This window comes from Ricinus communis, chromosome 9, assembly GCF_019578655.1.
Source record: "Ricinus communis isolate WT05 ecotype wild-type chromosome 9, ASM1957865v1, whole genome shotgun sequence".
In the NCBI taxonomy this organism is placed as follows: domain Eukaryota; kingdom Viridiplantae; phylum Streptophyta; class Magnoliopsida; order Malpighiales; family Euphorbiaceae; genus Ricinus; species Ricinus communis.
The window spans coordinates 680,849-919,158 of NC_063264.1; the positions used below are offsets into that span (position 1 = coordinate 680,849).

At 34.4% G+C, this 238,310-nt stretch overlaps 34 protein-coding genes, 1 long non-coding RNA gene and 1 other non-coding gene across 71 annotated transcripts; 19 read left to right on the forward strand and 17 right to left on the reverse strand.

The window, feature by feature from the left end:
* Window positions 1–1,849: 1,849 nt before the first annotated feature.
* LOC8261323 lies at window positions 1,850–3,517 on the reverse strand. 2 transcript variants are annotated; one of them, XM_048378926.1, is made up of 3 exons: window positions 2,695–3,517; window positions 2,131–2,583; window positions 1,850–2,020 (listed from the first exon to the last, which is right to left on the reverse strand). In XM_048378926.1, exons 1-3 carry the CDS (start codon window positions 2,942–2,944, stop codon window positions 1,920–1,922), a joined length of 804 nt encoding a protein of 267 aa, XP_048234883.1. In that variant the 5' UTR covers window positions 2,945–3,517; the 3' UTR covers window positions 1,850–1,919. The 2 variants fall into 2 exon arrangements, with proteins under 2 accessions (XP_048234883.1, XP_002519298.2); XM_002519252.4 differs by having other exon boundaries at window positions 2,131–3,517.
* Window positions 3,518–3,655: 138 nt separating this feature from the next.
* LOC8262608 (1-Cys peroxiredoxin) lies at window positions 3,656–4,838 on the reverse strand. The gene is made up of 4 exons (XM_002519251.3): window positions 4,672–4,838; window positions 4,433–4,581; window positions 4,206–4,352; window positions 3,656–4,116 (listed from the first exon to the last, which is right to left on the reverse strand). The coding sequence occupies exons 1-4, from the start codon at window positions 4,784–4,786 to the stop codon at window positions 3,868–3,870; spliced, it is 660 nt and encodes a 219-aa protein (XP_002519297.1). The 5' UTR covers window positions 4,787–4,838; the 3' UTR covers window positions 3,656–3,867.
* Window positions 4,839–4,925: 87 nt separating this feature from the next.
* On the forward strand, window positions 4,926–13,377 carry LOC8261321. The gene is made up of 22 exons (XM_048378925.1): window positions 4,926–5,062; window positions 5,193–5,387; window positions 5,490–5,662; window positions 5,749–5,919; window positions 6,023–6,133; window positions 6,234–6,311; window positions 6,990–7,186; window positions 7,284–7,344; window positions 7,666–7,740; window positions 7,933–8,010; window positions 8,117–8,179; window positions 8,260–8,343; window positions 8,427–8,605; window positions 8,870–8,909; window positions 9,007–9,150; window positions 9,426–9,545; window positions 9,637–9,852; window positions 10,600–10,776; window positions 11,200–11,881; window positions 12,249–12,445; window positions 12,714–12,849; window positions 13,077–13,377. Exons 2-22 carry the CDS (start codon window positions 5,249–5,251, stop codon window positions 13,223–13,225), a joined length of 3,270 nt encoding a protein of 1,089 aa, XP_048234882.1. The 5' UTR covers window positions 4,926–5,062; window positions 5,193–5,248; the 3' UTR covers window positions 13,226–13,377.
* On the forward strand, window positions 4,989–5,061 carry TRNAA-UGC. The gene has a single exon. It is a non-coding gene; the product is annotated as a tRNA-Ala (tRNA).
* A 3,500-nt stretch (window positions 13,378–16,877) lies between the features above and the next one.
* Window positions 16,878–19,436, reverse strand: LOC8261320 (mitochondrial substrate carrier family protein E). Of its 2 annotated transcripts, XM_015719216.3 has the most exons (6): window positions 19,102–19,435; window positions 18,556–18,946; window positions 18,130–18,326; window positions 17,898–18,039; window positions 17,616–17,775; window positions 16,878–17,320 (listed from the first exon to the last, which is right to left on the reverse strand). In XM_015719216.3, the coding sequence occupies exons 1-6, from the start codon at window positions 19,170–19,172 to the stop codon at window positions 17,295–17,297; spliced, it is 987 nt and encodes a 328-aa protein (XP_015574702.1). In that variant the 5' UTR covers window positions 19,173–19,435; the 3' UTR covers window positions 16,878–17,294. The 2 variants fall into 2 exon arrangements, with proteins under 2 accessions (XP_015574702.1, XP_048235300.1); XM_048379343.1 differs by lacking the exon at window positions 16,878–17,320 and having other exon boundaries at window positions 17,633–17,794; window positions 19,102–19,436.
* A 67-nt stretch (window positions 19,437–19,503) lies between these two features.
* On the forward strand, window positions 19,504–25,566 carry LOC8261319 (probable inactive DNA (cytosine-5)-methyltransferase DRM3). Of its 4 annotated transcripts, none has more exons than XM_048379339.1 (10): window positions 19,504–19,726; window positions 19,950–20,069; window positions 20,262–20,358; window positions 20,625–20,671; window positions 21,090–21,197; window positions 21,720–21,816; window positions 22,534–22,646; window positions 22,977–23,079; window positions 23,463–23,542; window positions 23,908–25,566. In XM_048379339.1, the coding sequence occupies exons 1-10, from the start codon at window positions 19,658–19,660 to the stop codon at window positions 25,291–25,293; spliced, it is 2,220 nt and encodes a 739-aa protein (XP_048235296.1). In that variant the 5' UTR covers window positions 19,504–19,657; the 3' UTR covers window positions 25,294–25,566. The 4 variants fall into 4 exon arrangements, with proteins under 4 accessions (XP_048235296.1, XP_048235297.1, XP_048235299.1 ...); XM_048379340.1 differs by having other exon boundaries at window positions 19,660–19,797; XM_048379342.1 differs by lacking the exon at window positions 19,504–19,726 and adding an exon at window positions 20,453–20,498 and having other exon boundaries at window positions 20,028–20,069.
* Window positions 25,567–27,205: 1,639 nt separating this feature from the next.
* On the forward strand, window positions 27,206–32,699 carry LOC8261318 (probable boron transporter 2). 4 transcript variants are annotated; one of them, XM_002519247.4, is made up of 14 exons: window positions 27,206–27,508; window positions 27,693–27,828; window positions 28,090–28,341; window positions 28,475–28,557; window positions 28,684–28,876; window positions 29,042–29,180; window positions 29,405–29,570; window positions 29,683–29,849; window positions 29,961–30,134; window positions 30,223–30,318; window positions 30,759–30,896; window positions 31,231–31,550; window positions 31,662–31,929; window positions 32,098–32,699. In XM_002519247.4, exons 3-14 carry the CDS (start codon window positions 28,238–28,240, stop codon window positions 32,377–32,379), a joined length of 2,130 nt encoding a protein of 709 aa, XP_002519293.1. In that variant the 5' UTR covers window positions 27,206–27,508; window positions 27,693–27,828; window positions 28,090–28,237; the 3' UTR covers window positions 32,380–32,699. The 4 variants fall into 4 exon arrangements, with proteins under 4 accessions (XP_002519293.1, XP_015574752.1, XP_015574753.1 ...); XM_015719266.3 differs by having other exon boundaries at window positions 27,211–27,508; window positions 32,095–32,699; XM_015719267.3 differs by lacking the exon at window positions 27,693–27,828 and having other exon boundaries at window positions 27,211–27,508; window positions 32,095–32,699.
* A 559-nt stretch (window positions 32,700–33,258) lies between these two features.
* Window positions 33,259–38,460, forward strand: LOC8261317 (YTH domain-containing protein ECT4). 6 transcript variants are annotated; one of them, XR_007217317.1, is made up of 9 exons: window positions 34,120–34,183; window positions 34,332–34,473; window positions 34,554–34,627; window positions 34,757–35,236; window positions 35,508–36,026; window positions 36,162–36,374; window positions 36,703–37,282; window positions 37,704–37,858; window positions 38,219–38,460. XR_007217317.1 is itself a non-coding variant. In XM_015719264.3 (8 exons), exons 2-8 carry the CDS (start codon window positions 34,136–34,138, stop codon window positions 37,309–37,311), a joined length of 2,085 nt encoding a protein of 694 aa, XP_015574750.1. In that variant the 5' UTR covers window positions 33,259–33,539; window positions 34,120–34,135; the 3' UTR covers window positions 37,312–37,651. The 6 variants fall into 6 exon arrangements, 4 of the variants coding, with proteins under 4 accessions (XP_015574750.1, XP_048235094.1, XP_015574751.1 ...); XR_007217318.1 differs by having other exon boundaries at window positions 37,778–37,858; XM_015719264.3 differs by lacking the exons at window positions 37,704–37,858; window positions 38,219–38,460 and adding an exon at window positions 33,259–33,539 and having other exon boundaries at window positions 36,703–37,651.
* Window positions 38,461–38,994: 534 nt separating this feature from the next.
* Window positions 38,995–41,394, reverse strand: LOC8261316. The gene is made up of 5 exons (XM_002519245.4): window positions 41,252–41,394; window positions 41,072–41,154; window positions 40,947–40,991; window positions 39,659–39,756; window positions 38,995–39,471 (listed from the first exon to the last, which is right to left on the reverse strand). Exons 2-5 carry the CDS (start codon window positions 41,123–41,125, stop codon window positions 39,393–39,395), a joined length of 276 nt encoding a protein of 91 aa, XP_002519291.1. The 5' UTR covers window positions 41,126–41,154; window positions 41,252–41,394; the 3' UTR covers window positions 38,995–39,392.
* Window positions 41,395–42,050: 656 nt separating this feature from the next.
* On the reverse strand, window positions 42,051–46,943 carry LOC8261315 (polygalacturonase At1g48100). 2 transcript variants are annotated; one of them, XM_025157356.2, is made up of 7 exons: window positions 46,765–46,943; window positions 44,055–44,548; window positions 43,783–43,950; window positions 43,623–43,667; window positions 43,310–43,517; window positions 43,133–43,214; window positions 42,051–42,869 (listed from the first exon to the last, which is right to left on the reverse strand). In XM_025157356.2, exons 2-7 carry the CDS (start codon window positions 44,490–44,492, stop codon window positions 42,371–42,373), a joined length of 1,440 nt encoding a protein of 479 aa, XP_025013124.1. In that variant the 5' UTR covers window positions 44,493–44,548; window positions 46,765–46,943; the 3' UTR covers window positions 42,051–42,370. The 2 variants fall into 2 exon arrangements, with proteins under 2 accessions (XP_025013124.1, XP_002519290.1); XM_002519244.4 differs by lacking the exon at window positions 46,765–46,943 and having other exon boundaries at window positions 44,055–44,777.
* Window positions 46,944–48,886: 1,943 nt separating this feature from the next.
* Window positions 48,887–53,561, reverse strand: LOC112534847 (zinc finger BED domain-containing protein RICESLEEPER 3-like). Of its 6 annotated transcripts, none has more exons than XM_048379144.1 (3): window positions 53,340–53,561; window positions 50,569–53,134; window positions 48,887–50,403 (listed from the first exon to the last, which is right to left on the reverse strand). In XM_048379144.1, the coding sequence occupies exon 3, from the start codon at window positions 49,829–49,831 to the stop codon at window positions 49,070–49,072; it is 762 nt and encodes a 253-aa protein (XP_048235101.1). In that variant the 5' UTR covers window positions 49,832–50,403; window positions 50,569–53,134; window positions 53,340–53,561; the 3' UTR covers window positions 48,887–49,069. The 6 variants fall into 6 exon arrangements, with proteins under 6 accessions (XP_048235101.1, XP_025013125.2, XP_048235099.1 ...); XM_025157357.2 differs by having other exon boundaries at window positions 48,887–50,225; window positions 50,316–53,134; XM_048379142.1 differs by having other exon boundaries at window positions 48,887–50,391; window positions 53,340–53,560.
* A 523-nt stretch (window positions 53,562–54,084) lies between these two features.
* LOC8261314 lies at window positions 54,085–96,323 on the reverse strand. 6 transcript variants are annotated; one of them, XM_048379114.1, is made up of 64 exons: window positions 96,064–96,321; window positions 95,382–95,463; window positions 95,068–95,171; window positions 94,450–94,545; window positions 94,279–94,326; window positions 93,637–93,687; window positions 93,251–93,354; window positions 92,936–93,053; window positions 91,969–92,070; window positions 91,624–91,824; window positions 91,177–91,334; window positions 90,710–90,868; window positions 90,008–90,100; window positions 89,520–89,871; window positions 89,092–89,205; window positions 87,799–87,894; window positions 87,648–87,715; window positions 86,959–87,079; window positions 86,652–86,873; window positions 86,031–86,258; window positions 85,826–85,935; window positions 85,492–85,588; window positions 79,619–79,717; window positions 79,387–79,527; window positions 79,135–79,203; window positions 77,342–77,809; window positions 76,928–77,248; window positions 76,581–76,712; window positions 76,381–76,494; window positions 75,142–75,326; window positions 74,545–74,653; window positions 74,317–74,460; window positions 73,326–73,598; window positions 72,511–73,185; window positions 71,605–71,817; window positions 70,593–70,696; window positions 69,853–70,148; window positions 69,621–69,705; window positions 67,845–68,549; window positions 67,425–67,743; window positions 67,043–67,201; window positions 66,786–66,949; window positions 66,501–66,681; window positions 66,137–66,406; window positions 65,830–66,036; window positions 65,046–65,100; window positions 64,032–64,162; window positions 63,312–63,815; window positions 62,406–63,191; window positions 62,224–62,300; window positions 61,214–61,625; window positions 61,055–61,138; window positions 60,176–60,325; window positions 59,917–60,101; window positions 59,105–59,644; window positions 58,507–58,684; window positions 58,274–58,416; window positions 58,052–58,178; window positions 57,400–57,621; window positions 56,203–56,559; window positions 55,589–55,747; window positions 55,220–55,507; window positions 54,630–54,868; window positions 54,085–54,491 (listed from the first exon to the last, which is right to left on the reverse strand). In XM_048379114.1, exons 1-63 carry the CDS (start codon window positions 96,076–96,078, stop codon window positions 54,722–54,724), a joined length of 12,717 nt encoding a protein of 4,238 aa, XP_048235071.1. In that variant the 5' UTR covers window positions 96,079–96,321; the 3' UTR covers window positions 54,085–54,491; window positions 54,630–54,721. The 6 variants fall into 6 exon arrangements, with proteins under 6 accessions (XP_048235071.1, XP_048235070.1, XP_048235069.1 ...); XM_048379113.1 differs by having other exon boundaries at window positions 62,406–63,227; window positions 63,312–63,809; window positions 96,064–96,320; XM_048379112.1 differs by having other exon boundaries at window positions 62,406–63,227; window positions 96,064–96,320.
* Window positions 96,324–97,691: 1,368 nt separating this feature from the next.
* Window positions 97,692–102,290, forward strand: LOC8261313 (hydroxyproline O-galactosyltransferase GALT3). The gene is made up of 8 exons (XM_002519242.4): window positions 97,692–97,973; window positions 98,547–99,485; window positions 100,085–100,320; window positions 100,424–100,702; window positions 101,194–101,322; window positions 101,417–101,593; window positions 101,687–101,794; window positions 101,907–102,290. Exons 2-8 carry the CDS (start codon window positions 98,636–98,638, stop codon window positions 102,111–102,113), a joined length of 1,986 nt encoding a protein of 661 aa, XP_002519288.1. The 5' UTR covers window positions 97,692–97,973; window positions 98,547–98,635; the 3' UTR covers window positions 102,114–102,290.
* A 2,264-nt stretch (window positions 102,291–104,554) lies between these two features.
* LOC8261312 (probable protein phosphatase 2C 13) lies at window positions 104,555–107,051 on the forward strand. The gene is made up of 2 exons (XM_002519241.4): window positions 104,555–105,037; window positions 105,852–107,051. Exons 1-2 carry the CDS (start codon window positions 104,879–104,881, stop codon window positions 106,839–106,841), a joined length of 1,149 nt encoding a protein of 382 aa, XP_002519287.2. The 5' UTR covers window positions 104,555–104,878; the 3' UTR covers window positions 106,842–107,051.
* Window positions 107,052–107,901: 850 nt separating this feature from the next.
* Window positions 107,902–110,546, forward strand: LOC8261311 (dihydrolipoyl dehydrogenase 1, mitochondrial). Its single transcript, XM_002519240.4, has 2 exons — window positions 107,902–108,291; window positions 109,013–110,546. Exons 1-2 carry the CDS (start codon window positions 108,010–108,012, stop codon window positions 110,261–110,263), a joined length of 1,533 nt encoding a protein of 510 aa, XP_002519286.1. The 5' UTR covers window positions 107,902–108,009; the 3' UTR covers window positions 110,264–110,546.
* A 221-nt stretch (window positions 110,547–110,767) lies between these two features.
* On the reverse strand, window positions 110,768–113,160 carry LOC8261310 (craniofacial development protein 1). Of its 3 annotated transcripts, XM_015719226.3 has the most exons (6): window positions 113,013–113,160; window positions 112,608–112,653; window positions 112,367–112,494; window positions 112,091–112,273; window positions 111,821–112,000; window positions 110,768–111,418 (listed from the first exon to the last, which is right to left on the reverse strand). In XM_015719226.3, exons 2-6 carry the CDS (start codon window positions 112,636–112,638, stop codon window positions 111,062–111,064), a joined length of 879 nt encoding a protein of 292 aa, XP_015574712.2. In that variant the 5' UTR covers window positions 112,639–112,653; window positions 113,013–113,160; the 3' UTR covers window positions 110,768–111,061. The 3 variants fall into 3 exon arrangements, with proteins under 3 accessions (XP_015574712.2, XP_015574713.2, XP_015574711.2); XM_015719227.3 differs by lacking the exon at window positions 112,608–112,653; XM_015719225.3 differs by lacking the exon at window positions 113,013–113,160 and having other exon boundaries at window positions 112,608–112,975.
* Window positions 113,161–114,012: 852 nt separating this feature from the next.
* On the reverse strand, window positions 114,013–114,764 carry LOC8261309 (stress-response A/B barrel domain-containing protein HS1). Its single transcript, XM_002519238.3, has 2 exons — window positions 114,534–114,764; window positions 114,013–114,357 (listed from the first exon to the last, which is right to left on the reverse strand). Exons 1-2 carry the CDS (start codon window positions 114,671–114,673, stop codon window positions 114,159–114,161), a joined length of 339 nt encoding a protein of 112 aa, XP_002519284.1. The 5' UTR covers window positions 114,674–114,764; the 3' UTR covers window positions 114,013–114,158.
* Window positions 114,765–116,016: 1,252 nt separating this feature from the next.
* Window positions 116,017–118,002, reverse strand: LOC8261308 (galactinol synthase 2). Its single transcript, XM_002519237.4, has 4 exons — window positions 117,518–118,002; window positions 116,904–117,224; window positions 116,570–116,704; window positions 116,017–116,465 (listed from the first exon to the last, which is right to left on the reverse strand). Exons 1-4 carry the CDS (start codon window positions 117,821–117,823, stop codon window positions 116,253–116,255), a joined length of 975 nt encoding a protein of 324 aa, XP_002519283.2. The 5' UTR covers window positions 117,824–118,002; the 3' UTR covers window positions 116,017–116,252.
* A 3,551-nt stretch (window positions 118,003–121,553) lies between these two features.
* LOC8261307 (30S ribosomal protein S1, chloroplastic) lies at window positions 121,554–124,976 on the forward strand. Its single transcript, XM_002519236.4, has 7 exons — window positions 121,554–121,921; window positions 122,553–122,828; window positions 123,149–123,232; window positions 123,620–123,901; window positions 123,990–124,100; window positions 124,309–124,395; window positions 124,670–124,976. Exons 1-7 carry the CDS (start codon window positions 121,625–121,627, stop codon window positions 124,769–124,771), a joined length of 1,239 nt encoding a protein of 412 aa, XP_002519282.1. The 5' UTR covers window positions 121,554–121,624; the 3' UTR covers window positions 124,772–124,976.
* Window positions 124,977–125,128: 152 nt separating this feature from the next.
* LOC8261306 (ribosome quality control complex subunit NEMF) lies at window positions 125,129–131,969 on the reverse strand. The gene is made up of 14 exons (XM_002519235.4): window positions 131,583–131,969; window positions 131,373–131,485; window positions 131,175–131,271; window positions 130,749–130,873; window positions 130,095–130,623; window positions 129,602–129,787; window positions 129,140–129,433; window positions 128,589–128,741; window positions 128,042–128,196; window positions 127,830–127,935; window positions 126,878–127,741; window positions 126,418–126,514; window positions 125,684–126,046; window positions 125,129–125,483 (listed from the first exon to the last, which is right to left on the reverse strand). The coding sequence occupies exons 1-14, from the start codon at window positions 131,685–131,687 to the stop codon at window positions 125,290–125,292; spliced, it is 3,381 nt and encodes a 1,126-aa protein (XP_002519281.2). The 5' UTR covers window positions 131,688–131,969; the 3' UTR covers window positions 125,129–125,289.
* Window positions 131,970–132,550: 581 nt separating this feature from the next.
* Window positions 132,551–145,084, reverse strand: LOC8261305 (E3 ubiquitin-protein ligase UPL6). 2 transcript variants are annotated; one of them, XM_015719252.3, is made up of 26 exons: window positions 144,466–145,084; window positions 144,148–144,245; window positions 143,927–144,054; window positions 142,713–142,824; window positions 141,670–141,850; window positions 140,849–141,031; window positions 140,456–140,638; window positions 140,115–140,196; window positions 139,873–139,985; window positions 139,486–139,787; window positions 139,174–139,270; window positions 138,846–138,995; window positions 138,576–138,659; window positions 138,429–138,515; window positions 137,902–138,042; window positions 137,677–137,802; window positions 137,364–137,462; window positions 136,131–136,198; window positions 135,809–135,875; window positions 135,491–135,661; window positions 135,304–135,393; window positions 134,551–134,631; window positions 134,049–134,122; window positions 133,887–133,958; window positions 133,686–133,775; window positions 132,551–133,274 (listed from the first exon to the last, which is right to left on the reverse strand). In XM_015719252.3, exons 1-26 carry the CDS (start codon window positions 144,622–144,624, stop codon window positions 133,208–133,210), a joined length of 3,105 nt encoding a protein of 1,034 aa, XP_015574738.2. In that variant the 5' UTR covers window positions 144,625–145,084; the 3' UTR covers window positions 132,551–133,207. The 2 variants fall into 2 exon arrangements, with proteins under 2 accessions (XP_015574738.2, XP_015574737.2); XM_015719251.3 differs by having other exon boundaries at window positions 141,670–141,853.
* A 6,721-nt stretch (window positions 145,085–151,805) lies between these two features.
* On the forward strand, window positions 151,806–153,736 carry LOC125371102. The gene is made up of 2 exons (XM_048379244.1): window positions 151,806–153,055; window positions 153,266–153,736. The coding sequence occupies exons 1-2, from the start codon at window positions 152,828–152,830 to the stop codon at window positions 153,734–153,736; spliced, it is 699 nt and encodes a 232-aa protein (XP_048235201.1). The 5' UTR covers window positions 151,806–152,827.
* An 11,391-nt stretch (window positions 153,737–165,127) lies between these two features.
* Window positions 165,128–167,282, forward strand: LOC8261303 (transcription factor MYB108). The gene is made up of 3 exons (XM_025157332.2): window positions 165,128–165,444; window positions 166,057–166,186; window positions 166,283–167,282. The coding sequence occupies exons 1-3, from the start codon at window positions 165,249–165,251 to the stop codon at window positions 166,962–166,964; spliced, it is 1,008 nt and encodes a 335-aa protein (XP_025013100.2). The 5' UTR covers window positions 165,128–165,248; the 3' UTR covers window positions 166,965–167,282.
* A 10,300-nt stretch (window positions 167,283–177,582) lies between these two features.
* Window positions 177,583–181,130, forward strand: LOC8261302 (alkaline/neutral invertase A, mitochondrial). Of its 2 annotated transcripts, none has more exons than XR_007217298.1 (6): window positions 177,583–178,651; window positions 178,969–179,134; window positions 179,308–179,519; window positions 179,671–180,193; window positions 180,302–180,350; window positions 180,467–180,619. XR_007217298.1 is itself a non-coding variant. In XM_002519231.4 (6 exons), the coding sequence occupies exons 1-6, from the start codon at window positions 177,839–177,841 to the stop codon at window positions 180,791–180,793; spliced, it is 2,061 nt and encodes a 686-aa protein (XP_002519277.1). In that variant the 5' UTR covers window positions 177,586–177,838; the 3' UTR covers window positions 180,794–181,130. The 2 variants fall into 2 exon arrangements, 1 of the variants encoding a protein (XP_002519277.1); XM_002519231.4 differs by having other exon boundaries at window positions 177,586–178,651; window positions 179,671–180,164; window positions 180,467–181,130.
* Window positions 181,131–181,247: 117 nt separating this feature from the next.
* LOC8261301 (gibberellin 2-beta-dioxygenase 2) lies at window positions 181,248–185,057 on the reverse strand. Its single transcript, XM_002519230.4, has 3 exons — window positions 183,924–185,057; window positions 182,484–182,880; window positions 181,248–181,692 (listed from the first exon to the last, which is right to left on the reverse strand). The coding sequence occupies exons 1-3, from the start codon at window positions 184,307–184,309 to the stop codon at window positions 181,435–181,437; spliced, it is 1,041 nt and encodes a 346-aa protein (XP_002519276.1). The 5' UTR covers window positions 184,310–185,057; the 3' UTR covers window positions 181,248–181,434.
* An 8,194-nt stretch (window positions 185,058–193,251) lies between these two features.
* LOC107261248 lies at window positions 193,252–195,816 on the reverse strand. Its single transcript, XR_001535234.3, has 2 exons — window positions 194,485–195,816; window positions 193,252–194,127 (listed from the first exon to the last, which is right to left on the reverse strand). It is a non-coding gene; the product is annotated as an uncharacterized LOC107261248 (long non-coding RNA).
* Window positions 195,817–199,291: 3,475 nt separating this feature from the next.
* On the forward strand, window positions 199,292–204,077 carry LOC8261300 (beta-glucosidase-like SFR2, chloroplastic). Of its 4 annotated transcripts, none has more exons than XM_048379496.1 (11): window positions 199,293–199,502; window positions 200,331–200,667; window positions 200,755–200,893; window positions 201,077–201,243; window positions 201,525–201,746; window positions 202,105–202,273; window positions 202,346–202,579; window positions 202,677–202,826; window positions 202,910–203,039; window positions 203,383–203,664; window positions 203,781–204,077. In XM_048379496.1, the coding sequence occupies exons 1-10, from the start codon at window positions 199,310–199,312 to the stop codon at window positions 203,580–203,582; spliced, it is 1,941 nt and encodes a 646-aa protein (XP_048235453.1). In that variant the 5' UTR covers window positions 199,293–199,309; the 3' UTR covers window positions 203,583–203,664; window positions 203,781–204,077. The 4 variants fall into 4 exon arrangements, with proteins under 4 accessions (XP_048235451.1, XP_048235452.1, XP_048235453.1 ...); XM_048379497.1 differs by having other exon boundaries at window positions 200,334–200,667; XM_048379494.1 differs by having other exon boundaries at window positions 199,292–199,502; window positions 202,105–202,579.
* A 2,195-nt stretch (window positions 204,078–206,272) lies between these two features.
* Window positions 206,273–210,362, forward strand: LOC8261299 (protein AGENET DOMAIN (AGD)-CONTAINING P1). Of its 4 annotated transcripts, none has more exons than XR_007217202.1 (5): window positions 206,273–206,907; window positions 207,357–207,830; window positions 208,192–209,100; window positions 209,421–209,511; window positions 210,207–210,362. XR_007217202.1 is itself a non-coding variant. In XM_048378782.1 (4 exons), exons 1-4 carry the CDS (start codon window positions 206,458–206,460, stop codon window positions 209,439–209,441), a joined length of 1,854 nt encoding a protein of 617 aa, XP_048234739.1. In that variant the 5' UTR covers window positions 206,273–206,457; the 3' UTR covers window positions 209,442–210,190. The 4 variants fall into 4 exon arrangements, 1 of the variants encoding a protein (XP_048234739.1); XR_007217200.1 differs by lacking the exon at window positions 210,207–210,362 and adding an exon at window positions 209,670–210,190; XR_007217201.1 differs by lacking the exon at window positions 210,207–210,362 and adding an exon at window positions 209,914–210,188.
* On the reverse strand, window positions 210,356–211,266 carry LOC8261298. Its single transcript, XM_002519227.4, has one exon. The coding sequence runs from the start codon at window positions 211,090–211,092 to the stop codon at window positions 210,547–210,549; it is 546 nt and encodes a 181-aa protein (XP_002519273.1). The 5' UTR covers window positions 211,093–211,266; the 3' UTR covers window positions 210,356–210,546.
* A 414-nt stretch (window positions 211,267–211,680) lies between these two features.
* Window positions 211,681–213,336, forward strand: LOC8261297 (F-box protein At5g49610). Its single transcript, XM_015719203.3, has one exon. The coding sequence runs from the start codon at window positions 212,144–212,146 to the stop codon at window positions 213,218–213,220; it is 1,077 nt and encodes a 358-aa protein (XP_015574689.1). The 5' UTR covers window positions 211,681–212,143; the 3' UTR covers window positions 213,221–213,336.
* A 1,515-nt stretch (window positions 213,337–214,851) lies between these two features.
* Window positions 214,852–220,607, forward strand: LOC8261296 (dnaJ homolog subfamily C member 14). Its single transcript, XM_048378942.1, has 10 exons — window positions 214,852–215,289; window positions 215,854–216,789; window positions 217,100–217,229; window positions 217,332–217,780; window positions 218,092–218,172; window positions 218,260–218,358; window positions 218,956–219,114; window positions 219,299–219,385; window positions 219,553–219,624; window positions 219,946–220,607. The coding sequence occupies exons 2-10, from the start codon at window positions 215,962–215,964 to the stop codon at window positions 220,264–220,266; spliced, it is 2,226 nt and encodes a 741-aa protein (XP_048234899.1). The 5' UTR covers window positions 214,852–215,289; window positions 215,854–215,961; the 3' UTR covers window positions 220,267–220,607.
* A 994-nt stretch (window positions 220,608–221,601) lies between these two features.
* On the forward strand, window positions 221,602–224,455 carry LOC8261295 (chaperonin CPN60, mitochondrial). Its single transcript, XM_048378943.1, has 5 exons — window positions 221,602–222,000; window positions 222,325–222,379; window positions 222,490–222,546; window positions 222,904–222,981; window positions 223,791–224,455. Exons 1-5 carry the CDS (start codon window positions 221,719–221,721, stop codon window positions 224,276–224,278), a joined length of 960 nt encoding a protein of 319 aa, XP_048234900.1. The 5' UTR covers window positions 221,602–221,718; the 3' UTR covers window positions 224,279–224,455.
* A 728-nt stretch (window positions 224,456–225,183) lies between these two features.
* LOC8261294 (desiccation-related protein PCC13-62) lies at window positions 225,184–226,529 on the forward strand. The gene is made up of 3 exons (XM_002519223.4): window positions 225,184–225,567; window positions 225,657–225,882; window positions 226,072–226,529. The coding sequence occupies exons 1-3, from the start codon at window positions 225,239–225,241 to the stop codon at window positions 226,450–226,452; spliced, it is 936 nt and encodes a 311-aa protein (XP_002519269.1). The 5' UTR covers window positions 225,184–225,238; the 3' UTR covers window positions 226,453–226,529.
* Window positions 226,530–226,742: 213 nt separating this feature from the next.
* LOC8261292 (pentatricopeptide repeat-containing protein At3g48810) lies at window positions 226,743–229,521 on the reverse strand. The gene has a single exon (XM_002519221.4). The coding sequence runs from the start codon at window positions 229,418–229,420 to the stop codon at window positions 227,423–227,425; it is 1,998 nt and encodes a 665-aa protein (XP_002519267.1). The 5' UTR covers window positions 229,421–229,521; the 3' UTR covers window positions 226,743–227,422.
* Window positions 229,522–229,721: 200 nt separating this feature from the next.
* On the forward strand, window positions 229,722–232,237 carry LOC8261291 (ER membrane protein complex subunit 6). Its single transcript, XM_015719222.3, has 5 exons — window positions 229,722–229,878; window positions 229,990–230,124; window positions 230,618–230,813; window positions 231,426–231,445; window positions 231,909–232,237. Exons 2-5 carry the CDS (start codon window positions 230,009–230,011, stop codon window positions 231,937–231,939), a joined length of 363 nt encoding a protein of 120 aa, XP_015574708.1. The 5' UTR covers window positions 229,722–229,878; window positions 229,990–230,008; the 3' UTR covers window positions 231,940–232,237.
* Window positions 232,238–232,689: 452 nt separating this feature from the next.
* On the reverse strand, window positions 232,690–236,986 carry LOC8261290 (protein REDUCED WALL ACETYLATION 2). Of its 2 annotated transcripts, none has more exons than XM_048378929.1 (16): window positions 236,625–236,986; window positions 236,418–236,515; window positions 236,170–236,325; window positions 236,013–236,069; window positions 235,836–235,908; window positions 235,535–235,693; window positions 235,062–235,211; window positions 234,719–234,974; window positions 234,519–234,634; window positions 234,322–234,408; window positions 234,153–234,241; window positions 234,001–234,063; window positions 233,799–233,855; window positions 233,574–233,676; window positions 233,336–233,494; window positions 232,690–232,998 (listed from the first exon to the last, which is right to left on the reverse strand). In XM_048378929.1, exons 1-16 carry the CDS (start codon window positions 236,655–236,657, stop codon window positions 232,993–232,995), a joined length of 1,662 nt encoding a protein of 553 aa, XP_048234886.1. In that variant the 5' UTR covers window positions 236,658–236,986; the 3' UTR covers window positions 232,690–232,992. The 2 variants fall into 2 exon arrangements, with proteins under 2 accessions (XP_048234886.1, XP_048234885.1); XM_048378928.1 differs by having other exon boundaries at window positions 236,170–236,328.
* Window positions 236,987–238,310: the final 1,324 nt, after the last annotated feature.

A 238,310-nucleotide genomic window follows, 5' to 3' on the forward strand; every position in this document is an offset into this window, starting at 1 on the left:
ATTTGATATTTGGTAATTAATAATTTTATTAAGCATTCATTTTTAAAATTGACTTTATTTTACATTAAATATTAATTATATTATATTTAAAAAATTAAAGATTTAAGTAATAGTTTATGAATTTTAAGTTTTAACATTTGTTATAAAATACAATATTAAAAAATAAAAAATGCTTATATATCATATTTTTTCAAATAATTGTCATTATTAGCAATAAATCTACTTTTTTAAGTTAAATGTATTATATTATATGAATCTCAAATGTATGTTTAATGAAATTATAATTTGTTGGTGATGAACCTGTTATTATTTAACCTGTATTAATTTAATTTTTGCACATTACTTATAAAGTGTGTATTCATCTATTATTAGTGTTAGATTTATTAAACATAAACTTCAAGTTCATTACTTATAAAGTGTATATTCATTTGTTATTAGTTCAGGTTTATTAAATGTAAATTTCAAATTCATTATTTATAGAGTGTATAGTGTTAGATTTACTAAATATAACTTTTAAGTTCATTATCTAGAAAGTGTATATTCATCTATTATTAGTGTCATTTCATTACTTATAAAATGTATATTCATATGTTATTAGTTCAGGTTCATTACTTATAAAGTGTATATGCATCTATTATTAGTGTCGGATTTATTTAATATGACTTTTAGGTTCATTACCTGTAAAATGCATATTCATCTTTTACTAGTGTTAGGTTCGTTAAAGATAAACTGTATATTCATTAACATTTACTGATCAACCTATTTTAACATATGAATATATTTTTATTTAATTTATAAATTTATAGACTATGATCTATAAAACTCAAGTATATATATGATGAATCTATAATTTATAACATATTAGTCTACAAGTCATTTTATAAATTTAAATTGTAATGGCGATTGATGAAATTAAATTAAGAAAGGACAAAAATAATAAAAATAAAATTATTTATATATCTAGAAATATAAAATTACTTTTCTCTATATTTATTTCTAATTATGTTGATTAAAATTATTTTAACTTTAATATATAGCACATATTATTAATAAAATAAATGTATGTGAAAAGAACTATAAAATATAATAATAAAATTATTAGTAGTATTTAATATAAAATGAGAAATTAGAATGTAGTAAAAGAGTTATTTTAAAGTATAATAATTCACGTGTCTTGCAATGAATTTAAGTTTGTGGTGTTAGTCTGTTTATGTCCTTTAATTAATTAGACATTTAATCATAATATTATAAACTTAGTTTTACAATTACGAAAACGCTTAACTTAATTGACTATTAACACACATATGTGTTTGGTTCTGGGTACATGATGCATCGTATAACCGGGTCCAGAATATAACAATCCTTAAAATTGAAGCAAGGCAGCTGCAATTTTAGAGGCAAAGAAAGAAACAAAGAGGAGCTTCAGCAACAACTAGGGCTACGTAGCACCTTAATTAAGATTGAAAAAAAAAAAAAAAATCTCAAACACCACTTCTTTGATTAAATTAGAAGAGACTCTTACTATCTCATCTATGCGCCTTTAGATATTAACTAAAGTTTTTATTCTAAACAAAAATAATTAATTATAAAGTATATTAAATTCTTGTAATTTTATTTTATTTTTAACTACTTCCCTAAAACACTCATTGAAAAATATGATTTGTAAAAGGAAGAGTAATCCTCTTACTTCTCCTTCATGGCAAATTACTTGTAGCATTGTTTTTCAAAACCTTAAACTAGCCTTGTTGATCATGTTTGTTATAAGTTTTATTTTTCCCTCTTTGTTTGCTTCTTCTTCTGCTGCATTCTATATCTACATATTTAATGCATAACTACTGAACACTCTCGGTCAACAATGGAAAATAAACTAAAAAGGAAAAAAGCAGTCCCCTGAGCGAATAGTCCAGTGACAAATACAGTTACAAAATCACAATTACACCCAAAACCAATACAACTAGTACATGAAAAAGCCTCCATGGAGAATGGCTGCTTCCAACCCCAGCTGTAATACTTCCTGCAGCTGAAACAGAAAACAGACTATAAGAAGCAGCCATGAATTTAATTAATTAGCTCACATTATAAACTTAATTCTCAGAGAAGAGAAAAACAAATTGAAGTCACTACGCTTACCACATTCTCTAGTAGCATTAGTGGAAGAAGAGCAAAGACAGAGCATTCCTCCTGTCTCAGTGTCAAATCCACAGGTACCGCCAGACTGCGAGCACCGTTCGCATCCAGTATCCGGCATACTATACGACAATTTGATGCCATATACCCAATCTAAGGGACCAATACCCTTCAAATTATCAGTATTCACCACAGTAGTATAATGTGTGCAGTCCAAAATATTCATGCTCATGTACCTCACTGTATCATATCCAGTAAAACAGCACGGCGGAGAACTGTTGGTTAGCAAATGGAACACTCTGAATGCGTTGCACGAGCCATAAAGCTCATCACAAGAATGGCCAGAGAAGTTGAAACAGAGATTCTTGTAGTGGTTAAGAACTGGAGAGTCGATAGAGCAATTAAGGAGAGCAAAGACAGTGTCTGGAGTTGGTGGAATCATAGAAGATTGTATGTCTGACATGACAAAGTCATGGTGAGGCTGGAGAATAGAGCATGTAGACATTGCAGGATCATATACTTCGATTGTTTTCTTTTCATAGTCAATCTGTTGCACTTTGTAGCTACCTGAAGGTGTTATAAAGAACAAGTCATTGCTGCAGTTAAACATGCCGCGAAACTGGGGTGCCCCGCAGCCATCGTCCACGCCGAATGGGTAGCGTATGTCGACTCTGCCGCAAGAGGTTCTGCAAGAAGTGAGAGCAAGGGATGGTAGTGATTGAAGCGTTAAGGTTGTGAGTATGAGACTGAAGAATGTAAGTGGCGACAGCAACATTAAAGGATCCATTGTCTTTACTAATTGTATTTCAAAAACCATTCAATGCGTGAGAGTATGGTGAGAGAGCTAATGTGTTGAAAATTTTAGGACTAGAGAGAGAGGATTTGTGGTAGTGGAAGACAGAAAGATCAATCACTTTGGATCCATCGGTTCTAACAAAAGAAGGTTGGAGTTGATGCCTTCTCCGAGATTTACTCAAAAGGAAAATGACAACTTTTTGACTGTTGAGACAGTCCAGTACTGTGATCCAGAAGAAAAGTGGGCTAATTGGCTCTCATTTTTCAAACATAGTGGCCCCACGGCTGTAATGACCACTTACACGACTTCGGGCTCCATTTTTGCGCATTACGTACCTAGCCACTCATTCTTATGCATCACACCGTTTAATCCATATGATAATATAATATTGTTTAGTTAATATTGAACTTGAAGCTTGCAATTGTCAGTCCTGACTATGCCCCTAATTAATTGAGGGGAGCTCATCTCTGGAATTTGAAACAACTGATCAGGTACTAATGGCTACTGGAATGATCAAGATTCACACTAGGATAAGCTCATGTCTCGACTTTGAAACAAGTGATCAGCGGCTAACGGCCACTGCTCTTGACATTCTGGTCCAAGAATGATCAAGATTCACACTAGAATAAGGATTGTTGAATCCAGCTAAAAAGCGAGATGGTCATAAAAGCCATAGGCCAGAAGGGACGGTTGATCAAAAAGTCCTCTGATAACAGTTAAAGAAAAATACTATGAACAATCGACCAAAAGTTATTTTTACTGTTAATAGGTAACAGTAGCCGGATACAGGATTTTCACAGGGGAGAGTTACAATTTTGTTACTAGCAGAGACAGAAAGAACATACTTCTACAAGTATACATAGACGGACGATACAAACACCATGAGAAAGGTAATTATAAAAGCTAGGCCACCTGCGTTCTCCATTTAAGCAAAAGGAAATATTTTAGTCGACATTGGTGAAGCGCAAGTATCCCTTCTCCGAAGGGAGGTCAACAGTTTTGTAGCCCTGAGGAAACATCTTTTTGGCCTCATCAGTTGACACACTAGGAGATATGACCACCGGATCTCCTGGTTTCCAGTCGGCAGGGGTTGCAATCTTATGCTTTGCTGCCCTCTGCAAGGACTCCACGACCCTCATCACCTCATCCATGTTCCTGCCGGTACTTGCTGGATAAAGAAAGCTCAGCTTGATCTGTGTTGTGCAAGCAAAACATTTATGATTAACTGATTACTTTAATTTCCTTGAATTCATTATTCATATTAATTTACGAACCTATTTACCTTCTTGTCGGGACCTACAATATGCAGAGCTCGGGATGGAACATTTTTTCCTGAGTCGTCTTTCTCATCTGCATCTACCATGTTAAGTTGGTGAATGAGTTGACGGCTAGGATCCGCGATAATTGGATACGTCACTTTGCTTCCAGGCTGCAGATACATTTAGACAGGGCATAAGTGACAAGTATTCCATTAATTTCTGAAAACCCCAAAAATAAACAGAAGCTCACAGTGTATGCTTCAATATCCTTGATCCACTCAACATGAGAAAGAACATCATCGCAGGACAAACCCAATAACTTCACTCCTTTATTAGCAAACTCTTGAGCGTAAGCAGCCATCTTGCCAAGTTCAGTGGTACAAACTGGCGTGAAATCACCTGCATGCACGCAAAAGCTCTAGAATCAAGGCCATTGAAAAAGCAAATAATACATAAAACATATATAAGCAAAACATATATGACAATAACCCGGGTGTGAAAAAAGAATGGTCCAGGTATCTATGTAATCATGGAGCTTGATGATTCCATGAGTGGTTTCAACTTCAAGATTGGGGATAGTGTCCCCCAGGGTAAGGCCTGGCATTTTCAACTTTCAAAAACCTGGTGCATTGTGTCGTGATTTTCTAGCAGAAAGAGGATTAAAAACAAGGGAACGGTCTTTGCATGAAGAGAACGTGGCAGCTATCGTGGCTAAGGGTCCGAGCTGTTGCGTATCCATGTGATTGGTAATTCCTCCTAGTCTCCACGTGTCTCGATCATATTAACATTTGGACCATCTTCGGTTAGGGGATGTAGCTCAAACGGTAGAGCGCTCGCTTTGCATGCGAGAGGTACGGGGTTCGATACCCCGCATCTCCAGGTGAGACCTTTTTTGCACTCACCTTTTTTTTAATCGGTGTTAAGCTCCGTTAAGGACTGTTATTTTTTCCCGCGCAATAAGTTCTCACGCTTTTTCTTTTTCCCATTTTTCTTTCCAACAACCATATTAGGGTTCTCAGTATCCAATACCGGACTACCGGCAGAGTGACCACCCAAAAACAGCAAAATGGAGGTGTTTCAAATTGCTCAGTTGCTAAACAACACGCTTAATCCCGATGTCAACGTCGTTCGTACGGCTGCAGAATCTCTGGATCGCCTTTCTCTCCTCCCTCAGTTCCCCTACTCCCTCCTCTCTGTAGCCACTGGTAAAGAAAAGCTTTGCTCAATTCAACTCAAAGAACTATTCAATTTTTTAATCCACAGTTCAGTAATTCTTGCTTGATTGCACTTTATTTGAAATTAATTAGGAGGTGAAACTCAAGGTCAAAGAGTTGCTGCTGCTACATACCTTAAGAATTTCACTAGGAGAAACATCAATAATGATGGTCCGAATTCGAAAGTTAGTAAAGAGTTCAAGGATCACCTTTTGCAAACTTCACTTCAAGTGGAGTCTGCAGTTCTAAAAGTCTTAGTTGAAGTGGTAACACATAAATTATGAGTGTTTTCGTTTCTTAATCAAATGTCTCTTTTCTTTTGTTGCCGTTACTTATTATTATTGCTCGGCAGTTCCGAATCATTGTTGTTGCTGAGTTTGTTGAGAAGAATTGTTGGCCTGAACTTGTACCTGATCTGCGGTCTGCGATTTCTAATAGTAATCTTATTAACAATAATGCAAATTGTCAGTGGAATACTATTAATTCCCTCACACTTCTCCGAGCCCTTGTCAGACCTTTCCAGGTACTTCGTTTAGTATGTCATGATAATTAGTGGACATCAATGTGATGATTAAGATCAACTTCTTTTTGTTTGATGCTTAATATATGTTTATCATCTCTGGCAGTATTTTCTAAACCCTAAAGTTGCTAAGGAGCCGGTGCCACCGCAATTAGAGCTAATTACAAAAGAAATTCTTGTACCTATCTTAGCTGTTTTCCATCAGCTCATTGATAAGGTTCTGTTTTTTCCGTTCTTTCTTTGTGCTTATATGATGTCAATCCATAGTGACCCATTTTGCATTGGCTTCTGTAATGATTATGTGGTTCATGAAACAGGCATTATCCACCAACGGTAGGCCAGATCTGGAAGTGGAGAATTTCCTTCTCATTATATGCAAATCCATACATTTCACTGTAAGTCAATTTTATTGCTTAAGGAAATTAAATGGAGTTGAAAATCTGGGATTAATTATTTATTTTTATAGTCATTCATTTCTTTTTTAAATTAAAAGTTTTATTAGTATCAAACTAAAAAGAAATATAGGATTTAAGACCTTAGTTTTATACATGTAGCTCCAACAACTGATGTTTCATTCGGTAATTGAAGTTCCGAAAAGTTGCATGGTTTCTCAATTTCATGGTTTCTTAGGTAATATCCTGTTACTTTGTGCGTCCTTATGAAAGTGACAACCTGGAGTTCAGTGTACAGATACTATGTTTGGATTTATCTAGATTTCAAGCAAAAATGAAGTACATATCATGTTTTCAAATATATTCTATCGCTTGATGGGTGTCATGATTTTCGTTGTAGGCCTTCTGTGTTTGCACCATTCTAATTCCTCCCTAGATGGTTTCTATTATCTGTTTTTCTTAATGCATGCATAAAAAAATAATATATGGAGATCCCAATTGGGTGCGAGTCTGTCTGATGTGTGTGTTTGCTGCTAGGCTAATGGGTAGCAGCAGCTAAATATCCATAACATTCATTTTTTTCTAAGTGTTCTACTTTACAAAATAAACTCAAAATTGCATACTATGTTCTCTTGCATATTATTTCATGTCTACTTGCCCAATTTTGCACCTTGTTTATAGGTTAGGTCACATATGCCATCTGCACTAGTACCTTCTCTACCCTCATTGTGCCGGAATTTGACTGGACTTCTTGATTCCTTGAGCTTTGATCGCGGTGTTACTTCAGAAGATGGGCACCGGCTAAGACTAAAGACTGGAAAAAGGAGTTTGCTCATATTTTCTGCTCTAGTTACCCGACATCGCAAATATTCTGACAAGTAATCTAGAGTAGTACCTCTCTTTTTTTATCGTTTATTATTTTTTTAAAAGATCAGGCTTTAAGTATTATCCCTTCTTGACATTTCCCTTTTTTAGGTTAATGCCGGACATCCTTAACTGTGCTCTGAGGATTGCCAGAAACAGCACATATATCAGTGTAAATTTTTCTTTTAATTCGTAAGAGTTTGTTAACAATATTTGCTTGGTAGCTGGCATCCATTTATGATTCAAAACTTCATTTTGAAGCTTTTCAATATGAATACATGTATATATGCACACACACACATGCATGTCTACATGTGTTCTCTAAGATTACAATTTTTAATATGTTTCTTTTATTTTATTGTTCCATTGAATGTTGGTGGCTTGAATATTTTTTATAACCTTCAGCCTGGGTTTTAGTTTATTGCTTGTTTCCTGTCCCCATTACTGCTTTCTTGACCACATTAGAACTTGAAGCTATAATCTTCATGTGCAGAGGCTTGAATTCCTGTCAGAAAGAATTATCTCATTAGCTTTTGACGTAATTTCCCACATCCTGGAGACAGGCCCGGTAATTTAAACCATGCTCTTTTGATTTAATCTATATTGGAGTTATTCTTATTGCCTTAGTATTATTCAGAGTCTTTATTAATTATAAACTTAACTGATGAAAGTCAAGGGCTTTCTGTTTAGTATGTGGACCACTGGATGTTCCTCGTTTAAATACTAGTCTCTATCTAAGACTCAGTTTAACTGGGAACAGGGATGGAGATTGGTATCACCCTACTTTTCATCTTTGTTGGATTCTGCAATCTTCCCAGTGCTAGTGCTGAACGAGAAGGTGTAATTTCTGAAACGAAACCTCTTCTTGAAAAGTTCTTTCAAGGTAATTACAGATTAGTTGACCTATTCCTATTATCTTTCCTTATTGTGGTGTTCACAAGTAGGATATCTCAGAGTGGGAGGGAGATGCAGAAGAGTACATACGAAAGAATCTTCCATCAGAACTTGTATGGCAATTAATTATTATCTAAGTGGTACATTCACCATTTTTCTAGTTATTATATCATCACTATTTGTGCATATATAGGAAGAAATTTCCGGATGGAGGGAGGATCTGTTTACAGCTAGGAAAAGTGCAATAAATCTACTTGGTGTTATTTCAATGTCGAAAGTTTGTACTCCATATCCTTTTTACATTATCACTTGCAAATTTTTCAATGAATGATCGCTTAAATTGTCTTCTAATGTTTACAGGGACCTCCTACGGCAACCTCTCATAATGGTTCAGTCGCATCCTCTAAGCGTAAGAAGGGTGAAAAGAACAAGAGAGATAACCAGCGGTGTTCTATGGGGGACTTGTTGGTCCTTCCATATTTGTCTAAGTTTCCCGTTCCCTCTGATGCTGATGCATTGAAAGCAAGAATCATAAATGAGTAAGTTCACGACAATTTCTCCAAGAAGTATTTCCTACTGCAATATATAACATATGAAGTTCAATTAATGCAACAATGAAAAGAATGGAGAAAAGGTAAAATGTAACATTTGAAACCCACAACTTCTAGAAATAACTGTAATTGTCAACCTTGAAATGTCTGCCAATATTATTTTCTTCTTTTTGCTTAGACATTCTTAGTTTACTTTCTTTTCTTCAAACTCGTTAACTGTTCTCATTCTGTTTGTTGCATTATCAACAACAGTTATTTTGGGGTTCTAATGGCATATGGTGGCCTGCAAGATGTAAGGGAACATTATCCCATTTATTCAGTCATTAGTGAAACTGCTGTTTGATAAGAATCTACAATTAATGTTTTCTTCTTATGCCATTTGACTACAGTTTCTAAAAGAGCAAAAACCTGGATATGTAACTCTTTTGGTTTGCAATCGATTGCTACCATTGTATACAGTGTCCTTAACCTCACCATATCTGGTTGCTGCTGCAAATTGGGTTCTTGGGGAGCTAGCATCCTGTCTATCAGAAGTGAGGCAGTCTCTTTCTCATGTCATTCCTTCTGTTGATGCAAAATTATCTGAGCATTTGCTTGCTACCTCATTTTTGCTTATAATTTTGATGATACTGCAATATTCTTTTTTATCATTGAAATATTATTGATTCTTCAAGCGGGTGGAATAGTGGAAACAGTTTCATGCAGCTGATTAGAACTAGTTTGGGATTATTAAGACTTATCTAAGTTAAATATAAATGCTATCTAGTTTTTGGTTTTACTCTTTTAGAAACTTCTGCCTTGTTTTCAGGAGATGAAGGCAGATGTGTATTCCTCATTGCTGAAGGCACTTGCAATGCCGGATAATGAAGATACTTCTTGCTATCCTGTTCGGGTTTCTGCGGCTGGGGCAATAGTTGAGCTTCTTGAAGTAGGCGTCCAAATAAACTTTATGGTTGTGCAAGCCGCATTTACTTTGTGATTCTGGTTTCTTACCTCCTACTTATGTATGTTTTGTTCAGAATGAATATCTACCGCCTGAGTGGCTTCCTCTTCTTCAAGTTGTGATTAGTAGAATAGATATTGAAGAGGAGGAGACTTCAGTTTTGTTTCAGCTTCTGAGCACTGTGGTGGAAGCTGGTGATGAAAATATTGCAGATCATATTCCATACATAGTTTCATCATTAGTTGGAGTACTCTTGAAGTTTATGCATCCTGGTCTGGAGTCATGGCCTCAAGTAAGTATTAATTCCTGAGGCTAGTCTGTCAATAAATTTTTTATTATTTCAACTTCTACTTATCACAGTATAAAAGTAGCACTCATGGCATACCAAATTTTGGCTTATAATTTGATAGGCTTTGTCTGGATGGAGTAGAAATAAAGATCCAAAGAACAATTCTAGATAAGATACTGATTCCATAGCATTTCTTTCTATTATCATCTGCAGCACTACACAAAGACTGTTATCATTTGGCATTAAGCATGCTTGTGGTGATCATCATAGCCCTCATTTTCTATGAGGTAGCTGCCCTCAAGATTTACAGCAGGCCATTGCCTGACAGAGTTTGTTGGATTATGAGCAAAATCTTGTGATGGGTAAAATTTTGGAATACTGGATCTGTTAACCTCGCTAACTTTTTTCCTTCCATTTCACTTGCTTTGATTAACTGGCTTTGCTCAAGGATATAATTACATCCTGTGTGTCTACACATTAGTCATTTGCTGAAAAAGATTTGGGTTCCCGCTCATTAGGTGGTCAGTTGCTTCAAAGTATGTACATATTTGGATCAGTTGATAAATTGTGGGTTTACATTCCCAAAGCATGTGTACAATTGTATAAATGCACAGATATAGATACTTTGTTCAGTCCAACTGTGGAATTCAGGATCCTTGCAGGATTATGAAATTATGAAAGTGGTGCCTCAACTTATTTATTAATGTTTGAACTGGGGTTCTGTTTATGAACTGACTTTATGAGTTATAGGTGGTTGAAAGGGGCTTTGCAACATTAGCAGTAATGGCTCAGTCCTGGGAGAACTTCTTGCCTGAAGAGATTGAACAGATTGAATCAAGTGAAAAACTGGCATCTGGTCGAGCTGTCATTGGTAAAGCTTTGTCGGCTTTGTTGCAATGGACTTGGCTTGTGCCCTTGCATCCAGCGGTTAGTCCAACTTCTTTCCCTTGCACTAGGAAGGAACTCCACTGTATCTAGTAAACATGCATGCATGCATTAGACAGAGCACTGTTTGGTTTAATTTACTTGAGTTTTCTTTATCTAATATATTTTCGACAGATTATCAGAACAGGCCAGAATTATGTTCTTTGGGTGTCCTACCATACATTATGAATCAATCTTTGGTATAAATTTCATAAGATACTCCTTAGCTCACTTTAGTTATTTTTTTCCCGTTTTCTTTTTCTTTTTTCTGGAAAGTTTACCTCATTGGGTCCAATTTTGGAGTAAGTTTATAAATTTTAAAATTGTGAATATTTGCTCTTTCTATTCTGCCTTTGCTGTCTGACAGTGAAAACTTTGTGCAACAATTTGTTTCATAAAACTTACTCCTGCTTGGAATTTGATAAGGAGGATCGAGAAGGTCAGATTTCTCCAACTCCAACATGTATAGATGATTCATCAACCCTGCTGCATTCCATTATGCTTTCTGTTACCGGAAGTGATGTAATTCTACAACTTAAGCTATCTGAGTTATTGTTAGTTTGGGCTGATCTGATTGCTGACTGGCATGCCTGGGAAGAATCCGAAGATCTATCAATCTTTGACTGCATTAAGGAAGTTGTTAACCTAAACAGTAAGTATGGGCTGAAGAATTTCATCACTAGACAGATGCCTTCACCTCCTTCTCCGCCTGTGCCACCACAATCTATTATTGAAGGCATTGGTGCTTTTGTTAGCGAGGCCATTCTACAGTATCCATCTGCAACATGGAGGGCTTGCTCGTGTGTCCATATGCTACTACATGTCCCATGTTACCCAACTGAAACAGAAGTGAAGCAGTCACTAACAATTTCTTTTTGTCAAGCTGCATTTTCTCATTTCAAGGAAATTCAAAGCAAGCCTTGTTCGCTCTGGAAGCCTTTGCTGCTTGTTATATCATCATGCTATTTGAGTTGTCCTGATATTGTGGAGGGGATTTTGGAGAAAGATGTGAAGGGAGGCTTTGCAATTTGGGGATCTGCACTTGCATCTGTCTGCACTGGTTCTTCTGAACGTGGTCTGGTGGAAAAATCTGAGATAAAGTTGGCAGGTTGGTGATTGTTTCTTTGTTTCTTAAAACTAAGGAAGCTTTCTTACAATTCTAAACATGTAAATCTATATGGGTACTTTCTACCTTCCTGCTGTACTTGCTGTCTTATCTGTAAATTTGATTAAATGGCGGATTTGTCTGAGAATCAATATGAGCCAGAAGTTGCATGCTTATTGATTCAGATATTGTATCAATGTTGAGGCAAAATCCACATACCTATTGATAATGCTGCAGCTTGATACCAGTTCTTTACTTTTAGTTACAGAATAGTTTCAGTTTGGCCTCAGCTCAGAAGAGAAAAACTGCTATATTTATAAGCTGACATGAAATTACATACTGCTAAATATTTGTTTATTTTACTTCTCAGTCATGACACTAGCAAAGATAACTGAGCGGCTTTTAGGACAAGAGAATTCAGGTGGTTGTTCGTTAGGTGATTGCTTTAATTCATTGATGGAGGCATCAGTACGGGTGAAAGAAGTGCAAGAAGAAACGAAAGAGGAAGAAAGCAATGCAGAAGCTGAAGATGATGAAGAAGAAGATGAAGATGACTATGATGATGAGGTTTGATTTTCAGATTACCTTTTTCTTCTGCATATATTTTTTAAGGAATGCCATATGGTGTCTTCTCAGCACCACCATTCATTCCGTACACTGAAAGAAACACAGAGATCACTTTTTGCCCAAGCCAGGAGCATTAGTGATTTGCTTTGATGGTTAGAGCTAAATAGGACTTTTGTGGAGATCGGGCTGTGTCCATCAAGCGCATCATTTCATCAACTTTCTTGCTTTCATTATCTGGAAATCTAAACTTTTCTTTTTCTGTGATTAGGATTCTGAGGATGATGAACGTGAAGAAACTGAAGAAGAGTTTCTAGAAAGATATGCAAAAGCAGCAGTGGCCTTGGATAATGGAATAGATGTTGAAGAGGGGGATTTGGAAGATCAAGATCATGATATTGAATTGGGTAAGACTGTTTCTGTGTCGTTCTATTACTTGTGTTCAAAATGCAATAGTTAGGAATCAGCTAAGGTAATTCAACCATTTTAGGAATTAGCTAAACTCCATTACATTCTGACTCGGGCACTTAGTTTTGCTGCATCTAGTAGTCATGTGGTTGAATTAACAAATGTGTCTTTGCAATTCCTTTTCTGACTTTTTGGATCACTGGTTCTTCTCGTGGTGGGGTTGCAGGTATTTTGGAAGAAGTAGATGAGAAGAGAATTATATATTCATTGATAGAAAGATATCATTTTGTCATACGGGAGCAGGCATTGTCACCGCTGATCATCTCCAATTTCCTGCTTGCCTTTCCAGAGTGTAATCGTTTCTTCCAGAAATAGAGACATACATGATTTCTTTAAGGTCTATGCAAGAGAAAGAAGAATGCATGCAACTTTAGTTATTGTTTCAATTAACCTGACATTTAAGTGGTCTTGGTATGTCCATCATGAATTCTGGAAATGATATTTAGTTTTGATTTTTCTTTCTGCAATCATCAAAAGAGAAATTTTATTGCAACCAATAACAAATGCATAAACAATTTAAAAGAAATAAATAACTAAAGTATACAAAATGCATCTTCAGCAGCAGAGCATCTTTAAATTCATTCGGGGAATCACTTTGGCTGCCTGAAAATTTACCATTCCCAAGTACTACATGTTCCTTAACCATTGGAGAAGCGCCTTATTTGAATTTTTCCGAATGATATGTTTATAAGAAGATGCATGGATTTAATTTCTAAACAACTCAAATTATTTCCATTCTTTTTTTTTTTTATTCGAGCAAAAACCTAATAAGATACTCAAAAGACAAATTTTAGTGGTAAATTCTTGCAGTTTATTCTATAAAGACCACATTCGGGTGTTCTACCTTTATAATAACTGTAACCAATATGGAATGTTGGTCTACGATAAATTTCAGGTATATGTGCTCTTTCCTATGTTGTCAAGCTCATTACATAGGTTTAGATCTCTTTATCAAGTATCAGTATCAGTATCAGCATATACTCATAACATTCTCATTTGAAGATGAGAATGATGGATTATGACATACTTCCATTAGTAGTTATGGTGTTCACTCTCTTCAAAGACAACTTTTAATTCTATCACATGCCCTAAATGAACCTAAACCAGTTTTGATACTAAAATTGTTGGGAATCGAGTAACAAAGCAAAATAATTAGAATGTTATATTGCATCAAATAGTCATAGAACTCCATACACTTCCATGAATGAGAATGCTTATATATATATATATATATATATGAAATGTAAAAAAACACTCTATTAATAATAGATTTTCTTTACCCTAATCCACTAACTAATACACCAAAAATTTTAAGAAATGAGAACCTAAAAGTGACAGCGGTAAAAATGATCAAGTATTGCAACCTTGACCTTGCAAATTATTATTGTTATTCTCATTATTGTTGTTACTCTTATCTTTTTTCTTTTTCTTCTTATTAATTGCCGTTGTCGTCGTCGTTGTGTCTATATTTGACATCTACATAAACGGTTCTGACATATATGATTACGGTATTTTCAACCTAAAAAGTAGTGGCTCGGGTAATTTTGCTTATCACGCCAATGGTACTATTAGCATAATGACCCAATTTTATATCATATTGTAACATACTTAAAAGTGTAAAAGAGGGGACAACGGATAAATTTACTGAAAGAGCTTTATAATTAGTGTTGTTATCAATATGGTTTTTTACTAATTTAATATAAAACATAATAAATAATAGTAGTATAAGGATAAATTTTATGTAGAAATAGGATACTAAGATTAAAAAAAAAAAACTAGATTCTATCAAAAAAAGAAAGAAAAGACAATGAAAAATATTATATATCAAACTTAATATATAGAATATCAATTTTACTTAATTGTAAAAAGTAGACATGTATCTATATATGTGTGTCGAAAGGAAAGAAATGAAAAAAATAAAATAAAAATAATATGTCATGCATTAACTAATAGCATATAAAGAAAAATCTTATATTTTTGTTCTTAAAAGGAAAACAAAAATTATAAGCATTAAATTGTTAAATTATTTAAGGTTTATAGTATAATAGATATTAGACATGTTCAACTGGTCATCGGGTTTGATTTAAATTCTATCTTATAAGATTATATAAAATCTTTACATCTATTCCATCTAGATTTAATAATTATTTTATTATTTACAATGTGAAAATTAATAATTGTCTAAAAGACTAGCTACTTAAGTAAAATTAAATAATCAGTCTCAACTATGATTTAATTTATAAATATAAAATTTAATTATCGAGAACAATTGTAAATACCAATATAATATAATATTATTTTATAAAAAAATTATAATCAAGATAGAATCAGTAAAGTAATTATGTAATAAATCCACATATTCGTACAAACTATATATCACTAAAAATCAAACCATTGACATTTAATAAATGAATACTAATTTTTTTAAGAGAAATAAAATCAATACTAAATCTATCTTATAAAATACTAATAAATTTATATTTTGACTAACATCAAATGATTTTAAATTCTTTAAATTGAACAAATATGTGGATATTGACCAATTAAAAAAGTAATATGATCAATTCAAAGTTTGAGAAGATATTAAATAACGTTAATAATTTATATTAAATCTTATATTTTTTTGGGTCTAAAAGTAAAGAAATTGAGTCAATATTTTAGAATGTCAACCCAATTATAAATTTTATTTAAAAATAGATAAAATCACAAAAGTAATTTAGATTATATTGAATGTTAATAATGAATGATTCTTTAATTTCATTGATAGAAACTCTTACAATTTGTGCATTAGGAATTTGTATCAAGTGGACTATGTATATATATATCTAGCTATAAATGGAAACTCTTTCGATGTGTATTTTTTATTGTGACATAGCACCAAATGAATTATTTCTACTTACACATTGCAAAAAAGTGTGGTAGAATTATCTTACAGTACATATTATCGCATATAATATAGATAAATAAAAAATATACGATATATTTGTGAAATAAATATTAATTTAGGAGATCATGGCTATTTAAATTGAATGATTCAAATTTACCGAACAAACATATGATGAAATGTTTGGAGAAATAAAATTTTCATTTTGGTTGATAATGTATCAACTTATTAATGATAAATTATTAATGTTAGTATAAATTTAATCTGAATTATAAGACCATGAATTTTAATTATTTAATGAATTAAAAATTAACTCAACTAATGCAATATGGATATAAAATGAATGAATTAATTTTAAAAATAAAATCTAGATGAACCAATTATAATTTAAGGTTTATGCAATTTTCAAATTAATAGTATTTATTATTCTAAATTTAGTAACTATTTTATCTTTTATTGTAAATGAGTTCAATTACGTGCAGCACACGTGAGTAAAAAATTAATAATTTAAAAAGATAAATACTAGCAATATTCTCCCTTGAACACTCTTTTAGACAATTGTTTAATTATTTTAATCTAATAACTTGCTACTTATTTAACAAGTTAAACTAATTTTATATTATCTTTTTTAATAAATAAAAATGAAATAAATTTATTTACTGAGTAAGAGATAAGTCTCTTGGCATATATAATATTATATAACTTAATATTAATTACTTTGAGTTCTAGAGATATGTATTTTACTATTCTGAAACTGCTGCATTTTTTGCTTCTTGCTGCATTCTTTTTGAGAATAAAGGATATGTATTATTATTAAAAGAATTTGTGTTGATTAACCTATTTATGGATATTGTACCTAAAATCCCAAAGGTCATTCTTGCATTATTAAATAGCTAAAAAAAAGCCTTTTGAAATAAATAAAAAATATAATAGTAGAACTTAAAATAATTAAATTATATCATATTATATATGTAAAAAGATTTTATTTTTTAATTAATAACTAAATTATTTTAATTTTATTTATTAATAAATATAAAATCAACGTAATTTGTTAAATAGATAATAAATTATTAGATTAAAAAGTTAGAAAAAAATATTGTTAGCATCGCTAGCATTCCTTGTTTAAAAAATTCAGTATGTTCTAGCCGCTTACAGGGGCACATGACCAAAAAGGAATTCTCTCATATCTGATTATAGAATAACTCGTAGTTATGGTCAAACCAATTAACCCTCTGTTTTAGCCCTGCAGGATGCAGTATTGTACTGTGTAGAGTTTTCCAAGTTCTTTTGAGCTTGAGCTTTTTAAACCAATTAAACTTGACCTTGAAATTGTAGATAGATGGCCAACCAAAATCTATAGCTTGAACAAAGATGCATGAAGCTTGATCTGGCTTGTCAAGGTCAACCTCTTCTAAGAACTGCTAGGAAGGGTCTACTAATCAGCTACTCCAAACTTCTAGTCTTGCAATTCCCATTTGCACTTCATATGCCTCGGAGCTGTTATACTTGCTTCACTGATAATCTCTCTGACAGGTCAGGAAAAGAAAAATCAAGTCATTAGCAAAGTTTGCAAACAGAGGGGAATATGGGAAGTAGAGGAACACAAAGATACTTGTGGGAAACATTGAATATCCAGACCAATTAAATGGAACACATTTGAAATTGACATTTAGAACAAGACAAATGAAGCTATGTTTCAAAATCATGAACCAAGGAACATTTTGCAGCAGACAAACAGTGGCTTGCACGTCAAAGATATGATATGACATTTGTTCATTAGTTACTACATATTAGAGAAAATCAGTAGGGAATGAAACATACTTATGAGTTCGTAGGTAACAATCATTGTAGTTCCATAGAGTGACATGTTTAAGAACCGAGGACCAAACCCTCTGTAAAAGCCCCACCATCCATCTTCCTTGAGGAGTGTCTTTGTTGTCTTGAGTACTGAAGGCCTTCCAACACCATAGTTATCCATAACCTTCAGATATAACATCATCCTAATCAGAGGGACACCAAAAAAACAATTTACCTAATATTTCCATAGCAAAGCAATGAAATCAGGGAGAAAATAAAAAGATTGGTGTGGTAGATGCTATATGCCTGTAGTCGAGTCTTTACAGTATCCACAGGAGTAGTGATAATTGAAGAACAAGCACCAGCCATCATTCCTGCTGTAGCCTGAACTGTCACCATCTCCATATCAGAGGGTTTCTTCTCCTTATCCTCTCCATAGCCCAAGCTCCTAAAATTGAAAGAACAACGTAAAATCATTTGCTACTTCAATTCCAATGTATTGTTCAATGATAGATCATGGGCACAATTAGATATGTACCTCCAAATTATATGTTGTGCAGCACCATACACACCCCACCAAAGTGCAGATGCTGGTGACTGTATTACAGCTGTTAACCCAAAACCTCTATACAAGCCACGAAATCCTTCAGTCTTCATCACTTTACGCATGGCATCGAATGGCCCGTTACAGTATGTAGTCCTAGGAAGCCCTTGCACCATTATCCGATGGGAAATCTGAGAACACATAACATTTTGAGACCGTCAAAAGCACAATAGATACACACTTGGACTACCAACTCGTGTCAACGAAAAGCAAGCAATAAAGTCAGGATAAGCCTAGCTAGTTCATGAGCGTCTGCAAACATAATGTTATGCATAGAGCTGTACTTGTCTTTGAACTTTGAAGATAAATAAGCTCAAAGAAACCATATAAGAGTGAAAGTAAAGAACAAATGGTACATACCACATCCAAAGGAACAAAGTAGAAACAAGAAACTAGATTTGACAACATGCCTGCCACTCCATTAGCCATGCCAAGACGCGTGGCTTCAGGCATATCGATCTCTTGAGTGTATTTCAGCATCGTATCTTTAGACATTTCAAGTGATGTCAAAGTAAGCACTCTACCAGGCAATGATCCAATCGCAGAAGTTCCAAAACCTCTGTAAAGACCATGAATACCGTCATTCCTCAGTAAATGTCTGAATACAGATAGTCCACCTCCGCGAATGCGGGATAGTCCAGAATGTTCAGCTACTTGCATTCTTGTCTTCACTACATGAGTTGGATGTAGTAAAGCTTGCTGAGCAGTAAATAGTATAGCCCCAATCACATGAAACCTTGTCTTATCCAACCTAAAATAAGCTCAATAAAAAATACATAAGCATCAGTAATGGGAGATAGAGAGTGTGGTTAGAAAATCTGAAAATGCATGAAATTAATTCATCATTTATTTCAAAGAAGACTTTAAAAAAAAAAAAAAATTGAAATCAGAGAGTAGAAGATGGACCTGGCCCAATTAATGTCGGTATCGGCAAGAGCCATTCCTGGAGTAGCAGCAGCATCAGTTTCCACAGCCATTGATTTTTAATTAATTTGATTCTTGAACTGTTATTAGTAAATGGCTTATTAGCACTAGCAGGAGATCAGGATCAAAGAAATGCTTAGTAATTTAGAATGTCCAAAGACTTTTAAGAAGAAGAGTTGAGAAAGTTCCAGTAACTATGCCAACCGTTCTCCAGGTTAATGAAGAAAAGTAGTTTTTTTTCTATTAGTTGCGATGCGAACAGGAAAAACTACAGAAATAAAGAGTTTGAGTTGAGAGAATAATGGTGCGTTTGAAAAGCAAGCAATGCGTTCCCTCTCTTTTATAGGGCAACCGATGACCGACTGAGTAAGCGATTTGGCGGGGAAAACGCACTTCGCTTCATTAAGCCAGCCCAACTCTTGTTTTGGGTCTGATAAACAACAAAACTGGGCCGTGAGTTTAAGCCTACAGAAGAAGGCCTTTCACAACCCGACATGGTTGCGCCGGTGTACGGTCAAACTAGTTCACTCCGTTCCCGATGCAACTTATTTCATTCTCAAACTCCAACGCTGTCCTTTCTTGGCTGACTGCTGAAGCCTCCGGCCACGTAACCATCCCCTTTCTCGTCACTGATGTTCTACGTTTATTTATTTATTTATTTTTGACTGATGAACAGTGGTAATTACTTTGCAGCAGGGACTGAGAGACAGCTCAATTTTCATGTTTTTTTTTTTTTTTTGTTTTCAAATGGTCTGTACAATGTGATTACCATAAGTTTGCCTCAACCTTGTTCATATGATACTGAATTTCTATATTCTACATGGATACAGGACAAGATGAGAAAAGTCCACAATGGTGAGACTTCATCAAATCAAAAAACCACAGTGCCAAAGCCTGAGATGCTTGACTTCGATTTTCCCTCTGATTTCATCTACTCGAGCCAACTTGGGGTATGCATTCCTTTCTATGACCTATCAGAAATTTAGCTCGTGAATTTTAAATTTGCATTCATTCAAATCTTCTAGAGTTTTATCATGCAATTGCCATGTCAGCTAACTTTTTTACGGCTTCAAATTGATAACCTGGTGTTTAATGCATGTGCATTTCCTCATTCATATTCTTTTGTGCTGAACTAATTCCAGGAAACTGCCGCAAGTTCATCTGCAAGCGATGTGAGATCATTTTTAACTGGGATGGGATTCCTACCATCTCTTGTCGACAAAGTAATTCAAGAAAATGGTATGTAATGCATGGACATTCTTCTTCATTTTTATTTTCCAATCTTGTTTGAAGTAGGCACTGATGGATACAGCTGTGTACATATCGATTTAAGGAAACAAATCCATCATCATCGGAACCAATATTTGGCCTCTTTGGCGGTAATGATATAATCACATTCCAGGATAAATTCAATGATTATAACATGCTCCTTAAATAATTTTACAAAATAAGATTACTGTGTTTTCCTGCAATCCTGATTGGCGGCCATCTTCTTTTATATCTAGGTGAAGACAATGTTGACTTATTATTGGAGATTCTCATGGAATGTTCTGTAAGTAATGATTAATTTTTGTGCTATCATCTTGTTCTTTTTTTTCCTCTTTATTTATCCATTTATTTATTTTTCTGTTTTCCTCTTTTGAGAACAATAGTTTATGTACCACATTTGTATAGAGATGTGGGCTTGGTTCATAATGAGTATTTATGCGTTATTAAATTTTCCACAAATGTTAACAGCCATAGAGTAGCGAATCTTAATGTTAAAAGTTGTCTGTTAAGGGAGAAAAAGATAATCTTGTTAGTTATTTAAGCAAATCACAACATATGCTATTGTCGCAGCATGTACCAATCAAAGTTGGACTTTAATTTTCATGAAACTCATTAAAACAGAATGACAATTCAGTGGACTTCCTCATTGATGAACTTTTCGAAGGTTATAACTAATAGTTGACCTACTTTGAATGAAACAGGATCCTCAAAAATCGAATTCTCAGTCATCAGATTCTCTGGATACCTTATTCAATGACAAGGACGCGAGCAATCCTCCAGAATATTCCAAATTTGGTCAACCGAAAGAGGTAAAAAGCTGCGATCTATCATATTTATAGGTTACGTATCTTCTGCTCAGAATCTGTATGAATGCTTCCCTTGTGGAAATTGTTCTAATATAATTATTCATTACCCAAATGGTTCTGTCTGTACCTCCTCCATCCACTTCCTTTGCAGCTGCTTTTGACCTTAATGATCTTTCCAGGCAGTGCATCTCTAGATGTGAATTCTTTTTCCAATTGGTCATGGTGTTATGCATAGAATTTATGATAAGTGGATAAACTTTAGAGTGCCAGAAGTCGCATGGAGTGGATAACAGTTATCTTGGAAATCGTAATATGACCTTCATTACAGTCTCTCTCTTGTTAGATGCTGTGTTGCTTTGTTAACCAATATTTCACAGATTTACATGGTTTGGTGCTTCTTTGTTCACATGAAGTTTGATTTTCATTCTTGTTAACTCTATAACTATGGTGATTGCATATTATGGTTTAGGCTCTAGTAGGATGGTTGATACTACATTTGATTTGTTATATTTCAATCTCCTGTAGGAGCCAGATGTATTTGGATTTGATGATAGTAAAAGGGCATCATTACTGCATATGAATTTCTCTGCAGAGGAAGTTGATTTTGCAATGGAAAAGCTTGGTATGTAAAAGCATAAGAAATTTTAGTTGTGGAAAAAAATATTGTTTTAACATACTTCCGTACTCGGTGGACAGGTGTTCTTTATGAGAGAAGAACACTTTTTGGGTTTGCCATTTCACCTTATGGTCATTCCTCAAATATGCTTCCTAACAATAAGCAAGCATGTTGTCTAATTGGCTAGGAAATGGATGTATTTCACATATGCTTAAGTAAAAAATTGAGTGGGTTGGAAAGCACCCAAATATTAGCAAGCACTAATATGAAACTGGAGAGAAGAGATGCTCTGTGTTAGAGATATAAAACTATCTTGGATCCTCACTTAACAGCTTAAGCTTTTAGGTGGAATGGCTCTTTGATATGATATCTGAACTTGTATAATTAAAATTTTTTGAGTTCGATCATTGACCATGCTTTAAGCCAGATGGGCATTCGCGTGCAGGAGTGTGTTAGAGATATAAAACTACTCTTGGAAGCCTCAGCTAACAACTTCATCTTTTAGGGGGAATGTTTCTTTGATAGTCTTGAAACTGGCATAGATGTTTGGATATAATAAACAAGTCTTCTCGACTTAATTAGTTATCTTTATCTTGGAATCTTCCCGTCCTTTCCTGTGTCCTAAGTCCTTGGCATGTAAGGGTTTCCAGTAATCTTGTACTTAACAAATTAAAATTATTCTTAGTCTGGAATTTTTTAATGATCTCATGCTATTACATACAGGTACGGATGCTCCAGTTGATGAAATAGTAGACTTTATTACTGCTGCCCAAGTAGCTGCAAATTTTGATGAGGAAAGAGATGACGAGCTTGAGCATGATGTGGAACAAAATAAGGTCTGTATTGAATTTCAGTGATATTTTACTGTGTTAAGGGCATTAGTAACACATTTAATAATGATAAGACACCAACTGCTTCTGTGATGTTTGCTGCTAAAGTTGACAATTAGCTTATCTTTTTTTTTCTTTTGTGCTTCCTAAGCTTTCTACAATAATTTTGCAAGAAAACTAAGAGATGCAGAACTAGTTTCGAAGGCAACTTGTTAGTTGTCAAGTTTGGTGGTCAACTTCTATGGCATATGCAGCTATCTAATTTTTATGTTTTTTGTGTCTCTGTCATATATCATGCGTGCTTCATCTATGTTTTAATTAGCCTTTTATTTCCAGGATATTAGCAATGAAGCTTTGTTTGGGACTATGGAGAAAACCCTTAACTTGCTTGAAATGGGTTTCTCGGAGAATGAAATTTCATTAGCAATTGAGAGGTTCGGTGAGTATATAGTGTCATAACTTTGTTTAGCAATCAATGCTACTACCACTCACAAAGGCAAAATATACGAGATACCCCTGTGAAGTAATCTGCATCCTCTTTCTTTATCTTGTTCTGTTTGGGTAAGGAGAAGTAATGGATGTAACAATGCTATGATTATTCACTTCTTCTGTCTTGTCTAATTAGATACTGAAAGTCAGTCTTGCTCTGTCCTTGTTTCTCTCTCGTCTCCTCAAACTTTGTGGTTTATAAATGACTAATGTAGCTTTCATCCTTTAAAAGGGCGGTGGTAATTAGATATGTGATAAATGGCCTTTCTTACTAAGAATTCCTCTCAGTTGAGCTTGTTGCGAAGGATTGATCAGTCATTTTCTGTCTTTCAGGTTCAGAAGTTCCAGTTTTGGAGCTAGCTAACTCAATTTGTGCAGAACAAGTTGGTGAGAAGTACATTATAAAAGATAAGGAGCGTGCTTTCTTTAAATCTTTGTACTTATACACAATTACTACCAATTTTAATTTCTAATTGCTCCTCTTTTCAAACTTATGCTCAGCTTCAAAACATGCATTAATTTTATCATAAGCACATTGTTCTGGGCTTATATGTCTAAATAAAAAAATGCAAGTCAAAGGCACAGTTGCTGGCAATTTAATCTTTTTTCTTTCCTTGCACCCTGTAATAGTATAGCCGCATTCTTTTCTTGAATTTTTCATTTTCCTATGAGTTAAGATTGCATTTGTGTGTGTGTGCACCTATGTGTTCTGTTGTGTGCAAAACATGAAATGTCAGTCATTTTACTTGTATTGAAGCTTATTTTTGACCTCGTGCAGTATTGCTCAAGACATTCTAGAATGAATCCTTCACATGTTGCAAGAGGTGGTGAATCCTTTAACATGGAGATACGAGATGAGCAAAGACGTGACTCATATGGTCGTAAAAAACCAGAGAATCTTAGCCAAGAAGCTGTCTCTCGTTCAAGCAATCTAAACCTGGAGGAAATACATAGAGGAAAAAGGCCAAAACAAGAGTATACTGAAGGCTATTCTAATACTCAGGACGAGCATTTTGGCTTTGAGGAAAATTATGAAGAGGAAGGTCCAAAACCAGAGTATACTGCTGACTCGAGCTTCTCTTTTGAATCTGCATGGGTGGAAGAAAAAGTTGACACAGAAATCACTGGATTCAGAATTCCCAGAGAACCAAAGTTTAAATCATGCAAGAGTGTTGATCGCATGGTAGCCAAACCTCCTTATTTTCTCTATGGGAATGTTGCCACTGTATCTTTGGACACTTGGGGCAAAATATCTCAATTTTTATATGCTGTTGAGCCTGAGTTTGTAAATACTCAGTTCTTCTCTGCATTGAGTAGGAAAGAAGGCTACGTGCACAATCTCCCTACTGAAAATAGGTTTCATATCCTTCCAAAGCCTCCAATGTCCATATTAGATGCAATGCCACATATCAAGAAATGGTGGCCATCATGGGATACGAGGAAGCAGTTGAGTTTTATCAATTATGAAACTAATGGATTATCTCAGCTCTGTGATAGGCTTGGAAGGATGCTGACTGATTCTCGAGGTTTAATTTCCTCTCAGCAAAAGAGAGACATTCTCCATCACTGCCATAAATTAAACCTTGTATGGGTTGGTCTGCACAAAGTGCGCCCTATAGAGCCAGAACATTTGGAACTCATTCTAGGTTACCCATTGAATCACACTCAAACTACTGAGGGTAGTTTAACTGAAAGGCTACATGCTCTCAGATACAGCTTCCAGATAGACACTTTGGGGTATCATCTCTCTGTGTTAAAGTCCATGTTCCCTGAAGGAATAACAGTGCTGTCACTTTTTAGTGGAATTGGTGGGGCAGAAGTTGCTTTACACCGCCTTGGCATTCATATGAAAGGTGTCGTCTCTGTGGAAACTTCTGAAACAAAGCGAAAGATCCTGAGAATGTGGTGGCGCAACAGTGGACAAACTGGGGAATTGGAGCAGATTGAAGACATTCAGAAGCTGACAACTAAAAAAATTGATAGATTGATTGAGAGGTTTGGTGGGTTCGACTTCGTCATCTGTCAGAGCCCGTGTACTTGCGCTTCAGGAAATCCTAAAATGGAACAAAGGGCTGATGCACGGTCGGCTTTGGACTTCTCACTGTTTTGTGAGTTTGTTCGTGTTTTGCAGCGAGTAAGGACCCAAGTACAAAGAAAGAGGTAACCAAATAGTTAATAAATAAAAAAAATTCTTCCCTTGCGTGCTTGTTCTGGAGTAGTGCAGCTTATTCAGGGATTATGAAGGTGGTAGTTCTAGGTGGCCTAATTATCATTGATGCTTATACATTAATGGTTTTGTTGTATATATGTTATTAGGCTCATCTTTGTCGCCTATTCTGTAAAAGAATATAATATAATACTGTTGAAGTATTTTGTATCGAGTCTTTGGAAAAGAATGCCATAATGAAACCAAGAACAAGAACCAAGCTACTAGTCAGTTTGTCTTCTGTAAAGACGAGAGGTTATATATTGCTGCCAATTGGCATCGCTAAAGGCCACAAGTCGATGAAGGGCTCCGAAGGAAACCCACAAAATGGTGACCCTATCCATAGAGAAAGAAGGCAGGGCCTACCAAGTAAAACAACAGGGTTTTTTGTCGTTTGCCCTATAAAAAAACATTACGATTGAAAGACATGAGGAGCAGCAGCGAAACTTTAAGTTTGGTGGGTTTGGGGACGAAATCTTTAGGATTATGACCCTTTTATTTTTCTACTTTTGTTGATTTCCCAAACATTTGAAAGGTCCCTTAACTCTTGCTCGTCTCGTGAGCCTCCCTTTTCCATTTGCATCTCCTTCTATACTTGCTGCTCCTATTTTCTTCTTCACTCAATTACCAATTACAAGGTACTATGGTAAATAAAACTAGAAAGTTAACGGGTCAATTATTAATCTCTTAGTGGTATAATCATAATCATAAGATCCCCCAAAAAAAAAGAACATAAGCAAGATTCCTCATCATCACCTCTCTCTTTCCTACATAATGAAACATATCATACTTGGAAAGATACACCTAACGAATTTATTTCCTTCCATGGCAACAATAGGCTACTATGTTTAGAGGGCTCTCGAAAAAGGTCGATCAATCTCTTCTTGACTTGGCTCATTGGAATTGCTTTCTTATTACCTTCAATTTTGGCCATTTATGAGTCTTGTTCCATGCATATGGCCAACGATTGCTGCTACGTCGGAAAATCAATTTAAAAAATCCGTATAATTTTAAATCTGACTCTTCTCATGGCTTCTCCAGCAATATGAGAACGTGGTGCATTTCAATAGGAGGCTTCACTATGATCTCTGCACTACAAACTAAACACAACATTCACACCATTTTAGTCTAATAGAAAAGAATTCAGGCTGAGTTCTCAAACTTTAAATCTCTATTTCTTCTTCTCCCTAATTAAAAAAGAAAAAAGATTTTACTATTCAGAATTCTACCAACAATTACTTATAAATATACCAATTGATTTAACTCTTGTCAAGCCGCAAAGTAGCTTTATAGCTAATAGAGGCGTACGATAATTACTACTAAATTTTATATAAGAATTCAACTTATATCATATATAGTATTGCAATTGTCCCCCTGCAATTATTCATGTTTTTCAATAAAAAATATTTTATTATTTTTCTCCTTTTAATTTTGAGTTCTGACTTTCTTAAACCATAAATGCTGACCTCAGTCTTCACCACTTACTCTAATTCGAACCAAAAAAAGAAAAAAGTGGCCCGGCATCCAAAACATTATGGAGACTATGTCAGTGTTATTATTATTTTTAGAAATCAATGGTGACTTTTCAGTATATAATGTAATAGTCGACCTAAACTTACTATCCCGACATGAATAATATATTTTCTGAACAGGACATGCATGCACAGAGAATCAAATTCATATAAAGTTAATGAGTAGGGTTGTTTTCTATTTAAGACATCCCTTGAGAAGAACTACTGTAGTATATAATAATATGCAGCTTTAATGGTTGAGTAAATGCAACACCATAACCAGATTTGTTCTCCAATAATGATGCGGTATGCATACAAAGGGTATATTATTAAATTGCAGAGCACAAGGAACAATTTCCTTTGGAGAGAACTGTAGAGTAGAGTAGAGTAGAGTAGAGATTAGTGAAGTGAAGCTACTTGGTTGCTTCTTTCCAGGCCAGCTTGTCATTCACTGGCACTATCTCTCTCTCTCTCATTGATAAAAAGAAAAAAGAAAAAGAAAAAACTCTCTCACTCTAATACACGGACACGCACGCAGACAAGACACATGAATTGAGAAGTACCCTTTAATTCACCTCCCTTTTCTCTCTCTTCTTGAAAAGCTAGATAAAAGAACCGAAAAGATAATTGTTTTCTTTCGCATTTTCAGTTCTTGGAGTTGGGTAAATACTCTACACTGACTCCACTTTGAATCTCTTAAACTTTTTTACTTTTTCTGTATTTGTATACATTTCATCTCTATCTGGATTTGTTAGCTTTCTGGGATTCCTTTATTATAGGCTTTATAACTTTTGTTTTTCTTTTTACTGCTATGGACATTGACACTAATGTTCCTTTCGTTACTAGTTTGACCCACATTGGAATCGACTTCAAATCTACAGTGCCCTCTCTACTCTGTTCAGGCACTACAAATTTGGAGCTTTTCTTGAAACCCTTCTCTGTGCCCCCATTCACATTATTTGAAGATAAACAGGCTATACTAGTAAAATGCTTGTCCTCTTTGTAGCTTAATCATTAAATGCCTTTGTCCTTTTCAATTTAATTCAATTTCTCTGTATGCTTACGAGGGTAACGTTGAAGGATGTCTTGGGTCTGCTGTTTTTAGATTTTGGTTGGCGCTTTGATGGCACAAATTTGAACTATCTTGCATTATGATTCCTTTTTTTTTTTTTTTTATTGCTTTCCAATGCTCGAGTTGGTTTCGCACAATCCTATCTCTAATGCTTTATTTGTTTGTCTTTAGGTGCAGGTTATCTTTCCCTCTAATGGCAACCTTATTTGTCTCCTATACATAGCCATAAATGCCGTTTCTTTAGGGAACACTCTACATTTTGACCTCATAGTTGAAGCATACGAGAAGGCAATTTGTTGTCCTATTTGCACAAGGCATCATGGAAGAGAGTTTTGTACCATTTCGCGGAATCAAGAATGATCTTAAAGGGAGATTGATGTGTTACAAGCAAGATTGGACTGGTGGTTTAAGGGCAGGCTTCAGGTACATCTCGCGCTTGCCAGGACAGCATGGTTAAATTTGAAAGTTTAAGCTGTTTCAATTGTTAGTTTTACTATTTCTGCATCATGTCTTGAATAATGATGATAGCTCTGTTTCTTACTCCAATTATTCTTAGGATTTTGGCACCCACCACGTACATATTTTTTGCATCAGCAATTCCAGTTATTTCATTTGGAGAACAATTGGACAGAGAAACAGGTTATTTAGATATCTTACTTTGTTTAATTGGTTGCTTTTTTCTTTATTGAATGCCTCACAGCTTTCTTAAGTTTGCCAATGCTAGCAAATTGGTGTGAGTTCTTACATTCTGTCTTTCTTCAACAGATGGGGCTCTCACAGCAGTTCAAACATTGGCTTCCACTGCAGTATGTGGTATTATACACTCATTTATAGGAGGTCAGCCTTTGCTGATCCTTGGTGTTGCAGAACCAACTGTAATTATGTATACATTTATGTTCAACTTCGCCAAAAGTAGACCTGATTTGGGATCCAAGCTCTTCCTGGCATGGACTGGATGGTATCATCTTTAATTTGTTCTCCAAAATATATCACTTTGCAATTTCCGCTCTGAGGTTTTAGTATTGTGATGTTGACAGACTTATATTGGTTGTTAGCCTGAAGCTCTAATCTTTTTCAATACATGCATGTCTGGTGCCCTTAAATGTCTTGTTTGGATGAGCAGGGTATGTGTTTGGACAGCGCTCTTGTTGTTTCTACTGGCTATCTTAGGAGCTTGCTCGATCATCAATAGGTTTACTCGTGTTGCCGGCGAATTGTTTGGCCTTCTAATTGCCATGCTTTTCATGCAGGAAGCCATAAAAGTAAGAAAATGAACCTTGTTCCTTTCCTTTCACTCATATATTAAATTGGCTAATGAAAGGATTGTGCTAAAACTGTTCTCCTCAAATCAGTGACTGCGGATTTGCAAAGGGCCAAAGGCAACTAAGTAATACACCAAATATATTTTATGGCTTTAATTGTTGATTTTATATTTCTTTAATTTGTCTTTAGTTTCAAAATTTAATTTTTAAGTTGATTTTGCTAGGGACTTGTTAATGAATTTCGAATACCTGAAAGAGAAGATCCCAAGTCAATTCAGTTTAGATCCTCCTGGAGATTTGCCAATGGGATGTTTGCTCTAGTTCTTTCATTTGGCCTTCTGTTGACAGCATTAAGAAGCAGAAAAGCAAGATCCTGGCGATATGGCTCTGGTAAGTTTATTGAATCTTTGGTGAAATTCTTGCATTCAGACAACCATTTTACTTCTGCAGTAGTAAAAGATCGAGATCATTGCTTATAATATTTACCATTACCTTCTCACAGGGTCACTTCGAGGCTGCATAGCAGATTATGGTGTGCCATTGATGGTGCTGGTTTGGACGGCCCTATCTTATATTCCATCGGGAAGCGTTCCAGAAGGAATCCCAAGGCGCCTTTTCAGTCCAAATCCATGGTCAATGGGTGCCTATGAGAACTGGACTGTCATGAAGGCATGGCTATTGCATAGAAAAGCTATTTATTTTTCCATTCCATGTTTCTATTCTCCTCTGCCTCAGACTCAAATATCTTACTAACTGATTGTGCATAAAATTTTTTGACAGGATATGCTAAACGTGCCAGTTCTGTATATAATCGGAGCTTTCATCCCAGCAACCATGATTGCAGTCCTTTATTACTTCGATCACAGTGTAGCATCTCAGCTTGCTCAGCAGAAAGAATTTAACTTGAGAAAACCACCTTCTTTCCATTATGATTTACTTCTTCTAGGATTCATGGTACACCTCTCTTTTTGATATGGGATACTTATATGATTAAAAAATATGGTATTATTTAAATTTCTGAAATTGCACAATGGCGTGGCAGGTCATATTGTGTGGTCTCATTGGGATCCCTCCATCAAATGGTGTCATTCCACAATCTCCAATGCATACCAAGAGTTTGGCTACACTAAAGCACCTAGTATGTATACCAATTCCTGAGCATAGGCATTTTGTGTACTTAACAACTCCAATCAACTAATGTTTATCCAATGCTCACTTGACTTTGGGTAAGACTTGCCTACTATACACCTAAACAAATAGACTAGTGATGTGTAACTTGAGTGTTTGACACTGAATGTTGAATGGCTAACATGTCCTTCAATAATTTAAAACTAATGCGAGTCGCTTATTTATCAGCTTGGTCTAAAGGTGAGAATATACACCTAGTAGGTGAATTTTTCCTGATTTTCTTTGTGTTGTGGCTATGAGGGTTTTATGTTGACAAGCAATGAAGTTCCTCTTAATATCTTAAATGAACAAAGATTGAAAAGTAAATTGTACCAGGAATGCAGTCAAATATAGGAATATGTGCATTCCGCTTACCCAGTTGTTTCAAAACGATATTTACATGTTTTACAGTTACTTCGTAATCGACTTGTGGCAACAGCACGCAAATGTATGAGTAAGAATTCAAGCTTGGAACAAGTGTATGAAAGCATGCAAGAAGCCTATCAACAGATGCAGACTCCATTGATTTACCAGGAATCTTCTGCTCTGGTATATTGACTTCTAACTTATTTTTTAGTTAAGCCACATGTAAAATGGCTACTGTTGATGAGCAAATTGTGTCCACAACGATAAATATCATGGTTCTTAGACTTGACGGAACCAGTCATTTAGGAAAAAGGCCTATGGTCTATCTACAATGAAAAATTTCAATACTTTTTATATATTGGCTTATGTGTTTCTTAGATGACTGCATGTGGATATCATTTTCTTTTTTGTTTTTACAGCAGATTATTCAAGATACTATTTACTTTCCCTCTTAGTTTTATCACTTAATAGGCGGCCAATGTCTACCTAATTTTGTCTATACTTGTTATATGAGCAGGGATTAAACGAATTAAAAGAGTCAACAATTCAGATGGCCTCCAGCATGGAGGATGTTGACACCCCAGTTGATGAAACAGTATTTGATGTTGAGAAGGAGATTGATGATTTATTGCCTGTTGAGGTGAAAGAACAGCGGCTTAGTAACTTGCTCCAGTCTATAATGGTAGGAGGATGTGTTGCGGCCATGCCTTTCATAAAAAGGATCCCAACCTCAGTTCTGTGGGGCTATTTTGCTTTCATGGCCATTGAAAGCTTACCTGGTAACCAGTTCTGGGAGCGGATCTTGTTGCTTTTCACTGCTCCAAGCAGGAGATACAAGTAGCAAACTCACACCTCTTCTTGATTTTGATTTCAATTAACCTAGGTTTATAGCATTGTGCAAAAGCTGTGTAAAAATTCATTTCTTTTGCCTGCTCATACCCTTTTCAGAGTGCTGGAGAAATACCATGCCACCTTTGTGGAAACTGTGCCTTTCAAGACGATTGCAATATTTACGATTTTTCAGACAGCTTACTTGCTGGTTTGTTTTGGCATTACATGGATTCCAATTGCTGGGGTTCTATTCCCGTTAATGATCATGCTTTTGGTTCCTGTGAGACAATACATTTTGCCCAAGTTCTTCAAAGGAGCCCACCTTCAGGATCTGGATGCTGCAGAATATGAAGAAGCTCCAGCTAGATCATTCAATCTAGCGACTGTAAGTTTTCTTTAAGTTGTATCTTCCTTTGCAATTTTTCATATTCTTGATTAATCATTGAGATTTGAGGCCAGCATACTTGAGGTCATCTTTAGGAATCATAATATCCAAGGTCACTCAGTTGCTAATGGGGAGCTTATGTTTCTTGGTTATTTTGAAATATAGCAGGAGGCAGAGATGAGTAGATCAGCCTCATTTGCAGATGATGGAGAAATTTTAGAGGGAATGATCACACGAAGCAGAGGTGAGATAAAGAGCATCCGCAGCCCCAGAGTAATAAGCTGTAATTCAACACCATCAAATTCTTTCAAGAGCATTCAGAGCCCAAGGCTCTCAGATAACAAGGTGTACAGCCCCCGAGTGAGTGAACTGAGAGGGGAGCTAAGTCCTCGACAAGGTGGAAGAGGACCCTTTAGTCCAAGAACATCCAATTTAGGAAAAACTGGTTAGAAAATGCCATATTACTTGCCAAAAGATAAAAAGGATTGGTGGCTATTTGGGCACCATAAACCGCAAACACGTATTTACCAGAGTCGAGGATAGTAAGAATATTAAATGAAAAACATGCAACGAGAAAAGTCTGTTCTGGCAATTCACATTCCTTGTTTTGTTTATTTATTGTTCATCATCTGGCCTACCTATGTTTACTACTTCATAGAAAGAAATTTATAATCAGGTAAGTCTGAGAAAGAAATCAAATATCTACTAGTTGTTGATGTAAGCAGACAAATTCATCAATTGTTGATCTCCAAGTCTACTTATTCAGTCCACTTTTCTACTATTTTCCATGCAAACGTACGGGAGGTCCCTCTTTTGCTGTCGGCAGCAGTCTCCGCCAGGGGCGGCAAACCAAATGGCGGTTTTTGTCTTTGTTGCGGTCCTTCGTCATACAACTACTCTACTGGCTGCTGTGTGGTTGATACTATCTTATACTGTAACTTTTTGTACTATTGTTCCATGGATTGATCCAGCAATTTGCATACTCGTAAAGTTCTAATTTTTGACATTGATTTTAAGAAATTTGTAACCAATAAAAGAAAAAAAAAAATTATTCGAAAATTTGGCATCAAGAGGATGATGAACTCTGAGTCATCTGAGGTATGACTGGAGCGTTTTAGAGACAACCTATGTTCGAAAATCAAGACAAAGAAGGTCAAATCGACGTCGTTTAATATTCGTTGTCATTTCGACTTCCCCGCGAACCTTCCAACAGTCCCGATGTTTATTTAGTATATATCTTAAATTTAAAGAACAAAGGTCAATTTCGGTATTTTAATAAGTTTATTAAATCCACCACATCACATAAACAGAGCCAAAGAAAGACAAAAACAAAAAAGAACCGAAACGTTTCGTATTGGATGCGAAATCCTTCTTTGCACCAAAACCGCCTTTTTCTCATTCTCTCTCTAAAAATGGCTGGGGTTAACCTAGGGTTTCTTAGTCGTGTCTTAATTTGAAATTTCTAAATAAACAAATGTTGAAAAGGAAAATTTCTTATTCTCTTCATAAGTTTCTTATTATTATTTATTTGAAAGAAGTTTCTAGGTCAAGCATGGCTTGATTCAGCTTTTTTGTCTCTCTCTCTCTCTCTCTCTCCCTCTTTCTCTCTGGTAATTTTTTCCTCTTCTGCATATCCTTTGCGTGTTTGCTTTCTGTTGTTTTTGGATTAAAAGTAGCTTCTTTTATCTCTGCTATAGAGCTAAAAGCTTATATGTTGATTTTGCTATTTATTTCTAATAGTAATAGCTAGCTAATAATGGATACATGGCTTGAGAAGTAGGTTTTTCTTTTTTTTTTTTTTTTTTGGTTGTGGGGTTGACTTTATGATTTATCTATTACTGATTTCTTATTCTGCTGATTCTGCTGTTGTTATCGTGTGTAGACATTACTGTTTCTAGGGATTTTTGTATTTGCAAGAATTTCATGTTTTTTTTTTTGGTTGAGCTCATTTTAAGTTTAGTGAATTTAGACTAATGCAACTTATTAACTTCCAATCTTTTACCGGGTGTGATATTTTTTTCTTTTGCGGTCTAGTTAATCTTTATCATGAAATAAGAAATGATAGAATACCATATCTCTAGCTTCGATTTGTTGGCTTTGTTTCTATCCGTTATTGCATATGAATGAATGAATGAATGAATGAAGCCTTGCGTAGTCTGTGCTTAAGTTAGTGTTTACCTCTTTCTTCAGTGGTGGCAGTTCTGGAATGGACATGCATAATATTTCTGGACATGGAAACACAGACAACTTTTTGGTATTTGCAACTAACTATTTTACCTCCTTTCTATATCCTAGTTGAATCAAAATGTTGTTTGAATTCTTTCTTTGGTTGAGTTACTATATTTGTTGGATATGTTGATGTTACTTTCATAAATAATAGTTTCTTATGGTTTGGCTTTAAGATTCATGGTGCTGAGAATCCTCTTTTGACGAGTCCACTTCTTGAACAAGTTGAAGCTATGTATAACGAAGGAGCCCCTGAATTTTTTCTGGATCAGGGCTTGTATTACCCTACTGCCGCCAATTTTGGATACTACTGTACAGGTAATTTTCCACTTCTTTTTGTATTTGTTTAGTGTCTGTGGATTTTAACAGTTATTCATGTGCTGATTGGATGTGTTCAGGATTTGAATCACCCAGCGAATGGGAGGACCACCGTAGGATTTTTGGTGTAGATGGTCCTGATATCCAATATGCGGTGGGTGAATTCTCATTGTCTTCTTGTCTATTTTAGTTGTTCTTGTTATGTTTGTTCTTTGACTCATAATTTGCACTTATCAATATGCCTTTTTTTTTTTTTTGTTTAAATGTTTTGGTTTTTGCTCAGGGTGCACAAACTGAAAGTTTACCTTACGTATATTATACTCCTAGCTATGGATATGCAGAATCTCCTTATAACCCATATAACCCTTACATACCTGGTGCTATGGTAGGGATGGATGGTTCATATGTAGGAGCACAACAGTATTACCCCATCACCCCTTATCAGGACACTGTATCTTCACCTGGTTATTTCCCTGTTGTTGTTCAACCGGATTTCATCCCAAACAATTTGACAGAGCCATTGTTAGACACGGGTGTGGCTTTCACCAATAGACCCGATACAAGAGGTCTAAAGCATGGTCTTGGTTCATCTTCTGCGGCCTTTCCTAAGAGCCAAATAAAACCCACTTCAATTCAGACTAAATCTTTGTCCAAGATATCAGAAGGCCAAAGAGCTAATGTTGGAACTAGCAAACAATCTTTGACACATGGAAGTGTTTCTTCTGGCAGTTACCCAACTCCGGCTGCATCACGCTTGCTTCAGGTAACACTTTTGCTTGTTTAAGACTTTTCCACTTATATATATACATACGCATTTTCTATTATTAGCAATCATGGAGAAATTATGTAATTTGCGAATTACACTTTTGTCATTTTTGTGGTGCTGAGAATTGTGTGGGGATGTATAAATGGCATCCAAGCTACATATCTTGGATGGTTATCCATTTCCAGGTTTTGTTGTATGGACAACTCACTATTGGATATACTTTTCTGAGAATTGATGAAAGTTAAGCGAACTGTTCCACATTTTACAGGGTAGGGATGCTTCTGGTTCAAATCAACTGCTTCCTCATTCTAACCAATTAAAAGTTGCAGTCCCTGCCAATAATGGCTTTTCTGATTTTGGATCAAGTGCTCTTGGACAGACTACAGTAGATAAGCTGCGACCTAAGATTCATGTTAGCAGAACTCTTCATGATGCAAATGGAAGACCAGATGCTTTAGGTGAGCAGAATCGTGGACCTAGAACGAACAAATCGAAGAATCAACTGGCTGTTAAGGCTTTCACAAATAAAGTGGGAGATAGTAATGCACAAGGAAATATCATTATATATACTGATCAGTTTAACAAGGATGATTTCCCAGTTGACTATGTTGATGCAAAATTTTTTGTGATCAAGTCATATAGCGAGGACGATGTGCACAAGAGCATTAAATATAATGTTTGGTCATCTACTCCTCATGGAAATAAGAAGCTGCAGAGTGCCTATGAGGATGCACAAAAGATAGCTGCAGGAAAACTTCGAGCCTGCCCTATCTTTCTATTCTTTTCTGTGAGTTATATAACAGCCAATCTCTATTTTTGTAATTTTATTTTTAGATCTCCCTGTATCCCTTTGATTAGGATTCGCTCATGGCCAGACATTTTAGTTGCATCCTTCTTACTGTTGTTGTCCTTCTTTATACAGGTCAATGCTAGTGGTCAGTTCTGTGGTGTTGCGGAGATGATTGGCTCAGTTGATTTTCTTAACGACATGGATTTTTGGCAGCAAGATAAATGGAGTGGTAGCTTTCCTGTCAAGTGGCACATTATTAAAGATGTTTCAAATTCCAGCTTTAGACACATTATCTTAGAGAACAATGAGAATAAGCCCGTGACTAATAGCAGAGACACTCAAGAGGTATGTGCTATCCTAGTTTATTTGATAATAGCTTGACTTGTTTTTGCTTTGGCTTGTGTTGCCTGATCAACAAATAAAATATTTGATCCATTTGTTATTTTATGCAAAAGCTTTATGCAGTGACTTGTGGTTGGCTGCTAGATATTGTTTTCCTCATTTCTTGTTGATTAGTTGCCAGCTGGTACTTGCTAGTATATGAAATATGCGCTCCCCTGTTAAAAATGTTTTATTTTGGGTGTTGCTATCTACTTCTGCTCTTCAGAGTTATGAACTTGATCATTGATGCATAGTAATTATTCTGTTTCAACATTCTATCACTTTTCTGCAGATATTGTATAAGCAAGGTCTGGAGATGCTGAAAATATTCAAAAATCATGTATCTAAAACCTCATTACTTGATGACTTCATGTATTATGAGAATCGCCAGAGAATTATGCAGGAAGAAAAAGCTAGGTTTGCATTTAAAAGATTGGAAACTCCATTCTTAGTACCTGTATTAGATCCTGCTCACAAGCTGAATTCTGTTATTGAGCTTCCTCCAAGTAAAACTGAGAACACTATAGAGCAGAATGGTTCCAACAGCATGAAGAATACTGAGGCATCTGCAATTGAGCAGGGTTCTTCAAATTCTGATGTTTCCAATACAATTGTTGAGCGCGGAAATTCTGAGATAGTCAACGCAGGTGATGATATAGAATCTGGTTTGAAGATTGGCTTGCTCAGTATTAACCCGAAGCAGGCTGAACATAAACCTTCTTCTGCTACTAGTTCTGTTGCTACTGTTGACTCTGCTGATATTGTCACGGTAGGATCAGTGCCTATTCAAGTTAACGGATTTGCTGAATGTTCTGGGTTTCTAAGAGTTGGTAGTATCCCGCTAGATCCTAAGGCATTACAGCAGGAAAAAGGTGATCCTCTTTCTAAGAGTCGATCTTAAAATTATAGATATGGAAGGTTTATCATTAACAGGAATGTCATTGTGTTTGAGCATGTCCTACACTGTAGTTTTTGCATGTTTGTAAAGTCATGCTCAGTTTATAGGCTATAGGAGTTGGGAAATTTGAATGTTCACAAGTTATTTATATTTTTCCCGGCCACCCCTTGACAGCTTCACAAGATGCTATTATATTGATTTACTTTTACTGATGCCATGGATGTAATTTTTCTGGGGGGTGGGTTTTTTTTTTGCTCTTGCTGCAAAAAAGTGCGAATACAATGTAATTTCTTTTTCTCCTTTCGTCACATATATTCAACATAAAAGAGAAGTTTCTTTTTCATTTGTGATTTACATGTGCATGATGAGTGCATTTTTCTTTCTTTCTTCTTCAGTTTAAACTTGCCGTTTGCTGCATAATTTCTAGTACACCACGGCTTCTCAGATATCCAATTAGGGCGTATTGCAGGATAATTGCATTGACAGTGGAAATGTTCGGAACGAAATTTGGCTGGACCGTTGGGTATGCAGTCTTGATAGTTAAGCATGGGTACGCCAATCAATATAGTAAATTGCTCAGCTTTTGCATCGTTTGTTTGTATACATACGACTTTGTGCATGGTTAATCGTACGAGTGTCTTGATAAGTTATTTGGTCCCCCATTCTAGTTGATGGTTGGGTGGGATCAAAGGCTTCCCAGATGAACGACTACCGTTTTAACTCCAGTGAATATCGAACCTTGTACGTTCAACTATACGGTTGCACTGGTGCTTAGAAAACAAGAATACGATGCTCATCCTTCCAGTTGGGCAATCCGTATTATAGCATAAATAAATTCCAGTTGCCACTATCTACCCTGAATTGGTAACGCTGTAGGGGAGTTTTACAAAATGTCTTGGTTTTCATCCAGCTTGTCAAAGGAGACGAGAGCACATTCAAAGATGTTCAATGGTATATGGTCGGGCAGCAAAAGAAGAGTTGGTAGCTTGGAGGATGTCAGGAGGCAAAGGTACACTGTGAAATAGTTGTTTGAACAGAGAATGAAGTGAAAGGAGTGGCCATAATTCTATAGCGCTAGTCTTAATGACTTAAAGGTTAATATTGGGTCTAGTCAGCACTCAATAATCAATATAGGGAAGCGATCATGAAACAGATTCTTTATTTTATAGCAGTGAAAGATTGAAGTTGGTGAAAAGATGAAAACGAGAATCAGTAAAAGCTTCAAAAAGAAATGATAAGAACATGGCATCACTTTCCATTCAAATGAATGCACAAATTGACCTAAAACTTAGACATTAGAATCATACGCGCACACAAAAAAGAAGAAGGATTACAGGAGAAAAATGACCTGAACGTAATTAGCTACCTATATAGCATGCATGCTCAAATCAAAAGCATACTTTAGTTTGGACTATGGTTCAAGGTTGATAGATTTGGTTTAGTCCAGGCGGGAGATTATAGGCAATATCAGCACTTCTGCAAGCTGTGATCTTGCAGCCACTAAGTGTGTAGACGCTAGACCCCTCAAAACTAAGGAGGCATTAACAATAGCCACACATTTAATTAAATCCAGTTGTACTTTTCAAGAGTAAAATACAGCTAAGCTTTAAATGCTAACGTGGGGGATGACAACTACAGCTCAAAAATAGCGAATTGATGACATAATCTCTCTCATCGAACCATCCAGAAAAAAAGAAAAGGGGAAAAATGGTCCCTCTTTTGCATTAATATCAGTCCCTAGGTGAAAGAATTGCAATCATTTTCAGTGTTTCTCAATACAGACAGACAGTGAGTATGCATATATTTATTTTGCAATCGACTCTGCTCACCTCTTCACTCTGTTATTATGCAGCAGCATCAGTGTCATTACATGATATTGAAGAAAACAACATACAGAACTCAGCATTTGATTATCCCAAGATGATAATTCCATCTAGCATACGAAGCTTGAACATCACAAAGATGATAGTCACAAGGCAGATACTGATAACAATATTGAAGTCTCATTCTTTTTGACATAATGGCAGGCAAAACTTAATCTAATACAGCAGCTGCAATCTCAGATCAAAAGATTCTAACAAAAATCAACTGCCCTTGCTGAATTTACGGCCAGACAACTTCTCAGACTCATAAAGTATATGGTTTATGAGTCCTCTTGCAGCACTGCAACCAAAAGAACTTTTAAGTAAAAAACTTCACAACAGCAGTGTTGCTACCAAAGAAAATAAGAAACTGCAGTGCTTGTGTCCTTTTCTCCAGTTTGTGCACAATATATGCACAAGAATGAAGTAAACCTTTTGAAAATATGGACAAACACAATGGACACAAAAAAAATTGGAACGAAACTTACTCATCCTTCATCTTCTGAATTTTCTCAGGATCTTTCTCATGCATGTGCTTTCTAAATTGCTGTCTGACCATATCAACAAGCAGCGCCGTGTTATGTTGCTGCACAATAAACAAACAAAGGGAAACGTTTATATCCCGAATCTAGTTGGACATGCATTGATAAAATGGAGACAGAAGATTAAACAGAAACAAAGTAATAATCCTTGAAGCAAGGACCTACTTTTAACCAAGCAAAACAACATAAAAGGTATAAAGCATCATGTTGGCATTACAAGGTTATATCATAAATTTTCAATTTTTAAGGTGGAGAATACCATATACGTTAGGAATTTCTTTAATTTTTTTGTATAACCTGACTGATGATTTATCCTGTATCTTTTAAGTGCCATGTATTTTTGTCATGCTACTAAGTGCCGTACATTCAAATACTAAGAAATTAACCTTTGTTTTTTAATGTAATACTTATCATTCACAAATAGCCCTATCATCTAAAGTTTTAAATGAAAAGTATATGGTCAATAATATAGCACTATTGAAATGCTTGCAGATAAAAATTAAGTATACCAGGGACAAACATGTACAGATCCTCATTCTTATTCTCATTCCATCCAGTTCCTTTATATGTTATTATTCTGATAACTATCCTTTCTTTGGCACTTCTATAGAGAACATTGAGAAAAGTGGTTTGTACTGCTATACTTTTTGATAGAAACCAGTAAATGAAAAGTGCTACACTTTTGTTTCTTGAAGAATCAGCATGAATAACCAATGTGATTTCTCATTAGTTAAGATGGACGTAATGATGAATTTGTTGATGAGAACAGGTAAGCTGGTAACTATGGGCACTTAACAAAGTCATTGATTTGCTGGGGTCCCATCCTAATCCTCACTCGCCAACTAACTTCATTACCGAATTATCATTTTTTCCATCCATTCTCCTTAGCTATGAGCTGCGAAGATTCAAGCACTCAATTCCTAATCCAAGATATACACAATCACAAAAGCAGACAAAAGACCAGCAACATAGACAGTGAAATAAATTACTATATATATATATATATATATAAAACTTCTTTAAATAAAGAAAAGGATTGATATAATAACTTTTGCAAGGTCTTATAATCCCTAACTTTCACGTTGCAATCTTTATATCAGGTAGGCAAATTAGCCAAAGTGAATTTGATGCTATTTCAATTGAAACACAGCCAACATTAAGAGCATCAGCATTCAGTAGAAAAGCTAATTATTTGCATGAATTTATAATATAGAAAAAAAACGAGATTGTCTACCTGATGACCAATATATTTAGCTCTTCGAAGGCACTCACGGTAAAGCTGCACATAGAAAGCACGACCTTAACAAAGCTTAATCTTTTGGAATTTATCTAATGAAGTGAAAGGGAACGAGACTGCACCCTTATGGCGTTATTGGCAAGTTCAGGAGGCAACGCAGTTTGCAGAGACGGCATCGTGTTTGATAATTTCTTTAAAATCAAAGCTGAGAAATGCAGATACCGAAGCTTAATCAGCACCTTTTATGCAAAGACAACAAGAAATAGTAATAATTATAACAATAAGAAAGAAGAAGATCAAACCTTTGAGTCTGTTGTCAAAATCGGGAGCAAAAACGCGAGAGAGAAGAAGAGGTTGGCTCTCGAACTGGTTGCTAAAGCGAAGCAGTCAGGTGGATTCTCCTTTTAGAAAACGACACACGTTTCGTCGTCGTTATTGTTAATTTATTTATTTTCCCCATATCCTAAATACTATTGTTGTATTTTTTTTGTAATTCTTAATTAGCTTTTCAATCTCGTCCTTAATTCATTCATATTAATTTATAAGTAAATAATATTTGAGACTAATATCATAATACTAAATAATTAAATAAAAAGTTAAAATAAACATTAAGTATATTAAAAAAAATTAATTTTTTTTATTTTTTTTTCATTTTTTTATTTTAATTTTAGTTTTTCTTCATTCATGTTTTCTAATTATTTTTGGACATTTTGTACACTTTTTTTTCCACCTTGTAATTAATTAATGCAAAAGAGCTTTTCTTTTGTCCTTCATTCTTAAGAAATCAATATAAACTAATTTTATTTATTGAACTTGCTACTTAATATAAATGGATGTCCTTGTGAAATATAATTTAGTAAAAGATCTTGTTTTCATATTAATAATTCATAGTCGATAAATCTTATAGTAATTAAAGAGTTTAACTTTATGGATGAAGGGATTGTTCTAATTGGTAAAGACATAAAATAAAACTTTAATTGATTAAAAATTTAATTTTTTCTGAGAAGAATATAAAATTTTCATATTTTTAATTTTATGGTAAATATAAGGATGACAAGAAAGGGTGATATCCTTGGGTTGTGGGATAGATGCACATCCAAATGATGAAGAATAAAATAGAGAAACATTAGTAAGAATTTGTAATCATACATGTAAAAATCCAATTCTATCACAATCAAGGGTCCAAAAAAACAGACCAATGCTCTGCTACAATATGTCATCACACAATAAGGGGAGAAATACCCTAACAGGGATGGAGCCTAAACAATGATCAAGACCCATTACAGATAAATGGTTCTTGGGTTGGGCTCTATACAGTAATTAAGTATGCTATAGTAATAATCTCGAATTCTCAATCCCATAATCAAAGCTAGTACTAGTATTATAGTATAATATAGTATAGTATTAGTATGCTATCTCAATTAGCAACCATAAGAAACTTCTTGCACACTTTCAGGCTCCCCATCTCTCAGGCAATTTAGAGGAGGTATGGTCACTGTTTCTTCAGTCCCATATGCATTCCAACAGAATGGATCATCTACCAGTTCTCCTTCTTCAGGGAGAAGTTCAACTTCTGATAGGGTAATGTTGGTGCAAGGCACTGTGTCACTGCAGGCAAAGTGAATTGGTGGGGTTCTTACATCATATGTACCCTTAATATTCCTGTACGATACATCTGTCACATGGACAGCTGAGGTCTGGTTTAGACAAGCCTTTGACATGCAGTAGTACTGGTCTATGATCATGCAGTTCCTAACATTCTCCATTTGGATGTTCTGGAAAGATATTCCTGAAACGCAACCCGTGCCCCCTTGCCATGTCTTGATCCTCACTCCATTGTCTGAATCTCTTATAATGGCATTGCTCACTGTTATGTTTGAAACACATGCCTGCGAATTGTGTACTCCTAGACTTCCAATGCTGCAAAACAAAATACATACCAATTTTAAAACAAAAACCTGGTGTTTAAACTCATAGCCTCAGACCCCTGGCGACGATTGGAAATACTAAATTAATTACTCTTTTGAAAATACTACAAGATTCATCTCTAGCTAGCTTCTGCGATCATAATAAATGAAATTCAATAGTATTGGAAAAGGGTACCCAGAAAGCAGCTGATTGGTGGTAGTTAATAATACAGCCAAGATATAAATATCAGTTTTAGAAAAGAGAGAATATGGTACCTAATCCCGTGACTAGGCCCGCAGGTCACACCTTCTATATCAACATTTGAGCATCCAGTTCCAATTGATATGCAATCATCGCCTGTTTAAATAAAGTATATATGCATTATTAGAAAATGGCGCTACAGTGGATAACTGACAAATTGAGTATTAAAAAGGTGATGCTTTTTTCCCTACCATTGCTAATCATAGAGTTGTAAATCCCAACAGTTTTTGTATTTTCAATGTGGATCCCATCAGTGTTTGGGCTAAGTTTAGGAGAAGATATGGACAGCTTCTCTATTAAAACTCCTTCGCAGCCATCGAACTTCATGTGGAATTGAGGACTGTTTTGAATACTTAATCCACTCACTACTAAATTGGAGCTCATGAAGAACCGAATCATCTGAATTTGAAGAAGGGTAGAAAATAAAGAGCAACTGTTACTACAAGGAAAAAAGAAAAGAGTATGCAAATGATCGTCAACTTTTGCTGGATAACTTTCACTTACTGCAGGACTGTCGCATGGTTCTTTTGATGACTCTCCATTAGGACTCTGAAATCAAATTTTTGTAAGCATTTTATCAGTGAAATCCACAAAATATTAAAAAAGAATAAAACAAAAAAAGTTAATTCTGCAATTCTAGAACTAATATCAATGTGTCATTTACCCTGTGAGGTTTGCAGGGGAGATCCCACCACTTCTCTCCATTGCCTTCAATTGTTCCTTTGCCAGTGAGAGTCATATCAGTGAGTCTATAAAACACAAGCCATTGTTTCTTACTATCTTTCTCTGGCCAGGAATCAGGTCCATCTGGTGGCATTAGGCATCCATCCACCTTTTAACAGAAAAAAGTTACAACTTTCAGTGAGCTGTAATGACCGCCAACTATGTGCTAAAACAAACAGAACAAGATTGAAATTTTCTTCAAAGAATGTTCACCTGAAACACAAGTCCTGGCTGGCAGGGCCCTGAGAAAATAGTCGAAGTGATCATGAAAGAATAACCTGAAGGAGCCAAAATAACACCTGATTCGACTGCACAGGCTGCCTTCCAAGCTGCCACGAAGGCGGCAGTGTCATCAGTAGAACCATCTCCGACTGCCCCATAAGATGTCACATCGAAAATGCAGTCAGAAGTGGATTTACCCGGATCATTAGGATAAGGGTCTGAAGGGACTAGAGGAGAATTTGCAGGGGTTGAAGGAACTGAAGGTTCCGCAGGGGCATTATCAGGTGTTGGAGAAACAGGGGACCCTGTATGTTTAGAAGGTTTCCCTTTTGGCTTGTGATAATGGTATCTTCCTTCCACATTGCTTGAATTCTGAAGAAGAAAAATTACTGCAATCGATATGACTAGCAAACCGCGAATGAGCTCCATCAGAAGCAGCGGGCTGAACTGGAAGGATAGTAGTAGTGTAGGCGATCTCGAACGGTCTATAAACAAGAAGAAGGATGAAGAAAATGTTAATGTAGGAGTAGGAGCCACAAATAATTACTCTGAAGAATGACCACAAAAGAATATCAGCTTTATGTTGGTTTTGTTGCCAAATTAAATGGAGGAGAAGCAACAGAAGAGAGAGAAGAAAGAAATAATAATGTACTAAGCAAAGCAAGGAATAATGTACTAAAGGAAGAAAATCATCAGGTGCAAGAAGAAATGGTTAAGGACCATTATGAGGGCAAAGAAGGCTCTATTTTATACTTGAATAACAGTTGCTCAAAGAAACTGGTTTCATGCATAGAGTTGACACGTGTCATTTTTATATTGATTGAGACATCATTGTCTCCAAGGAGAAGAAGAGAAGAAGGGTTGAAGAGGTAGAATTGGGAAAAAAAGGTTAGCCGAGTGCTTTTGGTGTTTCTGTGGAAATACAAGTGTTGATCTACAGCCTTCAAATTTTATTATAATATTTTCACCTGCACTGGTTTCCTTTCTACGATATGTGGCCCATTTTCCTCTTACTATATATATATATATATATTTGTAATTCTTGGATTTTATGGTGTGGCTTTATTCGACTGCATAGCAAAGTTAAGTATTTTCACCTGCAAACAGTATCAGCTTGTGAATTGGTTTGAGGCCCTTATTTTCTAGAGTAGAGTGCCAGAACTTGATATAAATTTTCTTTTTTATTTGTATTCAAACTTAATGCATTCATGGAGCTTATACTAAATGATTATTATTTTTTCTTTCAAAAAAATAGCACATGTAATGCATATAAAAGATCTTATGAGGAGAATACAGAAAACCCTTCATTAGCAATTCTTGTAATAATGAGTGTGGCACCAAGGGGGCTAGGAGGGCAGGACCATTACATTCAAACTTGGACAAAATGCATATATTTGTGGACAAAAGAGAGGTGCCCATAATACATGTAGAGAAACTTGGCATCGATCCAGAATGTGCTCTTCCACTAGTTGCTGGTTGCTTGACCAAATAGTGTATGTTGTAAGAGAAGAGCATGCATGTTTATGAATCTTCTTTTAATGAATTAAGCTAGCTAGGTTAGCAGTAAACTCAACTGATGCAACTGTATATCAAGTATTATATTTAAGTAGAAATTCTTAATTTATGTCAGTTACTTGATTGTCTGCCTTGACCCTTTCAACTAATTGGACAATAAGTACATATTATAGGTAAAAAGGACACTTTCAAGCGGCTAAAAAGATTAGAATAAAGCTTGGAGTTAATTAAGAACAAAAACCTTTTGATTGAAGACAAAAATACCATCGATTAATCCCATGAAGAAAGCAAGAAATTAAGAAGAATACAGAAGCCACGTTTATATACATATGTAGGTACCTAATTCAACTTTATATATTCATATTCACATAATTAACTTGATAAAATAAAAGTATAAATTTGTCTAACCTATTTGTAACTAAACCAGATGATGCAATCTATATTGTTGTGATTCAAAACAAAAGCTAGTCCATATCAGTAGAAGGCACCATGTACGCATAAAAAAGAGACAACCATTAGCTAGAGAGGAAACCCATAAACAGCAGGCAGACAAATCAACCTTTCTCATGCATAGGCAAATCTTTATTCCATTTTGGTTTATGAAAATGAAAAAGGAAAAGAAAAGAAATTACTCATCGAGATTTTCCATCTTCTTTAATAAAAAAAAACACACTAATGGGTCGTCATTACATAAATTAAATTAATATGTTAGCTGCTGCATGCATGGTTGCATACATCATGATGCACATGAGGTGTTTGTTGTTTTATGAATTGATGAGTTAAAGAGAGAGAACAGCAGTTGGTGTTTGTGATAGACAAATAAATAACCCTAATAATAATAAAGAGAAGATGGGTGTTGGGGGGGTAATCTTGGTGATGTTAAAGTAGAGAGTCCCGTGACTCTTTATTGTATTTTAGCCAACTTTGTGACCATGAAAATAGAAGTAGGAAGCACTGCAGTAGGTCCTCCTCGACAATGGAATTAAACCATTCACGAGTTGTCTAAATCCTACGGTCCATTTTCTATCCAAAATTCTTAAAACCAAAACAAAAAAAAGAATACTCCTTCTGTAGGTAGCTAGAAACGCCAAGAACAACATATCCCAAACCACTTTCACATTTTCTCACGTGACACATTAAACCAACTTTAACAAGAAATGAGAGAATCGAAGAAAGAAACAGCTACCTGATGTTGGAAGATCGTAAATTTGAGCAGTACTCTATCTATAAAAAAAAGGGATGAAAAATGCAGAAGCAGCAGAACAAATCCAGCTTCTAATTATGCATGTATATATATATATAACAAATTCAACTACTGTAAGACATTTGAACTTGTATTTGCTTAGCAAAAATGCAAGTTAAACAGAAGGGCTTTTCTATAAGGGTTTTGCATTTGCTGACAGAAAGTGGCAAAGATTATATATATATTAATGGGTTCCATGCACTGATGGACGCAGGCTATTGTGTTTGTCTTAGTGCGTCACGTGTCTACTCTCACGGGTTGATTAAGCTGCTCAAAAGTATGGGTTTATACATTTTAAAAAAAGAAAGAAAAAAGGAATTATAATATGTGATACTGATTCCATATCAAAGAATGACAAATCAATTATGAGTCATGAAGAACTTTTTGTTTTCTTTTTCTTTGTTGTTAATGAATAAAGACTGTAAATTTATAATTGCTATTTCACCATACAGAATACTAGTTTTTCTGTATAATTCTTTTTTTTTTTCTTTAAATATTTATACGTGAGATATTATTATATTTTTTTTCATTTTTCGGACATAAAAATAAAAGATTAATTCTTGAATGTATTATTAGAGAAACAATTTGTTGAAATATAAAAGAGTCTGATTAGATATCAAAAGCCAACCAAAATCATAAAAAATAAAAAAATAAAATAAAAGTAAAGGTGATGAATTAGTTTGTGGTGTTTAGCTATGCCAGCTGGGATTGGAGTTAAACTGCACGCGCTACATTACTGGTTTGATTGGGGGATAGAGTGGGGCCATGTATCCCATATGATTGGCTATTAGGATGTGGGTCCTGTCCTGTGACATAGCGGATGATGCAAATCGAGTTCCAACCCTAATTCACATGCAGCCAGCCAGGCTGATTTTTTTGAAATTTTAGTGAAACTGAAATGTTAAGGAGGGAGACACGTATAATGCAAGAACTCACGGGTTGGCGTTAAATGGGTGTCACGGGCGATAGTTGGATCCATGAAGTAATGTAATATAATAGAATCAAGGGAATTAGATTCTTAATGCTTTTTTTTTTCTTTCTCTTATCTTAATAAAGTTTAATGTTTGTGTTTTGTAAGACAAACATATGCTTCTTGTGGTTGTGTCTTAAGCCCTCGTTTAAAATAATGAAATACAGAGAGTGAGAGCATTGGTTTGAGAAGGAACTGAAGGTGAAGAAGAGAAGGAAACACGAGGAAGAAGAGAGCAGGAAAAACTGGAACCAGTTGTAGCATATGTTCTTTTCTATTTGGGGGCATAAACAGCCATGCAATTGCAGATGCATGCATGGTCTTTTGTGTTTTTCTGCCACAAAAATATTATATATATATATACCACATGGAAAATTAATATGAGTTCATAGAGTTGAATTCTTGACCTCCAGTAGCCATACATAAGTTACTATACAACTCATCCTGAAATTTTCACTTAAAAAGAGGCAAAGAAAGCAAAGGATATCCTGAAAGCATACTTGAAAATAGATGCATGCTAATTAAGTTACTAACAAGTCTCGTGTTGATAACCAATCTTTTGAAACAGTTAATATACAATTGCCTCCAGCTCTGCTAGTTAATGTTCTTGCTTCTCATGTTCATTTTTTTCCTTTTCGAATCCAAGGATGAATGAAAGGAAGTGATAAAGAAATGAAAGTTGGCTGGATCAAACGTGTATATAATATAAACAACCTGTTGCATGTGACTAGAACTAATAACCCTTTGTCTCTTTGAATTTAAACAAAGATTCTCAGGTTGCCACAATAAATATGACTCCACTTGTACCTGACTGTACTTGTTCACAAATAAATGATTTTAAATGTAAAGAAGTTCAAGTAAATGCATTTACATCTATTCAACCAACTTTGGAATAATACTGCCTGATCTACTGCAAGATCAATAACACAGGCTCAGTTAACATTCTGAAAGGCATGTTCACAATATAGGTTTTGGAATGGGTTCACTTGCACAAGTGCAGAAAAACTCTTTCCACGTCCAAGGAAAAAATTAGTAGACAATGGCTTACAAAACCATCAAGCACTAAGCAAAATACCAACTGATTAAACAACTAAATATCCAATTAAGTAGAGACTTATATTCATTGCATCACTAGCACTACGCCTAAGCGACAGGAGAAAAAGACTACATGTATGAAACACCTTCTTGCAGCTAGAAGATAACTCAGTCCAACCATAAAGCATGATCACCCAAAAAGAACACGTTATTTCAGATCTAAAGCATAAACTTTAAACAAAATCAATATTGCAGCATAGAACAAACTAAACTAGCAAAAAGAAGAAGGTAAAACGCTTCAAATGAAGTAGCCTCAGAAATTGGAATGGCTAAGAAATCATGGGCCATCCTAGGCAGAGTATGACACTTAGCAGTAGCTGCTTTCCACCAACCCAATACCCTGAAGTCTTGCCTCCAGGATAAAACAGGTTCCTCCAAGTACCATTCCGGATCTGACTTCGGCAGCTGAGAAGAAGATTGGATGAATTGGTGATAGTCTTGCAAGACAATAAAGCTGTCAATTGAGTTCTGGCTTTTATTCATCTGAGAAAGAGACCATATTTTTTCCAAATCAGTAACATCTGAATCAGAGTCATCACTTTGAGGAAAAAGAGTTGCATAACTATCACAAAGGCTGTGAAAAGCTACCATGATAGATTCAATTTGCAAGTTGCCTTTACTGCCCTCAGATTTTGAACGAGCAAATTCTATGTATTTCATTTGGAACCGAGGATCCAGCATTATTGCAATTGCCAACACCAAGAACACATCCTTCCAGTATTGGTCAAACTTCTTTAGGATCTCCTCAGCCACATATCTAATGAAGTCATCTAAGCTAGAGGATGCTTGAATCAAAATTGCCATGAGCTCACAAAGATGATAAAGATAAATGTTTGCAGTTGAATGCTTTGCTTCAAAAAACACATTTGCTACATCATATATGCTTTCCAACAAGTTTACAAACAGTTTCAACCTTCTTCCATTGCTCAGCAGAAGGCACAGCATAATGGTCAGTTACATTTTTTGAAGAATATCTACCCATAAACCACAATTCTAAAGCCTGTTTTAGAGTGTGGCTAGTAAGGTGCCATAAGAGTAAGGATCTACCAAACGAGTACAGTTCACGAACCATGTCAATAATATCTTTATTCTCTTCAAATGCATCCCGAACCATTATACATGCCATTGAGTTGAAATGCCACCTTTTGCCAAACCTGGTTTTCCAGAGCCTCAACCAGTTCATCGTGGCAATCACTATTAATCATCGTAAGTGTAGCTACTTTGTCCTCAATGTTGAAGTCTCTTAGAGCATACGGAACACTTTCACCAGGAAAAAACATAATTTGGCTCCAAAACACGACACAGTTCTTCAATTTCCAAATTTTATCAGTAAAATGTGCTGTGAGGCACAAAAATTCGTGATAGTAATAAGTAATATGATGAGTAAATCTCTCATGCTTCAATATGTCTACTGATAGACTAATCTTACAGTCAAATTGTTTGAAGATCTCTTTGATTCTCACTTTCTCGTCCTTGTATACATCCAAGCACTCCCTTCCAATAGTCTGCAAATCAACCTGAAATTGTGGGTTAACCATAGACATGAAACGTTTGAAGGAATCACTTATAGCAAACTGTGGCGGTACATCTTCGAAGCAAATGAAATTGGAAGGAGCCATGGGCTTTTTATTTATTTATTTATTTATTATTTTTTTAATTTTTATAATCATATTCATGCTCACCAGCATTCTCATTGACATCACCCAGTGGCGAATTAGGATTTCCTTGCTCATGTGATGAAATAGAATTTCCTTGCTACAAATAGTAATATTAACCAGCTTGTTGTGAAGAATTTAATTTTGGAAAAACTCATATCTTACCTCCCTATAATGCAAAAGACGGTTCATGCCTTCCATTCAGAGTTGTACAGAATCCCTATGTTACTACCAGGTTGCTCGAGCATTTTCTAAGCTATAGGGCTAATGAAACTGTGATGCCTGAGTTTAGACTTGCATGAAGCTCTTGAAGATTGCAAAGTTAGATGTTTGCTGTATGTTGTTTTGCTTCAAAGACAGCATTTGCAGCGTTTTACAAGCTCTCTAAATGCTTACAAATAGTGTCAGGTCTTTTATTCCTGAATATATGAAAATCAACCATAATTTTTGCATTTTGCATTATATGTATACTTCAAATCATGTGGCCTGTAAACAATTAGCTGCTTTAATTTCAAGTCCTGCCAAGAAGCTCAACGAAAAGACCGAGAAAGAATATACGGACGCAGGGACCCAATTCATACATCCAGAACCCACTTTCCCAAGCTTCAAAAACTAAAAGACATGGAGTGATAACATAGCACCAAAAAGAAGCTGAAAAATGTCCATATCAAGAGCCTAATACTACACTCATGCCTACTGCTCCAACGGCACATGGAAGCCACATATAAAATGTTTCAGATTAAATCTTAAACTAAATTTCTTTGGTTCAGATGTGGAAAAGTATATCTTCAACAAATTCTGTCTCTACTAGAAAATCCATATCCCCCATCAGAGACCCTATCTTGAATTTTGTATCAGAAGGGCACCAGCTCCGAGAACACATCATGGCATTCATCACGTCCGATTGTAAGGAAGCCAAACGTCCACCAATTTCTCTCTCAACAGTGAAGTATGCAGCTATTGAAGTCACAACAGAAACAGGAATGGCCAGATAGTCGCACCCCATCCTTGCCAAAACAGGATACTTTGGGCTTTCAGCTTTCCACCAGTCCAGCATGTCGAAATCCTGGCTCCAAGGCAAGACACCGTCTACTAAATACAAATCCAGCTCTGACATTAGAGCCTATTATCAACTTCAACAAACTGCTTGTATTTTTGTAACCAATCAGAAGAACCTTCATCAGAAACTTGCCTGGAAGAATCCTCTCCTGAGTTAGAAGAAATCGAATTGGCCTTGTGCTTCCTGCTCCGAGGCAAATTAGTTGAGCAGTCATCATAAAGACTTGGAATGGTGGTTAAAACAGTCGTCAGATCAGAACTGCCATCACTTGCACCTTTCATTGAGAAAGATAACTCTAGATACTTCATCTTGCATCTAGGATCCATCACTGTAGCAATTGTCAAAACCAAGAACATATTCTTCAAATACTCCTCGAGCCTTTGAATAATTTTCTGGGCTACAAGGCTAACGAAACTGTCTGAATCAGTTGATGCCTGAGTTAGACTTGCATGAAGCTCTTGAAGATTAGGAAGATAGATGTTTGCAGTATGTTGTTTGCTTCAAAGACAGCATTTGCAGCATTATACAAGCTCTTTAAAAGCTTACAGATACTGTAGAATTATATTGCATCTTCTAGAAGCTTCTCTGATCAATTCTGTTACAACAGATTCTCTGCTCATTCCCTGCACATCATTCCTTGCCATTTCACTACCACATTCTGTTATTCTTTTCTGTCTCCTTCTGCTGCTGGTACAAATGAGCTGGCAGGATATTTTTCTCTTTCTTTCTTAGCTAGAGTAGCATACAAGTAATCGTTGTATATATATAGCCCCTGCTGTAAATCTTGTTAATATAACGAATATACAACCAAGGTACTTTTGACCTTGTTCTACCATTAAATTGTTCATGGTATCAGAGCACCAAGATTAGGTGCCTGTATAACCCTTTTTTTTTTTTTTTTTTTGCTATCATGGCTGATGGTGAAAATTCAACTAATAGAACCAGTAATGGAGATCCTTTTCTCCTTCAAGGTTCAGATCATCCTGGCATGGTTTTAGTAACAAAAAGCAATCATCATCAAGTGACCTACTAATAGGCCTAAAACAGATTACCCAATTTCTCAAACACCAGTCGACAGCAATCAAATGTGCAGTTAAACACAAATACTGACCAGCTGCTGGACATCTCAAGACATCAATTGAAAGGGTAATTTGGAATCCAAATGTTTCAATACCTTTTTAGCTCTTACTTTCTCATCATTATAAATATTTGAACACTCAGCTTGAAGAGCATCGACGCTTAATTTATTTATTCTCCGAGTAGGCTTACCGCCTATATGACTCGAATACCAAGACTATCCATAGATAAAATATCTTCAACACAAGTTAACATTGCGAGAGCGATATACGATTGTCTTTCTTCAAAATCAATGTGAGAATTGTTAACACTTCCAGTTTCAGAATCTTCTGAAGCAGATGTGAAATTATATCCATCATCATCACCACAGCTACAACAGTTTTGTTCATGAGTAGCATCACACTCAAAATTCACTTTGGTGTCATTATCCATTTCATTATCACTGTTTCCAGACATCTGACAAGCCAAAATTGGATCTATTAAATAAAGAATCTGAACCAGATAAAAAATAACAATAGAATAATTTTAATATAAAGAATAAAAAAAGAAAACATACAAATCATTATTTTTAATTTTGTTTTATTTAGTGACTTCAACATACAGAAAACAGGCAAAAAGGAGCAAATCAGGAAAGAAAATCTCATCATATAGAAAACGGAACCTGGAGCAGAGGAGCGATAGCTGAAAGGAGTTCTTTCCTTCTTTTTTCTTTTTCTTTAACGAGCAAAATTTAGATTAGAAGGAGAGCTTTTGACGACTTAAATAGAAAGAAAGGGTAAAACATTGGCGCCAAAAATAAAGAGTGTAGAGCATGGCTTGCTCGGGAAATGATCCTGGATGACAGATAAGAGCTGACGTGGCGTTAATCTAAATTAAAACTTTTCGAAGATAATTTCTTTTCACCGCAAGACTTAAATATTATTATGCGACAAGAATAAGCATGATAAGTCATAGAAGAGTATTTTTCTTTCAAAAAAATAAAAAGAATATTTTAATTAAATAATAAAAATCTCTTTTAAATTGCTCTTAAAATGTCAAAAGAATTTAAGTGCCATGTTAATTTATTAGATATTTATATTAAGAAATTTAATACAGTTTTGTAAGAAAGTATCACAGAGAAACTATTTATTTAAGAATTAAAAGGTAGTTTTATTATTTTTAAAATGAAACAGAGAGGATTTAGAAAAAAAATGGTGGTCTTTTAAAATAAAAGAATTCTTCTCTGGCACCTCCAACAGTTACAAAGGATTTCAGTTCATTCAATATTTACATAAGAGTCAAATGGTTTTCACCAAAAGATAACTTGAATTAAGTTAAAGAACTGAATGCACCGTCCGTCGACAATTGACAACTATTATCTGATTTTATTGAAAAGAACCAATATATGAATATTATAGTCATTTCAGTTGATTCTTTTGAAAAGTTGTATTTGATATGATGATAATGTTTGAGAAATACAATTTTATAACTTGCAGAAAGCATTCAATTTTGCTTTCTAGTTGCCTTAAAACCCACATGGGTGCCGGTTATTAGCCGCAAACCCAATAGGACTTGGGGAGATATTCTGCAAATGTTCGTATACAAAGAGCACAAATAAGCGTGCAAGAGATAAGAGGTGTCAAAAGCTGTACACTTCTAACTAATGCATGTAATGTAATGTAGCCAAGTATTTTCTATACAAGCTTTGGCCACCAATGATTGTGCTTCCTTCAAATCTCGCAAAAATCTACACTTGGCAGTAGGGTCCTTGTAGCATTCATTGAATGTCGAGCTTCTATACATCTTTTATGGATATCTTCATTGTAGTCTACACCTGCACAATCAATTTAACTCCAGCAGATGTTTAAATTTAGCTTCAACTTCACAGGAAGACTATCCCTTTAACTACACAATTTTCTGATGGTGATGTTATATACGAAATATAAGGAATCGCGTGAATCCAATGTCGTACCTTTTCAAATAGCTCTTGCATTTCTCAGCCGAACAGTAGCGTGATCCAACTTCGGTAGAAAGCCTTGAACCACAGTCACCCAGCTAACCACATCAACTGGATCTGCTACCAAAAGTTGAACTTAAAGGAACTGATGCAGGCACCTGTTCGGGAGATGATGCTTCCTTTGAAATCACTTCAATATTGGTCCTATCTGCACCAGGCATGTACGGCTTTGTCACTTTATATTTTGGCATTTCCTGAACAGCACGATCAAAAGTACTAATTACTATGCAAGAAAACCTCAAATGTTCAACGAGAACGTGTAGTCATATGCATAGCAATCTCTTATCAATAATATTCAAACTGCCCTCGTGTCACATTTTCTAATTGATAAAACCAGACTCATATCTATATACTGCAAGCACTATACCCTTCACTTAACAACATTGCAAACTTCCCACTTCTCAGAATTCATAGCTCTGTAAAATCCCATGCTCTCTGACATCAGTTTAAGCAGAGATTTTATGCAAGCCAAAAATGCGGTATTGTGTAAAGAATGAGAATTGCTCATACACAGAATAGCATTAGATATGATATCAGGAATTAACCTTTGATGGGCTTAGTCCATAAGTACTCATTGCTCGCTCAATTGAAGAGTAGACCTCACGAGCCTGATCAGTTTCACGGCTACATTTTACTACCCGAGCTTGTTCCTTTACCTCTGTTGCCTTACTCCTCAAGTATAGCAGCAGTCGTGAAGGAGGAGCTTTTGGGTGGTCCTTCTTTCCATGAATCAATTCCATTGTCATCAAGTCATCCCACAGCACATCCCACAGCACTGAGCATGGATCCCTTGCTGGGCTAAACTTCCTCTGAGCAATGATATTGGAGGGTTGCTAAAAATAACAAAAAAATTCTCAATCAAGTTATCTCATAGACTTCAATGCAGTAATTTGTTTCTCATAAAGGTAACTCACTTGCAATAACATCACTCTTCTATGTGTCACCACCACAACTTTTCCTTTAGGGAGCATAAAGTGATCTTCATAAGCATCGGATAAGGCAAACTTCCCCCGTACTTTAAAAAGATCAACCTGACTGAAAAATGAACCTGATTCCGCCAGCTGCAGTATAACCTTAATGATGACAAAAATTCAGAGTCAGAGTGACGGCTACATTAATGTAACACGAGGAAAATAACTCTAACTTGAACCATATGAAAATGCATGATACCATATGTCATGAATGTATAAAACTAAAATCCACAAGAATGTTGGCCAGTTGCACGCATGGTGCAGGAGAAATGTCACAAAGGTGCACTTATCCATATGCCAGAGGCAGCAGGAGTAAATTCATTGATTACAATTTAATGGTTATAAATTTTTTTTGGTTTTCTTGGTCAATCAGCAAGAAAACTATCTAATCGAATAAATCTACAATTCAAGGTGTTATCTTCCTATAACCCTTTCCATTAAAACTCATAACATTGAGGAAGCATAAAGAAACCCAGTTAGTAGACTTGCAGTATAAAGGATAAATAATAAATCAAACAACCGTTACATGTGAATTGCATATGCAAATGCAGAACTACCTGTCCTTGAGCTTTGTACTCATTGTAAGGTCGAAGCAAATTATCACCACTAATTACACGAGGCAATCTTCTACGGAGGAGTTGCTCCTCTGAAGTTATAGCAGATGCTATCTTCATTCTCATAGCATTGGCACCTTCAGTAGTTTTTGACAAAAGATCCAAAACCCCACTAACAGGTTGGGCAGCTGCACCTATTATTCCTTTTCCAACACCCTGAACAAAACCCTCAACACCAGATGTTTTTGCACCTTCAAGAGGCTTCGTTAAAATGCCTGTGACTCCTCGAAATAGACCCTTTGCCAGAGCCCCACCTCCCTCTCTGATAACATCACCAAGGTCCTCTATACCTTTAGTCTCCTGCTAGGAAAAAGCAAATTTAAATAACAAATCATTTCAGCAAATCGTAAAACATTGCAGAGTATCACAAAAGATGTAACCCAAAACAGTTAGAGAACAAGAATGAAAAGAATGACTGTATTAGAGAACCATTATGGCCTCTGACCCCAGTTGAAAAGTTGACTCCTATATCCACCTATTAACCCAGGTTAGCAGCTAAAAAAAATTCACATAACCTTCACATGTACCCCATTTAATGAAAAAGAATGAGGAACCACGGTGCAACATCCTTTCGAGCTTTAATGAGAGAGAATAACCACTTTGTAAATAAAGACCCTATGATGTCCCAGTATATGCCTTTGATAAGAAAGTAAATACCTAATAGGAACTGAAGGTAAAAGAAGAATCGGCAGCAATGCATGAATGATAACCAATATATACCACAATATGAAATATAGTAAAAGTTCAAAGCCAGTTAGCTACAAGAGCAGAAAAGACATTTCCCTTCCCCTTAGAAGCATAGATTTACTGTAAAACAATATAAATCTGTCCACTCATACCCTCATAATCATCAAACCTATAGTTTTAGAGGAAAATCAAAAGAATGAGAAAAACATGTCTGAGTAATAAACTCTTACTAGCATGAAACAATTAAAAAGAAATCTCCATTTTTTTATTTGAAACATTTCACCATTATTTTGGCGATTAAGGTGTCAAGTGGGGCATCAATCAGTTCCTCTAGCCTTCAACATAATGTGGCTTTAAACATTCAAAATATGGAGCTTCACTAAAGACAATATTTGCAGTTGATTTGACATGCAGCAATCAAGAGAAAATAGAGATCATAGTTTCATAATAGACCTGTCTTTGACGACCTTGGATGAACTTCTTGTCCATTGATAAGGCAGCTACACCTTTGCTCATATGTCCAAGTGCACTACTTGCATTACCCAATATATCTACACCAGATAGCAATTGAAGAGGTTGACCAAGAAGATCCTTTTTAATGTTTGAAACAGCAATGCTAATCATAGCACTCTGCCTCATGCAAATATTCTCATGAAATCTTTGGTTTATTCTCACCTGGTTAACACACAAACAAAATTCTTTTTAGAATCCATGAAAGGCACATCAACTATGGAATATCATATGATTCAAAAACATAGACAAGTCTCTGAAGTCACACAGTCACTTAATGGATCTCTGAATATGCTATACAGCAGAGGAATTCAATTGAGCTCCGCACCAGCGACAATTATTAGAGGAAAGAGTGGTAGCCCATACGCTCAGCACACAAACACAATAGCATGAACACCAATTTGAAGATAGCAACGAGTTTAAGAAGAGCTTCGAAGATATGTGGTATGTATTTCAGATAAGATTTAGAGAGATTCATTAAAAGAATTCTGCCAATTTCAGCATCCTCCTCTTGTTTCCAAGGAATCAAAAGGACAGACAAATTGGCTCCACCAGAGAATTTGAAGACAAAACATTGAGCTGTCCTAACACTTACCGGCATATTTTCAGTGTTGCCCAAGGCAGTCATCAAAGATGACCAGAAACCAAGAACTCCTCTTGGTCGTTGACCAGGTGACATACCCATTGACACTTTGAATCGAACTTCCGAAATGTTCAGAACACTGTAATTCCAACATGCTATTGGATAAGCTCTCAAGTAATGACAAAAGAGGGGTAGAAAAACCTTATCTTTTATGAAAAATAGGCCCCTACGTACCCAATTTGAATGATTGGATCAACAGAAACAGCAGTTGTTTGAATATCATAAAGCCTATTGAGATTGACCTGCTGGATCATATCATGAAGGCGCCAGATAATAGGCTCATGAATGTTTACTAGAAAAGCAGAACTGTCAGGTCCCTGATAAACACAAAAAGACCAACACAGTCAAATAAATGGAAACATATTAATAATTTTCAAGTAAAAGAATTCAAGGTGCTGAAAGCTCACGCTGAACCCAATATATGGATAAACACATAGATCTAATGAACCATTTGATTGCAGTGTCATGGAGAACTTCAAGATATAATTGTTTCCATCCCCAACTTTCTGAGGCCTGAAGAGAACTGGCATTGGAGTTAATGGCAACTGGTTATCCATTTGTATTCCATGCATTCTCAATTTGAACCTGTAATTAGAAATAGTGGAAATTGCTAATTTCAACAATTTTGAAACATCAGTTGCAACAAATAAAAATAGCAGATCTCCATTAATGGCAATCCAGCCAACCAATCTAGTCACAGATAACCACTGCATATTGCCGCTTCATGAATGGAGTTGGTCAAAGTGGCAGTACAAACTTTACAATTAACAATCGAAGTCCCTTTCAGTAGGAAAAAAATGATGAAAATAAAAAGAAGATATCTCTAGTAGATAAGTGCTTAAGAACCAAAGAAAGGAATATGCTTCAGAAATTAATCAAATCAATAATACAAGTCCCTTTCTGCTACCCACTTCCCCAGGATTTGATGGTTTTAATAGATGCGCAGGGGATTTTAGAACCAGACAGGTTCTGTTAAAGAATGAGAATTGATTTAAGAACTCTTACCTACTGATCCCAGATCCCAAGCCTGTAGAATATGATACAAGAAGATTTTGCACTGAAAAATATAAAATTTCTTCTGGCGTGTGGTCTATAATGGATATTCCAAGCTCAGCAAGCTCAAGAACAACATGAAATTCACAATCTGCACCGGATGAAAATTGCTGTTGTTGATAGTCATTTCCACCAGCATGTGACAACTCCAAGGGGACTCCTTTACTTATAATAGCAGTAGGTTCATTTTCTGGCAACCAATCACAGATCTTAACCACATTCATTCTGTCCTCCTTCACAATAGTAACACGTATAGCTCTAGCAGGTCCTCCACCCATATGGATGGGCAGATTATCAGAAATCTCATCAATATTGTATATCAGTGATTTTGATGAGTCAGTTCCATCCACAAAGAGTTCCAGAAGTTGTCGTCTACCAAGATCTTCCCACAAGAATGAAGCAGCTGTGCTTGGAAGGAGAAGCTTCCATGAATCGCTGAAACCATCCACTTGACGAAAGCGAATGGGTAAAAACATAGAACGATTCTCAATCCTGTTATAGGAAGTTAATCATCACAATGAAGTAGAAAAGACAATTGCAAGAACACGTATATAATTAAAAAAAAGGATAAAAGTACAAAATCAACAATATTCGATTAGGATCTTTATGGTATGAGAAATTCTTTACTTGGCTAAGCCTATTCCCTTAACATGAGAAACATTTGTTTTCCTGAATTGTAAAGAACAACCCAGTAAACAATTTTTCAGATTGATTGAGTTGGTAAGCATTTAGACAATAAATACTTTATGAGCATATATTGTAACCTGTAGGGACTGGATGAAGAGTTCGGACGGAAGATAACTTCATAGCGTGAATTCTTTGTGCCACTTCTTACTTGTACCCTCAACTGCATTTGATCCTCTCCAGTGTATTTCTTCAAAGAAATCCGCATCATGCCTTCACTGCAAACACTAAACGGTGTGCTCCAGTTGTATCCATCCATCCGCAACTGAAAGAAAAAACACCATAAGCTATACACACATCTAGTCCAAAACAATTTGTTTATTTATATTTTGTACACACCTTCAATAGCTCGACTTTAGACTGCCATCCAAATGATTTTGGAGGATCAGTTGGACGAATCCATTCCAACAACTGAGAATCACACTGCTGTAGACAGATACTGAAACCAACCCTATTGACAAACAAGGTGTGGGGCTGAAAATGAACAACCTGAGAATCATCCAAATGACAACTGTTACTCACAAAAAACATAATTTATTCAGGGAACACTAACTAATTGCTACAGCTCATAATGTAGTTTCCAGGCCTTAAACATAAGGCAATGATTATGAAAGTTTTCCCTGGGTCATTCATTGTTCAGCATGAGTCTAGGCTTCCAGTAATTAGTAGATAAAGATTCCAGACTGGTCAGTTCTTTGAATTTGGTGCTAGACTGTCTGCCAGCAGAAGATAGTTTTAACTTGTTTTCAGTACAACAATGATAAAAATGAGCCTAAGAATCTAATGCCATACCATCCTCATATACACTTTGGATTGATCAACACCATCATCAGTTGTTGGCCAAATGGAACCATGCAAACACAACAGAGAAGATGCAATAACAATGAAGATCATGCAGGCAAGTGATAAGAAATCCAGGTCTCTTGAACATTATTTTCTGAGCAGATCATCATTACTAATTAATATCATGTGATCATAAATCAGTCTTGACTGCAACTCAATCCTTAAAGAGTCGTCTACTTTATCTTAAAAGAAGAAAATACAATACCTACTCTCACTCAAAATTAATATAATCTGCTTAAAACAATAGATGTTCACAGTAATAATGAGGATGGCCTAAATTTACTTTCTGAAACACTAAAGCCAAGCTAATAAATAAGAAAAAAAAAATTGCTTCTTATGGTTGCTTCTATACATTGGCACACTAAAGAGAAAAACCTTTGTCCTCTCTGAGGTCTTGAGTAGCGCTGAAAGCTTGTGGTAGGATCCATCTGAGCTAAATGCCTTGATATCAACCCTTTCCTGAAAATGATTTAATCAGCATGGAGATAAATCTAAATAAGCTATGCAGGTGAGTTATCTTTCCATTTAAATCACCTTCTTTTCAAGCTCAAGAAGAGAAATCCCTGGACTGTAGACCTCACAATGACGAACAGCAACCGCAAGGCCCACTCGTGGCGACATATACGAGTCTTTCTGGGATTGAAACAATATAACCCCACCGCGACCAGCAGAGTCCTGTGGAGAAAGCATGCTAGGTAGTGGGCTAGTCTCCTCAATAAATTCAAGTACTTGAATATTTCGCTTTGCACCGAAATATTTCCTTTCCAGTGAGTTTGAAGGATTTTTCAAGGGTGTTTTCGCATTATCCAGCGGCTCAATTTCTACGATTCTATATGCCAATGGCAATGATGAATCATTTACTATCCAATATGGAACAAAAAACCTAATTGTTTTTGGCGCAGCAATTGTTCCTCCCATGTCTCGTTCTATACTAACACGCAGCCTCCTGCAAAACCAACTAAAATAGTGAATACCATAATCCAGGGCTGAGTCAAATATGGTTGTCATACAGTGCACCGAATTTGAAAACCAGCATCAGGTCCTAATGCTATCCCAATGAAGCTACTAGTCCCTGGTTGTCTTAAAAACTAACACAAAGAAATAGATTCCTAGGTTAGTTCAGAAGCCAAAACAGAAAGAGAACCTCAAAAGCTTCAGCTAATTTGTCAAATATCATTAAATATACTTTTTAACATGATGAAACAAATACAAAAGTAGTGTGATGCCAAATCTATTATCAGGTTATATATTCACTAAACTCTTCTCGCTGCAAAAGATTTCCAACAAAACAAAAAGGATGATTAATATAAAAAGAAATTGAAAAAAAAAAAAAAATTGAGTATCCGTTAGCCTAACATATTGGATTGGCTACATGCATCATTTTCCTCCAGCAATAGAAGTTACTGAGGGAGAAACTTAATAAGTATGTACTTGATATCATGAAAAACTTTAAGAATTGTGATTAGATCTTAAATTTCACAATGTATTTTTTATTTATATGAATAAATCAAATATAGAATAAAATAAAACAAAATGAAGCTAACCTTTTACTTTGCTGATTGACCATCCAGAACGATGAGACATGGTCACTGGAAAGAAGATCCAGAACAAGAATAGGGTCCTGCTAATAAAATTTATGTTTACTAAACGCAGCTATGGACATCCTACTTGATATAGAATTTCAGATGCCATGTGTGCATATGCATATTAAAAAAGAAATTATTACCTTTTCTAGAAGCCATCCACCCTGAACAATCAACGAGAGATAGACAGGTTTGTGGATATCTGCTGAGTATATATGCACACCCTCACGTGAAGAGATAATACCATGATGTCGTTCCACACAACCCTCATCATCTGCCTTTTCCCAAATCGTGAATTCAGCTGGGCAAGGAAGTTGGTTTTCCAACTTCAATGGAGAATTAATAGATATTCTCCAATCATAAATAGGAGCATTCAATTCAGTATTAAGAATCAATGCGTCAGCACCTATGCTAAGCCAAAATTGTTTACTTCCAGTGCCAGGAGAACAGCAAAAAAGAGCATCCTTCTTCTCAAGCTGGTTCAACTTAAAAGCATTAGGCACTTTACTTCCCTGCTTCATTGTATTCTGTCTGGCAAGCAACCCTTGATCAACAAGAGCCTGATCTTTTCCAAATGCATATCCAGATCCAAAAGTAACTGGCTGACCCCATGAATATGCAAGTTGACATTGATCAATGCAGGGGCGAACTTGTAAGCACTGGTCAGAATCCTTCAATGCACTTCTCCATGGTAAAACAGCAGATGAACCAGGATTTATGGAAATTAAATTAACATTCATGCTATTTAATCCTTGCCCAGATAGTTGTTGCCTCCTACGAATCCAGCGCCTACGTCGCACAGTGTCAAGAGCAGATTTTGTGCATGACTTTGGAGTTGGAGGCCAGTTTAGACTCTGAAAGTCAGGCCCATATATCCAACCATCATCATCAACGGGGAAAGATTTATCAATAATCCATGCAGCTGTCCACTGCCATCCAGAAGGGAGGGAAGGTTCAAAAAAGTCCTTCAAAATAAAATACGATTCTGGTTAAAAATACAGCTGTATTATATTATTAACATCGAATAAAAGAAGCAAGCACATACTAACATTTGATGAATATGAGAAGTCCCTGGTGCTCCATCGCCCTGGATCATTACTTATAAAGCCAGGCCACTTATGACCCCAACCAGATATAGGATTATAACATTGGTTTTCAAAGATCTCTTCTATCACAATGTTAATTTTGCTTCTCCCAGAAGAGGAAACCAAAGAAGCATCATATACAGAAATATCCAATTTAACATCTGAATCATTCACTACTGTTGTAAGACCCCTGAAAATTGCATGCTTCTTGCCATTTTTCATGACCACTTCCACGGCTATATAATCATTTTCTAATGTTTTGGGGACTACAGACAGTGGAAGCAATGAACGGATACCCTCCCATGAACCCCCAGGGTGAAGACGAACCCAGAAACCTATATCCCTTTGGTGAGAATACTCAGATTCTTTATCTCCATGGAAATTTGATACCACGTTCCTCTCAAAGTATGTAGTAGAAACTAACAGGCTGCCGCAATCATGCAACTCTTCAACATTGTCTTTCTGAACCTCCAAGAGAAAAAGGACAAGCAACAATTTATTTACTACCGGAAACATAATATATTTATATACATATGTGTGTATATATATATATATATATATATATATATATATATATATATATATATATATATATACGTATGTGTATATATTTTACATGAAATAATAGTCACTACAAGACATAAAAGCATACTACACGTGAGTTTTTTAATAGACAATGTTCACCTTTCTTCTTAAAGGATGTGACACAATATTCTGGGCACTATTGGGTTGATGTAACATCCTTGATGAGGTCACTTTCTTCAGCATGCCTGCACCATGTCCAACAGGCAATGAGAGTGCACCAACAACTTCACCTGTAACCAATTCCAACCACATAATGAGATTAGTTGTTTCTTACACAACTAAAGAATGTTTAAGAAAACTCCAAAATATTTTTATTTGTTTCAGTGAGGCAGTAAGTGAACAAAGAACTGGGGGAAAAACTCATGAAGAAGCTAATAACAACCATTTGCATTCAATGATGAAATTATTACGCATGTTTGAGTATAAATTTTCAGTTTAGGTGATAACCTTAAAGACATAAAAAACTTAACTCCATGTCCGTGAACAAGCTCGTTAGTTATTTGTTATTTACTCATTTACAGCTTACAAAAGTTCATTAAAAAGCTAATTATAGGCTTTCTATTTTGATAGAATTTAGATCAAGTATAACATCGAATACAAAAAAACGAAATTTCATTTTATGAATTAATTTGTTCTGAATGAATCCAGATAGTTGATCTCTTATGAGCGAGCCAGATTGATGTGCTCTGATTACATCTTTCATCTTCTTCTTCCATAATGATAATGACCGATTTCTTCTCGAACCCCGCGAGTCTATTTTTTTCCATGTGTCGATCATAAAGAGAGAGATAATCAATTTCTTGACTCTTGAGCGGCTGAGAATGTTATGTTAAAAGCCTATAATCAACTGCGGCCTTAGAGTGTCTTCCGAATCTCGATCTTTGTCAGGATCTGAAGCGGTGGAGTTCTCACCAAGAGTACACAGCTAAAGGTGCGGTGATGTGGCCTATTCTTAACAAAAGCCTTAGAAAGAGTCTCAAGAAGAAAATGTCGATGGTTTCATTTTTAAAGGTGTTGACTATTAAAGAAAGCATTTGAATTAACAACCTAAAAGAAGATGGTTAACAGCTTTTTGCGATTCTAATTCAGATGTTGGAGCACCAATAAACATACCCTTTCCAGCCTTGGCTGCAAGATTCGTTACCTCCACTTCTAACTTAGCCAGCCCCTGCCAAATTTGTTTTTAAAAGGTAACATCAGTCACATGAAAAATTTAAAACAAGGAAACAAAAATTTAGAAACACTAAGTACTTAAGAATATGCAAGTCAAAATGATGGTGGAAGTCAATGCAGGAGGTCAGGCACCCATTAAATAAAAATGATAATTAGGAAATAAAATGGTGGGCAAAATAGTGTAGGCAAATAATTAAGAGAAATTCTTAGAATGATATTTCAAACTACTATATGATCTCAAACAAGCCTCAGCTTGTACATTTATTTGGAATACCACTAAAAGTATCCGCCATACATCAAAGGTTTATTTACACTTTGTACAGGAAACCTAAAACCAAGGTCAGATTAACGAAACAACCAGAAATGTATAATCTAACTAAAAGAAGGGGAAATTCAATATTCCATTCTAGCATTTCGATACAGCTCTATTCCAGTAGCAAAAACATGTCATGACACTAGTTTACTTGTAAAAGATCAGCAGATCTCATAAAGAACACATGTTGATAGAAAGCAAGAATATAAATATGCAAATTAAACAGTCATATGTCAAATCATTGCTGCATGCTTTTTCTGCATTGTTGATAAGATTTGGGAGTAATTGTAACTCTTGAGTAAAGGTGAATCGCAGTTGATATTACAAGGGGAGGAGAAAAGGAATGGATTGCATCCAGTCTCCCAGAAAGAAAATCAATTAACAAGGATTTGCAGCCCCAAATATGAATACCTTACGAGGAATTTCAAAAATGAAAAGCTCATTCCATTTTGCAATTCCATTAATGAATTCTTTTGCTTTCAGAAGTACAGGGCTAGCGCATTTTGTCCTTGCACTCTGAGGAAATAGCTTTTGCTGATCTGTTCCCTGACTATCAACAACAAGGCGGAGAGCACAAAAGAAGTTATGGCTATTCCCATCATCAATAATGGGCAAACCCTGCAAAAGTTGAAGTTTCATCTTTACTTTCAGAAAAGGTACATAATATTTTCAATACATGATAAGCACGATGTGCTAATTAGACTTTAGCAGTCGCAACCTTAGCTTCAAGTATGTGGATAACAATGTAGCATCGTGGTTCCCTAGATTCATCTGCAACTTTCAATCTGTCAGAAAATCTTGGAGGTGGAATCCACACAGAAGCACATGCACCATGATGTAGTTTTTCAACTGCATCGGCATCACCCTCAACTCTTTTCAGATACATATCACACCCGAGTTCATTTTCTATTGTTACAGTCTGAAAATCATCTTCATCCAAAGCAGAATAAGTTGGATCCTCTTCATGCCTATGATGACTACCAGTTTCCTGCACTTATTAAAGCATCAAGAATGCACCATGTTGATAAATCAAATATGTACAGAAAAGATTTAAGATTGAAAAACCAAATAGATCATTTTACCTCATTTAGTCTTCTTGATTTTTGATCAAGTTCTAGCTGCTTTCTCCAAGAAAGAATGGTTCCTACAAAAGTTTCAAGGTTGGCAGCACTAAGATTTACATTTACGATACTGGTTGCAGCAACACGTACCCTCTTTGCAAGTCTTGATGGTGGATGCACATTGGTATCATTTGTTTCAAACCTTAAAAATGAGAAATCAGAGATTATTATGGATATGAGTCTGCTTGAATAGGTATAGCACATCCAAAAACAAGCATATCATAAACAGAATAACAACAAAATTACTTGAAAATTCCATCAAAAGGTTCCACAAGTGGCTCCCATGCTTCTAATTGTGCATTGAATGTTGATGCAGCAATAGAGGAAATAAGTACAGCATTCATTGCCTCTAGGCGACCATGTGTCGCAAGCTTGATATTGGATATTGTAGTATCAAACAGAGGTGTCATCTGGAATGGAGCTTGCTATAAGAATAAATATGAGAAACAAAAAAATATCTCTAGATCAAGGTCTACGATGATCTAGTCTCAGGGTCCACATACCATTCCGCATAAACTGTCTAAAACAGTTAGAGAGAAGCATCGTAGCTTCAGCTCCGCTGTTATGTTCTCCCGGGATTTTGGCTTCACAGAATCACCAATAGCAAATGCCAACCTGCTTGATGGCTTTTTAAGATCCGAACGAGCAAGAAAAGTGCAGGCCTACAGAAAGATGGGATAAAAATAAAGAATAGAAAAATCACTCCTCATGTTCAGATAAAGCTTGATGTGTTGAAAGCCATAAATTAGAAAAAATATGGATTTCCAGAACAAATAAACACTAGAATAAAGATAAATCTAGTAGAAACTTTCATAACATTTCCAATATACAGAAATTACACAAATGAGCAATAAATTTAGACAGAATTCTGTGAACTCTCTTAACCTGATTTTCAACTTTCCAAATGCTCCAACACTGAGATGTCTTGGAGCTTGGAGATCTTGAAATTGGCACCTCAATTATATTTGCTTGGTTAACAAGATCCATCCTTGGACAGCACATTGAAGCAATTCTAGGTGCTTCATCTATTCTGGTGACAACACATCCTACTGAAGCATAACCAGGAGGAGCAATTGGATACCAGAAAAAGACTTCATCGATGCCCTTCCCCATTATATGTGCAACTTTAGTAAATTGCACCGGCCTTGAGGAAATGTCAGGATTATCAGCCTTAAAAACTAAGCCCAAAGCAGGTGGTTCCAAGCTGCAAAGAAGGAAATAAATACCATGTGTTGATTAAAGAAACCTCACAAGAATATGAAGATAGAGGATTAAAATAATTAATGTCTAACAAGATTTACTAACCCTTCGATAATGCAATCTCCTAATATGGCATAACCGGGACGTGCAATAGGTCGCCATATTGAAACAGGTCGCCGTACATCACTACCCTTGTCCCACCATATCCTCTCAAAGTTTGGAGTTGATATATAACAGTTAGATGCTTTAGATATTGATCGAACAATGTCCCATCCAGATAAGTTTTCACTCTCAATGCCTGTTTGCTGACTTTTGTGGCCGTGGTTAACAGTCAAACCTGATGCAGTTTCTTTAGATGCAGAATGATGCCGAATAGAGTTCCAGAGAAGAAGATGACTCAGGTCGCAACTACTTATTCTGGGAGGATATTCAGTTGAAGGATGGGCATAAAATGATGCAATTACATTGTCCATGCGCCAAATACTAAACCCAGATGTAGACAAAGGATTTGGTGGCACATTAAATATGCATTCTGAATATGTTGTGGATGATACAAGGTCAGATCGCAAGCAATAAACAATATGGTTTGGTGGTGATTCTCTTCCTATATGTGCTACACAACCCAGAGCTGTGTATCCTTCTGGTGCAACAGGCATCCAAAGAGAACAATCAGTAACATAATCAGAATGGCTGTTGCATAAAAATCCTTGAATTCCAGAGAACGAGGCAATGAGATTGAATCCAACTGGCTTTCTCACACGTCCATATGTGTTACTTACTGCCATTACTGCCTGAGATGGAGGAATCGGCCTGACCCATTACAAATAATCAAAATTAAAACAAACAAATTTATCTGGAGAGAAGAAAACAGCTCAGATAGAAATTTAGTCCATTTTCAATTTATGGATTAAGAAATTTAGAGTTTCTTTCTAGAATACCCTTACTACAATTTTATTTTACTAGTGAGTCACACTTCATTATACACTTTATGATCAAATTTATGTCGATTAATGAACGAAAGTAGATCATATTTTGGGACGGAAAAAGGAAAAAGGATTATCAAAATAGGGCAGTGACAGTAGAAGAAGAAACATATATATTACATCAATGAGCAAACTCTGAGTAGCACAACTAGGGGAATGGAGAAAAATACAAACCCACTAGTACATGAAAGCAACATCAGCAAGCTACTTGCAACATATATAAAAATTCAATTTGAAAGATTTCTAAAGGATTTCAAACATATTTTGGGAGGGCATATCAAATCATAGAAACAGAAGGGACAGAAGGAAATAAACATTGAATCAGGCAAGTAATTAAAATAATCAATCAATTTCATCCAAAGTCCAAAAACTTTATATGGCTAACCTCCAAAATGGATGAATAAACAAAATACGAAAGCTTTGGTTTATTTCAAACATATATTATAATATCAAGATAAAAAAATTGGAACAGATGTAAAAGGCATTTTTAAACTCATAACAAAAGTAATACCCTATCACCTTGAAATCAACAACTAATCGCTCCTAATCTGTTAAAGAATCATTCCAATTATGACATAGATACTGCAAGATGTCCTCGTATGGCAAGAGTAGTCTATACTCTTGCATGTGCCAATATATCCTGGTGAAGTAATCAAGATTATTGACAGTTTCTTTAAATTAGATTTAACAACTACAACGTGAAATTAACACTGCATGATGCATGCACCTAACTACTATTCACTGTAAACTTTTAATGCAGCATTATCTTCTAATCAAATTTACTATAATGTTAATAACAAGCCATTGAATTAATGGCTGTTCAGCCACAAAAATTTCTCTTTTCTAATTTTTTTTTTTTAATGAAGAAAAGTTTCATAAATGTTGCGATAGAATTCACCTTGATGTGACACAATCTCCCAATATAACATAATTTGATGGAGCTTGAGGCCTCCAGAAGGTAAGGTTATTACGAGGCCCATTTTCTGCACAAATTAGCCAGATGATGGGAAGAGAGGACCAAAGAGTTAATAAAGTCTCATAGGCAAGTCCTAGAGCTCAAGGGCAAACAAAACTAAGATGCTAGTATAAAAATAAATCATCAATTTCCCCCACTTAAAATAGAAGACAACCTTTCGGGGAGACCCATATTCGGTCATAGTTGATACAAGGTGCCAAGGGAATAGCATTTCCAAATTGTAAAGCTGACGTTGCCTGATTCTGCAAGTTAAGTAAAAGAGAAATGGCACTCAAGGAAAGGTGGAAACATATATCTGTAGATATCAGAGAAATATTTGTTTTCTCCTTCAATGAAGTATAGCCCCCTGAGATGTCCACTGGATCGAGAATCATGAGTCCAGAACCAGCCTCAACTGTCAGATCCTTCAGCAGAGCTCGAATCCAGGTATCATTTTCTTTTGATGCATACCTGTAAGGTGAACAGCGAACAGCCTTAATTAAATCCAAGAAACATAAAACTAAAAAGTAAAATAGGAAAAGATCAATGTTCTTGAGCAGTAAATCCAAGAAATTCTAAAATTTATCCACATATCTGAGAATAAAATATTACAATTTTGTGAATGTGTTTTTAACAGTTGTTCCTTTCAAACTCAGAAACATACCATTACCTAATGTTTATCAAACTTTTATGGAATGTTCATATAACAAATAGGCATGATAATGGGCGAGAAACACCGATATTATACAATTTTTCCCTCAAAATTTCCAGAGGAATGTGAAATAATACCAGGGAATAAAACACATGGTCTCCCACATAAGGGTTTAATTAGCTTCTAAATATGGAAGCACCAAAAGGGATTGCAAGAAATACTAGCTCGTGAAAGAATGTGAAAGTAATAAACTGTTATCGTACATGAAACTCAAATCCATTTTTGCACGTAGAAGCTTTTCACTATATGAAGAATCATCCAGTGAAGATTTTGTACCATCATAGAAGGTAAACTCAGGAGAAACAACCTGAATACAGAAATAATAAATAAGATTCCAATCATAAAACATAAATTTCACAAATCAGATCCTAAAACCATTAACCAGCTACAACAACATTAATACAATAAACCCTATCTAATTTGTTCTCTTATATACAAAGGCACCAAAATCATTAATAAGAATCCCAGTTTCTAAAAGGAACAATAAAACTCGTGCAAGTACTGTTCAAACTTGCAAGGGGATGGCTATGAGCATCCCTGACCAAAGGTTCTTATGTCATCAGAAAGGGAGTACCAAGCATTTGCAATGAGAAATAAAAACTCGTAAGTAAAACTAACTAGCTTCCAGTCGTTATGTTTGCGTGCCAAAGGCCAATGCATCAGCCTCTGGAATTCAGTTCCAAAAAATGGATGCTGCCACCAGTACACCAAATGCTAGGACAAAAATACTCATCAACAGGAAAAATGCTATTGCAGTTATTTTTTTAATTAAATAACTTGATCTATATGAAGAGAAAGACAATATAACAGATCTTAATAAAAAAAAAAGAATCAGAAAGATCAAGAGAAAGCAAAGGATGAAACAAGTTCATCGATCAGCCTCTAATGTATAGAAATGGAGTTTAGCTGCATATTTGATTTAAGTTTAGCTGCAAATCTGGTTGATGTGTTACTGTTGTTAAAAGTTTTAATTTTTTGCTAGTTTAGTGTTACAATTCAATTAGTAGTGATCACTTGTTAGGATAACTTTTATGATGTTTAGTGAAATAATATGAGAAGGTATGACTTGCAAAAAAATTAAGGTTCTCTGTCAATGGCCCTCACAAAACAATTTCAATATTCTTCCTTCTCATTTTCTTCTTCTTATTCACTCTCTTCCTCTGCTGACTCTGATTTATACCCTGGAACTGAGTGGTGCTACAGACAGAAGTTTACCTGTGCTTCAAAAGTGAAACTCTGCATTCCGTTTGAATCATTTTCAGAGTCAGAAAAAAACAAAATGTCTGACGTCCTATGCATGTCCAGAATGTTTTTGTCACCGTCAGATGAAAATCTATCAACCAATGAAATGTCAACACCATCATCTACCGATATTGAGTAACTGCTGTCATTGCTCAAGTATGCATACTTCCTCAAAAGGGAACCATTCTGATGGAATGAAAAAAGTATCATTAGTTTAGCTATTGATTTTGTTATGATTGAAAATCAACACGAAATATCTTAAGCAGGAACCACAAAAGCCAACAACAAAAAGGAAATTAAAGAAAATTTACATAAAGAAGAAAGAGGTAACATGGCTTTTTCCTTTACAGCTTCAACAGAAGAAAAGTAACAGAATACATTCATAGGAACTACATTCTGAATATAACAGCCTACTAGTTGAGATTTAAACAAGTGTAGAGAATTCAGTATTTGAACTAGCATCCCACAGCATAAAGAAAATTGAACTATGCTCATTATTTGAAAGGCTCATACTTCACATTACATATACATTTCCCAGAAAGTAACCACCAAATAAAACAATTTAATGGAAACCAATTGGCCCATACTCCCACTGTTAACATCCTCACAAGTGTTCTAATTAGACCCTGAGTTGAAAAGCGCATTTGGTGTTTACATATTCTACAGAGACAAGCCTATATGTGATACTTCTGACTGATAAATTCTGAACAATAAGTTATGTAAGACATGTCAGCCAACTAAAAGTTACAATCATCCCTCCTTGTTAGACTTCCCCGTGAACATACTTATCGCCCCTTCATATGCTCAAAGTAAGAATAATGAAGAGATGTGAAACAACCATAACTCATAATGTACATAACAATTGGGAAGCATAAGTACCTCAATTTTCACATTAGCGAATCGCAGCCTCTTACCACGTCCAATTATAATGATTGGCCGAGATCTCACAGAATGAAATTCCTTCATATTGGTTTCCTCACTTAGACAGATGACCTTTCCACAACCGTCATACGTATATTCATCAACACCATTGGCATCTACTATTAACTGTCTACTTGGTGACAACTGCACCAAATCTTCACTCTGTTTGTAAACAGGTTCTGAGAGAACTATGCTATTGCATCTACAAATGGGATCCTTCTTAGGATCCATTGTTTCCTCCCTGCCAGTTATAGCCCCCAATGCTGGCACAAAGAACTCCCCCACAGCTAGAAGAAAATCTGGGACAACAAGGATACGGGGCTGCTGAATCCTGACAACACATGATTGTGAGGAAAGTCGCCATCTATAGTCCATCAAAAACATCGTTGAACATGGTAAATCCATGTCAAAGCCAGATTGAGAGTGTATCCTCCTAAAGCTGCCCCTATTCAGAGATTGTGGAAAATTCCCACTAGAAGCTTGTTTAGTAGCATCAGTAGATGATCCAAGCATCAAGCGCATTTCAGGTTTTGTATCAGGACGAATGTCCATGATAGAAAATTTGGGAATAGTGATGTAGAGATCTGTTTCAGACAATGAAGATGTGCGGTATGATACCCATAGACCTTCCAGCTGCAAGAGTACACAACCAAGAGGCACGAGAGCAAAACATTTAACATTCAACATGGAAAAAAAAAGCTAGACAAGGTAAATATGTGTGCATTAACTATTGATCTTGTGATGTTACATATATAGTGAAGGAAAAGACTCACAGCAAGATGGGCTAAAGGTGACTCATGAATGCCATTACACAGCTCCAGCAATGCATAATTGACATTGACTGCTACGATGTTAACAGTTTGTGAAAATAAGATCTGACTATTCATGTTGACCTTATCTACCAACAAACGCATTGTATCTTTTGAAGCAGCTTTGCTGCCACGGAAACTTGGAGGAAGTCTTGGCTCTTCATATAAATTCATGTAGGCACAGTCTAGAGTCACATTGTATTCTTTATCCGATATCACAGCATGGAGGAAATCCACCTGTTTATATTTACAATGAGATTACCACAAAAGTACCAAAACACTAACTTGAGCAAACCAAAAATGGATACACAAAAAAGAAGGGGAAAAAAGAAAAGCAACAATAGAAGGCATCAATTGTGGAATTTTGGTTTTCTCAATAATTCCACCAAACAGGATCCTAAGGGGAGGATATATAAAAAAAAACATCCTACTCTTCAACATTAATTTTATTAAGTAGCTGCCCAGAGAACTCGAAAGTGTAGCTGCGGCAGTCCAATATAAGAGATAGCATTAGGTAATTTTTCCACCTTCTTCCAATGGACTTAACTAACAACTTACTATATAAGAGCCAAACCACAGTTTTCAAATTAGGTGTGCACATTCTCTTTCCATCACCTGCCTATTCAATTTCAATAATATTGTGTTTGCAACGAAACATTCATAAGAACAACCAAATATACAATTATGATAGAACAAGTTAAATAATAGCCTACTGTAAATAAATAAAGAAGAAAATGGTGAAGGAAAGAAAAATAAAAACTTGCTGTTTTGACAACTCATAGCAAATGCATTACAATCTATGTGAAAGACTCGTACTGTTGATTTTATGAAAGCCACTATATCAACCACAGAGATTAAAAGACCCTATCAAAAGAAACTAAAATACACCAAGAACATAAGGCAGAAAAAAATAAGAGAATGATAATAGATTGTTGATAATTCAACAATAAATTACCTTTACTTCAAGAGAAAATGTTGGGACTTTCCTGAAAACATCTCGCAAACTGCGACGCACAGAAATATCTAGTCCCTTTCCTTCCTGAATCATAGGCTTGCCTAAACAACCATCAACTCCTACAGACATGTTGATTCCCAGAATCTGAAATTTTAAACAGCAAACAATATTTGAGAAACTAGAACTCTAGCTTCCTAAACAGCCAACCTAAACATGTAATGTACCTACCTTAGCATAAAGAACATCCATGTGGACAGCTGAAGGATCTTTTTCTGGGCAGCCATGCCAACTGAGTTCATTTGTCACCTCCAACTGGCCCAAATCGAGTTGAATGAAGCTGCAATTACGACCAACATATAAAGAAGTTATGGCATCCAACAGCTTAAGGAACTGCAATAATGATTAAAACTCCAAACTTTGGAATAAACGCAAGGACCTCTCATTAGGATACTGAATAAGCTGAAAGCATGTCAAAGAGAGGATAAAAGAGTGATAAATAATTTAAGCCAGGATTTATATTATTTTGTTGTCAAATAAATAAGACTGTAACAAAGATCTTTACTGGCAAACGAACTCAAAATCCTATATAAAATGAAACGAGAAAATATCCTTAAAGCAGAAAGCTTCAGCATGATATCCAACACTGTAGTCAAGTTCAGATCTAGAATACTATCAACTTAAGTTTATCAACTCACAAAACATTAATTATAAATACAGAGAATTTCCCAATGACTTAACTTTGCAAATATCTCAAGTTTTGTTATTTCGGCAAAGTCACACAAAGTGAACAACATACAAAATCAATTAAATTGGCAATCTACGTACTCTTTGCTCATGGAATTCCTGGGCACAATGATAATTGGAGTGTCGAGTGAGAGGTCCAGCTTTAATGCAGTGGCTCCATCAATCTCATATTTCTGAATTAACCACTCAAAACCTCCAACTTTATCCACCAATTTAATTGCTTCTTCAGTATGTGGGGTTGCAAGTTCCATAAAGTACGCAGTTATCTGCAGAAATATGTGATTCACAACATTCACAACACCATAAATTCCAAAAGTTCAACTTTCCTCAAAGAAAAAGGATGAAATAAGTCAATTTAGCTTTGCATTTTTCCTCAACTTTACAATCACTCTGGTCATGATTTTTCTATTCCTATAGTAGCTTTCACAGGCAGAGAAACAATTTCTGAGGAATTTCACTATTTAACGACATTCCAAACAAGAGAGATGGAAGATGTTGTTCAGCATAAAGAACCCAAAGCTTTTGTTTTGATACAGAATCATTAGAAGGGCTCAAATTTCACATTGTTCAGAATTTCTTTCATGTGAAGTATGTTGTTTGTCATCCAAGATCTAATTATTTGTGTGCCTAAACACATTCAATGGACAGAAGTAGATATTAATGAAATGCAGAAAATATAACAGTATTATATCCTACAGCATGTCTTAATTGTTGCCATAAGAGTGACAGACTACCATCTGTCCCCCACAATTTTCTCTCTCAAAGAGTTGAAATAGGCTTATGAACCTCTTTTCCTTACGGATTGGCTAACCCTAGCTTCTACTCTTAGTTGGCAGATTCTCCTTCTACTAAGAAAGAGGGCTACCCTTTACTTAACTTACTTAGCAGATGATATTTGGCTGTAAGATAATGAAACCTTACAAATATGCAGCCCTTGAAGTAGTGCAGTCTGAATATCAGTAGGCATAAACACTTTTCACGTGGTACGCATATATACCATTACTTGACAAATAAAATCTAGAAAGAAGGTTTATCGTACTAAATACAGCTGCATCAGTTTTTTTTTTTCTTTAATTCGGTCATGAGGATGTTTTGACCTCCTTTTTTCAGATTTGATTCTCTTTCAAAATTACAAAAATAAAGTAAAAACTTCTATTAAAAAAATAGGTACAACTCACATTTTCGAAATGCAGAAACAAATCTAAAACTGTTTAAGCACCAAACTTCCAGAATGATCAACCAAGATTTATTTGCATACAAAAGAAACAAAAACGATGTCACTTAACCCAGAAAATAGTTACTGGCTCTATTCCAACATACCTCTTGGACAAACCTATACAGGAAAATAATGCGTACAGCAGACAGTCGGCCACTCAAACTATAATCATATCCTTCATAATCATCATCATCAGCACTATAAGAACTAAATTTAAACTGAAAAAGAGAAAAAAATAAATTGGTATGGTTTTGCAATTAGAAGTTATACAATTAGCAGAGCCAACAAGAAGTCGAGTAACTACCTTAATCAGGGATTCTATCCCTGGATTGCGTATATCACAAAGCCAACTCCAACAGTGATCCTTTCCAAGTGACATATCACAGAGTCTGAAATTTCCTAATGTGCCTTCAACAGAAAGAGAACTTGGATGAACCTAGCATAAACAGTTAAATAAAGTCAAATAAAACAACAAAACCCAGTGGCACTAGTTAGATTTGACAATAAAAGTAAATAATTTGTAACAGTGTAGCATGAAATAAAAGCAAGATGGGCCATGTCCATGACAACCTCATAATTGTCTTACGAATTTCGTAGAAATGTTCAAAGAGTAAAGAAGAAGAAAAGTTTTTCATGACAACATGCACCTACCTTAAGATCCAAGAGGAAACTTTCTTGCACAAGCACAGCAAGCTGAGAGCCATCCTCTTTGTTAAGAGAGACAGTGACACTGTCAACATTCATGTTTAAAAAAAATACAACTCGATTTTTCCCATAGCCCAGCAACCCTTTAACACGACCACTGTCTTCATTCTTTTCTTTGTTTATCACAGATTTATCAGCTGAGATTACAGCCATGTCTGTGCTACTTTGAGCAGGATTCACATAACTTAGATCGAAGCCAAAACCAATTAAAGCAACAAGCGTAGGTCTGTTGCAAAAGAACTCTAGTTTGGACATGCGAATACTCATCTGAATAATTCAAATGTATACATCAGTTAGCAATACAAGTGCTGATAAGGAATTCAAGTTTATAACTGAAAAATCGTTGATAATCATGTTTACCTGCGTATCTATACCATCATAATCAGGTGAAGAGGAACTCCTTGTTGAAAAGGTAACAGATACAAAATCCAAACTATCACCACCCTGTGCCTCATAAAATACCTCATTAGAAATACTCTTCCCTTGTAACAGTTCCTGTTCATGAATTAAGGCTTCAGCACACTGAAATTCAGAAGAATCGCTCATAGACACCTCCATTCGTGGTGAATGAAAGCCAGTATCTGATATGGACAAAAAATCAGGCAAAGCATCCTTAAAAGTATCATCATCATCATGAGGCACTGCCAACATATCTCTCCCTTTGGGATCTGGAGGGCTAGGAAATGCAGGTGGCTTATCATTCTTCAGCACGGAGCAGGCTAAATACTGTGGACTTGTCAACAGACGACCTTGAAGTTCATCTTTAATTTTCAAAGAGTGCAACTTCATCTTGACTGTCAGATCACCTTCCGAACGAGTCAAATACACCTGCAGAACAATAAAATTAAAAAATGCAGTAGCAAAAGATACACATGGAAATGATATCTACTTGTAAGTAGTCAGGATATTAATAAAAGAGGGAAAGTCAAACAAACTGGCATGTCAACGAACCCAACGAAAAAATATTTGTTCTTAGACTCCACATGTAGACATTTAGCTAGGAACTTTCAAGATGGGCACACATATGCGCACATGTACGAAATAAGGATTAAATAAAAGCACAAAATCCTTTTTAAGCCTCCATAGGAGCCCATGGATATTCATGTCTCATGCATTCTATTTTTCCTTGTCGTTTGGTGATGGGATCCATATATGCTTTTGGGAAGATATTTGGAGTCTCTTACCATTTTCTTCGTCATCTCTAAAAGATTTTCTACTTTGTATAATGCTCCTACCACTCAGTATTTTTCTCATGGCAACAATACTGTCTCTTGTTATTTTCATTTCTATAGAAATTGTTAAAATGGAGAAATCACAAAATTGTCTTGATCACTAGTTTTATTCGATCTTGTTTAGTTGTTTCCCAATGCATATAGAAAGAATCTGTATTTGGACCCTTCCAGAATCTTCTTACAAGTCCAATGTCCATCTTATTTTCTTTTGAAGACCATTCTTAACCAACTAATCTTTCCATACTACAGAGTCTTTGAAAGGAGAGAAAAGCATTTGTTCCAAACTTAGAGTTTATCATGTAATCTTTAGTGAAAAAAATGGTTCTTTCAGCTCTATCCACTTGAGGCTTATGCATCTGAAGCTTTCAGGGGGTTTGTGTTGATAAGTTAGAATAACTAATTAGTTTTTGTTTGTTAGAGATATGGATAAACATTCTAAGGTTTAGGGATAAGATAAATTAGTTCCTATCTAAGTTCTTTTTCTATCCTTTACCTAGTATATATAAGTTGTGTTTCTCTTATGTTTGATATATAAAAAAAGTATAAGAGAACATTTCTCTTTTTTCCTTTCTCTATAAAATTCTACAGTTTGTTTGAGTCACTCAACACAATTGAGGACATTACACTTTTAGTTTGTTCTTCATGTTCTTTGTTTTTGTATGGTCAGTTTTATGGGATGATACTTTATCCTCCATATTGTACTCTCCTTTTCTCAATAAATTTATTACTTATCACCTAAAAAAGAAAAAGGACCTTGCAACTTGATATGTCTTACATTGATTTACAAATATTATTACTATGCTAGAATTCTGAGATAACACTAATAGTGCAGAGTTGGACATATATCAGCCAGTTAAATAGAATAGTATATTTACCAGGAAAAGAGCGACCAATAATAAAATCAAAACTGAAAAAACAGACCTTTCCCCCACCAGCAAGAACCTCAATAATTAGAGTCTCCTCAAGTGTCTCCTCAACTTCACCCCCAGCCTGCACAAGAGAATAAACAAACATTGAAGTATGACCGGTAACTGCAACAGTAAGCTAAACACCCAAAACAGTACCCCATTATAACTACTAGATCAACAGACACACTTCACACGTTCAAAGTAAAAGGAAAATGCACAATCATCAATGAAACATAAGCATTTAGGACAATGAATTACATCTAACCTTTCCATATATACATAACTTTGCCTCCACTAGTGCCCCATTAATGACAAGATCAGCTGTTTTCAATTGGGGAGTCTGAGGTTCACCAAACTCGGCAGCAACATTACTTGTCTCTCCAAGTACATCAATTGATGGAGGAACCTTCATGAAAATAAATCTAAATTTCAGAAATAAGCACCTAAATTACAAATGAATTTCCTAGAATAACAATGTAGAATCATATCAGCCATACAGAAGCTTGATAGGTAGACTGTATAAGTCCTTTGAACCATATGATCTTTTCCTCCTCATTGTGAAACTCTAGAATCCAGGTGCTGGAGGATTCCAATGCCTGGGGAAAGCAACGATATTATTAAAGAAAAGAAAAATCCCATAACAACAGAAGAGCATGATGCAATCAATTGCCGTACTTATTTTGCTTTTGGTAATTCAGAAAATTTCAATGAGCTTAGCCCCTATAAAGAAAATAGCATTTTACGACAAAAGTCAACTAAACTAATTAGTTACACTTCACAATTGATTTATTTTTATCACCAGAAACTATGCAAAACCTATAAAACACAAGCTACTTGTCCAGTTATAACGTTTTCATCACCAGCAACATTTATTATAGGTCCAAGGAACAAAAGCAAGAATGTCCTTTGAGAAAAAAAAAAAAAAAGAAAGGCTAACTTCTATGACAGTAGTGGAAGGATAAGTGATATTTACAAACATGTTTTGATCAGGTAATTACATGGTATACTATCGCCGTGTAGCCTATTGGGGTAGACATGGTTTAATCATCTTAAGTCTTAAGTGAACTGTTGATAAGTTAGAATAACTAATTAGTTTTTGTTTGTTAGAGATATGGATAAACATTCTAAGGTTTAGGGATAAGATAAATTAGTTCCTATCTAAGTTCTTTTTCTATCATTTAGCTAGTATATATAAGTTGTGTTTCTCCTATGTTTGATATATAGAAAAAGTATAAGAGAACATTTCTCTTTTTTCCTTTCTCTATAAAATTCTACATGGTATCAGAGCTTAGGGCTTGATCATGAATTTTAAGGCTGCCATGGTTGGCTCTAGTTCGTACCACTTGGGAAGCTAGCGGGCGTGACACCATCAAGGGAGTTTCGGCTACTTCCACTGTTCCTCCCCGAAAGTCTCTTCAAATCACCATTCATAAACTGAATGGCAAGAATTATCTTGAATGGTCTCAGTCCATGAGGTTGGTGATTGATGGAAAAGGGAAACTTGGATACTTGAATGGTGAGATAAAACCACCAACAACCGAAGATTCGAAATATAGGCAGTGGCGCTCAGAAAATTCAATGGTTACTACCGGTTGATTAACTCAATGGATCCGGTTATTGGAAAACCATTCATGTTTTGCAGACTGCTCGAGATGTTTGGGAAGCAGTTTGAGAAACCTATTCCGATTTGGACAACCATTCGCAGTTATTCGAATTAAACACCCATATGTGGAAAATGCAACAAGGTAATTGAGAGGTAACAGCTTACTATAATGATATGATGGCTGTTTGGCAGGAATTGGACATGTTTGAAGATGAACAATGGGAGAATCCTAATGACAGTGCTCGGTACAAAAAGAAAATTGAAAGAGGACGAGTATTTGTTTTCTTGGCTGGTTTAAACAAAGATCTTGATGAGGTTCGTGGACGTATATTAGGAAAAAATCCTTGACCAACTATTAGAGAAGTTTTTTCAGAAGTGCGTAGAGAAGAAGCACGACGAAAAGTGATGCTGAAAAATGATGAACCAAAAATAGATGCTGACAGATCTGCTCTTATAACTCAAGGTACAAACTTAGGGGGAAAGCAGAAACCCTGGTGTGATCATTGTCGAAAACCATGGCATACTCAAGATACTTGCTGGAAATTGCATGGAAAACCGAAGAAGAAAACAGGCAGCGATAACACCAAGTTAGGAGGAGATGTACGAGCTTTTCAAGCTAGCAATACTAATCCGGGGCAGCAGTCTTCTTTTGAATCTCTTCCTTTTACCAAGGAACAGATAGAGCACCTGTATAAAATGTTTAAGTCCCAAACTTTAGAAAAATCTGACTTGTCTTGTTCTTTTGCACAATCAGGTAATTCTTTCATTGCAGCCATAGCTTGTTCCAAATCCCATAGCACTTGGATATTAGATTCAGTGCTCACGATCACATGTCTGGCAATTCGCAAATTTTTTCCTCTTATATACCTTGTGCAGGAAATCAAAAGGTTAAAATTGCAGATGGTTCCTTAGCCACTGTTGCTGGGAAAGGAACAATTCCTATTTCCTCTTCTCTAGTTCTTAAGAATGTCTTGCATGTTCCACATTTGTCATATAATCTTTTGTCTGTCAGTAAGTTAACCTCTGATCATAATTGTCAAGTGATTTTTAAGTCTTCCTATTGTAAATTTCAGGATTTAACCTCGGGGAAGATGATTGGGGGTGCTAAATTGGATGGTGGACTCTACTTCTTCAATGATGAGTCAACCTTTGGAAGGCAAGACCTGCAAACTTGTTTCAATTCTATTTCTGTTTCAAGTGACACTAAGATTATGTTATGGCATTATCGGCTAGGACATCCAAATTTTCAATATTTAAAGTATTTGTTCCCAAAGTTATTCATGAATAAAAATCCTTTGTTTTTCCGATGTGAATTTTGTGAATTAGCTAAACATCACCGAACTGTTTACCAATCGCAACCTTATAAACAGTCCAAGCCGTTTACCATGATTCACATTGATGTTTAGGGTCCTTCTAGAGCGCCAACATTTTCTGGAAAACGCTGGTTTATCCTTTTTATTGATGATCATACTAGAGTTACTTGGGTCTTTCTTTTAAAAGTGAAATCTGATGTTGAAAGTGTGTTCAAAAATTTTTATAATATGGTTCAAACACAATTTCATACTCAAATTAAAATTTTTCAAAGTGATAATGGAAAGGAGTTCTTTAACAATGTGTTAGGACAATTTTTTACTGAAAAGGGATTATTCACCAAAGTTCTTTAGCAGTAACACGCCTCAAAGAAACGGGGTGGCCGAGAGAAAAAATAAACATATCCTAGAGGTTGTTAGAGCTCTTAGTTTTACAACTAAAATTCCAAAGTATCTTTGGGCAGAAGCAGTTTTAACAGCCATATATTTGATTAATAGAATACCTACAAGAATTTTGAATTTTAAAACACCAATTAAAGTTTTTAGTGAATGTTTTCCCATAACTCGGCTAACTAGCAACATTCCTTTAAAAAATTTTGGAAGTGTGGCTTTTGTCCATAATCATGATCCAAAACGTTCAAAACTTGATCCAAAAGCACATAAATGTATTTTTGTAGGCTATCCTGCAAATCAAAAAGGTTATAAATGTTTTGATCCAGTTTTGAAAAAAATGTTTATTTCTATGGATGTCACTTTTTTTGAAGGACAATCATACTTTGACAAATTTCATCTTCAGGGGGAGAACACTAGTGAAGATGTCTCAACTGATTCTAGTTATGATTTAAATTCTGATTTAACTTTTGAGTTTTTTTTCAAATAATGGTATTTCTTGGGAGTCTGATCATGTTTCAAAAGAAAATGGGTCGAAAAATAAAGAAAGTGTGGAAACAAATGATTTAAATATTGAAAATCGGCGACTTTTGATAAGGTCATCTCAAAATCAAAATATTGAAACAACTGATATCTATGCGGAAAAGTTTAAAGGTCTTGTATATTCAAAGGAACATCAAGCACAAAAAAGAGCCACCATCCCACAGCACCATCAAGAATCTAATCAGAGGTTGGATCATGAAATTTATGGTAAGTCTCCAAAACTTCCTACAAATAATCCATCTAGTCAACTTGGTCTTCCCATTGCTCTTAGGAAAGGTGTTAGGTCATGTACTAAACGTCCTTTGTCAAATTTTGTATCTTACAAAAATATTTCATCACCATATTGTGCTTTTATCTCACAGATGTCTAGTATGGTTATTCCAAATAATGTTCAGGAGGCTCTAAATGTTCCTGAGTGGAAAGAAGCTATTTTGGAGGAGATGAGAGCCTTGGAGAAGAATGCTACTTGGGAAGAAGTGGATCTGCCAGATGGGAAGACAGTTGTCGGATGTAAATGGGTGTTTACTGTAGCCAAAGTACAATTCAAATGGATCCTTGGAAAGATATAAAGCTCGTCTAGTAGCCAAAGGATTTACTCAAATATATGGAGTGGACTACTATGAAACTTTTTCTCCTGTGGCAAAACTCAATACTATTCGAGTGCTCTTGTCTGTTGCAGCTAATCTAGATTGGTCCTTGAATCATCTAGATGTGAAGAATGCCTTTTTGAATGGTGACTTAGAAGAGGAAGTATACATGGAACCTCCACCTGGTTTTGCTCAGAAATTTGGAACCAAGGTATGTAAGCTAAAGCGATCTTTATATGGCCTTAAACAATCTCCTAGAGCATGGTTCAAGAGGTTCACAAAGTTTGTTAAAGGTCAAGGTTATAACCAAAGTCAATCTGATCATACTCTTTTCATAAAGAGTTCTATTGAAGACAAAATTTCTGTTTTAATTGTCTATGTAGATGATATATTTTGACTGGAGATGACATAATTGAAATAAGCAGATTGAAACAAAACCTAGCCAAGGAGTTTGAAATGAAAGATTTAGGCCAGCTAAGATACTTTCTTGGAATGGAAGTGGCAAGGTCAAAGAAAGGCATTGTTGTCTCACAACGGAAGTATATTCTAGATCTCTTGAAAAAAACTGGAATGAGTGGTTATAAACCTTCTGAAACTCCAATTGAAGCTAATTCTAGACTTGGGGAGGTAAAGAATGGTGTTCCAGTAAACATAGGAAGATATCAGAGGTTGGTTGGAAAACTGATTTACTTATCACATACTCGTCCGGACATTGCTTTCGCTGTAAGCTTGGTAAGTCAGTTTATGCATTCCCCATATGAAGAACATCTTGAAGCTGTATATCGAATTCTTCGTTATTTGAAAAGTACGCCAGGAAAAGGACTTTTTTTCAAGAAAAATGAAAAAAGAGGAGTTGAGGTGTACACGGATGCTGATTGGGCAGGTTCAATCACTGATAGAAGGTCAACTTCTGGATACTGCACATTTGTTTGGGGTAATTTAGTCACATGGAGAAGTAAAAAAGCAGAATGTAGTTGCTAGAAGTAGTGCTGAGGCAGAATTCAGATCAATGGCACAGGGAGTGTGTGAGATTCTTTGGCTGAAAAGGGTTCTACAAGAGCTTAAAAGATCTGTGAGTTTACCTATGAAGTTGTATTGTGACAACAAGGCAGCTATCAGTATTGCTCATAATCCTGTTTTACATGACAGGACAAAACATGTTGAAATTGACAGGCACTTCATAAAAGAAAAACTTGAAGAAGGAATTATTTGTACTCCATTTGTACCAACTACACAGCAGGTGGCAGATATTTTAACTAAAGGGTTATTTAGACAACAATTTGAATTTCAAGTTAGCAAGTTGGGCATGACAAATATATTTGCTCCAACTTGAGAGGGAGTGTTGATAAGTTAGAATAACTAATTAGTTTTTGTTTGTTAGAGATATGGATAAACATTCTAAGGTTTAGGGATAAGATAAATTAGTTCCTATCTAAGTTCTTTTTCTATCCTTTAGCTAGTATATATAAGTTGTGTTTCTCCTATGTTTGATATATAGAAAAAGTATAAGAGAACATTTCTCTTTTTTCTCTATAAAATTCTACATGAACAGACTCATAAGGTCTCTTCAACAATCTTGTGTGTGCAATGTGTGCCATTAGAAGAAAGCAGGATAGTCTTAGATGCTAGTCTGTGGCAGTGAGTGAAAGAGAGAGCAAGATGAAGAGTGAACTTGAACTTCCATAACCTCCAACTATTTAATAAAATCTTTCCTTCTCCTTCCCATTGACTTGTTCCAAGTTCCTTATCGCAATAGTATCAGTATCTTTTTTCATTTTTTTCGTATTTACTGATTCAATTCAGAAGATGTAATACTATATCCAAACTAGGAACAACACTTGCTATAAAAAAAGGACAAAAGAAACCTAAAACAATAAAACCCAATTGAACAAAGCACACAATTCAGAAGACTATAACATCAACCATACATAGCTCACCTGTTGAATGTCCATTCCTCTGAAACACACAGCAATACAGAATGGGGAACCACCAACATTTGACATAGGAACCTCAGTTACCTGTCTACCAGCCATGCTGCAAAAGTGAAGTTTCATATTAAGGATGTGAGGAACCTCAAAAGGAAATGAAACATCAGTAGAAAATAATTAACATGAAATAAAAAAATAAAGATAAAAAGCTAAGCAGAAGTACAATAAACAAATAATCTTTACTGGAAGAACCAACATGGTAAAACTTCAAAATTACAAGAACCAGGCAGAAGCCAGCACAAGAAAAACAATGGGGAAGAGATGATTGAAAATAATAATAAACCTCAAGTATCGCTGGTAGCTCTGAGACTTCTGAGATTCCGCAGCATAGAGATATAATCCAGATAGCACAAGAAAACAGGGCTGCCATGTAGCCACAGAATTGCCTATCCCCTAAACCAAGAAATTTGATAAGAGTAAAAATTTTATCTCATAATCCATGTGACCAACCAGCTTATCTCCCTTATCACTAGAAACATGAACAATACCTTCCACACAAGAATTCTAGCCTCGGTAGCAATATCAGCAGAACTCCAAGGGGCAAACTGAGTTTGAAGATTATCGACAGCTGACTGGCCATAATTTTCCATAGTATCATTCAGCATGTTCAACAATTCCATAAGTCTATAATATCTTTCCGGCGAAAAGTGAATGCCAAGATTTGGAACTTGCACAGATATGCGAGTTGAAGGATAACTCGGATGAGGCACTTTGATCTTCAGTAAAGACATTTGTGGGTTTCAAAATCTTAACAGATACAAAAAAGGTAAAAATGTGTCTAGAAAAGTTAATGCAGATATGCTAAATAGTAGGTTCAACAATTTAATGAATCTGCAATATCTGTTTAATAACAAGTAATGCAAACATGAAGGACATAAAACAATAAAAATATTTGACTCTGAGCATTAATGGGTTTCTTGGCAAATTATGCTTTCATTTGTAACGAAAAGGGCATTAGCATACTACCACCAAACTACAAATCCACAACTTCCAAACACCATCAAAACACAATGCAGAGTGTTAAAATCCAGAAAATAATTACAGCGCGGAGGTTAAAATAAAGAAAAATAATTATATCTGACAATAAAAATAAAAGCAAATTATCATACCTGATCAACAATTACCGCCATTCCACACCTATCAATGAGAGAATAAAAATTGCCTTTTGTTTCAGGTATGCGCGACGTTATTGCCTGACTATTATCATTTGGTACAACTGCTGTGCTGTTCTGAAAGGCAGAATTACAATTTGTAAAGAATGCAGCAATATCTCTTCCAGATATGCAGAAACGAGAGTAAAAGCTCTGCCTTTGTTCATCAGCTTGACCTTCCTGCAATAAAAGACAGATTTAAAAATAAATATATAAATAAAAAAATGTAAAAAGCTACATTGAAAGATCTCAATAAGAAGCATACCGCAGTGTGCAAGGTAAAATGGCCAAAATCCAAAAGAAAATGCACATCGCATTTTGAAGAGCCAGTTGTTCTTATAGGAACCCTAACTTTTGGAGCATCCAAATCAATGTCAAGGGCGAATCTATAAAACCAACCAGATATGCAAACAAGTCAGATTTGCATTCGTTTTCTACCAAAACAAAATCACAAAGTAGGGCACCAAAAATAAATGGAGAAACTGAACCTATTGCCAGGTCAATCAACAAGTAACTACAAATCAACCATATTTAAGAAACCCTCAGTACCGTATGAACTATTCTGTATGCTATATTCTCATTAGGTCCTCCAAAACTTTTCCTACAAAAGCAATGAATCACAGGCAACAAAAAATGAGCACTCCCCACAGAGAAAAGGGACATTTGTGCAGATGACAAACTCCTTGTAGACTAGCTCCCACAACTCTCAGCTAAAATACTGTCAACCTCTTACCTCTTGCTCTTAAACAAATACATTTTTCACTCACCGATATCTCCACAACTTCTATTTACATTCCATGACACTCAATTACACAGTTCTTTACATCCCAATCTTTGCACTATAATGAGTAATCTGAGTCACATACCTCCCAATTACAACTGATACACAGAATTTCTTACATCAAGAAGGTAATCAAAGATTTAACAAGTGCCAGGATTCAGCAAAATAATTACCTGCTCTGTTCCTCTAATACCATCTGAAATTGCTCTTGTGCTCTACGAGTCACTTTTTCAATCTTCATCTGAATTTTTCGATGAAAGAATTAAAAATTAGTTTAATGATAGTATTAGTGCCTTCCTCACACTCAGTGCATTGACATCATACCTGCAAAGCATTTGCAGTTTCTAATGCAACTGTAGGACTAACTGCATTACTTCTCTTAATGAACTCAAAAAAGTGATCAAAACTTTCCATTAATACCTGTGGCCAAAAAAGAAGTAAGGAAGCTTCACAAGAAAGGGGAAAAGGGAAGATTGGTAAGAGAAAAAAGAAAAAATATGGAAAGACAAAAGAAAATTGTAAAATGCGTTTCACAATATTATAGATACAGCAACAGGAGATGCAAAGCACATGACTATGAGTAGCATATTAGCGATGGAGAACTGTTAGGAAATAGTGGACATTAAGTGGCATGTATGTTTCTCAAAGGTCTGGTATCTGCAAAATAGCTGGAAGGAAAGGAGAATACACTTCCCTGTTCTCACTACTCTGTCCAATCTCCACCCTATTCTCCATTAGCATTCATAAATTTACCAAGAACAGAAAGAGCATTACAGAAGCAACTTAATACAAACTTCAAATTATGGAGACCAACACAAGAAGGGAATTTCTCCTTAAGGAAGATTTGATGTCAACTGCACTTACAAAAACATGAGAAGGAACGATTTGACTCAATACTTTCTCTAATGAACTGTTAACTCAACTTCTATTTCTCCTTTTTGTTATCAACTGTCTGTTCAGAAAATGATATCAATAAATATCTGAAGCGATGTTTGGCAGCTTCAGTTACTCAAACATACTAGTTTTCTTAGCATCCAAGTGCACCAGTGCAAACCTCTAAATTAGGCCACCAGTGCTGCTATAGATATTATCAACCACACTATCAAACATCAGTTTAGGTTTCATGATAAAGTTACAGAAAACAAGTTCCTAAATCTGGGGGATGTTCAAAGAGATCAAGGGTTGTAAATGTCATCGTGTTTTCTTTTCAAAGTCTCCACTCAAATCAATCGTGCTTCTCAATTCCAGGAAGTTAAATTCTTTTCATTCGAGGGAAAATGTGTTGAGATAAAAAGCTTCAAGTTCTTACAAGGAACATCATAATATTATCATTGAAGGAACAATATAAAATTTTCAAGATGGGAAATAAACAGATAAGTGGTAACATGAAGAGCACAACAAGCAATGCATTGATTTGCAAATGTGTATATAAGACAACAGATATACTTCCTTGTACCTGCCTCTCTTCCTCCAACAAAGATAACAGTTTAAAACTACCATATAAATAGGATGTAATTCTAATATAAACAAGGTAAGCAATATAAGTAACTAGCGTATGCAGCTTAATAAGATATAAATCACTCCACTCTCCATCTCTCTCAAGGATTAAGAAATTACCGTAACATGGCAAGGAGAAATAGTTGCTGACAGCCTCCAGTCAACATTCTCCCCAACTGGTGACTTCACAAAACTAGCAGATAATGCATTCACCTTATGCTCGCTAGATACACTCTGAAAAGTAATTTACAAAATACATATAAGCCAACCAAAAGAAGTGTAACAAGTGCACAGCAAAAAATCAGTGTCTTATTCATAGCAACTAATTTAGTCCACAACTCACTAAAATGAATCAACAGGCTTTAAACATTAGAGATGGGCACATCAAACATAAAAGAATTGAAAAAAAAATAATTAAAATTCAGGTCAATTGAAAATTAAACATGATATTTAGAATCTCTAGTCATGTCCAAAAACCTCTTAATTATAACTCAAAACCTTGACACGAATTGCATCACAGTCTTGTCTTGCCATTACAGCCAACAAACCTGTGCTAGTGAACCTCCAGGTGCAGATAAACCATAGAATTTCAACAACACGTCATAGTGAGTACTACGATTCTTAAAATTCGTTGACACGTGCAGTTCCTCAAATCTACCACAAATAATCTCAGTCTGATTTATATCAATAATCCTGGCTGCAGCCTGCCTAATAGATACAGTCACCAAATACTGAATCATATTCTGCATGTCCTTCCCTATGTGTGGCATTAACTCCTCATCTGGCTGGTAACTGAGCAAATTATTGATTGCCTGCCATTCTTCTTTAGTCAGTCTTTCTTCTGTTAACTGTGATCCCTCAGAAGCACCCACGTTACTGGAATCTTCAGAGTCTGTGTGCCTGAAAGGTGGAAAGCAAACTAATTTAAATATGCAGAAATCAGAACCACAAACCAGATTCCTTGAAAGCTCAAGATCAAATATTTCAAAAGAAATTCACCATTCAAGAAACAAAAAAATATGAAGTTCCAACCAACCATCTAAATGAAAACCAGCTCTTCCTTTTAAGTCTCCTTTGTTCAGCTGCTTCCTTTGTTTTTACAGATTCAACCTTCGCATGTGCAAGCAGCCTAAATAACAACATAAGAGCAGAAGTATCAACATATAGATGCTTTGGCAGCAGGTGAAACCAGAACAATGGGTCACATAGTAAACTGCTGATCATAATCTAAAAGTATGGGCATTAAACCTGATGCAGTCTAACATACATAAATAGTATTTTAATTTCACCTTTCAGATTAACAATGCCAACAAAAACATTGGTTTCTCTATATCAAAAAAAATCTATTAGGATTCGATAAAAACAGCCAATTTGTATTTTGGTTTGAAATTTTTCTCAAACCACCCCATACTTGACCATGCACTCAGCACTCCTCTTGTTTGACAATTATGGACCTACAGTACTCCAATGCCACTGTACTCCAAAGTCATACATACCACCTTAGGAGTGTGTGCATGCATCTCCATGTGCATATGTGTGAGACTCTGCCTGTGGCGCGTACGCGTGTCTGTGTGTGTATGTGTGTGTGAGAGAGAGAGAGAGAGGAAGAAAGTTTATATGAGAAGTACATCATAACCTGCTTACTTGAGCATTGATCATGACACGACACCATAAGCACATCAGCATTTTTTTCCGATGCACTAGCAATCGATTTATTTAGAAACCGGCAAGTTCTTACCTCCATAGAAGAATAACTTTGGAATCAAGATCTTTCTCCATTTCTCTAAGCTCTGACATATAGGCATTAGATGACTGTTGAAGTGAGCTAGCATACAACTGAACATAACGACGACGAAGATGACAGAGATGCTGGATCCGATCCCATGACAACCGGTAGCTGAAACATGACAAAAAATGGAAAGTCATTTCAAGTTTCAGGAATATATTTATTTGGATTAAGATTTTATGAAAATATGTACACAGATTCTTTAACCAGCCTTTTTTTCCAAAATATCAATAATCACATAAGCATGTCTGCAGCTCATCTTCTTCTGCTTTATGCAAGCTTGAATGATGCAAGAAAAAAGATCTTATGTGCATGTCAATTAAAATAGTTAATGCAGTAGATTCAACAGATTCTTTAAAACAGGTATTTGTGAAACATCCTATAATCAGATATATTATACAATAAAAACACGTCTATACCACATTTGCTTCTGTTGCAGAACAGCTTGAGCAGCATAACGCCACCATAGATGACGACCTGCTGAAACAGGCACCTCAGGTCTTAAATGAGAAATTTCGATGTAAGTCTTGTATCTTGAAACAACTTCCAAAAGTTTTATCCAATCATGATATTGTGTCTGGAAAAACCAAAGGACACGTGAATGAAGCATGCCAATTAAAATGTAAAAGAAAAGTGAACAAATGTTAACAGTTCTAACTTAATTTTCTGTCTTATCTCTGTAGCAACACAAAGGGAGAGAGAGAGAGAGAGAGAGAGAGATGAAACCCTAGCCAAAAGCCAGAGGCGAACAAATAAAAGAACAAGATGTTCTATAAGAAAATGATGATTCAGTATTTCATGCTAGATATTGCACAGAAAGATGACTTGGAGCAAAATCAAATGATAAGAAAATATAAAACTTCCACCTCCTTAATTGTTAACGAGACATCACTTAAAACAAGAGAAGCCTTCTCAAATGGAATTTCTGGATCAACTCTTTCTTGTTTTCCAAGACGATGATATTTGAGGACTCCATTGATTGGTGAGAGCAAGTAGCTACGATTCACAGCCCATTTAGACAACATTCCATAGCCAACAGAAGGTTCATTTATACCATCTTCAAATATCTAAAGAATCAACCAAGGTAGGAACAAAATCAAGGAAATAAATGATTATTTAATTTAGCTAATCAATCTTGATGATCATTCTAAAGAAAAGGAAGTAACTATTGAAAAGGATGGAGGCTTATAATTCCACATGTCGCTACCAACCTCGATCCATTCCTTGGGACTGAAATCTTCCCATCTCTTATCTATCTTCCAAGGAAGGCTGTTAGAATCATGGTAAACAGCAAGTCTCTCAAGCTGCAGTGACTGTTCCAAGAATATATGCATTAGCAGAAACAATTTTGATGCCATACAAAATGCAAAATCAATAAAATAAATAAGTAAATAAACAAGCAGCCAGCAGGAATAATAAACCATGAAATCCAGAAAGTAAAGCAACAATAGAACAGTCAGTTTTCCCCCCTTGTGTAAAGGAAATCACCTGCTCGGTAACAAGATCTATAGTTTCTTTTCTACCAAATTCCATAACTCCTAAAGGCTACCAAAAAGAAACCAACTGAGATCATCTAAGGCTTAATCTAAAACTATGAGGGACTGGATATATGTTCTCTCCTCAATCTGGCCCAAGATACTTCAAATTATTCTGCAAGTAGTTCAGCGAGTGATTATTGAATGCTACAGCCATTTAAATCATTGCCTTATTGACCACTACAGCGATCCAGGTCCTCCTGACATAAATTCCATTAACAACATGTTTAGACAGCTTATGAAATACAAAACCAACATATGACCATTGCTTCATTATGCCATAATTGATGTAATGGAGCTATCTACATACTACGCCAATCATCATCCTCTTCACACAACCATGGATCAATATAAAAGCAAGTTCAACTGTTGTTGAGCCATAAAAGAAACCTCCCAGATACATGCACCAACCCCCACCCCAAGAAAAAGGTTTATGTGGGTGTGTATACCCTAAGCCAAAGTGCAAATTAACATTGAAAATTTTCTGCATATGCTCAAAGTGCTGCAAAAAGATCGAATTGAAAATTATCAAAATTAATTATTTCCTATATCTTACTTTCCCAATGTACAAAAGAAAAATTATCTATTTTCTTCAGCTATAAATTTCAATAGAAAGAACTTAACAAAGAAAAGACAAGCTAACCTTCCGCAACCTATCAAGAGCACCACTGGTATCAAAAGTTTCATTTCCCTGCTCATCCATTGTGACAGCTGCCAATTTAGCCAATGTAACACCACAAGAAAATGGATGCCCTGGATTACTGCATAATCGTTCGCAGATTCTTATAAATAAGCAGGTCCAGGGGAAAAGAGAATACAAACTAGTACAGAAATATCATTAAGAAATAACCGACAAAAGAGAAAAGCATATAACATTGCAAAAAATAGAACACTAGAAACCAGGTATGAAAGGAAGGAAGGACAGAAGAGAGAAATTTTAAAAGAGATGAACACTAACCTGACTGCATCCTCAAGTCTGACATGCACATTGCTAATTGAAATCTTAAGATTTCCAATTATAGTGGCAATTAAAGAACCTAGCCATGAATTTCCAGTAGAAGACTGTGAAAGAATCAGATATCAGATATAGTGCTTTAGGATGCTAATTAAAATCACCATAATTTCTTTAAAATCAGATAAATAAAGAAATGCACATCTATATACGTGGTGCTAACAATCAATATGTATTGGCAAGGCTACATCATTTCCAAAAATAAGTGAAGCTCCCATTGACCCAGAAATGAACAACAAATATCAGACCAAAGACCAGTAACAGAATTCGCAATAATAGTATAGGCAAACTGTATTGCATGAGGAAGAGGAGAATTAAAAAGAAAAACGTACATTTCCTAACTTTGACCTTGATATTGCTTCGAGGATTGCAGATTCTGCTTCCTGTGCAAACAAATGTTAGTTAAAGTTGTCCAGACTCTATTGCTCTACACGGTGAACAGGAGGCTAAGACCAACAGACATAGACAGAGAAAACACATGCAAACAAACACTGTTAAGACTCTATATTATAGGTATGAATAGAGAATATAAGAATATGATGATATTTCATATTTACGTGGCAGATGCATTGAAACCAAAAAAAAAAAAAAAGAAAAGAGGAGCATTAACAAACTAACGAGTAACCCGTGACACTATTAATTATTAAAGGATAATGGGAGAATAATGTCAAAAGCAGCTAACAAATGCATAGACAAAATCTCATAGAAAACAAATGGTCAACAAGTCACACTGTATGAAAGATAATGCATTGCATTTAAGTGCTTAAATTGAGAAGTAAACTACAGTTAGAAGCATGGGCCAAATATAACCGTGATACAACCTATAGACCCCTCCTCATACAGCCATAGTGTACAAATTTTAGTGGTTAGTTCAGAAACAAGCACCAGGAAAATAAAACATAAGTATCTATTTGTATTTGTGTTTTTGGGATAGACCTGCGCACAAACATCCTCACATGCACACAGAATTTTACCTCAATCTGTTGAACTTTGGCTTCAAAAAGCTTTCTCCTGTCATCCTCCTGAAGTAAATGATGTAAAAACAAAAATCAGAACTAATATAAAACAAAAAAAAAATACTACGTTCAAACAAACAAATAATAATGTAAGTTAAACTAAGGGAAAATAAAAATTCACCATCTTACATTAAGAGTCCTGCCATCAGAAGCGGGATGAGCAAGAATAAAGACACGATCAATGAGAACAATCACAGGTTCTTTACCTAAACTTTTCCATGGAACCTGTCAGTTCAAAAGCAGAAAATAGAGATAAATAAAATCAATACTCAGGCATAATTATCTGATAGAGAAGTTTATCGCAGAATTTATACTTGCAAAAGAAAGAATGTATAGAATCTCAGATTTCACTTAAGTTACATGTTTAATTTCTAGTGGTTTGAATGACTATTGTGAACTGTTCCGAGTTCACTTAGCAACTAGCACAAATTGATTCCATGCCATAAAGGTAGAATCCCAGTCGCGAAGCAAGTCATACAGACATTTTTAATCTCATATGGCTTTGTACAACCTTTTCTTCTCTTTCTTCTACTGTTTATGATCAGTAAGACTTATATCTAAGCTCTGTTGGACAGCTTTGTTTTAATTAATAGCAATAGTTTAGAGTAACTCTTTACTTTTTAGTTACACATTCAAAAGCAAGAATTGTCATTAACAACATAATGCATATCGCCTGAAAAATAATTAAGAGTATGAGAGCCCATCCAACATAACTCATCCTCAGCTATAGATCATAATATTAGCTACCTTTAATGTAATAGTGCCAACAAAGCCAGCTTTGACAGTAACTGGAAGTTTCAGTGCATTTAGTGCTTCTGCCTTCAATCTCAAATCTTTGAGAACAACGTCACCTTCAAAAAGTGGAAGTACTCAGAATGATTAAGGAATTAGGGAAGACACAAAATTTGGCATTGAGAGGAAAAATGAATATATGAAATTCTACTAAAGCATGTCTAAGAAATAGATTGTTCCTAAAAAAAATGACAATGATCCAAGATATGGTAACTTAGCTCAAAGTCAAACCAAGGATATGAGCACATCGAAAAATAATGGTATCTTACCTTTCCAAACACTAATCCTTAATGCCTCCACTGAGAGGCCATGGACATATTCGCCCAAATATCTTCGAAGCAAGTGGAGAACCTACAAGGAAAAAATTATCAACAAGAACTACTGCACCTATATGTTTTCTGAAACACATTAAACAGACATGATCAGTCAATATAAACCACCAACATATATCTATATCTAAAAAATGTAGGCTAATTGGAAAACACTTCTAAACCTGATATGCCATGCCAAAAGGCAGCATCAAGTGAACTTGCAAGGTTGTGGTCCTAATGTAAAACAGAATTCAGGAAACACTAGCACTACGTTAAATAAATACTGAAGTTCAACTTGCATTTTATTTTGCCTCGCTATAAGATTTCAGGTTAGTCTCTCAAAATCAGTTACAATTCTACTCGTAAGTAGTACACGAACCGAAAATCAGTATATTAGCGCCAAATACTAAAATTAGACTCCTCTATATAATCCACACGAGATCACTCAGTAATCGATTAACAAACAATGCGGCTAAGACTTTTTATTCAAAATGAACACAGGAGAGCATCATGATGATACTCAAGTATCACAAATTATTCATATATTACAAACTTTAAGATTGTTTACCTATCCACTAGTTTATCACCAGAGAAATTTTAAGAATATGTATATAAGAATAAAAGAAACGGGAAACATTACATGAGCTTCGAACATGGTGATTGATCAAGTTCAAAAATCAAGTGGATGATCGGCGTAGAGGAAGCGCCATTAAAGAGTGTAATATAAGAGTTAGAGAAATGAAATGTTAGTCAGAAATGGATAAGTTAGGGTTTGCAGAAGGTTGTTGAAAAGTGTAGTTTGGTTCGATCTGTGATGAGAGGGAAAGAGGCCAAGAGAAGCGGACGGTTTGAGGAAACAAATGATGACACCACAGGGAGGGACTGGAAGAGGAAGAAGAAAGGAATAAGTACAAAATGGTACCTCATATTTTAGAAATGTTTTCGTATTTAGGGTCTGTAGTTCTTTTCTTTACATTTTAATTCAGTGATTCCATTTTTCTTATATCTTGACATTTATAACTAAAATCAGTTTTATTTATTATAATAAAACGTTTATACAATGATAATTATTATTTCTTAAGTGAAATAATATTAAATCAACTGCTAAAATAATCTTTCAGCGATTATAAGTCTACTTCAAAAAATTATTTTTTGATTTCAAATATATAATTTAAGTATTTATTATGAATTTTACCATAAATAATTATAGATCAAATTATTTAAAAATATTTATTTTTTGAAAAAGTGCAGGACCATGCTTAATGGTACTTTCTTTTCTAAAGAGTATAAATTTTATAATAAGACATATTTTAAAAAATATTTAAATATAAAGAATAAATATTTTATTTAAGTCTAATAGATTTTTTATTTTTTATTATTTATCTTGTTTTTATTTCTATAAATATTAATAGTATTAAACTTTCTTTTTCAATTTTTACAAATAAACAAATAAAAATTATTAATATTAATTAAATTAAATAAATAAAAATTTATAATATATTTATTAAATAAAGAGTAGACATATAGAGAGTTAAATTGACTCTCTACTTTATATTTAACAAATAAAAATTATATTTAAAAATTATTTTATAATATGACTCTTAAAAATAAAAAATTTTATATATTACAATAAATTTGTTAGGTAGTAATTACAAAAGTAGAAAATTACAGACCCAAAACTATAAAAATAAATGATAGCTCTTGAAATGTAAAAAAGACTAATATGAGTACTTTTTCCATAAGAAAAATATAGGTCTCGTTTCCTCTTGCAAAATGCAAAAATGTTGGCGTGGACTAGAATTACGTAAACGCACCTGTCCATGTTGTTACATCAATAGACCGACTTATTATTCTCACTCTCTTTTTTTCTTTTTCTTTTTTTGTTTCTAATGTCTTAAACACATTAATCTTTTTCATTTAATGTCAAATTATGCCTGTGAATTTATGTTAGTTTTGCCCTTTAGTTTGCTAAAACTTAACATTGAAGTGATTTATTTCATTTTTCTTAAAATAATACAAAAAAATAATGAAATTTTGACAAAGCAGTCTGATTTATTTTAAATAAAAAATTTCATCATTTTAAAAGAGAGAAAGAGTAGAAAATAAAATTTAAAAGAATTCTCTATTCCCTTTTCTTACTTTTTAGAAAAAAATCAATAAAATTGAAGAAAATTAAAACTGTAGTTCTTGTATAGTTAATATTGTCTCTCTTTTATCGTCCCAAATATAGGGGAAAAGCTAAAAGCCCAAAATATGCAAATTTTTGTTGATTTCAAGCCCACAAAGCCCAAAGAAAGAAGTTGACATTGTGCTGAAAGGCTACCTTCGTTCCGACAAGCGCAAATACGGTCGCATATATATGAAATCTTCAAAACAAAAAAAATAAATAAAAGGAAGCTAGTTGCATTAGTAATGTTAGGTGAACCTCTGAAAAGACTTACCCGAGTTCTTACTGTTAATTCTAGTGTGAAAGTTTCGCCATCTATCAAAAGGTTGAAGATCAGTAGTTCAACACTACCTACATTGAAAAGCAATTTTACCACTTTACAGGTCTGTTGGGTTGCGCTACAATTTTTAGCTTCTTGTCTCCTTTTCTTTTCATTTTTTCTTTTTTTCTTTTTGGGGTTTTGAATGTGAGATTTTGTCATAGAAAGAGTTCTCTGCTTTTGTTTCTCTGGTCTCACAGTCTCTATTCTGCGAAACTTTTTATTTAATGAATAAGGTTCAGTTTTATTTTTATTTTTCTGGTAATGCGAGCTGCTACTTACTATGGAGCTTAAAATTTGTTGGTCTTCCACAGATAGAATATGCATTTTAAGCAGACTGTTTATTTAATTAAGATGCATTCTAAGTAGTAAACTTGTTAAGGTGGTGCTTTCATGGCCATAGAAGGTCTAAGTAACCGATTCAGGCCTTAGCTACCCTTTATGATTCTGTTTGAGAGAGAGCCAAATTTAGGCTTATGCAAATTCTTGGTTCATCTCCCAATTAGTGGATGAATCATTAGGTTAGGCTTAGTCGCGTGGAGCTATTTTTGTATCATTGGGTTTTATCTAGATTCAAAGTTCAATAAGTTTGATCTTTATGTCTATTTACAATTGAATGAATTATTGGTTCTGGCAGAGTAAAAGTTTATCATTGGACATGTACAAATAAAGTTCAACAAGTCAAGGACCAGGCTACAGTTTGTTCTTCATTTATAAAGCTGCCACATGGAAGAATCTGATCGTGCAGGATGTGCAAGAATGAAAATCTTGAAGATAGTTTTATCTTTGTTTCGATGGAAGAAATGGTCAGGCGGCGTGGTGATTACATCTCTTGCTGTTATCTTGGTTTTCAGTTATAGCCTAATGGGAAACCAGCCACAGAAGAAGCAGTCAGCTTATGATTTTTTTAGAAATTATCCAGCCAATAATTCCGATGCGAAGGAAACACATCAGGTTAGAGCTTCCTGGGTAGAAGTAAAGAAAGCAACAAGATCATCAATGCAACCACATTTCATTAATGTTGAAGGACTTAATGACCTGTATGCTCCAAACAATATTTCCAAGGAAGCGTCAAAGGCCTTACTTGTATGGGGTCAGATGCGTTTGCTATTATCCAGGTCAGATGCTTTGGCTGAAACAGCTCAAGGGATTAAAGAGGCTTCCGTGGCATGGAAAGATTTACTGTCTATTATTAAGGAAGATGAAGTGGTCAAGTCTGGCATCATCAACAAACCAGGAGATAACAACTGTCCCTACTCTGTCAGCACTGTTGACAAGACAACATCAAGCAATGGTACAGTTCTTGAGGTTCCTTGCGGTCTAGTTGAAGATTCCTCCATTACAATAGTTGGCATTCCTGATGAGCACAATGGCAGCTTTCAAATTGAACTTCATGGCTCCCAACTTTTGGGAGAGAATAACCCTCCTAATATCTTGAATTACAAAGTAAGCGTGCCTGGAGACAATATGACAGAGGAGCCTTTTATTGTTCAAAATACATGGACGAATGGACATGGTTGGGGCAAAGAGGAAAGATGTCCTGCTCGTGGATCTACTCACAACCCAAAGTCAAAAGGTATATACATTATAATGCAATAGAGGGTAAATAGTTCATATAGCGTATCTAACACCAGTTTGACCCCTTTACTGTAATAGTGATTGTTGTGGTGCATACAACTCCAATTCACTTCATGCACTTAAACTGTTCATAACTGAAACTAGAGACAGCCTAGGATGAGAAAAGGCAAGAGACCTAAGAATATTTAATCGGACATCTGATTTGTGATCATGTCATTCTTAGAAAAGCAAGTTGCATTGAATTTTTTTTGCCCCTTCTATTTTTCTCTATTTTAGTAATAAGTGGCAAGTATAATGCTGCAAAATTGTTCCCGTCGCCTTTGTGCATTCATTATCTTTCTGTAGATTTTGGTGATGCCTGAAGTAGACTTCTCAAAAGGACTGGCAGAATAAAATCTTCTATGAAGAACAAGCAATTTTTCTCGCTTTCCTACTCCTTTCTATTGAAGTTGTATTAAAATGTCGAACTTACTTCTAATATTAGTCAATCTTGACCTTATCCCAATGCATAGTTTCCGCATGTGTTTGTTCTGCCTTGAACTGAACTGAATAAAGATTCTTTAAATTGATAATCTAACCTATCAGCTGGCATCACAGTTGATGGACTTGTTCTTTGCAATGAACAAATTGTCAGAAGCACTGTGGATGAGCATCCAAATGGGAGTCATCCTGGTAGCGACATACAAGCTAATGTTTCCCAAGGGAGTGCTTATGCAAGTGTTAATTTCCCATTTTCTGAGGGGAATCCTTTCACTGCTACATTATGGGCTGGTTCAGAGGGATTTCATATGACTGTGAATGGAAGGCATGAAACATCTTTTACATATAGGGAGGTAAGGTATGAATTTTCCACAATTACAATTCTTAGCTGGTTGAAGGCTATATGATTCTAAAAAGGGTAAACACTCTCACCTTCTGGAACGTTGTAATATGCAGAACCTTGAACCATGGGTAATAAACAGAGTCAAAGTGGATGGTGGCTTGGATATCTTATCTGCCTTAGCCAAAGGCCTGCCTGTTTCTGAAGATCATGATTTAGTTGTTGATGTTGAGCTCCTCAAAGCTCCTCTAGTGAGGAGGAAAAGACTAGCAATGTTGGTTGGCGTTTTCTCTACTGGAAATAATTTTGAGCGCCGTATGGCACTGAGAAGGTCCTGGATGCAGTATGAGGCTGTACGTTCTGGGGATGTAGCTGTCAGATTTTTCATTGGCCTTGTAAGTGATGTTTTAAATGCTGCAAAAGAATGCTTTTATAGAGTATGATAAATTAACCCTGCAAGAATGGCAGTAACTATTTCAGTATTTTAATGGAACAATTTCATAATGAAGAACTTTATTTAATACAGGTTTCTAGAAAAGAAGGAAGCCAATGTCAAATCTCTGTTTTGCTCCTAAACTATAGATTTTTTACTTTGTGATTGATTCCTTGATACTAGAGGACTTGTAGTGATAAATAAATCTTCATAAGTGGAGAAAACTGAATCCTAATTGATTTTGTTGCATCCTTTAGTGTGTCATCTCAACTTGGTTTTGGTGAAACTAATTCATAATGTTTTGGGGTACCCATCTTTAAGTATTTCCATTCAGGGCATTGTGCAATAATCCATGGAACAATAAGCACTATACTAATATGAAATTCTACATAGCAATCCTCATTTGAAAATTGTTTTCTAGGTAAATTGTTTTTTCTTTTTTAATGCCTGCAGCACAAGAATAGTCAAGTCAACTTTGAGATGTGGAAGGAAGCCCAAGCATATGGAGATGTCCAATTGATGCCTTTTGTCGATTATTACAGTCTGATTAGTTTGAAAACAATTGCAATCTGTATTATGGGGGTATGGACTATACTACTACAACTAAACCAGTCATTCAATTTTCCGACTTCATTTAGTTTAACTTTTCTGTTAATATTTTTTATTCGATATACAGACCAAAATTCTCCCTGCAAAATATATCATGAAAACTGATGATGATGCTTTTGTGAGGATTGATGAAGTTCTTTCTAGTCTCAAAGAAAAGGCAGCTAACAGTCTCTTGTATGGACTTATATCCTACGACTCATCTCCCCACAGGGATGAGGACAGCAAATGGTATATCAGCGATAAGGTAACCTTAATCACATATTCCAAAATGTGTGCATTACTTGTTCCTATGCCAACTAGCATTGCATTTTACTTTGATGAGTATTCCTTTGTGCAGGAATGGCCACATTCTTCATATCCACCATGGGCGCATGGTCCCGGGTATGTCATCTCTCGAGATATTGCAAAATTCATTGTTCAAGGCCACCAAGTAGGAGATCTCAAGGTGAAAAAGATACCATATGATAATTTTAGGATGTTCAGATTGTCGAGAATATGTCTCATGAGTCTGCTTGATTAATGCATTTTTCTCTCTATTGATGAGTTGTGATTTCCAGTTATTTAAACTGGAAGACGTTGCAATGGGCATATGGATTGAAGGATTCAAGAAAAGTGGTCGAGAAGTGAATTACATGAACGATGATAGGTTTTACAATGCTGGATGCGAATCAAATTATATTCTTGCTCATTACCAAAGTCCAAGGTTGGTCTTATGTCTGTGGGAGAAGTTGCAGAAAGAGCACGAGCCTGCTTGTTGCGAGTAGAACCGAGCATTCATTCTTTATACATTTCTTCCCCTTTGCAAAATTTGACAGCTGCTTGTGATTGGCTACTGGCATTTTTGGTCTCACTTTGTTCTTTTTTCTTTTTTTGATCATTTTGCCAATGTAAATAAAACTTTCTGTACGGCTTGTTCAATGCATTCATATACCTTGACCAAATTGGAGTGGACAAACAAATGATAAGAATTTTCTTTTATTTTTGAAAACCTTGCGAGGAAAGGCACAGTCATTAGCTTTAGCCTTAAACAAATGAACTAGAGTTCTGACTAGTGTCTTCTTAGTTATTGGCGGTGACCATTAAAAATGTGATAGCGACCAATAATTAAGTCCACACACGCCATAATGGCATGACTAATATGGCACCAAAGGAGACGTCTTTTGCCCCTTAATGAATAATTTAAGATTGAACAACTGAAATGGTATTCCACGCGTTCATCACAGTAACTAAACACACGCTTCTCTTCTGCGGACAAAAGATTATATGCAAAGGGATCTCCCAAGGTAAATTCCCTTGATAAAAGCCACAATATTCAAAGCCAGCTAGTCAGTAGATGATCAATATAATTACCTCACAATTTCTCACAAAAAAATTATTAATTTTTAAAAGGACTAAATTATGTTTATGTGGAATATATATATATATATATATTATTAATTTAGAATAAAAATTATTAGTGTCATATGTCTGCATCATATGATATTAGCTTGAGATTCTACTTATTCAAGTTTAAGATTCTCAATTGGATACGCAACTAAGGTCAGGACTCGAAGGTAAATATTTTTGAGACTGGATTTGCTTTTGTTGCGTGGGGACTTTGTATTGCTGCCCGCATAGATTAGGGCATCATTCATTGAATTATCACCGAGTATTTTGTGGTTCGGATCATTAGCAATCTGAGTGATCTTTAAAAGTTCTCTAATTTATAATTTCAATATTTTTATATATTTAATAAATAAAATTTTATATTAATTTATATTTTTGTAAATTTATTTTACAACAACTACAATTGTGTCATTGTCGCTTAGACGTGCCGTGGAGATTTTCTACCAATCATAATAAAATAAACTAATGCAATGAAGACGTGAATATCTCACAAAAGAAAAAAACAAATTTATGCATAAACTAATAATGACGCGCGTCGTAGAGAAGCAAATAGTTCTCACCTATATTAATTAACCAGTGCAATTAAGACATAAATTTATTTAATTTCATGCGTAAAACGGTCTTAATCAAATTAAAAGGGCATGATTAAACTAATAATAACTTGCGTTGCGGGGAAGCAAATGGTGAGAGTCGTCTTCCCTAATTAATCAATCAGTGATACTACTTTTCCCCTGAGCAGTGGGAAACGACTCGTGGAAGCAAAGCTATCTGTGTCTACTAAATCACAAAGCCACCGAATACGCGACTCCAACACAAGCCGGAGAGTTAAAGAATATATTTGCATGTTTACTTTAGTAAGAAACCAGTTTAAGATAGTCAGCATTCGATTTAATTAAAAGCATTAACATAATAATTTGATAAATATATTTATTTACTTTAAATCATATATTCTTATCGTACACCAAACGTTCCAACATTCTATATATATATATATATATATATTTGTTATTAAATAAGTGGAAATAATATTAAGGAATAAAGGTCAACGTGTAAAACATTTCTATTTTGAGTTGTTACATGTCAAATTGTCAACTTTAGTATTTATTGATACTTGCACGTTGAAATAAAATTTAAACCTTTTCTTATTTTTTGTTTTTTAAAGTTTAACAGGAAATATAGAAATTAAAATTTATAAGTTACATAATCAACTTATAACTTACTCGTTTTAAAAATTAATATTTTATTAAAAATTCAGAAAATATCACTATAAAAAATTTATTAATCACTTTATTTCTTATGATATTTTAAATTATAATAGACATAAAACATATTTAAAACTATAGTTAAATAGATTTTTATTAATTTTTTTAAATTAAATCTATAATTAAGATGACAATTATTAAAATTAAAATTTAACCAGAATTAAATTAAATAATAAATATAAAGTGTAATAATAATTATAGTATTTATATTTTAAAATCTTTAGCTGGTTGTATAAAATAAATTGTAAATACCATCAATCCGTGCATCACTTTGACTATATATAATCATGTGAATTTTGAACCATAACAATTCTATTTTATTATTTGTAGATATATATATCAGTAAAGATTTTATTACTATTTAATTATTTTTTATTCTATCAAATGCATATTATTAAATTAATTATACACACTAAACATATTCTAAAAGGAGAGGAAGAATGGAAAAAGTAGGAAAACATAATTTAGATAAAAGAATGGTGGAAAATAATAAATAAACAGGCATTTTCTTAATAACTATATCGGAGGTTTTTATAGTTATATAATTTATTGTTTTAAATAAATTCCAGTTGGTTTAGGATAAAAGAGATGCAAGTTAACCAACTCCTTTCCTATTTGGCTTCACATTACACAATTTACACAGAGATCGAAGAGAAGAGAAGAGAATAGAGAGAGAGATTCGAAACCCTAATTTACTTCGAAACTTGTGACCCTATTTCGCGAGAGAGAAACTCCGATTTTGTGATTCCAAGCTTAAAATTATTTTCCTCGATTTCTGTATTTGAAACCCTACCATCGTCCTTGTAATTGTAGGAGCTAAAACAACAAAAGAAAAGAAAAAGAAAAGCACGAGCTGTTCTTTAAGCGACGACGTTTTGAAGATGATTATGAGTCAAAAATTGATGGCAGAAGCGGAGGTCATCTATAAACCGCCGGTTCTTGACGTGCAGTATCACCTGCAGAACTTAAACGTCGATGTGACCGCTCCTTCAACTCCGATCCTTGATTCCATCTCGGCCGATATCTCGCGATTTGAATCGGTTCGTATTTTATCTTCCTCGATTTCTTGAATTTACTGGTTCATATATAAAGATTTGCTCGACTGCTAACTGGGTTTGATTATTATACTGTTTAATTGTGATAGATTTGTAGCCTAATAATTTGTTTATAGATTTAGGGTTTGATCAGTTTTGGTCATAATTTTGACTTTAAATTGGCTGGGTTAGTTGCCTTATAAGGAATAACTAATTGGTTAGGGTCCTGCCTGTTGGTAGTTTTTAAATGAAAAACTAATTGGATAGTGTATTCATATGAGTACTGCATCCTGATTGTGTATAGATTTTTGCATGAATTAATTGAATTGTTGCATTGTTTTATATTAGTTCTGCTTCAATTCTGTCGCTGGGGTTAATTGATTAGACTTTAGAAGGTATGCTTGTATGAAGGTGTTTTAATATTAATTATGGCATGTGCTCCTTGATTTATGAAATGTTTGAAGACTAGTGCGTAAACTAGTGTCTTTATATGTTCATTAAAGACTAGGTATATAAGCCGTAGAAAGTAATGAGGCAAAAGGACTAAGAAGAAAGATTGGAAATTTATAACAGTAGCCAAAGAGGCAACTGTAGTTGAATAATTTGACTTGGTGAAGTTTCTGGGATATGGTATTTTATACTAGGGTAACATAATTATGGGTTGTTTCCATACTTCATTGGCTTTTCTATCTGTTATGCGTTTCTTTTTTTGCTAATGATGTATTTTTCAGATTTTTCTTTCAAAACTTTCTATCGTTGGTACACCTCAGATCATAGACTAAGTGATTTTATTTTATCTTTTTTTTTTTTTTAATTTTAGGCTGTGAGTTGCACGGAGATCATAAATGAATCAGCTATTGAGTCTTCTGCTGTTAAGTCTTTTCCAAGCATTCGCTCTGGTAGCTATGCTGACATTGGAACTAGGCCCTCCATGGATGATGAGCATATTCGGATTGATGATCTATCTACTCATTTGGGTTCTTTCTTCAAGTGGCCAAGTGCTTTTTATGCAGTGTTTGATGGTCATGGGGGCCCTGAAGCCGCTGCTTATATCAAGAGAAACGCCATAAGATTTTTTTTTGAAGATGTCGAGTTGCCACAAACATCTGATATTGATGCTGTCCTTTTAGAAGCATTGGTGGATTCCCAAAGGAAAGCTTTTTTACTTGCAGACATTGCGTTGTCTGATGAAAGCAGTGTTAGCAGTTCTTGTGGAACAACAGCGCTGACTGCCCTAGTTATTGGAAGGCATCTGCTGGTTGCAAATGCTGGTGATTGCCGTGCAGTTTTATGCAGGAAAGGGGTAGCTGTTGATATGTCCCAAGATCACAGGCCTTCTTATTTGCCAGAACGCAAACGGGTTGAGGAGTTGGGTGGTTATATTGAAGATGAATATCTTAATGGCTACCTCTCAGTTACTAGAGCTCTTGGAGACTGGGATTTGAAACTTCCACTTGGGGCTGCATCGCCTCTCATTGCTGATCCAGATGTGCAACAGCTTATGTTGACAGAGGATGATGAATTCATGATTATTGGTTGTGATGGCATCTGGGACGTTATGTCAAGCCAGAATGCTGTTAGATTTGTCCGTCGTGGGCTTAGGCGTCACGATGATCCAGAGCTGTGTGCCAGAGAACTAGTCATGGAAGCATCGCGCCTAAATTCAACTGATAATCTCACTGTGGTCATAATATGCTTCTCTTCATCTAGTCCTGTTGAGTCATGTCCTCCTCGAAGACAAAGGTTGAGGTGCTGCGGTCTTTCTGAGGAGGCTCGAAGTCGATTGAGGAGTTTATTGGAAGGCAATTGAATGTACAGAGAAATTATTTTGTGTTATTTACTGAGAATTTATATGAAGAGAGATTTTTCTCTGTTTCAGGCTGTTTCAGATAGTTTAGAAAAAGCGGCCAGCAGTTTTGCAGGGGTAGAAAAGAATACTGTGATAGTGTAGTATCAAGTAGAGTGTAATGGTACTTGATTCGAAGGTTTAATAACAAAGCTTGATTATTTTTTATCTAAATAGATATTGGATCGCTGCAGTTTCCACATGTTGCATTAGTTGTTTTATTTTCTTCTATCACCACGGAACTTTTCAATCTTGTGCCATTTTATTCTGGAGAATTGAGGGAAAAATTGTAAATTTTTTCTAATTGTTTTTTACTGATTGGGAATTGGCTTCCAAATAGGGGGAAAAAAGGGCTGTAAGTTGGCTTAGTAGTAGTACTAGTGGTGCCAAACAAAGGCCTCATCCTCATACATCTTAGCTAGAAGTAGAAGGTAATCTGCGCGCCAGGCCACACACCACCACCACCAGACACGGGGTAGGGTATCTGAGGCTACCATTTTGTAGAGTTGTTAGAACATTATCAATAGAAAAATTCTAAATATAAACAATAATGGACTGGTGGAATTATTCCATGCAACATGTTTCTCCACCCCCCACCAATTAAATTGTTGAATCATTTTGGGCTTTGGGCTATGCCGTTCCATTTGAATTTGATTCAAGAACCAACCATTTCTAGAACAAATAAAATGCAAAAAACAAAAAAAAAAACTAAACTTTTATGTGAAATGTCAGCAGAGCAGCCCAATTTGGGTGTGAAAATATCACACCAATTGGAATCTAAAATCAAAGCAGGCAATCCGTCCGTTGACCTACGCATTATGCAACATCAACGTTTAGGATTCACCGCGAACTATCACATAGAATGGAATAGCCAGTCAAAATGACCTGGACCTGCCAACGGTCACTATAGGTGTTAACGTGTCAATAGAACAATAGGTAAACCTATAGAACCAGATGCAGCAGATCATCTGAATATTTTTTTCTTTAAAAAAATTGGTCTCCACTGAATTGTCAAAAAAGCCGCTGTCTCAATTGCTTCCATTTTTATTTTTTGTCTACATAATAGGGTATCATACAGAGAGAAATAACTGTGTGTAAATTCCCAAAGAACAAAAAAACAAGAAAGAAAGAAATGGCGATGGCAAGCTTTGCTAGAAGAAAGGCATATCTTTTAACTAGAAACTTCTCGAATTCGAGTCCAGATGCTCTCAGATACTCCTTCTCCCTAACCAGCTTCTCCCGCGGTTTCGCTTCCGCAGGATCTGATGAAAACGACGTCGTTGTCGTTGGCGGCGGCCCCGGCGGCTATGTCGCCGCTATAAAAGCCGCTCAGCTTGGTCTCAAAACTACCTGCATCGAGAAGCGTGGAACTCTCGGTGGTACTTGCCTCAATGTTGGTTGCATCCCTTCTAAGGTACAAAAACATCTCGTTTTTTCTCTTAAAATAATTCTCGTAGGTTTTCTTTGATGTATTTTCTTTCTTTCTTTTTCTGTAAATTATTGATTTAGGGCTATTTTATATGATTGTCTGTTTATTTTACTTAATCTCAGATCCCGTAGTGGTAATCAGACTATGATACTTTGTTTTGATATTTCCTAATTTATGTCTGTTTTGTTTGGTTTATTATTTTTATTAATCTCATACTGATAATTAGTAGTATGTCTTGTGTGTTAAGTAGCTGTTTATTTTTATTTTTTTTCTATGGGAATTCTATACTATTTTCTGATAAATTTTTCTTACTACCTTGTTGGAGAATCCAAAAGGAGGCAACATTTCAACCCATTTGAATTCTGCTCTCATGTTTGGAGACCTCATCGTTGCTAGAATTATATTCTTTTAGCTTAGGAAAAACAAATCTTTTTGAAGAAATGAAAGGAAAAGATGACATGATTTTACTAAAATTCAATATAATTGAGCTCTTGCACTTGATTTCTTCCAAACAATGCTGAAATATTTGGTAATTTGTGATTCAAGCTTGTTTGCTTTTTATGAAGTTTATGAAGGTAATGACTAGCAGTCTGTCCCTATTTATTTACTTGAGCACTCTTTTTTGTTTTTAATTTTCTTTTATTTCTTATATTTGCTTGCTTTTAGTTGTTTCACCTTTGAAAATTTTTTCCAACTCTTTTTTCAGGCACTACTTCATTCCTCCCACATGTATCACGAAGCACAGCATTCATTTGCTAATCATGGTGTGAAGTTTTCATCTGTTGAAGTTGATTTACCTGCGATGATGGGCCAAAAAGACAAAGCCGTAGCTAACCTTACGCGAGGTATTGAAGGTTTGTTCAAGAAGAATAAAGTGAACTATGTTAAAGGATACGGAAAGTTTATTTCCCCCTCAGAGGTATCTGTAGACACCCTTGATGGTGGTAACACTGTTGTGAAAGGCAAGAACATTATAATTGCGACTGGTTCTGATGTTAAATCTCTCCCTGGAATTACCATTGATGAGAAGAAAATCGTTTCATCTACTGGCGCTTTGGCATTGTCAGAAATTCCTAAGAAACTTGTGGTTATTGGGGCAGGCTACATTGGGCTTGAGATGGGCTCGGTGTGGGGCCGGCTTGGTTCAGAGGTCACAGTTGTTGAGTTTGCCCCTGATATTGTCCCAAGCATGGATGGGGAAATTCGCAAGCAATTTCAGCGATCTCTTGAGAAGCAGAAAATGAAATTCATGCTCAAAACTAAGGTGGTAGGTGTTGATAGTTCTGGAGATGGGGTGAAGTTGACCCTTGAGCCAGCATCTGGTGGTGACCAGACAATACTGGAAGCTGATGTTGTTCTTGTCTCTGCTGGCAGGACTCCGTTCACTGCTGGACTTGGGCTGGACAAGATTGGTGTGGAAACTGATAAGCTGGGACGGATTCCAGTTAATGAAAAGTTTGCAACAAATGTGCCTGGTGTGTTTGCAATCGGGGATGTGGTTCCAGGACCCATGTTGGCTCACAAGGCAGAAGAGGATGGAGTTGCTTGTGTGGAGTTCATCGCTGGTAAGCATGGCCATGTAGATTACGACAAGGTCCCTGGAGTTGTCTATACACACCCTGAGGTTGCTTCTGTTGGTAAGACCGAGGAGCAGGTCAAGGCACTCGGTGTTGAATATCGTGTCGGGAAGTTCCCTTTCTTGGCTAATAGCCGAGCCAAGGCAATTGATGATGCTGAAGGTTTAGTCAAGATTTTGGCTGAGAAGGAGACGGACAAAATATTGGGAGTACATATCATGGCACCTAATGCAGGTGAGCTTATTCATGAGGCAGTACTGGCCCTTGCATATGGTGCTGCAAGCGAGGATATAGCACGCGTGTGCCATGCACATCCAACGATGAGTGAGGCATTGAAGGAAGCTGCAATGGCAACTCATGACAAGCCCATTCACATATAAAGGAACGAACAAGTTTTCATTTTTGGTTCGAGGATTTGCCTGTTCAGCAAAAATTGCCTTTTTCTTATCCATCCCTCCTTAAAGCAGATGCAATGCTTGAATATAAATTTGCTGTTGTTCATTGCTTTACAGAATAATTTCATGTGTTTACCTCATTGACATCAAAGCATGAGATGTATGTTTGACCTAATGAGGGTTTGTTTGCAAGGCTGGTGTATAATTTGTGCTAACATGACATCCGAATTGCCATCTACAGAGTGGATTCTATTTCTTTGGATTAAAATATTGTTTGAGCTCTTTGTCCCAGAGGCAGTGCCCAGCCTACACTATCCTTTTGGAGTGGAGCTCCTGCAATCATTTTAAATTTTCTTTTGCCTCCGCATTAAAGTTTGTCTAGGTTTAAGGACAATTAATTTCTTATGCCTAGCTTACATGGTATCGCAACATGTCCAAAAGGAATTTAACAGAAAGAATGCAGGAATATTACACCCATGCTTTCCATTGTGCTGTCAAAAAGTTGCTATTATATCCAAAAATAAGGGGCCTCAAAACTACTCGATGACAAATTGAAAAGTGCAGACTTTCTCCCTCTTTACCCTGCCATACGGTTACATCGAAGTTCCAAGATCATTTGCGACTTGCAAAGGTACACCAATACATTATCAGCCCATAAACAAATCGTCCCCTATGAAGAAGAGGTTCTTCACTACATTGTAAGAAAACCCCAGGTTTATCTCCTGATTTCTGCATTCACATTGCGAATTTGCGAGAGCAGGGATAGATGTCAGTGTTGTGAACTTAGAGATCATCCTCTCGCATATCTGTCCTCCTCCTGGCCTGTTGAGCCAACCGTGCATCTCTCTCCCTCTCAAATTCTCGGTAATCTGTTCGTTGCAAGAAGGAAACCTTGTCAAGATACTGGTTTGAGCTCTTCTTATAGGCATCTAACTCGTCTTCCAGCCCCCTGTTCTCTTCCTTAAATTCTCCCCAGTCCTTCTTCGTCTTGTCAAGCACACTGAGCTTAGCCTTCTTCTTAATTTGTTCTAGAACAGCATCTACAGCAGATGTTGAAGACGCTCTAGCCTCTTTTGATTCTGCATCAACAAGCTTTTTAACTTCAATTTCCTGACCAGCGAAGTCCCTAACCTCTGTGATCTGCAAAAGCAACAAAATATTGAAACATTAGTACCACCTAGTTGACAACACTAACAAGTCAAAAAGCCATCTTGTTGTAATAGATTCCCGGTGGGTTTTGCAAATATATTCCGTGCTCCAATGATACAACATTTAACCTAGGAGTGCATCATAGTAGTATACTAGTATTTTGGATAGCTAACAAACAATGACGGTGCAACTAATACAAGTAGCCGGGACATTGAGAAATATCCAAAAAGGCATTTAGGGGATCGGTCTGATTCTATCTCTATTCATTCCAAAAGAGCTAGTTACCATAGACTAAGAGGCTCATCTTCATATAGCTATGAGAGGGTACCAATTTGTAATTCGGACACTGGAAAGGATAATAGAACAATAAACAGGAAAAGAATTTGTACTTGCCTCAACTTTACCCCTGCCTGCTGCAGCAACTGCAGAATCCTTAACTGCTGAGAGAGCAGCAACAGCTAGCTTTCTGGTCTCGTCATTGGTAGCATTTTGCACATCAGAATCCCTTTGCAATGCATAATGCCCAGTGCTTTCTGTTTTCTTAGTTGCCAAGCCCAGATAAGCCATCCAATTCTGTGAAATTATAACAAGGTGACAACTCTATAACACACAACATGGCTGGGCAACTTTTATGACAAACAAAGAAAGGAGACATATTGTTACATCAGATGTCTTCTGTGAAGTTCTATCAGAAGATGAACAAGACTGTTTTGAAAGCATCTTATTTGATAATCCCCTGTCCTCATTGCTGGCGCCATTCTGTGAGCTACTTGCTCCTTTTTGTTGGTCACCTTGTTCAAGGTATCCTCTCTTCTTTGGTGCCAGACCCAAATATGTCATCCAATTCTACACATAAGATCAAAGCAAATAAACTACAATACATTCACACCTCTTTTCTTACCCAAGTCATCATAACATGGCGAGACAGTTTATCCTTACATCATTAGCTTTTTGTGAAGTAGTGCTCATAGTTGAACTTTTAGACGTCTTTGTAACTGGTTTCACACTCTTATTAGGTAACCCTTTATTCATTTGCTCCCACAAAGCTTGCACCCGAGCATCCATATCTAGCAAGACATATACAATTCGTTACATCTTTTGTTTTCAGTCACATTGCAGAAGACAATATTTTTCATTACAGTTGAAAGAAAACAACAACCAAAGAATCCCAAGTTCTTACCACTGCCTTCGGGTTTTGATCCTGAATTCATACGTGGATTAACTTCCTGCATAGACCAAATTTGAGTACCCTTCCTTTACATTTACCAACCAAAGTAATCCAACCAAACCCTATCGAATTAACAAGTCCCACTTAAAGAAACTCTAAGACTGACTTCTCCTCAGACAGAAGGAAGTCAAATGCATAAAGACCTAATTTTTCAAGCTCCTTAATTATTCTAGACGTCTTTACGATACAAGAAAGCATAACCTAATTAATCAATCAAAACTGTCCAGAAATATAAATTTACATTAAGAAAAAACCTAAAAGATATTGCGTTTAATGGACAAAAAGAGAAAAAGGATCCCTAATAAACATAAATCTATGGTAGATTATAATAAATTGATAAAAATCGATCCATAGTACCTCAATTCTCAGTTTCTCTTTTCTTCTTCTTCTTCTTGTATTGGCAATTCGATAGAAGCGTATAGGTACTTACAGCAATCAGAATGTTCTCTTGAAAGTTCCCGTTTATATCTTTATCAAATAAAAATTACCCACGTTATTGTTTGTTTTAATTATCCGTTCTGGCTCTGCCATTACAGCATTGAAAGCAATTGGGCCCAATCATCACTCCTTTTCTCTAATAACGGTGTCGTCTTAGTGATGTCTGTTACTTATTATTAGTTTTAGTTAGTTTTTGCATTTACGTGCTTTCTGTAGTAACTTGTTTATTATATAAATTCATTAAAAATATTTATTAGTAAAATTAGATATCAAATAAGATTATTATAATTATAAAAATATGAAAATAAAAATAATAATAAATTTTGTCTCTATCATACTATACTTCGATAGTATTGGACAATTATTTCATTATATAAAATAATTTTTTCTTTGATGCTAAAGAATTTTACACAATTATTTTTATTCAAATTATATATTATTGTTAGAATTAGTTTTTATTAAAAAAAACCTGCTTATTGTTAGAAGTTAATATATTTAGATTAGTTCAAATCTTAAAAAGAAAAGAACACAAGAAAAAGTAAAATAAAAATGATAAAATTAAAAAAAAAATTATATTATGAAATATATTAATATAAAATTAATTTAAATATTCTATTTAACTTATTAGATTTAGTTTAATTATAATTAATTTTACATAAATTTAATAATATAAGATTTTAAAATAATTTAAATTGGGATTAGACTTAAATTATAGTCCAATACCCTAAATGAAATGATAGGATATTAGTATAGCCTCCATCATTTTTATGAACTTCACTATCCTATTAGTAAAGTTCAAGATCTTTCTGTAATAAAGATTGGAAACAACCCACATTCTTCACTTTATTATTCACAGTTCACAACACCTTTCCAGGCTTATTTTAAACTAAATCCTGTCATTATGAATGAGGTGAATCAATTTAAGGATGCTAAATAAAAGCTTACATTCATATTTATTGAAGATTTATAGAATACATGCATTATAATGAGAAGTTGCTTACAACAAAGCACACAAAATTCAACATTTTAATCTGAAGACCACACCAAGAAGCTGATACAAATTTTTTATTCTCTCTGAAGTTGAACAAGAGAGGGGCTAAAGTCAACCACAATGACTTTTTCCATAGCAGGAGTCATTAAGTTGCCAAACTCAATATGAGCAGGATGATTCACATACTCTGCCAGACCTTCTCTGCTCTCAATGGTGGCATGAAATATATGAGTAAAACCTTCATTCAAGTTCTCAATGCTCACGTCTGTACCCCTGCACCACATCAATTATCATATATATATATATATCATAATATTCATTGGTTAAACATGACAAAAATAAGTATGTCTGAAAGATAACATATCATTCGATTAATATAAAAAGGAAAAGAAAAAGAAGACAATGCATCGATAAGGGAGAAGAAAAGGATTAACGTTGTAATTTATTACCAATGAAAAGCCTTCATAGGTGGGACGAGATTAACGAGATTAGCATATCCCTCGATGAGTTCTTCAATTTTCTCAGGTGTAATGTCTTCTTTGAACTTTGCCATCACCAAGTGATGAACTTCCTTTACTTCTTCTGCCATTGTCTTTTTTTGTTGTTTCAATTCTTTACCATCACTGGTGGCCTTTATATATAAGCATGCAGCCTCGGCTGTTCAATTCTTCAAATCCAAAACCTGCCCCTCTGTGATCAATCATTGAGGCTACATAATGGTCCATTTTTGTCTATTTTTATTAATTGATTTTCCTATTATACTTATGATCGCTATTATATTATAAATATAAAAAAATTATATTGAATATTTCAAGACACGACAATAACTCGAACTTAAATTAATATAAACATATAAAGAAGAAAATTTTATTCAATTATTGGTCATGCTTGATTGATGAATTATTTAAACTAAAAACTATGTTTAGAAAGAATAAAACTATATAAAAAATGACACATTCTACCGGAACTTAATTGATTAAATATTTGTGCACAGCTTATACAAAACAAAAAGAGCTGATAAGTATTAATGATGGAGCTAAAGCTACCCCACAAAATAATAATAATAATAATAATACATCATGATTTGATGTTCAAAAAATGGCATTTGTAGTACATAGTCATTTACTTAATGATTTTTAAAGTAAAGCCGAGCCTTGATTTAGGACTAAAGAGGATAGAACAGATATTCCTTAAAGCTACTTCTCAATATATATGTATATATATTCCTCAAATACAAATAGCTGCAACAAACTCGACATTCCATGTGATATTAATTGGTGACAAGCCAATGGGAACTTTATGAGGAGCTATCTTTGGACTAGGGGTTGGAAAGTCTGGCTTTTGTTGTTGGAGTAAATGTCAGAATTATCAATTCGATTGCTCGAAATTTATTAACAAGTTTATTTTATTTCTAAATAAATTTAATGGGTTAAATAATATCTATAATTTCTTTTTTAAAAAAAAAAAAAAATTAAATAGAATTATCCTGTTTTGTTTTGTTTGCCTTTGGCATTCCTTTCCATTCAGAAGAAATGAAAGATTATTAATAAATCTTTTATTTTTTTCCTCCTGCTTCATAAAGCTCTTACACCCATATACCTTAAATTGAAAATCTTCATTTCATATTCTTCATATCTATGTATGACTTAATTTCATGGATCTTTTTTTCCCCTTTGAAAGTTGACAGAAATAAGAAAAGAATTTTCTTTTAAATATGCATCTCATTGGATTGCCTTATTTTCAGACCCAATCACACAAAAAAAGGAAAACCATTGGTCCATAGATATGGAACAGATACGCCAGCAAGCTAAGAATGCAATTATTGATGAAGTAGTATATAAAAACACAAATTGATTAGCAGAGTCAGGAAGAAAAAACACCATAGCAGATATAGCAAATCTATAATAATGGCATCCGAATTTAAGCAGACAATTAAGGATAAGTACAAAGCATAATATTAATTTAATTTGGCTTATTCTTCTCCAGCTCTGTAGCTGTCCAGGTTGCCATTACCATATATTAACACAACTCAAGACATGCTACAGCATTTTATATCTCTTTTACATTCACACACATATAATCTCTCTCTCTCTCTATATATATATATATAGTTCATGGTTTGGACTGCAGATTTATGCCCTAACCCTAAAATGCATCAAGTGTCTGTTTTAAGCAGCAGATGGAGCACTCCTCTGATGAACCACTTCTTCCTCGGTCAATGCAGCAATTATTGGTCCAAGTTTTTCCTGATCAGCAGCCATAGCATTCTTGTAGTCCAATGACTCGTCCTCATATATATCCCACCATTTCTTCACCAACATCTTTATGTCTTCTCTGTCCATGTTTTCTTCCTTCCCAGTGTACCTCCATGGTTTTGCACCCTTTTAACATTAATTTCAATCAATCAGAAATGTTGATGATTTTGGGTTTTTTGCTAATAAAATTAAAAAAGATATATTGCTTATCCAAAGAAATAAGCACTTACCGCTGCACAGTAGTGGACAACCTTGACTTTTTCAAACTCCACATTCTCAGGATGGCGCCAAAGCATAGCCAAGACAAGGTTGTACACTGGAGGAATAGGCTTGTAGACATCCTTGAAGAACTTGTTCAGGAAGTCCTTCAAATTTAAGTCCACAAACCCAAATGTTAGTGTCAATTTGTCAATTAAACATGAGGAAAAGCACATATACTTGATTAATCGCCATACAGATGGAAATTAAATGTGTCTTTCTTGGTTAATTCAATGCACAAGTTGAATAAAGAAATAAAAATATCAATCTCTACATTAATCAATGATTAATTAGCTTTTGAGTAACCTGCTCAGCAAATAAAGTAGGAGGAGTGACTTTGACGGTTTCCAAGAGATCATCGTAGGTCAAAAGGTTAGGCTCAAAGAGAAACATGCCAGCATTGAAATAGAGTGGAGGAGGCAAGCCCATCTCTTTTGGCCACTGAACCCTTTCAGGGCACTGCTGGCAATACCCAATCTTATATTGTGGAGAGTAACTCCAGGTCTGCTCGCAGAAACAGTCCATCACAGCATACAAATACCCACTTGGTGAATCGAAAAGGTGGTCAATATTCTCAAACACTTGAATATCTCCATCCAAGTATATCATCTTCTCATACTCCACAAACTGCATCCATAAGCCACATATAATATACTTAATTAAATCCCTAAACTCGTATTATTAAATGATCAAAACATTATTATTTTGTTTTATATTCCATGCTAGTTCAACCATAATTTAAACAATTTATGCATTCCTTGATGCAACGTAAGATCACACGTGGAGAGTAGACCTGCTAAGAGTAATCCACGTGCACCAAGTGCATGGCCACCCACCACAGGCCAATAGTGACATAACAAGAAAACACTTTCTTATTCGATACTATCTATCTATCTATATATATGAAGGATTCATATTACCTCCCAAATGCGCAGTTTTGAGTAGTTGATCACATAATAAGCCATAGCAAATTGGGTCTGGTTTTCCGGTGGGTAAACAGGCTCAATCTCTCTGACGATACAGCCCTGAGACTCGAGAATCTGGCGATGCTCCTCTGGCACATCAGGCAAAACAGCCACTACAAGAGGGTATGCAGTTTTGGTCTTCCTTAAACCTTTGGCTAAACCTACCACGCCTTTCACATAATCCCCATTGCCAGCCAAGAATGTTACGTATGCCCTTTTGTTTAGAGAGTCTATAAGCTCCATTTTTGCACTAGGAGACATATTTTATCTTAAAACAAGTAAAAGTAAACAACAACAAAAGAAACTTAAAGAAAGATAGTATAAAACTAAGAGGAAGATCCAAGAAAGTTGTGGATGAGGTATTGGATGGCTCACTGGTTCTATATATAAGCATGGAGTGGTGGTGAAAATGGTGATGAGTAAATGCTAGGGGGTGGCAAGAGAACAACTTATGTTATGTATAGGTATTTTCTTCAACTTTGATCTGGAATTTGAAACGTGGCAAGCAAAGAAAGATGGTTTTTCGGGCAAGAGGTTACACTTGCTCGTTCTTGGATTTGACACATTAAAGGTAGGGCAACTTTAGGCTAACGTGGAGTGGGGCGAATTTATCAAGTGGTGATGATAATGTCTTTTGCTAAGTGGCAATTTGTAACATTCCCTTTCTTACCAGTAAATTTTGCTTAAAAGGATGCTCCGTTTTCCTTTCCCTAATTTAATATATATACAGTTGCTTAGGGAAATAATTAATGGCCTTGTGTTTTCAGGGATTATGTTGTGTGCCCGAAGATTTTTCATTTGCATTTCTATAAGTTAATAGCTTGGTGCATTTTGAAGCTAATTTGTGTAAAGCAGTTACACTAAACCCTAAACCCATAATTCTGTTTAAAGGGACACTTAACGAAGGTAAGCCCTTGCATACTCTTTTCAGGATATTCCTTAAGATTATGTTCAATTCGTTCTTGAATATACGCGAAGTTAATCTATATGATAGGTGGCATAACTTGTACAAAGCAATATTCTCGAGAATCACCACATTTCAATTGCGAGAATATGTTTACTCTAAAAGAAAAAGACAAAGAAAGAAAGAGAAAAAAAGGAAAAGGAAAAGCTAAGGTAAATAGAGCTGAAAGCGCATGAAAGTGTGACAAAATTATTACATCGGTTGTCCGTAATAGAGTTAATTGTAAAATCAAATTAACTAACAGAAACAGATGAAAACTATTTAAACAATGTGAACTGAATGAATCTGATCTCTAATTAGTACATGGTCACAAAAGAGAAATTAAGTATAAACAAGTATATGGTGACAAAGGAGAAACTAAATATAAACAAACCTTTCCATATTCAAAATGAATTAGAGAGAGTTCGGAAGTGTCATTGATTCCTACGCTTATTCAATATTAACAAGCAAAACGAAGAGGGGAATATGTGGTTATCATGAGAGCTTTGTCCTTTCGGTCAAAAAGAGAAGAATCCTGCAATTTAATTAGCACGAATCATCAGAACACATGGACTAGGTTTTTTAATCCGACTGCTACCTCTGCCCATCAGCTTTATTATTTTCTTTTTTCTTTTCTGATGATTCAATGAATTAGGATTCAATGATCATACGAAACAGAAAGTGCACAACTTCAGTACATCTTGTTGTGTAGTGTTCTTGATAAATACGTACGTATATCAAACGGTTTTTCTTTTCTTTCTCTAAAACCATCTTTCTTTAAAAATTACTACTAAAGAAGTTTGGTTCAAAATGAAAATAATAATAATAATTAAAAGGTTTGTAAATAAAATAGTAAGAATGTTTTTTTTCAAAGATCACTGAAGGTTTAACTAAAATCTCAAATAATTTGCTATAGATCGCTTGTAGATGTTACATGAACGCCGGAAATGCTGATGCAAGAAAGATTAATACGTCAGAAGCCGAACACATCAAGATAAAAACAGTTTAATTGGGTTGGTGGATACTGATTAACATGACAGAGAAGGACAACTCGTTCGAGATAACAATGATCCTAGAGGAAGAAGAAGAAGGAGATAATTGTCTGTCATCGCCAAACCAGCTGTTGGGTTTACAAATGGCGACCTGTAGAATATGCATCTGTTTAGAGATATTCGAACCTGCCAACTGAGTTTAAAAATGTTATATTAAGAGTTGGGACATATTATTTGATTCGCTAGAGAAAAAGAAAATAATTATATTTGGAATTTACCAGGTATCTATTGATTGGGAAGCTGTATATTGAGTATTCACACATGACAAAAAATAAAAATAAATTTTATTATAAAGTTTAGGAGTGTTATTTTCAAATTTAGATTCTTGATACCATTAATAGTTGGTCACGGATATGCTACTTGTGTGGTGCCACCAAGTGTACAAAAGGTTAAACAAAGTTGGAACCTATCCTATTTGATTTACGAAGATTCTTCTTTAAAACACAAGAAAAAGAAACAAGAGCTACAAAATTAAACCCACTACCAATACTTGCTTTCTAAGGAATATAGATGCTTCTCTTGCTGTATGATTGCTTTTGTGTTTTAGATTTTTTAATCTTTTTAATCCGATATTAATTACTTTTTCTTTGAATTTGATGACTAATATAATCAGGTTAGACAATGATATATATATATATAAAAGAGCAAGTGCTGTTTATTGCACCTAATTTCAATGAGATAATTCATAGATAAAATGACTGAAACTTTTATTTCCTAAATTCTAAGCTATTAATATGTTAATAAATTTATATAGTATCGTATATGTTTATAGAATGTTAGAATGATTCTAAATTTATTATTCATTCATATACAATTTAAAAAGTGTTTGTATTGATTTGTTATTTAAGTATTCTATAAATTTTCTATTTTTCTTATACAACAATGAAATAGATAGATTAAAGCTCTTAATAATATTTCAAATGTAAGAATTTCATAATAATTTATTTATATATATAGTATATAATTTATGTAAGTATAAATTAGTATAAAAGTCACACCTTTAAAATTACTTAAAAACTAGTCGTTTATCTATACGTTGCATGACCGTTATTATTATATCGATTATAAAATTAAGTTGATATATATAATTTAGCATTAATTTATAATATTTTTAAAATAATAGCAAACTAAATACTTTTTAATGTCCTTCTTATTTTTTTTATAATTTTAAATTTTATTAATGTAATGATATTAGAAATTATTTATTAATTAATTTTATTATTATATAACTTAATAATATAATTGATATTACTATTTTTAAAATTAAATATTTATTATATAATTGATAAAAGTAATTATTATCGTATATAATATTAAACATATAATATCATATGTTTTTTTCTAAATTAGAATTATTATTTAATTAAAATATTAATTTATTAGTTAATATGATATTAAAATATAATTAATATATGATTTTTGTGATTGAATTATTATCATTATCTGATTAAAAAATTATTTATTCGTTAATATACAATTAATATTTTATTTTTTAAAATTAAAGTGAGTATTTAATTGAGAATGTAATTTATTAATCAATGAATTAATAAAAAAAATTATAAAATCAAATATAAGTTTGAATCCCATATATCAAAAATAATATATATATTAAAATAAAAATTTTATATATCAAAAATTAAACATATATTAAGAAAAATTTAAGTCTTATAAATTAATATATATATATAAATTTACATACAGCTAAATATGCCACCAGAGCTCCGATTTAAATATTTATTTTGTATTTTGTTAAAAGAAAAAAGAAAATTTCAAAAGGCCAGTGTAGTTTGGCCCATTTGTTCTTACGGTTTTGGGCTTTACCCGTTTGTTTGTAATCCAAACTCATATCTTCGTGAACTTGACGGCCCATTTGTTGAACGAAAAGAAAAAACAAAAAGAAAAAGGTTAAAAAGGTAAGTGTGATTTTAACCTTCAAAACAGGGGTCCCGCGGTAAATCATGGGCAGTAACTAAAGAAAGGAACGAGTGAGCAACAGAACAACACCTTATCTATGTTCGGCTTCAAAAGAAAGAAAAGAAAGCAGAAAACAGAGGAAGAAAGAAAAAAATGGCATCATTGGCTCAGCAATTCACAGGCCTAAGATGCACAGCCTTATCAAATTGTCGCGTCACCAAAAAAGCATCTTCTCTGCTATCTTCTTCCAGGCCCAGAAAATCACGGTTTGTAGTTTCAGCAGTTGCAATCTCAAATGCCCAGACAAAAGAAAGAGAAAAGCTTAAACAGCTATTCGAGGATGCTTATGAACGATGTCGTACTGCCCCAATGGAGGGTGTTGCTTTTACTGCTGAAGACTTTCACTCTGCTCTTGAAAAGTATGACTTCAATTCTGAGATTGGTACCACGGTTAGTTTTACTTAATTCCACTTCCTTTTCTTTTCTTTGCTTTTCTTTTTTTCTCTTTTGAATTTTATATGTGGATATTGTATTAACTTTGCTTTCTTTTGTGGTTCTTTGAGGTTGGTATCCACCAGAAGTTAGAGTATTATTATTTTATTCTTTTCGAATTTGAGAAGCTGAAGTGAAAAAATTTGTAGGATTGTGTATTTATTGAAAGGAACATTCTTGCTCTGAGTTATGGTGGAATTTGCTTTTTTTTTTTTTTTTTCTTTCTTTCTGTATTTGATAGTCAATTTGGTATTTGAAGTTGGAACTTTCTGCAAGACTGGCAATGTGTTTGTAGTTGGATTAGATGATTTCTTTCATTTAATTATAATTTTCTTTTGGGAATGAATCTTGTGGAATCAAATCGATTTCTTGCAACATTATGCCAATTTTCGTATTATTCCAATTCTTTCAAAATGTCTTATTTTTCAACTGTAAAAAAAATTACATTCTAGCGGTTTTCCCAACATGAGAACTGGCTTCCATCGCTAAATTTTTCAAACAAGGGGCATAAAAAGATTGAAAAATTTCAACCTTCAGTTGTATGTTGAGGGAGTATTTTGATGGTCGTGTGTGTACCTTTTGTGATCAGGTCAAGGGCACAGTTTTTATGACTGATGCCAATGGGGCAGTTGTCGACATTACTGCAAAATCTTCTGCATATTTGCCGGTCCAAGAAGCATGCATTCACAAGATAAAACATGTGGAAGAAGCTGGTATAGTACCTGGATTGACTCAGGAGTTTGTAATTATTGGTGAAAACGAAGCTGATGATAGCTTGATCTTGAGCTTACGGGCAATCCAGTATGATCTTTCCTGGGAAAGGTGCAGGCAGCTTCAAGCTGAGGATGTTATTGTGAAGGGTAAGGTGGGTATTTAAACTTGTAGAAAAGTCATTTACAGTCCTATTATAAGTACTGAAGTCTCCCCTTTTCTTTCTGAATGTTCTTATAAGTTATGTGTGTCTCATCCTTTACTTTAAACAAAGTGGTGCAATGGTATGGGTGTTAATTCAAGGGTTGCAGGTCGCATAATTCCTGGTTCCTTTTTGGCTGCGTACCTGTGGTGATATGTGGAGCTCTTGCTATTATCTTGAATACCTCTCTTGAACATCTCTTAATTGTGTTGTGGTGTTTGAAAAACTGCTCTCTTATTCCCAACCATTTAAAAAGTTGAATATACATGTAGGTTGTTGGGGCAAACAAAGGTGGAGTGGTTGCTATAGTGGAGGGTGGCCTTCGAGGGTTTGTCCCATTCTCTCAAATATCATCGGTTGGTACTTAACTTGGCTTCTGCATTTTGAATCTAATTTATATTTTAAAACAAGCATGTTTCTGTATACAAAGAAGTCCTGACTCACAAGCACTTCCCTTGACCATTTCGTATGTTCTATCAAGATGGACCTGATGTTTTTATTTATTTATTTAAAGATTGTTTAGTAAATGACAAGACAAGCCAAGTTACATATGGTAGTAGTATGTACTGCTTATCACAAAATGAATATGTTCTTTCTTTTTTTTTAAAAAGTTTTTACACTTTGTCAATTCTTGTTATTTATTCAAATTTCAGTTTTTCTCTTGCTATCATTTACTTTTCCACTGTATATAACAGTACATTGCCCTCTTCTAATTTGTCACCTCTCTTATGCATATGCATCAGAAATCAACGGCAGAAGAACTTCTTGAAAAGGAACTTCCTTTGAAGTTTGTTGATGTTGATGAGGAACAGTCCAGGCTTGTACTCAGTAATCGGAAGGCCATGGCAGACAGTCAGGCACAGCTAGGTATTGGATCAGTGGTTATTGGAACTGTTCAGAGCCTAAAACCATATGGTGCCTTCATTGATATCGGTGGAATCAATGGCCTCCTTCATGTCAGCCAGATTAGTCATGACCGTGTATCTGATATTGCAACAGTACTTCAACCTGGTGATACCCTCAAGGTCAGTAGTTATTGATCACTTCTGCGTGCTTGTAGCAATAATTTATTGTATAGAGCTAAATGTAGTTTAACTGCATCTTGTTATGTAGGTCATGATACTGAGCCATGACCGTGAGAGAGGTAGAGTAAGTCTTTCAACTAAAAAGTTAGAACCTACTCCTGGAGATATGATTCGCAATCCAAAGCTTGTTTTCGAGAAGGTAATTCTGTTATCATGTTGGTGTGCATGTAATAATTTGCAGGTTGACCCTGGTATTAGGTAGTCTTTGACTTTCTTATTCTAGTTTCAAAGTAATAGAGAGAGAGGATGATGTGAAATTAATTCTTATTGCTTGCTTTTTATCTCTTTCTTTCCTTGAGCCTGATGTGTAAATATCTTACTCTTAAAATTTTTTTGTGTTATAATAGGCTGAAGAGATGGCTCAGACATTCAGGCAGAGAATTGCTCAAGCAGAAGCTATGGCTCGTGCTGACATGCTTAGATTCCAGCCTGAGGTACTAATTGAATCACATTTCTCAATATTCAAACTAGGTCAAAAATAAAAGGAAAACAAGATGGCAAATAGGAAAACATCTCTCTCTATAATATAAGCAAGGACATTATTGGGTTGTGGTAAAGGGTATTTACATCTGTTGCTGATGAAAACGCATTAGAGCTTTCATAAAACTAATGAGCTGGTGGATTAGATTTTCTGAATATTATATTATTATCATTACTACATATTCATCTGGGTATGACCTAATTTTATCTTCTTTATTTTTTTAACAGAGTGGACTATCTCTCAGCTCTGACGGGATATTAGGTCCCGTGACTTCAGACATGCCAGCAGAGGGTTTAGATTTGAGTGACGTTCCCTCAGCAGAAGACTGATGATTGATTCACGAATACGTTTCTTTTGAGTCTTCGATTTTGTTCAGAAGCAAAGTAATATTGTTGTACAAATCAGCCCGAGCTAGAAAGTTACATTTGTCTTCCGATGGATTGTAGTGTGACTTGTGTACATCTGAAAGCATTAATTCAGTGAAGCACCCATGGACTTCTGAAGCATCAATTCAGTGAAACATTGATTTCAGCATTTCTAAATTCTTCTTTTTTTTTTTTTCTTTCTTAAATTGTTTCTATGAAGAGATTTAGCTCGTCATAAATACGTCTATGTCCAGCGTCAGCACCCATAACTTTTTAATTACCTGCTTAATTTCGCGAAAAGCACTATACTGCACATGCCAATTTTCAGAGTGTGAAAGTAATATTTTGTATAATTTTCACTGTAACAACTATTCCAAAGACAATTTGATCTCCTGGAATCCTGCAAATGATGGACATTACATGACATCTTTCTTCTTGTTGAGCTTTAGTTTTTACAAATTCCCAACCTAACCTAAAGCTTCCTATGCTTCCTCTTTGTTGCTCTTCTTACTTTTCTTTTGCTTCTGCTTCAATTGTGCAAGGCCTGCAGCAGTGATCTTCGCATTGCCAATAATTGCAGCTACTAGCTCAGGATCTGTGCATGCTTTCATCAATTCTTTCTCCCTGCTAGTTGCTTCTGGCATGTGGCTGAACAAGTTCATTGCAGTTTTTGCAGCTGAATAGAGATCAAGCCCATACATTAGCCAAGATTCTAATAATAAATAAACCATGCAACGACATTGAACTCACAGCCCATAAAAATTCACCAATGCCCTTATAACATTTTCTTTTTCCCGTGTGCACATGCAAACGTGTAAAAGAGATAGAACAGCCAGAACCGCTGGTAAATTGATTATAGGAAAAAGAAATAGCCACCTTTTCCTTTCTTCGCAGTGCCAGGAACAATCTTCACTCGGTATTTATATGATTGCACTGCACTGTAAGGACCACAGACAGGCACAGCGTACAAGAGAATGTCACTAGCCAAGGGATTTCCGGTCAAGTAATCCGTATCATTTAATTTCCCTTTATCTTCTTCACCAATCTCATGGATGTCATCTTCCTCCATGGCCACCCTGTCTGCCTCCAAAGTTGTACGGCCCAAGTCCACATGAGATTCCTCTGCAGGTCCACCATTTGCATGATTATGTGAACTATCATCTGGATTTTCAGGGCAATCCCGAGATAGGTGACCTGGCTTTTTGCATTTATAGCATACTTTTGGAGCATCTTCAGAACCTGCCAGATTTAAAAGATGAAGTAAAAAGCTTGAAAAGTTTTTGAACAATCAGTGACAAAGCCAGATTTCAATATTAAGGGTAGCAAAAATATAGTATCCATTTAGACTTAAATGGAAAGAAATAAGGGGGACGATTAATACTTTTAAAGGATACTAATACGTACATTTTCAAAAAATATAGTACTAATATGTAAATTTTCAAAAGATAAGGGGGCAATTTGCCCCCTTCCCTTCAATGTGTCTTCCACACTGCCAACAATGGATTTTATCAATGGCTTTTGTCGAGCAAAAAGCATTTAAAAGGCACAATTGAAGAAAAGAAATAATCTTTCACTAACAACTTGAACCACCGAAAGTTGGGAATGCATACCTGTAACAGGTGTCTTCCCTTTGTCAGCAGATGCATTGTCAGTGGCTACACTTTCATTTTGTGAGTCTCCACCTTTCTTGCGTGTATTGCCAGCAGACTGAAGATTCACAGGCATCAGCAATTTCAGTATGAAGAGAAAAAGCATCCCTCTTAATTTTATCCCAAACAACTATGCCCTAAGAATAAAATAATGGCAATATAATGTTTAATATGTCAAATGGTAGGAGGGCCTAACAGGCACTCAAGGAGAATGAAGCTAGCCAATATGACAAAATGTTGCATATTCACACAAATTTTTTGTCCATTTTTTCTAGTATAGAAACTCTACTTAAGAACTGAAACATCATACTTTTGAAGACACCATAGAAACATCATGTTTTTGGAGAAACCAAAACTAAGTAGGCAATAATAGAAAAAGTGAATTGGTGCAAAATCGTAAAGATATAAAAGCAGCACTCACAGCCAGTAAAGCCATCCGAATGCTCCTTTCTTCCTCATCTTGATCAGCATACTTCTCCTTCATCTTCTTAAGTTTACTCTTCTGCCCACGACTGATTTTTCCACTGCCTGCCTTATTACTTTGACTACTCTTTTCACGTTGACTAACAAAAGCATCATTTTCTTTCGATTCTTCTTTTTTCCGCTCAATGTTTTCATCTGCAGCATCACTTTTCTGTCCTTTCTTGAGCTTCCTTCTTTCAGCTTTTGAAATATAAGGTTTATCTTTCATTGTTGCTTTCGTTTCTTCCTGATCGTCTTCCTTAGACAAATCTATCTTAGATATTTCAACTCCATAATTTTTCTGGGATACAGTAGCAGGTCCTAACCCAAGAGCTCTATCAATGAGATCTTCAAGTTGTGGGGCAGCAGAAGCAACATCATTTCCAACAATATCAGAGATATCATCATTGCTGATCCCACCTGCAGCAGTACCTTGTTGAAGAAAATTAATTGAATCAACAACTTCTGCATCAGCAGTAGTTTTTGATTCAGACATAACTTCTTTTCCTATTTCTTCCTTCTCTGACTCAGAATCAGAAATTTCTAGGGGAGGTCCACTTTCTTCAAAATCATTCATCCCTTCTTCCTCACCTCGTACCCTCCTTTCATTCAAATGTGATCCCAACGAGCTCTCATCCAAGCGAAATAACAAGCCAAAGCCCATTATAAGAGGATGTGGAGAAAGAAAGTTCTTCTTTCCACGAATCATGAAACTTCCAACTGTCAGGTACTCCCCTGTAGGAGCAGTTTTACTGACCTGGTGAGGGTACACCCACCATGCACTAGTAACAATCTTTGAATCCCATGCCTGGCTTTGGCAAACCTAATGATCGTGCAGCATATACTTTCAGTCTACCCACCAAAAGATTAAAGGAACTAAATATGAAACCACTGCTGGAAGAACAACTTACTGTATAACATCCAGCCTGGTTTAAAGTAAGAGGAGGTACAGGTTGTTCAGGCCTGTGATTTTTTATCACAGTACTAGAAGCTCCATGTAGTTCTGCGTGGACATACCTGTTTTCAATAGATAACACTACAACATCAGTAGCAAGTTCCACACAGAACAAAGTATTAACTGACATCTTCTAAAAAAATTTCAATATTACAATAACAGACTCACAGATCTCCTTTTGACATATATCGTTTGACTATCATCTCATTTTGTTGAGCATCGCGTCCACTAATAACCAGATAATTCTCACTGCTGATAAACCAATTAAACTTCTCAAACCAGTGAACTTTTCGCATATGAGATATAGTAGCAACAGATTTTTCCTGCACATTTATCAAGCAAGAAAATATACACAAACAGAGACATTTAAATATGATGTGTTGAAAGAATAACTAAAAAATAAATATCAGATATGCAGGTCATTTGTCTATTTCTCTTTCACAAGCATGCTCATGCACACAATTTTCATTATTGAACAGTTTATGCTATATATAAGTCACTATTCCTTTAGAGCTCATGTCAAACAATGCAAACCTTCTAAGAGTTACTCATGGTATGATATCCATCGTATGAAATGTTTAAGCCAGTCACCAGCTGAATATGATAATATAACTTCATGTTAACACAGGATCTATGCATATCTGTTTGATTAGCACAGGATGTATGCACAATTGTGTCAACATTAGTGATCAGGACATTTGCGATCTAAAGCTACCTGTGAAAGCTGGAGACGAGTCTTTCTCTCTGCTGCTTTAAAGGCCTTTTCATGGGCTGTAACAGTCTTTCCCTGCTTGCTTTCTTGCTTTTTCTTCATTTCATACCACCTCCGAGCATTGGCATGTGCTGAAAGTACCAAATCAATTTCAACCTGGGAGTGAAACCAAAGAAATGACAGGTAAATTAACAACCATAGCATAAATATTGAGTGCTATATGTTTGGCAACAAGTTAATCATACATGAACTAAATTAAATGCATCTATCTAGTAACACAAGACCAACCTCAGAGTTCAAAAAGAAGATATGGTGATGATCATAATGATATAGAAATAATCACAGATCAAATCAAATTAGAGTTATGATATCAAAGCCATTAATAACGAAATACAATATAACAACCTACAATTGCAGAACCATATGCTCTTAATTTTCATAAGCAAGTTAATTGCACACTAGAAAATAACATCTATGAATAGAGATTGACAGTAACAAGTAAATAATGCAGAAAAGAATTTAATGGTTGGTGCTAGTTTCAACTTGACTAGCACCTTGTCCACTGGAAGTGTCTTTTCATCATCATCCATGTCATCAAGATTGTTGCTTAACAGTAATGTCATGCAGTTCCTTTCAAGATGGAGTTTGTCAATTAGGCTAGCCACAGGATTTCCCAACTTTTTCTCTTCCTTCACCATACGAGTAAGATCCTCCCAACTCATTCCCTTTGCAAGAGCTACACGAACAGCTAATATAGCAGCATCCACATCTTCTAAGTTGTACTCTATCAATTCCGCCTTTCTAACACAGAGGTCTACTTCTTTCCTCAATGTTAGCACACGGTTCTCCTATAACATAAAATAAAAATGTTTTAGAAGAGAAAAGAAATACATTACAGTTTGAAAATCTATATAACACGATTGATAAATAATTGAAAAATGAAAGACTCGAGTGCCCTTTGTGCACTAATAAAGAGTTTTTCTAATTTAAATTGCAGATTTAGTTATAAAGAAGACCTGATCCAGACGTATTTTATTTAGCTTTTGGATGGCAGAGTTCTCTTTTGTTTTTTGTTGTTGTTCTGCCCTTTGACTCTCAATTTTGCTGTAGAACTCATCCAGTGCTGCATCAAATGTATCAAACTTCACATATTCCCTCATTTTGAATTGGTTCAATAATATAGGGCAGAATTCATCATAGATCTGCAAAATTAAGAGTATTATGCAGCTAGAAAATAACAATGAAACTTAAGGTTTGAGCAAAAGGTAAAAGAGCATAATTGGTGGGATTTAGGAAGGTCCTATATTCTTAGTAAAGAAAATGTTGCAGGATGAAATGCTGTATTTCCATCATAAATTGTCTATAACTGTGACCACTAAAACCAACCCCACCCACAAAAGAAGAAGAAAAGGAAAAAAAAAAAAAAAAAAGAAAGCCAAAAGGAGAAACATTTATTGAATACTTATGCATCTAAAAGAACAAGTTAACATAGACAGCCATGGAGATAACCTTGAAAGCACTTTCAGATGATGGGTGGTTCTTGCCCACATTTTTATTCTGCATCAAAATGTAACCTTCAGGAATTTTATCTCCTGAAATAATGTCCTGGAGCCAGTCTTCGAGTTTAGCAACAGCTTGGACCAAAACCTGTATAGCATTATCATCTAGTCTATTACTTTTAGAAAATTTTGTGTTTGGCACCAAACCAGCATCCAATATCATATGCTCAGAAAGTGCTGGACCATAGCCCAATGCCTCTCCAAGGACATTCTTCAATGTAGTCTGTTTAGCACGATTTCCATCACTATTACTTTTACTCTGGTCAGACGATTTAGTGCCTGTGCTTTTTCCCTGCTTTTCTTTCTTCAGTTTTTCAGACATATTATTTTCCCCATCATTTACAGGTTCACTAATTTCCGGTTCTTTAAAGGATGTAAGAGATTCCTGCAACTTTTCAGCAGTTATTCGCTCAAAAACTCTGCAAATTTCAGTAGGATACCGATGCCTTGACATAATTGCAAACCCTTTATCATCATCCCTATCATCAACAAGCAAGAAATTAAATCAAGTACCAGAAACATGCAAAATTATTGATAATTTACTGTAAGGCCTTGTCAGCTAAAAAAAGAAAAGAGAGAAAATGAAACAGCAAGGACCACTAACCTATGGGACCGAAGAAGAGTTAGAACTGTAAAATCAGAATCAGTGAGCAGAATATTTCCTTGTGCGTACAACTCCAATATGACATAATGTGCATTAGCACCAAGTCCAAATTGAAACAGGACAATCTGAAGAGAGAAAAAAAAATACAACATATGATGATCATTAGTTACAACTTGTTTGGATTGAATTGAAGCCCATAATGCCAATTCTCATATTTAGAACTTCACAGTTACTAGAATTAAGTTATTTCAACATACAGTTTAAAGAAAAAAGGCAATCATGCCAAAAAATTGACATTATTTTGCAATAATCTCAATTTAATTAAACTATTACACATGAATTATTCCAAACAAGAACTAAAACTAGGAGAAAGGAACATAAAAAAGAAAAGAAAAAAAACAAAGAGAGTAAGGTGATATTAGATACCCTATCATAACCAAGCTGCCGTACATCTTCAAGCCTTCTAGTACGTATATGCTTCCGTAATTTGAGGGTAAAACCAGAAGGTGTATTACTTTTGTCACTATAAACCATGAAAAACAACAGGACTTATTACTCGAATTTATACGTTTATTTAGTTTGGGAAGAGTAAATTAAAGTACAAGAAATGATAGAAGCAAATACCGAACATAAGCAGTAGTGTGCAGGCGGACACCGCTCTCCATTAAGAGCAAAACCTTTTCGCTCTCCCCTGATTCAGTTACTCCACTGCTATTCATTAACTTGAATACATACGTCTGTGATTTTTTATTTGACGCAATTCAACAAACAGTTGGTGATCAATTATTCATATTATAAATACAAAGAGAAGGGAAAAGAGGGAGATGAAGAGACCTTGGGAGAGAGATCATAGACATTGGAGCAGCGCATGCCGATTAACCTCCTTAAGCATTTCACTTCTGCGGCCACATCGGCCGTGTTCATTCGCACCTTCACCATATCTTTTTTACCCCCTATGTATATCTCTTTCGTCTTCTTTGTTTGAATTTGCTCTCTCCGCAGGGAAATGAACAGAATTATAAGAGTTCAGAAAATCAGCGGATGCTCTCCCTCGAGGATACATCATAATGTTATAGGCTTTTTACTTCGCAGTTCCGAATTCCGACAATCCTCTTGCGACGTCGTTTCCGATTTTATTTTTTAAAACGTCCCTTTTCAGATATGGCCCGATAAGACTTCAGCGACGTCGTTTGGTAGGTCATTTTTTATTATTATTTTAGTTTTTAATATTGAAGGAAAGGTTTTTCTTTGTTTGACTTCTCTTTAAATTAGAATCCAAGTGAAGTTCTCTGCTGTGGGTGTTTCTGAAAATCCAGTACCAAAGCTTTAGAAAGACAGACATCTCCTCACTATCTGGCAGACTTGGCATCTATCTAATATCAATGATTTACCTGAGCTATTCAGCAGTGGTAAAACTAGTTATTACTCAGCTTGCTTTGATTTTTCATGATCCATAAATGAAATTGAATCAGATGCACTTGCCCTTGTTAAAATGACAGTATGCTTCAAGGAAATTGTCCAGTCAGCTTCCAGCTTCTCTAAACAGCCTTCACAAACTCTCAAATATTTGATGCAGCTGCGGAATCAAAATCCCAATTCCCACTAACCTGTCGTGCTTGCTAATCAGTGCATCTATAATGGTAAATTCCACACGACAAGGAAACAACAACGCATCAAAATTACCTGTCTAAGTTCTTGCAACTTGATACGGAATTGTATGAAGTTACGAACATCTTCATCGCTTCTTGACCTCCAATATAAATATTAAAAAAAAATGCCAACAACAATTCCACAAGAAAACAAGCATAAAAGGGCCATTCCCATTATATATCGAACAGAGACTTATTCATGGATGCCAAGAATGACATCAAGAAGTCTGAAATAACTAAAGCATGACAACGTATAGTTTCCTCCTTTTTGTTCCCTTGATTTTATAAGCTTTGGACAGTCCAAACATCATTCCTTTTCTACCTCGCTGCTAAATGATCATATATAAAGTTTGCTAACACCATGAAAATATGAAGACTATATACACTGTAGCTTTTGTAAGGACCTAAGTCACAAGAGACTAAACGTTCTCATTTACAAACACAATATAAAACGGCATTTCTGACAAAGATACAGTCATTCGCTCTCAACAGGAGTTAATTCTTTGAAAGCTCTGCCATGTACAAGCTTCACATACATTACATCTACCGCTGAAAGTCCCGATATATGTACATTTGAAGCCACTCAAGGAGATTGACCATGTCATATATCTAATTATTACCTACTGTGCCTTCATTTCAGTCTAGAGGAGAACTTGGTTCTGATCTGCCTTCACTCTGGGCTTCCACAAATCTCGTCTCCGGCACAGCACTTGGCAGTCATAAAAGCTCATCAGCACAGGGATTATGATGGCCATCACAAGGTAACTAGACTGGTTTTTTCCCCACTTGGTAATATCCAAACACAATCTATCAGCTCAAGTCAAAACCAGCTTCGGCATTTATAGCATAAAGCAATTTTGTTTCCAGTTGCTCTTTGCTGTACCATACATGTCATAAGAGAGTTATCAATGTCAGCGAACAAAGAAAAAAGTGCTTCATAAAACCAAAATTTATGCACATGTACTAAAAAGGCTAATATGGATGAACTGTTAAAACTTAATCAGAAAGACAACGCAAGATGAAAAGCAAGGGATTGTCAATTCAAGTATATCTTCCTAATCTTTTAAATTGAATTTTAGCAAGAAAAACATAAGTGTAGTGCTAATTTATGCTCTGAGAAAGACGATGCATGAGTACAGTGCCAAACCAAGAGTATGCAACCTGAAAAAGCCTAGAGTCAATATTTTCATCTTTTTCCTGCCAGTCTAAACTGCTCTGAGGGTCAACAGTTACCTCTTATAAAAATTGGCAGCATCCTTGAAATAATAATCTTATGATAGAGACAAACCTTCTATAAGGTGGAAGCTTTAGAAGATTCATACAAGTAGCTGATGTTGGTAAGCGGTCAAGAGCTTCTTCAGAAGCACTGCCAGCAGCCCTAAGGAAAAAATCAAAATAGATTACGAATTTAAAAAAAAAAAATGCAGAGAAAACCAATATTTGTTAAGAAGCACTTTGTCAACCAATTGGATTAGATCAACATCAGTACCTCTGTATGCAAAATAATGGCTCCAGGTATTTAAATCCAAGTAACGGCCCTCGAGAGCAACCAGTCACAAACCTAAAAGATTTCTCTTGAGATGAATAAGAAACTAAAAATGACGCAGCAATATGCATTAAGATTAGAAAGTTAACAGGCAAAGTTACTCACTTTAAGAACTTCTTTTGATTTTCCAATGAAAAGCTTTTGAGAACCTCCCAAAAAATCTCAATGACATAATGCTCCTGTCAAGAAACAATACATAAGTAGCTTATAGCAGCAGGAAAACAACACTATGATTGGTTATTGATCATCCGCCAAACTATATGTAAATGGCTCTGATACTATGGAATAGTCCAATGAGTTCCCAATTTCATCGCAAAGAAACTTGGACTGGTTAAAGAGTGGGGAAAATTCATAATTAGAGTTCCATTTAAAAAAATCAGTAGAGCAATGGTGAACATGGGAGATTTTCTTTTTAGCTATCCTTGATCCTTAATTTTCTTATGTGTCTTGAGGTGTTTTTCTGCCAGTATTTCAAACAATAGAAGAGAAAATACAATGAATGCAAGTGAATAATATAGCTATGTACATTTGAAGTGATACTTCTCAAAATCAATAATACTCTATCTTTCTTCCCATCAGAGCTTCAAAACAATGAAAAATAACTTACACTGTGATAACCTCCTGCATAATGGGTATGGTGACGAAGGTCATCAACGTCCAAGCTCTCTAGTGAACCTGATATCAGGAGCTGTAAACAAAAACCGATATATTAGCTCAATTATAGACAGGTAACCACCGTGCCTCCACCCAACAATTCACAACACAAGCTCAGACAACCGCTAAAAAGAAAAGGGTTTCATTATTAGATACGGCCTGAGGTTTGACCTATCATACTAGAGAGTCCCTGTGTTTTCTGTATTGCATTGAAACACCCTTGAGACACCTCGAGGTGTTTGAATGTAATATAAAAAAAAAAAAAAGGGACTCACTAGTGTAATAGGTTAAACCTCAGAGGGCATATATTAATTAACCAAAAAGAAATAGTAAATCAATAAGAAAGAACAGTCACACCATGTTATAGCAGTCAGAAGGCATTAGTAACATAGAGATAATTTAACTGAGAAAATTTCAAGTAAACTGACTGGACGCCTTTCATGAATTAAACACTAAATTGTTTACCAGAGCCTTTCGCATGTGACATAAAAGGAAAACAAGTTTGGTCTTAAGAAACTAATTCAACAATGTGCACACAGTATGTATACATTACAACTCATCATTCAACCCAATGCTGAATCTTTAAACATAGTACCCTTTTACAGTGAATATTTACATGCATTCGATTCCACGCCTGTTAATGATAATGTTAGTGATGGAAGGCAACATTTTTCAATACGATAGCACAATTCATGTAGCAGGATACCTGAAGTTCATGTTCATTGAACATGTCGATCCAATCTTTCTGTATAAGCTGTTGAAAGCCCCTCAAGAAATGAGAACTTTGTTGCCGTATCTGAAATACTAATTCATATTACAACAACCATACGAAAGACGAAAGGACAAGACAAACTAAAATGACCTCTATGAAATAAAATGAAAGGTTTGGATACCTGGAAATTCAAGCGATGGTTGGATACAAGATGAATAAAAGTAATAACATTCTCATTACTGACACGTAAGTTTCTTCCTCCAGGAAGCAGCTCTTCTTCTGTTTGCTCACCATATTCGTTATTTACAATGACAAAATAGAGTTCCAAATTGGAAATATCACCTTGATAGTGCTGTAGATCAGAAAATATTATAAAGATGAGTGCAAAAACTATGTCTATGTGTTTGTGCATGTGTAAGAGTTGAGAGCTCCAAATTTAGAAAAAAAAAAAAAGCAAATTTGAAATCATAAGCATCTAATGCAAGCAATGCAAGCGAACCTTCAAGAAAATTAGATGGCGATATAATTCTGGATCCAGCGAAGGCAAATCATTAAGGTAGTTGAACCTGATCACCAACAAAATAAATAGATGTTATGGTATCGTAGGCTTGCAGCATATTACTTGCATGCTGAAATATCCACAGGCTAGGCAATTCAACAATTTGATCATGCCATTTATCGCATCCCATAATGCATGCACCAGCCAATGGTAATAGTATAGCAATATTTCTCAATTAATAACAAACTCTAAAAAAAAAATTGGATACAATGATTCTAGAAGAGTTGGAATGCAGATAATATAAATATCATATAGATCGTACTTTTGCTTTAATTTGCTCAAGAAGAAGGTCGCAAATGGTATATCCACAAGAATTCCTTCAAACATAGCCTGCATACCAAAGACATATTACAAAGAAAATCAGAAAGCGAGCAGAAAAATTAAACAATGAAATGGTTAACCGCAGGTATGAATTCAGAAGCAAACTACATCAACTACCAGTGCAGGATTGCAGATCAATACAACTGATGAGATAAAAGACAAAAACCGACAGGGATATTGGTAGTAAATATTTTGAATGGTAATTAGGATGCCAGCCAAATACCCAACGGTTCTGGTGCTGCAGGTTCTGAGAAAACAGCCCCTCCATGTTCTAGAGAGGCTGTCTCCATGTTCTGAATACAAAATACTCAGATTGAAATAGAGAAACTCACACTTTCACCAAAATCCACCCTCAGCAAATACACATATGTCAAAAATTAAGGAAAAAAAAAAACAATAGCACTACTTTCTGCCACCTGGAGGCAATGCCACAGAAGTCAATGCATGCACATATCCCAATTCGACTTGTAAAGGCCATCCTTCTTAAAGTTGAGAGGGCCCGAAAAATATTTCAAGTATGTTGAACAAATACAACATAAAGTTCCAACTTAAAAAAAATAAGGAAAAAAAAAAGTATAGCCACGGTATACCAATAGAAAGAGTAATCTTATTAATTTATTTTCACCAAAGCATGCAATACCTCAAAGAGCTCCGAGGCTAAAACCCTGAGAAGCCCTAATTCCATTTATTCGGCATTGACAGCAAGAATATATCTAGCAAAACATTTCTTTCTCTGTTAACAATCTAACATCTTAGATATGCATAGATCTACATAGCCTCACTTATGAATCTATAAAATTTGGCTAAAAAAAATACACAGCAGAATAAAATAAAAGCATAACTGTGATAAGCCAGCAGAATTAAACAGACAAAAAATAATCAAATTAAGTGAACTTCTGTACTGCATGATACTGTTATTTTAATTAATTAAACAAAGAACAACCATACGATCGATGAAAACAATGGATAATTCTGCTTTGCTTTCCAAATTTATAATGTGGACAACTTCAATGACAGCAATACAAGTTAACCCATTTCATATATGTGCTGCACTATGAATTGATAGAAGGCCAACAGAGACAGAATGCAGTTTATCTTCCAACTGTAAACAACTAGAGAACTAACGTTATGCGATAAAGGTGTAACAATATGGATGTGGAAGATATTTCCAAACCTTCGCTAGAAGTGTTCCAAGAAAATGGAAAAATTGAAGATGCTGTTCATGGATCATTCCTGAGCCAGGATTAGGGTAGAGTAGGTGATCGGCTGTTTCCTGAATGCACCAAGCAAGCACAAAGTTAAAACAGAGTATAAGATTGCAACTCAGATCAGCAAAATACAAGGAAAATAGAAGTTCTTTCTATAAGACAGGTCAGTTTGTAAACAAAGACCAAATGTGTATGCTCATGAACATGTGAGTGTGTGCGTGTTAAGGGGGCAGAGGCCAGATGAGCTTGCATTGATGCAGCAGAAACTGTATTCCAGACCTTGAATAAACCATATTGCACATCAAATGCCGCTCTAGTAATGTTCTCCATGAAATCTTTAAATATTCCACCACCATCGATGCCAGCCTCCTCAACTCCAAACTCATTGACAAATGTAACACGAATCTGTGATGGAAAAGAAAACCAATATCATACTAGTAAGCATAATATCTCAACTGCACAAAGGTGCCTTTGATAAATGATTACATAAAGCAAAGAAATTACCAATCCTCTGAGATCTTCTTCAGACAATGTACTCATTTGATTATAGGCATCTTCCAGAATACGATCCCGTCGTATTCTGAATCTGTTTCTTGTAAAAACACTATTTGAACCATGTCTTTGCCTGGCTGCTAATAGTTGTGACTGGAAGACAAATCATATATAAGTATACACACAACAGACAGAAACTTCAACATGAGAATGACATTGCTCTGTGGATACATATAGGTTAATCAAGGTATGGTAATACAAATTGCACACACTTAAATAAGGTAGAAATTTTGCAAGCTTAAATTACTTTCCCATAAAAAAATATAGAGATAAATCAAGGACTAATCATATAAAATACAGACACACACCAAAAACATCTGGTAGAAATTATTTGGATCTTTGCCCAAAAATATATAGATAGATAGACAGATAGATCAAAAAATAGACATAGAACGGTGTGTAGAGAGGGGGGCCACTCTAACTCCACTTATCACAATTCAGTTATTCAGCAAGAAGTCAAGACACCTTATATAACTTACATTGAATATCTTAACCCTGCTTGTAAAAGGTACCAGAAAAGGAGCTCGCTTCATTATGTCATTTGCTTTGGTTCCTTCAATCACAGCCTGAAAAATAGATTGTAAAAAAAGTGGTACCAGAACAAATTGGTTACTAATCGTGCTTACCTGAGAAATAAAGAAATCATCAACACCATCTGCATGGAAGTCACTAGGTGGAGTAAATTGTCGTCTATTGTTCCAATCTTGCAACTGCAAGATTATGTAAGATATTAGACAAAACAAACCGTATTAACTTATCCACTGCTCATAAAGTCTGCTGGGAGTAGATGTTCCATTAGAGCAAAAAATATTCATGGAACATACCCTAACTAACACATTTAACTGAGAACCATACTAAGATTTATCTTTTCAGAAACTAGAAAATTCAACTAGTACCTGAGAGAGGAGTTCAGAAGCTACAACACTAACTCTCTGTTTAACCGATTCAACCGGGTTCCGCTTGTAAGCAGGTATGTTTGTTATAGGTTTCACTGCACTGTTGTGTGCTGTGGGATTCATGTTCACCCATAGGAGTTGCCACAAGGCCTGCAGAAACAATAGCAACGCCATGCAATCAATACAATTGGAACTATAACATTTTAAAGTTGTAAAGTTGTAAAACATGAAATAGCATGAGTACAAGAAAACTAATGAAGTAACAGTCTACAGTTTACATCTCCCTTTTCTAAGGCGCTGAACTACAACTTATGAAAAAAACAATTACCTGTCTTAGAATAACAATTAAGCATCGGATATCTTTCAATGATAGTGGCTTCTCCTGTTCATAGAACTCCTCATTATCAACTATTGTAAGCATGTGCCTGTAAAATGATAATAAGAGTAAGACCAATACTATCCTTGGAAATGTAATTGAGAGAGAGTGTGAAGGATTGAACTATAAAATATCTACTTCAAAATCCTTAAAAAGTATATGATGATCCACACTAAATAGAGAGATAAACAAACTAAAGAATCAATAAACAAACACCAATACCAGAAGGAACTGAAACCACCACAACCAGACATGCAGACTTACTTGTATACAGGGCAGAACACAACCAGAGGTAGTAACCAGCCAGGTGCATCAGCTGGGAGATGTGATAATTGCTCAGGCAGGGATGACCATTTTTGCTTTTCATGACACTGCTTCATAAAATTCCAAAGCACTCGAACTAGATCAGTTCTATAAGCCAGTACAGTCATGATCCGTTCAAGAGGTAAAGTGTTGAAAGTGACGTGCAGAAAAGCACATGCAGCACCAACAGCCATAATCTCTTTTTCTTCTAGACCATACTCAGAACCACTAAGAACTGAAAGTCCTCCAAATAAGACATTTGTCTGTTCCAAAGCAAAAAATCCAAATTGTTGCTCAACTGGATAGATATCAAAGGGTAACTAGTTGAAAAGTGTCAAGCTGGCATACCAATTGTAAAAGAAAGCGTGAATCTATAGCATTGGTTATCTGTTGTTCCAAATCTCTATTCATTACTATTTCCATATCATCTGGAATGCCATCATCCTCATCCAGTGCAGAGCCTGAAGAAGAGCAGTTATATGCACTTGTACATTGCAATCAAACAGCTCAAGAACCAGTGGTAAGAGGTAGATGTCATCCACAATAAGCAGGATAAGAAACCTGAGAATTTCATATTTAAGAATGCGTACTTTCTTTACTTTCTCGACTTGATGATACTATGGGAGGAAGGGTCTCCAACAAGAATGTTGCAACAGCCGCAAAATTGATAGCCTAAGCAAAATAAATAAGAGAAGCCAAATTAGCTTTAAAATCTTTATAAACTCCATAAATCACTGACAGATTAAACAGCTGTAGTAAGGAATGAAGATAACATCAAATACCAAGAAACCCAAAAAAGAAGAAAAGGAATGATAGTGATAAAGACTTGAAAATATCAGTTTAGAAGAAGGGAAATAAAAATCTATTCCTTTCCATGTACATCTGTGTTTGTGCAAGCACATATCTAATATAAGTTTTATGGATTCCTTACCATATCAAACGAGCATTCAGGCTGAGATAAAGAAACTCCAGCAGTTTCTAACATATTCCCAAGGAGACAAGCATAACCAGGATATTCTACTGAAACATCATTCGGCAATACATTAGCATTGCCCCCCACACAAAGTGCCATCTGATGAATGTAATGTTCGCTCAGCCCCCGAGTTGCAAAAACCTGGTCACAAAATTCAATCCCATTATAATGTATAGCAATCCTAGATTCTCAACAAGTAACAGTGAAGAGGACATCTAGGAGTTGTTCAATGAAGAAAAACAGAAGTTAGGAGTTCTAGAGGATAAGATCAACAGAAAATTATTATGTTCTGTACAGAGGAGACTTATAAGGTTAATCCGTTAGATACAGTATTAGAGAAGAACATCAAACCTCTTTCAAACTTGGAAAAAGCCGCCACAAGAAAGGAATTGTCAGAATCTGAGAGAAGAAACTGCATTGTGGATCAATATGTGGGCAAATACATGGCTTCTGACCAATGTGAGAAATTATAAGAGAAAGCATGCGCTCCAGTGAAGATAATTTTCCAGTGAAATTGCAAGCCTTCATATTTTCCTAAACGTCAGAAAGGGGAACAATGTGTGAATCCACAACCAAGAAAGCATGCTACCAGACAGACTCTTAGCAAGCCAAAGACATAGAGAATACAGCTTCAATGATTATGAAAGTAATCATCTAATTAAGGTTGTACAGAAAGACATATGCAGAAGGGAAAGAAGAATTGCAATATCACAACTCATGGTCTGTTTCTATTATTTTAATGATCATATGAACATTTTCAGACAATTGAACAAGTTTAACATTAAAGATATTTTCCTCAAATGCACATAAAATGAAGCATATGTCTCTCTGTGTCTAAGTTCAAAAAGGTAATAATATCAGCATCTAAAAAAAATTTCCCCAGAATAACATATATATTTCTTAAAATTCTTCAGTAACTAACATTTTAAAGGGCAGAAAAGATGAGCAAATATATTTAGCTCCTTATCCCAATTACACTGGATCAAGTTGAAAAGTCCAAGGTCATATCTTTTACTGAACCATTGATTTGAGTAACAAAATGTTATATAAAAGAGGTATTCGAACAGATAAGGAAATAAAATTGCAGCAACGAATGTGCATGCATAGCACATGCTGATCAAAGCATAAGTTTGTAAATTAAGAAAAAGCAACTTTTAGGAAAAGATGGATACCTTCGCCACAAGAACAATTTCTCTACATAGATTGAAGGCATTTCTTTGGAAAAGGTATCCAACAATCTTACATGCCCATGGAAGTTTTTGATCTATCAACAGAACTACAACTTCTAGCAAGACAGCTACCGGTTCGCTAGATTCCCACGGTGTCATCAAAAGTTGATTCTTCAATTGTTCTCTGCTACAAAACAAAATGACAAACAAGCAACAGTTACATGAGACAGCACAGCTACTTAAGCAATTGCCTCGCCGCATCGTTCAAATAGAATTTTAACTTTTTATTGATTGAACATATAACAATCCGATATCATGGAACCGCATGCTTAAAGAGGCTGCAGAAGATGAGAAAACAACATAATTATGAATTACTCTTGTAAACAAAAAGTAGAACAGGCAACAACTGCCTAGACAAGTAGCTTAGGAGCACTCACATGGAGAATTTTTAATTGCTAAGTAAACCAGCAAGAGTAAGATTATTCAATTTTTATTCATCCTAAAAATCATATAAATGTTAAGCATGTCAGAAAGTTGCTTGTATACTGTAATATCAAGAAAATCCACGATCAGGATGAGATCCAGGAACAAAAAAGCAAAAAAGTAAATGACGCACACAACCACCCAAATCAATCAAATAAAATATCAGTTAAAGGAGATCACCATAATGGTCAAATCAGTTAATTTCCATGAAAGATAAACACATATATGGGCCATGCAACATCTTTCATTCAGCAACTCCACAAAAATATCTTGTTTTTGGAAGCAAGATGGGGCAGCATCACAACTGATTACCAATTTATGCCAGGATTCAGGAAGATATACAGAAGCAACAGATACCACAGGAACTCCAGAACCAGATTCTTCAATTATGCACAGGCAAAATCATTAACAGTAGCACCTTGACATGAAAGCACATCGAACAGTTGCCTCTCATATACCAAGAACAACCCATTGATGAGTTAAACTTAGCATGCAACTGGTAACCAAATTCAATATAGTCATGCTCAGAAAAAAAAATTGAAAAAGGTAATGGTGGAACTTACCTATTTTGATATACAGCCTGAATACAGCAGAACGAAAGTTGTTTCACCCTGTAGTCCACTAAAGCACGATTTGTCGAATAGTCTATGCCGCCAAACAGGCTAATGATATCCCCTGTTGCATTATAACAGATTATTAATAAGAACAAAAATGTACTCAGCGATAAATAGAAGCACCCATATCCACACGAAAACGTATATCTATCTATCCAGCTATGAGCTTGGAGACTATTCAAAGACAAGGAGACGGGTAGAAGAACTGCAAATAATATGTTTTTTCTTCCTTGGATCAAGTGAAAGGTTAAAAGAGGTTAATCCACAACCTTGCCATCCACCACGTAATCATGCGAAGAGGAGATACCTTACTGCTTACTGTCCATAGTCTTTTAAGCTACAATGTCATAACATTTTACACGGCCAATTTGTAGTCCGATCATCAATACCACGCAGAACAAATGAGCCATGAGAAAACCCAGCATATGTTTGCAAATCCTGTAGTGACACTGAGACCCTCAACTTTGGAGACTGATTTGTGTGTAGGCAGCCTTGAGCCATAAAGAAATGTGGAGGATAAAGAACTGTAAAGGCTGCTGCTAAAGTGGAATCCCATTCCAACATTTTTGTCTTTCTTGTCAATCTCATAACTAGTATTTCAATTCTTTTAAGGACATTTCACAATTAGTTACTAAAGGACTAGAGCACTAGACATCTTAGAAGAGACAATATACAACCTGAGCAAAATAAAACTAGTTGGTTTCTATTTCAACAAGTTTTCCTGACACAAGTCACTTTTTAATTCTAATGTTGCCTTTCATAACTATGCTCAACTTCATGGTAAATAAGACAGTAACTATTGCACATGTAAATGTGTTTTAGCATGTCATATTTCACATTTTTTCAATAATTTATATCGCACAGCAATATATTTCACCAAAAAACTATTGTCAATATCTCCATTTATTTAGCTTTCGTAATATTATCCACTGGTAGAAAACTGAATGTTAATAAATTTTCAAGCGAAATCATTATCTTATGTAACTTAGATGTCGAAGCCAAATCTACTAATAACGATAAGAGCAGGATATCAAACTATAATCTGCAGGTGAGAATGCAATATACACCACCTCCTAAGCCAGAGAATTTAACAAAGCAGGATACAAGAAGTATGATCAAAAAGTTGTAAGAATCCAATAGGAGATTGTCTGATAAAAAAATACCACCATCTCGAACAAATTGCAGAAGCCGTTGGCAGGTCTCAACGAGGACAGCAAAATCACCACTATTTTGTGCATTAAAGAAAAAGAATAGTTGGCGTAGGAACTCTGAATCTGGACCAAAACAATGCCTGGATACGAAGCACAGACCATGTTAGAACATCAAAAGTACAAGAATAGATATATATTCTAAGAAATTTAGGACAAAGATACAAAAGGGCTACCAGTCAACATTTTGGCAATGCTTCCCATAGGTTTGATAGAACTGATCTCGGACCTTACTTCGCTCAATTTCCACAGCCTTTCTTCCTCTAAAGCATTTCTGCAGTTACTAATACATCAACACTTTGCAAAAACAACATAAAAATGCATAATAATCAAAATTCTCAATCAAACAACTCAATATTAATACCATATAGAACACCTCCACATAGATATAGATTGATTGCATACTCAGTCTCGTGCTAATAATTATAACAGCAATATCGCATTGACTACAATAGAACTTAGAATTCAAGTAAGAAATGCAGAAAAAACCTAACCTGAATTTTAATTGCAGATGCATTCTGTTGTCGTAACCATAACCGACGGTTACGCTCCAATCTAGTTTGTTCTAGAAGTTTCTGTCTATCTCTTTCCTTTGAGCTACGACCTCCTAAATCAACTCGCTTACGAGTTGTTGGATCACCACTGAAAAACATCTCACTGCTCAACTTAACTCACGCCCTATCTCTTGTGATACTCTTAATCACCACTATAATTCGAGCTTTCAAAATCGATCGAGAGTGTTTCTATTTGATTATAATCGTTAAAAGAAAAAAAAAAAGATTGGTATAATTGGAAACTGAAGATAGTTGGGAGTTAATTCGTTTCTAATTAACTTGTTTGTTTTTTCAGTTTGAAGAGAGAATGATAATTTTGTGTTTGGACGGAGAGAAAAATTCAGAAATAAGAGAGAGGGAAATTGAAGTTGAAGTTGAAGTTTTAGCAGAAATTTCTCGCGGAAAAAAAAAAGAGTATAGAGAAATGAAAAAGGCCGTGATTTGTACGGTAATTTTCGCAGAGCTGCTAGTATTCAATTACATGTCGTTTCCTTTGAGTTGTCAACAAAAACGACAGTTCAAAAAGCTTCGAACTATCTGATTCCGGCTAGAAAACAGAAGGCTTCCAAGCTAAGGTAATTATTAATTCCATACTTTGTCTGAGGTTTATTAAGGACTTAATCATAAATAAAACAAGTAATGTTTGGTCTTTGGGTTAGTCTTATTATGACCCAAAAGCCCATTGATGTTATTTTATTTGATATTTTTAAATGTCATTTTATTAAGGTTCAATTGCCAAATAAATTATGTAGTTTTTAATTTAGTACATAATTTATATTCTTTTAAATATTAATAATGTATTTTCATATTAATTTTCATTGTAGCTCAGGAAAATAAGCCTAAAGTATTTATTATTGAGGCGTTATGGAAATGGTTTAATTATTTCAAAGTATTTTATGGTAAAATTTTATTTAGATTTCAAATTTTCAAAATTGTAATTATGCATACACATATGACTTGAATTTATCTGGGGAAAATAATTAGTTTAGTATATTCTTCTTGTGTATTAAGAATTTTAAACTATTAAATGTGTGCAAGAATTTTAGTCCCAACCGAAAAACAAAGGGAATCAAGAGTAGAAATGGAATGCTGCATAATTATGCAAAAACAAAGGAAAAGAAGAGAAGCAGCAGCCCAGCTGAGGAAAGTCATCATCTGTTGGGCAAAATGATGAAGCCCAATTTGCATGAGAGCCAGGCCTATAGTTGAAGCCCAGCCTTTTCTGGCTGCCTTAACCTGCACATACGGGGAATAAATGAGTGAAATGGAAGCCTCAAAAGTTTACATTATTACTTGCAAAATGAGGACTGTCTCTGATGGGCCTAGCCGTGAGCTTAAAAAAACACAAGGGGCAATTGGATACGTCTAAAGGCTCTTATCTAAGGCAGAAGCCTCCTATATTACTAATAGACATAATTAGAGCTAAAATGCATTTGAATCCTTAATCATGTTATCTATTTCAGTTCAAATTAACAAATATCAACTGATTTGATCATTTATTTTCTCGTAGCACATTGTGTAGAGTACTCTAGACCAGTCTAAGAAACAGTGAGATAGTCATATTATTATATAACCCATCAAAGAATTTTATATAATAACATAGTATTTGATCCCAAAAGAGTAATAATAACAATAATGTCTGCTATCGAAAGTTCTGCAACCAACCCTTATTTTAAAATTTAAATGTCAAAGGAAATTAGGTGTTACTGCAAATTAAGCGTTGCAAAATCCTTTTATACTCAGAGGATTATTCAAACTGTGACAGTGTTTATGCTTATTGAGCTGACTCCTGCCTTACCCACTTAAGATTTTGGTTCAATCTTTTGTGCATAACTGCTAGTTGACATTCTATGTCTTTGACTTTCTAATCTTTTTGTTTTGTTTTGTTTTGTTTTTGTTTCCTAAGGTGGTAAAACTTTGATTTTGACTAGCAAATCTTGTTCAATTGCTAAGGGAATCTTTTGGCAAATTGGTCTCATGTGGATAAGTGGTAGGTCATTTGTTTATACCAATTTCATGTAAAATAAAAATCATTAAATTATTCTCGCACACCTACTTAATTCTATGAAAATGTAATGATTATTTTTTGAAGCATTAAAAATGAAAACTACATTGACAAAATGAAAATCTTAACTCAAAATGACTTGATTACTTGTAATGACTAAACTAAGTTATCAACTAATGGTAATAAAATTTAGATAGTAAGTGATTAGTAATTCAATGAATTCTATTTTTGAGTGCTGAGTTTGAAAGTGACTTTATGAGACTGCTTAATTATTTAATTTTGATATTTTTTGTTAAATTGATCCTGTTACCAATGATGTTGGTGTAGAGATTTACAATGGTAAGTAATATAATAAGAAGAAAATGAGCATCCTTTGTTGACAAGCAACGAGGCAAAGCACACGAATGGAATGGTGTTTCCACGATGGCTTTGTAGGGCAACAATAGGTGTTGAAACTTTTAGGGGCCACAATTATAAAACGCACGATGGCTTTAGTGTTTTCTATTTATATATATATATATATTAATTACTTTGTTGTTTGCTAGTGTCTAGCTTATTATTTATTTATTTTAATAAAGTGCCCTCGTATAAAATGTTATCCAAAATGCAAACCACAATGGTTCTCCTACTATCAGTTCACACCTTCTTCAATACTTAATTATTTGCTTGCTTACACAATGTAAATTGTATTGCAACTTTAATTGGGTTCAAAATTAAACCCAATATACCACATTGTACAATGAACGGAATATTCTTTTTTAAATAAAAATTATTGAGTATAAAGTGTAATATTTATTTCTAAAATAATATTATTTTATTATCAGATTAGCCCATTTCAGAAATAAGCTTTAATTTTATAAAGTTTTTTTTTTTTTTTTTAATCTCATACAACAATGTGATATATTATGAAATTGTCACGAAAATCAAAAAAATAAATAAAAAGTCCCACCCATAGTCCCAATGAGTGTTTCAACTCGATATGTATTATTGTGATTGTGCTTTAACCAACAAAATGTCTCCAAATTTGGGAGATAAAAACAAAAGAAAAGCATATGTGTCCCAACCACTTTTCTTTTTATCCTTTTTAAGGCTTTAAATATTTTTCAGTTCAAACTCTTTTTCACTTATTATGTATTAACTTATGATTCTTTTCAAGAATTGAGAACTCCATGTTTGATGATGCATGCGCGAGCTTTACCTTTTCTGTCTTTCACATTCAAAAGGTAGTAAAAAAACCTTCATCATTGTATATCAAGTGGATAATGAAAAGATGTGTCATTTCATCCTCTCTAATGGATGGAGGCTATTTCTAGAAGAATGCCCATATTTAATAAGTTACCAAAATCTTAATTCATCACCCTAATTTTTTTGCAAGCCAATTGAAATATGATTTCGTTTTTGTTTGTTTTAGATTTTAATTTGACGTCTAATGATATCTTTAATTGGTTATATTTATTATATTTTTTGGACTGATAAAAAGTTATGGTGGAGACAAATTTAAGCATGCATTTAAGTTAAAGTTGGATTAGTTTCTTCTTTAAAAGAATTACAAAAGCAAAACAAGAAGAAGGCGGCCGCACGTGATGCCTTATATGTGCATATGTACATTTAATTTCGTCGAGAATTTAGTTATTGAATAAAATAAAAACATCTGATATTATATTTTACTATTTTTTTTCCTAAGTATAGAAATGGTAAAATGATTAGATATGTTCAAATAAATTAAAAAGAGATGGCGATGGGGGATGTTGAAGTTTACAATTCTCATCACCTACCATAAAATTGTCTATATTTAGTTAACAGTAATTATTTATAAACACATCGTTAAGGCAAATTCACCCAGAACCTATTCTCGAAGCACACACACTTAAGCTCGGAATAAAGATTTAGAGGATTAAAATGTGTATATTAAACTTAGTTACAAGAACAGTCAAGTTTTAGTATTGTAGAGAGGATGTTCCTGGTATTATGGACTTGTAATATTTTCGAAAGTGGAAGATATGGATTGAAACAGGCCAACCCAATCCTTCGACTGGGGCATGGAATTATCAGTTAGAACGATAATATATAGAGAAGCTAAGAATGAGTTGTTTCCTCTGGGGACTGCTGACTGCGGAGGCCAAGCTTGCAAAATCATCCATTCAAGATACATAAATGTGTATATTCCTTAAACTATCAAAATGTGGGCCACTCAGTCTGGTCGGACTTTTAGCTCTGCTTGACCGTACAATTTTTTTTCTAAACCATTTTGAAATATATGCACTTATTCATTAGTGGGTTTTGTTAAACCAAGCATTAATATCAAATGTAACATCACATAATCTGCCAAAATTGCCTGACTCAGCATTTCTTACAATAATAATACTAGTAATAATTTTATTATTCTTTTACTATATTATATATTATTTCGAGTACGAATTATATCTTTAAAAATAAATAAATAAATAAACAAATCAAAAGTTTAATAAACCCGAAAAGACAAGTCCTTTTACAACAACAGGATTTGATATCTAAAGAGGTGCCATTGAATCTGGACCCAAATATTCATTATTTTCTATATTGTATATTCATGTCTGTCACAGTAAAATTCTCCCCCGAAATTACACATCGCAATCCAAATTGGACACTGTAGTTACACATGCATTACCAATCAAAAATCTCCTGTTATTAATTCTAAGAGAGAATCTGTTGGCAGGTCCACGTGTTAATAACCTGTCAATGGAAAACAATACTGTGATAACGACGAGAAGAACCAAAGGCAAAATGGAATTATCATGTAAAAGGAGAGTGGATTGTTTTATTGGTCCCTCAAAACCACGTCTTAATTGGTGGCATTTGGATCAATGGAAATCACAGGCTTTTGATAGTTTGTTATCTTGTAATAGTCAATTTGCCATATGTGCAAAGACGATAATGGGCGGTTAACTACTTAGAGATTTCTAGTTTCTTTCATCTTAACTTTACTTCTTTTCCAACGTTAAGAAATTAAAAGAGAAAAATAAAAATATTATCCGCTATTATTAAAGAAATAACTTAAATAAAATAATTAATTATTTTTATATTTAAAAATAAAACCTAAATAGAAAATAAAAATATATATAATGTACGGTTTTAATAGTTACCATTTTTTCAAGTAAAATTATGTGATTTATCAGCCAACATATATGTTACACGATTTTACGAAAAGATGCACACCGAACCAATACCCACTTGACACCAGCCTACATAAGAATAAGATAATGCGTTATAACCTTAACTCAACAAGGACTAATGTCCCCTGTATATCCAATGAAAGATCAAGTTAAAAGGTCCTTAAAAGGAAGACCCATTTCTCACCTGAAAGGTCACAGCACAAACATGATAACCCTAAAAGTGGACTCTTGTTAACAAAACCACAAAAATACACTTACGTTATGGTCCCCTACTACCGTCTGTAATGGTCAAACAAAAAAATTAAAAAAAATATATAAAAAGGAACAAGTGTCAATACACCAACGCCGGCAAGCCGGCACGTGTATCCGCCATGTCAGTTGCCGTATCAGATCTCCTCATCAAGCAGCACAGTGTGAACTCTGACTAGGACAAAGATGATGAATACAGGGTCTGCACTGCACTTTTCTGCTGTATATTCAACAATCAAGAAACTCGATCCAAAATCATTTAACTCGGTAAACTAATCATAAAAACAAACCCTTTTTTTTGGGTAGTGGAGCAAGAACACGCTCGTCCAACATAAATATGCTATTAATTAATTAATTTCATTTCTATAAAATGTGTGACGTGTAGAGGTAAAGACCAACATAGTTACGTATACTTAATAGAAATGGCAAAGACTAAGGGAACAGTTCCTATATATACTTTTAAAATCTTATTAAACTTAAAATTAGCTTTCGAGGAAGGCATGCGTTTGCTGGATGAGACATTGGTGCTCGTCCTTTTCTTTGGATTGGCGGCTTTTTTCTTTGTCTTCCATTTCTCAGCTAATATTTATTAAAATAATTACATCTATTTATGGAAATCTTTATGTATGATTCATGTACAGGATTAGTTTACTCAGTCAGCTACTTGGATCTCCTGTAAGTTTTCTAACATGTGATTAATTTTGAAATAAACTTGTTTAATGAGTTTCCTCAGCTTTGGATTAGCAGAAAAGTCTTTGGAACTACTGCCCATTAATCTAAATATACTGAACATGCACTTGAAGCAGTGAAGTCATTTCGAGGACTATCAGATTATAAATTCAAAACGGGTTGGTAGATATTTGAAAGTTTTGAGCTGTAGCTGCACACCCATGCTTCATTTAGGAGCAATGTTGCTTTGGCCTGTTCCCTCGATCTCCTTGACTTATTGCTGATTAAAAAAAAAAAAAAAAAAAGAATTAATGAAGAAGACGAAGAAGAATCAGTAGCCACTCCAAATAATTAAGCAAATTGATTAAATTATAGATTCATTCACTTTAGACCAAGAACCGCGTGGCCACGCAAGTAAGCTGCTAGGCCAGACAGGGAAAATGCGGAAAGTAACTGTACTTATCAATATATATTAAAGGAATTCTGTATCCTAATTTCAGAGAACAAATTCCACGTGTATTTCAACATACAAGAAAAAATTAAAGAGAAATTTAAGTGAAGTCTCATTGCGTCAGTCAATATGACCCAAATATATATATATACATATATCCTCTTTTTGAGCACAGATGAATGGAATTATAAATAAGAATTTCTCTTTTCATATGACATAAATAAGGTTTGCGAAAGTTTCCACAATAATTATCAGCTTAATATATGAACTGAGATGAGATCTCTTTTTCCACCCTTGTTTTATTATTTAGGTTTTTTTGTGTTATGAGATGGGTTCAAGTACAATGGATTGCATAATTTCTAAAGGCACGCCATTTTCAATCCAATTGTAGAAAGCTAGATTTTTCTAACAAGAAATACGCCCGTCAAAGATAGATAAAACTTTTATACCTAACATATATACATGTTGGAGGAGGAATACGCTTCTTCTTCTTTTATCAAATGGTGAGAACAAGATTTTTCTTAATATAATATATCCATGCACATATGTTTGGGTCAAAGACGCTTCATGCAGCCTGAGAAGAATGAAGAAAGAAAGAAAGAAAGGGAAGAAGTAGAAGTAGTTAAATTATTATATAAATTTAACTTACTAATTAATTCATAAACAAATTAAAAGATTTAGGGCTGTTGGCTATTCGCTATAAGTTGATGGACACGGATATATACGAACACCGTCCACTGGAATTTGTCAACTCCATTCTGCCTTAAAACCCGCTTTGCTTTTGACAAATTAAACCAGGAAAAACCAATGGATATCATGTCCCTCTCCTTTAATATTATACTTTGTTTTTTTTCCTTCTGTCTTCGTATTGGTTATTGGGCTTCAATTATAACATTAGGAGTAATTGGGATTATTTTTAAGTTGAGATTTTAGACCTTACTCCTCAATTAAAAACTTTGTAAATAAAGTATGTACAGGGCTGCTTCCACACCGTTCGATTGCAGTCCTTGTTTCGTCCAACGGCAAGGAAGCTCATGTTTACTTGTGCATATATGGACCATTTCTTTTTATTTTCTTTTAGGGGTTGTAGGCCAGCGCTGCAAATTCTTATTCTAAGTTGAAGCATGGAATTTTATGGTAGTGTGGCCGTTACTCGAGGACTCTAATGCCTAAGCCCTCAGGAAAAAGAAAAGAATAAAGTGTTTGAAAAACTGGATAACAGGAAATAGTAAGAGATGTCAACGAGAAGGGTAATAAAACAATTGGTTTGAAAAACTGTGCCTGAGTTTCACTTCACATTCTGAGCACAAAGTAGTGTGTTATTGGAGAGAGTGACGCAGTAGCTATCTGCTATCCTATTTCTGGATTCATAACACTCTTTTTTCTCTATCTTTCCTCCTCGCAAACTTTGGAGTTGTACTATGGAATATCTTCTTTTTTTTCTTGTTGTTTTTTTTTTCTTTTCAAAGAATAACACTATTTCTTATTACTGTGTTGAGATTTTGAGTTGTTAGGGTTGTTAGGATATGATAATTATTTATCTTTTAAATTTAGGATATGATAAGTATTTATCTTTTAAATTTAAAGTCTAGCTATTAAGAGTTTGTTATTTAGTTTCTATCAAAGTCTTACATATAATTATAAATATAAGGCTGATGTATCTCTTTTTGATATCAGAATACAATAATGAAAACTTAATTCTTTGGTTATTTCTTTTAAGTTGGTATCAGAGCCTACCAAAAAAAAAAAAAAAGGCTTTGAAATACTTAAAACAACATGAGTGGTAGAGATGGTGAACCATCTGGATCGAAACCTATTATCATTCAATCTGAAGGAGCATTCAATGCAGGAATTACGCTTACAGAATCAAATTATGATGTATGGTCTCAACTAATGGAAATGCATATTGCTGAAAGAGAAAAGCTTTCCTATATTCGGGGAAAAACAAAACCACCTGCTGAATCAGAGGATGGGTATGAAAAGTGGTATGCTGAAAACCAAAAGGTGAAAAGATGGCTGCTAATGTCTATGAGTCCAGAGATTATGAAGTGATATTTACGCTTATCCACTGCCCATGAAATCTGGACTGCTTTATCAAAAGCTTTCTATGATGGCAGTGATGAGTTGCAGCATTTCGCCTTAAACCAGAAAGCATTTGCGACCAAATGAAGATCTCTCTCCGAATATTATGGAGAACTAACTGTAATTTTTCAGGAATTGGATCACAGAGACAAAGTGGTCATGAAGGATCCTGATGATGTGGTTGCGTACAAAAAATCTATTGAACGACTACGGGTGCATATATTTTTAGCTGGACTAGATGATTACTTTGAGCAGGTTCGCGGAGAAATCCTACGTCAGGAGTCTACTTCAGGCCTAGAAGAAAGCTATGCCCTGATTCGACGAGAGGAGAACCGCCGTGTAACATTAAAAGGAGACTATGGAGACTTCGATGCTGCTGCTATGGTGATTCACAACAAGTTAAAGACATCTATTGGTATTAGAAAGTCCACACAAAAATGTACTCATTGTAATAAGTCAGGCCACATCAAAGATTGTTGCTTTGAGCTTGTAGGCTATCCAAATTGGTGGGATCAAAATCGAGGATCACAAAGAAGGAAAGCTAAGAATTCCTTGATTTCCGCTGTTGCTGAAACCAAAACAAGTGAGGACAATGTTGAATAAACTTCAACATTAGTAGCAACCACAAGCAAGGAAGGTAAGGTGTTTAATATTTCTACATCTGTTTGTGATAATACATGGATAATTGATTCTGGTGCTTCAAATCATATGACCTTTGATTCGGACAGTTAAGAAACTTAGACCATCCTTACAAAAATCCTGTTTTGATAGCAAATGGTAATGAGGTTCCAATTATTGGAGAGGGATCTATTACTGCCACCAATTCTTTAAATTTAGACTCAGTTTTAATTGTTCCATCATTAAATTACAGCCTTTTATCCTGTTTCCCAAATAACATCGGCTTTGTCTTGTATTGTTATTTTTGGCCCAATTTCATTGCTTTAAGGATATCCAAACGAAGGCATAATTGGTCGTGGTATTAGAAGTAGGAATTTGTACTACATGGACATGCAATTGAATACTTCTTCCAAGTTGCATCATGCGTTTGCAATGGATGGTCCAAAGAAGGAAAAAAATGAAGCAGAAATCTGGTTACAACATAGACAACTAGGGCATGCTTCTTTTGGCTACCTAAAAAAGTTATTTCCTGGTTTGTTTAACAACATTGATGTTTCTATTTTTCGTTGTGATGTTTGTGAACTTGCCAAGAGTCATCAAGCTCTTTTCATCAAGTTTTAATAGAGGTCATTTACCTTTTATGATTGTTCATTCTGATGTTTGGGGTCCATCTAAAATTTCAACTTTGGGGGGATCTCGTTGGTTTGTTACTTTTATCGATGATTGCACAAGGATGACTTGGGTGTGCTTAATGAAATCTAAGAGTGATGTGAGTGCATTATTTCAGAAATTTCATACACATGTTAAGACTCAATATAATGCACATATTCAAGTGCTTCGCAGCGATAATGGTGGCAAATACCATAACTCTGAATTGAAGCATTATTTGGAAGAAAATGGAATTGTCAATCAAAGTACATGTGTTTATACACTCCAACAAAATGGGGTAGGCCGAAGGAAGAATAGGCACTTACTAGAAGTTGTTCGTGCCTCATTGCTTCATGCAAAATGCCATTATCATATCGGGGAGAAGCTCTTACCGCTGCATATTTAATTAACCAAGTCCTTCACGGACTCTTGATTTTCAGACACCTTTTCGTAGTTCTTAATGATACTACAACGCTCCATCAACATCAAACTTACCTCCTCGTGTCTTCTACCGTAGTATTTGTACATATTCATAAACATCACCGCCATAAGCTTGCTCCTCGAGCAATAAGATGTGTGTTTCTTGGATATGCAACAAATAAAAAGGGGTATAGGTGTTATCATCCTCCAACTCGACGTATGTTCATATCCATAGATGTAGTCTTTCATAAAGATGTGATGTATTTTGAGTTTGAATTTCCGGAGGAGAGACATGAAGAAATTCAGACATTAGATTATCAATTTCAGGAGGAGTATGAAGTGGTTGATAATGGTATTGGTGATCACTCAGAAAATCATGGGATACGTATTGAGCAAGAAGATCTAACTCCATCGATTGAAAAAGAGTCCTCAAGTGAAGAAGACCCTGAATCCCAAGCTGAAATACCACGCCAATCACCTGCTGAAGATATTCCTATTCTTGAACCCGATCCACCGAGAAAACGATTACCAGAACGATCCACCAGAGGTATTCCTAAACTTAGTTATGAGCCTGAAATTTCTAGTAAAGTTAAATACCCAATGAGTCATTATGTGTCGAATCATAACCTGTCATAATCAAATAAGTCACTGTCAAATCAATTATCTATTGTATCTATTCCTAACAGTGTGCAGAAAGCTTTATCTGATCCAAAATGGAAAGCTGCAATGAACGGTGAAATGAAAGCCTTGCAAAAGAATGAAACATGGGAGCTTGTTGATTGTCCAGCAGGAAAGAAACCAGTAGGGTGTCGTTCGGTCTACACCATAAAGTATAAAGCAGATGGCACAATCGAGCGATTCAAAGCAAGATTGGTAACAAAAGGATACACTCAAATCTATGGGATTGATTACACTGAAACCTTCTCTCCTGTAGCTAAAATCAGTACTGTGAGAGTGTTATTATCCTTGGCTGCAAATTTGGGTTGGTCATTACAGCAGTTTGATGTTAAGAATGCTTTTTTACATGGTGAATTATCCGAAGAAATCTATATGGAGCTTCCACCTGGATGTATGTCAACAATGCAGAATAGGAAAGTTTGCAAGTTGAAGAAATCGTTGTATGGACTGAAACAATCTCCACAGGCATGGCTTGGGAGATTTTCAAAGTCTATGAAAGCTTTTAGATATCATCAGAGTAATGGAGACCATACCTTATTCATAAAGAAGGCAAATTGAAAGATCACAGCTCTCATTATCTATGTGGATGACATGGTAGTTACAGGAAATGATCCAGAAGAGAGGAAGGCATTACAAGAATACTTGTCCAAAGAGTTTGAAATGAAAGACCTGGGTTGCTTGAAATATTTTCTTGGGATTGAAGTTTCAAGATCAAAGAAAGAAATTTTTCTGTCCCAAAGGAAGTATGCATTGGATTTATTGCATGAAACTGGAATGTCAGCATGTCAACCAGTTGACACACCAGTTGAGGAAGGCCTGAAGTTGTGCATTGAGGTAGACCAAGTACCCGTTGATAAAGGAAAATATCAGAGACTTGTAGGAAGATTAATGTATTTAGCTCACACAAGACCTGATCTTGCGTATGCTTTGAGTATTGTTAGCCAATTCATGCATAATCCTGGAGAAAGACATATGAATGCTGTCATAAGAATCTTACGGTATTTGAAGTCTGCACCTGGAAAAGGAATTTTGTTCACTCAACATATGGATTGGCAAAACATAGAGGTTTACACTGATGCTGATTGGGTTGGATCAATCGATGATAGACGATCAACTGCAGGATATTTTTCATTTGTGGGTGGAAATCTTGTGACATGGAGAAGCAAGAAGCAAAATGTTGTTGCCCGGTCTAGTGCAGAGGCCGAGTTCAGAGCAATGGCTGTTGGTGTGTGTGAAGCCTTATGGTTAAAATAAATTTTGGAAGATTTAGGTTACGCACTGAGGCAGCCAGTTAGATTGTATTATGACAATAAAACAGCACGTGATATAGCTTATAATCCAGTACAGCATGATCGGACAAAGCATGTAGAGGTTGATAGATTTTTTATCAAAGAGAAGTTGGATGAGAATATCATAGAATTGCCTAAAGTATGTTCTGAAGATCAGTTGGCTGACATCCTTACCAAAGCAGTCTCGAGTCACATGTTCTTTAAGTGTCTAGGCAAGTTGAGCATGTATGATATTTATGCACCAACTTGAGGAGGAGTGTTGAGATTTTGAGTTGTTAGGGTTGTTAGGATATGATAAGTATTTATCTTTTAAATTTAGGATATGATAAGTATTTATCTTTTAAATTTAAAGTCTAGCTATTAAGAGTTTGTTATTTAGTTTCTATCAAAGTCTTACATATAATATAAATATAAGGCTGATGTATCTCTTTTTGATATCAGAATACAATAATGAAAACCTAATTCTTAGGTTATTTCTTTCAAGTGACTGTTAGCAGTTCTTTTCTCTGTGATGGATACTGTTCTTGATGCGGGACGGAAATTGATCTAAAAACGCATGAGGTATTATGCTAGGCCAATTATTATTTTCTTAAAGAAATTACAAAATTTCATTTTATTATGTCTTCTTGTATTCCACTGTTATAGAAAAGATAGTAATTACAAAGTAAATTTTTAATTCGATAATAAAATAATATAAAATATGTAAGTGACAGAGTTTTATTATATATATATAAAGCTTGATTTTAAAACTTTGAGTAAGCTATAGACTCTTAATTTAAAATGTGATTCAGGTATGAGATAGCTGTGCTAGAATTTTATCTCTTGCGTTATTCTTTGTCACTATCGGATTGGGAGTCTAATGGGTTTCAACTTTTGAAAGCCGCAAGACAAAAGACAAAGGACATTGGTTTAGTGAGGCAAGTTTCAAGTGCTTTGTGGTTTACAGCCAAGATGAATCTAGAACCTCCACGTTTACAAGATTACCCTTTACCATATCTACCATTGCTTTCATTTTGCACATACAATTATCTTTTATAATGTCAAACAATCTCCTCTTTCTTTCTTTCCTGAATTGAGGAAAAGGGTCCAAAGCATTTTGTAGATGAGCATTAATTTGGAGTTCATGAGTGGCAGCTTTTGTCTTCCTCAAGGAATGACTAATAATAATATGGATGTGTTTCTTTGGTGAAGAGTGAATCAGTGGCGTTTCTGGACATCACTGAAAAATGACATACTCTCTGTAATTAAGTTGTGCAGATGATGTAATTCTTTTTATTGCCTTCCAAATTACTTGTATATATGCACAGCTCATCAGGTTTCCTTTAAATGGCCAACTTAATTATATATATATATATATATATATAACCTCCATTTGATGCAATTTTTTCTGCCCTTCCAAAGGAAAAACAAAACAGTGAAGGAACAAAAATTAGGAAGTAGAATGGAAATCTATTGAATTATGAAATGAATGAGGGCAGAATCTGCTTAATCAAAAAGGTGTTTTTGCCTTCTTTTTTAGAGAAAAACTTTTGTTCAGTATTTTAATTAAGGAAAAACATGAATAATGAAACCTACATCTTCTTTTCTTTTTTTCTTTTGTTTTTTTCAAAAAGCACTCAATTATACCTTGTGAACATACTTACTGAGCATCATTAACTAACTAATTAAATAAGATGCAAGTTCTGTAGGCCTTCACAATCCACATTTTAATTATTTATCCTTAAACCACAGCAGCATTTCCCTGCATACGCTTTATGGAGTAGATCTTAGTTCACATGTGGTAAGTGGTTCCTTTTAAAAGAAAATTAATAAAATGTGGATTAGCAAGGCTAATCTATATTAAAAAAATTAATTAAATAAGATATAAAATTCTTGTCTAAGCTTAGTATTTATCTTCGTCTATATATTAAATTGATAGATGATTAACACATATTTATTAGTTTTAAATGATAAAGTATGTAAGAATATGTATCACTCTCCTATTAGTTGTAATATATACACCAAGCCTGATTGGTTTATCTTATAGGTTACCTAACTTTATTTAATACTCTCATTTAGCATATATGCATTGTTTGTGGGTTCCTTTTCTTCTTTTGGATTGAAGTCATTTTTCTTTCTGTAATTTTTCAAGATGCTAACTTTATATTCTACACATAGTAGCAAATGAACCTCATGGGAGTGCAATGCATGAGATAATATATCAAACTTAGTTTAACTTATTTAGAATATGTAATACAAGATTTTATATAACAATATTATTTTAAAAATTTTAATGCAGTTGTATATTTAATATTTAGACTTCAAATTTTAGTTAAATTTTAAAAAATAATTATCATTTTATCTACATGTTCTTTAATTAAAGATTATACATATTTTTTTGAAATAAAAGAAGTCTTTCACTAAAAACGATTAATAAGTACAACTTGTAGACAAATAAATTTAACTTGTAGACAAATTTTTTGAAAAATTTGAGAAGGCAGTTCTTATTCCTATAAATAAGGGACATGCGCACAAGGAATATGGTTTCCTTTTTCCTTTTTCTTAAAGGAACAAATGAAATGCCCAAACTTATGAAGCAAGAACCGCTCCTTTTAGTCATATGTGCACGTGATCCTCGTGTCATTGCTATATAAATTTTATAATTGCTCAAGTAATTAAATCATATGATTTGGTACATCTAATCATCTTATCCTCAACTAAATGCCTTTTTATCATTCTTTTTATTAATCTTAGCTACCAAGTTCATGCCCCGACATATCTTATAAATTAATGTATACTAAAAGAATATGAATATTTTAATAAGTATATATTTTGATATAAAAATTAAAAAAAATCAAACATCAAAAACTATATGTAAATAATTTACCTATAATAACCATCAATTGTGTTGATGAAGCAGTTAATTATAATTTTACATAAAGAATGCTGAATTTGGTGATACTAAATTACATATTGATTTTATAAATATATTTTGACAAGTCCAATTGTTTGTATATTGGATTTAATCTCTTTATTCTCTTTACCTCTCCTATTGAGGAAGAATTGGACATCCTTGTAATGCAATTGTATAAAACTCTTATAAAATGAGAAGTCAATACTCCCATGATAGAGTATCATAAATTTATATAAAAAAAAAATATTAATATTTATTTATTAAAGCTAATTAAAAATATAAAGAAAGATCACGGTGGATAAAAAAAATAAAATTTTATATGAAAAAAAAGAAGAGAATACTAGAGTGTTATTCCTTTAATTGTACATAATCTATAATATCCTTAATTTTCTATTTGTTTGTTCATAGTTCATCCTTCTTAATTTCTTTTTTTTTTTTTTTTTTGTTCCTTGTAGATCTCAGCTTTCCCATGAAGTGTGATTTAATAGGAGGACAGAAAGCGTCCAAAACATAAAATAAATAGAAGATATTAAAGTTAGATATAATCATAAGGTGGACCATGGCTACTAGAATTACACACATAGAACTTGGTTCTTTGTTGGCATATGTGGAAATGTTAAAAGTATGACACTTGAAAAGCAAATCTTGTCCATGTTTTCTTTCCACCAATACTCGAGTTGCCTGGTTTTAGAGATAAGAAAAAGAAAAAGGTTTGTCTGCCTAGAAAATATGCAACCAGAGATTAAACAATTTGTTTATTCTATTGTACTAATTTCGTGTAAAATTATGGCTTAGTTTTAATGAAATTGGGTCATTCTGAAATCAATAGCATAAAATACCCTCCAACTTGTGCAGAAGTAGGAAAGAATGTTGAGGGATAAAGAAATGTCTCTAATGCTTCAACATTCCTTCCCTTAAAACTATATATGATGAATTGGGGGAATGTTCATATGTTTCATGCGCCTACAATGTTATGTCCCAATGGCTCCTTTTGTTCTTTTTTCTTTGTGGCCATGCCACTATACCGACATAATTAATCAATGTTGATTATGGCTTTGCTTCTATATTAATTTCAATACAGTTTATTAATATTTTTAAAACACCAAAATATTCTCTTTCTCTTTTCTTTTGTTATGAAAAAAATTCCCACTCAAAATTTTAACATCATCACCTATCTAAAAAAAACAATGAGATATCGTACATTGTATAAAAAATATAAAAATTAATGCTTTAAAAATTTAAAATAAACTAATCAGTTATTTAATCCTTACGTTATTATTGTTATTATTATTATTTCGATCATAAAATTAAATTAATTTATAATATTTTAAAAATAATAATGAAATAACTATTTTAAAATATCGTTCTTAATCTTTTAAAAACTTTAAAATTTAATTAGCGCAATAATATTTAAAAATATTATTAATAATTTTTAGTGGTATATAAACTACTACTATATATTATTTTTTTAGGATTAAAAATTTACTATATAATTAAGAAATTTATCTATTACTAAATGTAATATTAAATTATAATTTAAGATGTTATTTTCTAAAATTATAATTATTATCTAATTAAGAAATTAATTTATTAATTCATATAATAGTATTTCTAAAATAAAATTAATATTATTATATGACTATAAAATTATTTATTAGTTAATATAATATTAAAAAATCAATAATATGTTATTTTATAAAATTATAATCCATGTATAATTAGAAATATAACTTTTTAATAAAAAAATTATAAAATTACATATAATTTTAAATTTTATTTATCAAAAAATAAGCACACGTATCAAATAAGAATTTTATTTGTCGAAAATTATGCATAAATCTTAGAAATAGTTTTAGAGTTTAATATATATGTATGTATGTATATATATATATTCTCCCTCCCTCTGGATTTTAACTTTTATTTTCTTAAATTAACTTTTCTTGGGAAAATGCCCTGCAAGAAATATAACTTCTTAATCTTTAGATGGGCACAACTTTTTAGCTTTTACTTATTAGAGAATGATTTTCTTTTATTTTTTGTAACTCTTTTCGGACACTACTGCAATTTTCAAACAAAAAAAATAGCTTTTTAAGACAATTTTTTAACCCTTCAATTATCAATTTAAGATTATATTTTACCATCAATATCTGTATTTGTTTCTCTCAGCCATTTTAATAGGTGTTGATGATTTCAAAATTGGCACAATAAAATAATCTCAAACCCATTACCATAACTTAAATATCAAAACTATTTATTCTCAGACCCATTACTGTAATTTAATTACCAAAACCATTTAGTCATTCTAATGATTATTATTATTTTCTCTTTTTCTTTTGGTTCAATTTGCTTATGAAAAAAAAAAAATCATACACTTTGCTCCCAGTCTTAAACTTATATAATACTATGAACACCATCTATCCACTTTAATTAGCATATCATTATCCCAGTTTGATCTGCTTGCATTTTGTTGTGCATTTTTTCAACTTTTGCATTTCTCTTTGCTGGGTTTGCAATTGATGAAAGTTCAAATTGGGTCTATTTGACCCTTCAACAAAAGAACAGGGACCAAATTGACCCTTTATCCACCTCAGATATATATCCCACATTTGAGGAAATAGAGTAGCAATGTCATTGATCAATGCAAAATGCATAAGATTCTAGAACTAGAATAATAGGGGTAGGGTTGCAAAATAAATGATTCATTTAATTTTCTTTTTTTTTTTTAAATCTCTTTATAGAATCAAAGCCTTATTATAAATATCTCGAGTGCTTAATGGATCTTTATACGTAATTAATATATCATTTATTTAAATTTCTTCAACCTGCTATCTCTTTCTTTTTGTATTAAATTTTAATGTTTATTTTAAATAAGATATTCATTTGAGTTTAAATGAATTCTATCAAATATATAATAAACAGGTGACTTATTGTTTATGAATATAAATTCTATTAGATCAATTAAATGCTTAAATCAAATTTAATTGTTATGGAACCCTTATTTTTAAAATTTTATATTTATATTCAGGATGCCAATTTTGTAGAGATGAATTCTAATAAGTTGATAGGTGCAGTATCAATTAATGGACCATATACTTTGTAAATATACGTAGAGGTGTACGGTCCACACCCACCCCTGCACACGTTACCCTTTTCTGCATTAAATCCCTACATCCCTATTAAATTCCCTATTTGCTAGTCAATTAAATCAAAAGCATTAAATTAAATCGGCTAAATAATTCCCAAATGGAAACTAAATTAGTTCTAACCAAATGCTATCTTTAACATTTTTAGTTACTTTTAGTTATTTTATTTTGTTCGATCACCCAAATGAAAAGCTTCGAAGCAGTTTTTTCTTTCTCTTTTTCATGAAAATTAGAAAGAAATTAGTTAAATTTTTAAAGATAATTATAAGTTAATTATCACATAAGAAAAACTGGTACTAGAACCAAACTACTAATGTATCCAATGGATTGTCCTCCCTTAATGACCCTCTATGGGAAATATTGCAAAAGCAGTAGTAATATGGTGATAAAAGCACTTGAGTTTGAAGGGTCCTGTTCTATGTGCTATTTCCAGTTTCTCCCTTAATTGTTGACTTGTGAAAAATAGTGTGCATTTGTGGCTATCAACCCTTACTTATTAAGGCTGTCATCCAAACTTTACTTAGTTTATTAAAGTTTTCATATTTTATGACTCTAAGTGAGATTAGTGACCACAAATTATAACTTAAATTATTCATCAATCTATTGAAAAAGTTAAAATATCTGCTGCAGAAACTATAACATATAAGACTATAGTTTTATTCTAGTAAGTCTGTTTTTAAGTATATGTCTTAAAAAAATTTGTAAGTATGTAAATTTTATATTCAAATATTAAACTATTCCTCCTTCAAACTCTATAAATAAGTTGGTTTACGAGTCAAACGAATTAATCCATTTCTAGCTTCAACGTAAATTGAGCTGAAACAAAAATTTACCGAGCCCAACTCTAAGTAATTCACGAGCCACTCGACTCATCATTTGCATTCTTACTAACTGAGCACTTGTGAGATTTTCTCTTTACTCTTTCACTCGTTGCTAACTAAATAGTATAATCAAACTATCTTAACTTAATAATATAATTCTAAAGAATACAAATGAAGACATTAAAAGTTAAAACTTCTATAGTAGTTATAAATTTTGCTACATTGTTCTAGCTAACACTTAAAATAAGATATGCATATTAATTACTTGTATCCTTTTCTTTGATCTATAGAAAATTCAACCATTAAACAATTAAACTGTCTCCTAATTACCATTTATGTTGGGGAAAATACTCACATACACACACTATGACTATAGGGTTATGGCTAGTGAGGGGATAGTCTTTATGGCTAATAAATCAAAGAATAAATGTAACAGAGCATAGATAGACAAATAAAAATGGAAGTCTTAGTTTTCAATTGTCCTGGCTCAATGCATACACAAAAGATGAAAATTGAAATGCAGCTTTTGGAAAAAGAAAACTATAGCATTATGGAATGGTTAAGCTATCGAATGTTCTTGGCTGATAAAAATGAGAAAAATGCTTTCAGCAAATTAAATTATTTTCATCCTCCAAAGTCAAAATGAATGTGAGAATTTAACCATAAAACTGCACCTACCCTTTTCGATCCTGAGGAAAGAAAATAGAGTCAATTTCGTTGAAGAAGGAGGCATGCATCCAAAATTCCAAGCCAATACTGAAGTTGTACAGGAAATTCTCATACCTCACTGTCTATTTTCATCAAGTTTTTATACAAATTTTAATAGTAAAGTGCCTGAATTTAGCTTAATTGTTAGATTTTTTGTAAAACCATACAATTTTTTTACAGTTTAATGCGATGATTAAAATTATAAATAATCTTTCTGACATGATAATTAGAATTTGCTTAGCTAATTCATGTAAGCGCCCATCAAAACTTCATATATTATCTACTTGCAATAGATTTTAATGAACTTCAGTATTGTTTTTAGAAATTTATAATAACTTTGTAATTTTGGTAAATTAATAAAAATTAAAATTAGTCAGAGAAATTTCACACGCCGGCCATCTATGCATATACTGCCCACAAAAAACAGTGTTCGATATGCATAATTCCTCCTATTTTTTGTTTTAGAAAAAAAAAAAGAAAAAAGAAAAAAGTGGAGAGATTGTCTAGAAAAAAATAGACAAGTTGCTTGAAGGAGGAGAAAACCATTTCCACGGAACTAAGATAAGTAAGAACACATAAACAGTGTGGAAAGTCAAAGGGTCAAACTTGTTACTAAAGCATAATTAGTATCTAAGTTTAAGTGGTTAATTAAGTCATTAATTAATTAGTTAATTTTATCCCAATTTCCTATTGCGGCTTTGCCCTCCTCCTCTTCCTCTCACGTGCGACCTTTTCTGTTAAATTTTCTAACCTATCTATGCATCTATAAAAACCCCACCTCCTCTATCTTCCTGTATTAATCCATCTTTCTCTCTCCCTCTCTCTCTATAACTTTTAATTTTTCTTTTCTTTTCCATCTTTCAATCAATCAGTCTCTCCATTTAAGGGAAAATTGTTATGATGGATGTTAAAGTCACGCACAGCAACAACCAAAAGAGCAGCTCCTCCTCCACCACCACCGCCACTCAAAGTGAAGATGAGATGATGAGCGAGTTACGGAGAGGTCCATGGACGGTTGAAGAAGACTTTAAGCTCATCAATTACATTGCTACTCAAGGAGAAGGTCGCTGGAACTCTCTCGCTCGCTCTGCAGGTAAATTATTTATTTATTTCTATCTCCTGCTTATAATATATATTGATCATCCATCATAAAATCGTCCAAAACATATTGGGCAAAACAGCCAAACAACAACTTGCCAACTTGTCGTGGATTATATATAATGGGTTATCTTTGCACTGATCAAAGTACAAAAGTGCAAAGTCTTCTCTTCGCTTTTCTTTCCTTCTTTGTTCTTTTGATGGGTTCTGTCCCAATTGATGAAATCCAGTTAAGGATCTACATATGCCACAATTTATATCCATGTAAAGAAAGCATGATCGAGCTTTCATGTTTCATGGTAAAGTGTAAGCATTTACATAGCTAAAATAGGACAATTTTTGTGAGTTATCCTTACAACCGGATGATTGTTCTTTAGCCGTACTATTAGATATTTAAATTATGGTTTATGTTTTATATATAAATACAAAAAAGCTGTAACATCACAAAGTTGATGCAAAGGCATACATCAACTGCAAAAAGAAAAGAAGCATAAGCGAAAATGCTCTTTCTCTTATTTTTATTGGTTTTTTTTTTTTTTTCATTTAATTATCTCTTCTCTTCTCTTGCAAAGACAACTTTACCAAAAACTTGTTTACAATGAAATAGGCCTTAAACGAACTGGGAAAAGCTGCAGATTAAGATGGCTAAACTATTTAAGACCTGACGTTCGACGTGGAAATATCACTCTCGAAGAACAACTCATGATCCTTGAGCTTCATTCTCGATGGGGCAATAGGTATGTAATGATGATAATGATTATATCTTTATTTGGTTAAAAATGATTATATTTCTTTTTGATTCTGTAATAACATCTAATTGTTTTTTTTTTCAGATGGTCCAAGATTGCGCAACACTTACCGGGAAGAACAGACAATGAAATCAAGAACTACTGGAGAACTCGTGTCCAAAAGCACGCAAAGCAACTTAAATGTGACGTGAATAGCAAGCAATTTAAAGACACCATGAGGTACTTATGGATGCCAAGATTAATTGAAAGAATTCAAGCTGCCAATAACACTACTACTGCTGCTGCTGCTACTACGACCACTAGCACTGCTGCACCCACCACCACAACCACCGCAGAGGCCCCTAATCACCACCTAATGGCCACCGATGAAATGGGTAGTGGACAATGGGCCGCCATGGCCGGTGGAGGGATGATAAGGAATGATTTCGGGGTTGCACATGTTACTCCGAGTTACACTACGCCAGAGACATCTAGTACAGCAGCATCATCGGACTCGTTTGGAACCCAGGTTTCACCTGTATCAGACATGACTAATAATAACGATCACTACAGCATCTCGGTTAATCATAATGCTAATCCAGATACTAATTATTTCCAATCTGGGCAAGTTTGTTATTCAGAATCCATGATTTCTCCATCTGGTTATTTTAATCAAGGATTGGATTTTCAAGCTATGGAGCAGAACAACATTAACCAATTATGGGCGGATGGTGGGGACACGACAGACAATCTGTGGAGTGTTGATGATATTTGGTTCAACATGTGAAGGGGGGAAAAGAAAAAGAAAAAAAAGAAAAAAAAAAGAAGAAGAAGAAGAAGCCTACATGTTAAAATAAAATAGGCGAAAAATGTAGAATCATGCATCTATACAGGATTATTCATAATTACATATAGGATTTGTGATAGATTAAGGAAGTCTAAATCGTGCATTAGCTTTATAATTAATTTCAATTTCCTTTGTTGGTTCCTTCTTTTTTTTGTTTTGTTTCTTCCCTTATTTTGGAGGGGAAGGGAGGGGTGAAATTGAAATTTGAGCTGTTCCTTAGTATCATTCTTTGATATTGACAGTGTAACTTTGTTTTTAGTTTTCTTTCTTCTTCTTTTCTTTTTCTGTATCAGAATAGATGATTGCATTTTAGAAGCATGGATTTAGATGATTTATACATTAATCATATCTTTTTATCACATGAGTTGCATATTTTTGACATTTACTTAATAGATTAATCTGGCTCAGCAATATTTTACTATTTTATAATTATTAATTTTTCTTGATTTTCTCTTCTACTGTGTTGAATTTCTTTTTTCTAGTCCTTTTAAAATAAAAATTTCTATAATTTAAAAACATTTAATATTAAACTCAACATTTTGGCCACTACTTATCTATTTATGGTTGCAATGACATGTTTTCTTAATTTAAATTAAGCTAAAAGATTTAAATTATTGTTATAGTGTATATAATATGGTAAGTTAAAGCCATAGCCTACAACTTTTAAATTATTTATTGGGTTTATGCTTTTACACGCAAATTAATTAGGATATTTTAGTCCTAGCTAATCTCTTATTAAAAAAGAATCATACATAAACACTAGTAAAATTTAAAAAATAATAGGAAATAATAAAATTGAGTGTTAATTAACTCATCACGTCATCACATGTAAATTTTAGGGCAAATGTATATGTCACCGTATCTTCTTACATTTGTATAATATAAGATTAATTAAAAGATAATGTGAATAATTGGTTCCACCATCTTTATTTGGATGTTAATATATATATTATTAAAAAGAGTTTAAATCTCGAAGCATATAATATTCATGTAACTTTTGAAACATTGGCCATGGGGCCTGAACTAGATGATTAACCTTCTAGATTGCAAAAATTGCTTTTATTAAATAAATTGTAAGTTGTATTATTTTTTGAGACGTGGCATTATAGAATTCATCTTACTTTTGGGTATTTTATTTAATTAAGTTGGCGATTAAGGAACTACTTTGTACTTAAATTATTAAATTAAAAAAAAAATTATTATATATATCTTATCATGTTAATGATCAAAGCCTCCTCCTAGTACCAATTATTCCAAACTAGCTCCATTTATTGGCTTTGTTTCTTTCTTTTCTTTTTTCCCCTCTTTGTTTGCCATCGTACGGACAATTTGCTTGGAACCCATTTTGCCAGACAATATCTAATATCAACCCACTATTAATCTCTACATCTTGTTTATTTTGTACATTGTCATGCAATCTTTTTAATTATACGAACATACATTTATACTGAGGATACATGGATTTTAGTATTAACCCTTTTTATACAAATGTAAAGTATTTAATTAAAAAATTACTTTTTTATTTAGATAATAATTTAATATAGTTATATCATTAATTCAGTTACTAATATTGAAAACATAAGAAAAATGATTTTAAAATTTCCTAGAAAACTCTTAGAATATTAAGTTTGATTTTTATTATATATATAGTATGTTATTATTGAAACACATAATTGTAATTTATCAAATTAAAAAAATATCACAACAAAAAAGATATCAACGGAGTTTAACAGTTTACAACAGGGTTAATAGATAACTATTACTGTTGCCCAATGAGACGGCCCGTTGGACTTTAATTAAAAAAAAAAAAAAGGTGAAAATGGCTATTATGCCCTTTGTTGGAGAAGCAAGAGTTGAAAGTTGATAAGACGAAGGCTTGCACGTGGGAGGGGGCAAGGGCGAAAACGTGATAAAATAAAAATTTATAATCTGTGGAGAGAGAGAAGTGTATGGCGGCGGGGAATCTTTGTAGGGCGCGTGCCTATAACAGAAGCCATCAAATTGGTCCCCAAGTGGATGAAGAGTTGAGAGAACGCCACGTGTATTTGAACACTTAAAAGTAAAAAAAATGTTAAAATAAAATAAAATTAAGCTTCCTGGATCGAAGCACTGACAGCCGCAACCATTGAAACAGCCCATTCCAAAAATTCCACGTATGACCTTCCTTTCCATTATTTTTCTTTTTTATACATATCCACATTTTTCTTTACGTTTTTTTGACTATTTCTTACAAATGCATCACAGAAAATTCCAAAAGTGAAAACCTCAGATCCTCCTATATAAGTTCCAGTGTGCAGTTTTAAGTTCCTGTAAATACTTGAAATTGTAAAGTCCAATAATAGAATGATAGAGGTTTTTCATATGAATAAATTAATAATTATATATTAAGATATTATTATATAATATAATATTAATTATAAAAAGGAAATTATATGAAAGAGTACACCACGAATATTGGTATACAACTGGGCTACAAAAGCAGTAGAGGGAGGGGAGAAGAACATATGCAAATACACAACTGGACTCCACCATAGTGCTCTCTGCTCAGAGACTTTATCTCTGCGCCACGTTGATTTCTTCAACTCCCATCTTTCCCCTTCTCCAAAAGGTCAAAGTAATCTTCCAGTGGGAACCATAAACTTCAGAAGACTTCCTTGTCAATATGTGGGGGCCATATCGTTATCCCACGTGGAGATGGTCTGATGCTATCTATCATTATTTCTTTTCTTTCTATCCATCGCTGGGGGAGAGAGAGAGAGAGACAGAGGTCCAACTGTCCAAGTCTTCTCCGTAAGGCTCTAACCGAAAGTTGGGGGCGGAGGGGGAAGACTGAAGGAAGAAGAGAGGAAGAGGGTTGTTACTGTCAGGTCTCTGTTGATGATCTTTCAATTCAAAAAGGTACCCTTTTGGCCCCTTTACATTGTATCTGTACTTTCCTCCTTTTATGTTATGTAATTTTTTACTGTGCATATATCTGAATATGCTTGTCAAGTTCTCAATATATATAATATATTTAATATGTTGTATAGGTACGTGATATGTGGCATCACTCTTATGTCACCTTCATATATATATTGGATTCAAACATCATTTCGTATATGAACAATTTTTTTTCATCATACAATCATGAGAATATATACAAGTTGCCCATACATTTTAAGCCAATCGATGTTTATAATGCATATTTAAGGACTGCACCCAATAACTTTTAACTTAACTACTACTTAGGAACCTCTGTTGATTGCTTTACTATAGTGGCTTTCGAGAGTGATGTATACTACTGCTATATATATATCTTTTACAGAAATGGTTTGTTTAGATTCTTTTAGATCGTAAAAATTAGGTGACAGACAGAAGTAAATTATAAGTACAGAATATGAATTTGATAGTTTATATATATATATATATAATATTATTCTCTCACTAACTCATAACTAGATTAAATAGCCCATGCACTATAAAACTTATCAAGATATATACGCTTTACTGATCGTAACCAACAATGAATTCTTCACATACAATATACTATAAAACCTAATTCCTTGTTTTTGCTTATAAAATAGCCATCTTTCAAACCCTTTTAACATAAAGTTCTCTTTCTTTTCCTCCTCGAACAATAGAACCACATATATATTTTCCCCAAGTACAACCACAAGGTACGCTCTTACACAAAATAGATAACATAGATAGAGCTCCTCCCCACATGCTTATATGGGATTCCTTCCTACAAAAGTACAAGAGTAACCCATATTTCATCCGTCGAATATAGACAGAAAAAGCATGTGTTATAGAACACATGCTATTTGGTGAACTCTATCTTCTCTATTAACCACCATTTTAAGTATATAACATTTCCTTTTCATTCTCTCATTCATCACTTCCGTGAAGCATTTGTAATGAAAGCCAAGTCGATCGACGCCATGTTGCAATATATTTATATATGAATAATGTTTTTCTTGTTATCTTTTTTTTTTTTTAAAGAACTTTCTTTCTGTTTTTCCAAAAGTATCTGTAGCCACTAGTTTCAGGTGGCTAACAAAAGTTTATGAGTGATCTCTTTCAATTTATAGGTCATTAACAAAAATGGATAGAAGATCTTTCCAACCCGGAACAAATAAAGTAAATGCTAGTGTTGGTGTTCCACTATGAGGAGGAAGCATATGCTTTATTATTATTTCATGCTTATCCCCATCTGTGGAAAACTTGTATCAGATATTTTCTATATTTTTTTTCACGACAAATTATTTAAACTATCAAGTATGTCATTATCTAACTCACACAGAATGACATTTATTAAACCACAATACCGTTTGAATTTGAATCTCTTAAATATTGTGGTATGCTAGAACTAACCCTCTATTAATTGAAAATGTTAATCGATATGTATTCATAAATATACAAAAGAAAACCCCATTATATAATATAGTGGAGTAACACTTGCAATGTTACATTAATTTGTTGTTCCTTTATGCCTATTATTTTAGAAAAAGAAAATAGGAGACCAAATAAGCTTTTAATGGAGACGTGATTAGTTCAAACTACCAACCTAGTATAAACTTACGAAATCAAATATAACTATATGGTATTTCATCTGTAAATAAAGTTAAAACACTAGTATGCCCGTCTTTATAAAAAAGAGCGTGCAACAGTAAAATTCAAAATGTACTTTATAAATGGATTTAATAATTCTTTTTTAGCTATAACAGATAGTTGGATGAGTGACATATATAGAATAATTATAAAATTCAAATAATAAGTCACTTTCTCATCATGAAAGTCTTGAATATTTTAAATACATATCTCATTCAAGGATTGGGTAAACCACTGAAAAGATCCAAGTGATTGTTTTAGATTTTATATGATATATTAGGCAACTTTTAATTGAAAATGCTATATAAGATGTGACAAGAAAATGTGATATAGGATGTGACGAGAAAGAGAGTCCCGGAATAGAATGAGCAAAACGAATTATCAATGCATGAAAATAAGTTCAAAATGACCTAAAATAGAAGTAATCATGGCCATAGTTAAATCCGTATCTAAATTGTTATATACACATATTAGTGCTGCTAACACTTAATAATTTGTTGGATTTGCGTAAGAAATATGTTATACTGTTCGATTACGGCAGCATTACAGTATATATATATATATATATATATATATATGTTACACTAGTCTTTGTCTTTGATCACATTCAATGTCTGTATATTCTTTTTTTCTCAATCATTTAATCCTATAATTGCCACTGATTAGCAGATATCTGTTGTTCGTAATATTAATTTTCCAAAAATGTTAAAGAAGACATGGGAGGAACTACGCGTCCCCTCCTTCAACAAAAATGGTAAACCTTAAAAGAGTCCTAAGTTCATGTCTAACTCTCATACGTACCTGTTTGGGTACTGAAAGGGATCTATCCGGTAGGAGGAACATGATGATAGATAACCATATTGATTCCTGTGCTCACGTTTCAACAAATTGTCCAAAAATATCATTTTTCACATAGATAATGCACGTGCGTCACTCGCATTCTAAGGCTCAGATTAACCAGCATGGACGAGTTGGGTAAATCTTTACACCAATATTGCACGTTACTAGTTGTATTAATTGGTTTGGACATGTGCTTGTACGAACTTAGGCAATCGTACATACTATCTTGTATATTTATTTTAAGAATCGATGAAGCTTAAGACGATAGTTTGGTTATCCACATAATAAATAAAGAAATGAGAGAGTACCAAATGTTGTGCCTACCCTACTAATACGATAATTAAGTCGATATGAGTCTCAAAAAAAAATAAGAAGGAAAATAAAAAGAGAACTAAGGGTTTATGGATTAAATTGACCCTACTTTCTCTTCTTAATTTGCTTTTCTTTCATTGTATAGTAAAAAAGAAGCTCTAGGGTATCTATTTTCAAATCTAAACGTTGAAGATTTTTTAAGTGTACTAGCTATTAGTTTTTATAAACGTCTTAGATGTCTCTTATATGATAACTTTTCCTTAGTGAACTCAAGATTTAAGGTTAGGAATGGATGTCTTACAATTTTAGGCTTGATCAAAGACCTCAACTTAGATTCGCCTCTCAGCCATACATTAATATTTGATTGGACTATGTAGCTAACTAATAACTAGCTTGGTTCATTTCTGGCTCCATCACACATAAATTATAGGTTTGAAGTCTTTCTACTACTACGCTCCATTTATTCCATGGGTGTATTTTTTATTTAACACACTAATATAAGTATGAAATGGGTACTCGGATCCCCTTTAGCCGACCCAATTATTATTCTTCTCATCCAATTACTTGGTAATTCGCGGACATGCAAGTGGAGTAAGAGGAGGAGATTCACATTTGCTTCACATCTAAATAATAAGTCAAAAGGATTGTGCGTCCTTCTTACTACCTAAAAACATGTGCTTGTTTTTCTTTTTTGTTGTTGCCATCTTGATGTTCATAAAAATAAAATATTATTCCAGCTTAAATATTGAGGAATGGGGAGGGAGGAGCGTTGAAAAGTCAGGTCAACTAGAAAGGGCTATAATACATATATTTATTCACGTAGCAAACCACAGTTGGGTCAAAAGGCCAATGCTACTACAAAAATCACTACTTAGTGGATGAGTAAGCACTCAATAATAATATTTAAAGAAAAAGGAATGTGAAAGTTTTGTAGATTTTTAATGGGTAAATGTTAAAATTGGAATTAGAGTGTTGTAATCACTTAACAAATGATTATTAGTGAGATAAGCAGCAGCCCAGCACTTTGACCTTGACCCTTTGTGTTTATTTTAATTAATTTAAATTAAATTCATTACCCACAAAAACACATAGGGTCATCAGCTGAATTTAATTATTATTCTAGATGATTCAGTTTCATGGATCATTGCTTACGCAATCGAACGAAGATGGTGTTTAACTTGAAATTTTATTGACTCGTTGAGGCTTTAAGAAGGTGATTAAGGAGTAATTAATTATGAATTTGAACAATAATCAAAGATATCTAGTAAGAATATATTTAAAAAATATATATGCAATTGTTTTAAATATTAAAAATATATTTGAAAAAAAAAGTAAATAAATTAATGCTGTTTTTAAAAATTAATTTGACAATTTTAATTTATGAAATAATATAAAAATTACTCTATTAAATACAAATATTCTAAACCTATTTCTTTTAACAACCAACAATATTCATAATTATATTATCATCAATTTTCAAGTCGCAGTGATGTCAAATCAATTTTTTTTCAAACAAAGTTACATCAAATCAATTACCTAAGAAAATATAAGCATGGGCGAAGAATTATGTATAAACGTTTGGTGGCATTGACATTGAAACTACTGATTAGGATAATATAACCTTATATTGCAAAAATAATTTAATCTTTAATCAAATCGATTAATTCTTTTTCAGAAAGTATAAATATTGAGTTAAAAGAATAGTAACAGGCCTACAACAAAGTATTAGCAACGGGGCGGGCCTAGAAAATTAGACTGTGTCGGCCTGTTGGGCCGATAGTGGGCTATGTATATTTCTGCGGGGCCTGTTTGGGCTCATGATTGTCCAATGCTCAGTTTAAGAAGAAAGTCTACATTACATGAAAAAATGTGTATGCTTTATTGTTATAAGTTATTTTGCTTTTATTATTCTCAGATATTTTATACATAATTATAGTTACACGATGTTATTAATATATTTAGGAATTTAATTTCTTACAAGTTGGATAATTTCGTATTTTAAATATTATATAATATATAATAAAAGTGGCGCAATGGGCAGGAAAGGAATCATTCAGGGGGAGTTGAATGAAAAGAAAATGGTAAGAGAAAAGTTATGGCTTTCTCAGGACCACCACCGACCAACCTCCTCCGCATTATTATTTTACCGTAACCAAACGCGCGTTTAAGGGCTGAGCTGAGACTCCACGACTCAAAAGATTTTTAGGGTTTCATTAGGAAATGCTGAGATAGTTGAAACGTGTGGGATACATAATCATATAATACTGTGACCACAGATAGTCTCTTCTATTTTTCTGGCTAATTCAAAATAGTCCCTTTTCTGATTTTTATTTTTTCTTTTTTAAAACGATAATCTTTTTGCAATATGGATATTAGTTTGCCCTTTTAGATAAGTTCTGTGACGTGTATCCTCTTTTTCTCTCTCTCTCTCTCTGTTTTTCTTTTAAAAGGATAAAGAAATGGAGAATCTATAGGTGGAAAAATAAAATTAAAAGACAAAAATGAAGCTTTCTTGATTCACGCACATTTTCTATTCTATTGTTTGTTTTGTATCAGAATATTCAGTCAATTTTACCCTTTGTCTCTTCCAAAATTGAAATAGCCCATTTTAATACGTCAATTTTACTAAAATAATCCATTTACAAGGATGAATGCATTGACTGAATCTCCATTCGATTTTGCAGAAATACACGAATTTATTAACTCCTTAAAACTTCTTTATGAATAGACTTATAATTAATGAAAAAATATTTATTTTTAGTGCCTAACCTAATATCTTAACATACTAACGGTGGTAGGATTACAACAAAAAAAACACAGGTGGAAATATTGACAGAAAAATTATATAGTAAAACAACACCTATTGTATTTTATAAATATCATAAGTTATAAATAAAATAGATTCCTAATTTATAAATACATACGCATAACAATAAAAAAAAAAATTAAATTCAAAATTTATCTTATTTCCTAAGTTCCAATAATTTTGTCTATTTTTAAAATTTAGTAGCTATTACAAATTTTATATTTTATTTACATGCAAAATCAATTTATTTTCTCATATACTCATTTATTTCATACACGTGACTTATCTAATTGTTTATCCGATAAAAATGTCAAAGAAAAGTCTTTAATCAAACGGTCTAGAATGATTTATAAAACACGTTTAAGACTTTTACAAAGATATGTTCATTTTTTCGGATAAAATGTTCTGTTGGTACTAAAGTTTTGACTTTTATTTGCATTTGGTATAAAATTTTTAATTTATTTATTTTTGGTACCATTCCTATTATTTCTGTTACTTCTGTCAGTACCAATGAGTATTCTGTCAGCTAATTGATGATATGGCTTCCGAATTTACAAAAAATCACCCTCCACTTGACACATGTTTTGCTGACTCTTTTATTTAATCATAGTCAGGAAATCACTTGTGTCCCACCTCCAATTATATAACTCTAAATGAGAAAAAATCTCCAATTTCGAACAAGAGAAGGTCATGAAAGCCACATACAAGGAACTAAAGAATTAGACAACAAAAACGGGGGAAAAAAAGGAAGGTGGAACAAAGAAGAGCATTAAAAAGAAAAAGAATAGAGCAATGACAATTACATAAGGAAAGATGAACAAAAATATAGAAAAGAAAGAAGAGACTATTAAGAAGGAAATCAGAAAATCCAGACCTAACAAGAGGGCAACTAAGGGAGGAATAAAGAAGAAGATAGAAAATCCAGAAAAGATTGCAAAAAGAAGAGACTGAAAAATCCATTATCAAGGAAATAAACAGAAAAGGAAGGGATAAAAATGCTAATAGAATACAGGAAAAACTTAGCAACGGGGATCATATTCTGGAGCCGCTTGGGTCTTCTTGGCTTGCGAGCCCAAGAAATAAGGAAACACAAAGCTCTCTCTAACGTTCAGTATCATATCAATGGTGATTGGTAAAGAAAACCTGCTATGACATTATTTTATGATATAAGGGAAACAACATGCTGCTTTGACATTCTTCAAGAATCCGTATTAGTAGAAGAATCTTTGTAGATATCTTAGTGCAATTTTTCAATGTAAAATACTATTGTATTGGTAGGTCGGCTAAAAATGATTAAAAATTATAATTTTATCACATGAGCTGCATCATGTGCATATATATATAGTAATTTATTAAGTATTTGAGTTGCAATTTTCTTATCATTCCCATAATAGTAAAAGTTAATTAAAAAAATAAAAAATTGGGTATTTCTTTTTATTTATAGTTATTTATTTAAGGGTGGAACATAAGTGATTTGCTGACTGGAATTAAATATATGAGTCAGTAAACACATGTGTCAAGTGAGGGTAGTTTTTTTTATAAATTCGGCAGCCACATTATCAATTAAGTGTTGAAATTTTTATTGGTACTGGCAGAAGTAATATAAATAATAAAAAAAATACTAAAAAAAATAAATTAAAGATTTGATACCAAATAAAAATAAGAAACAAATATTTGACACCAGCCGATCATTTTATCCTCATTTTCTCATTCACAATAATTAATAAATTGCAAGATAATATATTTTCCTTAAGAAAGAAAAAAGGAATTCATAAATTTTTGAGGGACCACCAACCATTTAAAAAGTCACAAAAATAGCAACAAGGAAGCACATGCAGGGACAATATTGTAACTTCAGACGCTTTGGAATTTTGATTATTATAATTGAAACTATATCCGGGAGCTTTCCTTTCCTCTTCTATAAATACCCATTTTGGGCATCCCTCACCAATTCTATCAATCTTCAGACACAACTCCCTCTCGTTCAGAGCTGTTCTTCAACTGTAAGTAACAAACATTTTAATCTTCAGTTATTATTTCCTCATTTTAAATTATATTCGAAGTCTCTAGTTCTTGTTATAGTTAATTCTATACTCATTGGTTCAATTCATTTTTCAAGTTCAAAAGAGTTAACAGTTGTGTGTGTATATATACTTAACAGTTGTGTGTGTATATATACTTTAAAAGATTGTAACAGTCACTTTTTATAGATAGATAGATTAAATTTGCACCTTTGTTTTAGAGTCTTGCATATATAATATCAAGAATGAGTACTAGCAGTTGCATTGGAATCTCAACTGTGAAACCCTGTTGTAGAATCCTAATTGGGTATAAAAATTCTTCCCTTTTTGGGTTTTCTCCACCTAAGTTAAGTAATCAAGTCATCAATAACAATTTGTCGAAATCACAATCCAAATCACCACATCACCGTAGATTCCATTGTTACAGTGTCAATAATAGATCACGGATTATAGGTAATAACAAGTGTATTGTTAATCCGAATCGAAGAACTTTTAATATCTCTGATTCGTGTTGGAGTCAATCTAAGGTTCTTACATCTAGTTTACATGTAAATATTGGTACTCTAAGGGGTCTTTTAGTAATTCCCAAGGTATCTTCAGATATTAGGAATCATTCAACATCAGTTGAGTCTCATATTAATGAGAAGGGATTTGAGAACATTTACATTCAAGGTGGCTTGAATGTTAAGCCTTTGGTGATTGAAAAAATTGAAACAGGAAATAATGTAGTTAAAGAAGAAGATCAGTGTAGTAAGGTAGAGATAAATGGGACACACGTGAACTTAGATTATTTCAAGGGCTTGAATGAGATAGCTCCTAAGGTTGAGAGGGAACGGTCTGAGATTGAAAAGGAGGCATGGAAGTTGCTAGAAGGTGCTATTGTGAATTACTGTGGGAATCCAGTGGGGACGGTAGCTGCTAATGATCCTGCTGATAAGCAACCGCTGAATTACGATCAAGTATTTATTCGTGATTTTGTTCCATCTGCACTTGCTTTTCTGCTTAACGGAGAAGCAGACATTGTGAAGAACTTTCTCCTGTATACATTGCAGTTACAGGTAACTTTTGATTAAGAATTTATCTATTTGTAGTGTTAGTTCTTTTTTTTTTTTTCTTGTTTCTTTTTTGTTTTGTTTTTCCTTGTTACTCTTCAAAAGGTATTGATTATTCTGTAGTGTGCATGGTTTGGTGCTTCAAACTCTATTGAGAAAAATCCTTTTATCTCCAAAAAGTAGTAGCTCATTATTCAGTGGGTATAATGATATCATACCATGTCATATCGTATAGCAGCATATCCTTGATGCAACTTTACTTCTTCAATATCAATCCTTTAACTTCTTTATTGAAAAAATTAATTTTTTCCTATGGTTGGTAGAGTTGGGAGAAGACAGTGGACTGCTACAGTCCTGGGCAAGGATTGATGCCAGCAAGTTTTAAAGTCAGAGGTGTGCCCCTTGATGGAAGTGATGGAGCATTTGAAGAAGTTTTGGATCCTGATTTTGGTGAATCAGCCATTGGACGTGTAGCCCCAGTGGATTCTGGTAAATTAAGTAGCTTTTGTATTCAATATTGCTTCAAATTCTCCTTTTTGTGCCTTGCTTCTGCATCTTTTGGATGTTCCTGTGGTTCTTTTTTTTGCTAAATTAAGTAAATACATTTTAATTTTTCAACCTTTTGGAGTTAATTGGAACCTCAAACATATGACAATTGACAGGGTTGTGGTGGATAATATTGCTGCGAGCATACGGAAAGATCACAGGCGACTATACATTGCAGGAGAGAATTGATGTTCAGACAGGCATAAGGCTCATACTTAATCTGTGTTTATCAGATGGATTTGACATGTTTCCTACTCTGTTAGTCACCGATGGCTCCTGCATGATAGATAGACGGATGGGTATTCATGGACATCCTCTAGAAATCCAAGTAAGTTGGACAGAAGTCAATTGAACTTTAGATTTTGCTCTCTTTTTCTGCTGATACTGAACCACCAATTGCTCTCCAGCCTCCCTCCTTTTCTTTAAATATTATCATTCATGTTTCCAGTTCTTATCTCTTGTTAAATCTAATCTTTTAGGCCTTGTTCTATTCCGCTCTCCGGTGTGCCCGCGAGATGCTCATTGTCAACGATGGAACCAAGAATTTGGTAGCTGCTATCAATAGTCGACTCAGTGCACTTTCATTTCATATCAGAGAGTACTATTGGGTGGATATGATGAAAATTAATGAGATCTACCGTTACAAAACAGAGGAATACTCGTCAAATGCCGTCAACAAATTTAATATATATCCAGATCAAATTCCTTCATGGCTAGTGGATTGGATTCCTGAAGAAGGTGGCTATCTCATTGGCAATCTACAACCTGCTCATATGGATTTTAGGTTTTTCACACTTGGGAATCTTTGGGCCATTGTCTCCTCTTTGGGAACCCAAAAACAGAATGAAGGTATCCTGAATTTGATTGAGGCCAAATGGGATGATCTTGTAGCTCATATGCCTCTTAAGATTTCCTACCCTGCTCTGGATTCTGAAGAATGGCGTATTATTACTGGAAGTGATCCAAAAAATACGTGAGGCTCTTTTGAATCATATGTTTTTGGTTAGATGCTTCTTACTTTATCCTTAATGTTTTGGCCAGCAGCACAGCAGATTTTGGGGGTGGTGCGTGGTTGTTATCTGATTTACTAATCCTTCACATTTATTGCAGCCCATGGTCCTATCACAATGGAGGATCCTGGCCAACCCTTCTATGGCAGGTAACCGATTCTCTAATTGTAACCTTTATGAATGTTGTCATTGGCCATTGGATCTATCTTTAATGATTTCAGTTGTAGGCCTGTGATTGCTAAGATATTATTGGTTACTGTTCCAGTTCACATTGGCTTGTATAAAGATGGGGAAACCTGGATTAGCAGAAAAGGCGATTGCTTTGGCTGAGAAGAGGTTATCAGTGGATCAGTGGCCTGAATACTATGACACACGCAGTGGAAGGTTTATAGGCAAACAATCCCGGCTCTGTCAGACATGGACAGTTGCCGGTTACCTAACATCAAAGATGCTTTTGGAGAACCCAGAGAAGGCATCATTGTTATTCTGGGACGAGGATTATGATCTCCTCGAGACTTGTGTCTGCGCACTTAGTAAAACCAGTCGAAAGAAGTGTTCCCGGTTCGCTGCAAGATCTCAGAATCATGCCTAACTAGTAAAATTTTCTTTGGAGCCAAACACCTGCTTAACAATCTAATGACTTTGATGGTAAAACAAGGAAAACGAATAAGAGCATTCCCAATTCCAGATAATTATTCAGAGATGACTTCATTTGAATTTGATATGAGAACATAATCCTGTCCAGGTTTAGGCATATTTATGAACTGTTACTTCTAACAGCATGATTCATTAGAAGTACATACGTTTTCCATTTCATGGAAGTACAATACCTTTCTTCATATAGATGGTTCTGTTTCTAGAGAGCCTCTAACATGCTTGTATCAATGATTAAATATGAAGCTGCTCGTCCATTTTCCAGGATTTCAAGAGATCATGTGTTGATATGTCTTTTATCCTATGCTCTACTCTCATTAACTTTCTCGTGCTTTTAGCAACTTGTCAATTATGAAAAAAAATGGTGGGAAGAAGCTAAATTTTACAACTAATTACTAAACTGGACTAGCAGAAACCATTCACCCATCTCCAAACTACACGGCAACTACTTGATTTTCCTTCTATAAGCAGTAAAAACTATGAGATGTAACCAAAATTCCCCATCAGGGATACATACTGACATCAACCATGCATTTACGACTGTAACTAACGGACAGCTTATGATAATCATCATCATCATCAAGCAACCTCTTCTCCTTGCTTCCTGAATAGTTCAAGACGGCTATCTCCAAGTCGTAGAGAATAAGCAGCTTTCTTATACTCAGCCCAAGTGAAAGGCCTGTACAAGGAAGGAGTAATGGGTGAGACCATCTCAGGCAGTACACTGATCCTGGCATGGAGAGGTGGTGCGGCAAAATAGGCCATTGACATTCTTGCCTTGTCTGAATTGGTTAGGGCTCTGTGCCTAACACTCACAAATCTCCCATTTGTCATAGCCTATGAAGAAAATAGATGCAAGAAAATTAGCAAATAAAGAAAGAAATGAAAATTAAGTGGCAATGATCAAACGGGTATTTTCTGACAGCTTAGAAAATGGGTCCTCATATTCATAGACATTATCTATGTCATTTTCATAGAGCTTTGGTAATGGAAATAAAGAATCATTTTCATTTTCAACATCCTTTTCATAAAAGGAATCATTTTTATTTGGAAAATGATCTTTAAGAAGGATAGCAATGACCAAAAAAAACATTATATCATTATCTTCGATTTAAAAGAGAAAGAAAAAGAAAGAAAGAAAGGAATCAGCTTTATTGATAATTTTTAAAAGAAAAAGATTATATCTTGGTATGCATTGGTGACAGCTAAAAAAAAAAAAAAGAAAAAAAAAATTGCTGCAAAGAATTGAAGTCAGCATGTAAACAGACTAAATATGGAAATGGGCGGAGCATACACAGCTCTAACTGAGGCAGGCACATTTTCTAGTTCCATTTATTCTGAAACAAACTAGATATTCATTAACTGAAATGTCCAATGAATTTCATTGGATAGAAACTGATGTTTGTGGGACCTAAAACTGACATCAAGAACCCAATCCAAAGCTGCAGTAACGGGCCGTGACTGATTCACCAGTTATGTTCAGTTTCAATCAATCGAATTCAAACTCTGATTTTATTTTATTTTCTATGATCAAGATTATCATCATTACTTCAAGAGAAGAAGTAACAGTAGGAATAGCAGTAACAGAAAGAGAGAGAGAGAGAGATGAGTGTAAGAAATGGACCAACCTGTAATACATCACCAACATTAACACAGAAAGCAGTGGGATCAGGTGAAACTGGGACCCAGACACCGTCATTTAAGGAAATCTGAAGGCCACCCACATCGTTGGATGTTAACAGAGTTAAGATCTGAGGATCCGTATGCTCTCCAAAGCCAACTCTATTGTTGTTGTAAGAAGGTGACGTGTCCTTATCCCTGCTGTTGCTGGTGCAGAGAATAGTAGTAGCAGCAGCAGTAGGGATAGATGGGTAGTGATTGAGCCTGAGAATTGAATCACTCTCAACGTCTCTGATTAGCCTGCTAAACACTGATGTGTCTGGGACCCCCAGCCCCTCTGCCATCAGATCTAATATCTCACATGCCACTCCTCTAACTGCTTCTATGTATCCACTCACAGCAGAGCTGTCACATACAAATTTTCATCACCAATCATCATACAACTTTTATCATCCATCTCAAAATAGGCTATAAAGTGATCCCTCCCTTGTTTTAATTTTAAACCCATTTCCAATATCATTTTTCATCTTACAAAAAAGCAAAAAAAATAATAATAATAATTAAATCAAACATTTGCCATCCAATAAGAACCACTGCTTCAGCTTTTTCAGGTTAAATTATAATGTGTTTTGTGGGCATTTGCCTGAACTTATAATTGAATAGAATTTTTGATTTGATTGGACATTATTGATACATCTTCATGACTTGTCAATCTGACTTGAGAAAAATACTAGTTAATATATATATATATATATATATATATATATAACACGCGCTGATTCAAGAGAGTTGACAACAACACAAAAAAAAAGAAAAAGAAAAAAAAGAACAAGCACATGTATTATCGAGTGACAGAGAAGTGTCGGAGATAGACGATCCCAACCTTCTAGGAGACTCATGTTTTCAATTTATTTTAGATTGTTTTAATCTTTTTATTTTCCTTTTTAAATATCACGTGTGTTGCCCTTTTCTTTTCTTTTCCTTAACATTTCCCTACATAAATAATTACTTACAAGTATTTATTAATACCTTACTTCCTCGTAACCATTTTTAGAAACTACTGCTCTATGGAAATTTAATTCTGATATTATTACATAGTTTCTACTAATATAATATCAACAAATATTTCAACGTTAGCTCAGTGCTCTACAAATTTTACGAACGTAATTAATTTCAAGAAAGGATACAAGAAAAAGATCAGAACGTAAGTATTGTTTCCAGGGGAAGAAAGATTAGACAAGGCAGTATTGTCTTGAATAGAATATTGAGTCGCCATTTTTATATTTATTGATTAAGATTGACCATGGCAGTGGTTTTGCATGTTGCCACTGTAATCCAAATTTCAAAAGAACGCCCTAATATGAAGTAACCTTGATATTATCCATTTCATGCCATAATTTGAATATAAATAATAAAAAAAAAAACAAAGAAGAAGAAGTCATAATTACCTGAACTCTAGAGGGTCATTAGAGATGGTTTTGGATCTTTGAGCAATGGAGTGAGGGTGGGTATTGAAAAGAAGATATTCAACTTCTCCCGTATCACCATTAAAGCCAATGCTTTTGCAACCGTAGCCAAAAGGAATAGCTGGTCCAGCCTGTTGCTTTTCAAGTACAGGTTTAGCAAAGAAGTTTACGCCTTCCTGTTCCATTTTGGCAATAACCTCTTGAGGAACGCCATGGTTAATCACCTTAAAGAAACCACAAGCTTCACAAGCTTTAACAATAAGATTTGATAGCTTTGATCTGTCAGCCGATGACAAGTCTATTACTGGCAGCTCCATGGCCTGGATTTTTTCACTGCGAGCTAATGGAGTTGGAGATGCCACCACCATATCTGCTATAACACTAACTGTATATGTGGCGTGTGTTTTAGATTGGAGATGCAAGAAAAAAGAAAAAGAAGGGAAGAATTCTGAATTCTTTATAGGAAAAAAGAAGGGTAGAAATATGAGGAGAGTGAGGAGTTTTCTTGAAGTAGAGTTGCTTGCTATATCTATATAAAGAGAGAGAGAGAGAGAGAGAGAGAGAGAGAGAAATGGGAGATTCTTGGAGAGAGGATTGATGGGGAATTTAATAAGTGTTTCTTTGTTGGGGTGAAGTACAACTAGCAAATTCCTGCCCGTAACAAAAGAAGGTTGACTTTCTTTCACTTTGTTTTTTTCCTTGACTTAAAATTATTAATTGAATGATTATTTAACTTTTATTTTTATTTTTTTGGGTTGAATTTCATTAAGTAGAGCCTTTTTAGGGTCAGTGGCCTTTTTCTTGATCTAACTTTTGTTTCTGGTATTCTTTACCCTTATTAGAATCTTTTATTTTTGAAATTACCTTACCATTGAAATTCTTTCTTTAAGTATCCAATTCTTGTGAACCAAGTAAGCATTGTCTGGGCTCAAATTTCTTCAAGTTTGACGCCAGGCTTTGCCTGTGTTACTCGACTTTCTAGGCTACAATTGAGTTCCACGTGTTTTCTTCTCTCTCTTTTACCTCATTAAATTAATTATTTACTTTGAAATAGGAAAAATTAAAGAAAGGGAAAGTTGGTTTGACTGGGTTTAAGGTAGCCTAGCTTAGCTGGATTAGTCTCTTCCCTAACTCGACTGTATGTTTACGAGGCAACAACTTTAGCTTTCCACTCCATTTCACCCTCTTCCTGTCTAGTCCATTGGAAATCTTGGCTGCCCATTGTATTATTTTACTCATTTCATCTTGCAACATTATTTAGTACAATAATTATGGAGAAATCTTCATTCTTCGGTGAGAATTTGTGTTCTTTAATTGCAACTATCAATATCAACCACCTTTAACTCAATACTAATATCCTTAAATCCACTTTACATAATAACCCATCATATGTTTTCAATTTAATTTTCAATAAAAACTCAATTAGTAATCATATATGATAACCCGTTATTAAAATGAGCGGAAAAAAATAAATTATCATATAAAAATATTGTTGGTGCGATATTTTAATATAAAAAAATACAATAAATTAATATTTCATATTTCATATATAATAAAAATATATGTATAGGGATGAATTTTAATATATAAATATTAGTAAATATAGTGCTTTCCACCTTTTTAGCCAAATAGAATTCTATTCTTTCCAATTCTTGAGAGAGAATAAAGGAGATGGGTAATTTCCACTTTAAACCTGAGAGCAGTTAATTTTTCCATTAAATGAACAACTTAATTTGTGTCTTTAGAAATTAATGGAAAGGTACGCTGTTCCTTATCCCATTTCATTAAAGCTCATCTTAGTTTAATTTGTATATTACCATAAGTTGCTGCAAGAGACATGAGATGCAATAACATTCCACACTCCGCCTATATGAGTTGCAATTGGTGTCCAAATATCAAATGTTTCGATAATATGGTCTGTTTTTTCTTCTTAAACATATATCTAGAATTAATATAAAGCACCGTCGGATATGATTTTTAAAAATAATAATATATTTTTTAAAATATATTAATATAATTATATATCTAAAATTCAATCTCAATAATTGATTTATTGGGTGCCTCATAAACCTAGGAAAGTTTCTTTTTCTTTTTATGGTTGTAGCTATATTAAGTTAATCTGTTCGGTATAATTTCCGTTGTCATATGGGTTGGTTCCATATGTGAGCATTAATTGATAGTGTTAAAATGTCAAGGGCTGTTATAATCCAGAAGGAACAAAAAATAGAGAATATGAAAAACGTGACAAGTGTTAGAATTTCTTATAAATATTGAACCTCTTGATGACTCGATATATATATATATATATATATATATATGGTCAATTCTTTTGTATTGTGATTAAATTTTATTTAGTTTTTAAAATAATTAAATTTAATGGTCGGAAATAAAATAAAAGAAATAAAAAATAAAAAAATTTACAGCCCTCGAGCAATTAACCTAGTCTTTAGAGAAAGAGGTAAGCAATAATGGAGGCACAAGGCAGAAAAGCAATATTAATTAGGAGAACACGATCTCATTAGAAAAATAATAATTAATTGTAAGATTAATCAATTAGGCAAGACTTGTGACTAGATTCAATTATTGTCCTACTTAGTTTTAAAATTTTATTAGTAGGAATTTTTTGTTTTGGAAAAATAAAACATAATTTATTAATATTTATCTTAATTTGTATATAATATATATTCATTAAATTATATTCTCAATATATTGAAATTAAAAGGGGCAGTTTTAAATTGAGATAAATATTAGTGGGATATTGTAATCAATTATAGAGGTGGGATTGGATAAACTTGAAAAGTAAGATTAGGAGCACCTAATATCCCTACTAAAAATAGATTAAAACTTTTGGAAATCAAAATGGTTGTTGACCCCTACAGTGGTTAGGTTTTTACTTTTTCTATATTTCTTGCATTTCCATTTCCATGCACTCACTTCCATAAATATGAAACTTCCTTCCCAACTCTCACACTTCTTTTAGTCCCTTTCTTTAACTGGGTCTCCTCTCTTTTGAGTCACTACCTCACTCAATTCTAGTTCTAGCAATTTCATCATTTTCCCCCCTCCCCCCTTCTATCTAAAGTTATCACTATTTATTTTTCTATAATAAAATAATCATTTTTTTTTTTTTATTTCGATAAGTTACTTTTTCTAGTTGTATTAATGAGAGTGCATGAGTTATTACAAATTAATATTGTTTTTGTGAGGTTACAAAGAAATGAAAAACCCAAGTTAGGAGATATTTCTTTTTCCTTGAAATCTTTGATTAAATACAACACTATCAAATGACAAATTTGATAGCAAATGAAACTAATTAAACCATATGACGACATGCTAACAACCCATTTTAAACAATAATTAAGTTCTTGAAAGAAAATATCTCAAAAATTACTTTTCTAACTATCCGATAACTTAAACACAATTTGAGATTTGAGTATTGCGTATCTTCTTTCTTCTTTTTTCTATTTATATTAAATTACTTTGATTGGATAAATATACAAGTTTTTCCATTTGTTTTTGTTTCTTGTTGGAGTTCCTTTTATCTTCTTTTATGATTTTTTGGTCCTTAAATGAATTGGTCGTCAAATTATAAATTGAAATAATTATATTAATGCAATAAAACAATATGAATATAAATTTTGATTATATCTATTTTTATTTTAATCATCAATCATTATGAATAAAGATTTGTAATATTTTTTTTATTAAAGTGCTATTATAATATAAATTTAATATTTCAGAAGTAAAACATGATTCGTTGTTGACGGCTTATTTAAAGCTCATTATCATATAATGCTAATAGTTGATTACGCAAACCCTGTCACATATTTCATGTCAAAAAATAAATACATCACAACTATATAATTAATATAATTATATGATATGTCCACATAAAGTTGGAGCAACATTTAACAAAAATTTGTTGAGCAAGCAATCCAATACTAATATTAATTAATCTAAAACTATACTATCTATATCCCAACTACCCACCATTTAATTTTCTGTTGGCAGTTACAATCTTATAGTATAATTTTATTTAAAATATAGCTGGTCTTCATTCTAATTAATTTCTGACCCATAAAGAAAAATAGTATATTTTTATTAATGAGTTGGTGGCTTAAATAAATAAGGTAAAAAAAGAAATAAATGAGGAGAATTTTATGATGTGGAAAGACTCTTTTATTATTAATGAGTAAGGTCAGAAAGGATTTAATAATTGGCTTTTGAGACATAAATAGGCCACCCGAGCAAAATGAAACTATTTTACGTGCTTGCTTGATGAACATGACGTGGCATTTATTGATTTGCTAACATTCATATAACCATGACTATATATATATATATATATATTCGGTGGATAGTGATTTTTAGTTATTCATTTAATACATTCACACAACAAACGGTCCTAAACCTTCCATCACAATTATATATTATTTTTAAATCATAAGATTTGTCAGGGGAAAATAAGTCACAAAGGATGATGAACTTTTGTATTATTTATTAGGCTACCAATTCAGCAGTTGTGTACCAAGTGAGAGAAATAGACTGTTTTATCCTCTGTAAATAAATAAAATTAAATATTAATATATAATATTATTTATTAAGTGTTATATTTATATTAATTTATTATTAAAAACTAATTGATATGAAAATAACTGATTAATATATTTGTAACCGGCGGATGAATGATGTAACATAGCGAGTCATTTAAAAATTTATAATGAAATGCAATCTAGATCAATATCACCGAGAGTTTATTTAGAACATTCTCAACAAGCTATTAAATTTTATTTTTTTTTATCTCTATTATAGAGAGTACGGGTAAAATTTAGAATTAATAAAGACTTTCTAAATTATTTTTTATCTATAAAATGACTTAAGAGTCACATTCTCTCTTTTTAAATTTAAAAAGGGAAAAAGTAAGTTTTAAATATATTATATTATTTATATTTCTTAATATTTTTAAGAGTTACATTATCTTTTTTTATTTATTTTTATTTTTATTTTTTATTAATAATAGATTAATTAGATAGTGAAATAAAAAGTATTATTAGAATACATAAATAATTTTAAAAAATTAAAATAAAAAATTAATTAATTATTATTTAATGAAGAAATATATAAAAAAATTATTGTTGGTGAAGAAATGATGTAGCAGATTGATTTCTGAGTGGTTATACTGTAATAATTTGAATATTTTGTAGAGCTAAATGTATTAGAGGTTAAGTGGGTTTGTTGTATTATTTTCCTGAATCAAAAGAAACTGAGTCTCTTTTCTTCTATTAGATTTCTATGTAAAAAAGAGAAAGAACATAAATTAAAACAATAATTCAGTCTGATCAGGATCCAATCCAATGGGCATGCATATTTACAAGGAAGAAACAATTTGGATACTCTTCAACTTTATGACATGCAATCTTGCAAGTGTCTTCTATTGTATGGATTTGCTTTAAGATTGCATTTATCAATTATTTTAAATTAAATTATATAATAATATGCGTACTTGATTTGAGCACAACCATTTCACATCATTCATCATGCTAGCTTTTCGACACAAACTTTTAATTCATAAATTATAATCCTATATTCAAAGCATTTTTTTATATACCCACTTGATTGATTAAGTTATTGCACCTAAAAATTAATCACCCCTCACATTTTCAGGTTTGTAATTCTATTTTGGTTACAAGACATTAATTTTAAGAAATAACATTAGTTTTAATATATTTCGTGTCAATTTTTTATTTAAAATAAAATAATATTAATAAAATACTTATTGCTATCAATTTATTTTTTTAGAAATATAAAATATACTCATGAACTATTTAGAATTCAATTAAAAAGAATATAAAAATTAATTTTATTATGGCCGAGTTTACTCATTGAGCTTTTTGAGCAGTAATTTTTTTTTAATTCTTAATGATACAGATTGAATCGGTTAAAATTCAAAATGTAAAACTAAATTATTATGATTTTATCCTTTTAGTAAAATAATTGTTGCAAGTGCTGGTGTATTGAATATATGCATATAGCCTGGATTTAAATTTAAGAAATAATAGTATTGAATTAAGTTTGGATTGAGTTTTGAAGCTTTAACTCGAGAAGAAGAAGAAGAAGAAGAAGAAGCAAAAAGAGAATAAGAAGAGGCCGAAATTGAGCAACTCCAAGAAATGGGCTGAAGGGAGTGAGTAAGTAATAAGACTTTAGGCAGGAGAAGTTTAATTCGGCCCGATATCTCTTCATTACCAATTAACGATAAAAATCACTTATCCTACTCTATTCTCATAATATTTACGAAACCATATTTATATTAAATAGAACACATTTGTCAATCTTCTCATATACTCATTAAATTTGTGGTGGATTCGTGTATATAATAAGTTTATTTTATTCTATTTAAGGTGAACATAAATTGGCAGGTTTGAAAAGGAAAAAAGAAAAAATGTAAGCAGAGAGCCCATGAATGAAGTGGGTGTAAAGATGATGCAATTGGGTTTTCTTGTAATGCAATGGAATGTAAAGATCATAAATAAGAAGCGCCCGATTTCATAAAAGTAAAGCTGGCAATTCCATTTCCATATGCTTCAATAAAATACATCTCTTCTGTCCCTGCATCCACTATAGGAGACATATAAATATCAGCCATTAGATTTCACAGTATTCAGAAGAGAGATTCATATTTGTTTTCTTATAGATTCATGAAGTTCATAGAAATGATTTATTTGTAGAATGTAACAAATTGAAAAATTCAGAAAAGTAAAGATAAATATTCTTTTGTTTTTTTAAAACAAGAAAAGGCTTTTAGCGACCATAATGCAAATGGGAATTATTATATGGCTACTTATTAATAGTCTGTGTTGGATGATGGGTTAGATTCACTGACAGGTCTACTATAATATCCATTTTCAGAAGAAATAAACAGGAATATTTGAGTTTTGAATTGATAGAGGAAATGACAATTATCGAGGACCACAAACAATAATAATAATAATAATAATAATGTCATTGTAAAGCCTTTTCACCATCATTTCATTAACTGGGGGACTAAAATCCTACCCTTCTCAAGAATTCCCTTACCATGGAAACCTGTTAGCCCTCCTCTCATTATCTGCAACACTCGGGAAGAATAATAATAAATAAAAAAAACTAGCATATTCTTGCAGCAGTTCATTTAGGAAAAGGATAAAAAAAACCCACGTGAAAGCAAATTTAGTGGTTGAAAATAAAAAATAAAAATATCTTTAGAGGAAAAGAAAAAGGATGAAATTGCAAAGAGTCAACAGGGTGAAAATGATAGGAAGCAACAAAAAGAAAACGTCTAAAATGTATTGTTACTGTAATTCTAATAATAAAACATTTCTGAATTCCTTTTCAGGCACACACAATAATGTCAGTTTAGCTAATTCCCACTTCTCATTTCGTTTTTGTGTAGATATATACCTTGAAAAAAGAAGAAGAAGAACGTTGCTGTAAATTTTCTTCATCAGGGCATATTATTGAGAGCTCATATTGACAGACGTCATTTCCCTTTCCCTTTCCCCCTTTGCGATGCCTTTTCAAGGGGTCATGAAAGGAATGATTTGATCCAAAGGAAATAAAAACCAAATGAGTGAGCCATGTTAGCATGTCACCCAAAGATAGTAAAAAGTTTGAAAAATGAATGGCCCCCTATGTTGGTGACTTATAGCAAGCACGACAGAGATAATAATAATATGAAATATAATTAAGTGAAATCATTTCAATTCAATTAGGCCCTCTACCTTTTTTTCTTACTTTATTTTAGTATTTCATTTTTGTTGTCACATTCCCTTTCCTCACTGCCACTGCCACAAGAACGAAAGGTAAAATGGGTAAGTTATGGACAAATTAATATAAAGGCATTTAGCTTTTCAATGCCCACTTGTAGACATCATCATTTTGTGTTAGAAGTCACCACTGGCTCTAACCCACTTTTTGGGTACTCAAAAATTCTGAAAAAAAAAAAGTCTAAGGATATCATAATTACTACCAAATTCCTTGTTTTGACTGAAAAGATGAGATTAATAATTAGCACAAAGTTTGCATAAGATCCTTTCTCCATCATCAAATTAAATTATATCAATCCCTTTTGGAAAGAAAAGAAAATAAAATCAAATGCTTTGTAAAGTTGAAAAACAAGAGAATATAATCTCTCTATAGATATGCAGATGCAGAGTAGGATACAAGGGAATCATCTCTTTTTCTTTTTCTTGTGATTTTGTACTGTGAGGATCTTACCCTAATTACATTAAATTGAGTCACCATAAAGTATATAGCTAATTAAGCATATTGGTAATGGTTTGGTAATTCCATGTGCACTCGACATCTATCATTAGCTCCTAATTTGACTCTTTGCATTTGAAATCATCTTCACCATGTAAGTCTGTTTCATTAACATCATTGTCAAGACACTTGTCTAACCTAAAATTCTTGCAGGTAGGGCTGTCATTATTTTTCTTTCATGGAAATAATTGAATTGATAGAATTTACAAAACCCTAGCTCACAGCCTCTAAGAGAAAGGGTGAGTGATTATATGATCCACGAATCCTATGGTTTTTTCTATTGATGTGGACATGTTCCAGATGAACTGTAGGGAATGTGACATGTTAAAGTAAAATGCAGATGGTAGCTTGAAGAACATTTAAATGCTAGAATGTTTCTTTGTTTTAGGCTCTAGTAAACATCAAGAAAAGGCTGTAAGAGAGGAATAATTTCCAGCTGAGCTGATTAGTGCATGTGATTAGTATAATCAAATTCAGAAAACTAATAGCAGTTGTCACTTTGGTGGATGATTCATTTGGATAATTAGGTTTTGCAGAGAATCACTGCATGAAATTTCGGACTCGCATGTGTGTATTATACACACAATACATACTTCAGCCTCGAGGAGAAAATTAAGTGCACAACTCCATACATACGCTTGATCAATGGCAACGAAAAAGTAGAAATGCAATTATATGTACAAATCGGTACCACTGTTAGGGCTAATCAACTGCCAAATTAAGCTACCATAGTTGTGTCCTACTTGTCTTGTATGAAAGAAGGAAACCCATAGTTAAAAGTTTGAAAGACATGCAATACACTTTCACTCTCAATCCTCCGTCTTCCTTTTGTAACCTCTGTCAGTTTTGACATTTATGAGGTGTGGGAAAAGAGAAGAGAAATAATAAGAAAGACCCACTTCTTGACTGTAGGGTAATCAGCTTTTTCATGAACAACTCTGTTGGTGCAAAAAGTATTTATAGAGAGAGAGAGAGAGAGAGAGAGAGAGAGAGAGAGAGAGAAGAAAGCTCCAATAATACAGTGGACATATATTTGTACATAAGAGCAGTCACGAGGAGAAGTCTTACACAACACAGATCTGAGAGAATATTATTCTCTCTTATTCACTTTCTCAGCAGCACAACAACATATAAAACAACGAAACTGATGCCTGCAACAGCATATTTCTGCACATATAATAACAATCTAAATTGATGGTCTTAACAGAATAAGAAAGATAGGGTTCTTTCTTTTTACTGTAAATATAAAAGACAAAACACTTTTCACTAGTGCTTCAAGTACTCTTTTCTTTTCTTTTTTCTTCTTTTTCTTTTTCACAACTCTGCCTCTTTACACCATCCAATTTCTTCATGCCTAATTTGACATGAAACCAAAAGTAAGCCCACATAACAACAGAAGCTCCATGACTTGCATGGACTCTCATAAAATTAGTATTCAATTGGGTGGTCTTTAAAGAGAGATGCTACATATATTAGTCTGATTCAAACAGCTCAGGAGGGATAGACAAGGAAGGAGAAGATGAGTTGGGCGGAAAATGGAGAAATAGAATTGTAAACTCTATATCAATAAATATTGATAAAGAGTTTATAAGGACACAAAAAACAGAAAAAATAAACACAAAATGGGGTCTTACAAGGTCAAGAAAAGGTCTTACAAGGTCAAGAAGATTAAAAGTAAAAAATAGAAAAAAAAAACATAAAAATTAAACAAAAAGAAAAAAGAAAGATGATAAAGAAAATGAGGAGTAAGAAAAGAAAAGCTCAGGTAGGATAGCACCCAATTAACATGAACCAGCCACCATTGCAAAGTGACTTTTAGCTCCAAATTGGAAGCCTGCCAACAATTTATCCACACAACTTTGCATGACTTTAAGTTCAAGATTGCCTGCATGTTGAATCAACAAGAATTTAGAAGCCAAGAAAATAAATATAATATAATTACATCTACCAGCAAAGGAAATGCAAGAAAGCTCTGTTTCTATATGTAGTTACTAATTAATCAGGAAGGCAAGGGAAAAGGACAAAAGGTGCACACCGGATTCTTTATGATGGCAAACTCAAAAACTCAGAAACAATCTGTCATCTAACTCTAAATTCTATATGGTCAGAGAAGGATGAAGATAACATGCAAAGAGAAAAACAAAAAAACATGTTTTCAAGTAAAGAAAAGAGATCAAAGGCAACAACAACATAAAACTATTAAGGTTTCAGCCTCTTTTTGTTTTTGTTTAATTTCACATACCTTGAAGGCACTCAGGCCATATTTTCACCTTGTTAAGTTTCTCTCTCTCCACCATCTCGAAAGAGAGTTAACAAGAAGAACGAGAAAGGAAAGAGAGAAGCAGCGAGCGAGTGAAGTATACTTGTAAAATGGAAAGAGGCAAATGGGAAAAGGTTTATAGGAGGCCAGATGGGCTGACCTGATGGACCTGACAGTGACAGGACCAAGGCCCAGAAAGAATAAACCGACTGATGCTGACGTCAGCAACTGGTTGGTTGGGGCTAAGACTGACCGGACTGCCCGGCCGACCGTCCAGTTAATTAGCCTGTTAGGAGTAAATATGAAAAGGGTCCGTCGATAAGCCAAAAAGTATGCTAGGGTTTTGCATTTTTGCAATGATTTACCACATTTGGTCTTTTTCTTTTTTAATTTTTAGACGCGTCCGTACAAAATGAGATGGCCTTCCCCTTAATGGTCTTGTGATTGTCCAAGTGGCAGCTTTTGGTCCGTTGAGTAGAATGGGTCAGTGCGGTCGTGTGGTTCTATGAGTTTGCACGTTTGGATTTAGTATATTAGCTCTTGCCGTTTCCAATTCCAAACCTATCTCCGTTAATTATTTTTCCCATCTTAGAAAACCAATTAATTTTATATATGAGTCTCAATTCATTCACGTCCTGAATCAAGCTTTTCAGCTGTTAATTATATATATATATATATCTACTTAATTTTGCAATGTAAATGAACTCAAGCTTTCAACCAATATAAAAAAGAAAAATTTTAAAAATATATAGCCGTAGCTGGGAGGCCCTATGTAACCATATGAAGCAAAATCATGATACATAGATAAAAATAAATAGACAAAACAAGGGTAAAGTATGAAAGCCAGCTGGAGTAGTAGGCAAAAAATGGGGCAATGGGAATCTAGGTAATTGTTGATTGTACAACCTTAATAATATAAAACAAAAACATATAAGTTAACAAAAGATTTGTGTATATATGCTTCTCCTTCGCATGATATTTGCTTAATCCAAGAAGAAAAAGAAAAAAAAAAAAGAAAAAGAAACTTGTATATAATATAGTTTAGCTGAAAGGGTTTGTGGGGAATAGAACTTTTACAAAGAGGTGCGGGCAAAGGAGGCATAACCATCACAGTCTCCTAGCTAAGATATGGTCAAAATAATCCAAAAAATCACCTTCTCCAATTCCTTGGCCTGCGTTTCTGCATATATTATTACAAATCTGTTTCTCTTATATACTTTGACTCTCTTGTTCTTAAGTCTTCTACTCTCTGTTCCTTGAAGAGGCAGCTGCAAATCTTGGCATGTCAGTCTATTATTATTATTATTATTTGCATACCACATGTTATAGTATAATAATAAACTGACAATTTTTTATTATATAGAAGGGGATTGTTTTGCTGCATGACAAAGTTTCTCTACTGTATTAAATTTGTAAAAATAATCTTGATTTGCTTTCAGAAAAAGTTAATTAAACAAGTTATATATAAATATATTGCCACTTTCTTCTTTTTCCTCTCTTATGCAGCAATGATCCAATGGCTTTGTTGAAGGGACGATTTTGGATTTGATGTGCACCAAATCTACTTATTTAAACTTTTTCTTTCTGGGATAGATTTTAGAAAGCTGTTAACTTTTAGGTATAACTCAACTTCAATGGATCGTGCAATGAATTATATTCATTAGTCACGAATACATACTGCAGGATAATGAAAACAGTGTATAGTACATGAAACTAATTCCAAGAATATTTTTATTTTTAAGAATGTTTTATATAATTAGAAACCCATAAAATAAATAATTTAATTAATCTTTTTTTTTTTATCTTATTCGATGACAATAGAAGAATTTTGAGTAGGACAATTTCCTATTTGGATAGATCGAGTTAAGCCTTCTAATTTCTAGAACTAGTTGATAACTCTACCTATCATATGATTTTACATTGCAATTTGGAAGTGCATACGACAGATTTAGAATTGGCCGGCGGCCGGGCAGCTACAGGCTGATTGGCCTTTCTTTTACAGTTTCACAATACGTATATATATTTCTTTACACGTTATCATCAGGGCCCTTTACAGCTACCTATATATATACATATATACTTGTGCTCCATAACCTGTCCGCAAGCTGCTGGGTCCTCATTCTCTTTCTCCTTACTATATTTCATTTCCCATTCCTTGCCCATACCATGCCTACTGTTATAACCTTTTTTGTGTCACCATTATACATATATATATATACACATATACATCCCCATTAAATATCTTTTGACTTTGCATTGAAAGGGCAATGCCAGTGTGTTTCATTTGTTAGTTTCGAAAGTTCATGGCAAGAGTTATTGCAACTGATCCTTTTTGGGTTACAGAAATAGCATTTGATATTGAGAGGACATAGAGATCGATTGACACTTTTACTAACACAGTTTTATATATAATATTTTCTTTTTCATTAAAAAAAAAAAAACTTAAAACTAATTTTTTTTTCTCAAACCATGGTTGCATAAGATTTGAGTTTGCATGGTTAAAATTATTTCATTATCAATCTAAACCTTTTTCTCATTAAAGAAAGAAAAAAGGAAAAACTATATTGAAAATTGAATGAATTGATAAGCTGGGAGGTGATGATGGCAATGATTCACCTTATAACCCACATGCCAAATGTTAGGACAGATAGCAAAATGATATAGCAATGTCTTGCATATACTGGGGAGGTGATGTGACACATGAGAAGATGAATCAAAGAGAGAATAATTAACAGGTAAGTTTGGACAAGGAATAGCTGAAATACTAGGACACACACACATACATATACATGCACTGTTTTGAATAATAATTAATCATCAACCGTATGATTATTATACTATGTGGGGGAGTGAATGAATGAACAAAAGCTTGAAACAGCAACCCTTTTGTTAAAAAAAAACTGAGATGACCATATATATGATGATGATGATGATGATGATAATTGCATAACCGAATCAGGATAAAAAAGAGAGAGCTGAAAGGGGTATCTCATCCGCACACATGTCTCATTTGATTTTGCATGTGTGTCCAAAACGTAGCTGTGTTTTGTTTTTTGTTTTCTGGATAGGCCCATTTGAGTGAAGAGAAAGATTTAATATAGCAACAAAATTTTCCTGCAAAGATTCTTGCAGACTAGTGTGCTTGTGTTTGTGCGTGAATAATTTGAATTCTGGTTCGGTGGTCCACCTACAGTTTCCTGGTATAATGCTCATTTCTTTATTATTCTTATTTTTTCTATGTTTATTAATTAAGTTCCAGCATGTGACATGTTTTCTTAAAAGTATATTACGATCGATAGGATTGTAATCTGTACTTTTAAGGTTCTTTCATGTAGATGTTTCTTCACTTACAGTTTAATTATTAAATTTTAATTTATTTAATTAGATCGGTTTAATTTGTGTTCAATATAATATGATGTTTTATCAAACAAAAAAGAAAAGTGTTACAGTAAGAAGTACATCAGGTGAAAAGTTATATGATTGGACCGGTTTAACTTCATTTGTCTGATAATTCAATATTACACTAAATCGAAGCACAATAAGAATTCTCAATCATATGGATATGGAGATTAAGCCCAGAAATGTCAAAATAGAAAACACAGCACGTAAGCAAGAAAATAGTACTAAAAAGAAATTAAGAAAGAAAACGGCCGGTAAGAGTAAGAGAGCGATGGGTGCATTGGTCGAGTTGTCACTATAGCTAGGGCCACCCTTGATGACAAAATTTCAATTTGCCTATCCACAGAGAACATGAAATGATGAAAAACTTAGGGCAAATTGGCCTCTTTTTTCTCTCCGTCGAGTCGTTGTTTTAGTATTTAAGTTAGAGCTATATATTCATATACATATAAAGAGAGAATAGGTTAAAGCTGTTGGTCCTTTTTATTGAGTGTTGACTCTTTACTCTACCTTCATGTCCCCATTGGGAATATCAAATCTCCTAATGAGATTTACTACTTACTGTCTGGACAAAATAATCTTCGGCTCATTTCACATTCGAATCCAAATAATTCTAGAAACTATTCACGCCGATGTTTTAATGATTTTTGAATTCGAGTTTCTTTTCGTGTAATTTTTTTAATTTATATTTTAGCGAACTGAAACATCTAAGTAGCTAAAGAAAGAGAAATCAATCGAGACCTTGTTAGTTTCGGCGAGCGAGAGCGGATTGAGATTATTATAAATTGCACCCTATTGTTAGATGAATGAAATACATAGATGTGAATCTTTTTAAAGTATTCACCGAACCATTAAAAATATGCTAAGTTCAATATAATTTTAAAAAATTACTTTAGAAATTCACTGAAATTAACGGAGAAAAATCTCTTATGATAATTTTGTATGAGAGGTATATTAGACTCCAATTTGAGTTGGATCTTACTGGGCCTTAACCCTCCTGGCCTGCAGATGGTTCACCGTTGAAAAGCCTAGGCCAATTGACCCCAAATAGCCCATGAACTGGATCAGACCTCCCCATAACAACACTGACTCCTAGGAGGTTCGGCTGGACTAGCTTTCTTTCACCATTGGTTCCTTCCTGGACCACCTGAACCTTAGAGCATCCACCCTCATCTACACGCGCAACTCAGTGCACTTGTTACAACACTCGCCCACTGAACAAAGCCGTGTGTTCCCCTCATCAACTAATGGAGCGTGCAATCACAAGCACATCGTTTGACTGCATTGTCCATTTTGGCACAACACTTCCTTTTCAGCACGTGGGAGTCAATCATATCGCCACGTCAGCTTAATTTATCGGATGCAGTTAATTAATTAGTTTTATGTTCTTTTTAGACTTTCGAGCTTAATGTTCTGTCGTCACTCGAAGATGGCGTTTTTTGCAATATTCGTGTCAGCTGCGAAGCTCGCCGGAGTTTTGGCGACCGTCACAGTCGCCGCCAACGTCTTCTCCTTCGAGCGTTACCGGAGAAAGAATCTCCGACGTTTCAATTCACCTATTGACGAGTCTTCTGAGATTCTGGCATCTTTTAATGTTAACGGTACAATCAGCTGTGAAAATATAGTAATGCTTTTTTGTTGACTATATAAATAGCTCTTATGTTTAATAATAGATCTGAGTGAGTCAAGGTGCTTATAAGAGGATCAATTGTGCTTTAGTTAAACTAATGAAGTACAAGTTACGTGTCTATTTTGTTGGCTTGTTTAACGCCAGTGCCAGTGGTATAAATTACTGGACTTATTGATGGAATAACTGGCATTTATTTATTCCAAATCAAGTAATGTGCAACAATCAAGTAATGGAATACTTGCATGCTCTAGTTGTTTTGATCATCATTTGGTTATTGTATGCACGAACAAATGTTAACTGTATGCGTGTGCAAGGCTAAATTCAGTTGAAGTTTACTTAGTCCAGAAGGGTCTTTGGAATGCTTATGGCTGGTAGAGTATAATTGTTTTAATCTGGAAAAGAACTAAGGTATTTGAAGAGAGAAGAAAAAAAAAAAGAAGGCATGATGTTGCAAGAATTCAAATCTATTGAACTCTTCAACATGATTTATTCCAAATAAGTCCTTAGGTAACTAAGATGTGTGAAAATAATAATTTCGGAATAGGCTAGGAGGCTTGTATAATGAACAAGAAACGCAAAACTAATTGCCTTTTGTAGTGTGGTCATAGAGATTGAGGGAATTGGTATATGATTCCTCTATGTGAATCCAATCATGCAGGTGCATGGTAGATAAAAAAATTCAGTCTGCTGATATTGAATTTTGAGATTGTTCAAGGACTTGATACTTTTGAGAAATTTTGGCCTGTATATTTTTGTCAGAAGAATCTGTGATTAAGGTGTTTCGCGCTATGTGTTTCAGCAGAAGAAGAAAATGAGTTTTTCTTTGGATTGGCAACAGCGCCAGCGCATGTTGAAGATAGGCTTAATGACGCTTGGCTCCAGTTTGCAGCAGAAAACCCTTGTGAAAAGTCACAGTCACATCAAGGCCTGGAACCAGCAGATGCGCTGATGGGTTCAGCTACCGGCGATGGTGGGTCTCAGCAAGCTTCTCTTTCTGGAAAAGTTAATAAGAAGAAGAAGCAGCTTAAATTTGCCATGGAAGCTATGATAAGAGGGTTTTATAAGTACACAGAAGATGAGGCACCACATGAAGAATGTCATCATAATGTAGCTGCATGGCACAATGTCCCACACCCGTAAGATTAAGTTTGTAATATATCATATCCACTAAACATACATCTCCAGTTGTTCACTTGAGAAATGGATTGCTTGAATTGATGTAGGGAGGAGAGGCTAAAATTTTGGTCTGACCCTGACACGGAATTAAAGCTGGCAAAAGATACCGGCATCAGTGTCTTTAGAATGGGAATAGACTGGACACGAATTATGCCAGAGGAGCCTGTCAATGGGCTCAAAGAAACTGTAACTCTAATGCTAACTGCGCATGAATGTTATTGATTTTGACTTGTCATAATGCCAACTGGTGAAATGTGGATTTTCAACTTCTTTTCATGGCCATGAGATGTCTGAAACATATCCTAATGGAACAGTCTTTGGAAATAGGTGAGTTTATATATAATTAAGTTTCATAATTTTCTTTTCTAGGTCAATTTTGCAGCTGTGGAGCGGTATAAATGGATCATCAGCAGGGTTCGCTCTTATGGCATGAAGGTGATGCTGACCTTGTTCCATCACTCATTACCACCATGGGCTGGTGAATATGGTGGATGGAAGCTTGAGAAAACTGTTGACTATTTCATTGAGTTTACTAGGTTAGTTTGCTAGTAAAAGCTAGATCCACCAGTTAAGTGGCTTTGCAGTTCACATATTGTTCTTTTCCTTGCTGATAGTTATTTTAAAGTAATATATCATGGCTGTTCTTTATAAATCTTGGTTATATCCGTTTGCACTGTTTCTTATTTTTCTTAAGCAATAGAAAACCAAAGAGCACAAGCATACAAGTTAAGCATGTGATTAGAAATTTTATTAGGGTTCTTGCTGTTATGTTTGCTGGTACATCGTTGTAGCACTTGAACATGCTCCTTTGTTTCAGGCTTGTTGTTGATAGTGTATCAGAGCTGGTAGATTATTGGGTGACATTCAATGAGCCTCATGTCTTTTGTATGCTAACTTATTGTGCGGGTGCTTGGCCTGGTGGTCATCCTGATATGTTGGAGGTTGCTACTTCTGCATTACCTACTGGTGTTTTCAATCAGGCAATGCATTGGATGGCTGTGGCACATGCAAAGGCATATGATTATATCCATGAAAAAAGGTCTTCTTCTTCCCCTTGTACACGCAATTTTTTAATTATTGTCATTAAGAAGTCTTTATCTATTGGTGACATGTTGGTATAGTTTCAGCAGTTAAAAAGGAATTCACAGTTCATAGTGTTCACAATATTGCTCAGATTATTGAGGGAATATTTAACCTTCTCATCTCAATGCGCTTAAACAATGCCTTCATTCCAATAACCAATGGTCAGGTGCTTACATGGAAATTATATCTTTTTCCGAGTTGTAACATTCTTCCTGGCCAGTATTGTCCTGTTCAATCTTGACAAAATAGATATCTAAACAAGTCACAATGTTTAGTAGCTTTTCTAAGTAATTCTTCTTGTTCTATTTCTTCAGGACCTCTTCAAAGTCAATTGTTGGAGTTGCACATCATGTATCATTTATGCGGCCATATGGTATATTTGATGTTGCTGCTGTTTCCCTGGCTAATTCTCTTACCCTTTTCCCATATGTGGATAGCATCTCTGACAAGCTTGACTATATAGGCATAAATTACTATGGACAGGTCTGTTACTTCTCTAATCTAGAACAATCTGGACATGCACATGTAAGTCTGCTGATACTTGCATTTTATCAGGAAGTGGTCTCTGGAGCTGGACTAAAGTTAGTGGAGACAGACGAGTATAGTGAATCTGGGCGTGGGGTATATCCTGATGGTCTATTTCGAATGCTCATTCAGTACAATGAGAGGTACAAACATTTAAAGCTGCCCTTCATAATTACCGAGAATGGAGTTTCTGATGCAACAGATCTGATCCGTCGGCCATATCTGGTGGAGCATTTGATTGCTGTTTATGCAGCAATGACAATGGTGTTGTATCTGAACTTAACTTTCAGTTACGTTGAAATTATATGTTGGTTGGCACTCGGCATACGGGTGCTTGACATTCCTATGGTTGCTTCTATAGGGTATTCCAGTGCTTGGTTACCTGTTCTGGACTATTTCTGACAATTGGGAGTGGGCTGATGGATATGGTCCCAAGTTTGGACTCGTGGCTGTCGATCGTGAAAATGGTCTTGCACGCATTCCGCGTCCTTCATACCATCTGTTTTCTAAGGTTATAGTTTTCATCTCTGGTTCTTTTTTGGTGGTCTCCTCTTATAATCTCGATTAGTAACATGTCAACTGCTTCAAATTCAGGTGGCAACTACAGGTAAGATCACTCGTGAAGACCGGGCACGCGCATGGAATGAACTCCAAAGAGCTGCTAAAGAGAAAAAAATGCGACCATTTTATCGGGCAGTTGATAAACATGGTTTAATGTATGCAGGTAAATGGCGCAGTTCATATTTTGAACCCTAATCTAATGTATACATTTGCCTTCTGAATCTAAATCTATTGCGAGAACCTGGTTCAGGGTTTATTATGTGGATTCTCAGCTGTTACCACTATGCATCCCTTGTTGGATTCTTTTTCCTAATTCAGTACAGACTGTCTATCCACGTGATTGTTTCAAATCAAATTATGTCTATCCACGTGATTGTTTCAAATCAAATTATGCTGACAAAAGTAGTTGGTTGGACATTCTTCACACATGCACACAGTTCACAAAGAGTTGATTTGACCTACTTGTTTTATTCTGACTTTTAAATGGCACTGCATCATTTTAACAGGAGGCCTTGATGAATCTGTACCTCGCCCTTTTGTTGAAAGAGATTGGCGATTTGGACATTACGAAATGGAAGGTCTGCAGGACCCATTCAGCCGCCTGTCAAGATGCATTCTTCGGCCATTTTCCATTAAAAAGAAAAGAAAGCATATAAAGGATGACGACGATGAACTTGTCTTTCAACCACTTGAATATGCTGTCTGATTGCCTAGTTAGGCTCTTGTAACATATACTTCCGCCAATGAATCTGCCTAAGCTACTGGCTATTGCACATTTTGAGCAAAAGGTACATGAACTTTGACTCTGTATGTCCTTCGAGTCTAATATTGTTGGTCATTTTGGTAGGTATCTTTAGTATTCCAAGTGTTTTTCCCGCCTACAAGGCTTCTTTTAATGCTGCAGTGAATTCACGGCTCAAGCTTCTTGAAGGTCATCCCTAAGCAAATATAACTCGAACAGGAACAAATTAACGAAATGTGCCTGGTGTGGCTTCTTTACAAAAGCATGTACTACATTCTTTATCTGCCAATTGTAACAGGACAAAGTATCTCTTACCAGGATTGGCCATTCCTGTTGTTAGAATTATTGTGTTGTAAAAATAGTCTTAAATGATTGAATTATTACCAACTAAGCAGGTTATGATTGTAAAATCGTAGGCTTAGTTGATTGAATTAAGTGAAATGCATGTTATTTTGATAACTAAGACATATTTTATATGCCTTTCACTATAAAAAAAAACTTCTTCATTTGGCTGCTTCACAAAATATATATATAAAAAAAAAGGTATGCAGCATTTCAGCATTATCGTTACTTAAAATTTGTTAGAGTAGATATAATTAATTTTATTTATTAAATTATTATATTTTTATTGGCATATACTAATATAAAAATATAATATTAGAAAAAAAATAAATTTTGCAGTTTCAAAATATACGCTACTGAGCCTAAGAGTGTATAGATGAGATGGTAATGGTGTTTTTTAGTTTAACTAAAGTCTCGTGTCCGAACTTTGAATATGCAGCTGCGTTAAAATTTTTGAGGGTGTGACATCCATAAAAATTTTATCCGACACATTTTAAATAATTAATTATATATATATATAAAAATTTATACTACTGTGATTAATAGTACTCTTTAATGAGTTGGGATATAATTTGGATAGAGGTGGTAAATTCCACTTTTATCTTTTTGCCCATCCTAATCCATTTTTATTATATGGATATAAATAATAAATGGGTAGTATACATAAAAACTAAATAGATTATAAAAAAGTAATAAGAAAATGACTCTTATATATATGAGTTGAGTTATATTCAATGTGTTACTCACTAATGAATCCTTTCATCAACTTTTTTGAATTATTTATAAAATTCTTCCTTTTAAAGTTTCAATAACATTTTTACCTTCAAACTAAATGAGTTTGTAAATATAATTTTTATTTATAAAATATATTTTTTTTCTTTAAAACATCAATAAATTTATAAAAACAATATATATTTTTTAAAATGATATGACATTGACAATAACCATTTGCTGAAAAATAAAAAATACAATTTTTATTGCATATTTTCTTATGTTTTTTTTTTCTTTACTCATTTTAAAATTTTTTAAAATGCAACCTATATTATCAAATATAATTATATTTTTTTAGATAGCCTATATTTATAGTTAATAAAAAAATACATTTAAGATCTTGAAGCTCTAAAATTGTTATAGTGATATGCTTTAACCACTGTTTGTCTTAGATGCTTTCTATATCTCAATTATTTATTGAATTAAAATTACAAAATAAAAATCTTTTGAAATTAAAATATCAAATTATAAAGCACATATTTCAAAAAAAAAAAGGGAATTAACGAATGTTTGGACCATCATGTTTAGAGAAGGTTTGATTGATTAATAAGTGATTTTCATCCTTCAATTTTAAAGCTAAACTTTTTATTTTTGAAATTTATTTTGCTTTCAAAACTATGTACATTTATAAATTTATATACATCATTGTTTTAAGAAAATTATATATACTATTAGCAATTAAATGCACTTTCCTTTTATTAAGTATTACTCAAATTTGAAATCTTAGAGCTTTGAAATTAGTTTTAGTACTAATAAGACAAAACTCATTAGTATTTGACACTTTTTTTTTCTCTATTTTCTACTTTTATTCTTACTAAAATTTCAGTCCACTGTTTGATTATCTTTTAAATCAATGATTTTTTATTTGTTATATAACTTTTGAAATTTTTTTTATAGTTATAGTAGCTTTTAAAAAGTCTATCCCATATAATTAAGGGTGAGCAAAAAATTTCTTCTGGATCATATATGTTTTTTATTGATAAATTTAATATAATAATATAAAAATAAAATATTTAATTGATAATACATTAAGAAGCTACAAAAAAAACTTCACCAGAGAAAAAGTAATGCTAATAAAATTGTATAGATAAAATTGAGAGAAATAAAGAAAAGAAATAATTACGTTTATTTACAATAGTAAAATTAAAATAGTTCAATACTACTACTACTAATAAATCTAAGATCTATAATAACAATAATAATAATAATATTTAAAATAATTTTTCTTATTTATATGGGTATATAAATTTTGGTACCTATATAAACTTTAATGGGCCGTATATTGATAAATGGGATTATTTAAACAATGTAGAAATACATAATAATTATTGAATAGAAATGGAAAGTCCTTTATAAATGGTAAGATTTTTGGTACAAAAAGAAGGGATTGATTTGTATAATCTCAAGTATATTTTTATTTTGTATTATTGATCAAAATTGCAATAAGTCACAAATTATTATCTTTTATTCATTAAAACGCACCGTGCAAACAGCAGATGGTAGATTCTGTAATTAATGCCAATAATGTGGGCATTATCTCAGCATCTTCCCTTTCCAAAGCTCCCGCCAGTAAGTACACTCTTTTACTTATTTTAGCTTTCGCTTCAGTGATCACGTTTACTTGACACTCCTCTCTTCTCCACTACTCTTTCTCTATGTATCTCTTCCTCTTCTAAACCCTCAGTTTCAATTTCTATAACCCCATAGACCCCAAAATTAACCAACAATGTCGTATCTTTTACATACCCATTTCAAAAAAGGCGATCAAGTTGAAGTCTTGAAACAAGAAAATGGCCCCAACACACTAACTTACTATGCCGCCACTGTACTCCGTTCACCAGCAAAGCTCAAGACCCAGATCTTGATAAAGTATCAAACTTTAATGAATGCCGAATCAGACGCTCGAAAACCCATCACAGAATTGGTTGATTTGGCTAGAGTGAGGCCTATGCCTCCAAGAGAGCTTATCGAGTGTTTCAAAAATGGAGATAGTGTGGATGTTTTCTGTGATAATGGGTGGCAAAAAGGGACTGTTAAAGATATACTTGAGAATTCTAAATTTGTTGTTGGTTTTGATGGGAAGAGTGAAGGGATTGTTGCGGAGCAGCGCAATTTAAGGCTGCATCGTGATTGGGATCATGATGAGTCTTCATGGGTGCCACCGCTTCTTGAAAATGTGTGTCTCTTGTGGTTTTGTTAGCATATAGGCTTAGGGGTTTTATTTTGTGTTTTTGTTTTTTTTTGTTTTTTTTTTTGGTGTTTATGTGCTTGTTTTTAGCTCACTCTTTTATGGGTTTGTTTTATTAAATTTTATTTTTTATATGTTTATTTGACTACATTGTTTGTTAGTCATGTCAAATGATTGGTTTTGATGAGATGTTTATTCATGTTTATTTGCTGTTTCCTTTATGTATGTTTTTATTTTATTAATTTTATGTATGTTGTGTTTCTTTCACTTTGCTGTATATTCATGGGATGCACACGAATTTCTCATTTATATTATTTATGATTCATTAATGCTTGTAAAGCGCGTGATGTACTTGACAGTTGCAAGGTATCTTATTTAATTTGTGACTTTCCTTGATTTTAATATGCTCCGTTGGTTTGCGAGGGCTTGAATTGCAGAAAGTGTTGCCTGCAACAGATACAGAATCCAGCAAGGTAAGGTTGAAGATAAAATGCAGCAGTAGAAAGTCAGAGCCAATGTTCAGAACAGGGACAAGAGTAGAAGTCAAAAGTGATGAAGAAGGCTATGTTGGTGCTTGGTTTGATGCAAATATCATTGGCACCATAGGAAATGACAAACTTTTGGTGCAATATTTAAACCTGGTAACAGATGATGAGACTGCTCCCTTGAGAGAAGTAATCAGTGCAGAGCATGCTAGACCATGTCCACCCCCAATTCCATCGGATGCCGGTTTTAAAGAGTTTGAGAAGGTTGATGTTTGGTTCAATGAAGGGTGGTGGGAGGGTCAGGTTTCAGAAGTGCTACCTGGATCTAAGTATATGGTCTATTTCAGGTCCACTAATGAAGAATTGGAGTTTGATCATTCCTCATTAAGGCATCACCAAAAATGGATTGACGGAAAGTGGGTTCAGGTATACCTTCAAAATGCTTATACATGCTTGTGGCTGTTATTTCACAATTTTTTAATGTCTTGCAAATGCCTAGTTTTTGAAGAAATTCCGGTAAATAATAAATAGATGGAATTCAGGAAACTATCATTTATGCATCTTGATGCTTTATTTAGAAATATAAGTTTTGGGTATATTTTATTTATCTTTTCATAATTGGAACTGCAAACCAAAAAAAAAAATCTTGTAGGTTAGATTTAATTTAAGAATGATAAATTTCATGTATCACTATGTTAAGCTTATGGATACTTGCATTGTTTGGTGGACAGCTATTAAAATCTCGCTTGTTAAGAATTAAGTTCCTGAATCTATTAAAAAAATGCAGGAAAAGTCGATTAAGTGGGACACCAACGAGAGAATTCTGAAGGCACAGTTCATTAAGGGGACAATGGGAGCAGTAGTAAGTAATGAAGTTGGTCTTCAGTGTGATAAGAGAACTCCAAAGGCACAATTCAGCAAGGAGTCAATGAGGGCAGTAAAAAGTGATGAAGTTGGTTTTCATTGTGATAAGAGAACTCCAAAGGCACAGTTCAGCAAGGAGTCACTGGTGGCAGTAAAAAGTGATGAAATTGACTTTCAGTATTGTAAGAGAAATCCAAAGGCACAGTTCAGCAAGGAGTCAATGGTGGCAGTAAAAAGTGATGAAATTGACTTTCAGTATTGTAAGAGAAATCCAAAGGCACAGTTCAGCAAGGAGTCAATGGTGGCAGTAAAAAGTGATGACGTTGGTTTTCAATGTGATAAGAGAACACCAAAGGCACAGTTCAGCAAGGGGACAGCGGTAAAAAGTGATGAAGTTGGTTTCCAGGGTGATGAGAGAATTCCAAAGGCAGAGTTCAGCAAAGGGACAATGGTGGAAGTAAGAAGTAATGCAGTTGGTTTCCAGGGTGCTTGGTTTGCTGCAACCATTCTCAATGTGATGGAGAATGATAAGTTTGAGGTGAAATATCAGAGGCTTTTAACAGATGACGAAACTGATTTTCTTAGGGAACAGGCAAGCGCTTCAGACATAAGGCCTTCACCTCCGCATATTGAGCATGACTACCCTTACAGACTTTTTGAAATGGTTGATGCTTGGTATAATGATGCCTGGTGGGTCGGTCGTATTGCCAAAGTTCACACCAATTCAAAATACACAGTTCACTTTAAGACAACAGAGGAATTGGAGTTTGGACACTACGAACTGAGGCCTCATCAAGAGTGGGTTAATGGATATTGGGTCACTGCTCCCATGGTATGACTTCCACACTGAACAATGGATATTGCATTCCAAATGAATCATAGAATTTCCATGGAAGAGTAGGGACTATATAGTAGTGCCACCTTGTGCATGCTAATTGCTTGCATTTGAAGATTTTTAAAATGTCCTAAACCAGTATGATAAGCCCCCTGAAACTTTTTGTGGACTCCCCTTATTATTCATATTAGTACTGCTCTATGTCTGGTAACCTAACTACAATTATATACACCACCGTCTCTAACTATATGTTTCATTTCCTTTTTTTACCTACAGACATTATTTAACTCCTCACTCACTCTCTCTCTCTCTTGCAGGATTGGGGATGTGATTTCTGAATGCATAGGTTCAGTCGAAAAATAAATGTACTGGTGGATGGAGCTTTCGCCTTTAAGCATCTTGTCAAAGGTAATACAGATAGATACTAATAGTAGTGTTATTTTGTGTAGGATACATAGGCTTGTTGCTGGAAGGAACTTTTGCCTTTCAGCATCTTGTCAAGGGGATAGAATGGTACAAGATGCTAACTATACTGTTTTTTTTTTTTTTTTTGGTTCTGCATACAGAAACGAAGGTATGATACATTGGGGTCGTTTGGCATTGAGATTAGTTTTTTTTATTATTTTATTTTTTGAGTTTTATAAGTTGCTTTGGAAAAGGAGCATATGAGTTTAAGTATTTAAGAAAAATAGATTTATTATTTTTTTCAACACTCAATAGCAATTTCAAACACACCTAATATTATTCGCGAAACATCACCAACTCGGTTGCTATGTGTAATGCTAACTCTTATGCTTTTCCGCACCGCAGGAGTCATTAGTTGAATATTCAAGTAATACATTATAAATTCTTCTATCCAATGGCTGCTCGGGCAGATTTTTGTAGTTTCCACTAATGTTTTGCAGTTAGACTTTGTTTAGCCTTCTCAACTGAAGGTCCCCTGAGTTTGAGATAGCGTCTGCCATTCAAATGTATTTATTAATTGTCATCCATTCTATACTGTGGAATTGGCGAATTCGCCTTTATATGTATTAAAGTCATTACATGCATATTGTCGACAGACAAAATTTTGATAATTCTACATACCCTGTTGCACTTTTCAGGTACCTCACCACCACTAAACAAAAGAAGAATTGCTTGCACAAGAGCCACAAAATGCCTTTAAATTTATATAATCAATTAGTTCACATCATATATTCCATGAACCCCTACAGAAAGCATATTCGTATCCACGCAGAATACGTATGCCTCTTCTCTATCCTTCCCTTTTACCTGAACCTAACAAATTTATTAACCTTTGTTAAAAATGGTGTATTTTCATTTATCCATTAGTCTATGCTCCAGCATAAATACACTGGTAATTTATCGAAGAGTATGATAGCTGCAACCTTCAAATGGATTACTGACATTTTATTTTATTTTATCTACAACTTTTCACCATTTTTACTTCCCTTCGTCAACTTCGTTCGTCTCCCTTTGAGACACAATGGCTTCTAATTTGAACACTGATAACGGGAAAGATTTTGACAAACCTGCTGGAGTCTTGAACGTAATACAAGCAGCAGCAGCACAACTCTTGTCTTTGACACAAATCTCGCTCAAAGTAATCCAAATCAAGAAGTCCTTAGCCTTAACACCAGTCAGATTCTTGATCTTCTTGTGTTCAAAATAGGCTGTGACTTCAGTATCATAACTGATAACTACCTTCTCAAACTTGTGATAATCTCTCTTCTTCTTATGCCTAAGCCATACAAAGCCAGTGTCCTTGACGTATCCAAATTCTTCTATCTCCTTAACTGTTAACAGACCATTTGGCAGGCCTATTTCTTTCAGCAGAAATATGAGCTTCTCTCTACAAGTCTCATCCCCATAATAAACCTCACCTCTGGCCTTCATGTCCTGTGTCATCGTTGCCAGCTCCCTGCCTTTATGAAGCTTTGGAACCAATAGATGATTCGGTGCTGGGGTTAACAAAGCAGGAGGGTACATGTTGGATGCTGCTACTCTTTAGAGAATGAAAATGGATTTGTGCAAAGGCTAAGGCAGAAGCAGAGGGAGTTAGTTTGGCTGTAATATAGGGAGGAGGGTAATTCTTGATTCTTTGGGCTATTGAGGGAACCTGGAATATAGAAGTTAAATATTCCATTTAAGTGGAGTGTTAAACTAATGTTTGTCTATGAATTTGAAATTCATAATATGGGGTCTTTTCTCTAAGGATCCATGTTTAATGGTGACGTAGGAATGCCATAACTGCTATTCAACTAGGAATGTATCAAGTTACTGGAATTGAATATTATAATGGCCCAATTCAAGTTACTTGAATTGAATATTAGAATGGCCCAATAATACCAAACCAATACCAGACATCATAAAATGGTTAACTCTCGACTAATTTTGTTACAAAGATCCTGATAACGCAACAGGCAACAGGCAACAGGCAACAGGCAACAGCCACCCACTTGAAAAGTGTATTTAACTGTCAAAACCGTCTTAGGTTTTGAGCCCACCACATCTTGTCTTTTATCACGTTTTGCACTCTGGCCCAAAAACCAAAACAAACCCATCTTTTTGGTCAAATAGACTGTTAGAATTATTCCCAAGGGCATATTCTGTCAACAAATTTCCGCATTTTCTACCTCGATTCTCTCTGTGTTCCTTGTTACCACCTTCCTCTTGTAATCTAATCTTGAAGATCTCCAATTCTCTACTTCTGTATTTATGCAAATCCCATCTTCACAATCGCTTCTTTCTGTTCAATTTTTGTCCTAAAATTAATTTCTTTTGTATATAACTGCATAAAAATTTCATCTTTTCACTACCAATCTCAAATGAAAATATTAGATGGCAATCTCTTAGTCCACAAAGCCAGATCAGTTAAATTAAGTTGTTTTTTATACCCATCTCGAAATTTCCCCCGGGTAAGCTAATTCAATACCCTTTGTTTATTTTCACAAGTGGGTAGCTGAGTTTTTTTCCCCTTTTTTCCACGACTTTTTTTTTTCTTTCTTCCCTTTGGCTTACTAGTTTTGGTAATTAAATTATGAATTCAAGAAATGGGATTTTACCTGATGAAATTGTTCTTCAAATCCTTGCAAGATTACCTGTTAAGTCACTTTTTAGAGCCAAAACTGTATGTAAACTTTGGTACAGGTTGTCATTAGATAAGTATTTTATCCAACTTTACAATGAAGTTGCTGCTAGGAACCCAATGGTATTGGTAGAAATCTCTGATTCATCGGAGTCAAAATCTAGCTTATTATGTATAGATAATTTGAGGGGTGTATCTGAATTCTCCTTAGATTTCTTGAAAGATAGAGTGAAAGTTAGGGCATCTTGTAATGGCCTCTTATGTTGCTCTAGTATCCCTGATAAGGGTGTTTACTATGTTTGCAATCCAATGACGAGGGAATTTAAGTTGCTTCCTAGAAGTAGGGAAAGACCTGTGACTAGGTTTTATCCTGATGGTGAAGCAACTTTAGTTGGTATAGCCTGCAACTTATCAATGCAAAAGTTCAATGTTGTGCTAGCTGGTTATCATCGTACCTTTGGTCATAGGTCAGATGGGACATTTATATGCTTGGTATTTGATTCGGATACGAATAAATGGAGGAAATTTGTTTCGTTTCAAGATGATCATTTTACACATATGAATAGGAACCAGGTTGTGTTTGTCAATGGTGCGCTACATTGGTTGACTATTAGTTGTTCATGTATACTTGCACTTTATTTGGATTGTGATGTTTGGAAGAAGATTTTATTGCCGGACGAAGTCAGTTATGGAGCTGGAAATAGGGTGTATTTGTTGGAGTCAGATGGATGTTTGTCTGTGATACAGATCTCAGAGGCATGGATGACAATATGGGTGATGGACTATGAGACTGAAGAGTGGCATATGGTGGATAGGGTGAGCTTGAGATGCATTAGGGGAATGGTGCCCGGTATTTTCCCAATAAGTCAGACTGGTGAATGTGTATTCTTGGCAACCCATAAGCAGATTTTGGTGTACCATCGCAGGAGTAGGGTGTGGAAAGAGATGTATTCTGCGAAAAACAGCTCTACATTGCCATTGTGGTTTTCAGCACATGCTTTTCGGAGCACTATCTTCTCTTGTAATTAAGTAATGATGTACGTTCAACAAGGTTCCTGTACAGAAATTTATTGTTGCTGCTTGTTCATATTGCTGCTTATTTGGACTATCCTTATCAATTTAAATGTTTATGATTTTCATAGTCAGTTGCAATTCTTATGCCATTGGCTTTTGGATCTTTCACGGTGTTATGAATAATTAGCTACTGGTTTCCATGAATATTATTCTTAGGTGCCAACGTCTTCCCTACCTGTGATTCTATGGGCTTTACAGCCTCTGTTTTTGTTGGTGAATGTACCTCTTGTGATCTCTCTCTATCTATGCATGAGTTTGTATATGCCTGGAAAGGAGGTTTCTTTTTACTTGTTAGCATTTATTTAAATCATCTCCACGTTCTCTAGTTAATCTACTGGTGCTTTTGTTCAAGAATCCCTTGCATTTGCCTCCACTCTGTGTTCTTGTTTCTGCATTTGTAGTCTTGCTTTCTTGGCCTGGCAATCTGTGGCTGTATAGAGGTAGCCCATTTCTTTTTGTGGTTGTATAGAGCTAAACTTATTATTATTATAAAGTAAAAGGGTTAAAAAGATAGAAAAAGGAGTGACAAGCCCCACGTGTGTTGGCAACAATATCAAGTATGGTTTTGCTTTTTAGCAAATTGGAAAGTAAAAATATGCCTACTTCCAAACATCTTGATTTGCCCTTCTTTCCTTTAGTTCTCAATACATTCCCATTTTTTGCATTTTCTTTTTCTTTTATCTATTTTAAAATATCTATCTTATTTGTTTAATAATTTCAACATTTAATACTTACTTTAGCATAATCATCAAATGCCACCATTTTTAGCTCGTCAATGAGAGCAAGTTTAAGACTTCTTTTTTTTTTTTTTTTTTTTACAAAAATTATATAATATATTTTCAAATAAAAAGGAGAGTTAATTTTGTAACTATAAAATATATTTATCGTTGTATTAAGTTTGTTGGTGCAATAATTTAATAGAGAAACTTAAAACGTATAAATTAAAAGTTGGTCATAAAAAAGAAATTCTTGAGATTGGTGCCACTTATTTTTTTTTACTAGATCTTTTAACTATTTATAAAAGTTTTTAATGCATGAGCATAAAATGATGGAAGAATAATAAAAATATTTATTTTTTTATCAAATTTATGATTTTTTTATTGTGTTAAAATATTAAAAATATATATTTTAACTATTTTAAATTATGATTATGATTTTTTATTTTTGTTTTGTTGTTTTAAAAAAATTAAAAAATAATCAAAATAAATAAAAAAAAATCAAAAAATAACTATAACATATTTGAAAAAAAAGTTAGAAATATAATATTTCTTTTAAAACTTAAACAGTTAAAAATGATATATTTTATTAATTTTAAGATATTTTTAAAAAGTTCTCTATTATAATAAGAAATATTATATTGCAACCATTGAAGAATTTTATTTTTGAAAAGAAAAATAGTAATATCATAAATCAATTTTTCAACAAACAATATTAAACTTATTTAAAAGAAAATATTATGGTTATCTAAAATAAAAAGGAAGTCTTTTGAGAAATAAAATAAAAAAGAAATTTAAATTTCAGAAAACCAACAGCACAAGGCTGTCACGAACCAACATTATAATAACCTTGACCAATGCAAGATAATCCCATAAAGTGATAATAATACGGTAACAGAGTAAACCAAACGCGCGGAAACACAAGACCATCCATCCTGGATGATGATGTTGTTGACGGTAATGAGAAGAAAACAGCTATGTTTCCAGCTTTGTGTTGTTTTTTGAGTCTCCCTCTCTCTCTCGTTTCAGTCTCAAATTTGTGACGGTACTTTCATCTTCATACACAAATTATAGAAAGAAGAAAGAGAAACTCGCAGTTTTATCAATTCTTCTTATAGAACAGGTTCCGGTCAAAGATTATTTCATTATTAGTATAATAAAAGGGACAACAAGAATGTCATGACTTTTTAGACCCTTTTCTTTATTGTTCATACGTATTTCATTTTTTAGGGCTTTCTTTTTGCTATCACTCCTTTTCGGCTCTTGGGTCATTCCTTACTCTCCAAGCTGCACTCGCTCTAGTTCAAGGTATGTTTCTTTTAACCCTATTTGTTATAGATTGAATTTTATATTTTTTAGTTGATTTTGTCAGAATTTTTCTTTTGTGTATTATTATTGTGGACAGTTTAGAATTGGGGTTTCAGTTGTTATTACAGAATTGGGGATTTTGGGTTATCAAGTGGGTTTCTTTCTTTTTCTTCTTATTTTTGATTGAGGCCACCGTTCGGTTAATTGTGTCAATTTTGCTTTTTATGGGAATTAACATTTATAACATCCAAATACTGATCTACATGGAATTCCTTGTAATAATTGGCTTGGATATTATTTAGTCAGTTAAGTAGTTCACCATCTACTTATTAGGGTTCCATAACCATTGCCAATCATCATTTCTATGCTACGGTGACTCGACTAAAGTGATTCCATTCAAATCATGTTGGTTGTCGTCTAGATGATTATTGTTGTCACTGGCTTTTAGTATCATTTCAATTGAAAAGGTTGCTGTTCTGCTTCTTGTACTTTTACTTGTCCATGTTCTGTTTCTCTTATGGGCTAGCATGTCAGAAAATTAACTGGCCAGATTCTTGGTGTCAGGTTATGATCTTTCACATGGCATTAATGCAAGGCATGCTTCCCTCGATAGAGTTAGAAATGGAATAGCATGATTTCCTCGTCAATAAGTACTGTTGTATATTAACTGGCATGGCTCGTAAAGGTAATCAACAGAGGAATGGGGTGGATCGTCATGCATCAAACCACAAGAAAAAGGTGACAGATTCAGGGCATGTAGTTCCTGATACGATAACACGGGGAAAAGTAAGTGAGGTGAAGGTTTTCCCTGGAGAGGAAATCCCAAATGGTAATCAGCCAAGTAGTCCCTCCGTAGATAATTTGAGAAGAACTTACACAGCTGGAGATGATAACAAAAGTAAGCAAAATTCTGGAAAGTTGCAGAGAAAAGATAAGAAATGGATAGACCAAGTGCGGGATCTAGGGGATAATGCGTCATCCAAGAACAATTCAGGTGATTCCAATAGTCCTTTTGTTGAAACTCCTGGTATAAGACAAGAAAACGGAGCATTGCCTGGTTGTGAAAGTGGTCTAAAACGTGTAAGAAATGGCGTAAATTACTTGTTTAATGGCCTGCATATAAGAAATGTGATGGAAAATATGGAGTTGTCAGGTAATGTGGCAGTTAGAAACTTGAGGACATTGGCTTTGTCCACATTGAAGGCGGCAGGTGTGTGGCTGGAGAGGCACAGACCTTTGTTTGTGAGAGTAACTAGCAACCTGTATAACGCTCGGGATTACGTTAATATGAAGGTTGAGCAAGCATATCCTGTTGTCTCAAAATGGCTCATTCAGTTGGGGAACATAATGCTTCTTTTATCAATGGTTTGGTTGGACTTCACTCTTAGAGGCATTGATTCCTTCCTACGACTAGGGACAACCTCCTTTTTTTCAGTAATATGGTGTAGCATTATGTCAGTGCTTGCTATGGTTGGGACTTTCAAATTTCTTATTGTCCTGGTATGCTTTATGCTTAATCCGCTCATTTACTGAAATTGTTTCCATGCATCTAGATACATACACTTTTAATCCGTACAAGTCTGTGATCATTACAATTGCTTGCTATGTGACTAAACAGTCTTCATTTCTTGGTATATGGTAGGTAGTTGCACATGCTTGAAAATGTTTAAATGGTAATTTTAAACTATCATTGCATTACTGTACTTTTCCAGCTACATGTTACATACTCTTTAATTTCTGCACTGCCAATTTTAGCTGGACTATTTCTTTCATGCATCTTCTGAGTGTGGAAAAATGCTGAACTACTCAGGCAATAGCTGCATGCGTGGGAGTTATCATTGGTCTCACCCTTGGACTTTTGGTAGTTGCCTTTTCTGGAATCGTTTTCCTATGGCTTTATGGAAGCTTTTGGACTACGATGTTTGTCATTATCATTGGAGGTAATTTCTTGTGCTTTTTCTGCATGTGTAACCTTTATTTGTTTTCATGATTGGTCAATGTTAACTAATTCCTTTTTTTATTTTTGTTCTCTTTCTGTGCAGGATTGGCATTCGTGTTGAGCCACGAACGAGTTGCACTCTTGATCACCACTGTGTATTCCATATATTGTGCATGGATATATGTTGGATGGCTTGGCTTACTTTTGGCTTTCAATTTGTCTTTTCTCTCAAGTGACATTCTGATATATTTCCTCAAGAATACTATTAACCAGCGTAGAAGATCCAATCCCACTGAACAAGCTGCAGGAGTGGATGGTCAACCAGGCTTCTTCAATGGCGAGTCTTTTCATCCTTCATTCACTGAAACCGGCCCAGGGTTATCATCAGATCGTAGCCCTGGAGTACCTTCGACCAGTGGGGCTGATTCTGAGTTGACTTCTGAAGAAGAAGTTATTCGGTTATTGAACTGTACTGATCACTATTCAGTGCTGGGTTTGTCACGGTATGAGAATGTGGATGTTTCTGTGCTGAAGAGAGAGTACAGGAAAAAGGTACGTGGTATTTTTGTTTCTGCTTGCTTTATATTGCTTGTTATGCTAGTCTTTTTGGATAAATTAAGAGCTTTGAGAAATCTGTTATAGTCAGTGAGGTGATCCTATTGTTGTATAGCTCCATTATGATTGAATCACATGGTTTTCCACATGTTGAACTTCACTTCTGGATACATATTAGATATGCTTGTAAGAAGCACAAAAGTGTCTTGTGGCTATCTAAGGAGTATTTGCGGATGTGCCTAACAACTTTGTTTACCGATATATCTGGACTTATCTTATAATGTCTTTTTTACATGTGTAATTAATAGGCAATGCTGGTTCATCCTGACAAGAATATGGGCAATGAGAAGGCTGCAGAAGCTTTCAAGAAACTTCAAAATGCATATGAGGTAAATTTATTGCTTTCATGTGGTTATTGCAGACTAAAAGTTTTATCTGCACACAATTCTTACTCCAACTAGTGTTAATGATTTTAGATTTTGCTTGATTCTTTGAAACGAAAAGCATATGATGATGAATTGAGGAGGGAAGAGTTGCTGAACTATTTCCGTAGGTTTCAAAGCACTTCTCAGAAGGTTTGGACATTTTTTTATTCTCTGTCATTTTTGTGTTGTACACGTAATAAGTGACTTCAATTTCCCCTTTTTTACTGTTTTATTTTTCCTTTAGTAGTTTTCTATGTTAGTCTATTTCTGCATTGAAGTAATGCATGTGATGGAACAAGATAATGTGATTAGCATTCAGATGCCACATCCTGTCAGACAAGGTGTAGCTCTTAGCAGATGGGCATATCATGATTAGTTGGCAGTAAATTTTGGGCTATATATTTTGAATTGACATTAAATTGAAACTTATTTGAACAAAGCCGCCATGTAATATCATTGGCAACATCTTCATTTGTATGGCTCATCTTTGTTTCCTTTTTGCCTTCACAAGCACATTGAACTAGTATTCCTATACTTGTAGGAGGATTATGTCCTAGTGTAGTTCATTTAGATCCTATGTAGGGTTTAATTTAAAATAGGATACTAAAGATTTGGAAGTTGATATTAGATTTAACAAACAAGAACTGGTGGTTGTTTTTTAGCTGTGAAATGTGAAATGTTACTTGTTTTAGCCTTTATTTATTAATTCTTTTTGTGGGTTTCTTTTGCAAATGATTGATTGCTCAGAATGGAGCACATGGTTTCTTTGCCTCTGGGTTTGCCCGTTCAGAGGCTGAAGGTGAAGAACCTTTTGGAGAATCAAGGCGAATAGCTTGCAAAAAGTGCAACAATTTTCATGTCTGGGTGCATACAAAGAAGTCAAAATCTCGAGCAAGATGGTGTCAGGTTTTTATTATCTCCTAACCTTTGTTCTCTCTGTCTCTCTGTCTCTCTCTCTCTCTCTCTCTTGCCAATGAAGATCAGTATTAAGGGTGATAAGTTATCATTGTGCAAGACATGGTCCATCTCTTTATTAAGAGAATAGAATACCTGTGTTTTAACTTCTAACTACGGTCATTTGCTTCTACAGGAGTGCAAAGACTTCCATCAGGCAAAAGATGGAGATGGATGGGTTGAGCAATCTTCCCAACCATTCTTTTTTGGATTACTGCAGAAGGTACATACCTGTGGTTCATCCCCCTTATATGCATCTAGCCAGTTCATTGACTGTGAACAAACATAAGAACTTACTACAGTCAACTTTAATTGAAGGACTGCGGAAAGTACTTGTTTCTTGATATGTTCAATTGTAATTCTGCATGTTTGACATGGTTTTTTCTACAGGTTGATAATGCCTCAGCATATGTTTGTGCAGATAGCAAGATATACGATGCTACCGAATGGTATATTTGTCAGGTAAACTAATTTTTTACTTAATTTGAAGATTTCTGCCTATCATCATGAATGAGGAGCAATGAGAAACTTGATTGCTGTGGGAATAACTGGTTCCAGTTGACAATATAACAGTTTTCTTGGGAAATGTTTAATATGGACTATGAGTTAGAATGTGTGATGATGAATGAGGTGCTATCTTATGACTGAAGTTAATCTCTACTGAACAAAAACAAATGTAGCAAGCAACTGCTGCAAATTAAGAGAAATCATGCTCATTGCTCTGGAACTATATGTGCTACTGGATGAGGGAATAAATATGCAGGATGCTGAATTTTGTTGCAGGGAATGAGATGTCCAGCCAACACTCACAAGCCAAGTTTCCATGTCAACACTAGTATCACATCGAAGCATAATACCAGCAAGGGGTCAAGTTCGGGACAAAGAAGTGGCAGGATGCCAGCATCTAATATGGAAGAGACCATGACAGAGGAAGAATTTTTTGAGTGGCTACAGAATGCAGTTCAAGCTGGTGTATTTGACAATTTCAGTGGCAACACCTCTGCGGAGAGCCCATCTGCCAGAGCTGGAAATGGTCCTAAGAACAGTGGTAGTGGCAGTAGCAGTGGTAACAAGAAGAAGAAAAAGGGCAAGAAGCAATGGTGAAAAGTCTGATATTGTCCATCCTTGACTATCTCTAAATTTTGTAAGCATTTGCCAACCCTATGAAAAAGGGCAAAAAGAAGGCCCGAGGAAGGGAAAAGAAGGAAGGATTTAATCCATCGAGTAAAGTTTTTTAAGCTTTCATTATACAGCTTATGTATATCCCTGGCCTCTCTGTGTGTGTGAAAATAGAGTGTAGCAAGGTGCGGCAGTGGCAAACAAAGAAGGGAAGTAGTTAACAAAATCATGGCTATAATTATGGAGTTGGATTATCATTCAGTCTGCGACTATACATACAGTTCATTCTAATTCTTCTTTGACAAACAAAGAAAGAGTTCAGTTCAGTTTAGAGTTTAGAGTTTAGAGGAAGGGAAAGGATTTTTGCACGTTCAAGGATAAAGTAGTGCTAATCTCCATTTCCGAATTTTAATCTCAATAATACCAAATTCATCTTACAATTAAGTGGGAATCATACTAAACTCAACTTCCAACATCATTCTTATAACTCTTACAAACTGAAAACCGGATAAAGGTCAACTACTCTCTGAACTTTTAATTTTAACTATTTTAGTAAATAGGTTTTAAATAGATTTAAATTTTAAAGAAATTATATTTAATTTTTTATTATAGGGTATTTTATTCTTTATCCGACTGAAATGCACAGCTTATGAGCTTATTGTAGGGGAAAATTGGGACCAACCCATTCTATTGATTTTAAATTTCTTTCCAAATGGTAGTTATAAATAAGTAAAATAATAATAATAATAATAATAATAAGGCTTAATTGCCACAAAAAATTTAAACTTTGCACTAATTTTTAAATTTTCAATTTCAACACATACTTCAATATTGATTTTAATTTTAGTATTTGCTAAAATTATCTGTAAAATTTTCTAGCTTGACATGGATCCCGATAACAATAAAAAGGAACCGAGTCAATATTAAAGTTGTTGATTTGTTTCACTATTAAAATATTATTATTTAAGTATATAATTTTTTTTTATTTTTAAAATTTCATTAACCTTACGTGCTTAAATAATAATATTTTAATAGTAAGGATGCTTACTCAATTCTTTTTTTTTATTATTATTGCCGGAATTCACATTAATAAATTTTATTAATTATTTTACTAAAAATTAAACTCGAAATCAATGTTAAGATTTGATGTTAAAATTAAAAATTTAAATGATACAATACTAGATATGATAACAAATGCAAAATATAGAACTTTTTTAACAATTAACCATAATAATAACAATAGCATTAAATTTAAACATCCATTTTCTTTTGCTGCCTGCGAGTATAGAATGCTGGCGGGCACAGATTGTTAAAAGTACAGAAATAATCCTCGAACTTTTTAAAATCGCCCAATCAATCCCCTGTTCTATATAAGTCGGGAACAGTCGTCAACATCTCTGCCGGTTCTGGTGAAAACGAAAAAATCGTTTAGCAGTAATGGAGATACTAATACATACCACATCAACTTATCCAAACCCAAAACATGTCAACGTTGGTGGTGGCTTTACTTTGAACAGAAATGTAAACACCTTGGCTTTTGCAAATGCTTATACTTCTCCAATTCCATTCACCTGTAATACAAAGCTTTCACTTGGATTGAGAAAATCAGTTATTGTTGAAGCTAAAAAAACCAACAAGAAGAAAGAAGACAAACATAGCTTTATACCTAAACCAGATGAGGCCACTGGTCCGTTCCCTGAAGCTGTCTTGCTTAAAGAGGTAATCTTTTTCTCAGAAAAAATAAACCCTATCTCTTTAGATTTTTGCTTTGGATATTTTCTTTTTAATAAAAGTTTTCTGGGTTTTGCTCGTGCTTTTTAATTGTTCGATCACAAAAATGTTTTATCTTTTTGAGGGTTTGAAATCTTAAAGTCAAAATTTGTTATTAAGGTTTGTTACTTTTCTTTTATATCATCCGTCCTAAACTTTTTAGGATTAAATTTTGGTTTTCTGTTCTGTGGCATATGTTATTTTGTATATATTTTTTTTATTTATTTCGTTGGTGGTTTGATTCTGAGATATGGTTTGTACTCTGGGTTTTAGAAAAAGGTGCAGGAAGATGGTAAACTTCTCCCTGATTTTGCTGATGCTGAAGAAGGTAAAGTGACTCTGCTTTGTATATATATTTGGAGACTTCCTCTCATCTTTGTTAGGGAGACTTTATGACTTATGGAGGTTTAAGTAATATTCCTGTTCATGAATTTGCAGAAAAGCTGTATGAATTTCTGAACCTTGAGATGGAAAGTCAACTGAAAGTAGAGCGTAGTAAGTATACTGCCTTCTTATCTCTTCTTGGCTTTGATTGTTTGTTAAAAGGAAAAAGAAAAAGGGTTCAGACGAAAAAAGAAATCTTTTAAATCGGATGTCATTGATTTCTATTTACATGTGTTAAGAACTGCTGAATTTGTTGTAAACTCCTCTGGCTACTTTTTGTTGCAATAGGGGGTTTATAGACCATTCCTTTATCATTATTTTTAGAATCTGTTCAGTTGTCATAACCTAATTTAATCTTTGTTATTCTCATATCTGGAGAAAGTATGTCTGACAGAAGATTTTAGATTTAACAAGCTGATAATTTGCTTCCATAGTTGAAAGGATGAACTCTTTCCCTTGTTTCTGCAGTGCGTCACTACGAAGTAGTTTATCTAATCCATGAGAAGCATGCAGAAGAGGTTGGTACTGTTAATGAGAAAGTTCAAGGTGATATTTTGTGCTTCTATCTTTCTGTTCTGCCTTTTCTCACTACATTTGACAAGTACTTTTAAGTAATTTGGTTGATTACATTTCTAAAGTATTTATAATCCGCACCTCTTTGTTCTGCCTTCTCATTAAATCGACTTGTGGCCCAAGACAAATTTGCAATGCCCCCAATCACATTTGCCTTACAAATAGGCTAGCTGCATGCCTATGCCAAAGCTGATTGGTAGAGTTTGAATGTCCACTTGCTTGGTTTAGTGTATTCTGGATGTCTCGAGACATTTTGGAGGAGGTGACTTCCATAGTAGAAAGTGGGATTTTATCAAGATTTTGAGTGTTTAGAGCCCTCCTTGAGAGCAGGAGAATCAGTTTACCTTCTTTATTCCTTTGTGACTTGTCCTAGTAGAGTCGAGTGCCAATCACTGATTGACTTTTCTTTTTGTATATTCTTCATAGTTGATTCATGCATTGTCGGTCTCGGTTACCCACATTATAAATGCCTTACCCAACAACTACCTGTGGTCATTGGAGTGTGTGATCTCGCACATGGTCTGGATGCTTGGGCTTCTCTTTTTTACTCATTCTAAAAATCAGAAGGCGTTGTCAACTGTTTTATGATCTTACGTAATTTTCTCTTGTACTTGCGAAGGTTTGTTCCTTGTGAAGTCACAATGACATGTAGGTTGCTTGACATTGCTAAAGATAAAGGTTGTCTGATATATGTAAACAGACAGTTCAACATAGTTTTCCTTTCGAATTTGTGCTTCAACCCTGTCCGCAATTTCCTTTACCTATTAAAACACTTGCTCCAGGTTTTTTAAGGGAGAAGAAAGGCAGGATATGGAGACTTAATGATTGGGGTATGCGGAGGCTGGCATACAAGATACAGAAAGCCACAAAAGCCCACTACATTTTGATGAATTTTGAGATTGAGGCCAAATGGATCAATGACTTCAAGAGTATGTTAGACAAAGATGAGAGAGTTATCCGACACCTTGTGATTAAGAGGGATGAAGCAATCACGGAGGATTGCCCACCTCCACCTGAGTTCCACACTATGCATGCCGGTGTGGATGATGATGATGATGAGGAGGAGGAGGAGGAGGAGGAGGAGGAGGATGATATTGATTATGATGACGATGAAGCTTATGATGAGGAATGGGATGGTGACATGGAAGATGGTATTATCATTGTAAACAGTGATGAAAATGAAGATGATAGCACAGAATGGAGCAATAAATCATCTCTGGCAAGTGACAAAGGAAACAGAAATTGGGTAGCCGAGAAAATAAGGAGATAATTTCTTTTAAGTAGATGGTCTCTTACTGTGTATAATATCTTGTGCACCAGTATGCAATGAAGTGTTTTTTCTGGCATCTCTTAGTCATTACTTGCTTAATTCAATTATGATGATCTAGCCAGGAGTCACTTGAACTCAATTTGGACTCTATTTAAAACTAAATTTGCTTTTTGTTCACATTATGAGGTTGTTGACAATGTCATTAGTCTTGCACTGAAACCATCAATTATCATGTAAATGTATTATTGGAATTTTTGAAAGTGAAGCTCTATAATCAGGCTACTGATGCGATTTACATTTTGATAATATCAAAGTAAGATTCAAGATGAATTCCTTCTTAAAATATTAGGATAGGAGGCACCTTACACATAACATTGGTGGCTACTAGCTCAGTTCAAATTGCAAAGAGCATTTATTTATAATTTTTGAAGAATTCCTTACTATATTTTAGTTACCATGTCATTCATAAATACACATAATAATAATATAGATATACTCAACAAAAGTGAGCTATATATCATTTAAAGACATCATATAATTTTAACTTAATCATAAATATATAATTAAAATGATATACTGAAATAATATGAAATCATTAAATAATGACTTATTTTTATTAAAAGACGACAAAATCTCCTCAAGAATTTCTCCTTTCTTTTTATTTTCTTTTTCATTAAACGAAATAACGTCAAGAAATGGATTCACAAAATATTTGCTCCCAACGTTTTAGAACTGTCAGCAGAAGTTGCCCCCCCGCCTGAATCTCCTTTCTTGAACGAGTTACAGTATCTTGTTAAGTTCCACGTATCACCCCAATTCTTGAGCTTCTGCCACCCGCTCTTCCACTTGTACAGATTGGTGACTCTCTCTCTCTCTCTCTCTACATATATATAAAATAATTCTGAAAGTATTACTAAGCTAAGATATCAGAGCCAAATAAAATTATCCATCAAGAAAACTATGGCACTACCAATTTCTACCGACATTGCTTTATTAATTTTGCTCCTCGTTCCAATCTCTTACTCCTATCCACTAAATATACTATTAGATGTGTTGGCCAAATCTTCTATCCCAGATGGCGATGTTGATCTTCTTGAGTTCCCAATAAATTTAGAGTATTTAGAAGCTGAGTTCTTTCTGTATGGCTCTTTGGGTGACGGCTTAGATGTCTTTGCTCCAAATTTGACCTCTGGAGGTCCACCACCAATTGGTGCTACGAAGGCTAAACTTGACCCTTTCACAAGAGATGTTATCAGGCAATTTGCTTGGCAAGAAGTTGGACATCTGAGGTTTGAGATCATATTCTTTCACATTCTCCTTGGCAAGAATTGATTGTTTTACAATTGGTACAAATACATACCTTTCTGTAATGATGCAGGGCAATCAAGAACGTAGTAAAAGGATTTCCAAGGCCATTGTTGGATTTGAGGGCGGAAACATTTGCAAAAGTTATAGACGATGCATTTGGACAACCACTATTTCCACCGTTCGACCCTTATGCTTGTTCTCTTAACTTCCTCATTGCCTCCTATATTGTTCCCTACGTTGGCCTTACAGGATATGTTGGAGCAAACCCAAAACTTAGTGCTTCTATTTCAAAGCAGGTACGAGATAAATTTCACTGTTACTGATACACATTACTATCTTTAGAAAAGAAAAAGAAATCAAATTTTTAACATGTGCCATATTAGAAAAAGAATGGCACGAAGTGAAATAATATAGCCAACTATGACACTGCAGTATAGCTAAAATTTTTGGAATCTATAACTGACTGGTGCAAGCATGAATTTCAGCTTGTGGCAGGGCTTTTAGCTGTGGAGTCTGGACAAGATGCAGTTATTCGGACATTGTTATACGAGAGGGCAATAGAGAAGGTGTACCCATATAAGATAACAGTGGCAGAGTTCACAGATCGCATTTCAGAGTTAAGAAATAAGCTAGGGAATAATGGTAACAAGGATGAAGGCATTATAGTTGCCAAGGAGCGAGGCGCAGAAGGCCAAGTAAGAGGAAATGTGCTTGCCGGAGATGAATACTCGGTCGGATATCCAAGAACACCAGAGGAGATATTGAGAATTGTATATGGTGGAGGTGATGAACATGTTCCTGGAGGGTTTTACCCAAAGGGTGCTGACGGTCGTATTGCTAAATCTTACTTGCGCAAGCATGGTTAGGACATACATATTACATATGAATGCAATGTACTAATGTTTGGGAATTATGATCTTTTTAGCAACAAGTTCTGTTTGTACCTTCTTGTTTTGGTTTTCTGTTCTTCTTTTGTTTTGTTTTGGCGTTGCATGTGCTTTAATCCTAGGTCAGGTGGGTTTTCGGTTCATAAACTTAAAAATATTAAACAAGTTGACTCAGGACAATGTTACAACCGCCAGGCACTTTATAGCGTTGTTGGCCCCAAAACAAAGTAGGGGAGACATCAAAGGCTTCTGCCCTTCCACCCCATGGATGGTTCCTAATTATAAAATTTATTTCTCATGCTTATAACAGATAATTGTCCTCTTTTTCTGTACTGTGGATAAAAAAGCTAGCCATACAACACCAGCCAAAAAGAAAAAGTCCTGCTCCGCCGTTATTATCATCTGAATCAAAAGAACTTCTCTTTTAAGCTAATTCTGCCTCAATCCAAGTACCGGCTATTCAGTGTTTGGAATACATTAACTGATAGCCTATTAGTCCATCGACAGGACCATATAAATCCTCCTCATGAATTTGAGATATAGCAACCAGTGCTCAAGGAGACTTGATTTTATAGGTATAAAAGCAGCCCCAGTTAACGGCCTAGGTGTGCTGTCCTGCACCTGCACAACGCACAAAACCTGACTTGGGTGGTTAACAGTGTATTATTGGCTTAATATGGATGGCACTCCACAATCACAATTGTTACGTAATACTCTCAATAAGGAACTTGCCATGTGCCTGATAACAGGAAAACAGAAAAACTGCATGCGGTTGCCTTCTGTGCCTTCTCCTTAAACTCAAAGCACCCACAAGAAATTGAGACTAACAAAACCCAAAAGCGTACCCGCAAGCCATAAACCTGTTTAGTGTATGTGAGAATAAAGTGCACCGTTGATGGACAACATATTTGTTTATTGAACTTCCCTGAAACATTCAAATAGGTTCATCTCAACCACTAGTCAGAATATCGTCCAGAATGTGAATTGGCCCCAGATGACCTAAGCTGTTAAACAAGCCCCGGACCAACGCATTCCATGTTGCCGCATTAAGGCAGATACCCTCATTTAGCATCTTATCAAGATATAAAACGGCTTCTTCTACCCCAATCTGATTACAGATCCCCCATAAGAGACTGGTGTATGCAGCAACTTCTGGAACCCACTTTCCTCCTGCACTTAATTTATCTAGAAGCTGGATGGCAGTCTTAACCTTACCTTGCATACAGTAAGCATAAGTTAAAGTATTGTATGTGATGGCATCAGGCTTCACGCCTCCAACCAGCATTTTTCCCAGAAGCTTCAAAGCCTCTTCAAACTTTCCGACATTGCAAAATCCACCAAAAATGGTATTGTAAGTCACTAAATTCAGCTCCATCCCCTTCTCTTCCATCTCCGTAACAAGTTCAAGAGCTTCTTTTATTCGGTTTTCCTTTAAAAGGCCATCCAATACTTCATTATATGTTTTGATATTAGGTGAACAGCCATATTGCTCCATTTGACAGAACAAATTTATAGCACATTCTACTCTTCCACTGCAACATAAACCTTTGATAAATGTATTGAATGTAACTGTATTTGGAGGACAGTTATCAGTTGACATTTTCTCTATAAGAGACCACGCTTGACTGAACATAGAACTCCTGCAAAGGACATTCACCATGCTAGTATACACTACAACATTAGGAATACAACCATTAGTCATCATCTTGTTCCATATCTCAGATGCACCGACCAAGTCACCAGCTTTTGCAAAGCCATCAATGAGAGCACCATAAGTCGAAACATTAGGCGAACAGCCGTTTCTCTCCATTTTAGAGGAAACGGATACAGCTTCTCCCATTTTCCCATGGGAGCAGAGACCATGTATTAGAGTATTATACGCAACGACATTGGGCTCAAATCCTTCTTCAGCCATTCTGTTCCATATATTAAGTGCTTCAAGCACTCTCCCTCTCATGAAATAACCCTTCATCAATGAAGTAAAGGTGTAAACATTGGGGCTACAACCTCTAACAAACATCTTCGCCCAAACTGCAAGAGCCAATTCAACGTTTCCTATACCTGAAAGAGAACTGATGACAGTTGAGTAAGTAATGACATTAGGGTCAATTCCCTTCTCCACCATTTGGCCTAACAGCAGAAAAACCTCCTTTACTTTGTACTCTCTACAAAACCCATTAATCAAAGCATTGTAAACAGATACATTTGGTTGAAATCTAATGGAAAGCTCCCTTGCTTCCTCAACCTTACCAAGCTTAGACATTGAAGATATAACAGTAGTATAGCTAACCACATCTGGCTCACACCCTTTATTCGACATTTCCACAAGCAACTTGCATGCTCCATCCACTCTATTATTCTTACACAATGCTTTCAAAAGAATGTTATACGTATAAACATTTGGTTCCTTCCCATCTCTCTTCATATTACTATATATAGGTTCAATCATTTGAAACCTATTTTCACTAAGCATTGCATCCAAAAGATGGTTATATATCTTAACCGTCGGTTGGCATCCAAATTCCCTAATCCTATAAAACATTTTCAATGCTTGCTCAGCTAAACCGACTCGCCGGTAAGTATTTATAACATTTATAAACAAATCCTCGCTACAGCTAATTCCTTCTAATTTCATTTGCTGTAAAAGATATTGAACACCATCAACATCACATTCACGACCTAGTTTTTCAATCATGATTTGGTAAGTCAATTGAGTGTGTTGAAAAGCCTTTGAATTGGCTATTGACCTGAAGTAATTAGAAGCCAGTACAATATCGGTTTCAGTTCTTAACCTCATCACCACATCAGATTCTTTGATGGGGGTTTTGATTTCTTGATATTCGGGTGGTTTGTTTCCAGGGTTTAGAATTGGGTTTGTGTTTAAAACAAAAGGAATTAAAGGTTTATGGACTTTTAACAACAAAGAACACCCTTCCTTTAGATACATTTTACAACTAATAAGAATTCTTATTTTAATTAATAAAAAAACTAAGACCCTAAAAGCCAATTAATTTCTAAAACAGAAAAACCTTAAAAATCCATTAAAAGGCATACCTCGAAACAGCACGAAAATGGAGATCGCTAAATGAAGTTAGTTTTTGTGATGCCGGTCTTTGCATTGTATTGTAAGAAACTTTAGACAGAAGCCTACCCGACGTCGTTTGGAGCAATGCATTATATAGGACTGGAGACTGGATATAAGTTTCAGAGAGTTTAAGGACCTATTTGTAAATTCTGAACAATAAGAGACGTTAATTGAAATTTACAAGAAATACATAAATCTGGGTTATATATGCATTCATAAACCAAAAGCAAATCGAGGCACCAACGAGTCAAAAGAGAAAAACTCAGTAACACTGCAAAGAAAGTCTGTCTTCTCCGCCTGCTTTTGTCTTTGTCTTCACTGTAAGCGGACTCAACTACTAATGAGCTTGGAAATTAACTATCAATTATTGGTTAATATCAGTGTTATTGTAGAATTAACGGGTTTTCTTTTTGGGTCTTCTTGTTTTAAAGATTATACAAAGCAGAAGGTATGGCTGGACGTAATGAGTCTGGTGTATCTGAGAAGAAATCAAGTGAAGGTTCAAATGATTTACAGACTTTCAGTGCTGAAAATTTGCAAAGTAACATGAAAATCATATATTACAGGTTTGCTTCTGTTGATAAAGATGACTTTTTCTGATGATTTGGTCCGTTTATTTGTTGATTATACCTGCCTATAGGATAAGTTCTGCTGATAATTGTGAACCTCGAAAATTATGTAATATGATCAGGCTGAGGCTTTATTTCTACTGATTATCTAGTTTATTTGGAGTAAGCTGTTTTTGTGTTAGGCACGTTATCTAGGGGACTTGCAGCCATAGGTTATGTGAAGCCTTCAATGAGACTTATTCTGGTTCAAACCCTCTGGCAGTCCTTATCATTAAATGTATCTAAAGGCACTTAGGAATCTTTCATGGCTAATGTGGAACAACATTGAGATGTTATTTGATTGCCTAGCACCCAGATGAGATTGAAAAATTCGAAAACGCATTGGAAAGTTTTTAAAGTAGCGATTCAAAGAACCATTTTCCATGCTACAGTCTTCCAATAGATTTTATTATATGTTTATAATAAAACCTAAGCTTTGTACTCCTTGCAGTCGGACATTTTTGTCTATCATTGGTGGGGTGATTGCTGGAATTTTGGGATTCACGGGCTTGTATGGATTTATCTTTTATTTCCTTGTCATGGCAACCACTTCAATCGGACTCTTAGCAAAAGCAAAGTTTTCTGTTCACTCATACTTTGACTCTTGGAACCAGATCATACTTGATGGATTTTTCGGTGGGCTTATGGTATGCTTCTCTATTATTTATTAGTCAATCTATTTTCTTTGTAATTTCTGATTTTTCTTTGGATAAGGTTCTCCTCTTTCAACTGTATTTTGTGCTCTTATTTCACTATTATTTCTTAGAAGTTGTACTTTGGGTGGAGGTAATGGTATTGACAATAATGGTTAGCTTTGGTATGTTCGGTTGTTTTTCATATTCTGGTGATCTTTTACTCGAGTTCTACAGCTGTGTTAGTGAAATTTTGCTTTTTGTTAAATTGTCTGCTTCAAGTTGTGCTTTTGATGGTAGTTTTACTGCAAAGAGCTCTTCTTCTTAATTTATAAGCTGGCTATATGATTACCTACCCAGCGACTTCTTGAATATAATTCAGATTGTACTTCTTATTTTAAGTAGGGAAAGTTTTATTTGAGGTTGAGAAAGAGGTTGGCGTTTTTCTTAACTTTCAAATGCCACTTTCTAAAAATTGTCTATATATGTCTATCTGTTTCCGAATTTTATGTTTCTATCTATAGTCGGTCAGAATGATGTGTATAATGCATCAACAAATTTCTAGTTCTGAATTTGGTTTTGTTTATATTTTTAATAGACTAACGTTGTCTTCTTATGCTTATGCAGTCGTTCGTGCTGTTCTGGACGTATCCTTCAATTTTGTTTATTTATTTCTTTTTTGGCCTTATTCGAGATATTTCACAGCTAAGTTGTTAAAATCTTAAAATCATTGATGCAACAATCATGTTTCAAATTATGAAGTGCATGATTTTTCTCAAAAATGATTTTGCCTGGTCTTTCATTTTTCAGCAATTAATTCAAACTGCTGAAATGATAATGACGAATACTATAGGGGTGACTAATTAAGCTATGAAAGCCACACAGGAGCTCGAATACTTATGTGTTCTTGGACTTGGAGCACTTGGCATTTGTCAGTTAATTTTTTGTTGATTTGTTTGGTTTTTCCATATGCTGATAAGTAGATCAAGAGTGTCTCAAAGCACTTGAGCATCTCTTTATACAAACTTTCTGAAGATTCAAAAACATTAATCTGATTTTATTTTTTATGAGCTATCCATTGTTGTTATGGTATTTTCTTGACGTGAAAAGATTTGCATACGATCTGGTGCATATATTCTGACAACGTCATGCTACATTTTCCACCGAGGGAAAAGCTCTATGGCCACTGCTGCCGCCGCTGCTTCTGCTTGCGACATCTTATTTACATCAACCTGGAATTGGAATATATCGTATAATGCTGTGTCCATTTCAAAACAATCAAAAGACCACTTCTTTTTTTTCTCCTTTCTCTTTTATTAATTCTGGATCAGTAGTTCCATGCTCTTAGGCTAGATTTGTGCAACTTTGCAAGGGAAGCTGTTTTGTGATGTTCTGAATCATCCTGCTGTTTTTATATTCGAATGCCAAGGATTTCTTAACGGTTGTATGTTTGATTAAGTTTTAGACTGCTTTTATGCTCGTGGTTTCAAGGTTTCCCCTTTAAATCAGATTATAGCAGGACCATGTAATGACAATTTCAGAGGAGTGCTTGGCATATTGAGAAACTCGCAAGCTGATTCGGTGATCCAAATTCAATCAGACTTTCCTATTCCCAATGTTCTCCCCTCCGTTGCCTTGGGAACAATGAACCTCAAGGGCGGTTTTGGATAATGTCACCACTACAGCAGACTGAGAGAAAAGGATTCAAGTAACAATTTGAAGAATCTTTTAGTTGAGTGTCTCAGTCTGCCTTTTTAACGATTCAAAATGTAAAATAAAAGATGTAATAGTAGCTCAAAATCTTAGCACTATTTGCCTAAGTTAATACACGTATGGAGCTAATAGTAGCAGTTGTAGCAGTTATCTAATGGAAGATTGCAACAAAGGTAAGTTGCTTTAATAGTGAATGGTATATTTCGCTTGTTATGATTTTACTATTGTCATCAGAAATAATGAAAAGAACATTACAAAAATAACACCTATTGGAGGTCTTCTCAATTAACGACCTTTTCCTATACAATATGTCACAAATCTAAGCACATTCTTTCCTTTTATCTTGCAAATAAAGGGGAAAATGAAATGAATAGATACTGTGGCCCAGGTGTACTTTTGTGGGGGCAAAAAATCTAGCAGTGGAGAACGTTCTTCTCGTGTGTTTCGCCAAAAACTGATGCAGAAGCTTGCAGCCTTTTACTTACACCTGCAAGTTTTCAGGTATCAGAAATTGCTTATTCAGATGATTGATGACAAACTCCCATATAAACTTGAGTTATTCTGCGTTTCCTTACAATTCTGCAGTAATTAACTAAAGGCACAAACACAATGGCTAAGGTAATGCACATCTGCTGTATGTATTTTCAAACTTCAAAGACTAAACTAGCACATTATTTCAACAGGAGGGAAGGTAAAAGGCATCCTTCTGGTGCCGTTTGTCTGCAGCTACTGTTATCCTTTTCGATACTTATGCTGGAAAATGCTATCCAATTTACCAAAACTAGTTCAGACAGATTTAAAGAACTTGAAGGAGCGACTCTTACCAGCATCTGAGGGATTTTTAATAACACAAAAGACAGGAAGTATAGAACACTTCCAACTACTCCCGCAGTAACCATGTTGTGTACAAGGCGCTTATCATCTCTACTGGGCACAAAAGCTATTTTCAATGTATTTGTCAGATCAAAGAGTCTGTAAGAAACCTACAGACAATGACAAAGAACAGTGCTTGAGTTTATTGCAAATATTCCATGATATGAAATCGTCACACTGTATACTTACTGCAACATAGACGGCAGTAGTGACCATAAAGTTCAACATCGGGTAGTCTGAGGATGGGATTATAGAAAGCAACAATTTGGGTTGAGCATCCGGGATGCTTGATCTGAAGATTCAATTCAAAGTAAAATTAGATTGAGGAAAAAACATAGTGTCATCAATGAGCCTCTTTGCTGTAGAAATGTAGGCATAGCTCAAGCAGACAACAAAAGGTCAGTTTCGTCATACCTTAACCAGATATGGAACTGTGAAATGTATGTTTCCAGTGTAATCTTTCCAAGCCATCTAGTAAACCAAATAACTAATCAGTAATTTTTGCAAATAATATAAACAAATGGCAGTGCAAAATTAGTTCCTGCAGCAGATAATACAAATAAGTCATCGAGGAAGAAAATTAGCAACAGATGAAATTAACTCGACAGATTCTTACGCAAAAAGGGTCAAAGTGTAGCTGCGGAAGTATTGAGTGACATTTCTCAAGCATATGTATACACTGATCAACAATAACAGAATGAAACAAGTAATCAGCCAAAGTTTCTTCGCAGGGAACATGCAAGAATATCTAATAAAGCAATCTCATACGTGATTGGAATCCATGAGGTATAAGGATGGTATTTGTTGTAAGTAATCTTGTCTAGCTTGTAGATATGCTCATACCACAGGTAGCCAACCTAGGAATTTCACAAAAAATTGTTAGCATCAACAATGAAACACTTAAGAAATAAGACACTGCTGGAAAAAACTTGGGTACCGATAAGGCAATCGATGCGATAGCTATTTTGATTGATATTCTGTTCTTCGCTTCTGTTTCCTCCAGCTTCTCCATCCACCTCTCCACCTACAAATAACAAATGCCAAATTGTAGCGACTCGGTCAAAGAAGGATACCTGTCTCAAGTTACAATTCAAGAGCATTTTTAATATGAACGTTGCATTGTTCAGAACTTACTGTTGGATGATAGTACGCATATATCATACCAATTATCCAGATATAGCGGTCAAGGCCTGAGCGAAAATGCCATTCGTGCAATCGAGGAAGATCTGGTTTTGCTGGATCAGTATAGCCTGCAACATTTTTGAGTTTCAGGATGGACTGTACACAATGCTTTAATATGTAAAAGAAAGAAAAACATTTGAAGAGGTACCAACCAAGAAAGAAAGTAAATGGGCTCCAAAGCAATTCAAAGACTCCAGGAATTTCCCATATTAGGATAACCACCAAGAAACAGGCAATAATTTTAACAGCAATGACAGATCCAATCTCGTTGTACTTGTTCATAATACCAAGCGCCCCATAGACCATAAGAGTGAAAAGAGTATGCATGGGGCAAATGTAGTATAACACATAACTGTTGTTAAGTATAATACAACAGAATATCACCAGGAAATTAAGCCGCCACATCATCTGCTCAACAGAGAATGATTACAACCGGGAGCAACTTAACAGAAGAAAGAACTTGGAGCTATATTAAACTTTCAGGAGACGGCATACCTGTGCAAACCTAGCAAGACTAAAATCTTTGCGGACATAATAATATGAGAAGTTCCCAAATCCAGTCATCCACACATATGCAGCAATGAAAACTCGGATTGCATTATAGATTTCTGTTGCAGCAAAGTAATGATACATCAAAAACAATACCTGAAAGATGGCAGGAAAAAATTCGTAAGATTAACAATCATGGCATGGCAGTAGAAACACAATACTTATTTGAAGCCTAACCAGCACATGCTGGAAGATATGCACACTGACATCAAGATTAGAATTTAGAAACTCCAGGAATCATTCTTTGCTCCAAAATTATGCCAGTGATCAACAATTTGTGTTGGGCAAAGGTGGTTAAAACAATGTAAACAAAACTAATTTATGAAGAAATTCAAATTACCAATCTTCTAATTCTCACTGCAGAAAACTTGAGAACAAAAGAATAAATATTGGCAAATCATTTGAAAAGAGCAACACACCTGCATCCAGCCTTTCCACTCCTCAGTTTGATGCCTATTCAAATAAAGTATGGGTTTCCCAGAGAATGGTGACTTATCATGATGTATTTTGAAAGAAGTTATTGCTGAAACTACGATGAGGAGGGAATAGAGAAACCAGAAAATGTCCCTATTAAAACTCTGCACACACAGACAATGGTCACAATTAAAATGTTTGAAAAATTTAACACTTCAACAAGTGCTTTATTTATCATTAAACATCAACTGATGGAACACCAAATGAGGATTTAGTTGACAGGTAATAAAGATTTTACAGCAGCACCTTCTTTGACCCATTAAAGAAATCCGTGCGATCACACACGTAAAAGTAGCCCAAAAGAGCACCAAATTCAGATCTGCAAAAGAAATAAGAGATGAAACAATAAAAGACTCGAAACATATCGAGATAAACAAAAGTTTCTCAAGCAAAATTTAATTAGACATCACATAACATACTCACATAGCTCTAAGTGTCAACCGGTTATCGATCAAGAATTGCTCATCCATCAAAAAAAACCTAATCACACAAAAACGCACATGTAATTTCATCAGAGGAAAAGATAATAAGAAGTTAAAAAGAGAAAATGCCATGTCAGCTTCTTAAAGAAAAAAAAAACCTGAAAATAGGAGGAGAGGAAGCAGGTAACACAGTCCTAGTAGCTTTAGGAGAAGAAGCTGCTTGAAGACCACCACCACCTTCAAGTAAAACAGCTCTGTCATCGTCTTCCTTAACGATGCCGTTTCCCAATTCAGTTAAACCAATATCGGAATGCCTACTAGCAGCGAAAACAACTTCAATTAAGCATCTAACTAACCAAAATCATATATATATAGAAAACATGACATATAAATAAATAAAACTCACGCTTTGGCTGCTGCCGCAGCGGCATTTTTATTATACTCTAAAAACTCAGAGTAAATCCAAGCAGCAATTACAGGTACAATTCCAAGAAAAAGCGAAACCTGAAAATATATATATTTTTAAAAAAAAAAAACACATTAAGCTAAATCAATAACTAATCAGGATTTTAAACAAATAATAACCTAAAATCGAAACAAGATCTACACGTACCTGACCAGGAGTGACAGGACTGGAGATGATCATTTTCTTAAGGCCTGAATTTAAGCAGCGAAATGAATGACGAGCATTTGAATGCGAATTATAAAATATAAGAAGCTTCGAAAACCAGATCCGATCAAAATCTGGTTTCCGGCGAGGAAAGAACGGGCACGGAGACTCAGATTTGGTTTAAAATCGAGAGGTTTTATTAAGAGGTACTGTGCAGAATGATAATACAGTAGATGGTGTTTTGAGTGTGCAAAACTGAAAATAGAAAAAGAAATACTGATTGAGAACTATAAATGCAATGTTTTTGTTTGTTACTAATTAGAGCGGTTAGTTGGGAAATCTGAGTTTTAATAGAATTTTTTGAAAATAGATGATGTGTTTCTGACCTTTGGATTTCATTTATATTCTAATTTTCATTTTTCTTATCTTCTGGTATTATATGATAAATGTTGTTGTTGCTTATTGTCCGATTGTTGTATATCAAATAGTTGGAGTTGTAGGGGATTACTACTCCAATACACAAGCATAGATTATCAAATCATTAAAGAGTTTCAAATTCGTATTCTAGTAACTGCTGTAACAAAAAGATAATTATTTTGTTATTTGGGCATTCCACACGTCATTGAAAATTGTATCTTAAAGCAGTAGAATCACATATCAATTATTAGTATAACATAGTAATTCATTTTTCTTTTAAATAATGAATCTTTGTAATTAGAATTATATTGTGTATTTAATTGGAGTGGGCGGAGCGAGGCTATTGACTTGTTAGACTCATGTTTTTTGGGTCATTTCCATCAAATTAATTAAATTAGGCTACTTAATTGTGATTGACGCAGGAGTGTGTTTCCAAACCCGGTCTGATGTATTTTTAATTGATGTTGAAAGTGTTAAAACAAAAAATGGAAGGAGGTGTCGGTTGGCAAATTTTGTCAAAGCGCGTCGGGGTCACCGACATTCGGTGCATCATATGTTTATTGATTCAAAACTCCCAATGGGCCCAATCTATGCTTGCCTGTTGTCCATCATTCATAGTGAGACACCCAGCCTCCCTTTGTTTTTTGGAAAAAGAAAAAACAAATAATTTAGCATTAGGCGAGTCAGCATTTAGAGTTTTCAAATTTCGTTGAACTCAAAAATAAAAAAGTAATTTTTTTGTATTTCATAGTAACGCTTGATGAGATTTGAATCCTCAGAACATAAAATCAGCTATTTAATTTGATGAAATAATATTATTACAATGGGGTATGGTCCTAGATAATCTTTTGGTAGATGTTGAAGATAAATGACAATGATGGTAGCTGATATTGGAAGGGATAACTCATACCTACAACTTTTCTTATGACTACCTATTCCCTGGAATAAGGTAATGTAAATGTCAACTTCATGAATCATAACTTAGCATGATGATGACTGCCACATTTCTAATCCTCACCATTCTGCTTGGGCACACGCTCCCTCTTCCTATATATGGGGGTTTAGGCCCATACATCATTTGGTGGAGTGCTATAGCTTTACCTAACCTAGACAGGCCCAAACTGCCTTGCTGCACTGCCCAACTCGGAGAATTCATTCTTAGCCCGCCCAACTTCAGCACATGCAAAACCCACATCAAAAGAAGCAAGTAGCAGTGCAAAAATTGCGATAAAACACGGGCAGTGTAAACTTGCCAATCTTGCAACTCAATGG

Excerpts from the sequence above, each read along its gene's own strand:
- LOC8261323 (XM_002519252.4), bottom strand. The coding sequence starts at position 2,944 with ATGGTTTTTGAAATACAATTAGTAAAGACAATGGATCCTTTAATGTTG. Across the intron at positions 2,021-2,130 it reads TAATGCTACTAGAGAATGTG|CTGCAGGAAGTATTACAGCT; the intron begins GTAAGCGTAGTG and ends TTTCTGTTTCAG.
- LOC8262608 (XM_002519251.3), bottom strand. The coding sequence starts at position 4,786 with ATGCCAGGCCTTACCCTGGGGGACACTATCCCCAATCTTGAAGTTGAA. Across the intron at positions 4,582-4,671 it reads CATTCTTTTTTCACACCCGG|GTGATTTCACGCCAGTTTGT; the intron begins GTTATTGTCATA and ends GCGTGCATGCAG. Across the intron at positions 4,353-4,432 it reads AGGATATTGAAGCATACACT|CCTGGAAGCAAAGTGACGTA; the intron begins GTGAGCTTCTGT and ends ATGTATCTGCAG.
- LOC8261321 (XM_048378925.1), top strand. The coding sequence starts at position 5,249 with ATGGAGGTGTTTCAAATTGCTCAGTTGCTAAACAACACGCTTAATCCC. Across the intron at positions 5,663-5,748 it reads TAAAAGTCTTAGTTGAAGTG|TTCCGAATCATTGTTGTTGC; the intron begins GTAACACATAAA and ends ATTGCTCGGCAG. Across the intron at positions 8,344-8,426 it reads GTGTTATTTCAATGTCGAAA|GGACCTCCTACGGCAACCTC; the intron begins GTTTGTACTCCA and ends TAATGTTTACAG.
- LOC8261320 (XM_015719216.3), bottom strand. The coding sequence starts at position 19,172 with ATGGCTGTGGAAACTGATGCTGCTGCTACTCCAGGAATGGCTCTTGCC. Across the intron at positions 17,776-17,897 it reads CTGTAAAGACTCGACTACAG|GTTATGGATAACTATGGTGT; the intron begins GCATATAGCATC and ends TTATATCTGAAG. Across the intron at positions 17,321-17,615 it reads TGTTACCTACGAACTCATAA|AGAGATTATCAGTGAAGCAA; the intron begins GTATGTTTCATT and ends CTGACCTGTCAG.
- LOC8261319 (XM_048379339.1), top strand. The coding sequence starts at position 19,658 with ATGCAACTTATTTCATTCTCAAACTCCAACGCTGTCCTTTCTTGGCTG. Across the intron at positions 22,647-22,976 it reads ATGATGTGGAACAAAATAAG|GATATTAGCAATGAAGCTTT; the intron begins GTCTGTATTGAA and ends TTTTATTTCCAG. Across the intron at positions 23,080-23,462 it reads ATTAGCAATTGAGAGGTTCG|GTTCAGAAGTTCCAGTTTTG; the intron begins GTGAGTATATAG and ends TCTGTCTTTCAG.
- LOC8261318 (XM_015719266.3), top strand. The coding sequence starts at position 28,238 with ATGGAAGAGAGTTTTGTACCATTTCGCGGAATCAAGAATGATCTTAAA. Across the intron at positions 28,342-28,474 it reads GGTTTAAGGGCAGGCTTCAG|GATTTTGGCACCCACCACGT; the intron begins GTACATCTCGCG and ends AATTATTCTTAG. Across the intron at positions 28,558-28,683 it reads ACAATTGGACAGAGAAACAG|ATGGGGCTCTCACAGCAGTT; the intron begins GTTATTTAGATA and ends TTTCTTCAACAG.
- LOC8261317 (XM_015719264.3), top strand. The coding sequence starts at position 34,136 with ATGGACATGCATAATATTTCTGGACATGGAAACACAGACAACTTTTTG. Across the intron at positions 34,184-34,331 it reads GAAACACAGACAACTTTTTG|ATTCATGGTGCTGAGAATCC; the intron begins GTATTTGCAACT and ends TTTGGCTTTAAG. Across the intron at positions 34,628-34,756 it reads GTCCTGATATCCAATATGCG|GGTGCACAAACTGAAAGTTT; the intron begins GTGGGTGAATTC and ends GTTTTTGCTCAG.
- LOC8261316 (XM_002519245.4), bottom strand. The coding sequence starts at position 41,125 with ATGCCGTCTCTGCAAACTGCGTTGCCTCCTGAACTTGCCAATAACGCC. Across the intron at positions 40,992-41,071 it reads TTGCCAATAACGCCATAAGG|CTTTACCGTGAGTGCCTTCG; the intron begins GTGCAGTCTCGT and ends TTCTATGTGCAG. Across the intron at positions 39,472-39,658 it reads ATTCAGAAGATGAAGGATGA|TGCTGCAAGAGGACTCATAA; the intron begins GTAAGTTTCGTT and ends TTTTGGTTGCAG.
- LOC8261315 (XM_025157356.2), bottom strand. The coding sequence starts at position 44,492 with ATGGAGCTCATTCGCGGTTTGCTAGTCATATCGATTGCAGTAATTTTT. Across the intron at positions 43,518-43,622 it reads AACCATGCGACAGTCCTGCA|ATGATTCGGTTCTTCATGAG; the intron begins GTAAGTGAAAGT and ends CTTCAAATTCAG. Across the intron at positions 43,215-43,309 it reads CAACTCTATGATTAGCAATG|GCGATGATTGCATATCAATT; the intron begins GTAGGGAAAAAA and ends TTATTTAAACAG.
- LOC112534847 (XM_048379144.1), bottom strand. The coding sequence starts at position 49,831 with ATGCTGTGCCTTCTGCTGAGCAATGGAAGAAGGTTGAAACTGTTTGTA.
- LOC8261314 (XM_048379112.1), bottom strand. Across the intron at positions 76,713-76,927 it reads GTTTCCTCTTGGATCTTAAG|GTTCATCCAAGTTCTCTTTC; the intron begins GTAGGTGCATGT and ends TGTTTATGCTAG. Across the intron at positions 67,202-67,424 it reads TTTGGAAAGTTGAAAATCAG|GCCTGCACTTTTCTTGCTCG; the intron begins GTTAAGAGAGTT and ends ATCTTTCTGTAG.
- LOC8261313 (XM_002519242.4), top strand. The coding sequence starts at position 98,636 with ATGGAAGAATCTGATCGTGCAGGATGTGCAAGAATGAAAATCTTGAAG. Across the intron at positions 99,486-100,084 it reads TCACAACCCAAAGTCAAAAG|TTGATGGACTTGTTCTTTGC; the intron begins GTATATACATTA and ends CTGGCATCACAG. Across the intron at positions 101,594-101,686 it reads AATGGTATATCAGCGATAAG|GAATGGCCACATTCTTCATA; the intron begins GTAACCTTAATC and ends TCCTTTGTGCAG.
- LOC8261312 (XM_002519241.4), top strand. The coding sequence starts at position 104,879 with ATGATTATGAGTCAAAAATTGATGGCAGAAGCGGAGGTCATCTATAAA. Across the intron at positions 105,038-105,851 it reads ATATCTCGCGATTTGAATCG|GCTGTGAGTTGCACGGAGAT; the intron begins GTTCGTATTTTA and ends TTTTAATTTTAG.
- LOC8261311 (XM_002519240.4), top strand. The coding sequence starts at position 108,010 with ATGGCGATGGCAAGCTTTGCTAGAAGAAAGGCATATCTTTTAACTAGA. Across the intron at positions 108,292-109,012 it reads TTGGTTGCATCCCTTCTAAG|GCACTACTTCATTCCTCCCA; the intron begins GTACAAAAACAT and ends CTCTTTTTTCAG.
- LOC8261310 (XM_015719225.3), bottom strand. The coding sequence starts at position 112,659 with ATGCAGGAAGTTAATCCACGTATGAATTCAGGATCAAAACCCGAAGGC. Across the intron at positions 112,495-112,607 it reads ATCAAAACCCGAAGGCAGTG|ATATGGATGCTCGGGTGCAA; the intron begins GTAAGAACTTGG and ends ATGTCTTGCTAG. Across the intron at positions 111,419-111,820 it reads CAGGCAGGGGTAAAGTTGAG|ATCACAGAGGTTAGGGACTT; the intron begins GCAAGTACAAAT and ends TTGCTTTTGCAG.
- LOC8261309 (XM_002519238.3), bottom strand. The coding sequence starts at position 114,673 with ATGGCAGAAGAAGTAAAGGAAGTTCATCACTTGGTGATGGCAAAGTTC. Across the intron at positions 114,358-114,533 it reads CCTATGAAGGCTTTTCATTG|GGGTACAGACGTGAGCATTG; the intron begins GTAATAAATTAC and ends GATGTGGTGCAG.
- LOC8261308 (XM_002519237.4), bottom strand. The coding sequence starts at position 117,823 with ATGTCTCCTAGTGCAAAAATGGAGCTTATAGACTCTCTAAACAAAAGG. Across the intron at positions 117,225-117,517 it reads CAAAACTGCGCATTTGGGAG|TTTGTGGAGTATGAGAAGAT; the intron begins GTAATATGAATC and ends TTATGGATGCAG. Across the intron at positions 116,705-116,903 it reads CTACTTTATTTGCTGAGCAG|GACTTCCTGAACAAGTTCTT; the intron begins GTTACTCAAAAG and ends TTAAATTTGAAG.
- LOC8261307 (XM_002519236.4), top strand. The coding sequence starts at position 121,625 with ATGGCATCATTGGCTCAGCAATTCACAGGCCTAAGATGCACAGCCTTA. Across the intron at positions 121,922-122,552 it reads ATTCTGAGATTGGTACCACG|GTCAAGGGCACAGTTTTTAT; the intron begins GTTAGTTTTACT and ends TTTTGTGATCAG. Across the intron at positions 124,101-124,308 it reads CAAAGCTTGTTTTCGAGAAG|GCTGAAGAGATGGCTCAGAC; the intron begins GTAATTCTGTTA and ends GTGTTATAATAG.
- LOC8261306 (XM_002519235.4), bottom strand. The coding sequence starts at position 131,687 with ATGGTGAAGGTGCGAATGAACACGGCCGATGTGGCCGCAGAAGTGAAA. Across the intron at positions 131,272-131,372 it reads CACACTACTGCTTATGTTCG|TGACAAAAGTAATACACCTT; the intron begins GTATTTGCTTCT and ends CATGGTTTATAG. Across the intron at positions 125,484-125,683 it reads CACTGCGAAGAAAGGAAAAG|CTGCAAAAACTGCAATGAAC; the intron begins GTGGCTATTTCT and ends ATCTCTATTCAG.
- LOC8261305 (XM_015719251.3), bottom strand. The coding sequence starts at position 144,624 with ATGTTTTTCAGTGGTGATCCAACAACTCGTAAGCGAGTTGATTTAGGA. Across the intron at positions 139,788-139,872 it reads CACGCTTTCTTTTACAATTG|ACAAATGTCTTATTTGGAGG; the intron begins GTATGCCAGCTT and ends GCTTTGGAACAG. Across the intron at positions 139,271-139,485 it reads GTGTTCTGCCCTGTATACAA|GCACATGCTTACAATAGTTG; the intron begins GTAAGTCTGCAT and ends ATCATTTTACAG.
- LOC125371102 (XM_048379244.1), top strand. The coding sequence starts at position 152,828 with ATGAGTGGTAGAGATGGTGAACCATCTGGATCGAAACCTATTATCATT. Across the intron at positions 153,056-153,265 it reads GGTATGCTGAAAACCAAAAG|GAATTGGATCACAGAGACAA; the intron begins GTGAAAAGATGG and ends GTAATTTTTCAG.
- LOC8261303 (XM_025157332.2), top strand. The coding sequence starts at position 165,249 with ATGATGGATGTTAAAGTCACGCACAGCAACAACCAAAAGAGCAGCTCC. Across the intron at positions 165,445-166,056 it reads CTCTCTCGCTCGCTCTGCAG|GCCTTAAACGAACTGGGAAA; the intron begins GTAAATTATTTA and ends ACAATGAAATAG. Across the intron at positions 166,187-166,282 it reads CATTCTCGATGGGGCAATAG|ATGGTCCAAGATTGCGCAAC; the intron begins GTATGTAATGAT and ends TTTTTTTTTCAG.
- LOC8261302 (XM_002519231.4), top strand. The coding sequence starts at position 177,839 with ATGAGTACTAGCAGTTGCATTGGAATCTCAACTGTGAAACCCTGTTGT. Across the intron at positions 179,135-179,307 it reads TGTAGCCCCAGTGGATTCTG|GGTTGTGGTGGATAATATTG; the intron begins GTAAATTAAGTA and ends GACAATTGACAG. Across the intron at positions 180,165-180,301 it reads GGAAGTGATCCAAAAAATAC|CCCATGGTCCTATCACAATG; the intron begins GTGAGGCTCTTT and ends CATTTATTGCAG.
- LOC8261301 (XM_002519230.4), bottom strand. The coding sequence starts at position 184,309 with ATGGTGGTGGCATCTCCAACTCCATTAGCTCGCAGTGAAAAAATCCAG. Across the intron at positions 182,881-183,923 it reads AATGACCCTCTAGAGTTCAG|CTCTGCTGTGAGTGGATACA; the intron begins GTAATTATGACT and ends TGTATGTGACAG. Across the intron at positions 181,693-182,483 it reads ATGTTGGTGATGTATTACAG|GCTATGACAAATGGGAGATT; the intron begins GTTGGTCCATTT and ends TTTTCTTCATAG.
- LOC8261300 (XM_048379494.1), top strand. The coding sequence starts at position 199,310 with ATGTTCTGTCGTCACTCGAAGATGGCGTTTTTTGCAATATTCGTGTCA. Across the intron at positions 200,668-200,754 it reads TGGCACAATGTCCCACACCC|GGAGGAGAGGCTAAAATTTT; the intron begins GTAAGATTAAGT and ends GAATTGATGTAG. Across the intron at positions 203,040-203,382 it reads ACATGGTTTAATGTATGCAG|GAGGCCTTGATGAATCTGTA; the intron begins GTAAATGGCGCA and ends TCATTTTAACAG.
- LOC8261299 (XM_048378782.1), top strand. The coding sequence starts at position 206,458 with ATGTCGTATCTTTTACATACCCATTTCAAAAAAGGCGATCAAGTTGAA. Across the intron at positions 206,908-207,356 it reads TGCCACCGCTTCTTGAAAAT|AAAGTGTTGCCTGCAACAGA; the intron begins GTGTGTCTCTTG and ends CTTGAATTGCAG. Across the intron at positions 207,831-208,191 it reads TTGACGGAAAGTGGGTTCAG|GAAAAGTCGATTAAGTGGGA; the intron begins GTATACCTTCAA and ends AAAAAAATGCAG.
- LOC8261298 (XM_002519227.4), bottom strand. The coding sequence starts at position 211,092 with ATGTACCCTCCTGCTTTGTTAACCCCAGCACCGAATCATCTATTGGTT.
- LOC8261297 (XM_015719203.3), top strand. The coding sequence starts at position 212,144 with ATGAATTCAAGAAATGGGATTTTACCTGATGAAATTGTTCTTCAAATC.
- LOC8261296 (XM_048378942.1), top strand. The coding sequence starts at position 215,962 with ATGGCTCGTAAAGGTAATCAACAGAGGAATGGGGTGGATCGTCATGCA. Across the intron at positions 218,359-218,955 it reads TTCAAAGCACTTCTCAGAAG|AATGGAGCACATGGTTTCTT; the intron begins GTTTGGACATTT and ends TTGATTGCTCAG. Across the intron at positions 219,625-219,945 it reads CCGAATGGTATATTTGTCAG|GGAATGAGATGTCCAGCCAA; the intron begins GTAAACTAATTT and ends ATTTTGTTGCAG.
- LOC8261295 (XM_048378943.1), top strand. The coding sequence starts at position 221,719 with ATGGAGATACTAATACATACCACATCAACTTATCCAAACCCAAAACAT. Across the intron at positions 222,380-222,489 it reads TTTTGCTGATGCTGAAGAAG|AAAAGCTGTATGAATTTCTG; the intron begins GTAAAGTGACTC and ends ATGAATTTGCAG. Across the intron at positions 222,982-223,790 it reads TGTTAATGAGAAAGTTCAAG|GTTTTTTAAGGGAGAAGAAA; the intron begins GTGATATTTTGT and ends CACTTGCTCCAG.
- LOC8261294 (XM_002519223.4), top strand. The coding sequence starts at position 225,239 with ATGGCACTACCAATTTCTACCGACATTGCTTTATTAATTTTGCTCCTC. Across the intron at positions 225,568-225,656 it reads CAAGAAGTTGGACATCTGAG|GGCAATCAAGAACGTAGTAA; the intron begins GTTTGAGATCAT and ends GTAATGATGCAG. Across the intron at positions 225,883-226,071 it reads GTGCTTCTATTTCAAAGCAG|CTTGTGGCAGGGCTTTTAGC; the intron begins GTACGAGATAAA and ends CATGAATTTCAG.
- LOC8261292 (XM_002519221.4), bottom strand. The coding sequence starts at position 229,420 with ATGTATCTAAAGGAAGGGTGTTCTTTGTTGTTAAAAGTCCATAAACCT.
- LOC8261291 (XM_015719222.3), top strand. The coding sequence starts at position 230,009 with ATGGCTGGACGTAATGAGTCTGGTGTATCTGAGAAGAAATCAAGTGAA. Across the intron at positions 230,125-230,617 it reads ATGAAAATCATATATTACAG|TCGGACATTTTTGTCTATCA; the intron begins GTTTGCTTCTGT and ends TACTCCTTGCAG. Across the intron at positions 231,446-231,908 it reads TCGTTCGTGCTGTTCTGGAC|ATTTGCATACGATCTGGTGC; the intron begins GTATCCTTCAAT and ends TGACGTGAAAAG.
- LOC8261290 (XM_048378928.1), bottom strand. The coding sequence starts at position 236,657 with ATGATCATCTCCAGTCCTGTCACTCCTGGTCAG. Across the intron at positions 236,516-236,624 it reads GTCCTGTCACTCCTGGTCAG|GTTTCGCTTTTTCTTGGAAT; the intron begins GTACGTGTAGAT and ends ATATATTTTCAG. Across the intron at positions 235,909-236,012 it reads CGGTTGACACTTAGAGCTAT|ATCTGAATTTGGTGCTCTTT; the intron begins GTGAGTATGTTA and ends TTTCTTTTGCAG.